We start from the raw sequence: 288,358 nt of genomic DNA, 5'->3' as shown, positions 1-288,358 counted from the left end.
ATACCATTTTCTGCCTCACAATATGAGCCTTGTTCCATTCCAACATAAAAACATCAGATTGGCCGAGGCCTTCCCCTCCTCCATTTTATACTTGTTTTTAAGTCAGTCGGCACATATCAGACTATTGATTTCTATGTTTTTCCCTTTCCCTTCCCTAACTTGAGCCCCTTAACTCCCAACACATGGTTGGTAGAAAGAGTTACTAGATATTCCTTCTTCTTCTGAAGTATTGCACTCTGTGCTACACATTTCAGATCTGGAGTGAAAGCAGCTATGATTCATGATGCTGGAGAGGGTGTTCTGAGACCAAGTGACAAACATTAATAGCTTCCTGCAAAATACTCCTGCTTCGGTCCCTGTGCCAGCACCAATCCAAAGTGATTTATGACTTCCAGGAAAAAGTTCTTTTGTGTGAGTGCAGGAACAGCTGGTTGGCTGGGCAGGGCTTCCCTTCTCCTCTGCATCTTCTCCTCTCCCTGTTTGAAGGGGAAGCGAGGTAAATCGGAAGATGAACTCTGCCAGCTACACAGGCCCAACAGGCAGGGGCTATGATACTCCTTCCTAGGGGATGCTCAGCTTCCCAGCCCGGGAAAGTCAGCTGGGATGTCCCAAGGAACAGGTGAATCCCAGTCCTAATGAGGGAGGAGTAATGGAACGTCCTGACCAGAAGCAGAGAGGTTTGATAAAGGATGCTGGATTTGGGTAGAGAGTGCAAAATGGGAGTGTGGGGGTAAGGGGGATGACCCTGCTGTGGGCTGAAATGCCAGGTTTGAGGGTGTCATTGGGTGCACAAGGTTGGGCCTGGTGATGGTAAAGCTTATGCTGCTAGGGTTTATTTTGGAGGTGGAAATTAACAGTGTGGTTAGTTATATTCTGGAGGTAGGATTTGAGAGAGGGCAAAAAGTGAGTGGGACAGGACTGGACAGGAAGGAACCCAAATTATGGCTGAGAAAGATGGGAAAAAAAATGTGTTGTTCAAAGTTGGAGACTTACTTGTTTAGTTAGCTGCACTACTTGTTTACTGGAAAGCTGGTTCAAGGGTATGTTATTATACTGTTCTCCAAAAGCAATCTTTCTTGGGGATTCTGAGCCTGAGAGCTTGTTTCAAAGAGTATCAGGTAGTCTAATAAAAGCTATTACCTCTTTCTACAAACGCCTCATCTCGTCTATCTTTAGGCCATCAGTGTCACAATATACCTTCATCTCCTCTTTTATTCCATCACAGTAAGTCATGTAAATAAAGGAGTTCCTCTGTGATTCACCCAGTAATAGCCTAACTGCATACCCTGCTGCTAACCCTTAAGAAAACAATCAATACTACCTTGGGAATTTGCCACTGTTATATTTCCAACAGCTTAATGTGAACTGTGTAATCAAATGCCCCCCGCCCCCCCCCCCCCCCCCGAATGCTTTGAGGTCCTGTCTTTAAACAGCAAAGTAAGATAACATATTTTCTGGCAGTTTCTATTTCTATCAGGATGGCTGCTCCCTGTATGCAAGTATTGAGGTGACAAACACCTTGTAAAAGCCTGAAGCAGTTTAGATGGATTAAATACTCAAAGGAGTATTTAATATTTTATTACTGTAGGGTTTTATTACACTGAACGCGAGTTCATTCACAGTGTCCAGGAGGCAGGCTTCGTCAGACATGGAATATCATTAAGAGTTTGGCACTTTTGTCAGGCTGTGAATTTCAGGCATGCTGAGGAAGATGACGGAAAACAAATATTAGTTCTTTTCAATTCAACTGTCAGTCATGGGTTGCCTCAAAGCTAGAGTTAGAGGTCAGCACCCAAGTACAGAGCCTGCTATGTGTCTGGGGCAATCCCTCTCCAAGCTACACCGAGCAGATGTTTCTTACACTCCAAAATGTGCCACGCTTGAAGAGAAGGGGAAGGAGATGTGCCTTCATCTTTAAACATATGTGCAGGCATCAATATTAAAGTTAACACAAATAAAAATGCCTCTTTCAGTCCATTTTCTCCTGAATTAAAACAACCAAACCTTTTGCTTCACCAATAGGCTGAAAATACAGTAGTCAATCAAAATACCATAGAAAGTAAAGAAACAATTAACTCAACTATGATTTCATTGACCAGCCCTTGTAAATAGCCAAAAACAAAGTGATTACCCCGGCATGTAATGAATGGACTAGTGGAAGACACAGGCAGGGAGGAACTGATGCCATCCACATGTTTCCCAAACAAATGATCTGCAGACAATCCTATTTGTTGTATGCTTAAAACAGATTTTGCATGTAGAGGATGATCTAGGTCTGCATGGCTTCACCCAGCACCTCTGACCAAGGGGACAGGATGTGGAGGGACTGCAGAGCCACAGCCTGCTGGACTCCTCATTGCCAGACTCTGCAGGTGGTTGGGCAGCTTTGCAGCCTTCCTGCATAACTGCAGCCTCTGGGAGGTTAAGAGACTTAACTGTAACTCTTAGTAATCACTAATCTAAAGAGATTTAACTGTAACTCTTAGTGATCACTAATCTAAAGTGTGCTTTTGATAAATCTGCATATTTGCCTGTTCCAAAAATGCGACTGAACTCTAAATGTAGCTCATTAGCCTGTAGCATAACCAGCCTATCTATTCTTGATGAGAGCTCATAATGAACTATGTACATTATAGTTGTACATTTGTACAAGATTAAAATATATTTGTCTATATATAGATGCATGTGTATGTATAAGGACTCTAAAATTCAAGGTACATAGAAGATATACAAAGAGGAATGAAACCTGCTTTCTGGGAGGCAATTACATGTTTACATTATTGATGCTTATAATAAATTAAGCACTGGGGATCATTGACAGGTTCTGTTAATCATGTGGACTGGAGATGCTCTACTTCCTCCTTTACAAGAGGCGTCAGCATTTTAAAAGCTAGGGAGGGAACAGAAGGTGTTGCCCCAGGAGAAGATTCAAATGAACATCCTGATTTGAAGGGAAGAAAAAAATGTAAATCTGAACAGAGATCTAGGGAAAGATTAGGTGTAAAGGCTACGTGCTTCCTCAGTTGCCTATTTTCCTCTTTGAAGGCAAATTTTGGGGTGGACATATTTGCCTAAGAACTGGTATTCTTGTCTTGAGGCAGGTAAGCATCCAAATAACGTAACAGATGGATGATACACAGAATGAGGAGACTTCTAAAGTCTAGTCAGGTGTAAATGGGGGATTCCTTTTATTTCTTCCCACCTGACACTAAAGCCATTGTATCTGCCATGCCCATCATGTAAACATGTATTTAATTTCTATTTTAAGAGCTGTCTGTTTTTCGGAGTGTTTTGAAGTAACTCAGACAACTAAGCATTTCTGTCCGAGAGGTGAGGTGAGTCTTTAAATGGAGGTACGGTTCTCTAGCATGTACAAGGGAGTGAGAGCTCACTCCAGGCTGATTCAAACACAGGACTTTTCTGCAAAAGATAATTCTTCCAGTGATTAGCAAAGCCAGGGACTGATTGGCATTTAAGAGATTGATGAGATTTCACAGTCCTTATAAGTTTCCAAGATATTGGTAATAAGTGTTTCTTGATTTTTTTTTTTCAACCAGTCTCCTGTAGCTCATTTTCATTTCTGAAATTTATCTTCAAGTTTCAAAACTGCCATTTATTGGTTTCCCTTTCCTGCTTCCTTCCCCTGGGGTTTCAGTTAACAAGAACCATCCTGCCACTGGACAGTACATGTAGCGGTGTAGCTTGGGTGTTCCTCTTTTACGCCTACACCGACACTGGATGTCACTCACCATAGGTACTACTTCCGATTAAAGATCAAAAAACCACTCAACCATTTAGCACTCTCTGGATGCATTGCTACACAACCAGTATATGACGCATTTTAATAGTACTTCTGGGTGGGAACAGTTTATCTTCTATACAAACCATGCCCTGACTGTCACAGAGTGTAATTTTATGCACAACCTTAATGTCTGACCCTCCCAGAGTCGTGTAAGGAAAAATGATTTCAGAGCAATCCTGCTAGAAAAGGCAGTCAGATAAACAGATTCAGGACATTAGGCATGATCTGTTCTCCAGCTGTGTATACCTTCAAGAGCTGGCTGCCTGAAAATGTTGGACAAAGAGTTTTTCTGCTGAAAAAATAACATTTAAATTCTAGTTTTGAGAGGGCTTTTCCATAACAAGTTGATTTATTTTGAAGTTAAAATAACAAATGAAAAAACAGTTTTGAGAATTCAGAGGAAAAAAAAGTCCTACAAGATGAATGGAGACTGCACTCAAGTTAAATAGCACAGGTCTTGTGTGCAGTCTTCTAATGGAGTAGTCTCCTGCCAGGGAAAGGACTTTCTTTTAGACAGGTAGCCATCTATGACTTCTGAGTTCATCTCTACCACCTCCTTCTCTGTGGCATCGAGCAAAGTGCCTTAACTTTTCTGCATCACAGGATTCTTTTTCTATGTCTACAGAAGAGTGATGCAATATTCATCTCTCTATAAGAACAAATCTGATAATTTATTTAGTTTCTAAAGGTTACATTTCACACCTTCACTGAAGACATTTTTTCTCTCCAGATTCCTGCTGGCAGCCTTGAAGGCAAAATTGAATTGTCCAGATTCCTTGGGAGTATTTTCCACATGAACATGTAACATTATAGTATATAACTTGCATTATCTGGGACTTCTTCCTTACAGTTAGTAAATGTAGGAAGGAGGGTATTTTGTGGGCTGTGAGTGGTTTAGGTGGGCAATTCACTTTTCACGGGTTTTAGCTTTTGCTTTGAATATGTCGTGTAGGCACCTAAGGCTGTAACTAAATTAATACCATCAAAGGCAATGTCTGACAGTTCCAAACACACAGCCCACAACACTACAACCCACAAGCAATCGAAGAATATGTCTTTCTTTGACAGCACTTCTAGGGGCCTAATTTGTCTTTAGTGGGCCAACACTTTTTATTTTTTTCTAGCCCCATTGGTTCAAAGAGCTGGAGTAATCAGAAACACATCAATTTCAGCAACACCCATGAGTTGTCATCATATATTATTATCTCAAGGTAGGGAGAAGAAAGTAAAAAACCCATAATGCAGCAGTTATTCCTAACTTGCCCAAGGCAAATCAGTCCTTGGCGTGCATTTTTGTCCAGGCTTGTAGCTATCTGTGCAGGCTGAGATACATGCTTGTGGGAGGGATCTCCGAATTCTTTCAAGGTGCATTTTACACTGAAAGAGAAGCTTATCCTTTTCATATTAGACAATTGTCCCCCAACCCCTCCTAATGTTACCTGGGGAATATTATTAGTATGGAACATAGTGACAACACTATCCTTCTAATGGGGAGATAGTCTCATAGAGGATTATTTCCTAACAGCGACCTTACTCGTGTATTCAAAAGCAAAAGCTGTGAAACTCTGCCAGCTATTTTGTCATCCTTGTGAATTATGCAGCTGGTAGAGTAAAGCTTTGATGTTGATTGGAATACTTGACTTTCCTGTACCTGTCTAATATCATGATTATACTTTTGTATTTGATCAAAATGAGGAATCTACATTAAAGAGCTACACCAAGTACCTCCTAGCTTGATTTAAGGAAAAAATCAGATGTTTTCCCAGGGCTGTAGCACTTAGAAAATAAGTCCCACTCAAAGTCCAAGTTTAGCTTTTGTCATAAGAGCAACTGTAATGACCTATTTTACATAATATTTTAACAGATGGAAGTTCAGTCTTTCTGTACTAAATTTCAACATAGCTGCAATCCTGCAGTTAAGAAATTATTAGCCCTGCAATTAGGTACCTTTAATTGAATCCCTGACACTTAATTATAACATCACTACAGACACACTACGAGAAGCAGTAAAATCAACCATGACACACCCCTCCTATTTTCCCATTGGCTGGAAACTTGCTAGGCTTGATGGGTAGGAGCTGTAGTCAGAGAGGATTTCAAAGCAAATAAATAGCAAGTCCTTCTAGCCAGTCACAAATGGATTTCCACCCATCTGAGCCTCAGACTGGAGCGAGCTGCTTTTAAAAAAAAACATCATCTTGCCATATGAGGAAACTACTGGAGAAAATATTCCCTCTTATACTTTGTATTTCTTCTATGAAAAAGTGATTTTGGAAGACTTTCTAGGCCACCTCACTTGAGGTGTCTTTTTCAGAAGAAGCATGGCTTGCTGTGTGTTACAAATCACTGGTCTAATATTCGGAGGTGTCGGCATGGTTGGGACTTTGGCAGCCACAGTTATGCCGCAGTGGAGAGTTTCTGCCTACGTTGATAGCAACATTGTGGTGTTTGAGACCCTCTGGGAAGGACTGTGGATGGACTGCATAAGTCAGCTGGGCATCAGGCTGCAGTGCAAATTCTACGATTCTGTCCTGGCTCTCCCTCCACCCTTGGAGGCATTCAGAGCCCTCATGTGCATTGCAGTTGTCCTGTCAGTCATTTCCTTTTTGATGGCCGTTATTGGTGTGAAGTACACTCACAGGACGAAGGAGGATCCCCAGGGCATCAGTATCTTCATACTGGCAGCTGGAGTTGCCTTTCTCTTGACAGGCATCGTCATTCTGATCCCCGTGTCCTGGACTGGAGGTAGCATCATTCGTGACTTCTATGACCCAAAAGTCCCTATGCCACTGAAACGAGAACTAGGAGCTGCTCTCTATGTGGGCTGGGTGAGCACGGCACTTCTCATCGCTGCAGGAGCAATGTACTGTATCTTCTGGTGCTGGGCTGATACATCCTCAAAATCCAGGTATCCATCGCTTTCCCATCACAGATTGCACAAACCTGACTTTGCAGGAGGGCCGTCCCTAAGTGTGCATGCCTATGTGTAGTTGCTACATGTGATCTTTCTGCTTAGCATTTGATAAGTACCGATTGACTTCAGTGTCTAATTAAACTGTGATTATGTAATGGAGGAACAATTTTGTTCATTTGCTATTTACTATTGACATACATATCTGCTCTCTTAACACGCTTGCAGGAAATTTTATTACCTGGGCATTATGTTAGAGCACAGTCAGAAAAAAGATCTCACCTTTTTATGGGAATGAAGAATGGCATGGGAACAGCAGAAGCCAGGATTCTCTCAGAGAAGACGAACAGCATATGGTTGGGCTGGCAGCAAGGCAGCTGCTGTGCAGTAGCATCACTGCCCCCCTCTAAACCCATGATGTGCAAAAGGAGCAGTGCATTTTGCTCTAAGGTGAAGTCTTTATAAGGACTGCTCTAGGACAGTGGTGAGAAGCATGGAGTTGACAGCATGGCTGAAGTAGCTGATTAACCAACAGAGAAGCCCTCAGCAATATTGGTATACAAATGTTCATGCTTTCCCATCAGAGGCCTCTATGATTGACTATGGATTTCATAGATGCTTGTGGAGTTGATGTATCCTTCTTATCTCTTCTGCAGGGCACAGAATCCAGCTCATGGAATAACAAAATTTTTAATCACTTCACCAGACTTTGCCATGAATGAATTAGCTTTCTGTTCCTTGCTACCTCTTTCTTTTATGGCTTCTCCTGTTCTATAGGTAGCACCTACTCCTCTATAAAATTCAGGACAGACCATCTGTTTTTATGCACTTTAAAGGACTGTGCTAAAGCCAAGTACAATTAAACAAGCCAGGCAATGTAAATGTGTGCCGCTTGCCTGTTGGAGGATCCAGAGTTCCTGCCTGCATCTTCCATCACACCCACAGAAGCCAAGCCCTAATGTGGTTCTGACTGCTTTGTGTTCGCAAGACTTATTTTAAAATGTAGGATGAGTAGTCTGATGCATATCTGTCCGCTGTGCAGAATTCAGCAGAATTCAGCAGTATTTACAGTTGTGCTTTTTTTTTTTCCCCACACCTGAGAACTTGGAACCTGCTTTTGGCAGTGTGCATGTCACAATGTTGATAAATGACTGAAGAACTTCCAGTTCAAAACAGTTTTTCTGATTCTTTACACAGTAGTAATGGATAGTACCATTTCACTGATAATTTCAAGACACAGGTACTCAGTTTGATCCTTTTCTGTTCCTGTGACTGGTATCTGAAAAAAGGGTGTAATGACTTTTCAAGTTGGGCAGAGCAATGCTTCTATATATTCATTTGACTCTTCACTTTGAAGCAGAACATGGAAAGCTGCATTTAATTAAACAAGCCTTTTATTAACTTGACTGCAGATGAACCTAAATGAAACAGTGCTGTCGAACATGGATATTCATTACGTATATTAGCTAATGTACATTTACGTTTAAGACATCTATCTCAGATCTTTCGGTGGGAATTTTCTAGTAACCAGAAAACAGGTTTAATTATCCTGCTTGTCACTTGTGCAGTCAAATCTGCACTTACTAATTCCAGATGAGCATTTAAGAGAACATTTGTAAGTAGGTTTTCTACTATTAAAACATAGATATTTTTTATGTTGTCTTAAAGCCACTGATGCCAGTCACAGCAGCTGTCATTGGGTCAGATAGCTCATTTCAGTGGAGTCATTCTGTTGACTTTGGTAATAATTTTGAATACCCTGAGGACCTCCACCTATTATTTTATTGTATTTATGACCTATAATACATATTTTGTTTATTAAGGAACTATTTGGGTAAGCCAGAATTGCACTTTTTGGATTTATTTAACTATGACACTTCTGATTAACAATGCAGAGGATGAAGACATTTGCAATGCAAATTTGATACATATTTATACATAGGTAATGGATTTAAATGATGACGTGTTCAGTGTAATGCAACTTTATGCAGATTTAAGTGCTTAAGGAGTAATTAAGTGCAGTTTTATATAATATTAATTAAAGGATCTTGAATGCTTTCCCTATCAGTGGGTTCATCTAGAAATCAGATTTGAACTGGGTGTGCCATTTACAGTAGTAACTTTATTTTCAAAGAGTTGAAAGATAAAACTTCTTTATTTGAGCATTTAACATTAAAGAAAACCTAAGCTTTTTACATCTAACATTAACACCTGATGGATGCATATTCCTCCATTTTTCTCTTTTACCAGTTGATTAAAAGATCAAACAAAAATCTCTAAGCTCAGACAACCTTGTGCTTGCGTGTGGGTTTGGAATCTGACCTTGATTCCAAGCATACAGCTAGGCTGGGCTGCTGTTCAGATGTCTGGGTTTTTATTGACACAAACAGCAATTTCCAGTGATGTGATTTAGCACTTTGCACTTGCCCAAATATGTTTAAGGGTCTGTGACACACAAATTTCTGCGTTTGACAGAGGAACAAATTTCTCATAAGAAGCTAATCTGCAAGAGATGTAACACAGTGGTTAACCTTCTCCCTTTGAATAAATTCCTTTATTGTGGATTCTGATAGGGAAAACCCCATAAAGATGATTACCAGATATTTTGTCTCTATATGTGAGGAATGCATTTGGCTGAGTAAACTGTATGGATGCATTTGTGTCTGCTAAGGGGGACAGAGTTTTTTCTTCTTCCTTTTCCCTTATTCAAAGCTTGTGATGCTCAGAACTGACTAACTCGAAGCTGCAGTTTGGAGGTATGAGTAAGAAAAGGAAGTTTTAAGGGCTTAAACAAAAAACTGCGGTTGAGATTTGAAAATAAGCTGCTGCTGTTCATGAGTTTTCTAAGGGTAAAGGGAGAGCTTGGCTCATGGGGAGTGATGGAGGAGTTTGCATAGATCTCTAGTGCCCAAGGCTGCACCTTCTACCCACTGCCTGCTGCTCCAGGAGAGCTCCTGCCCCTTCTTCCAGCCAGACCCAATCTCAGGTAACCATGAGTGTCTAAGGCGACTCTTGGAGCTTATTTAGATGGCTGAACATGTCCTTCCTGAGTGAGATAGGTGAGGAGAGGATGCTCAGGAACACAATATATAAAATATATATATGTAAATATAAAAAATTTGTAATACAGCAAAGACATTTAGGGAAAGGGCCACCTCTTCAATCCAGGGCACAGGAGGGTCATGGAAACAGAGCGTTCGTTACTACATGATGGAGGACCAAGAAGGAGCAGGGTGTGAATAATTGTTATTGACCAGACTTTTCTCTCAGAAGAAAAGGCCTAGCATGTGGATGTCATTTGATGTGGATAGGTCAGGCATTACTAAAATATTGTGTCAGGTTTTCATGTGCTGGAGCTCTGCTTTCTTTGAGGAGTGGAGGTGGTAAACTTGCTTTGGTGATGCTATGTTCATATTCCTCTAGGCACAACTGTCAGAAATTTCAGGCCTGCTGTATTTGTTAATAACAGCTGATTAAATATTGTGGTTAAATACCTAGTTTAATATCCTGATGCTATCATATGCTTTAATATTTTGTGATTGCAGGACGAAATGACTTTGGAAATAAATGTGGATAGTTGAGATTTTGCTATGTATTTGAAATAAATGTATGAACCCTTCAGCTGTTGTTTGTTTGGTTTTTTTTTACCATGACATCATTGTTTCTTTTTTATATTAAAGTGAATGAATGTATTTCCCTATTGCAAGGGAAAGACAGCTTCAGTATTTTTATAATGTCCTTTTCTGATTCAGTCTTCGTTTTTACATAATACTTTGGGTTTTGCTAGATAATAAACGAAGTGGGTCTGATTCCTTGGGAAATAAAACACACAAAACTGATTTAGTGCTGACTTCTAAGACTTGCTTATAAGAAGTTTCCTTAAGCAAATCAATATTTCAAAAGCTGGTCCTGAAATGTGTATTCATCTCTGAGATGAAAAGAAAAGATTCTAGAGCAAATAATCTACCACTAAGATGCAGCCAAGGGAATACATTTATGGCAAAAATGATGGCTTAGCAAAACATTTCATTATAACAGAAAGATGAATCGGACAGGTTTTGAGACAAATAAATGCATGCAATCACCGGTCCTGATATGCAGAGAAAAAGCTCTGTGCGAGGGACATTAAGACTAAACGAGTTTATGTTAAAAAATGTTACAACTCTCCTGAAAATCAGTGTGAGGACTCATAAAGTCAGAAATGGGAGCATGATTGTGTCCTTCTGATTGACTGTAACTGTCCTTTTGAAAAAGGCACAAGAAGTCTTTTCAGGGGAGTTCTACGTCATCTTTGAAAACTGGGACAGAGCTGACCCACCAAATAAACAATTCCTTTCCTTTCCATCTGGTATGGAAATGCTCTCTGACTTACACACTTTGCTTTCCTGATTTGAGTCTCAGAGTCTGAGTAAGACTAGCTTGACATTTTATCACTATTTTAAGAAACAAAGAGCAAAAGAAAACAAGAAATACCCTAATAAGGCTAGGACATTTTCAGCTGAAAAGGTCTGTGGCAGCTCTTCTTGCGTTCAGTTGCCCCTCGCAGACAATGTTCCGGTTGTCAATGAAGACAAAAAATATTCAAAAGCACAAAGGTTTCATTTTTAGCAACATCAGGGAACAGAACTGGCTAGGAAAAGGGTTGTGACAGAAACATTAACAAGCCATGTACACCTGCAGAGTCAGCATCAGAGAGTCTGTTCAGTTCCAGGGATCAGAATGGATTGAAGCTGGTGTGTCCTCAGTGACAATACAACCAATTGCATCATTTTAAAAACAATCAAAAGAGAAAGGGAGAATATTATATTGAACTCAGCTGTTTCTACCAGAAGAATAGCAGAACACAAAATGTTACCTGAGATTCTTATCCCTGCAATTCCAGCCCTTTAAAAATGAGAGAGTGAGCTAATTTTACCACTAGGCTTTTTATTCTTTTATCTAGTTATTTGTCTGTCCTTCCTAAAAGGTTTCTCACTTGAATGTGCCATCACCTGAACAGTATGAAATTTTGAGGCATTATAGAAAAGTAAACTTTACTGCACTTTTACTGCTGCCAGCTGGTTCAAGTAGCGAACGCAATGACATGCACGTGCTGATGCAGAGACCCTGTATCAAAGTGACACTATACTTCAAAGCGTCTCCTTCATTTGAGCCCTGCAAACGGGAACAAATCTTGCTCGTAAGATGAGTTTTAAGAAGGACTGTCGTTTTAATCAAGGATTCTGGATCTGTGTGTTATCCAGGAGTGCTCACCACTCGAGTTGTAATGATTGCAGCAGTGACAAGGGAAGCGAAGCTGGAGAATCTGGATGCAGCTCTGAGGAGTGCACGGACAGAATTGCCCCAAAATGTTTGAACTAGTTATCATTCATCTCTTGCCCCAATGTTTTCCAAGCAAACACTACCTGTGTATCAATCACTAGAGATGAATTTATCATGCGGTGCCTTTCAGCGTTCCCTTTTTTGTTTAAACACCTCTCTTCAACTAAACAATGACAAAAAGAGCTCACAACAATTTGACACATCCAACACCTTTGTGCAAAAAAGATGCTTAAAAAATAGAAACCACAAACCCATCAGCTTCTGTTCCCTGCATCAGCATCAGTCAAACTGAATAATACATTAAGCTTGATAAATCTCTGTTGCCCACTTGTGGTATGGACCTTAATCTGTGGTCTTTGTCTCCGTTACCGTGAAGTAGTCCCTGATTGCCGAATGACAAAGATGATGAGTACATTAACGTTTCAGCTTCTGTCTGATGGATGAGTGACTGACAGAATGATAAGCAATGATTATTCATTCAGAGTTTCCACTGTAATGCCAGATGGTGCTGAGAGATGGAAAATAATCTCTAGACCCCAACAAACATTGCCTTGCATACTGTCGCATTCATTCTGAATTTAGCAAAAATTGGCAACGTAAACTCCACGTTTTGAAGAACAGTATGTTGTTAAGTAAGTACTTTTTGTGAGGCCAAGTTTCACAGGTTAGTCTGAGTCCTGGTCTCTCACTGGCACAATCAAAATGTTGTCCACAAGCTATTCTTACACCAACCTGATGGCTGTGTCGCAGCCACCCAAGGGGAGATGTAAGGAAGGCCAATGCTAATGCTACAGCTCCTGCCTGCAGCCCCAGGACAGCGGACATACGATGGCAGCCTGCCTCTGCAGGGCTTTAAAGGAAAAGTATGCTTCTTCCCTCATCTGAACCCGCCCTTGTGGTGGGTTGACCTTGGCTGGCTGCCAGATGCCCACCCAGATGCTCTCTCACTCCCCCTCCTCATGCTCTTCCCCTGCTCCACCACGGTCTCTCCAGAGGCTGCAGGGGATCCCTGCTGGGGCGCCTGGAGCACCTCCTCCCCCTCTCCCCTCGGGGCTGGCAGGGCTGTCTCTCACACTTTCCCCCTCACCCCTCACAGCCAGGCAGCGTTTCGCCCTTCCTTACCCCGGCTGTCCCCCAGGCGCCGCCATGGTGGCTGCGGGGCTGAGCCGGGCCCTGCGGTGGGTCGGTTGGAGCCGGCTGGAACCGGCTGTGTCCGGCACGGGGCAGCCCCGGCCTCTCCTCACAGGGGCCCCCGGCAGCCCCCTGCCAGCCCCTGGGCACCTGCACCTGGTACAGCCCCATTCAAAGCTTCCTCCTAGGGTGCCATCAGGGCAGTGAGGGGTGGCCATGACCATCAGGGCAGTACGGTGCCCTCCCTCCCTGCCAGACCTCCTCCCTAAGCCCCCAGTGAGGCAAGCTGGCCTGGGCCGGTGATGGTGACTGGGTTTGGCCACAGCCTGGCCATCACCAGGCGCCACTGCGGGCCCCAGGCCGGGCTGAGACAGCTGCTCCCAGGGCGAGAACAGCATCAGAGAAGAACAAGGCCGGGTTGTGTGTTGGCACCATGTCAGAGCTGGCCTTGGGCACTGGCAGTCAGACCCCAGGGAGAGTGGAAGAGGTTGAGCCTCTCAGTGCACACAGGGCCTGGTGTTTCCTGTCCGTAATGGTCTAACTCAGCTGCCCCATGTTCAGGCCTGGAGTCTTCTTGCCTTCAGGCTCAGCCACAGCCAGCCAGGATGGCAGCAGTGAGTGTGTTTGACAGGAGTGTTGCTCTATACAGGGCTGGGTGAAAAGCTTTGATGAGACACTCATCTCACACTGTGGACGTGCACAGCCTCCTCGCACACTCTGTCCCCTCTATCTGCAGCAGAGAGACTGCACGGGTTTCCAGATGTCCATGCTGCTGTGCTGGGACCTGCTTTCTCTCCAACAGTGTTTGCCCCCACTTTCCAAGTCTACCTTTGTGTATGTCTCTTCAAGCAGGAAAATGCAGTGATTACCAAAGTAATTATCAAGAAATGGAGTCTGTGGAGTAAGAGACTTGACTTGCAGCGGGATGTGTACAAGACGATGAAGTGTTGGTTAACATAGGCAACAAAAAGTACAGAGCAGAGCAGCAGCAACTTCCTCTCCCTGGGCTCACCGCACCCACTAACTGGTTTGTGTGCCACCCAAAAAGCAGTTTGACACCCTGTAGTTTGGAAACACTCCACTGCCAAGAGCTAATTACATGCTAATCTTTCTTTGAGAGGTGCCCATGACAAATCGTCTTTCAAGAAAGAATGAGCATTCCCACGTAATGCACTGTTCGTAAACCCATGGTTCACCTGTCTTTATGGTACCACCACGTCATTTCAGACCAATACCATTTGACACAGAGAGCCAAAACACCCTTAAAACCTTTCAGGGTGAAATAAAGGTATAGGGATGCAAGACTTTGGAGATAAATGTTCAAGTTGTTTTAGTACACTCATGAGTTAGGAGTGAGAGTAAAGTTCAAAGTTTATTGAAGACAATGGAAAGATTCTTGTTATGAACAATATATCTTTTAAGCATCAGACATGTCAGCATCGGTTATAGTTATTCAGGATCAGCTGTCAGTGGCCCTGGAGGTCCTTGTTCAGAGTTTCATATAGGGATGGATAACACCCTGAAACTGCCTGCTGAAATGGTGTTGGGTGTTCTTTCTCCTTTGGCATTTCTGGAACAAGCCTCCCAACTCCTCATATATGTACATGTGTGCATGTGCGCACGCACACAAAATGGTAGACACATGATGGCCAATGTACACTGAAATTATTTTCCGTAATTCAAAAAGTGTTTCCAGATTACACAATCTGTTACATCATTTGTAGACTAAGTGTTGCTAAACATGGAGATTTTCCAAAGATTAGAAGGATATAATCAAGTACAGTTAGCAGCTGAAAATCCACCCCTCCCTTTAAGATACATTTTGGGATATTTTAATTATGTTGTCCTGTCAGCAGGGGAGTTAATGAATTCAGGTTTCATCCACATTGCCGTACTATTCCCCTTACAGCAGCTTGCGCTGCAGGGCAGCTGGGCATAGGCAGTGCAAGCTGCCAGACATCTTCTCCAGTGGGTAGGAGACATGGATGTGGGGCTGGGAACAGCCAACACCCCAACAGAGATCTGCTGCCCAGGACACTTGCCTCTCCCTCTGTAGCAACTTTTTTTTTTTTTTTTTTTTTTGACTCTCTTTAAACATTTGCCCTGAAATCTGTAGTAGCTAACTTATCTTTGAGGCTTTGACCCCTGTGTTAAATAAGATTGAAATTCGTTGACAGGTACTAGAGTTACTGGGGGAGATGGACAGCCAGACAGAATAACTGCAGAAGACTAATTTTCATGAGAAGGAAAGCTGAAAATGTGTTTTTAATGAGGTTTGACAGTACCATATTTTCCTACATTATTTATGTGGTAGAATATGTAGTTCCTAGCGCTTCTATGAGAATAGTCTTAGTCAGTTAACTTCAACATCCAAACCAGCAGACAATAAAAAATAATCTTTTTCACAGGATCTAGATTAGTAATGGTTATTGGTGTGGTCTTTTCCTTTTCTAAATGGTTTAACAAGAACAGATTCTTCTTTAATGCCAGAGTATTGTAGAAATCTTTTCAACATCATGATGTAAAACTCTCACATCTAGGTTTTTTAATCTTCCCATCATCTTTTAAATAATAAGTTAGTGTATTAAACTTTCATTTTACATTGTACGCCTGTGAGTGTATGCAGTTGTTTGCAATATCAGTTGGTATTAGCAGAATAAAATAGCGGTAGCTACATGTTGGAATAATGTCACGTTTTCGAATACGCAGGTTGCTTTACCAGCAGAACATTGCTTCTCCAGGAAACCAGTGCAGTAACACTTTAAAAATTATTACTAATATTCTATATTAAGAGAAGGAAATACAGAAATAGAAATGGCCAGGTTTTTGTTTTATTGGGCATGTTCTCTTCTGGTGGAGAGAAAATCATGCCTTGATGAGAGCCATAAAGCCAATCATTTGTGTAAGACTTGATGACCTAATAGTACCATCGAAGAAGAAAGAAAAGAGAAAGATCAAGTCATTAGCTGGATTAATAACTAAAACTTTAGCTGGGCTAAAGGCTGTTTAATAAAGTGATTCTAGGAGAGCTGAAATACTGCTCTAGAATGTTTACTTTTTTCCCAATTCTGTACAAAGTGATTAATTGATCTTTAATTAAGGGAGAAGGTAAGATGACCCGGGGGAAGGGCAGAAAAGCCAATATCTTTTAAATATTCATAATATTCTACATAGTAGTCAAACTATGAAAAGCTCTTACCCTTTATAACAGATAATTATTTAATTTTACTAGGACATAGATATTTTATTTTTCAAGCTAATTACAAGAACAGGGACAGCGAGTGTAATTGAATGAATTCAAATTGCTATTTATTTTTTCAGAAACATGTTTATTAGTAGCAATAATGCAACTGCTAGACACAGGAAGTGTACTGAGGTCTAAATCAATCAATCTTAATACTGACTGAAAACAAAATTCAAATTTTAATATACTGCAGTTCTTGTTGAAAAAGATTAATTTCCTGCCCCTTTTCTAGGTAAAAACCCACACCCATGTTTTATTTATACATTTGAATACATATTTTGATATTTATTACTAGCATTAAGGTTTAATACATCTTGTGTCTCTGTTATCAAATCATAAATCTTAGGTGCCCCAAATTCCCAGCATAACTATTTATTCAGGAAAACCAAGTATTCTTAGATTACTCTGCACTTTTATTTTGTGACAGACCAGGTGATCAGATTAGTTACATAGCACAATTTATTTCTACAAAGCATCTTCTAACAGAAGTATTGGAGGATGCCTTCGACTTTACTATAAACATAAAAATAAAAGCAGAGTTCAGAAATAGGGTATGTGATATGGATAGAAGCAGTAATTATGATTGAGTAAGGACAGAGGAAGTCAAAAACATATTTTAAAAGGATAATGACCGAGCAGAGGGAGGCTGGAAAGTTTTGGGAGCGCAGAAAAACCACACTGGTGGCATTTAGAACACTGTAATAAGAATTACAGTACTTGCACTTGAAATGTCAACAACATGCATAGTGTCTTCTAGCAAATAGCAGACAGACTTCAGAAACACTGCAAGCAACTAAACAAGAAGGGCCTGGGCTGGGAAACATGACTGTCAAGACCATACCAGAAGTACAGGCTGAGATTACTAGAAATTAGTGCTTAGTCATTGCCTTGTCTTTAAATCACCCTCTGTGTATTATGTAAAGTAATTTCTGTGTTTTCTGTGAGACCAGGAAGATACATGATTCCGATTTTATAGATGGAGGAAATTTTAATGCTCCGGTTACGCAACACACACAAGCACATGCTTGCCTTTGCTAACTTCTTGTGTGCCTGACTAAACTGACGCCCTGGTGATTTCTTAGGTTTCAGCAGCTAGGAAGCGTAACAGCGTTAGCACTTCCAGGGCCAGATTCCTCACATGCACCCTGTCAGCTCCATCAGCCCAGTAAAGCCTGAACTGTGTGCCACGCAGAGGACGAGGCTGAGAAATACCTAGTTCTCAGCTACAATATGAGACTGAGGTAAGTAGGAAGAATAAACAGTATCAAAAACTAAGGTGTGAGAAGAGACAAACTATTTCCAACAAGGAGATAAGCTAAGCTTTTGTTGGTGGCTGAGAAACTCATGGGCCAGAGGAAATTGTGCAGCAGCAACGTGGCTCTCAGAAGAAGGAATGATTTAAAATACGTATGTGTATGCCTGGGGTTTAAACGCTTATACAGATCAGTGATGGCTGTAGGACTTCATTCAAAACTCAGTGAAGCCAATACACTCCAGTAACATCTGTGGGTGCTGCACAGAGCCTTCATGTTTCTCACGGGACTTTATGGGTTCTGTCAGTGTTGAAAAGTCTTCATCAACATTTTGTATTTTACATCGTGACCAGCTGCCAATTCCTGATGGAGCTATATGTGAGTACATGTGAGGGAATGATGTAACCACCTATGCCGGTAGCTTCCTGTCGGTGATTTTATCAAATGCTTTTGAAAGACAGAAATAAATTGTAAAGGATTGCCTTTCTCTTATATCTGTATTAGCTCAAAGAATTCTAATGAACCAGGAAGGGTGGGCGTATGTTCACAGAATCACACAGGTTTGTCTCTGGCAGAGGACGTTCTTGTTAAATAATGCAGTGATGAAGCAACAGTTTAAGAATATAGATGGAGAGATAAATAGGTGTTTCATGACTCTCACCTTAATTACCTATTCATCAAGTATAACTGATCATGCAGAAATGCCACCTGGCTTGCAATATTCTGGGTGAAGGAACACTGACTAATCTCCAGTCTTCAGGACTAGTAGCTCTTTTTAGTAACAGTTTAAGTATTTTTATTAATATTCCTGCTCCTTCATTCTTAATTTGCCGCAGAGCACTTAGATGAAATCTCTGGTCCTGGTGACTTGTTGCAGTGTAAATGATCACTTCTGCTTCATGTGTTTTCCAAGAGCTCTCTGTCTCTGACAGTGCCTTACCCATACTGCGGCCAACAGCAGCTCTGAGGCAGGTATTTCTCCTATTTGTTCTTCAGTAAGTCATTTACCTTTTGGAGGGCTTTGATTCTCTTTGAATCGGGTTGTTTATTTGCCAGTACTAAGCTCTTTTACAGATTTTCAGCTTCTGAGATGAATAAAGAACTCAACATTTGTAGGTTTAGTGGCCTTCTGTGTATCCATTTTATCTTTTATATCTGCTTTGGGACATTGTCTTAAATGGACAGCACATACTAAAAGTCTATCTAGTCTCTCTTCCTCTAAAGCCCTGCAACAGACGCAAAACAATTCACTCTTCCTGTAGTATTATGCTATACACTGAAACTTGACTGACAATAATATTCTTTCAGAATATTCAGAGCTTGCTTTGTATATTTCATAGGATCCTTTCTCTTGCTGTAATTAATTCTCTGCGTCTGGCCAAAGATTGCATTTGTTATCTTCCTGAACATAAAAGGTCTATTAATATGTAAATTCACAGGTTTTAGTTTTCTTGGAGCAGAAGAACTTTTTTACATTTTAATGATAAGTTCACAATAGTGGTTTATTTCTATGCTTTGAAAGCATAAGTTTGCTACTACAGAAAACCAAAGTAAAAATCAGATTTCATTGCTGCAGGGAAGATTAATACTGGACAGCCTAGTACTCTGCCAGTGGCTGTGGAGGGTTATGAGCATAAGCAGGCATAAACGTGTTGGAAATGAATGAATTTAGGGAGTTAAATCCTGAACTCTGTAAAAAAAGAGCAATGTGTGTAGTAGCAGTCAGAACGACCCAAGAAGACAGAGTTGCCTGCCTTGGCTATATTATGTACAGTAGTTGGCTTTACAGGTGCCGTTGTATCTGTTGTGGGTATCTCACACCCACCACCCCCTGCCCTAAATTGCTGGCAGTAGGTGTATGACCCACAGACTGAAACAAAACCACAGGCTCCATCCACACTAGGCACCTAGAGAGTGTCTGTTGTTACCAGGAACATAAGTCAAGGTAGCTTTACAGAAGTTAGTGGAACTGAGCATATACCAGCCAAATATCTGGCTCTTGGAGGGGACATTTTCACGAGCTGTGAAAGGATACTTTATGGATAAAAAGAGGTCCTTTCCTTTGACTGCTCTCAATATAATGGAAACTTTCAAGCTTATTATATAAGAAAAAAGCTGAAAATTCAGACAGCAAAGCTTAGCCCTGGAAAGCTTTATGATTTCTAAAAGAATGTATTTGACTCTGTTGCCTGGACGTCCAAAAATGTGTGTGGCTGTGGCACATTGTCTTGTCTACCAGCACATGATGCAATGGGAAGTTAGTTTTCTACCTGTGTACACTTTGTGACTGTAAGATCGGTAAGATTTCTACAACCCTGTAAATCCCACTCTAATGGAGTATGGTTTGCACTGGTAACACCTTCTCCAGTTATGAACTAGGAACTCACATGGAAACACTGGCCTGCTAGAAACAACATTAAAGAGGTACAAGACCGCACATGGCACACCTCCATTTTAGCTCAGCAAAGGACCGAAGGCAGGGGCTGAAAGGGGGGTCTCACCAGCTGTAGAAATTAGGGAGGCTGTCAGTAAGACAAATTGCTAGTTAGCTCAGTTGTCACCTGTCGGGGGTGCAGGGGGGGAAGAACAAAGACTGAGAGAAATTCCTGTGTAGACAAAATCAGCAAGTGTGATTATAATTGCACAAAACACTTTTTTTTTTTAACCTAAAATTGACACATGTCTATTTAGGTAACCTTGCTACTTGCATTCTAGGAAATTCAAAGGGTAGAATCTTCTACATGTAGAACAGTTCTCAAAATCATTTTCCCATGTTTTAAAATCTAGCCAAAGTCATCCTCATGACTTTAGGATCTTGCCAGGACAGAAGAATTTGGCCCACTAGGAAAGTTACAACTTGGTAAGATTAATCTAGGCCACAGACATGTCCAGCTTTGTTCAGTCTTCATCATTTAGCTTGGAAGGTGACTGGGGTAGGATAACATAAATACTGCAGTTATTACAAACACTGTCAAGTGAAGACACAGGTTTCAGTCATAGATTAATAAATTATTTTTCTGAGTACTTCTGTATGGTTAATACACTTCTGTCTGTTTTGTATGTTGCACAAAGACGCAGTGTGCAGGAAACCCTTTTCCTTAGGCTATTTTCTTCCTCAAAATAGATTTTTCTAATTTTTAACAAGTATTTTGCTCCACTTATGTTAGAAGCCCCGCTGCCATAGTTGAGAGTTAGCTATTTCTCTGAGTCTTCTCTGTTCCTGCATGTTGAAGAAGCCATGGTAGCAGCACTGCTGGGGGAAATAAAATTGACCACCACAATCCACAATTCTCCCACATGTAGAATAAGAGACTGTGTTGTAGCATCTGGTCTACCAAGAAGGCTTGCATTTAGCAGGTCCTGTCATCTGTTCTCTTTAATTTGAGAGCTGTGACTAACAGTGCATGTCATCACCCAAGGCAGCCCTGCTAAAACAAATGTTGAATAACCTTAGTAGTAGGAATGAATCTTACTATGATGAAGGAACTTTTAGAGCAAAATTTACGCCCTATGGCTCCACACTAAATAGCTCTAGATAGCACAACCCTTGTGCTAGATGGCTCTCATCTAAAGATTCAGAAAACCTGTGGCATTCTGTACACTTTGACTTCTGGAGTCTTGCTGCTGGCATTTTCCCTAGCTGTCTTCCCCTTTATTTCCCTCTCACCATCTGATTTCCCCTCCAGAATACCTCTGCCTTTCAGCCCTTCCTCAAATTTTGTTTTCCGATGATCATAGATGGTGTGTGCCCCTACACCCCCTGCAGAGAACAGTTGCTTTCTGAGGGATGGAGAATCCTAAAATATCTGTTTAATGTCATATAGTCCCTGGAGCACCAGCACTTAAGCATGTGCCTTATGTCTGTGTTGCATGCCAGGCAGTTACCACTGGCTTCTGAAAGATGATTCTGATTTTCCTGTCCCCTGTGATGCCAACTTGCCATTTGGCCCCTGCAGCTGCAATAGGATACACTCTGCTACGCTTTGGATGCTCTGCAGTATATGATGGGAAGTTATAGAAATTCAGAAAGTCCCCTTTTGCCCCATTTCCCAGGATGAAAAGTGTTCGTTTTTTACCTAGTTGCCTTAAAAAGAATTGTAACTGAGGTAGGGTAGGGGGAATGCAAACGAATGCATTTATTTATGATATACAGTAGACAACAGTTGCAACTACTTATAAAGACCAACAAAAGAAAATATCATGCTCCAGGTGTGTTGTGATAACACAGGTAAATCAGTCACATGGCAAGGTGCCGTCAAAAACTCTTGCATGGCCCCTGGTGAGCCAGTTCAGGAAGGTCATTGAACTGAAAAGCTAGTGCTGATGTTAATCCAGCAAAAAAACCAGAAGTATCGGTTTTCAGCCAGATCAGCTGTCTGAAGTGGCGCAGATTGTGGTTAAACTGATGTGAACGCCAGCACAAGAAAAGGGTGGAGGGTTGGAAGAGACTGAACAGCCCCGATTTCATCATCCTAAGCCATTGAGAGCTGCACCTGTATGTGCCCATGTCACTGCAAAACACCTCTGTCATTTATACAAGTTTGCACAGGTAATGTAGTTAAATAAACATCAGCAATTCCAGAGTAAAAATATGTAGTTCACCACTAGCTTTCCACTGGGAGAGAATACAGAAGTAATCTACTCTGGAATAACTACAGGTTTCAGGTGACCGAACCTCAAACTCGTTCATTTGGACATTCAGTGTTGGAAAGATGGAGAGCAGTGCATCAACTAAGTGCTTAATTTTGAAAGTTCTGACATTAAATTGAATTAAAGAAACAGTAATTTAGGTACCATTAAATATGGTGGTGCGGTGCGTTGACCCTGGCCAGACACCAGGTGCCCACCAAAGCTGCTCCATCGCTCCCCTCCTCAGCTGGGCAGGGGAGAGGAAGTGTAACGAAAGGCTCATGGGTCGAGATAAGGACAGGGAGAGATCACTCAGCAGTTACTGTCACGGGCAAAACAGACTTGACTTGGGGAAAAATTAATTTAATTTATTACCAATCAAATCAGAGTAGGATAATGAGAACTAAAACCAAATCTTAAAACCCCTTCCCCCCACCCCTCCCTTCTTCCCGGGCTCAACTTCACTCCTGATTTTCTCTGCCTCCTCCCCCCGAGCAGCGCAGGGGGACGGGGAATGGGGGTTGTGGTCAGTTCATCACAGGTTGTCTCTGCTGCTCCTTCCCCCTCAGGGGGAGGACTCCTCACACCCTTCCCCTGCTCCAGCCTGGGGTCTTTCCCACGGGAGACAGTCCTCCACGAACTTCTCCAGTGTGAGTCCTTCCCACGGGCTGCAGTTCTGCACAAACTGCTCCAGCCTGGGTGCCCCCACGGAGTCACAAGTCCTGCCAGCAAACGTGCTCCAGCCTGGGCTCCTCTCTCCATGGGTCCTGCCAGGAGCCTGCTCCAGTGTGGGCTGCCCACGGGGTCACGGCCTCCTTCGGGCATCCCCCTGCTCCAGCCTGAGCTCCTCCCCGGGTGCGGGTGGAGATCTGCTCCAGCGTGGAGCTCCATGGCTGCAGGGGCACAGCCGGCCTCACCATGGGCTTCCCCAGGGGCTGCCGGGGAACCTCTGCTCCGGCGCCTGGAGCCCCTCCTGCCCCTCCTGCTGCCCCAACCTGGGTGTCTGCAGGGCTGCTGCTCTCACATATTCTCACTCCTCTCTTCTGACTGCTGCTGGTGTTGCACAGTTTTTTCCCCTTTTTAAATCAGTCACCCCAGAGGCACTACCACTGTCACTGATGGGCTTGACCTTGGCCAGCGGTGGGTCCGTCTTGGAGCTGGCTGGCATTGGGTCTATGAGACACAGGGGAAGTTCCAGCAGTTTCTCACAGAAGCCACCCCTCAAGCAACCCCGCTACCAGGACCTTGCCACACAAACCCAATACAGATCGTTTCTGAAAGTGGGTAGATCAGAGCCTGGGACCTGGTACAAACTTGCCAACACCAAAATGTGTAGAATTATTTGCCACTGTCACAAAATTGTTCAAATTGGCTTAAAATCATATTTTAAAACAAAATACTGACTGACTGAATTAGTTTTTTTGTGTGTCTTCTGGATCTCAAAGTCCTTAGGTTCTTCTCCATGAACTCTGCATTGAAATCATAAAAGTTGGAATTGTGTTTTAAGTTAGGAAGAACTTCAAAAGTTGGTATTCTTCCATAATCCATTGACTCAAGGGATTTTAAGAACATCAAAGTTAGGCTTTCATCTAAATCCTAATAGCTGGCATACTAAATTCATATATATATATATGCGCGTAAGTATTTGCATATAGGTGCATAACTATAATAAAAAGATTTATTCCCTTCCTTACAGGAATTTATAGTTCTTAGGAGTTTTAATTCCTGTGGGCCATGTATGTAATCTCTGGCAAAAACAGTCCATAAATATTTGAAACAAGGTCCTTTGATTAGTTCTTGATCCTTTTGTTTATTTTCCTCAGGGTTCATTTGGTTTTTGTTATTGTTGTTTTGTCTGACATTACCCCTGTCTAACCAAGAAACAGGATTTTTAATATTAGTTAATTCTGAAGTGGCTCTGGAGCTGAACAAGACTTCATGGAAGAGTAGATCTATAGCTGCTCTGGTGCCTGGAGAGAGAAAGATAGGAAAAGTTATTTCCCTTGTGGTTGCATCTTGGACCTACTTGGGCCTGTCAGGAAAATTTTTCTTCGTTGTTAATTCAGAAGAAATGCCATGTCATTAGTCTTAAACCACCTCAGGAAAGCAGGTAAGAACCATCTTTCTGTTGCCTGTGCAATGTGCAGCTACGTCCATCCTTGCTGAGTTTTGGGAATGGAAATTCTTAGTCAAAGACCTATTTTAAACTTATTTCTACGGGGAACTTAAAATTTTCAAGTTCTCATATCAGAAGGTGAAATATCTGGAAAGCATTAAGAAGGTAGAAGGGCATGTCCTAAACCTCAGGAGAAATGATAGCTGCACTTGATGCTTTTTCATGTTACAGTGCTTGTTAATAAAACTATTTTTACAGCTGAGAGGACATCCCTGTTCTAAAGCTCTCATATTTCCTCAGCTTGCAAGTATTTTCCTGTATTCTGCACATGTACAACAGAATAGTCAGTTACTAGTTTCTAGCAGGGTTTAATTCTCCATGAAAGTGTTGGCTGAAACTTGTGGCTAGGGACATGTTAATGCAATGAAAATGAAAAACAGTTTTGCCTTACTTAGGTGACCTCCAAAAACCACTTGGTTCGTGCAAAATAGAAGGCTCTGTTTATTTTGAGATCTCTTTCATATACACAAAAAATGTGAATAGTGGTATGAAATAAATAAATCTTCAGTCAAATCAGATTACTCAAGATTAGTTGGAAACCAGAATGTCATCTACGGTTTGGCACTAAGCTTACTTTATTAAAAACTGGTTTTGCTTTTCAGTGTGTTGACATAAAAATATATCATATTGGTTATGAAATAGTAATTTGTCAATATAAGATCTTGAGTCAAGCTTTCAATCATGCCAAAGTGATGCGGAGAGCTGAACTCATTAACAAAAGTGATTTGGGGGAGATTTTCAAAGGTACAAATGACACTCAGGAGCTAGGTCTCAGACAGATGAGACCTAGATCTGCCCAGGGGTTCTGCCACAAGTTGGTGCCTTTGGGGCCAAGCCCAGAGATGGGAATGTGCTGAGGCAGTAACGGGCGTCAGAGGAACCTCCCTCTGAAAGTCAGTGGATGGGAATTTCTCTCCTGAGTGAGAATCTAAGAGTTTGAACCGTCCCTGATCCCCTGCTCCTAGGGCAGCGGTGAGATCAGGCTGAGCTAAGTACCCAGTGAAGAAGCGGTGGATTGTCCTAGGGATGTTAATCCACAGCGAAGACTGATTCCTAGACCCAGGTTGTGGCACTGTGGGACTCAGTATACATTTGCTCCAGGAAAGGTGAACTGATGTGGTGTTTTCATGCACCAGCTGGGATGAGTTCAGCTACCACCCTGCCCCGGCACCTAAACATTTCAGTGTTGGTACGATTAAATAAGAATAGGACATCACCAACGGAGTAATTGCTTCCCATTGTCTTTAATCATTTCTGCAGGTACAGGTAAGGGCTGAATCTAGCTAGAATGACAAAGTCATAAACAAAACAAAGCAAAACCTTTCTTCTAATTAGCAGTTCTGCAACCAAATACAGCTGCTGGGAACGGATGAAGAAAAGGACTGCTTAGCTAGAGTTTTGTTTTAAGGCTGGGTGTCAAGAGAGGGTAATTTGATACATTCTGCCAACCTGACAGTAATTTGTCAGACATGTTACAGACCTGTGCTACCGTCATTGTTTAAGATGAGATGTCCTACTTTCCTGATTAAAATGAACCCCTGATTTGCAATTCTGAACTAAGATAATTGCTTCAGCAGCATTCCAACCTGGGCTACAATTATGGAGTGGGCATGCATTAACAGTGGTAATTTAATTTGTGTGTCCATTTGTTACACAAGTAAAGAGTCTTTCAGGCATTACTGTTAGTGATATTTTTGCCTCTGATACATATTGGAGGCCACATTCACAAGATAGACTTTCATGAATAAAACATGAGAGAACCAATTCCTCTGTCTACTGAAACAAAGAAAACAAACGTTGCCTTTGGGACACTGTATACAAAGAGAGATGCATTCGGGCTTGCACAGAACTGGCTTACCTAAGAAGGGGAGCAGAGCTCCCTGAGACAAGTATTTCATTTTGCTAGAACTGCCAGAATAGTGACAGAAAGTGGTCTTGATCGTCAGCTAATCGAAATAAGTGCTAAGCAGCTCAGAAGAGGAGCTTATAATTAGCATCAGAATGAAACTTGCACATAAGCCTTCCACTTCCTCTCTCCCTCTGCTTCTTGTGCTCAAAGCTAAAAACGCCTCCAGTGGTCAATGGCATCTATTTTTTTAAACAGATGGGGATTTTCAAAGGTGCTGAAGGGGATTTCTTGTTCACTTTTACAGAGAATTGCAGTGATGGGTGGGCATCTGTCTCCCAGAAACAAATGTAATGCCTGTTTCCCACAGACCACAGCCTAGGAAACCCTTGCTCAATTTCTTATGAGTATTCTGGTTCAAGTTGAGTGAGGTTTTTATGGTTCCTGTTTTTTTCACCCCAAAATGTGTTCTGACGTAGCTTTATGTGAAGTGTTCCACAGAGATTTTATAATCGCTTGTTTTAGTGGTCTCATTTCCTGCTCTCCAGATGCCATCCCCAACAGGCTGTGAATTCAGCCCTCTGTCACATTGATATTAATCTGATATAATTCCCTTGACTCTTGGCTCTCTAGTTTGTTAAGCACCTAATGCAGTAGCTTCTGCATTCAGGGGTAGTTTTGCATAAGAAAAGGTCTTTGACTGGATCTTCTACCTTCACCTGATTCTGATGAAGGTGACCACTTTGGAGTCTGGGTTTTGGATGGAAACTTGAGCTTAGAGGCAATAAAATAGCCAATGCATTAATGACTGACTAAGTTCCCCACACAAGTGCCTGAAGCAATGAGTCATTAACCCAACCATGTAATTAACTTGGACAAGGGACACATTGCATTTAAACTGATTATGGAAAAAAACCCAACCAACATATGCCAAGTAATAAAAAACTTTCAAGGATCTAGGCAAGGACACGATATGAAATAAAGTAGAATGCAGTACATTTTACCCTGAAGGATACCTAAGTGCTTTGCAAGTGATATACAGGCGATACTGATGAAATAAATCCACCTTGAGGAGAGATGCAATATTCACCTAGCAAAGAGCACATGCTCTTCAATATGGGGAAAAGACAGAAATAATTATTTTAACTGTAGGATGCATCGAAAAATCTGCTTTCTAAAAAGGACCCTTGGATCTTCAGAGTAGATGGGATGTCTGGTTTTATGTGTCTTTCAGAACATCTCAATTAGAGTAAAGTATATAATACTTCAATAATCCCATATTAAGGGATAGGAGTAGTGTTACTACAGGCAATAAGGTCAGTGAAGGTGCCTACATAGCAATACCGGAGAGGAAATTAGTTGCTGCTGACAGGACAAACACCAGCTGCCCTGCATTGCTTCTTGTCTTTGTTTCCAGCTCCACAGCTATAATTAGGGAGATGCAGTGAAGTATTTCCTCTAGTAGAATATATTTACCTTTGTCAAATACTTTCTGTTTCCAAGGAAAGTACAGAGGGATAATGCCTTCCTTCAGATGGGAGGCTTAGTTATGCATTTGCAGTGAGAGTGAGACAGCATGTCAGCCCCTCATTACCTGCCTGCCATCTTATTCTGATTGGCCTCTGTGGATACACTGATGAAACTAAATCGATCGTTTCCCACTTTTCCATCATTTCTTGTTGGAAGTCTCATATTGCAGAAGAGCATGAACTTCAGAGGACCATGCTGGGAATATTCTCCATTCCTCCTTGCTGGAGTCTTCTGTGGGCAAGAGCCAGCTTGGACTCTGTAGGGTGTCTCAGTCTAGACTCTATACCTCTGTGGAAGCAACAGGCCACTTTAACTTAGCTGGGCACATATCACCCTCCAGGCACAAAAATGCCTTTCAGACACCCTGGACACCCCTGACACAGTGACAGGTCATGCCATGTGAGCCCAAAGACTGAGCAAATGGGCACCTCTGATTGATAGCTCCTGGAGCTCCATGGCCCACCGTGCTACGCATGCATGTTTGGTGGCAGCTCACCCTGTCGTACTTTGCGAGCTACCAGAGACCCTCTCCTTCCCTGTCTCCCCTGAGCACCCAGGAAAGGGGTGTTCCTTCCCACCTGGGCATTATGCAAACCTTCAGATGAGTTGTGGAAGAGAAGACAGTGAATTCTGATGTCTTTGTTGTCACTGTGCTGAACATCTTCTGGACTGGGGGATGTGAACAACTTGGTCAAGGTCCCACAACACTGCGATTCCAGGAGGGTGAGGAACACGGCCACGATCTCATTTCTCAGTGCTGTATTGTAATGCAGGATTTTTCAGAACACCAGGAAAATAAAATGTCCCAATGAAGTGCAATTCCTCTATTCCTGTTTCTAGAACTCACTGCATTACAACTTTTCCCAGTGATAGGATAACTGGCTCAATTTCCCTCTTTGGGATATGCTATAAGCTTTTGGCTTCATAGTTTAGCCACTTTGAAACTGAATTACTGTCTCATTAAAATGTAAGTATTAACACTTAAGAGAAGTACCAAAAATAAAAGTGGCCTTTATCAAAATGATCCCATTGGTGTTGGATGGCCACCTAAAAACTCACTTTAAGCCCAGCACTCTCAGGTTGATGTCTGAGGTTTACCACTATATCCTAGCATCTGTGTTTTGAACAAGCTTGGGTGAAGGGGAGAGGAGATGGGCTCAAGCCTCCACCAAAAAAACAAATTTCTGCCACAGGATTGACATTTATTTGTATTGTATCCATTTAAATCTGGTCGCTTTTAGATCAGCAGCAAAACTGTCACTCATGTCTACATTTCTCCTTGGGATAGGACAAGGGGTAATGGTTTTAAACTAAAAGAGGGCAGATACTCTAGACTAGATACAAGGAAGAAATTTTTTACACTGAGGGTGGTGAAACCCTGGCACAGGTTGCCCAGAGAGGTGGTAGATGCCCCATCCCTGGAAACATTCCAGGTCAGGTTGGACGGGGCTCTGAGCAACCTGATCTAGTTGGAGATGTCACTGCTCATTGCAGGGAGGTTGGACTAGATGGCCTTTAAAAGTCCCTTCCAACCCAAAGATTCTGTGATTAAGTGGGAAGGTGAAATGGTGTCTCTTAGAAGTACTGCCTCCATATCCTAACCCACATGCTACTCACCTTTCTCTGCTGATGCACAACTGCCAGCATTTACCTTTTTGGTCAATGTCAGAATAAAAACCCCTGTAATCTTTCTGTCAACAACCAAGGTTTTAGACTAAGCATACACTGTTAAAATTGTATCAAAGGGTTTGATAAGGCAAATAACTTCTGCTGTTTGGAACTATGGAGCAAGACTGGAGTAAAGAAGTAAGATAGAACTTGTTGAGTGTTGAGAAGTTGTAAACCAGCTTTGTTTACAGTCAGATTATGAACAAAATGAATAAGAAGAATAAAAATAAATGTGGAAGTCATGTCTGTTAAAATCACAGTCTGACTTACAGAAAATTCCTGGAAAGCTTGTATAATTGCAGTAGATGAAATAACAGGCCTCTGCCAATGAGCAAAGTTATTTTAATTTGCAATAGATAGATTATGACAATTCTTAGTGGGTTGTTCTGTATACCCCTGCACTGTGCTTGGGTCGTCAAAACAACAATTAAAAATACTCTGGTTTCCAAATCCTAAGAATTAACAATTGTTGCAGACAGTGATCCAATGATATCTTTACTGTCATTGACCATTGTGTAAGTTACATTTGCCTGATTGACACAGGAGAAACCAAAGAGCATCGCTTGTGGTTATTGCCAAACTCTGATTTGGCCATGCCAAGACACCAGGAAAAAACATATTGGGGAAATATTTCTTAAGAAAACACAATATTAATTCAGAAATCACCTGATGCACTGATGATCCATTCAACAGTTTGTTACCAGGCCTCCATTTCTCTGACCAAGATGGAATTTCCACACCTTCCTTGCAGAAATACTAGGTTCATTTTCTATGATCTGCATTGCACTGAAGTTGAGTGCAATATAATAAAAGATCCTGAAATAAAAGCTCAGTTTGAGGAAACAGGAGTGCAATGGGAGAAGTGTTTTATTTTCTTTCTAGAATGACCTTGAACAGAAAATGCAAGCTGGAGTAGGCACAATCTCTGCATAATTCAGAGAAATCAGTCAAGCTCTGTCACTTTTCTCCATAGTATAGCGCTGTGGACAGTGATGCCTTAGAGTGAATTGGGTTTTTAGGTGTGTTTCTTAAAGGGAAGACACCTAGTAGGATCACATTTTGCTAGTGACTGTGCTGGTTTTGGCTGGGATAGAGTTAATTTTCTTCATAGTAGCTGGTATGAGGCTAGGGTTTGGAGCTGTGCTGGGAACAGTGCTGGTAACCCAGGGCTGTGTTCGTTCCTGCTGAGCAGCGCTCACACAGCGTCGAGGCCTTTCCTGCCCCTCGCCCCACCCCAGCAGCGAGCAGGCTGGGGGTGCAGGGAGGCTGGGAGGGGGCACAGCCGGGACAGCTGACCCCAGCTGGCCCCAGGGATGTCCCATACCGTACGGCGTCATGCTCGGCATGTACAGCTGGGGCAAGAAGGAGGAAGGTGGGCACATTCGGAGTGATGGCGTCTGTCTTCCCAAGTAACGGTTATGCGTGATGGAGCCCTGGAGCTTCCCTGGAGATGGCTGAACACCTGCCTGCCCGTGGGGACTGGTGAACGAATTCCCTGTTTTGCTTTGCTTGCGTGTGCGGCTTCTGCTTTACCTGTTAAACTGTCTTTGTCTCAACCCATGAGTTTTCTCACTTTTACCTTTCTGATTCTCTTCCCCTCATCCCGCCGTGGGGAGAGTGAGTGAGCAGCTGCGTGGGGCTTAGCTGCTGGCTGGGGTTAAACCACGACAGTGACCCAGTGCTATCCACCTCTAGACCATTAGTGGGGCTGCATTGATTTACTACAGTTGTATATAAACCGCAGCTGTTGTGTAGTGTGAAGGTATATTAGCTGGATCTGGAAAAAGATACCCTTTCTGTAGGAAAAAAAAAAAAAAGAGACCATTTATCAAATGTTACTTAATGCTGGTTGGCCCAATACTTGTGTTTCTTTCTAGGACTAGAAGAAAAGGTGGACAACCAGTTTAACACAGAAACTCTAAAATATGCTTTCTTCACTTCTAGCTTGGAAGAAAAACTGTGTTGCCTCTGCCAGGATAAGAACACCTTAATAATCCTGTAATTTGTCACCTCTGGGAAGGATTACTGTGATTCACTGTGTTTCAAAGGTGAATGAGAAGACAATGCACATGCTCTGGTTTGGTCCAGAGGGCAGCTGTCTCCTCCTTCCATGGTCGGGGCTGCTGCAGGCACGCCGAGCCACAGCTGAGCCCCTTGTCTGGCTTTTCGTTGGAGTGTGATGCCAGTTTGCAGTCTTAATCTCCTAGTGTGGCTGGCATATATGTGCCAGCAATCAAAATTCAAAGCACAATAGACTTGGCAGGAAGGAGGATTAGCACTGGTATGTGCCTCTGGAGGAAACATCCAGCACTACCTCATCTGCTTCATGCCAAGGCAAGAATTTTCCCCTATGAGAACGGGCTCACCCTGGGACCTGGTCACAGCTAGAGCTAGGAGCCAGGATACTCTTGTCTCTCCCAGCTGGAAGACATCACTCAGGGGTGGTTTCTCAGTTCTGTAAGAACATACCTACCTACTCACGGTTCACAAAAGTGGTTTATTATTTTATGTAATTAACATAATTAATAACGTAATTATTATTACGTTAAAAAACGTTATCTGGTGGTGGTAACTTCTTCAAGTGGTAATGCTGAATTTAGGCCCTACAAAATGAGTAAGTGTGGATTAACAGACAAAGCATGAGGTCCATTAAAAAAGTGGGGGTTTGATGCAAGAGTCCTTACATCATCTGCAGATACTTGGGAAAATACAGGTCATGAAGACCAGAACATTTATGGCAGATGAGATGGAGTGTTCTCACTCCACCTGAAGGAAGCTCCCAAGGAAGAGAGGTTGACTATCTTTAAGCAACACTGTACACTTGTCATTTTCTGAAAGCTTCTCATTTTCTACTGTCGATATAACAAACCAAGTATTAGTGCCCTTCTCTTCCACCAGGAAAACTGCCACCAACCTAAATCAAACACTCTTCAGAAACAAAGAACACCGATCAACTATTTGTCTGTATGAGAATGAAAATATGAAAAATTAACTCCCTTAATTTAGCTCAAAGTGAGCTTTTACCCAAAAGATCAGAAGAGTTAGAGACCCAGGCTCATAAATTTATGAATAGTTTCATTATTACTGTTGAATTGGCGTAGATGGTGCTAGAATACAACAGTATTTGGTGGCAAAGTGAGACAAATGATGAAGGAAATGCTGTCATTCCAGATGTAAAAAATGACAGTAGCAAACTACTGGTTATATTCAATTTGCACAAAGTACATTTGATAAAAATCTTCCCCAAACTACAGGCATCTCAAATAAAACCAAAAAGAAAGGAGGACTTTGGGAATGAGAAACCAGTAATCATGTCAATGGATTTACATTTCAGAATGCGTTTGACTTATTGCCATATCCCCATCAGAAGGAAAATTCAAATTACTATTCCGAAAGCATACAAGGTTATTGAGAGCTTAACAAAGTCAGTCTTGCAAGCAATAACAGACATGCTAAAGGTACTCTAAGCAGTGCAACATTTTTGAAAGGTTTGGATGTATAGCAAGCAATTATTGACTTCACTGAGTGTGCAATAATCAAAATACATTAGCAGTGCAAACTGGATGAATATATGGTAAGGGAAACACTATAACTTCTAAAAACGGATGTTTGACACTCATTTTCAAAAGGTCATGTTAATCTACAGTGCAGGGACGTATTATCCTAGAATTGAGGCAAACAGTCCTAATGGTCACTGAAATCAATATATTTTCACTGATCCCTGTAAGAGCTGCCGTCCAGAGGCCGGTGGAAGATGTGGGATTCTGTGCTGAGCAAAATGGTAACCAGTGCTGTGGGAATTAGCTGCTAAGCTGTCAATTCCAGCCAAGGAGTGGTTGTATGCTGGGCTGGTTAAACACAGGAACAAATCCTCTTCTAGCACAGGTGACCTTCAAGTATGAATGTTTAATTCTACCAGGCTACACTCCAGAGGCACATGACAAGAGTAAATGAAATGCTCCTGTTGTCTATTTCTAAAAAGAAAAGCTTATCTTACTTTTCTTTAAAAACAAAAGCACCCATTTACGTGACATAGCTGTCATTTTATCTCCACCCTTACTAGGAGAATAGAGGTGTGAAAGAAGAGGAGGAACAAAACCAGCTGACTGGTCCTTCAGAAGATGTTGTGAGCTGCATTAAAAAGAGAGTAAGTGAAGGATCATGTTCTCTATCTGGAGAGGCAGATGGGGTCTAGGCTGGCGTAGAGGGAGCCATCAGCTGTTGCTAATGCTGCTGGGGCCAGCTTATATGTTGTTATGTTGCTGTATTACTAGCATATTATGATTTCTTAGTTGGAATGCTAAAAAAGTGCTTAGTCTTTTATAGAACAATGAGCAGATAATTAGAGAAACCAGAAATGTTAGTAATTAGAAAAGCTTGTTTTAAAAAGAGCTCAGCAGCACTTCTGTCAACCAGCTGGCAACCTCTGGAAATCACTAAATGGTGCTTCTTTAATTCTGCTGTCTAAAATTCTGCTTTGTTTCCTTCAGCCCTTTGCCTGACTGACAGTGCAGACTCAATTAAACCTTGATTAGACCAAAGGATGCCACTGGTTTTGTCTTGGAAATCTGTGTCTTGTTAGTAGATGTAAAAAAACCAACACTGTTGTGGGTTTTGTTTCCTAAAGTACCTCTTGAAAAACAATACTTTTTTTGTAAGTAAATTATATATACTTGTTTTAAAGGCCACCTGAACAGCTGAAAAAGGTAACAGTAGAAAACAAAGACAGAATGGTGCCACAAAGCAAAGGGAGGGCCAGTTTCCTTAAACTAAAGCAAAATTTCTGGAGTAGAGCTTGGAACAAGCATTCCTTCTCTACTGCAAGCCCACGTGCAACCTAGATTTGTGTAGGCATACCCTCCTTTTGACCAGAGACAAAGGGCAAATTTTTAGGAAGCATGTTTGCATATGCTGTGTGTCTAAATGCACTTTAAACAGGCAGAGAACATTAAATCTGACTGGAAAAAAAAAAATCATTGAACTGAACAGAAACATGTTCTGAGATGTCTCTTCAATTTCTCTGACTGCTATTTCACAGCTAAGAGTTGTGATAATGATTTTGCTTATAACCCCCACTCCAAAAAGCCCTTAGCAGCATTCTTTGTAGGGAAAAGAAAAGCAGCATAGGTTTCTCTCTTAGGTATTTACTATCTTTGTTGCTCCATTTAATTTTTTAGGGAAGCTATATACAGATCGTCAGCTTGTTTTTAATTCCGTCTACTTCATCCATTGGTTTACTGTATGATTGTCTTCAGCACAGACGTAGCAAATTTTACATAAAATCAGCCTCTGTGAGACCAGCTACACCGTAAGAAAAATCAGTGTGGTGCTTCAGGGGATGTCTTTTGCATACATGGTTAGAAAAATTAAGTCTCAGCAAGAAGTTGTTTAAATGGCACACAGTTGTAACCATCTTATGAATGATTTATATCCCCGTTTTGGCACAGATTTCATTTTTACTTACACAGAACGTATCAAACATGATGTACCAAACCAGCATTAAATGGAATTAGTCACAGGGCATTTGGGGAGGAACTTTCCCAATACCGCAGAAGAACTGATGAGCCTTTGGGTTTATTTTTTTGTTTGTTTTACAGCAGTCTAAATGCCACTGCCCATTTTTCTGTGCATGCTGGAAGTGTAACTAAGAGACAGTTTTAGCCCAAAATGTTTACAGTCGGTGTTTCGGATGAGGAACACTGAATGCAACAGAAAGGGAGCACATGAGGTAACAGGAAGAGAGCACATGAGGTAACACAGACACTTGTGTAGAGTAGCAAAGTCAAAGCTGTTGTGGTTCAAGGCACAACAGATGCCTAATCGTTATCTGTACCCTATGACCTGAAGGAGAGGTGAAAGGATGGTGAATGAGGGAGGAAAGGCTATTGAGATGCAATTATCTTTCCACCAGTTTTAATTTGCACACTTTAATCTGCATAGGCTTTCTATCTAAGCACTTCTCCATCACCACTTTGCAAGGCACAGCAACTGCAGGCATGATCAGACTTACTGGTTGGGTAACACAGCTGAATATGAGAAAAGGGGCAGGGAGATTGGGCAGGAGAAAAGGCAGCACCTTACCTCCACTAACTGTCTCCAAGGTATGACTTTCTCTTTTCCCTCTGTTCCTGAGGATCCCGTACCATCAGAGGGAGTCTGTGGAGCCCACAATACACGCTTGTCTGCAAGGGCAGAGGAACAGCAAGGGAGGTCACACACCAGTGAGTGTGAGCCCGGGTGGTCACTGAAACCATTTCAGGCAGGTCGGGTGGCATGGCCAAAGGATGCAACCGGGCACAGCTCTGCGGCAGAATGGAGGTGAGCTGGGTCCTGAGTGTGGGCAGCTCTCTGATATCAAGACACCGTCTGGGCTTTCTGGATACACAACGAAAACCTGATACGGGAAAAGTTTTCTGCCTGTTGAAAACTGGTGTGGGGATAGAGTTACCAGCTGCCATAGCTGTCTCATCACTTACTCCTTCTGTGTTCCCTCTTTGAAAGAGTTTGTTTTCTGCCACCATTCTCACAAAATTTAGAACTACGTGGTTGTGCTATTCGTATAAATGTATCTATTAGTGTCCCCTAAAAAATACTGAATTAGCCAATAACATTAACTCTATCCCAGCCAAAACCAGGACAACCTGATAGAGAGCAAAGGCATAAAGAAATGAATGCTCAAGTGAGATAAGGACAGAGCAGAGCAATGAAATTACCTTTCTGCATGTGTTTATCATGGAGAAGCTCAAGGCATTTCCCATGCTGAAAGTTTTTATGGGGGATGCACCAGAGGCTCTGTCTCAAATAAGAGCATTGGACAAGATCAGAAACCAAATCAAAATTAAAAGAGCAGACACACATATCTTGGACCAGGTGGAGTTTCTAAGGAACTTAATGATGAAACTGTGATGTGAAACTCCTTGCATGAGACTCTCTCCGTACGGCAGCTCTGCAGGGTGGCTAGCAAGACCCCGTGCGAGAGAGAAGTGTGATCAGAAAGCCTGGCACCTCCACCAGGCAGCCTGGTCAAGTTAGGCTGAAGAGAATCAGCAGGTGAATAAATACACATTGTGTATTGGGAAAGCTCAGCAGAGCTCTGGCAGAGGGAACTCAGGCCTTACAAACCTTTTGGATAGAGGCCTCAAACAGAGCCAGAGAGCGAGTACCCCAGGAACAGCCTGCTGATGAGGCTGGCGAGGATCTACAAAAGGAACAAATTTCCTTGCCAGCGGCTCTTCAAGAAGCCAAGCAGCCATCGGATGGGAGGGGAATTTTGCATGCCTGGATATCCACTGAAAAATGTAGGAAACAATAGGTAGGAATAAGTGGCTCGTTTCACTCTAGCAAAAGGTCATCAGCAGAAGAGCCCTTCTGAAATGAGACGGGAAAGAAACAAAGAGGGAGATAGCAAAAGTTACGGACGCTAGTAGCTAGCTTTATACAAATACTTGCACCTCCTAGAAAGTTGCTATGCCGTATTATCCCATAATTGCTAAGTTACACTGGGCATCCTTAAATGGCCTAAGAAACAGAAACCAAAACAAAGGCTTCTGAAGTGCAGTGTTTTGTCCTTTCTCCAAGGCACAGCACAGTCTCACTCAGAGAAGGAGGTTTATACACTAGGAACTGTGGAAGCATAATAAGTAGGGACCTAATGCTCCAGGGTCTAGAGAAGAAGAAATACTGATTTTTAGTACGTGAGAATCCTCAAGGCTATAACATATTGTGAAGATGACTTTCAAATGATAGAATTTTAGGAAGCATAGGCTGGAAGAGACCTCCAGCGACCATCTAATCTGGCTTCCTGCTCAACACTAGATCTGGACAGGTGGCTTGCTGTAACCATATCTTGAAAGATGGATATTTTACAACTCTGTTTCAGTGCTGTGCCACTTCTGTCAGGGAAGAAGATGAAAATAAACGAAAGATGCCAGTATCAAGTTATTTCTACTCACTTTTTGGATTCTGATCCTTGAGGGACCCCGTATTAAAACATTTATTTACAATGCTGAAGGCTAGTACCAGAATTCTTCTTCAGAAAAAAAACTTCACCTATTCCTGCAGAGAGGTGACTTCAAAAGCTGAGCCTCTGAGAAGCACACTTACGACCATGAGACTTGTGAAAAGTTGCAAGACTTCACATCTTCACTTTTATCAAATGATATTCACACTTAACTGAACCTACACAAGCCTGGCAGAAACCTCTGCTGTTCTGAAACAGTCTGAGCTAGAATTTCACCTCTACAGCCTCACCAGACAGACAGATAATGAATGACTGACAGATATCTTATGTCACAAGTAACAGTGTCGGCATTGTATTAAAGTAGTCTTATGAATTTTAAAGAGCCTTTTCCAAGCATCAAGACAGTGGTTTATAGCTAAAAATATATCAATACAAATTAAATATTTGCATGACAAGGGTGACTTTAATTAAAAATCTTTGGTATAATTTAAATCACATCCATGAAAATAGTTATTGAAGGATGAAATGTCTTATAGCAATTGCCTCTTATAGTTCAACATAAATGGAAAGGAATGTCTGGGCCATCACTCACTGAGTGATTTTATACCTCTGTAGAAAAGCTGATTGTAAGATTCTTCTAATAAACAGTAAAGTAGCTGAGCCAAAACTGATATATAATTCTGAAAAGTAATAAATTTATATTTGCTTAAAAGGGAAATTATTTTGATATGGTACAGGTGGATTTTTTGCACGTCAAATAAAAAACCCTCAAGTGCAATTGAAGTTGCCATACTCCCATGAGGTTTCTGGGATGTTCAGGAACTCATCTGGATGAAACTCCTAAATATGCACAAGTTCTGTTCTCTTCAGTCACACTCTCCAAGGAAAAAGAATTTAAATACTCCACATTTCCTAACTGTCTCTTCCAGTGTCATATCTTATCTGCATTATTGCATTTATAGGTGATATGGTAATGCCTTGGTGTGTGCACACAAATTATCCTTCCTAGAACTAATCAAGATCTGTCAAACCTATTTGAGAATGTGGGCAGGGGCAATGATCCTAGATCACATTCAGGGGCTGACCTACACTTGTTTCCCATAATTCTGTTTTATAGCTAACAGACACCCTCCTGAGAGATAATATATATTTTCCTTTAAATTTTGGGCCAAAGGCCTGCATTTTTAAAGCTGGTTTTCTTCAGTATAGTCTCCCACTGCCATCTGCAAAACCTCTGCAGTGACTGTGCGTGTAATTGAGTAACAGTCATGGAACCAGTGTTGTTAAAATCACAGAATCACAGAATCATTAAGGTTGGAAAAGACCTTTAAGATCATCAAGTCCAACCATCGACCCAACACCACCATGCCCATTAAACCATGTCCTGAAGTGTCACGTCTACATGTTTTTTGAACATTTCCAGTGATGGTGACTCCACCACCTCCCTGGGCAGCCTGTTCCAATGCTTGACCATGTTCTCAGTAAAGAAATTTTTCCTAATATCCAATCTAAACCTCCCCTGACATAACTTGAGGCCATTTCCTCTTGTCCTATTGCTTGTTACTTGGGAGAAGAGGCTGATACCCACCTTGCTACAACCCCCTTTCAGATAGTTGAAGAGAGCGGTAAGGTCTCCCCTCAGCCTCCTCTTCTCCAGACTGAACAACCCCAGTTCCCTCAGCCGCTCCTCATAAGACTTGTGCCCCAGACCCCTCATCAGCTTTGCTGCCCCTCTCTGGACACGCTCGAGCACCTCAACGTCCTTCTTGTAGTGAGGAGCCCGAAACTGAACACAGGATTCAAAGTGCAGCCTCACCAGTGCCGAGTACAGGGGCACAATCACTTCCCTACTCCTGCTGGCCACACTAGTTCTGATACAGGCCAGGATGCTGTTGGCCTTCTTGGCCACCTGGGCACACTGCTGGCTCATGTTCAGCTGGCTGTCAACCAGCACCCCCAGGTCCCTTTCCGCCGGGCAGCTCTCCAGCCACTCCTCCCCAAGCCTGTAGCATTGCATGGCGTTGTTGTGACCCAAGTGCAGGACCCTGCACTTGGCCTTATTAAACCTCATACAGTTGACCTCTGCCCATCAATCCAGGCTGTCCAGATCCCTCTGCAGAGCCCTCCTACCATCCAGCAGTTCAACACTCCCACCCAACTTGGTGTCATCTGCAAACTTACTGAGCGAGCACTCAATCCCCTCATCCAGATCATCGATAAAGATATTAAACAAGGCCGGCCCCAGAACCGAGCCCTGGGGAACACCGCTTGTGACTGACCGCCAACTGGATTTAACTCCATTCACCACAACTCTCTGGGCTCGGCCATCCAGCCAGTTCTTTACCCAGCAAAGAGTACACCTGTCTAAGCCACGAGCCGCCAGTTTCTCCAGGAGAATGCTGTGGGAGATGCTGTCAAAGGCTTTACTAAAGTCCAGGTAGACAACGTCCACAGTCTTTCCCTCATCCACTAGGCTGGCCATCTGGTCATAGAAGGAGATCAGGTTGGTCGAGCAGGACATGCCTTTCATGAACCCATGCTGGCTGGGCCTGATCCTCTGGTTGTCCTCCACATGCCTTGTGAGCACCCTCAAGATGAATGTCTCCATGATCTTCCCCGGTACTGAGGTCAGACTGACAGGCCTGTAGTTCCCCAGATCCTCCTTCCGGCCCTTCTTACGGGTCACATTGGCAAGCCTCCAGTCATCTGGCACCTCCCCTGTTAACCAGGACTGCTGACAAATGATGGAAAGTGGCTTGGCAAGCTCCTCCGCCAGCTCCCTCAGTACTCTCAGGTGGATCCCATCAGGCCCCATAGACTTGTGGGTGCCCAGGTGGCAGAGCAGGTCATTAACTGCTTCCTCCTGGATTATGGGGAGTTTATTCTGCTCTCCATCCCTGTCTTCCAGCTCAGGGAGTGGAATACCCTGAGGATACCTGGTCTGGCTATTAAATACTGAGGCAAAGAAGCCACTAAATACCACAGCTTTTTCCTCATCCTTGGTGGCAATGTTCCCTCTCACATCAAATAAGGAGTGGAGATTCTCCTTGGCTCTCTTTTTGTTGTTGATATATTTGTAAAAACATTTTTTGTTATCCCTTACAACCGTGGCCAGATTGAGTTCTACACACAATTATAGAATGCGCTAGTGGTCTGAAAAGCGATCCCTGGAACATCTCTCATATGAGGAAAGTCTGAGAGACCTGGGGCTGTTTAGTCTGGAGAAGAGAAGGCTGAGAGGGGATCTTATAAATGCCTATAAATCTCTGCAGGGTGGCTGTCAGGATGATGGAGCCAGTCTCTTTCCAGTACGGCCCAGTGACAGGACATGGGGCAATGGGCACAAACTGCAGCACAGGAAATTCCACCTCAACATGAGGAAAAACTTCTTCACTGTGAGGGTGACGGAGCACTGGAACAGGCTGCTCGCAGGGGGGTTGGACCAGATGATCTTCAGAGGTCCCTTCCAACCCCTGCCATTGATTCTGTGAAAAGGCCCTGCTCAAGTGCAGTGTGTCTTGAGAATAAATTTAATGGCTGCATATTCATCAGCCAGTCATGAGGAGAGCGTTATTTGCCCTTTCCTCCTGTCTGACAAGCTACTGAATTCTCAGAAAGAAGCAGGCTGTGGGAACCTGGAGCATGTTCCATCACTACAAAGCAGTGGTTTCTCTTAATCTTCCTTTCTCCCTTGTGGCCACAGAATTCTCTCTCCATCTCTGGCCTCCTATAGCTTGATAAGCTTTAAGACTTGAGTTGTGCATAATCTCTCAGAAGAACATGCACAGTGTCATTGGTGATGACAACGTAGGAAATGCTGCAATACATGGAGGTAGAAAACGAAGCAAAGCACGTTGCTGTATCCCAGGGAATAACCTAGACTGTTCAGGATGCAAATCAGGGAAGAAAAGGATGATATGTTACTGTCAGAACTCTTTCAGCAGAGTGTATGACTGCAAGAGTTTATAATTATTTAACATTTTGATTTTCACTTTCCTCAAGCAGCAAAGCCCTTACTGTCTAACCAGCTGCTGCAGTTCTACAGCAGATTCACTACGGCAAATTTCAACCCTTCTCAGGAAAGCAAAAGCTGAGAAGTCACACAGTTATCATAAATGTTATTAATCTGTTTGCAGTTCTCTGCATGCACTCAGAAATATGAGCGTATGGTTTGTGGAGACTGTTAACATACAAGCACATAGATATCTCTATTTTCCAGTACAGGCAGAGCACAAAAAATCTACACATGTGCTTTTCAAAGGCGAGGAACAGTCCTGAATCTTGCTGAAGTTGATGGAAGTCACAGCCATTCAAGCCCTGGAGCAGAGGTCTGTCCTGCATAAGGGACAGCAGCCTCTCTTTAGGACAGCTGGTTTGGATGTCGGGGAAAAGTTTCAGAGTCCCTGTTCTGCTGCTGAACTCCTGGGCGATGTTAGGCAGGTTACTAATGCCTACATCCACAAATGGGTTCAAGCACCTGACTTGAAGGGCAAGAGGAGGGCCTTGGTTTTGATTTTAGAAGTGGGATGTTAGTACTATGAGGGTAAAGGCACTGAAGAATATGAGGTGCTCAAGTACTGGTGCAACAAGGAGAGGATAAATACTTGAAATTGTCATCATGCTGGTATCTAAAATGGGTATTGAGTCATTAACCTCCGGTCTGCAAGCCTCCTTGGAGAACTGGAAGAAACCATGTCTGATAATACATACAAATAAACACAAGTATTCTTTACATCTCATGAAAAAAGGAAACAGCATCAGTTACCTGAAGCAATGAGGCAAAACAGGACAGCTTAGAAATGAAGGTCTCTGCCCATTTTAACAATCAAAGAGCCAGTCCTGTAAGAACAACTCACAACTACACAATCCCAGTTAGGCATCCATTTAGGAAGTTGTCCTAGAAAGCCTTACAGCAAAAGCGAGTTCATACGACCTGTAATCTCTGCGCTGGTCTACAGTGCAATCCCTGGCTTTGGCTGAGCTCTGCTCAAATGAAGTAACTGAGAGGGGCACATAGATTCACTAAAATCCCATTTCCCAGAGCCTCAGGTCAAATAGTCTCTCTGCCTCCTTTCTGAAAGAGAAAAGTTTTGTTCCCCATTTTGAAGAGAGACATCTAATCACTCAGCTCAGGCAATCCTGGAGTAGATCTCAGTCTTTCTTGTTTCAGATTTTCAATTTTTTTGATAAACAACTGCAATTAGTTCAGGAAGAGGCCTTAGGTCTTCTATCACGAATAGTTCCAGATCCCTGGCTGCATTTCTGAGAGTACCTGATTCGCCAAACACCACAAAATGTAAGATAGTTTTGTTCAGTTATTTCAGCAGGCAATATCACGCTGACGTGGCCGTGTCTTGCCCGTGGTACCGAAACAGTTCTCAGCAGCTGAGGAGGACTCTGGCTGAACCGCGTGTGTCCTTACAGCTAACCCCCTGCAACTTCTCTGCTGGGCAATGCAGCAACCCCAGCTGCGTTGGCAAGGGAGGCCTTACTTCTGCCATACCAGCGACTGCATCTAGTGGTTTGTGGCTGAATCCTGAAGGGGACCCCAGAAATCTCACAGGAGGTGCCCCCAACCCTTGCACAGTCCAATGCCAACCCACATACTGTCACCCTCTTTGATCTCCTTGTTAATTATGTTGCACCTTCCATATAATCCAAGGAAACTGGAAAAAACCCACAACACCCAAACCCCAGAAGCAAATGGAAAGCTTCTTCCTAACCTGAAGGTTTTTATTCCTTATTTTCTTGCCTATTTTCCCTCCCTCCCTACCGTTCTTATTTTCTTTTCCCTACAGCTTACCTAGTTAGGCTAGAAACACAGGCAAAAAGCAGAAAAATGATTGCATCTATTGCACCTACAGTTACTAGCACTGTTAAGATGCCTGTTGGACTAGTCTCCCATCACTAAGCCAGTCATCTGTCCCAGCACACGCACTTCTGTCGAGCTACGCGTACAGCCGACTTCCGAACAGTATTCCCCGCTGGCCGGGCGGCTGTGGCCGGCCTGCGCACGGCCCGGTGACGGACCTGGCACAAACCTCAAGGCCAGCAATATTGGGTTAAGACTGCATGCGGCAGCTTCAAGCTGACGCATTTTACCACAAGCGGGACAGGCTCGGGCCGTAAACACCCGCGATTACTGCTCATCAGCTGGCGGGCGGCAGGCAGGCACCTTGCCCTAACACCCGCGCGAGGTGTTGCTGCAGCGTTGCGGCACGCAGGGGAGCGGGACCGAGGCCTTCCTCATAGCAGGGTCCTGCGGCGTGGGGACTCGTGCCGCTGCTCCAGTTCAGTTCGCTAACTCGTGGGCCCTTCTCACGGGTGCCCATGGAAACCAAAAGTGGTGTTAATTGTGCGATAAGGGCAACTGCACGGCGGTAGAACGCTTTCATTAACCTCTGCCGCACTTGCGGCCAGTGCTCCCTCCCCGAAGCGACGTGCTTCTCGGCTGAAGGGTGAGCTGCAACACTGCGTGGTGCAGTTACCTTCACACGGTGGGGTGGGAGGTTTATTTTCCCAAGAGCTCAATTTGTTTTCCTGGTGAATAAACGGTACGTATGTATGATTGTATGGGTCGGTTCAACTTTCTACAGGTCTCTCACGTTTCGTTTTAATAAAAAGGGGTAAAACCTAAAAAGAGACATCTTCACTTCTGCATGGCTGTCAGCTCCCCTCCACAGCTGCCAGTTGCCCACCAACCTTTCCTTCCCGTTCCCCCGACTCTTTGGGCTGCCCCCAACTCCTTCAGAGGAGGAATGGGCCAAAGCGACCACACTCAACTTGAGGATGTGGCAAGGAGAGAGAAAATGAGCATGTGCTAAAAGTACTGGCTGTGAAGATGCCAGGAGAACAAATGCTGCCAGATTTTTGTAGAAGAAGAAAGTGAACACGTTTTTCAGTGAGCACTTCATTATCCTTTTCATTAAAAGGATTTCCCTGCAATTGAAAACAAAGCTTTATGGAGCGGTTTTTACTGTTTTGTACCTTTGCAGCACCCGGCAGATGGGCAGCCTGAGCTCCGTCCGGGGGCACTGGGTGCTATTGTAACAGAGCCGGTACTGTCATCACCAAGGTTTCCGTTGTCACGCACATAGTGAAAGCACAACCAATCGAACGGTTTAGGTCACAAAGGAAATTTTACATCCTTTTGAGCAGGACAAAAAGCTGAAAATGTGCATATTACCATTTTATCATTTGTTTTGCTAGAATTGGTAAGTGTAGATTATCCCTTCATTTCCCCTAAGTGTCCTTCCACTTCTAAATGGACACCCTTATGCACGCCTTGCCCTGGCTGCATTTGTTGGCCAGTAGGAAGCTTCAGATGTGGCTGCATTTCAAAATGTGGTGATTTATTACCTATGCATCCCATAGAAACCTAACAGGATTGCTGAGCACCTAATATGTTCAAAAGAAGGATAACATATTTTTCATTTTCGCTAAACATTGAGGGTCGGATTTGACAAATATATCTTCTCTGAAGGAGTGGTTAGCGATTAGGAAAAATTACATTTCTTCTCAGCGACAAGCCATTACTTAAAAGAAAGGTCAATATAAATCCATAGGCAGATTATCCAGGAATTCTGGCCCATGTTATCTTATGGATTTGCTGACGCAGCTGCATACTTATTTTAAGTTATATCTAATAATTTTGCAAATTTTGCCACTTACTTTTTACCTCTTCAGATTATTTGTGTTCGATGTATCCTTGAAAGCAACTACTAGACACAAGAAAAAACATGACACAGGAAATAAAAATGTTTCTGTTGCTTGATTAATTCTATTTGCTTCTTGCATACGCATAGATGCGCTACAGTTCTGCAATCTTGTTTATATGGAAAAGTAAATGCCAGCTTATTAATGGAAAGATGTTGCTAATTTTAGACGGAAAACTCTTGATATCTCCAAGATTAACAATATCAAACTAGTCCTGTTAGAAAGAAACCACAAATATTGCCATGAAGAACTGGGCGCTGTCTTGATCCAAAGGCGTGACGTGCGATGAGTCCGTGGGGTTGGCGTTCCCTATGTCATCAAATTCCAAACAAATACACACATGCTCGCACACGCACATTCTGACAAATTGCTCTGCCTCCCAGGTTGAGCTCTGTGACAAAGCACCTGAAGCTAATAAGCTGAAACACCTTTACGACCCAAGCAGTTACCCAAGCACCGGGTTCGTGCAGCTCAACACTGACATCCGATGGCTGGTGCTAATAACCCCAACTGTTCCCGCTCCCCAGAGGGACAGTGATCGGCAGCTCCAAAATTACTAAGCAGCACACAGACAGCAAACGTAAGCACAGGTGACTTTTTCCTGTGTGGATTACTATGGGGTAACTTTTCTGAATGGATACATTTGTGAATATTTTGACAGTGATGCAGGTTGTTTCATGAAGATATTTTCTTTAAATACCACCTCTAGGAATCTACACAACAGATACAAAATTTTAAAGACCAAAGTAAAAGAGTGATCAGTCTAAAGCAGCTTTGTGAAAAAGTATCCTGTCATGTTTTCACCTCTGATTATAGCATATTGAAGGCTGAACTTGAAATATAGTGGGGCATTGTCCAACTTTTTTTTCTTTTTTATGCAATTAATTGCTCCCTTGTTGGACTAAGGAGTACTGTATAGATATGGGTAAAATGATAATGAGGGGATTTTAGTAAAAAAAAAAATCATAGGCTAATTCGGAGTTTTGAAAAAAAAAAAAAGGCTGCATTTTTTTAATTAGGATGTCACATTTGCAAAAGAATTAGGAAACCAAAAGGCTCTGACAATAGACTGGAGATCCTTATCAGTTATTAAGCCAGATTAACGGAATTTTTCAGTTGTTAATTCAGTATCTACAATTTCATGCACGAGGACAAAACTTTGACCCAAGAAATAAGGATGTAGTCTAAAGCAGACTCAATAAAATGGAGATACAAGTCTGAAAAGAACCCATTCACATCCTATGGAAGTTAGGAGACATTCAGAAGTGGTATTTTGGGCCTATTTCAGGAATCAAATTTACAGTATTTAACCTAATTTACTAAGGTCATATTTTAAATAGATTTATACAAGAAGTATCAAGGGCTGCTGGGCACTGAAGCACCTGGGTCTTCGATTTTGATGCATAATGATAATGTGTTAAGGAAACTGTAGAGTTTCAAGCAACAAGGCAGTGCACACATTTTGGGGATTCTGGTGAGATGTGTTGTATGATATTACTTGATATCCACTAATGGAATAACAACAGTGGACCTAGATCTCTTTAAGAATTGCACTCTGGTAATTTTCTTATCCAAGCCAGACCATAGCTGTTATTTTCTGTTTAAAAGTCTGAGATGCAGTTACAAATACAATGTCTTTGACAAATCAGTGCTTCTCTGTTATTTTAGAAAAGAAGTCATATGATTATGACCGAGCAAGCAGCCCTTTTCACCATAATGGAGATTACTTTACATCATATCTTGAAAGCAAAAAGTACAGCTGGTCCCATTGCTGGCAATCTTAGTGAGGAGATATTGCACCTACAGGGACAAACATGGAAATTTTGCATTTCCCTCTTTTCTGTATCTTTTCAGCTATGAAAAGCCAGGTATTCTGGGCCATAGAGGTCCCTGAGCTCCAGTTAATTCTGTGGATTTTTTAATCTCCAAAAGTCACCTACTATCAAGAGACTGGAAATACAAAGCTGAGGTACCCTGTTTAGAGGCCATGTTTGATGCTGTCAGTCCTAACAGGCAACAGATTTTTATTACAGTACCTTCCATATCAGATTTCTTTTGTGGATTAATGGAAGACTTTTGTCTTCAGGAGCTTCTAGTTGACCAGATTCAACAAGATATGGGTGCCAGCTTCTCTTCTCTTTCATGAATTTCCACACTTGTTTTTTATCTATTTAATAGTATCTATTATATAACATTGGTATGGCAGAAAGGATCAGGGGAATACAACACACGCATCATCCAAAACAGAGCCCCAGAACCCTGCTATTCACTCTGATAACAGCTGAAATAAAGAAAGGCTCTGAAACCAACTATAAAAAACAGAGGGCAGGGATATTTCCACTTTACCTGAGAAAAAATGATGGAAAAATCTAGAGGAGTTTGGCTATACTCGGGGTGAGCGATACTTGAAAAAGAAATCTGAGCTGCCTAAATGACATTCAGGGCTGCCAAAAAGGAATCGATTGTGTTAACTGCTTTGAACAAGCACATTGATTCCTTTGGGCTGGTCAGGAGCATGCAAGGTTGCCTCCTGCGGCAAGCTCTTCCCATGGGACGTGCTCGTGGACAGGGAATAGTACAGAAATTACTGACCTGAAGTTGTCTCAACCTATCCTCAGAGCTCACTCCTTGCTAACCTTGGCTTTTGGTCAGAGTCCCTGTGTGTACCAGACATCTCCTGGGCATGAACGTGGGGAATAGCAACGGCTCCCTTCTGAGAGTGCTTGGGACCTTTCAGGATCAGGCTGCTCTTGCCCTTGATGCATTGATAGCTTGCATGACACACTTGAATCTTATTACTGGGTACAAAACCAGTGCAATGAATCTTCTGGAATGTTTTTTTAAATGTTTTTATAAGGTCATATGATCTTTTTAGATATATTTAGCACCACATGCTTCATGCCAGAGAGGATTATCTATTTTACCTGAGTAAAAAGGAATTGAGATCATTTAAAAAACAACTTTAAATCAAAGCAAACACTGAGTCATTAAAATGCTATGATAAATTAAGAAATTGTTTGCTTAAATATATTGAATTTAGTGGTTTACTAAATCAAGAGTTGTTGTAGTCTCCATGGAAAAGCAAACTCCATTTGTCAACCTTTATATTTATGTGCAAAAATATTGAAAAGGGACCCATTCTCTACCTGTAATTCAAAATTTTCTCATTTTAAACTTTTACAAATGAAATACATTATTTTGACACCTTTTGTATTTATTGTGGCAAAGAGTCCTGCAAATTCCTTATGCAGTCATAAATTCAGGATACAACAGCTAAAGGCAAATACATTTCAGACAACTAATGTTAAGGATCCTCAGACCTGAGGCAAGCAAATATCTATGTATGCTGCAGTCAAAGATGCTGTCACCACCAACCTGCTTTGGGATTTCTGTTGAAGGAAGCCACTTTTTCTTTTTGGTGGACCTTTATAACAGCCCTACCTGACTCAAGAGGTGGCACCCCCAGGAACCATAAGCATACTCTTCCTCAGGAACAGAGAGGTTTGGCAAGCTGCTCATGTGTGCAGCGAGGGACAACCCTGTTTTGCACTGCACAATCTCTTCACCAGCGCAACTCCTGCCGCAAAGGAATTTGAGCTGATGTCTCATTTTAAATCATCCTGAACACTGATTATGGCTTCCCCCCCCGCCGCCTTCTCCCTGTTCTTTTTATTTTTATATCTCGGTACATATATGACTATGTTTGTCATATCAAAGCTACTACAGAGGGGTTTCTAAGACAGGGCCTTGTTGCGGCCCGAAAAGGAGTCGTTTAGGACGACCTCCTTCCCCATGAGACCAACGACCAAGTTCGTGATCCCCCTGGACTGAATTAAGGTGAAACGACACCAGCCAACCAATTTAACAATTTAATAATACAAAATGCAAGGCATGAGGTTACATAAATGACTCAATGGCAACTACTCTAACTAAATAATTCAACTAAACAAACAAGTCCCCTCCAGCACATCTTTTACACTTCGACAAAGAGAGGAGAAAAAAAGAGAGACAGAGGGAGAGAGAAGAGAGAGAGAGAGAGAGAGAGAAAGACAGCAAAGAAGATATCACCACCCGTGGATCCAGCAGCGTCCCGTTGGTCCTCTTGATGCTCTTTGGTGGTGGGGGTCCCCCTTTTTGCTTCTGATGGTGCCCTTTTTATACAGTCCGAGTCCCACAGTCTCCATCTGCATGCATATGCAACAGGCTGCATGCATATGCAACAGGCTGATTCAATCAGGCAATGGCACCTCTTGGTGTCTCCTCCCAGTATTCAATCAGGCAAAGGCACCTTATCTCGGTCTTTTCTGAGGTCCACCCCATATTGAGGCATGTTCAAGCTTTTGTACCAAGAAAAAGTTGTGAGTTCCTCGGGAAATGTTTAAGACAGAAACTGCATATTGGTCCGCCACAGGCCTGAGGCTATTCCTTAAAGTTTGAGTCTGTGACCCGAAATAATGTTGCCTGCATGTACGTATCAGTCTGCTCACAGGTATAGACTGCGTATTTCATAGTTTTATCCATCATAGCCCTAAAATAATCGGACAGTCCTCTAGGGAAACAGAAAGGCGCTTAGTACTGCTTTTCTCGTAATGTACTACACAGGGAAAAATCCTTTAAACACAAAGTTAAAATGTGATCTAGACATCATTTCTATTTCAGGTTGCAATGTTCCTTTCTTTTTACACAGCCCTGGTCTCTGATGTCTGATTTTTTTCTTCTTCTTCTGTTTGCTATGGAGGCATATCGTATTCAACAGCAAGCATTGATGGAAGGGTAACTTCAAACATTAGGCATTGCGCTTGCTGAGAAATTGAATGGTTGCAAGGCCAGTCTATTCCTTCAATCGCCAGAGCGCATTTTCTTCTTACTGCTTTGCTTATGGAGGCATTTTTCTTCCTTGAAGGGGGAGATTTCTCTAATCAGCATCAGTGATTTGTTCCATTGTAGGGTTAGGAGTCAAAACAGAGTTAGAAAGAAAAGAGGGAAAGAACAGATGCCTATTTCCTGCTTTTAAAAGCATTGGAAGATTTTTTGCACAGTTGGTGATGGCACTGTGATGTGGAGTAAGCGCAGGTATTGCTAGCCACAGGTCAGTGGTGAAAATACAGACCTGGGAAAGGTTACAATGATATCTTCTTTGGCACAAGGGCTGTCTTTGCCTGCACATGGATATTTGGCAACTGGCACAGAGAGCTCTCTTTTCATAAATTATACGGTCTATCATTGTATTTCCTAAATAATGTGAGATAGAAGACAGAAAACACTGATTTCAAAGTTCATCAGTTTGGCTAATACTGTCAAGGGAAACAAGTTTCATTTTTAAAGTCTAATTTAATGCAGGAGCTTTGAGGAAGGATAGAGACATTTAAATTTTGAGATTACACGCTACAACAATTGAAGCAGCAGAAGAAAGCTGACAGTAGGAATGCTGCCTTAGGAAAGTGGAGATTGTGAAGATTGAAGGTGAACCGTGAACCAGAGATTTGAGTAGCTTGTAAATTAACCTGCAGCCCCTAAGATCTTGGTTGTAACCCTTCTAAGCTTTTTTCAGCATCTGGTATGTCTGGATTTCTCCTCCTGAAACAAACAAACAGCCCTCCATAAACCCAAATTCAAATCTCCAGACATCCAAATACAGAATCTCTTACAAAGGCTTAGGCTTTTAGGAGGCTGAAAGAAATAAAATCAGCCAATCACTTTAGAACTAGCTGTGAGTAAAGCAAGCCCCAGCAAAAGCAGAAGACTTCTTTCAGCAGGTTAGTTAAAAGCAGCTAACGGTCCTTCACCAGTGATCAAAGTGAACTCGAAGTGTTGAATGCACTATTTTCACATTGCCCGCAACTTCCACTACAAAAATGACTGAACCCCATCATCAGATTGTTTATGCCGAGATTAAAAAGTACATATTTGTGCTTGATGTCAGTTACAGGAGGGCATTCTGGGGAAAACATGTCATTCAGCACTCTGAGACAAAAACATCAGTATCATTTGTAGCACTAATTGCAAACAAGGGGCTGTACCTGGTAGAAATAGTCAAATCATTAATAAGAAAGTTGAAATCTGTTTCGGAACACAGGCTTTGCTACTTGCTAGCCTTGAGGAATTTGAACATTGTACATAAGAATACCTGAGTCAATGCATTTTTATTAATCGCAGCTTTTATATGAGCACTTAGGCAATGCATTAAAATAATTACTTTCAGTGAAGCAGCATTTAACATACTTTTCACTTTTGGTTTTGTACTAGAAAAAGTCATGCAGCTCACTGACGGCAGGTAATCAGAGCTCTTCATAGCATTGTTTCCCTAAAAGCATGCAAAATAGTGGATGAAATTATTTTTAAAAGGGTAGTTAGATGAGGAAACTATACCCATCTTTTGTGTTTTGAGGCCCACTTCAGCAAACATTTGACCACATGCTTAACTTAAGTACATGCTTGCATGCATTTACTGAGGAGGCACAGATTGCTTCTCGAGTGTGAAATGGCACAGCCGGGCTCTCAGCTGGTGTAAATCAGTGCATCACCACTGTCTGCAGTCCGGCTGCGAGCCCACCACAAGGCAGCTCACAGCGCAGAACTCCACCAGTAAAATTCTGCCCGTAGCCATTTAACAATACGATTCTCACCAACTTCAACAGGGCAAGAGTTTTGTCTGATGGGTCTAACTCCTGAAAGCACCTTTTAGCCTTGGGGAGACCTTCTACTCAAAAAAATAAATGGTTTTCCCTGAGTCAAGACTCACAGTAGTGAGATTTTCATGCTAATAAATGTATCATTAAACTATACACATGAGACTCAAACCTAGCTGCACCCACGTGAAAGGAATGATTACATTTGCCATGAGGCGTTCAACCAAGTTAAGGAAGGTACCAAATGCCATCTGAATGAAAAAAACACAAAATGCATGCTCATGCAAGGCTGCCAAGAAATTTTTCTGCTGCTTCATCAACTGGGATTTCAAATCTTGATTTAAAACTCCAGACTATGAAGAAACAAGCTTTAGGGGCTCATATTTAATAAAACCCCAAATAGGTAATTTAGTTCATTAAAAAAGTTGGCAGGAACAAAGCTCTGCCTATTGCCGTCTGGGATCTCGCACGCAGTTTGTGTTTTCTTCCCAGGGTTATTGTTTTTGGGTTGCCTTTTTCATCTTTGTTGAACTAGGAACTAATATTGGAATTAATTTGAGCTTCATTACTAGTGAGCAATACAGAGCCCTACTGGCTCTGCTGCTTTATTGACAAGAAGCAAATTGTGCTGGCAGCTGCAGTGCAGACTTCGGCTTGCAGATGGACACCCTGCCCATCAGAGACCACCATCTGGGCAGGGGGTTGGAGCTAGCACACACAAGCCCCTCCACGCTGTCTCCCAAAAACGAGGCACTGTGGTATTTGCAGTCCTTCACTGCTCATACTATGGTGGATTTATTAACTAATGTGCTTTCAGCGACAGCTGATTGGAGTCAATAGCTTCCCCTCAGGCAGAGAGAGCCCTAGGGGTGTGCTTGGGGATGCAACTGCTCACTGGAGTTGTGGCATGAAGGGCACAGATGTAGCAGTAGAGTACTTCTACTCTCTCCTATTAGGCCTGACTAACAGTAGGTAGATCCCAACGAGCATCATCACTCTAGCATTTTATGACTATTTTAACAGGTTCTTCTAGCCTCATCCTGCTGGTTCCCAGCATCCCAGGTGAGGTTTCTGCCTCTCCAGCTGTGCAGAGGCATTGTCTCCTCTGCTTGTGTAGCTCCTTCATTTTTAACTGTTGCTCATTTTGTTTCCCCGTTTGACTTCAGTAGTACCTTCCCAGGCAAAATTAGGAGCTCCAGTTGGGACCTAGTATAATGGAAAAGCAGCTCAATTAATCTTTTACAGCCCAATTTTCTCATTTCCATACTGTGATACATGTAACAGCTAAAAAACCCCACCTATACATATTTTTAAATGCATTGTAAGATTAAAGATCCTTTTCTTTCCATTTCCATGTACAAAATGTTTAGATGGAATATTTTATAAACTATAAAAGACCTAGTAGAGGAGATGAATGACAGCCAGAAGAGCAGCATTAGTGCCAGCAAGCTTACTGTAGCTGTGAATCTAAACAACTTGCAAGCCCTTCTCAGCTCACAGGTGGCTAAAAATGTTTTACTAACCAGATTTACCGCAAGAGCTATGGAGACTACAACCTCGGTGTCTTGCATTAGGGAAGTCTTTGTGTGGCTGGTTAAACTCAACTAAGTGGGTTAGCGAGGCAATTTTGAGTATCTGTAGGAAAATGATGTCAGCATCATAGCTAAAGTCCCAGTTGTGTTGAATTCAAAGGGAATATTGAATCCTATCAGGGGAAGGTACTGCTCAGTTTGTTCTTGCTAGCTTGAGTACACCTGTGATTTCTCAAAGAATTTGATTTCAGGAAAGAGCAAAATAAAGAAATCTTCGATATTTTCCCATTTTCAAAAGCATTATGTTCACATTTCTTCATCTTCTCACATTTCTCTAAAGATGGCTGTAAAAACAGTCTTCATTTTAAAACTACCTTGGTTTTTTTTGATGAATTATTTCTTTTGGATTCATCATGTTTGTTCTATTTCAATAACTTTTTAAAGTATATTTTTAACTAGGTGCAGATACATAGAAAAAAATATGTTTTGAACAGATGGCAGGGTAGCTCTTCAACCCTGAAATATTCAGGTGTGCTTGTTTTCTAAATGCTCCTGAATCACGGAACTCCAGCATTACCCATGGGCTCTGAGGCATGTGCAACAGGTGCTAAGGTGTGCTGCTCATACAGAGAGGAAACTGTCATCTAGTATTGGCTGATATTTGCATTGCTAGGGAGACCTGGTAGCCTGCTGCAGCGGCAAATAGCTCCTCCAAACTGGTAATGACTGGAAATTGTTGCTCTCACATTGTGCCCAAGAATAGGCAGTGGGAGACCTGCAGCTGGGGAAAAATTATATACTTCTTTGAGGCTAATAGAGTCATGCTAATTTACCAGCAAAGTATAGACATTTTTCTGGCAGGAGCATTCATTCCTTCAATCAATGTCCAAAGACTTTGCCATCAGATATGATGACATAACATGCAAACGTAACAGCTATAGCTGATATGAACAATTGTTAGCATAAATAACCCATGATCAAAGCCTCCAAAATAATGAGGAGAGTTGCTGCCATTGTGATTTTGGACTCCCTAAGCAGAACAGAAAGGGATATGGAAAGTGAAATGATGCCAAATGAATGGGCACAAAGACCAAAGTACTCTCTTACTCCTAGGTATAATTATGAGGACAGCCACTAAAAGGCGATGTAGTGACCCTTTCTAAAGGGTCTTTCATATGCCCACTACTTCCTGCTCTATGATTATTCCCAACAGTATTTTTATTGTCTTACATTAAATTTTTGCCATAATTTCTCAGCTATTAGCTTCATTTTGTAACCCTTTGCTCTGGAAGCCTCAAGAGTTCTCCTAAGGTCTCCGCTTTTCTGTTCACAGCCCATGGTTTTGTTTTTAATCCCAAATTTCATGAAGCCACATGATGTTCCATCCCGCCCCTCTCATCTAGGAACACAAGCCATTCTAGTCCACATCAACCTTATTCTACTTCAGCCTTGAGGATGCCATGAATCACAGAATCACAGAGTTGGAAGGCACCTCTGGAGATCATCTTGTCCAAGCCCCCTACTCAAGCAGGGCCACCTACAGCTGGTTGCTCAGGACTGTGTCCAGATTGCCGTTGAATATATCCAGGGATGGAGACTCCACAGCCTCCCTGGGCAACCTGTGTCAGTGCTCGGTCACCCTCATGGTAAAAAAGTGCTTTCTGATTTTCAGATAGAACCTCTTGTGTTTCAGTTTGTGCCCGTTGCCTCTGGTGCTGTCGCTGGGCACCACTGAAAAGAGCCTGGCTTCTTCTCCTTTTCACCCTCCCTTCAGATATTTATATACATGATAAGATTCCCCCGAGCCTTCTCTTCTCCAGGATAAACAGTCCCAGCTCTCTCAGACTTTCCTCACATGTGATGTGCTCCAGTCCCTTCATCATCTTGGTGAACCTTTGTTCGACTGTCTCCAGTATGTCCATGTCTCATACTGGAGACCCCAGAACTGAACACGGAGCTCCAGGTGTGGCCTCACCAGCACTGAATAAAGGCGAAGGATCACTTCCCTTGACCTCCTGCCAATGTTTTGTCTAATGCAGCCCAGGGTACCATTTGCTGCCTTTGCTGCAAGGGCACATTGCTGCCTCATATTCAACTTGGTGTCTACTACGACAGCCAGGTCCTTTTCTGCAGAGCTGAAATGCTCCTGAACTGTTGAGCTTCAGTATCCCCTTCCTGTTATTGTTAAACTACAATGCATCATAATTCCTCCCTATTAAATCTAGGAACCCCCTCTTGCTCTGCTCTTGAAATACACAGTATTCTCTAATATATTTTCAGTGTGCAGAATAACTGGTGCTTAGCACGCAGCTTCTCAGAATTCCCTCCACATTTGTGTATACAATAGAAATATATCTACTGTTTGTGTGACTGCAACAAAAAATTAATCATGAGTATATAAAACTCAGTTTCAGATCAATGCTGAGCCATTCCAGCAACACACTTTTGCTTTAGTTATTGCAAGAAAGTCCACAAAATACTGTACAATCTTTCATGTCTCATATTACCCCTTTTTTTGTTATTTATGGTTAATAGTGAGTAGAACTCATCATATTCCTCTTTGTCTCAACCACATGTCTGACAAATACGTTTGGTAGCTGATTGCAAGTATGGTATAATCTTAAATCACTTGGTTCAATCATGTAAAATTATGTATATAGCAGTGACATCTACAAGGGAAAGATTTACACACAGGATATTTCTTCCACCTAGAATATTAAACCTCGTTTCCAGATGGAAAATATTTTTGTCATAAAGGCTATAAACCATACAAATAGTTAGACGCTTGTTTACTACTTGTGTTTTCATAGAATAATACTGTAGTGTATGGAAAGCAGTAGAAGGAAAACAATAAAACCCTAGTAAGTGCATTTGGCCAGCAGTGTAATGGAGAGATGCCAAGAGCTGAATCCTCATTTTCAACGTTCATTATTCTGAATGGCTACGGTATTAAAGGACCTTATAAGACTAACTGTATTGCATCAGACCAAAAATATTCCTGCCCCTTCTTCTGTTTCTGATGTGACCAGAAGTATACCCTCAAGGAAAGGATATCATAGCAAGTGTAGAGTAATATGTCCTGCAGTTTTTGGTCTCCCCATTTTCAGCAATCTGCATTTTGGGGATTCCTTTAGCCAGATATTGGAACTGGAGCCTCGTGTTTAACATCGCTGCTGCTTCCTCTCTGAATTTGCCTAGTCACAACCTGTGAATGAGCTCCACAGTTTGTGCACTTTGTGAAAAAGTGCTTCTTTTTTGCTTGTCTTAACATGCCCCCTGATGATTTCCTTTAGGAAGTGCTAGTTTTTGTGTTTACAGAAGTAGGGAATAATTATCCTTTATTTACCTTCCCCCTGCCGTTCATGATTTCTGATCCCTTTGCTATTGCCTCTTTTGGAAACTACAATGTCCTGCTCCATCCAGTCTCTCCTTCTTCAGAAGTCCTTTCCTGCTCCACCTCATTTCCCTTCATCTGAGCTTGTCCAGTCCCGTTGCATACTCTTGACGTGACTCTTGAGGATCGGCACATGATATTCAAGACATCGTGTGAGCGGCTCATTTTCGCAGTGACACAATGATATCATCTATTTCCTTCTTTCCGACTTTTAAAATAGTTCCTAAAGACCACAGCTCAGCAGTAAATTGACTTTTTCAGTACATTTCACGTGACTTTTCCAAGATGATTTCCTGTGCATTCGGAACGGGTAACTCTGTGTACCTGTGTGTGCAGCCATAAAGGCGTAGGGAAAAGGCTGAAAAGAGAGAGCATGTCTGTTAAAGCTGCTTTTATTCTGCATTTTCCTTGTTGTTACTGTCATATACCTTTTCAGCATTTGGTCAATAACATGAAGGGTTGCAATTACCTGACAGATAAATATCTAGTCTTGTGATTGCTATAATGGCACTTAGATGAAGAGGAGACCTTCTCTGGCCTATCAAGCATAAAAGTGGCAGACCTCATGAAGCACATAAATGATCTCTTCAGAAACGACAGGGATAAATGTCAACAACATTGTGATGTATGTTGTGGAGATGCAATCTAAGCGTAGGCAGGAAGAGAAGCTCAGGCTTACCAGACCTACACGTGACAGCAGATGGAGAGGCAGGGGCTCAGTGCTTCCTTGAAAACATGGTGCAGGGAAGGACAGTTAAGATTTATTACTATTTGGGGAGGACAGGGTCTGTATAATCCAAAATTGAGCCTGGTAACTGACAATTAAAATTAAAAAGTTAAGGGGGAATTTTTAAGCTAAGACTGGGAGAAAGTCAAGGCACAAGAAAGAGTACGTACTTCAGGATGGTGTATTTCACAGGCATAAAGTAAAAAAATGCTATATCCTCCAATAAAGGATAGGGTGGAAACAGAAAAAATGCAGCAAAGCAATAGCAAAGTGCAGCTTAACAAGTAAATCCCTATTTCAGCACATACATAAAAATTAGCAAGCAGACTAAAACTGAATATATGTCTCTGTTTGTACTACTGTTAGAGCTCTGAACCACACTAAGGACAGAGAAATTGGAATGTCTGGTGACATAAAGAAGAAATTAATGTCTCTAACTTGGTAGAAGGAACATAACCAGAACAGTTCTGATTTCAGGGAGTAAAATAATAATTTAAAGAGTGGCTGGAATCAAATAAGGTAAATATTCTAACTGTGTGTACTGGTCTTGTCTGGGGTGGAGTCAATTTTCTTCATGGTAGCTGGTATGGTGTTATGTTTTGGATTTGTGATTAAAATAGCGTTGATAACACAGGGATGTTTTAGTCATTGCTGAGCAGCGCTCACACAGCGTCGAGGCCTTTCCTGCCCCTCGCCCCACCCCAGCAACGAGCAGGCTGGGGGTGCAGGGAGGCTGGGAGGGGGCACAGCCGGGACAGCTGACCCCAGCTGGCCCCAGGGATGTCCCATACCGTACGGCGTCATGCTCGGCATATACAGCTGGGGAAGAAGGAGGAAGGGGGGCACATCCAGAGTGATGGCGTTTGTCTTCCCAAGTAACGGTTACGCACGATACAGCCCTGCTTCCTCGGAGATGGCTGAACACCTGCCTGCCCGTGGGGAGTGGTGAATGAGTTCCTTGTTTTTCTTCATTTGTGTGCGGCTTCTGCTTTACCTGTTAAACTGTCTTTGTCTCAAGCCATGAGTTTTCCCACTTCTACCCTTCCGATTCTCTCCCCGCCATCCCACTGGTGGGGAGTGAGCCAGTGGTTGTGGGGTGCTTAGCTGCCTATCAGGGTTACTGTGTGAATCATTGCTGCAGAATCCCTCTGGGCTTTAATTCTTTGCCAGTACAGAAAAAGCACAGTCATAGGTCTATACTACTGAGCATCCAACCAAGGTGGCACAGTGACCATAACATGATAAGACCAAGAGGCTACAATATTAGAAATCACAATAGTAATAGGAGACTTCATATCTTCCAGATAGACTCGATATCTGTCATGACAGGGCATGTAGCAGACAATATTATTTTAAACACTGTAAAGGACTACTTTTTCAGTTAATTGGTCAGAAAATTCACAAAGGAAAAGCCATTCTTGATTTACTTTCAAGCAGAGCATATGACCTGTTTCAAGATGCAGCCACTGAAGTTCTTGGTAAATGAGGCCATAAAGTATTCAAATTTGACCTTCTTGTAAGATTGAAAAGTTAAAACACAAGTCCACAATAATAACATGAAACTTAAGAAGTGAAACTATAATCAAGTAAAGAACTTTATTGACAGAAAAGTAAAAGGAACCACTAAAAAGGTAAAATGTTTGCAGGTAACCTAAAGACTGCTTCAGGACATCACTATATTCCAGGCGGAGAATAAAACTTTAAAATGGTTTTCAGAAGACCCTCCCCACCCCTGAAACATCCCAAGCAAGAATGATTAACAGTTCAGTGAAAGAGAAAAAAAATTGTTTTTGAAAGTGGGAGTTGCATCATTATTTGGGAAGTAGACCAATTAATTCTTGGCATCCAGAATAACACATTCTAGAGAAGCTTTCAGTTTTACAACCTTCCCATGCGGACTACTGTGTGAGCAGTCTGAGACACTAAAGGGCTTCAGCTATGAGAAAAAGATGCTAAAGGGATTCAGATATGCAGCTGCTATCCCGCTAGCTGTGCCTGGTAACCCGTTCCCTAAAGTAACCTTGATGCCAGCGAAAGAGGCAGTGATACATGTAGAGACAATTTTTCTTGAGAAAAATTTCTGGACAGGAGAAATTCAGGAATTACAAACAAATAACTCCAATTTTTGCGTTGGTAAATAAGTCAGAACAACAGTAAACCCCAAGTTACTACATGCATAAATAGATAATGGGCACGTATCCACATGACTTCTGTGCAGGGAAGAAAGGCCTTGTGAATCTGTTAGATTCTTTTCAAATTAGCAACGAGACAAATACCTGATAATAAAAGACAGCTGACTTTTTGTCTTTTTTTTTTTTTTAAATTGGCTTTCAGAGAAGCTGAATATATGTATATCTCTGATTTAATTTGGAACTGTTTCTAAAACAGCTCAACATTTTAGAAGTGCCCCAGAGTACATCAAGTTGGCAACAAAAACCTGACACATCACAAGCAAGCATATGTCTTCTTTGAAAAACAGAATTTGAGTGTCTAGTTACAGCCTACATCTTCTAAAATGCAGCACTGAAGTGATGTTAATGTCTATTCGGAAACACAAAGAATAAAAAATACACTTCAGTAATTTCAATTTTAGAAAATTTTTTAGTGATAAACTTAGAACTCATCACCAATTTCAACCTCTCTTTTCTTGCAAACTACACTATCTGATTGTTCACTTTTACTATTTTATACTGTAGACTTTGTTCTTATTTTATTTGTATGTCTGAAGCCATCTTCTGACCTTTGTTTAGACCAGGACCTGGAAAAATTCCCATTGTTACTGAACTTTCCTGAAGTTTTTTTTTTCATTTCCTTGAGAAGGCTACGGACCGTTACTCATTGTTTTAGTTTGCAGTTTCTGTAATTCCAAATCAAACCTAGCTAGACCATTTAATCAAGGGAAGACAAGAACATTACTTAAAAAGTAAAACAAATAATGGCAACAAATTGTTTCGTAAGGGGCTTTAAATGTTTATTCCAATGTATGCTGATTGTGCCTAAGAGCAGCAAAATGTAAATTAAATTAGTACTCAAGCTTATCAATAGGAAATAAGCCTTTTTTTAAAAAAATGAGAAAACTCCCTAAATTAAGCCCAATGTGGATTAGGCCCACCCGTTACATAAGGCACTAATCCACACCAAAACCTTTTTAGTAACATATGGGCCATAATAATTTCCGGTGTTCTTTACTTCTTAAGCATAACAAGCTGTTAACTGAGAAGGACTTAATTTTGCATTTGTAGTTACTAAAGAGATCAAAATTGGAATTTTCCCATAAGGATCATTAGACCCCATTAAAAAGTCTAAGAATCACGGTTAACAATATTAGTTAGCAAAGAGTTGTGTTAAGGCATCAGGAATAAACAATCCAAATCACAGTCCCTGATGGAAATGCAATGGCAGAGGTACAGTTCCTGCGCAGGATATTTTGGGGGCCCTTGAAAAATACATGCAGGCTGTCTGCATTAACATCTGCTTAAGAAGTGCAGTGGTGTACTTTCCTTTTGTTTTTAAAATGAGAATGCTTTACGTGAGAGTATTTTTGTAGCATCTAATAACAAGTTTAGATTTATTTTCTTTAGAATACAACCGTTGTATTACAAAAAATACTTGATGATAGAGTATTCAATTAATTGCTAGCTTTATATGCATACAGCACATAATGAATTTACGTGAGCGTAGAAAAACAAAGCAATATTCATCCTTAAGTGTAATCCTCCTAATTATGGAAGTATGTTTCAGTTTTCATCTGTTCCATTATTCAGAGCACCCGTTCTCCTTCCATTCATTCTTTTGCATCTCTCAAACCTCCCTCTGTGGCCATGCTGCCCCTTAAACATAGAGTCTCATTAAGACATAGCTAATCTTGTAGGCCAGATGAGTGAAGTAACCACTCTTCCTCATGAATGCCTAGAATTTACTTTAAATTGTGAGATATTTGCAAGTACAGTTTGAACAACTCACTTTTCCCTCAATCTGTTCAGGGAAACATAGGAACGTGCAGGAAAGAGAGTCCACAGTTGCCTCTTTGCTCTGCATGGTGTCATACTGGTCTGAAAAAACAGAACTGGAGCTTTGAACTCAAATGTTAAGCTCTGCAGAGAAGGACATGGTCTTTTTGTTTGCTTACAAAGGTCCATGCCCACCTACAGTGCTGCAGGAACCAGAATAATTGTAATGCTTTAAAAAAAGTAAAGATAGGCCAAAAACTGGCATTAACTAAACTCTAATAGCTGCTGCATAGACTGCAATCCAGACAAAAAGGATGAAAACCAGTAACCCTAGAGAAGAAGGGAAGAGGACCTCCAAAGCTGATTTTTGTCCTTTATTGGTATTCAGCTCATTTAAAGGTAAGCTGAAGATTTGAAAACTAGTTTTTAAAATTGAAAATTATTCCTTCCCCCCTCCCCCCAATATGTTCTAATCTTGTTCACTTTACTTGAGAAGATGGTGAAAATCAGGAAGAACTGTGTGGCAATGACTTTCCTGAATGGAAAGGAAATGTCAAACAAACAGGATTGCTCTGTGTGCCACAGAGGGGTGGTGGATCAGTCTCTCCTCTAGCAGAAGGAGCAAGAAACTCCCAAAGGACAGCCTTGGTCACATCCTCCCAGGACCTGCTGGGTTTCTCCAGCACCACCTTGAGCAGGGAGCTTCCCGTCCTGCTTTCCAAAGTACAAACAAACCCCAGCCTCAGCTGATTTAGAATTCCGGCTAGGAGGTCTTCTTTATTTATCAGGTAGGAGTTACACTCACACAAAAAGCCTGTTTTGCTTTGTATTTCACCTCTAGTTTGGAGTACCCAGTATCCCTCTGACCTTCCTTTGTCACCTTAGGACTCCCCTGTGGGAACCATGGTGCTGTCTAAATAAATATCAGCACAGTACAGTGTGGAAATTCAGAAAATAAAACGGTATGTGCAGTCAGAAAGCACACCACTTTAAAACTCCACTTAGTTCAGCCAGGTGTTGTCAGTAACATTTATTTCCTATTAATTCCCCCACGGCTCCTGTCCTCTCTTCCAAGGCAGTGCTCATTCTTGAGGAAAGCGAATCAAACATTAAAGACTCTTCTTGGGAGTCATTTCTCAGAGCAGGCAGCATCCTTCTCCAGTCAGAAAGTGTGAAGATTGATGCCCGGACTGAACTAGTTCCCGTGGAGTTGATGGATGGGATCTCCATGGTCCTTTCACTGATTCTGTCATTGGCATAAGCCGATGCATATTTTATGCAAAAGATGAGGAGTTTGAGGGAGGCAGAAAAAAACTGCTTGGCCTGCAGAAACTAAAATCAATAGCGGTGAAACTCACTGTTTTAACGTACAGGACTAATAGCCCAGTAATTAAACTTTACAGTTTCATAGAATGAGCTCTATCCATTAGGAGCACGACCTTTCTTTCTAGGAGAAAGATTACTTAAATGCAACAATCCACCAAAACTTTGCTGACAGAAAATGAGGAAGGACATTCTCTGTATTTTGCATACAACTGGGAGAAGTTAGCCTTACAGAGACAGATCTCACAGAGATGCTGCCAGCCTTACCGTGACTTTTTAGGCCACAGGTGCCACTGAGCAGTTGCCTACTCTATAGAAACCCCTTCTGCTTTTCCTTCCACCTACCCTGGTCTCTGAGAGAAACTCTGAGGGAAGTAAACAGAAGGGAGCAAAGTTTTGCCACCACAGGGCCAAGTGATGATCAGATGCTACAGAAATAAGACATCTGAACACAAATAGGATGAATAACCATATACATCCTTAGAGCATGAAAAGTCTTTTAGGGGGATAAAAGAAGCTTTATCTTTGCTCTGATAGCAAAGGTCTAAAGCAGCCTTTAGACTGCTAAGCTACAAAACAGATAAACTATCTAGGAAATACTTAATTCCGAAGAAAACTAATGAAAACCAAGCCCTCCAACAAACATTCTCCGAGAAGGCAATCCCAAACAGCCAGTTACTCTCCATTTTGGAAGCTAGTTACTGAGCACATGCTAAGTTTTCCTTCCGTATATGCTCTCTCAGCATGTGAAGAAGCTCGATACAGCAAAACAAAGATCATCTGTCCCCTGAATACACACAGCCGGGGAAGGAAGATTCCTAGGCCCGTGTAGCTTACCATTCCGCTTAGGATCGCAGTCATGTAGAAGGCTTTTGAGCCTGGAAGATTCACGGGAAGATACGAATGGGTCAAGAACCATATTCTTATCTCAGTTATACAATAATTTGCAATCAGGACTTTGTTCAAGCAGGTGCATTATCACTATTTGGGGAGTACTGCTGCTCTGCTGCAACGTGTCTTAACAAATTAACGCTTGCCAAGTGTTCTGAAGAGAGCTCTCCCTTGAGGGCTGCCTTGTTTCTTGCTGCTGACTTGCCCCTTATGTCCAAAAAAACCGGGGCGGAGCATGGTCAGTATCTGCCATGTTTCCCTCGTGGCTCCAGTCCCTGGCTCCAGGGCCCCGTTTGCCACCCAGGAGCACTGCGGGACGGAAGGCCGGACGGCACAGGCCCAGCTTGTGCGGGCGCTCTCTCCCGACGGCAGTGGCAGCGTGCGGGTCAGGTGGTTGAACCCCCTCTCTCCCTCCGCCACGCACGTTTCCAAACCACTTGCCCGCAGTTAGCGACACACCGTCTTGGCCTGTATACCCGCTTCTCAAATTGCTTTGGAGTGAATGAGCGCAGGCTGCAAGTTTGCGGGGCCGTGAGTGCCCGCGGGGCACCGGCAGCCACGCGTGCGGGTAAGGACTCTTTCTCTCTGACGTGCTTGAGCCGCTGCGTACACTGGCTTGTGATCCTGCCCTGAAATACGTGTATCTATGAAACCGAACTGACTTCGTTCGCTCTCCTGCATAATTCAAACCCTGACTGGCCTATTAAGCAGAAGGTTCTCATTTCTTCCAGCTAGCTATTTAAAGATTATACATTGATACTATCTAGGGATATTGATGATATCTTCTTCGTTTGGAAGAGTGACTGCATCAGCAAAGAGTTAACACAACTTAATGGTACATCCCAGAATTATTCAGTCAGATGGTGCACAGCCACGTATGCCAGCAGACATATCTAACTGAGCACCACACAGGCCTACAAGAAGTCAACAAAACCAGTTTCATTACAAACTTGTCTGGATTTCAAAGTCACAAGCCTAATGCTGCACAGGGCACAACTGCCATTTTAATACATCAAAAGGACATAATCAAAATGAAAGTGAGTAATTTTGACACACAGATAAAATGTATTTTAATGCATGCAAATCTACTGAAGTTCAATTTTAATGTATGTCATTGACTGAAACAGATTCTGGTAATATCTGTCTGTAACACTATTCCCCCCGCCCTTTCCTCCTGTCTACCACTCTTCCCTCCCCTCGTACACTTCAAATTGAGATAACTATAATGAATAAAATACACCAAATCATTATGATAACATGGTTCAGAAGGAATAGGGTATTTTACTGATTTTTCTGCTTGCATTGTAAGAACCACTGTGTTCAAGAATTCAGAGGAGCAGAAAACTGAAGGACATATAATAAGAATTTTGTGAACTTCAGTCACTCAATGCATTTGCATCCTCATAATAAAATTAAATGACCCCTCTTACTCCACGTTTTTCAGCACAGCATTTAACATTTTTCAGTCATTGTAAAAATGCCTGGTTTCTTTCTTAACAGCAAAGATGTCGAAGTTAAAGCAGTGATGCTACTAACAATTCACACTTTTTTCCAGAGAAATGCTGTTCATCACGTTGTACCTGAAAAGCTTTAAATGTTTTTGACATTTGTTTTAAGAGCGAGGCTTGAAAAAGCAATAAATGCTGTGAATCATTTGAGAATAGGGACATATGATGTGACAATGAAAAGTGCTCAGGCCAGAGGTATTTGCCTCCCCAAATTAAAAAAGACTATGCAGTGTTTAAGAAGTGTCATTGACATGATGCCAGCTAGTCAAGCACAAGAGAAAGAGTTAAATCACTAATGTGAATGCAGGAGATCTTTAGTTTGGATTTTGGCTTTGCTGTTGTGTTCCTTCCAATTTGATGCTGGGCATATATACTTAATCCCTGTGTGCTTTATAGTCTGCTATATAAAACTAAAATAATAGTACTTTCTGCCATGATATGTCTTTCTTGTCCTGCTCTGTAAACTCTTTTGGACAGGTACTGTCTCTTACTATATATCTGTGTGGTGCCTAAACATGGGCCTCTGAATGTGACTCATCTGAATAATAATAAAATAACAATTTCTATCATTGCTTCTCTGTAGAGGGTGCTCATGGCAATAAGGTCTGAGGACTTAGTCAATTCATCCCAATTTACGTCATTCTCTGAGGTATTAGCATAACATCTTGCAGTGGATGACTTTAAATAAACATGTTCAGAAGTATTACAAGGCATGTATATTACCTCGAACACCGAGTCCCACAAGGACAGATGAACATCATGCAAGCATGCTGAAGAGCAGCACGTAAGCGTAAGTTGCAACTCTGGCTCTTTTATATAAAACAGAGCTTAAGGCTGATGACGATCCGCTGGACCAAGAGTGCATGGCTGTGCCTTGTGCAGCTGTTGTTTCTTCTGAATGTCATTTTGATGATGGGCTGAAGTAAAATTAATGGCTTAACTTAAATCTGTGGGCACGTTTTGTGGCCGCTTGTTGACTAACTTTAGGTGCCTAATTACTAAGCTCATCTCCTAGGCTCCTTCTGTACTCAGAAAGGGGCATCTCAGAGCCCCTGAAACAGGCTCCTGCTCTGAACTGTCCCCTGGAAGAACATGTTTCTGTTGACTAACTACAGAGGGAAGCTACTTCTTAAGTTCAGGCATTTCAAGGCCAATGCCGCAAATGATTCAGTGTGAAAGCCACAATCCTGCCTCAAATCCACAGGTTTCTTTGTTTGTTTGTTTTGTCCTGTATCAGACCAAAAAATCATTCTCAGCCAAAAATCTTCACAATGGTAAATCAACTTCTCATTAATCTGAATATGAAATATGGCAATATTTATTAAAAGTCTCAAATACTAAGAGGCTTAATTAGGACAACTTTTATTTTTGCAGTTGAAGGGTGGCATCAACCTTTCTGGTGTGCTACAGCCTTTTTGTGCCATTAAATGGCAGGGATTCCCTGCAAGCCAGCTGGTGGTGGCAGGAAAATGGCACAGAGGACAGCTGGCATCCTGAGGAGCATGCTGGCGACCGGAAGGCGTCCCTGATCTCTCTTCTGCCATGGCCGCCTCAGCCAAAGTCAAGGTTGACAGGTCCATTTATGAGACTTGAGTTCTTCAGTTAGCATAAATATGCAGCTGCCACTGTGGCTGCTGCTCTCTCCTTGCTCTAGCTTTTTGGGTGGGACCATCCCGATACCATTCAACCTTGTAGAGTACCGTCTTCAGCCGGGGTGGATGTCTGGCCTTCAGCAAGGCTGTTTCTGTGAGTAGCATGCTCTGTGGCATGGGCACGACTGTTGACATAGGACCCTCTTTGTCCAATTGTTTTCCTGTATTTTCTGTTTTCAAGGTTGCTATTAATTTCATCAAATGTTAATATAGATTCAGTTCCCTTTTGTAAGCATTGTTAGAAGGGCCTAATGCTATTTGAATATAATTTATTATTATAAATGACCTCATTATAAATGGCCATGGTCTTCTAATAAAGAAAGTGCAGAATAAATTGCAGAATACAACATTTTACTGAGGTTATATGGTAAAACAGCAAAGTTTCTTCATTGTATGCATTTCTTGCAATGCCAGCTGCCACTGACATCTAAGTACTATAAAATAAATATGCACACACAGTATTTTGAACCTTCTTCCCCCTGCAACCGGAATTTCACTTGGCTGACAAAGCATGAATTAAGTCTGATCTCTAGTACTTCTATGGCATATAGCTAGTGACCACTTCTGAGAAAGAAAATATTTCTTTTGACATTTTAGATGAGAGTAATGCATTCTGTTTTGTTTTACAGGTATTTTGCATAAGGGCAAAGTACTGTTATATTCACAAAGACAGAGTTCAGTGGGGGTTTACAAGTACCTTTTATATCTGTGAAGACAACTACTCTGTTGCAATAGCATCCAGATTCAAAGAGGACAGTCTTTCTGCCATAAGCAAGACTTAGTTTGTTTTTGTGTCAGCAGAAAGCTTTGCTTTCCTACATAGTTTAGGATTAAAAGAAGCTTATTTATTTAAAAAGTCACAAGTTATTTTCGTTGTCAGGTTATTCAGATAAAAACACTAAGTTTTAGTGTTTTTATCTGTAGTGTTTTCACTGGAAAAGGGAAAGGGCTAGTTTTTGAGACAAGATAATGGAGTTACTACTCTAAACCTCCCTTAAGATGGACCAAGAGAATGAAGAACGAATGAATCAAAGGAGAAGCTTCTAACTCCAGTGCCAGTAAAAGTAGCTCTCAGGGTGCTAGATGTGAATATAAAGGGCTTGACATGAGCTAAACTAAAACTCTGGGCATGCTTAGCTTGGTTGCATTAAAAAGTCAAGCTGCAAATAGTGTTTGACTAGTCATAAGGCCACGTCAAAAACAATATCTGCCTTGGGGGCAAATATGAAAACATTGCGTGGGTGATGCTTCAAAAAACTCATAGCAAAAAAATACGAATTCGGGCACATATTCTACTCAGTTCTACAAATTTGTAACCAAACTGGGAGTAGATTAGGATATCAAAACAGTCAGAATTTAAGAAAGGAGATTAAACAGTAATACTTTCTGTTAAGAAAATGACACACCCTTCATAGCCAGATGTAAACACTCCTAGCAAACAGCTCTATAAGAGGCAGAATAATCACATACACTGCCACAGCAGAGCTAAGAATAGGAACTGGGGTGGCCCCACAACATGAGGGACAGGGAGTGGAACAATCTATTAGCACATTTACTTGCATTTTGCATTTGCCATATAAGCAGGTATCGGTGCGCAGCTACGTAACTTTACAACAGTAAATGCCTAAGAGCGTAGCATTGAACGGCTGCTGTCTGTGGGCAATGAGTGGTAGAACAGGGGAAACTGTTAAACTCAGAAAACTGGCCTATCAGTTAAGTAAACAGCAGATATTTAATGCACTGGTTTCGCAGATGTCTTCTGTGTCAGACATCATGTGCAGAGCAAGTGAGGCAGAAAGCAAGAGAACTTTACACTTTCCTCAAAGACTGTGGTTGTACAAGACTGGTTGACCTGGGAAAGCAGGGACAGGATTTAAAAACTCAGAAGCAAGTTTAACTTATTTTTGGGTGCAGTATACTTTGTCCTGTATATGATATAGGAAAGACCTTCCTGTACAGCCCTGACAAGAGCCCTGATCCTTAGGTAGCTACAGGAGTCAGACAAATCCACCACAGCTTCAGCCAGTGGAGGGAGGTCTGATATGTGATAACTAAAATATACCAGACTACAGCAATGATACGTAGTTTGAAATTTTCTCTTTTCCCCCATCAGAGGAAAAAGCATGCACATTTAAATCAGTGGCCCATATATGTAGACAAACATAGCACTTTTTCATATGAAAAAGATATTCCAGCTGCCCAGCAATTTTGGAGGTCCATTTCTCTTCTGTTGCTGCTCACTTTAAAGTGGCCCAATATTTTATTTTGAAATTCAACATTCAAGTACTTTTTTCTTTCATCTAAAACTTAAGTTATTCTTCGAGTTATCTGCAACTTGTTGGTGAAACAGTGACCATTCCTATTCTTAAGGCTTGGTCAAAGATATTTCATCATGAGGTCACAGACATTACAGGTCTGGATGCAGAATTAGTGCCTCCCCTCTCTTTGTCCAGAAAGGTAGCATGGGTAGATAGATGACACCAAATTTTATTCTCAGTGCTTCAAAACCTGTGCTGTTCAAAGAAATATTTGTGAGGTGTTTTTGCTGGTTTATAACCTTGGAAAAAAATAATATTTTTTCTCCTGGAAAAAGGCCAGACTGCTTCTTGCTAACTTTTTTAGAAAGGTGAAGTTAAACACGAGGTATGACATCTTTTGAAATTTAGCCAAATCCTAAAAAATTACATTTAGAGTTTTGTCAGTATCACTACTAGACCATCATTAGTGACAAAATAAGTCTTCATTGTTTGCTGAATTTCTGTTAAAGTTACAGAAAGCTGTTTGAAAACTAAAGGCTAAAATGTGTATAGGTACTAGGTAATAAATTATATATTTGAAAAGTGATATGCAAAGATGGGAATCTAAGCAATAATTTTTATCTTTTTCTTAATTTAACATAGAGAATCATCACACTACAATGAATTTTATACATCACACCTCTGCCTGGAAAGCTTTTTAACTGTAGCTATTATAATTAGAAAAGATTACAGTATACAAATATTTTTCACTGATTTTATGCATTCTACACTATTGCACACAGTGAATTTCTTCATTATGTGTGTTAACCAATTGTTTTTTTATCTGATTCCTTGTCAAACAGCCTGTTTTCCCTTTTCATGTGTTTATTAGGAGGGAAGGCAAGGACCATGAGAAGTACTCTCCACTCTCAGATTATTCCACTGAGACCAGTTGTCTCCACCACCTACAACAAATGGAGAGATTCTGAGATTTGCCATAAATACACTGTATTTATTTGGCATCACTGATGTTTTTTTCTGGAACTAAAATGATGTTTTAAAGCTATGTACAACATTCCAACAGTCTACTCCCCGTAGGCAGAAAGATGTTTTTCACACCTAGATTTTTTTCTAGAAAATGTTATAACCCTTCAAGCCCTTCTTGACCTGTTTCTGCAGCTGCACTGTGGAACGTGTAACATATCTATGCGTAGCACATATATATACACATATATATATATATATGGACTATGTCAGAGAGTGGGCTTCACATTGGATTAAATCATCTGATTTAACTCCCCTGAACTTGGCACTGATGCTCTGAGAAGTCCCTTGGCCACAGATGGGAAGGGCTGGGAAGGGGGGTGGGGGAAAGCATCAGACAGCATCTTCCTCTCTTAAACCTCTTCTCGCACTCCTCCCCTGCGGACCTGCTGCTGGTCTTGCTGGAGACAGGCTACAGGGCTCACCAAGCTTTAGTCTGACGCCTGGCAGCTGGTCCCATAACTCTTTCCCTAGCGTGATTTCAAAAGCATGTCAAACATTCAAAGTTTGAATTTGTCTCAGAACAATTTTGAGGCAGGGAATTACGGTTCCTTGTACTTCTCTGTAGTTAACAGCTAGGGGAACGGAGATTCCTAAAAGACAAATTTTAGGCAGGACAGTTGTTCTGTAAAGACAGGAATAACCACCATTCCAAAATCTTTGGTCATTTAATATAAATGTTTTCCACAATGTAAGTTTTTCTTCCCTTGCCAAATCAAGAGCAATAACCATTCAATATCAATTAATCTTAGTGCTTAAGAAAATCACAGAGAATGAACCATTTATTAGCTACGAACAAAGGTTTTGAGCTCAACAAACAAGCAAGTGCGTATGTAGGTCAATTCTTGTCTGACTCACACTTTTCCTGCTGAATGAAGTAAGAAATGGAACACTTTTTTACTTTGTTTTGCTGTTGCACAGGGGACGTTTTAAAAATATCTAGAAGATTTTGTAGCACAAAGTCTTTGCCCCATTATTAATCTGGCTTCAGATGGCTTCTCACTTGGGACCTGACTTCTGAACATAAGAAAAGACTTTTTTACCGTAAGGGTCATCAAATACTGGCACAGGTTGCCCAGAAGAATCTCTGTCCTGGGAGATACTCAAAACCAGACTGGACATGACCATGACTAACCTAGTTTGGGTGGCTCTGCTTGAGCATGGGAGTTGAATCAGATGATTTCAAGGGGTACCTTCCAGCCTCAGCCACTCTGTGATTCACAGAGAGATGCTGCTTGGTTTTGAATGTGGAATCTACAACCTAGAGTTTATTTCAAACTTTTATTAATCATGCAATGAAAAATCAAAGTTTTTGAAAGTCAGGTGGAAACACAAACATGGAAACACAGAAGTAAGATGATATGTTGTGGTTTAACCCCAGCCAGCAAGAAAGATCCACACAGCCGCTCGCTCGCTCCCCACCGGGTTGGGGAAGAGAAATCGGAGGGGAAAAAAAAGTAAAATTCGTGGGTTTAATAGGACAGTTTAATAATAACTGTTATAATTATTATAATATATTATAATATAACTGTTATTATTATTCTGTTTAATAATAACAGAAAAGGAAGGGAATAACAACAACAACAGTAATAATATACAAAACAAATGATGCACAATACAAATTCTCACCACCCACTGACCAATGCCCAGCCAGTTCCCAAGCTGCAGTCACCACTCCTTGGCCAACTCCCCCCAGTTTATATACTGGGCATGATGTTACACGGTGTGGAACATCCCTTTGGCCAGGCTGGGTCAGCTGTCCTGGCTGTGCCCCCTCCCAGCTTCTTGTGCCCCTCCACGCTGGCAGAGCATGGGGAGCTGAAAAGTCCTTGACCGAGTAGAAGCACTACAACTATTTAACAACAACTGAAACCATCAGTGTGTTATCAACATTAGACTAAGTTCAAAACACAGCACTATACCAGCTACTGGGAAGAAAATTAACTCTATCCCAGCCGAAACCAGGACATATGTTCTTCAAGTATGTAATTTTCAATTAATTATATTCACGAACACTTCTCTGAAGGAAAGTATTCAATTAAAAGCTCTGAAAATTCCACATGGGGAAAAAACCCTCACTGATCTGCTTTTATGTAGTAAAAGGGTACCTAGGACACAGGCAGTCTTAATGATGAAGATCTGGCGTCTTTACAGATGTCAGATCCCAGGTACTGGGAACACTGAAGCACTTGCAAGTGCTTTCTTGGGGAGGAAATGACTCAGGGACTGAAGGGTCTCCAACAGTTTCAGAAACCAAGCACATCCTGTGCTTTGGTTCCTAGGATGGCCACAAACCAGGGGGTTAGCCTCGATCTATCAGCCTGACCCAGCCTTCCCAAAGCAGCTTCTTCTCCTTCAGAAAATTCTAGGCGATCTTCAGAAGTTGGCGCTTGGAGGACATGCTATCTAGAATACATTAACAACGCCATTCCTTTCATTCCTTTTTGTTGATGTTTTCAATCAGTAATTTTCCATAAAATATTTACACGTTAAGATGGTCCAGCAAGGTTATCAGAAAATTAGTAAAGCTGATAAAAAGCCTCGTGCAGCAGCTAATGCAACCACAAGCAGTATCAGAGTATATATGCACGTTAATCAGCAACTCAGAATAAAACCAGCTCTGCCAAAGTTGAAATCTACTTTAGTGAGCACCAGCTGAGGATCTGGATCACAAAAATATCAGAAGAATAGGTGAAGATTTTTGGCCTCTGCATACTTTCTGTACTATATTTAATCTGAGAAGGAAATGAGATTTTTGAAGTCCACTGTCAGCAATTTAATCCCAAATCCACAAAGGCAAATACCCCACTGATGTTGGTGCAAGGTGTATTTACTCAGGCTGTTTTATTGCTCCACAGATCCTTCAGCTAAACTTTAGTATTATATTGAGGAGCCTGAAAATAGCCTTCACTGCAACAAAGGATAACACCAGCTCAGTATTTTTAATGACACTCCTCCAGTGAGAGAGGCTGGATTTTTGGGTCCCTGGATTATATTGCAGTTCAGGATAAGAATCTGACTGATTTCAAGTCATTATGTCTGGATTTCAAGTTGTTTTAGCATGTAACACTAAAGTCTTAAATCAAATGGCAAAAGTCCACCAACTTGGAAGATCTAATATTCCCTTGTTGTCATTAATGCAGCCCCAGTTAGACTCCATTTTAAAACGTGGTAGGGTTGTAGCCCAAAACAGGCTATGCCCTTACTAGCATAAACTGGCATAGGTCCATCAAAGACAAACAGAGCTATACTGAACCATCTTGCCCTAAGTTCTATGCACAATTTTAATACTGTCAATATGGATAATCAGGGAGACTTGCAAGTATATCCACTTATGGGCACAGAATAATTAAGATTTCTCTGGTGTTTTTTTTATTATTTTGTTTATAGTGGTAAAATACCTTTCCATTCTTCTTTCTGCCTTGGTAAAACACGTAAAGGCAGAAGTAACTAAAAAAATTCTATTTATCATGGTGAGAATATCAGCATATTCACAGCAGTGTATAGATTACATACATAGGAAAGAATCAGGAATTAGTATTGTGAAAGAAGACTTAAGTAATCTAAAGCAGTAAAAACAACTCTGCTGATTAATTTTTCAGCTTGTGAAAGCATTTTATTCATTCCTAAATGACACTGCACTAAGTATCATAGTCACAGCTATAGAAGTTGCCCTATATCAACTGGATTGTTTCAATTAACCTGTACTTCAAGATAATTAAGAACCACAGGTTGAAAGAGATCTAGGAAGGCTGGTAGTGGATTTCTCAATTACAATATCACTGTTTCAATACGATCATCTTCTTCTGACCCTGACTTTGATTTACATAGCCAGCTATCAGTGTCATGGGTAGAGAAGGAAAAAGATATGCCTAGAGCAAATTTAAGTCTTGTTATATATAGTGCTTTTTCCAAAGGGGCATTTTAGCAACTGGTGACGGCAGCCCTAATTTTTTGACACAACACAGAAAAATGAGAGATTTTGGCTGAGATGTATTATCCTCTTCTGTTTCCTACAGAAAAGGCAGAAAAGTGTTTCTAGTGGGTCAAATAACGGGATAGTCATCAGCTAGTTGCAGAGAGCATTCATGCAGCAACACCATAGAGTGGATAGAATGTGAATTAGTCAGGAGTCAGGACAAAACAAAAACCCAGGCAGGAATGGAGAATATGGAGAATGTGACTGTTTTCAACTCACAACGTAATGCTAATACCGAGGTCTTCAGCACCATTAGCTATATGAGAGGCAAAAAGCAAAACATGCAAGAAACTAGCTTACAGATGCAATAGAGCAATGGAGCAGCTTACGTTTAATTTGAACACTGCAGAGGAGAATCATTTTAAAAATACATACCAGTTGTCTACAAAAATGCAGTTTGTGTAAGATTTGGGTTGTTAAATCAACAAGAATATCATATGAAGACATAGGCTTTAAGACAACACAATTTGTTTGTACATAGGAATTTCAGGCTAATCCTGAAATAACATTTCTCCTTAAGTTGACTGCATTTAATACTGGAATTGTTTTCATGTGTAATTCCTTTTACAATTATAGGAAGTATATTAGATGAGAAGCCTACTTCAAACATCAGAATATTAAAGAACTTGATCCAAACCCCAAAGTCAATGGAATGGGCAGCCCCCCCAAGGAGCTGAACACAGCTGGAAATGAAATCTTCAATCTCAGTCCCAGCAAGACCAACATGATGTTAGCTGCAAGGGGAGGACCAGCTAAGAGCAAGCTCCAGATGCTGTCTGTTCAACTTGTCATTAGAGTTAGGGTAAATATCTGCACTGCACAATCTCCTGACATTTAGACACATGGCATGAGCAAGAGCTCACGCACCTCATTATCAGACACGTGAATGTAAGATACTGGACATACTGCGTTGCCCCAGCTTTTATGCACTACTGAGAAATACCGTAATCAGCCTGAGCAGAGCACTGTGTTAGTCATGCTAGGCAGTAGGCTGACACAGAGATGTCTTTACATGGCATGGCCTTGGTGATCCAGGAGCCACAGTGGCGTGTTATTCTGCTTTTCCCATTCATCTTGCCTGGAGATGTGTCCGCCCCATTGAGCTCTGCACTTCCATCATCCTCTGGGGCAGATCTCTGCATCACCACAGATTGAGAGGCGGGAGCTGTGTGCAGGGCTGTCTCTTATAGACCGAAGGTTTCCAAGGCTGGATGATGTTGATCTTGTACTTCTCTGCGTATATAAAAGTACACATACACAAGTACATATTAATGACCCTTTTCTGAAGATGGAGGAGTCCAAACAGAGAAAGGTTCTCCAAGTCTACCCAAAACTTAGTGATGTTGCAGCACTACTGTCTGTCTATAAGCACTCATCTCAATGTTGAGATCTGGCCTTGCTGAAAACCCAGAAATGGGCATGGGTTATTTATTGATACTAATAAAGCTGTCAAGAGCTGAGGCACAGGGAGAGGCCCAGGTGGGTCCTCATGTTTCACCACGAGTAGCACTGTGGGAAGCACAAATGGGATTGCTAATGAATCACAGAATCACAGAATCATTAAGGTTGGAAAGGACCTTCAAGATCATCAAGTCCAACCATTAACCCAACACCACCATGTCCCCTAAACCATGTCCTGAAGTGCCACATACACACATTTTTTGAATACCTCCAGTGATGGCGACTCCACCACCTCTCTGGGCAGCCTGTTCCAATGCTTGACCACCCTCTCGGTGAAGAAATGTTTCCTAATATCCAATCTAAACCTCCCCTGATGCAACTTGAGGCCATTTCCTCTTGTCCTATCACTAGTTACTTGGGCGAAGAGACCAACACCCACCTCGCCACAACCCCCTTTCAGGTAGTTGTAGCGAGCGATAAGGTCTCCCCTCAGCCTCCTCGTCTCCAGACTGAACAAGCCCAGTTCAGTTCCTCATAAGACTTGTGCTCCAGACCCCTCACCAGCTTTGTTGCCCTTCTCTGGACACGCTCCAGCACCTCAGCATCCTTCTTGTAGTGAGGGGCCCAAAACTGAACACAGGATTCGAGGTGCGGCCTCACCAGTGCCAAGTACAGGGGCACAACCACTTCCCTACTCCTGCTGGCCACACTAGTTCTGATACAGGCCAGGACACTGTTGGCCTTCTTGGCCGCAAAAGAAACCATAAATGTAAATAAATAAGACCCAGTAACTCAGATTATTAAAAATGCACATATATATAAAATATATACATACATTATACTGTATTTTATATATGCAAGTATGTAATACACAAATATTAGAATTTTTTAAGCAGCTTTTTAAATTATGTGCTGATAGGTGTATGTATTTAAATCTGTTTATCTATACACATAGTCAAAATCCCATATATTGTTTTTTATCACAGATAGCATGTCATATTTTATTATTTGTGGGTATGAAAATAGATCATGCAAATGCCAAGTGAAAGACAAAACATTCACAGAGCAAACACAGTTTCGGTGATCCTTAGAATGCAGAGCTTTAAAAACAAAAACCACTGCTCTCTGTGAATTGAATTTTGCCAGGTGCTGCATAAATGATGATGCGAGCTATCAAAATATAAATCACACATATTTAAAATGAAACATTCATTGTTATGGGCAAACTTATAGTCTTTTTTAAGCAGTGGAGGATTTTTTTCCAAAACCCTGATTCTTGTCCATGGATGAGTGGAAAAGGCCTACAAATGCCAGACCTGCTCTTGGCACTCCTTGCTACTAGTCCAGCTGCCCTGGGAGTAGGGGCATTTTGGTCTGGGAGGGACTGAGCTGCACAACATAAAGGATGAGTTGCAGAAAGGAGTAGGGCACTTCTGAGGAACCTCCAAAGTTTGCACTAACCCCTGGGATCTGCTGAAGCAAGGAGGTACCTACCACCCCAGAGCTGCTCCAGCTGGTACTAAAAGGTGAACTATCTGCTGGAGTCCTTGAGAGGACAAGCAGAAGCTCTCCCCTCCCTGCATTGCTGACTTCATCAGAGCAGGAAAATATATATTTCTGGAGAATCAAGGGAACTAATTCCCCTGGTCTTGCCAATCCAAGACGAAAAGGGCAGAAAACAGCATGTCCATTATATCCTTTCTTCCTCAGGTCCCACTTGATTTTGTCAATGCTGGGGTACTACAATAATAAAGTGAAATACTTTTTTTGACATTTTAGTTACTCTTTTGAAATAAGTGTGGAAGGAGAAAAATGAGTTAGGACATATTTAAATGATACTGGGTAGAGATTTGGAACAGTCATTAATTTACCCCACCAGCTTACTCATCATTAATATTAACTCAATGGCAGAAAAGAGAAATATACACTGGGGAAACAGTGCAGTTTAATAAAAAATAGTATTAATTATTCTCTCTGCATTATCTTCTAAAAGGTTTGCTTCTGTAAAAAGGAAATATGACAAGAGCTTCTCAGGGCAGATACATTGCTCTTGGTCAAATGTTGGAAGCTCACATTGACTCCACTCATTTTAGTGGAACTTTCTAGATTTCTATTAGTGTGACTAAGCATAATTTGATAAAAGTCCCTTCTTCAAGGGAAGATGTGCCCGGATGTTCTGTGTACATACAGTAGAAGTTTTCTTTTTCAAAAACTCTCTAGTGTATCATATATTGGAGAAAAAAATGTAATAGGTCTTTGGCTGAGAAAAGTTTTCAGTGGGTTGCATTTGAGTTGCAAGTTATTTATGTCTTTTAGTTAAATAGTAGGGTGGATAAAAGTAGCTACTGCTCAGCGAAAAGCAGTTTTGCAGATTAATGTTATACTGTTTCAACGAAGTGGATCAATGTTAGTTTGTTAAGAGATTCGCTGTAGCATTTTTAGTGAAAAGAGTTTGGAAAGGGGAGAACTGCATTTATTGTTTTGGGAACATAAATAAAGAGAGCACTTGAACCAAAAAGAGCCATTTTTACAATGTGATGTTTAAACTTGCTGTAATCATGGTGCTATTTTCATTAGGGAAATAATTTGTATTTACTTTCCTATGTATTACAACACTTCAGTAAAAATACTTGTGTCTTAACAGTTTTAAGTTTAAAAATTAATTCAACCTCACTTACATGAAATTCAGTGGTGTTTTGGTAACATGCTGTTAAAGAGAGAGAGAAAAAATGATTAAAATAATCTTTGACTTCAACTGAAGCAAAATGGAGGGCATATCAGGATATAATTCCACTCAAACAGCTCTCTCCTCTCCCCTGCCAGCACCAGCATGGTGCTCCATCACTCAGGTCTACCAGCTCTGCTCTACAGACCAGATTTCTTGTCTTATCATGTTGCCTTCCACAGATCTCCATAGTGGCTCTCCCAGGATAGCTGTTCCTCATGGGCAAGGGCACCCTCAGAGGCAAAAAGGTTATTTGTGTTCCCACTGGCCGCAGGGATGCTTGGGGCTTGCTCCTTGTGTGTTCCCAGACAGTTGAGGAGAAATCTCATTCTTCCCCTCCCCTCCCTCATCTCCATCTCCACCTTTCTCTCCACAGGATTTCCTTCTCAAGCACAGTGACGTGGTGTCAGGACCAGATGCAAGACACGTGGAGACCCAGAAATTAATTTTGCAAGAGGGTAAATTGGGAGAGTTAGCGGCAAGAAGGTGAGGGAGTAACAGCAGAAAACGTTGAAGGTCAGTGGGCAGATGACAGAAGTGGAGGGTGGGAGATACCTGGGAATTTGGTTGGTCTGAGAGCGAGAGAGTGGTCAAGAGGGGGGATCCGAGCTACTGCACTGTCTTTAAAAAGTTCATCAAATGAACAGAGCCCGTCTCCAGCAGTGGCAGAATTTTTTGAGCACGTGGGACAGGTTCACTGTGATGACAGTGCTGGGCGAGACAAGGTTTCCGTGGAGGGGCAGCACTACGGTCGGGCACAGGAGAAGGTGTGAGGAGGCAGGACACACAGGGGAAGCCTGAAGGCTGATGGAGCGGCCAAACCCAAGCCTGCAACCAGAGGAGCCGCAATGGGTGCCGGGGCTCAGCAGGTGAAGAAAGCAATAAATCATTTGGGCTTTGGGTTCCTATCTCCTTTGGTGTGATATTTATTTTGCAAATGATCTTGAAAGAAAACATCTGAGAAAGGGATTTTTTTTTTGTCTCTTCTTTTACTCTCCAGTTTCTTTCAGCTTTTTTCTATGGTACATTCAGAGTGAAAAATTTTTTTAAAAATCTCAACTATTTGTTGGAAAAGCAGAACGCTGATTCAGTGTGGTTATTTTTAGGTGACGCTATCAATTTCTGTGCTATCAGGTGTTGCATGTAGGTTATGAAAGACCTGGGGAAATCTGATTTATTATGTTTCCATTTGGAGCTTTTACTACTGCAATATTCTACACTCTATTGCTGAATCTTGTACTGGGTGATGTTAGAAGGCTATTGGGAGACAAGTGTGGAAAACATGGCGTTCCCAAATGAATGCTAAATGCAGTCTGTGGTCTCAACTCAGTCAGTAAGAAAGTAGCTCAGACTAGATAAGGTGTGGTTATAGTCCTGAGGACAACACAACTCAGCTAAAATTTCTCAGAACTTGGCAAAGAAATTGAGAAATTTTCCAGATTTTCTGGAAACTTCCAAATTTTCCTACATATTTGCATTGTCCTTCTGATATTTTGACCACACCAAACTCAAAAACAGAATTATGAAATGGATGCAAAATGTGAGGGAGGTGGTTTACATCCCCAGACTCAGTGATGAGGCCCTGATATCAGACAAGGTTTTAGCTATTAGCCTAATAGTATTACTTAAAATGCAAATTGCACAATAATTACACATTATATCTAACTGGAATTTGATGTTGTGAAACAAGAACAAAGACTTCAAAATCCCGCGTAAAGGACTCTGTGTTACCATTTGTAATATTAATGTGCTATGGGATGAGAACAGACTTTGATTACACACACTACCTTTCATTCTCAAGGTATTTCGACACGTCTTACTAATAAATTCATCTAAATATTGGCAAGGCAATGAATGAGTAAGCAAACGTGGCAGCCAGTATGAGCTGAACAACAGCTCACATGTTAAGGCTCTGGGCACTCAAACCTGCTTAACTGGGAGAAAAAAGACTGGCAAGAGACTTGGTTTTTTTCCCTACTCTTTCTGAATGAAGTCCAAAAGGAGATTAAAGATTCGGGGATATCGATAACTGGAGACCAGCAAGATGAACTGCATTGAGACTTCTCATTTTAAAATATCAGGCAGAAATAAAACAACACCCCATTGCACAGCATGCCATGATTTTGTGCAATAGAGCTTACTGGGTGATTTACTACATTTCAAGCAACAAGAGCTTACTGTAAAATTAGAAACCTGGAAGATACTTCAGGGAAATTTCGGTCAGTTTAAAACTTCTTCTGTCCCTTTGTGTTTCAAAATGGCCCCTTTCTAATTCTAAAATATTTTTTTCAGAACTATTTTGAGAAGAGGAAATGTTTTAAATCTTAAAGTGGGCAGTTTAAACCCCTCGCCTTCTTCCCAAGTTTTCCTGTGAAGATTTGTGGAAACACAACCTTCCACTTCATGTCTGCTCCGACTGGTAGGTAGGACACAGGGGTCATATACACAAATAAAAATTTAAAAAAAGGGCAAAAAAGAAGGTCTTCCACAATAGCAAATGGACTATTTATCATTCAGTTTGGTTGGTCTTTGGAGCATTAGAGCCAACTTGAAATTTTCCATATCCATTTGTAGTTTTTTAAAAGCCATTGCTCTTTATGTACCAAGCTGTGGAATACAACCCGGGTAACAGCTACACCCTGAAGCAGAAGCTAGTACCTCAATTTCAAGTTTCATACGAGCCACTCCTGCCACAAGGGCTTAGCAAAGTTTGAGCCGTTCAGGTTTCTACTACTGATAGCAAGTGTCCGCAGACCTCTGCCACCATCTTGCAGTCATTACTAAGCTCTTGTTTTTTCCATTACTGTCCAGTCCATGTTCTTAAGGGCTTCAAAGAAGCAGAAGACTAAAACCAGTAGTATTTTCAAAAGCATACAGTTCTGGTCAACTTCTTACCTCACTGAAATGTACGCTGAGGTGTTGTCTTTGCTTTGTGCAGGAGGCCATTTACATAGAGGACAAGTGGTTCTGGAAATATCAGTAGGCGTATTTTCCTGATGAAATATTTTCCCTTTTTTGCCTTCAAAATAGTACCATTTCTCAGTCAAGTGGAACTAATATGACTTCCCTTTGGAAACCTGTACTTGCTATTGTAGCACTGCTATTTGCCATGCCAGCGTGACTGTGAAAATGAAACTTGCCAGTCCAGTCAGAGCCACTTCTACTGCGTGGTTCTGCACAGTGGATGAATGTTGTACCTGAAGGGTAGCTGTTATTAGCCACTGCTCAGAGGCTGAGATTTCTCCGGATTAGGAGATGTACGCCTTCTCTCATGTATAGCAATTTGAAAGGCAATGACAGATTATAAAATTGTGCCAAAGTTACCGAGCCATTCAGTCCAGTCCAGGGTGGCCTGACGGATTCCTTTTCTGCCTCCTACACAAGAGCCTACGCTGTAGTTATTAACCCCACCAGTGATTCAACGTAATTGTCACCTTTAGCCGGTGTGACGCGCGTGAGACCGGCGAGGGCGCAGGCTGAGCCTGTCTCTCACCCTCTCTTAGGGCACGTCCCGCAGGAAGAAGAGATGGGGGCGGCTGGTCACGTAGAGCTGTGATGCCGACATCCACAACCACTGCTCGCAGCTGTGGAGCGATGGTGGCCCCAGAGGAGGCACGGGCCGAGCTACGCGCCCACACTGTGGCAGGGCGGCAGGAGGTGAAGCGTGAAAGCTGATGGGAAACGTAGCTGCGTCACCCCGGGCGCTGGCAGGGAGCTTGTGCCCGCCGGTGGATTTAGCACCGTTCCTAAGGAAAGGAGGTCTCTTAGGTAAACACATGAAAAAGAAACACCATGGGCAAAAATTCTCTAAACATAAGACGTGTAGAACGTGCCGTAAGAAACGTAAAGTGGGGCACTAACTAGTGTCCTGGCTGGGAATTTCGGCAGTGAGAACTCCGGAGGAGCTTAAGTTGCTCTGTAAACAGTATTTGGGACTGACTGGGAGATAAACATTGCACTTGGCATGTGCTGCCACTACTCTGAGGAGTTAATTTCTGGAACAATAGTTAGACAGACTGGAGAGGAATACAAAATAAACAAATTTAAATTATTTCAATTTTGGATCTCAGCTATGCAATTTTAGTACTGTTGCTAGATGGGAGTAATTCTCCTGTTACCTTTTTTTCTGTGTTCAGATCAGCTCAGGACCCATATGCTTACTTTATAGTGAAGCATTTTGAGTTTCATCGAACCTTTAAAACTGAGATTTAAAAAATAGTTTGAGAACATCAGGTCATGTGGGAAAAGCAATCCGCTGGCCAAGTCAAGGACCCGGAGCGTTACGGTCCCTGAGCCCAACGGTTCAAAACTGGCTTTGGGTTTTCATGACTCGAACTTTGCGAACTCCTGAGCCCCGGTGAGCAGCCTCCCAGTCCCCTTGCTGAGGCTCCTGCCACGTCTGGGGAGATGCACTGTGGGGACGTGTCTCCTCTCCTTCACTTGCTTGCAGAGGTCCAGGATAGCAAACACACTGCAGAAAGTGCTGCCTTCCCTCCCCCTTGTCCCCACGAGTGTCCCTCAGCCTCCAGATATTGCTCAGCATCGCCCTACCCCATGCCCGCCCCGCAGGAGGGAGCTGTGCACACACAGGGGCCTCCTGCCCCATCTTCGCCTCTTGTCCGCATTTCAAACCCCCATACAAGCGGGAGGGAAAAGGGCAGAACCGTGGGGCTGACAGGCACTGGGGGTGCAGGGAAAGCTTCCCCCAGGCCACGGAGGGGCCTCCAGCCTGGCGGGGAGACCCGCGGGGGCCGGGACAGCGCGTAGCACAACGCGGGCGAGTGGGCTGGCGGGACCGGCCCCTCTCCCTGTCCTCTGCCTCTACCCAGCCCCTGCCCGTGTCCTTGCGTCTGTCCCTGCCCCGCGCGGGCAGGGCAGCTGTGTGTGTCCCCGTGTGTCCCCGTGTGCGTGGCGCCCCGCCACGCCGCCTGTCCCGCTCAGTCCCCCGGAGCTCCGGGCGCCGCCGGAGCCGCCTCGCCCCGCCCGGGGCCGCCCCGTGAGAGGAGCCGCCCCCTTCCGCCCCCTTCCTCCCCTCCTGGCGGCGGCGGCGGGGGGCGAGGGCAGCGGGAGCTGTGGGCAGCGGCGCAGCGCGGCGCGGCAGCGGCGGGAGCGCGGGCGCGGAGCCCCCACGCGATGGGCGGGCGGCGCGGAGCGGCGGCGCGCAGCCGGCCCCGCCGGGGGTAGCCGCCCGCGCCCCGCACCCGCGGAGCCCGGTATGAACTGAGGCGGGAGCGGAGGATATGGCGAGCGCCCTCGGCCCGCGGTGGCCCCGGCGCCCGGCCCCGGGCGGCGGCGGGGGGGGAGGACTCCTCTTCGTGCTGCTCTGCGCCTCGGCCGGCCTGCCCCGGAGCGGCCAGCAAGTGCTGCGGATCGGTGAGTGCCGCCCGCGGGCCCTGCGCGTCCCGCTCCGCGGGCACCGCCGGCCTCCGCCGCCGGGGGCTGCTGGGCTCTCCTCTCCCTCCTCCCCCGGGGGCTTGCCTCTGCCGGGGCAGCGGGACCCGCGTACCTCCCGCGGGGCGCGGCGCAGCCCGCGGGGAGCCGCTGCGCCGGGACTGGGGCTGCGGGCGGCGCTGACCGGGCTGCTCGCAGCCCGTGGGTTTCCTCGGCGGGGCGTCTGTCCGGGGAGCGCGGCGCGGCCCGCCCCGTTTGCAGTGCTGCCGGGCTCCGCGGGTGCCGCTTCCGAAAGTTTGCCGCGGTGCGCGGCAGCGGGAGGCGGGGAGGTTGGGTGCGGTGATCCCGGCGGAGCTGGGCCGGGGCCGAGGCTAGGGTCCCGGCAGCCGCTCGGGACTGGCCGCGGGCGAGGAGGGTGCCGCCGCGGGAGCGCTCCGCGGCAGCGGGTGGAAAGTGCGCCCAAACCCAGTCAAACACCCCTTCCGCCCCAACGCCGGGGGTGGGCAGGAATGGTTCAGTGACCTTAAAATGCGTTCCGAGAAGTGCTGAGGTTTCCTAGGTCGGACCCGAGAGCTGTAGCCGGCGAAGGGTAACCTTTTAGGATGGGGGATGTGTTTGCCCTCTTCGCCCTCGGCCCCTAACCCTGGGGTGGGGGCAGCTCCGCCAGTGCTGTACATACGTGTAGCCCCAGAAAACGGGAATTTATTTTTAAGTAGAAAACTCCGCACCATGGAAACGGGGCTCCGTCCGCAGAAGCCTCCCTCTCTCCCTACAGAGCGGTTCTTGTGTCAGTCAAGCGAGACGGTGAATGCGAAGTATCGGAGGAGTTAGGGGTTAGGAAAAACTGTGTAAAAGATGTAGGCAGAATCTGTCAGGCTTGTGTCTCCCTGCCTATCCCTCTTTTGCTTGACAAACACTGAACATGAAACAAGCAAGCAAACAAACAAAAAAACTACAAAAAAAAAGAGAAAAGAAACTGTTTTTGCCGCCCGGGGAGATGCATTCCTAAAGGCATGTTCCTGTGGGAAGTAAAAGACTGGTGCCTTTGACCTGCAGGCGCTAACCCCACTGCGCTTTCCTCTCATGAGCCCCCCTCTAAACACCAAGCAGAAGGCTCCTCATGTGCCTAGTGAGCAAGGGACCCCACCACTGAAACATTTAAATAAGTTAAGAGGCTCAGTCCCCCGAATTGTGGAGCAAAGGCAAGGAGCAGGGGGAAGGGACGAAAAGTGGAGGGCCCTTGGCACCTTGCAGCTGAAAAATCTAGAATAAGTTCATAGCTGTCCATCTCCAGCGTATGCTCGCTTTTTTTCTTGCGGGCTGCAGGTGAAGTTTGCTGTTTCTCTGCTCGCCACTACAGTGTAACTGTGCCTGGTTTGGAGCCGAGGGTGCATGCACGGAGCACGTGAAATGCAGAGCTATGTGCTCTCACAGACGGGTAAATTAAGGGCCAGCGAAACTTGTGGAAGAAAGTAAACCATGTTCAAATAACGCAGCCACATGCTACAGCATGGAAAGTACACGAGCGTCATCACTGCTACCAGGCAGCCGTAACTGGCTTAGCTTTAACAGGAATAGCCTGTGAAGGAAAAAGGAGCGTGCGAGAGTTTAAAGGGAAACATGCTTGCTTGAACGTAGCCTAAATGGTTAGCTTTGTGCAGCATGAAACCTCGGCTTCACAGCTGGCATCAGCATTGCAGGGACCCAGGCAGAGATTTAGGGTGTGCACTCCTCCCTCTGTCAACCTCCCCATTGCATAACTTGCTTTGCTGCTTCTGTCTGGGCTAGCGAGGCTCCCAAGCAATTGCCCACGTTGCTTTTCCTTAAAATTGCTCTCTGCTACAAGGCCTGCGAGCGTATCTCTATCTGGGATTCTCTCGGTCCGTGCGTGCAGGGATGGTACCCCAATACTGCTTCGACCCTGTTACTTCCACCACTATATAAACAGTGATAAGTATGACAAACTGCTCAGCTTTCAATCACAGCAACCAAGTACACATCCAAAGGGATGCTGCCGGGGGATAAATGCTCCTTGTGTGTTACATGGCTGTGAATGCATAAAATACTAAATGTATTCTTACTACGGTAGTTATCCTGCCTATAAAATAATGATGTTTTAAAATATTAATCCTTCACATCCATTAACAGCAGCAAGTTTCTCTGTGGAATCTGTCGCTCTCAGAGTGACAAACAGAAGTAAAGGCAATAGCTCCTCCAGCACTCTGTGATAACATAATAAAATCATCCCAAAGCATTTCTGACAGTGAAGAAAATGCTATTAAGCCATCAGATTTTCTTCTTTGTGTTTTAGTTAATTAAGGGAAGGAACGCACTGCTATACAATGGTGCAGCAGTTTGCACCTGCATTAATACACTGGTAGTTTAATTGCATTTTCCACTGTTAGGGAGCTTTTGGAGGTGTTGTTTTGGTTTTTTTTTAATTTTTCTGGCTTATAATACAAATGAATGGATTCTCTTGTTGGTATTTAATTAGTTGAGAAAGGACATGCAAGCGATAGAAATTCTAGCTATTTCTCAGCATCTAGCTAATGACTACTTTTCTAGCCCTCTAAACAAGAAAATGAGGGATGGCAATATGACCAGTAAAACTAACTCATTAGGATAAAAATAATGGAGTTTGAGATAAGGTATAATTTTCAGTTTCGGGTAGTATAATACTTAAATTTTAGTGTCTTACTGAGTATTTCTTTCACGCTCATGTTAAAAAGCTTTTCCCTTGATATATGAACTAGAGCTGTCCAAGGAAATACCATCTTTATCTACTCATAACCCACTAGACTGTATTATATAAAGGTATATTTAAAGTTCGTGACCCTAATATTTTTGATTTAATACCAAGGAATTTCTAGTTTTTACACTGAGTCAACCTAACCTTCTTATCTATCCTACTTGTACCACCTTTATAAAATAAATGAACTCAAATAACAGAAGGAAGAATACAAATTTAGACCAGCAGGTGCTAAGTTGCAGAAACAGCTTCCAAACCACTGAAATCTCAGCGGCGACAAAATGTATTTGTTAATACTGGATGCAGAGCTTTCTCATTTCCTAATGTATGTCCTTAAGGCCGTTACAACTTCAGTCTAGGTTATAAGAACATACTTCAGTGATCGTACGTGAAAATTTATAAACGGTAGTCATTGAAGCTATACTCTGGATTAGAACTGACCAATAGTTGATAAACTATACAAGTTATTAACATATCACTGGAGTTAATTAAAAAGAGAATGTAGCAGTTTTCAGTAAATACCTGTAGGAAGTTACACTTGGATGAGTTTTGTAATTAATCTCTAAAATTAACAACTCCTGAAAATGAGCAAATGAGTAATTTTCAGGTTTCATAGAAGTTGCTTTAGGTGATGAAATATATACCCTTTGGTTTCTACCAGAAGTAATTTTCAGTAATTTGTGTGTTTCTGTAGTTAAATGGTATATTTAAGTACGGGTTCATACTCTGCACTGATTTATTCCTTACTTAAGCAAAATTTCCAATGGTTTAGTTTTTGTGTTTTCAAAGACGCAGGATTAGCCCCATAATATTTCTCTCCAATTATAGATTTAAAACAGATGCACATAAGTCAACCTAACCTGCAAAATATTATTTTCTAATAAGTTGAAAATTTCAATATAGATTTCAAAATATATGTCTATATTTCCCCAAGCAGGACTAGAGCTGTGACATTCTTTTCTGCGTGGTATTACCATTCCCGCACTGTGAGAATCATAAAGACTAATTAAATTCACTGCGAATTTGCTACTTTTTGTCAACTCTTTTTGAGATTTTGTTTGTGGAGGGAATGATACTAATACATATTTGAGCTTAATCAGTGTGACATGGCAAAAACTGTATTTGGAAAATCTCTATCGTATTTTAACATCATTACAAATGTTACTTTTCAAAAGTATTTCTTACTAGGTGTCTACAAGTTGTTCTGCTCCATAGTGTTGTAGGAAGTGGGACTGCATTTTCTATCATTAGATGATGAGGCATTAAACTACATTTTGTTCACCAGATCCTGAATGCACTGTGGTTTATCATTTCACTGTAATACAGCTTGCCTAAATTTCCTCATTCTACACTTAACAGAAGACTATTTTGCTACAAATATTTCTAAAGGATTGCTACCAAAATGTCCAAACATTAGTTTTTGTGCATCTCCCTCCTCATTGGATTTGACAGTACTGTACAAGTGTGAGACAGTGCAGCATTTGGTTTTCATGCTTTAAATGGTTAATCAAGTTAAAAATACCCTATAAAAGGTAGATGAAAAATGTATTGCCAGCACCTTAGCAGGGCACTCCAGCAAGTCTATACTTGTGCAATGAAAGGTCAGTGGAGCCAAGTGGCCTCAATGCATACAGTGAGCTCCAGGAAAACACTTGACTGCATAATGATTTGCATGGTTTCACCCTAAATTATTAAAATCAAAATATCTTCGGTGATTTCTGTGTGTCCTGTCATTTAGGCTTGATGTTGCAGAGGGATGGATTACTTTGGGTTCCATACCATTGTATTTCCAGGCTTTTATGCCATGGAAGGCGTTTGCCATACTGGGTTGTTCCATTGGGGAATATTAAAAAGTCGTGAAGCCAGTGCTCAGCTGATGTAAGTGGGCATCCTTTTATTGAACTCAAGGGAGCTATGCTGGTTTAAATTGCCTGAAGAGCTGCCTGGATATACGTAATACACTGAGAATGATGAAACTTTTGTAATTCCCCTGCCTGACCTACCTACTTACCACCCTTCCTAATGACGGGTAGGATCCGGCAAAATAAGGTCCTGGGCATCCTTAGCTCCTGTTTTACGCCAGTGCATTTCTGGAGCTCATTCCCAAGGCCGAGCAATGGTGGTCATTGAAGCTCTCCAACACTGTGGTGACCCGTTACTCCATCAGCTCTTGATGCCTCAGTAAGGTGTTTTCTGGGTGGCTGTGCCCTGGCCAGAACATCCTTATTGCTGGGGCAGTGTAAAGCGCTGCTCAGGATTTAAAGAAACTACAGAGGAGACCTTCACTTACCAGAAAATTGGTGGTTTCCGTCTCTGCTGCCAGCACATACCAACCTCCTAAATATCTGCTTTAGCATGAAATAGATGAGCTGTAAAGGTGCGTGATAGTCTTCAAGTAGTCTGTAATACTGTGGCTTGATGATTATGCAGCAGGCAGCCAGCCACTCAGGGCTGTGTTAACAAAAAAACTAAGCTTGAGTTGCTTCTGTCCTGGACCCCTTGCCAGTAAAGGTTGGTGGAGGGCAAAGTAAAGGTCCCGAGACCGAAAAATGAAAACTACAGGAAGCAAGGCTGAATTTGCCTAGCTTGGACCAGAGCTAGAATGGTTTAGACAATACTGAGGGAGATAAAAATATGTCAAAAATACATCATGAAGATATGTTAGTCCTGCATTTCCTGTTTTGGGAGATACGTGGTTTACTATGGCAAATTTCATGTTACTATCTTGGTGAAAAGTCAAGTGGGTTATAGGAAAATGAAATGGAAAGCAAGCCAGGGCATTGATATCTATGCTGTAGTGTTTTATTATTTCTCTCAACTTATGCAAGGTGTATCCTAGTGTGCCCCCATGCAAAATAGGTCCTTAGTGCTGCAGTGAGCTCCAGGTGGGCAGATTAATAAGACATCCTGCTGTGGTTCACCAAAGCTTCAAGTGCATTTATGTAACACATGTGCATCAGTTCAGACAGTTAAGATTTTGGTAAAATACAGGATGAAGTCTTCCAAACAACAAAATTGATGAAATTTTGCTGAAGAATAAGAATTTTTCATCAAATATTTTGCTTATGCAAAATGGTTGATGCTTAACCTAGTACTTTTTCAATTAACAATTCATGCACAGTACAGTGATCATTGCAGGAGGAACGATCCTTATAAATGAAATAAAATTAAATTTCTTTGAATCTCCTTTCTTGCTTAATAGTGTATTTGTAGTGTTCAGGTGTAATTTTTTTTTTAATTATGCCTAATTTAACTTATTCAGAGGGCATTTGCCTCAGCATCAGTTCTTGCTGTAATTGTAAGTTCCTCCATATGGCCCTATCTTTGCTTAACATTTTCCATTCAGACTGCAAGTACAATCTCAATACTGTTTTTTCATTACAGTCTGTTTTGTATATCCTGGTCAATAATAAAGCTTAAATCCTGCTCCCTGCCCCACCAGTATTTTAAACAACTGCCTCTAATCTTCTTTTCTCAGAAAGGCTTGATTTGACCATCTAGACTATAGATTGTACTGCAGTTAAAAAAAAAAAAATTCCTATCCAAGAGCTGATTAGTTTTACTCCACAGCTTTGGATCCATAACCCGCAAGCCCAGTATGTCCTAGTTTTTGGTTGACTTTAGATTTTAGTTTGCAGTAATGAGTTTATGATTTTGGGAAAGCTTTGCAGTGGGAATGTTATTACCCTTCCCTTTCTCTTTCTTCTGCAGTGGTACAGTATTATCTAGACAATGATTAGCTTTCAGATGATGAATTTGCTTTCACTGAGCAAAATCAAAATTCAAACTGTTTCATTATTCCAAATGGGCATCTTTTTAATTTCAGCTGGAGGAGTGAGTATCTGATAGGGCTGATAAAGTATCTTTTTTTTTTTTTTTTAATTCCTCTGACAGTGCAAAAGGTTCCGTATATTATCTTTACAGCTTTACCTGTACTGAGACACTAAATTAGGGTGGCACGAACACTGGGAAATGTGAATCAGTCATATGGCCCAGCAGTATGGACAAAGATTTAGAAGTGGTCTCAAGGGCTCAGTTTTGAGCTTCTTTTCTTGGGTCCATCAGGCTACAATTACACCTTCTAGTTGTTTTCTCCTTTGGGCTTTCAGACTACACCACTACAAGTTTAAAAGAGGAGTGTTATAAATTCTGTTAGCATTGAAATTGTTCCCACATTCTGTCATCAGATCTGCACATGCAAACTTGATCTATTTCAAGGAAAATTATGTTTACAGCACATTGATTCTGGCTGGGGTTCAAGACCAGCCATCCTTCCATATTGCTACATGGCATGGAGGTCCTGGTGCAGTGCTGAGTAGGTGGAAGTGACAGTCAGAGTGCAGAAGTACCTCCAGAAATGTGGAGCAGGACTTGTTTTGAGTGAGCAAGTGTGCGAAACTCATTGTTCTACCTACATATGAAGGAGCAGCGAAACTTCCCACAGTCGTTATGTCCAAGTGACACTTCTGCTAGAAGCATTATCACAGATGCTGAGGGTTTGCTTTGCCTCTTAGGTGGAGAAGGAACAGAGGCCTCCCCAAACTCCATGGTACACCACCGAGACCTTAAAATCACTGCAATTTTGCATGCTGTCCTGCAAAGAAAAAAAAAACCACAACCAACAAACCAAGACCAACAAAAACCCAACGCTCTTTTTTTTAAAAGATCAAGCATGCTAAAATATGGTAAGGGCCATTCACTACATTGTAAGTAATCCAGGCTCTTCAGCTCTAAATGTTTTGGACAGAATAAGCAGGAAAGACTAGCTTATGCTGTGGAGAACAGGATTTGGAGAAAAATGCTATTTTAGAGGAATAACATTAGGTAGCTATAAGAAAAGAAGAAAAAATGTTTTGAAGATGCGAATTTATTCTCCCCTTCCCCTGGGATGAGCGATGGAGCAGAGTGCTGCCAGGATGTTTATATGGCGCTTGCTGCCACTCACTTCTACTGAAGTTCACCTCCCCTTCCCCTCCTAGGGAGAAATGTGTCATTAATGTCCTCAGCATGCAAGCTAGGTCCCCAGGTGAGTAATTAGGCTTGCCTAATCTGCAGCTGCTGTTTTTGCAGTTAATGGCAGTCTGTACGTCAGCCCAACATCTAAGTATTACTTTAGGTGCTTGCTTTAGTGCTAAGTGTCTTCTCCTGTCTGAGAGTTTTGGCCTTTGTGGTCCATGAAAGCACACGCAGAAGCCAGCAGGTTTCTAACTCCTTGCCTTCCTGCAGTGAATAGCAAGAGCAGCCCACGCATCTGGGCTTATAGCTATGTCTCTGAACGGGTAAATCAAAGGATGCTACTTCTCTTTACGAGTCTTGCCTCGCTTTAGCTTTGCCTAGCTGTAGTAATACTACTACTGTATATTGTAATGCAGTAGAACAATTAAACAATGACAACCACTATGAATTGTGCTATCTTTAGGGGAACCTGGATTATATAAATTGAGTTTAGCATGATTCTGCAAGACAGTACTGAGAAGAAAAGCTGTATGTACATTATACTCTTGGGTCATAAATTAGAAGGCAAACCCATGGAAATTGGTGCTTTTGGGGTCTACCGTGTGATGAAAGGCTGTGTTGAACTAGTTTTCCTTACTGCTTTGTTGCATGTAGTATGAACTGTGTCATATTTCAACAGGAATTGCAGTGAATAACACCACCACTGAGGTCTTCTGAAGCAGTAGAGCTCAGAGTACTTTGCAAAGCACATGCAGTTAGTTTTATTTTATGATTGGGGTATCCAAGGCCAGATAACTGAAATGTTTCGATGGCAAACTTCTGGCTAAGCTGGAAGTGACTCCAAGTCTCTCAAGTGCCATCACCCCAGACCTCTGCCCACTGAATCACAACTTTGACATTTTCTTACAGTTTGTATATTAGGTGAAGATTTGCATAGATCCTTTGGAAATTAGTAGTATGAAGTGCTAACTGTTGCTGCTGCAGAGGCCCAAGTGTGTTTAACTAAGCAATTTATAGGTAGGTGTTTTATGGCCTGAACAGTTTGCACACTCTTGGAGCTCAGCCCTGGATGTGCAGTGCAAAGCAGACAACGCTGAAGATTTTCCCTGATACTGGAGGATTCTCTGAAGAAGCAGAGCATGTGCCTTCCTCTCCCCATTTGGGTAGTGCCCAAATATTAAGTGCTGTATCTGACCTTAGCCAGAGGCCACCAACATCCATGGCCCTTGGAAGTGCCTTTTCACTGCTCAGATTTCTTCTGAGCATCTTTTCAGCATGGTTTGCCATGTCCTCTGCAGCCTCTGGCTTCACATCTGCTCAGCAGAGTGTTCTGCTGAAGATCACGTGTGGTAAGACTTAGCCAGGGATGGATGCCTTTAGGTACAGAAGAATTTAAATTTTTTTCCCCCATTTTGGCACTCCTATGGACTACTCCACTATGGCACACATTCCCTCTGTAATTACATATATTTTGAATACAGAAATATTTTGTTATTTATGCCCTTTCTAGAAGGTTATTATGTACATTGGCAAAGTGCTGAAGTGTTTTACTGGGCTGTAACTCCCAGGCAAATACAGCAACCCATGTGAATTGGCCTGGCTTGTTTTCTTGCATTGTGTTTGTTCCAGCACTGTTTCTCCCTCCTGCCCCAAGAAAGGGTCTACGCAGTTGGAAAGAGGCTTTCGGAGCATGCCAGCTATGTGCAGTGGTGTAGACTGTACCATCAAAACTGTTGAAGTCTTTGTCAAATATTCAAGAGTCCTTATAAAATTCTACAGACATATCAGCTAGGAATTAACTCTGGCTTCAGGAACTACACATCTTGGTGCTTACAATCCTTTGCTTTCACTGTCTCGGTTTCATCCCTGACAAAGATAAAGAGAACTGAAAATTAGATGCACTGAGATGTAAACATCCAGAGGAAAAAAAAGCACGAAAATACAACTTTTGCATTCAGAAAAATAACCTTTTCTCTGTTTACATTCAAGAAAAATACAAGACAAGCCAAAGCCATTTTAATCCTCCTTCCTGCTGTGCAAATGGCTTTCTCCTAAATGTCTTGGGGGCCCTGTGCCAACCCAGTCATTTCTATAAAGGTTATGAATAGGAAGCTCAGGCCTGATGGAACGTGAAAAGTACTTTACGTGAAATCGTTACTTCATTTTCGAGGAACTGCAAATGAATCCCAGTTTCTCTGGAATGATCCCAAGAGAATAAACTCAGGACATCTGAGCCCATATCGAGCTTAGAGGATCCCTATCAGTAGTCAGAGGAGAGGAGGCCAGGTTGCTGCAGCAACAGCATGACATATGTAAAACTCTATTTGATTATGTCAGTATCACAGAGGAAGCTGTTTAAAAGTTAGATCAGGTTTTTTAGCTGTACTATATTTTTCTAGAGACTGTCAGTCACTGGTCAGTGTTGGCCAATGAGTCAAAATGCATGATGAATAACTTCAGCAATATCGTGTGGATAGCAAGTTAGCTGTCCACGTAAATAATATGGTAATAAGCCATTGGAGAGCTATTAAAGAAACTATAATAAGCCACTTAAGAATTCTTCACTGCAATGTGGACACACGTGAAATTACAATTTCTGATGAAAATATTTCCATGTTGTGTTCTTGAATGCTTTTAGTCATCTTAGGGTTCAGAAAGAGCATTGGAAATTACTTAAAAATCAGAGAGATGATCTCTGATATCTGTTGGAATAGGAGATGTATGAGTAAATATCTTGTACTAAATACTTTTATTAAATATCAGGGCGCAAGAAGGATGTGGAGTCATCACTACTATTTTCATTTATGATTGTTCAAATGTATTTTGTACCAGAAACAGTGCTCATGCTAAATAAAATTGCTTTGTTAATAGAATCCTATATCCCAAATTTATTCATCCATACTTTAAAATATTAAATGCAAAAGACTATAGTAAAAGAGTGCAGTAAATGAGGCAGAAATCCTGAAGAATAATGTCCGTAATAAGGTAACAAAAGATAGGATTTTGAAGTTGTTCAAGTCAATGTTAGTTCAATATTTCCCACCTCCTGGGATTTCACTTTCTAATCTTATATGTTTATATAAAAAGCTTTGGGTATACTTCTCTATCACTGTGTAAGAAACAGAAATGCGAGGAACATTCCCCTCGCCCTACAGGCACGGCTAGGATCCCGAGAGGTGCGGGAGCTGTGCAGTGCGGGATGGAGACCTGTGCCACCCATCGCCAGCAGATGTGGCTGTTCTACCTGTGGACGTGGCCATAGAGAAGGACGAGATGGCTTCTGCTGGTGTTTTTCCAGAGGTGTTTGGTGATGGGAAGCTGGCTGGCAGCACAGCAAAGGGGCAGCACGGGCTTCTGGCTTATACCGCTGCAAGCACCAAACCAAGCAAGGGACAGGCTTGTTTCTGCAGTTTTGGGCAACATGTGCAGGTACAAATGGGTACAGTAGGTACTTACCTGGCAATTAGTAAAAAGCTGTCACTGACTGCATTCACAGCACCAGGCCATCAAATTTTAAGTCACTGCATGAAGACGTTCTTGGTGAAAACATGCTCAGTGAAAAGGTAATCAGAATCTTTGTAGTCTGGGAAAAAAAAAGTATTTGTTATTCTCAGGAACAGCCTCTATTCAGTCTGAGACAGCTGCAGGATGGGGGAAATGTTGCTTTAGATGGCTAACATTTGACAGTTATAAGCAGCTAAAGACAAGGTTGTGTAATGGACAAAGTCTGGAGTCCTTTCTTACTGACAGCTGCTGCAAGGTCTTACTGACAACACTTACAAAAGATGAGGTGGAGCTTTCATGTGGGATGGAGCTTCCATGTGGGAAAGCTCTTCTGTCTTTCCTGGGGTGAAGCGCTTCTAGTACCTAAGTCATCAGCCAGCATGAGCCTTGCCAGCCTTGTAGGTCTGATCTGCATGGTCCAAGTTTCAGGTCCATTGTCTGACCGTGGAAACTCGAGGTGCAGGGACAGGATGGTGGCCTGTGGCACTGCTGACAGCTGCGACAGGGCAGTCTGACTTGTCTAAACCAGACCTGCTAGGACAAGCCAACACAGGCTATTCTTCTCCTGACACAGTGAAATACTGCAATCTTTACAGCGACATGCTGTTTCCTTCACTGGAACTCCGACTGCTTAAACAAACCCATTAAAAATGGGAATTTGTTCTTTCTTGAATGAATTTCCATTTGTTTGTCTGCTAATGGCCAAGCAGTGCAGAAAGAAGTACAAGGTTCCCTGCTTCTCCAGTTGGAAGCGGTTCGGGGAAGGTCTCTCTGAGGACGCACAGCACTCTTGTGCATAACACGTGTTCCCTAAGCCTGGTGGCAGGGATCTGGGCAGAGGGAGCTCGCTGCAGAGAAGGGCTTAGTATTGAGTGCGAATAAGCCAGCATGGGTGGGGGGACACTTTGAAAAGAGACCACTCGGCTCGTGGCTGTGCTGACCTTCACTGGGGGTGGTTTGGGGCTCTGCGATCAACCGCTAAGTCTCCACGGTGGTCATGTTGGGGTGACTTCAGCGCTCACCTGCAGCTCACTGCCACACACAAAGCCCCACGGAGCTGGGTGGGCACCATGGAATGCAAAGACTAAAGATTTTGTCCACAAAGCTGAAGGAGTCCATGTTTGCAAGGAAGCCAAATGTCAATGCAACTCAATGCATCGAGTGAAGCGCTTCTCTGTGCAGGAACCTTTAAACTTCCAGCCTTGCCCTCTCTCTTTCTGCTTCCTCTCTCTCTGAGCGTAGAGATGCTCAGCTCGCTCCGGCCACGTGCTTTGACGTATGATTTGATCCTGCTGCCAAGGGAATTCTGCTTTCAAAATTTCAGTGTAAAAGTGATGTCTTTCTTCTTGCTATCTCTGACCCAACAACTTGTACACAAAAGGCTTTTTATTCTTCCGAAGCTGCTTCCTTTCAGCTCTGCCAAACCACCCTAAAAACTTATCATTTGGGCACTGCAGCTGAGGTCTAATATGAGCTGATGTTTTTCCAACTGTAACAATCTTGAAAATTTTCGTTTCACATCCAAATTGTTTACTTATCTGCTAGAAACATACGTTAAGAGAAGTTAAGGCTCTGTTGCCCAAGGTGCATTTTAATACAGGAGAAGAACTGCTTCAGGTATTTCACATTACATCTTCTAGCTTTATCTGGTGCTGTAAATTATAAAGCTGCTCCATTGAACTGAATGAAGATTAAATTTTTGCACACTGTTTTCTGAAGAATGCAGATTTTTCTCTTTGAAATGAAGAAGCTGTCCTGCATCAGTGCGGCTCATGCATACTCTGCTGCCTAAGCTTTTCTTTCTCCTGTCAGGGTGCCAGGCTGTTCCCTGGGGACCATGTCCTGTTGTTGATCCTTGCACTGACGTTAAAAAGCATCTGCAGATGGGGTGAGTGTGGGATGTGCCCTGAACAACAAGTGGTCCGGGAAGCTGTAATCCTTATGCTGTCATCTTGAAATCAGAACTGTCATGAAGGAAAACCAGCAAGAAACATTTATCTTCTTATCAACGTAGACCTTCTCCTGTAGGTGCCTGGATGTGTGATACACAGATGCGTTTCAAAAAAACCCGATTGCTTGCAGCATCCAAGCGAAATACTTACGCACTGCTGTTTTATTCGGACGCGTGCCTCTGTCAGGCTGAGTCCCCGGCTTCCAGCCCTCTTCCCTTAGCTCTCCCAGCGTGGGGAGATCTCATCCCTGTTTGTTTCATTCTGTGCCTAACACAGGCCCCGGGAGGAAGGCGAGTGGGTGCCTCCTTTAAAGCAGCATAGTACCAATGGGGTTGGGTGTTGCAAGCTGTTCTCTTGCCTCTGTACAAGAGGATGCATTTACTCCCGTTTCCTCTTAGGAATCGTCTCCCAGGTATGCCTACAGACACACAAACGCCTCAGGAACCACAGCTGCCCCAAACGCTGCTTGCTCAAAATGGCGGCACAACTGCCTGGTGCAGACACTTCACAGGGCCAGAGGACGGTAACCAACATGGGAAGAGCGCCAGCACCAAGGTTCCCCGCGGCCTCTCCTCTGTGTCGTCCTCATCAGCTTCACAGGGGAGAGCGGAGGGGGAGACATGGTATCATGGCACTGCGTCTCCTCCCCCTCCGGCAGCTGCGCTCCCCTTCTTTCGGGAGCAGCGCATGGAGGAGCAGCGGCATGTCCTTTACGCTGAAGAGAACGCAGCGGTGGCAAGCGTGCCGGGGACTGCGGCAGGCAGCATTTTGCTGAGTGAGTGGGTCGAGGACATGTCCGCCATGTCAAATTCTCCATCTGCAGACACACTCGGGGCCTGCAGCGTACGGCTGAACCTTTGCAGCAGCACCGGGGTTAGTATAAAATGAGAGGAAGAGAAAGAAAATGTTTTCTGCTAATTAGATGGCTATATGCTTTATGCCCTCTGGTTTTTTGCTTTAAATGGGAATGTTTCCGCGTGTAAGCAGATTACTTCTGTGTTAATCGGCGTGTTTCATAGCCTATTTTATATCGGCAAAAGTTAGTCCAGTTGTCTGTGATGCGTTGAAATGCTTTGCACAGCAAGGTAATGGGAAGGGCTGATGAGGGAAAAGAGAATTGTTCTTTATAAATCCAGAATAATTAACATGACAACTACTGTTTTAACATTACTTGTGTAGTAATTTATTTCTACAAGTCCGTAATTGAAAGGGTGATGAGATCCCGCCTTTTCTTCCTTTTCACAAAGGTGATTTCAGGAAGCTGTTGTATGAAACTTTGTCTGGAGTATTTCTGTGAGAGAGAAATTGTTGTCATGCACTGTCCATAAACTGGTGAACCTTGCTGCTGGGCAGCTGCACTTATCCGTAGCACTTTCCCTCTGTCCTGTGAGAAACTTGATCAGAGTCAGTCTTGATCTGTTTTCTGGGTTGCATATTGTTTTACGAGTATCGTATGCAAGAAAACAAAAACTTTAGAAATAATGCTTACGACTTATTGAAACTGCTTCCAGAAACAAACACAAAACGCTGCCCAGCATGAGGGGTCAAGGGAAAAGTGTCAGAAACAGCCTTGCGAGCCCCCAGGCAAGGGGAGGAGGTGCTCCAGGCACCTGAGCAGGGATCCCCTGGAGAGACCATGGTGGAGCAGATACCCACACTGCAGCTGTAGAGGACCCCAGGCCAGACCAGGTGGATATGCCCTGAAGAAACTGTGTCCCATGGACAGCCCATGCTGGAGCAGGTTTATCCTGGAAGACTGCAGCCCATGGAGAGAACACATGCTGGAGCAGAGCAAAAGTGTGAGGATGAAGGAGTGGCAGAGAGAAACTGCTATGGTCTGACTGCAACACCTCATTCCCTATCACCCCTGTACCGCTCAGCGGGGAGGAGGTAGAAGGAGTTGGAATGAAGGCGTGAAGTTGATCCTGGGGTAATGGGAAAGGTGATGTTTTAATTTTTTTTTGTTTCTCACTATACCAATCTGTTTTCATTGGCAATAAATTAATTTTGCCAAGCGGAGGCTGTTTTGCCCATGGTAGTAATTATTAAGCGATCTCCCTGTCTTTACCTTGACCCATGAGCTTTTTAATTTTAGTTTTCTCCCTCTGTCCTTTTGAGGAGAGGGAGTGAGTGAGTGTCTGGGTGGGTGTCTGGCAGCCAGCCAAGGTCAACCCATAACAACTAGGATGTGGAAAAATTGAGACGTTTTATTTCCATGGCATTTATATTGGAATTGCTCATTTTTGGCAGCTTCTAGTAAGAATAGTGGGAAGCTACTTCTCTCCAGTGGCTTTTAACTGCTGTTCTAAAGGCTGGAGTTTCTTAGGTGGGAGACTGAGATGCTCAATGATACCAGCTGACTATGCATTTGCACAGTAAGAAGCAAGATTTTAAAATAATTTAAATAACTAAGTTTGAAGATGCAGAGCAAACTTTGCTGGAGAGTTTCAATTAATACTAGAATTCCTGGCTTTTGTATTTGCGACTCAGCCGTTTGCAATACCAAGAGCATATTTTATTACAATTCTTAGAATGATGGAATGATTGATGGTATTTTATAATAAAGTAATATGAATGTAAATTTATATTAGTAAATTCTCTTCATTGATTATTTGACCCAGAATTCCAAAATGCACAGGAAAAATTTGAATAAAATGTAGTTACTGCTCCTGCCAAATTGTCAGATTGTATATCTTGTTATCACTGATGAATTAATCCATATTGGAGAATTAACAAGAATCAAATAAGTCTTTTAAAAGGAATACTCAACATATTTAATTGCACATTTTAGAATTTTAATACACACAACTGTTCCTTCATTACTCCTCTAAGTTAAAACAGAGACAGGCAGGATACAAAGAGGTGATGGTTAGCCATACTTCCTATTTAACCCCTTGACAGTAAGGCTTATAATTAAAATGTTGATTCCTACTAAGTAAAGTAGTGCTGACAAGCTCCTTCAGCATACATCATATTTAACATCACTTCCTACTTTTGGCAGGGCAGAAGGAAGTGGGAACAGACTTTTTCAAAGATTCAAAACTCAGTCCTTCTTTTATAGTAGTGAATTTGTTATAAACTTAATTGGCAACAAGTAAAGCCCAATCACTGCAAGTACAGCTTCTCCAGGAAGTTTGGCTGATGTGAGCTTTAAACTGGCCATCTTTAGCACATTTAACTGCAAAACCTCTTTGAAAACCAAGCCCTCGTTCTTATCTGTGAGTTCTTACAGAAAATCTGTGAGAAAATGGGGTACAAAATCATCCCTTCTGATTCTCTGTCCTTTGTTTTAAGTGACTGTTGTGTTTTAACCCCAGCCAGCATCTGAGCCCCACACAGCCACTCACTTACTCCTCCCATGGCATGACAGGGGAGAGAATTGGAAGAGTAAAAGTGAGAAAACTTGTGGACTGAGACGAAGACAGTTTAACAGGTAAAGCAAAAGCCGCACACAAGCAAAGCAAAACAGGGAATTCAGTCACTGCTTCCCATGGGCAGGCGTGTGTTCGCCCATCTCCAGGAGAGCAGGGCTGCATCACACGTAACCGTTACTTGGGAAGACAAGCGCCATCACTCAATGTCCCCCTGCTTCCTCCTTCTTGCCCGAGCTGTATATGCTGACCATGATGCCGTACGGTATGGGACATCCCTGGGGCCAGCTGGGGTCAGCTGTCCCGGCTGTGCCCCCTCCCAGCCTCCCTGCACCCCCAGCCTGCTCGCTGCTGGGGTGGGGCGAGGGGCAGGAAAGGCCTCGACGCTGTGTGAGCGCTGCTCAGCAGGAACGAACACAGCCCTGGGTTACCAGCACTGCTCCCAGCACAGCTCCAAACCCTAGCCTCATACCAGCTACTATGAAGAAAATGACCTCTATCCCAGCCAAAACCAGCACAGTGACGGACCACTTTTTCTCAGAAAAAAAAAAAAAAATGACCCAAAGGCTGCTTTAGCTCTGCCTCTCCCAGAGTCATTGGAGCTGCAGCAGTTTATAGTGATGAGGTTCTGGCAAGTGTATTATTCTGACAGGAGAGAACAGTTGAGCAATTTACTGCATGTTATCCAAACTGCAGCTCATCCAAGGTTCTGGATGCCATTAGTTTGAGGAAATCAATGGTAAAAGGCCTCCTCCTACTTCCTTTTTCTCCAGCTGCTGATTTTGTCGAGGTCTCCCACTTTTGCAAAGGTTTCCTTCTCTGCCCTGCTTGTTCTTACCAAAGCAGAGGCATGGAAAGAATGGCAAGATTCACTAGTTTACAGTAAGAACAGATGCTATCAGGTGTACATTATTCTACCTACTGATGTTGCTTTAAACAGGCTTGAATAAGAGAGCTGGAATGTCTTTTAGCCATAGTTTCTACAAATAGCATTATTATTTACATGCAATCACATGGTTGCAGCAAGCACAGCAAACACTAAAAGCACAAGCCTCTGTTTATACAGAAGAATGTCTCGTTAGAAAAGCATCTTCCCTTGCTTTGTGCAGCTTAGCATGGAGCTTCAGATTCAGTGCACGAATATATCAAATAAGGTCAAGTTTGATACAATTTTGGTGTCATGCTGAATTCATGGTAGAGCTAATATTGTTACAGTCCTGTTGTGACTGACATAAACCTGTCACATTTCAACAGGGTAATTCATGAAAGATACAGAAGAATCAATGGAGATAAAAATAGGCAATGCAATAACAGCATCCATCTCATCATAATTTTGCTTGTATTATACTGAGTAACCTGATTAAAAGGGTCATATTTAAATGTAATCTGGCAAAACTGCTTATAAAAACGAGAGTGAGCGAGAAGGAGCCCAAACTGGTGAGCTTTGCAGGTAAGCCAGGGGGTAATACATCAGTCTCCGCAGGGGACTCGGCGCCCGGCGCCAGCAGCGAGCTCCCTGTATGAAGGGGGGCAGCAGGCAGTCCCCACCATTTGTGAAACCTGCTTTCAGCTGGAGAACTGCAGGCAGCCTGGCACATTTCTATCCATGAGAGCCAAAGTGAAATAAAAGACCCTGAATGGTATGCTACAAAGTGAAAAATCTCCTTTGTATTCACACCTAGGATGGCATGGTCTCTGGGTCCCCATGGCCTGTGATTCTGTCTGAATATTTTGAGGTTGCTCAGTCACTCCTATAGCTAGTAGGAATGGTGCATTCTGTATTTTAGGATGGATTGGCTTCTGCCATTCTTCATAACATACTCGATGGACCCAGGAGTGTGTTACTCAAAGACAAGACAGACAGCTGTGAACATGTAAAACACAACATTACAACTTAGTTGCAATTTGTTAATTTTAATTTTCCTCCATATTATTGATCCCTGAATACACAGGGATACTTTGGGTGATATCTGATACAAATATGAAGAGCTCCCTGACCTCCAAAGGACCACATCATCCAGGATCAGGATCTCTTCAATTTGTTTGTAGTGTATCATAAAAAATAAAACATTACTGCTAGATCACTTCTGCTGGATAATGATGCTGCATTTATTCTGAGACACAGTAATGCTTATACTCCAAGTAAAGAAAGAAAGAAAGAGGAAGGGGAAGGAAGGAAGGAACAAGGAAAGAAGGAAAGAAAGAAAGAAGGAAAGAAAAAGAGAAAGAAAGAGAAAGAAGGGTCCAAGAAACAAATTATTTCCTGAAGAGCTGACCTAATTAAGCCCAGACTTGTCTTCTGCTTCTCCCCATCCTACAGTTACTGTAACGTCAGCTGCCTTTCTCGTCGCTTCTTGACCTTCTCCCTGCACCCTGCAGAACCTGTGGTTCTCCTCTTTCTTCAAAGTCCTACCTATCCCCAAATGACAAGTTGCAAGAGGCAGTAGTATTGTTTCCGAGAGACACCCAGACAGCAGACCAAACCTGCAGGTAAATTGAGCTTTTCCTTTGGTGAGGCTATTTGCTTTGTTCCTCAAACTGGTTTTCACAAAATTTGTAGGAATTGCATGACTTTGAGACATCTACCGTTTGTCAGACTTGGCTAAAGATGGCCAGTGGTTAAATTATCGGTGCTAATAGGACTGAGATGATCAGATAGCATGATTTTGCAAACCTTGTTTCCGTAGAAAATCTGGCTGAAGAAGGGACACAAACTAGATTATATCTGTAATAGCCAAAATACAGGTTTTCCTCTTTCTACACTCTGTGAAGATGTATAATCAAAATCAAAGTGTTGCTGCTCTTGCCATGAAGCTTGTGCTTTTGTGAAAGATTAGATCTGGGGAGATTTGTGCTCCTTGTGGAGCAAGAACGGATTAAGATGTGATGCTACTTTCATTCAAGCCACACAGCGTTATGCCAACAATATCTTTCCTTCCTCTCCATGCTTGGAGACAGTGCAATCAGAATGTAGACAGACATCAAAGGGAGAAGCTTTGGTAGCAATTTCTGGAATATCAGGCCCATCAGTGTAGCTCAGCTTTCTCTTCATTACAGGGAAACATGTTTCAAGAAATCAAGGAGCATAGGAAGTTCAGAAGTACACTGATTGTTATTCAAAAAGTGTCATCTACAGCCTTCAAGCATCTCAAAATTTACAGTGCTTTGTTATGTTGTGGATGATAAGTAAAGTACAAAATGAAAGAATTTTTCATGTTACTGTAAAAGCTCTTTACAAGGCAGAATATTCATCATAAACATATATGTTTGAATTAGAAGGAAAAAAAAAAAAACCGCGCGAAGACAGCAGAGAGCAGTTGAGGGAGTCCTCTGCTATCTGAAGTGGTGGAAGAGGAGCTGGGACTTGTGTGTCGTTTTCTTAGTGACTCAGACTGCTGCAGTGCGAGGAAAGGACACAGAGATATTAAGAAAGCAGATGATACATTTGTACAGCGATACCTGCATATGGTGATATGGCATATATGTATGGACCACATATGGTAACAAGAACAGCAGTCCTTCTGAAGCAGTACTGTACTGTTTGGCTCTAGTCTTTTGCTGACATATTGGGGTAGGTTATAGTCCTCCAAATTCCTGCCTGACACCATTTTTCAATCTGTGCTCCTTTCCCCTGCCCTCACAGCCCTAAAAATTGGAGCTGGAGGCTGCTTCTGAGGCCTGCAGGCTTGCCTTACAGAGGTGATCGTTTTTATGAGATTCAGTGGTTTGAGTTCTGCTACAATAGCTCTTTACTGCAGTCTTGCTATCTCCTGTCATCATGAGCTCAAGCACCGGTACACAAGAAGGATAAAGAAAAGGAAATGGAATGAAAAAATCGTAGATAAGAGCAAATTGGCAGGTTGATGATAATCTTAAGTATGTGGAACTGTGTTTATGCACGTTTTCTAGTTAAACTCAAGTGCTTTGCAGCATGCAACATGCTTAAGAGATAATGGGGTGCGGATTTATTGCAAAAACTGTCATGAAATTCTCAAATACACTTCTCTTAACCTGGCATATTATGTTGTGCCCCAGACTTGAAAGAACACTGCAGTGTGAACTCAGACATCTAGCAAGTCACGTGTATGTGCCTAGCAAGACAGTATAAGAAAGAAAACTACCAAGACGGTATAAGAATATATTTGCAACTAATTCTGAATAAAGGATTTATTCATTTTCCTATCAGTAAGGACACCTTCATATTAAGTTAAGACTCAAAGATGTTCAGTATTCCTGCCAGGATAAGAAAAAAAATGACCAAATTGTAAGAAAGGCAGCAAGTTTCCTGGCTTTGTAAGTCTTAAAAATTCAAATAAGTGGCAGTGACAAAACAACGGCAACTCTGACTGCTACTGCCAGTCTGTTACTTTTACAGTCACCTTCCAGAGCTTTATTGCTTATCATCAGATAGAACAGTTGGCCCCAATGGAAAAGACAGGTTGCTACAGATGACAGGATCTTTACAACGGGCAATCATGATGGCATTAGTGTTTATGCACTGCAGTAAATGTATAAATCACAGCAAATGGGCTTCCCCTTGGAGTCAGAATCTGTTGTGTTATTTTTGCCCAGCCACACGTATTTAACCACCAAATGGTGAAATTGCCAGACACACTTCATGCCTAGTCCAGTGAGCAGTTAGAGATTACTGCCCACAGATCACAAAACCCATACTAGAATGCCACTTGGACACACAGGTGTTAAATTAAAGGTGGTTTGTGTATTTATTAGAGAGCTCTCCATGCTCTCTGTGAGCTAGAGGTGTTTTGTAATCTGTCAGTGTAAATGAGTACAAGGTTTAAATGGGTGCGGTTGATCTTTGAGGTCTTTGGTGGGAGAGTGAGGTAAAATATTATGGACATAGGGCTGCATACTGTCCCCAGTTCACCTATGAAACTCACTGTTGTCAGCAGCTTAGAAACAGAAGGTTAGTTTTACCTAGGTAAATACTTATACACAATTTTACCTCCATAGGCAGACTGTTTGTTGTTACAGAACGGGCACTTCCCAGCAAATATTACGTAAATCAGAGGAATTGCAATATAAGCATCCTCTGGAGCTTCTTCATTTCAGTTTTCAATATCAGACAGTATCCAGTGTTAAAGGTTTGAAAGGAAAAAATTAGAAACTTGCAATGGAGAATTATGGACAGATACCCCTTAAGAAAGCTCTTTCCCAGCTTCTTACCCTCTGGTGTTTCACCTACTACTAACATGCATGAATTCTGCATTTAATCTTATCTGATATAAACATAGCAGTTCTCATTCTCCCTGTAAGTGTCTCATCTTTTCTTTGAATCCCACTGAACTCAGTTCTCAGTAGCACCTTGTAGCAGCACATTCCCCAAGTTAATCATTCGTTGTATCAAACAGCATTTTCTTTTATCCATTTCAAATCTGGTGCTTTTTTATCTCACTGAGTATCTGCATGTATCCATACAGATGAAAAGGAGGCACGGGAGAGGGTAATCTTCTGCCTGTATCCCTCTTGCTATTTTCCGTATCCGCATCACATTTTCTCTGCTCTGTTCCATCTGTTGGCCATCCCATCCCTGAAGGCAGAGCCTGAGCTGCGAGCTAGCCTTCATTCCCCTCAGTATTAACAGTCAAATCCAAATTTTAGTTGCAGTTAAACAAGGTTCTGTTTTGTTGAAGGGAAAAGAAAAGAAACAGCTCGGAGAATGGAGGGCGATTATGTTTCCCTCTGGAGGCATCCTAACGGCAAATTTTGGTCCTGAGAGGAAAATTCCAAGGTTAAATGACAGTAGCAGAAATTCCACAGCTTGGAGCATGCATCTGTGCTTTCGTTTATGCTTGCTCTCTTCCCTTTGTCAGAAAAGGGGGGTACCCTGAGAGGAGCAGCATCTTCTGATCTCCCAAAAAAAGATCCCATTTCCCTAACTGCCCTGTGGAGGTGAGCTCTTTCCTGTAAAACCCTGCTGTGGTATTGTCTTATTTTGACACGGCACTCCGAGATCACCCAAATGTGCTTTTTATAGCACTCTTCCCTCTGCGTCTGGAGGACACTTCCTTGCGCAGGGCAAAGCTTAACTTCTATCGTATTGAAAGCCTGTGATGTTAGCCTCTGGAGATACAGCTATAGATAGATATCGACTCGTGTGTAGGCACCGATATAAAGGAAAGGGTAATTTTCCATGTGTAAATTATAACATCAGGTATAACATCAGGCCTAACATCAGCCCTGCCATCCTCCATAAAGTTAATTTTCCTGAAAGCAGGCTGTCCCCTCCACGAGACAAGGTTTCCCGTGAAAAAACCCTCCTACCTTTTATTCAACGCCCTATTTTCTGGCGCTCTCTCAACTGGCCTATTCTGTAGAAGGTTTTTGGTCACTTTGTGAGAAAAAAAAAAAGTTAGAATCTTGCTAGCTGTATTTGCCTACATGTAATGCTCTAATACGTATTTTATGCAACAGCAAGATAAGGACCCGTATAAAAAAGACACAGGGACACGCTCGCTGATCTTGCCTGGAAAGGCTAGGATGTTTCCCTGATGCTGAGTTCCGATCTGGAAGTAAGACGTGCAGTGATCCAAATGATCCTGTGGGGTTTTAAGTAGAGACATGGCTTACCGCGCAAAGAATAGCAGCGCCGGTTTGCTTTAAGTTCAGCAGTTGCGTGTGTGTACAAGTCAGAGGCCGGCGTGAGCAAGCACAAAGGGCTGAGTCCGTTGTCTTATTCAAAAAGATGAAAGCTATCTATGAAATAGAGGGAGCAAAGGGTGTACCCTTGGCATCTTCCACTTGTCATCTAATTTTAGTACTACAAAAAACAGGGGTCTAGTTATTTGTGTCCACATTACTGTCACCCTCTTCTGCTCCCTTTTGTGCTATGCATCTCGTCCCTAAGAAATGGGCTCCTGCTCGCAGCAGCGATCATTTTCAGCTTTTTCTTTAAAACAGGTGTTATCCTCTGTTTTATTATAAACGAGGGAGCTACTCTGCTAGGCATGGTGTAACCACTGCTTGTATTTTCAGTGTGAGATTTACAAAAGTGCTGTAATTTTTCTTGCCTATACCAAATATTCTTAATGGTAAAACTTCAGACCTTATTGGAGTAAGGTTAGGCCAATGTCAAGCACTTCTAGATATTTCTGTCTGCTAGTTTTCTGTCCTCAGTACATCAATAGATGCAAAACAAGACTTTCTACTAAGTGAGTATTTCTAGGTACGTATTACTGCATAGGAATAAAGATATTTATAATGACCCATATCCAGCTATAACGATGCATATCCAACTAAGTGCTTGGAAGTGTGCCAGAAGTTTTTCCTGGTTGTCCAGCCCTAACAGTGTATACAGCAATATTAATATTTACTAATCCCATTGCTTTTATTTTCCATGCAGGAATTCTGGCAACAGCAGAATTGCTAAGAATCCATTTTTGATTAAAAAAAAAAAAAGCAGCAATTCTTTAAATACACAAATGTACGGAAAGCCATGCCAGGAAGAACTACTTGTATTTGGGGTTTTTTTGGGGGGGACGACACAGTAATAGCAGGAAGGAAGCACTCACACTGAAGGACTCCTGAGAGCATGACAAGAGATTACAGGCCTGCTCCCAAAGGAGAACCACCCCTGCAGCGGTGGAGTGTCTTTTTAAAATGCGCTTCACAGCCACAATGAGCCTGCCAGTACTTCTTTCTTTTCTTAAAAAGAAAAGGAAAAAGAACTAGTTGTAGTTAGGCTCCAGGAGCTGAGTAAGTGGTATTTCCTTTTTTCCCCAGGGTGGGAGTTACATGTTTCACCAAGGAGCAACCCTGCGGAATACAAACATAACTGGAGAAATTCACTATTGTATGTCCATTCAATGCTTGAATTAAAATCACCTTCACTTTGCCTGCTTTTCACTTTCCTGAAAATCTAGTTTTTCTGAACTCTGAGAGATAGGAAGTATACAATATTTACTTGTGTAAGTCCACAAAGGCTTGTAAGTACATACCTGCTTGGTTGTGTACAGGCAGATGCAGCCGGCTCAGTCCAAAGGAGGTATCAATGAATCACTGCAGAACACAGCCCACGCTAGCGTGCTTTGTCAAGGGAGCACTAGTGTGGCTCCATGGTTTCAACTCCAGTCCTTGCTTTTATTCACCCACCTTGGGATGCCGATAGAGATGCTTAATGTCTGTGTAGACATGCCCTAATAGGATGTCTGCTGCGCAAGATGCTATAAAAGCACGTTTCCCAAAGAAGCAAATGTGAAATGTAATTTGAAATAGGAGTGAAATCCTACAGCATCAAGTTTATATTCACTTAATAGACTAAAAATTGCAAATCAGTAGAAATAGCGAAGCTCGCTATTGTTAAGTAGCCTTGACCCATGCTATCACAGAGTACTTTGTTACAGAGGGAACATTGTGAGGTTGCTTAATTTGTACCTATAGTAAATGGAAATAACCCTTTACTGCCTAGGTCAAACAGTTCATTTTGTATGGAAAAAACCACATCCTCATACTGTTTCTGTGACGATTATCTTGTCCTCATAAACGGGTGGAAATAATGCTGGCCTGAGAACATACCACATTTTAATGCTGAGAGGCTACTCCCTCCCACCAGTTATGGTGTCTTTAGACATGTCTGGGCATGAGGCTCTCCCTGCCTTAGCAGAAGGTGCTGTAGACCCATCCACCAAAACGGCTGGCAGCCCCACTTGAGCGGTTGCAGGCATTTACGGTGGCTGAGCTCTGCTGTGCTCTCACAAGATGCCCGCTGGTGGTAGGCTTGCGTTAAGCTATGCTTCCGGCGCGCATCCTCCCGTTTAGCTTCATCCCGATGTGAAGTAGCTTGTGTGCCCTAAGACTGCTCCAGGATGCAAGCAAAAATCTGATAACTCGGGGCAATCGGGAGATTAACTTCAAAAACACACTCTGAGCTTTGGCTGAGCTAAAATGCTACACGTACCTGCTCCATAAGGAGCTTTTCACTCAACACCTACCAGCAGCAGCAGTGCTGTCACCTCTGAACAAACTATGTATATACCCTGTGTGCCCTATATCTTAAAAAGAAGGTGCTATAGGTTTGCGTGCTCCAAATTTTTCCTCTGTACTGGATCTGTCACTCACAGGCTTGTGTGCCAAACATTTTAGTTGGCAACTGTCCTTCTTTGGTGCACAACAAACCCCGGTTGTGCTAATAACAGAATAAACCCACTGTCAATGATGACATTTCAAACTGCAACTTTTAATGGAAGCATGGGAAAATCTTTATAGGAGTGCAAACTTCGTCAGCATCATCCTAGCAGCCAGTCCTGCCGAGGAGGATGTGTGACTGTAAATTGGGGACACTGACAAAAGTGACGGTAAGAGCAGTCAAAAGAAGTGTGAAAAATTGCACGCTGGCTGTGATAAAGTTAGATAAGGAAACTTGTAAACAAAAAAGCAAATATAATGTTGGGAGAGTCATGCTGTACACAGTGAAAAACTATAGCTGCCATAAAGCAGGGATGGGCTGGAGCCCCAGGAAAAGAGTCCCCGGGGGACTGTGGGCTAATTTAGTAAATAGGATTTAAATTTAGTTCAGCTTTGTCTGTTATAATGCAAACCAGTAACAATAAGCTGTAATTTCTCAGATGTTTCTGTCCAGTTTGGGAGGAGGCAAATGAAGGCTGAAAGAGAAAGAAGATTTTTTATTTTTATTTTAGATTCCTTGAGTTAATTATAATACTGTGTAGCAGAAGAATAGTGAGCAAGAGACCAGACTCTGAATCCAATATAGCTCTCCGTTTATGGAAATAAATACAAGTTATTTATTATAAATGAGTTGAAAGAGACAGAAATGCGTAACTTAGCTTCAGAACCAACCTGGTTCTTGCAGTGGTTACTTAATTATCAGACTGCAAATATAAGCTCCGTCAGTAACAATGATATGTTTGGTGGTGGACGGGAAACATAAAGAAAAAAGAAATTCCTGGGCAGAGTACCCATCCCTGAAGATGACACTGATTTGCTCTCTGAGCTGACTTGTTAAAGTGAGTGCAACTTCAGACGGCCCAGGGTGTGTGGAGTTGTCATGCTCAGTCCCTCTGAAATGGGAAATTTCTTGGGAATTTGCAGCCAAACAGGAGGAACATGGGCGGCCTGTCGTTCATGCTGTTCGGGAGTTAACCGTAGGTTCAGGGCAATTGCAGTACATTAGGGCATCCATGCTGCCATACAACTTCAAATTAATCTCTCCCCCAACCTGTTCCTACAGGGAACATTTGGCAGAAGGCAAAATACGAACCAGCCTGTCTGTCTTCATTCATGCCCCTGGTCTGAAGGGCTTTCCATGGGTTTTCAAGTTTAGTGTATTATTAAAAAAATCTTCCTTTGTCTTTTTTTTTCTTGTCACAATGTGAGATGCTGTTTTGGACCCTTTGTGCTTCCTTCCTTGTTCAGAAACAGCTGGGAACTCTCACATATTGAAAATCTATTGAAATGTTAATACTGGGGCAGTTTTTCCCCACATGATGTGATCTTAATTGACCCTTCAAGTGCCAATTGCTGACTTGCCGTTTGCTGCTCTCTACCTGCTTGCATTGGTTTAGCCATACAGAAGCTGAAGAAATGGTTTAGTTGAAAGTTTTATTAATCCCTAGAAGATTAAACCCCAATTTATATATTTCAATCCTGTGAGCTATAAAGCTTTTTTTGGCTTTTTTTTTTTCTTATCAGCTTTGTTTTTATTCTATTCTGTGGTGGCAAGCACGAAGGTTTTTATGAGGTGTCAGTCATTCAGGTTTGGGAAGATGTGCAGGGATTGTTTGGTGTACAAACGAGACAGTCATGGGGGAACTATGAGATGAGAAACTTCAGCCAGAAGCACACTACCAGTGCTTTTGCAATGTGCAAACACATTTCCCCCTCAAACTTGTCTCTATATAAAGAAACAAAACAAGAAGTAAATAAATGAATAAAAAAACCAAACAGCAAATAAAATACTTAGTGAGCCTATAGAGACTATCCTTCTCATGCACTCTGCACTGGATGGCTCAGCACCATCTGGCCTGACATATTTTTAAGTACTGAAATGTCACATAATTTTTTTTAGTAATTTTTCAAAGAAAAAATCTGTGGAGAGGAGAGAAGAATGAGCGCACACAAGCATTGCGTGCGAATCAGGTAATTTGGTGAGTGTGTTCTCTGTTCATGAGACTGGGGTAAGGAAGAAGTGGATCCCAAAACAAACTCTGCCCATATCCCAGTCTTGGCTGTCTACTTTTAAAAAGTTCCTCTAGGAGCCGTGAATAACTATTTGTGCCTGGTTTATACGGGGGAACTGTGGGACATGGTGATTTTCCTGAAAAATGGTGACCGAGGTGGGTCGATAACTGACATGTTGCCAACTGCCTCAATGTCTGTGTGGTTACCACAATTCACCCTACTACGTAGACTTTTTTCCTTTTCGTTTGTGTGCTTAGAGATGAACATAAGTCTACTGTCCTCACAGTAAAACAATTTTTTTCATAAATACAAATATTCTGCCGTAAGGGTATTCACCTGCTAAAAGCAGTTTTTTGCGTGTTTTATTTACACAGGAATAAATAGTGTCTTTGATAGTTTGGTTTCCATTTGATCCGATACCTCCTATTTTTGATTCCTGAATCAAAGAAAATTTAAGAATAAACTACAGTTTCATCTGATGGCGATAACTGTGATCCAGTGAGGCAATTTCCTAGAGACTGGATCAGCTTCAAGAGCTAAAGTGATCACAAAGGAAGTTCAGGGGAAAAAAAAGCCGATTTGACAGGATTCATTTGTCAAGATCAATGGTGTGCAACCCTGATGAAAAAATAGTAACTGCATGTTGTCCATTGTGGAACTGTAGTAATTTTTTCTGCTGCTCTCATAAGAAATATGAAGAGTGCAACCAGTACCTGTCCAGGCTGAGAGTTATTTTAAGTGGCAAATAAAACTCAATTCTCTGAAGAGTTTTCTGCTACAAGTATATATTGGACATAATAGCTGAAACGTTGGAAAATGACCTCAAATTGCATTTCATGCTTATATTCCAGTCTGGATTTTTCTAAACAGATGTGGTGTTCAAGCAAAAGTTAAGCTGTTTACTCTTTACTGTGTGTGTTTGTTTATTTTTTGTTGTGGCCTTTTGGATACATACACTGTTACACAGAACTGGCATTTTAGAAATGGATGCAACTTCTTTCCAGATTCACAGCAAGTTAGACACTTCACTCCAAGCAAACCTCAGAGTAGTCTCAGCAGGGGGAAAAGAAGATTCTTTTTACTTCTCTTTCTGGGTGAGACGAATGTCATAGGAAAGGGAGTCTGGCAACATTCTTGGTTTACAGTCATTCGTATTTGGAAGAGCCAAATCTCATCTGAAATAAGCTGAGTTGGCCATAATGGACCCTTTGATGTCCTGAGCCCTTCAGGGACGTTGGTTGCTCCTGGAGTCTCCTCTGCCAGCCACACTTGCGCCGTCTCTGGAGAGGACGTGTCTGGCACGTGGGAAGAGTGAGTCCCGTGGAAGTGTTGTCTGAGTGAAAGCAATGAAGTAATCTTGTGGATCACCACCACAACAACACTCTTTGAGACACATCGTGTGTATAATAACCGTTGAATGTTTGCGGCATGCTCACACATGGCAATGTAGGATGAAGAAATGTATTTATATATTTATTTATTAATCGGGAATAATACATTTTGTGGCTATGTTTGAAGCTGCCAAACATGTGCTGCTGTGGGAGATGAAATTTGCTGTCTAATGTAGGTTTTAAATGGCCTTGGCATCATGATGGGATTTCTAAGGGCTGCATCCTGCTTCTGCTTGCAGCTCTCCAGCTGACCCATAGGCAGATTGTCCCAAGTTGTTTGATTTCCTTTGTACAAGTCTCGTTTTTCAGGTTATGAAAGCTTCAGGCTTGCCTTTGTAGGCAGCAAACCGAAGCAGAATATGCTGCAAAATTATATCTATGTATAAATAGGAGACGAGAGAAGTTATCAACACTGCATAAAAATATCGGTTGTCTTCAGTAAGAACTGCTCTGCGGGACGACGCAAGGAGCCCAGACTGGTGGGGAAACCTGGTAGCAGAGCGTTGGAGAACTTCCTGGCTGCATGAGGGCCACCTCAGTAGCGTGCTCCCCTTTTTCCTTGCCTCAACACTCCTAGACACTGTGGTATTTTATATATACAATGCTATTTAATGTATTCTTACCCTCAATTTATATACCATTTTGGTTTTGTCTCAGGGGACTGTATTGTAAGTTTGGCCATATTTTCCTAATCTTTTCTTTTTCTCAGGCACGAAGTCTTTGTAAAATTGGCAGCTTACTTAACTAGCAGTGGGCATGATGGCATCATTGACATATCCTGTGATGTTTGTCCAGTTCTTTCCAAAGGTGCCATCTATTTTACGGAATTCATTTTCCTTTGGGATAGTCAGTAGATTGTTAGTGTTATTTAATTACGCTCACTTGCCTTCTAGACGGTGCTCTCTGATCGCTGCAGCACTGTCCTTTGTACGAGAATTAGATGTGCTGCTTCGAGAATAAATTTAATATTCTTCTCCTAACTTCACTTCTGTATTTTCCTCTTCCTTGCTTTTCTTTCTTCTATATCTCGCCTGTCATGACACTTACATTATACAGGCTGTTCCTCGCTATTGTACCCACTTGATCGCTTTCCAATTTTTGCTGAATTTTACTTCCTCCGGTACGATCGAACCACTCTCCCCTTCTCCCTGCGACAGATCCATTTCTCCCCGTTCAGTCTGTTGGCTTCCAAGTGCCTGTTTAATAAAGTTCTGACCGCTGCGCTAAGCGCTCGACATAATAAATTCCCTTTACCTGCCAAAACTGTCCATGCAGAGCAGAGCGGAAAAAGACGCGCTCAGCCTTGCAGCTGCAGCCCCCAGCCCCGCACCGCCGCCTCTGCAGAGCCGGGGTCTGGGCTGCCCTTCGTGCCAAGGACCCCGCGGGTACCAGGCGGAGGAGGACTGAGCCGCGAGAGGGGGTGCACCACCCCCATCCTTTGCCGGTGCGTAAAGGCAAGACTTAGCGGGCTGAAGACCCTCTCATTACGGGGCAAAGCATTTTTTCAAAGATATTTTCTGTCGCTTACCCGTTATCAGTATGGAGCTGGTGGAACAACTGGGAAAAAGCTTGACTCCTGAATATAATTATATAGATGAGTATCTAACATTAAAAAAGGGCCCTTCTGAGAAATCAGACTTCTCTTCAATACCGGTGTGCACGCTTGCAAAAACGTGAAAATCAGTGTATTAAAGTACCTGAAGGCACATAAAACATCTCTTAGTTTTCTTCCCACAGATGCAATATTATTAATTCAGGGGAAATTGGAATAATAGCAAGCTAAGAAATAGTTATGCAGAGCTGAGATCCCTGCTCAATCTGTCGTTCTACATGGTACAAACTTCTTTCAAAATGGGCTCTTTTTGTTCCTGAATTTCTTCCGGGTCCCAGTTCAGGGGAGTGTGTTTAATCCTATAAGGAGTCACTCTCTCTTAGCGGTGACCCCGTGCACTTCTCCCGCCGGGTTGCTTTCAGCCTTGCGCCCTGGCAGGAGCGAAGGTGCAGGAAATAAATAGTGCATTTATTTGGAGGGCACCCCCTCGAGCGGGCCATAGTTATGCCATTATCGGCAGGGCAAGGTGCCTTCGAAGGGGCTGCCTGGCCGTGCATCCATGGGAGGCACGTGAATGGCTCGGGCTCGGCAAAGCCAAGACGCCTGCAGGAGCTCTCCGGGAAATGTCAGGGTCGCAGGGTGCCAGCGTGCCTTTTTGGGACCAAACTCACCGTCTTCCTGTGACAGCTTCCAGGTTGGGGTTTGATTACACTGCTGCATCTCACTGGAAAAGTATTCTGTTTTTAACGGTTTTGACCAGCTTCACCTGCAAGGCAGGCTGAAAATTAAATCCTCTTGGTAGGCATCATTCATTTATTCAGCAGCACCACTGCCTCTGTTTTAAATTATGACTGCTGCAGAAAACACTGATAAAATTAAAAATTATTATAACTATTCCTCAACATATTATCCTCTAGTGTTTTGCCACAATAGATGCCTCAGAGAGCTGGTATATATATATTATAATATTCACACTAGTTAACTTTGGGCACCTAACTGTGGTGCCTAGATTAGGAACCTAAGGGACACATTGCCAGTGGAGACATTTCTCCATAAGACACTTCCCTGCTACCCACTTTAGGTACCTACCTCTTTCCACTGACTTTATTAGACTGCTAATTTAAACACCTTAATTAGATGTCTAAAATGCAGTGGTGTGAATTCTCCACTTGCTTGATGTGATCGTATTTCTGAATCTCCCAATTCAGCTGATGCTTTGCTGTTCTGCTCTGGTTTAGTGGAGTCTTCAGGCAGAAATAAAAAATCACAGGGAACCTGCTCTGTAAATTTTTGAAGGAAAATGAAAATAGTGAGCAAAAGATTATTTTTCTCACGCATACTTCTTATCTGATTTTATTCTTTTCTCTAAGGAACATGAAAAAATGAATAAACTGCAAATTCAGTCCCTTATGTACTTATCACAGACATCTCAATGTGGTGTGTTTTTTCTCACCTTGTGTTTACTATAAAAAGTGGAAAATTGAAAAGTACAAGTATCAAATCTGTCTGTACTCAAAAATTCTGTTGACCCCAAAAATAGAAATTTAACCTGAAAAATACATCATTTGCTGTCATGGCAAGATAAGGCAATTTTTTTGTGTTAATAAATCTGTAAGACAAAATAAAAAGCAGTTTCCAAATTAACAGAATTAATTAAAATGTAATTATGTGTGACCTACCCTGAACTGATGTTCGTGATGAGCTGAGCTAATCCTGTGCCACTTTCAACCTGAATGGAATTGAAATGTAAAAGTCAGAACTCTAGGAAGCTGAATACTTGGCGAATTTTGAGTAGATGCAAACACTAAAATGATGAAACATTTCCTACCCAAAAGGCCACAAAAATCTGTACACCTCATAACTCCAGTATAGTTTTTGAACACTTAAAAATTAGAATAATTTTGTTCTGAAACTAAGTGTGACTTTTTTAGGTGAAAAGTAACTACTGTGGCGTACTTCAGAAGGACCTGGGTGTGTTTCTGAGCTCTTGCTGTGTCTGTTTCCACAGACAGTTCTCCAAGGAGTAGGAGTTGGTAATTACTCTTTGCATCCTTTCCTGGTCCCAGGAAAGGCTCTGCGGGCAGAGTATATACAGAATATAAATTCCCTTTCAGGAACCAGTTTGTTTTTTCCCTTACAATCCTGGAATGAACAGGAGAGGTAAAAGTCAGAGTCCAGGCCAAGCTAATTAATGATAATGATGGATTGATATCTTAATACAGAGGCTGCTTTTTTTTCCCCTCTGTGTAGGAAGTCCTTTTTAAACCTTCGTGTCTCCTTTATCCAGATTGTCAGATAGCTCCGCTTTTAGCTGTATTGATAGAAGAAAATTGATCGTTAATCCTGGCTTAACAATTCATTCAGGTGTTTGTGCCAGCATGCCTGATACATATTTTGGATCCTCTCTTGAGTGCGGAGGTGAAGACAGGCTGAGGGATGTAACAACCTTAGGCAAAAAGGAAATGGGCAGATTATTTTTCAGTGTCTATTCTTTTCTGAAAAACAATGCACTGTGTTACAGGCACATAATGACACTGCTGATATGCAACATTTCTGTTCTGATTAATTTACTGCATGGATGAGATCATTCTGTATTGCAGGATGTCTTAAATGATGGTTCTGAATGTTTGGCAGGGCTGTTATAAAACATTGTTCTGGAAAGCAATATATTCAAAATTCACAGCGTGGTTTTTTTTCGCTCTTGCTAGACCATATGCAAGTAGACAGTTTGCATCAGGCCCCCGGTGCCTACTTCTGAATTACTGCCTAAATAGGGAATATTTTGATAAAAGCAGAAAGCTTTCTGATGGCATTTCATGCCCCATTAGAAACTCGAAGGCCAATCACTAATAAGGTTATAGCAAATGTGTACTTATTCATGTTCTTTTTTCTCTCTGTGCAAACGTTTCCAGCCTTCGCCCATTATGAACGTTACAGTGTATGATGTGCGAATCAATCCTATCTGTGCAGACACAGCAGAATGAAAGGTATAATGATGTGGGAGTGAAGTGTCAATGCATAATTCATATCTGACAGCGCGCTCTGTGGAGTGCTATCCAGCAGCCTTCCATGGCAGAGAGGTCCTCATGCGCTCAGGAAATTCATCGGCATCAGCTCATTGTGTTTCTGCTTGGGTGGCAAGCTCATCATTTAGGATGAGTGAAACGCCGTTCAGAGGCAGTGCTGTAGTGGAGAATAAGGACAACGTAGTTCTGTGCTACCCTGGTGAGACCTTTTAGCCCAAAACATTCATCTGGTGGAGAGTTTCTCCTCAAGGTCAAAAAAACCCCACCTCTAGCAAAGGTCCAAACCCCTTCAACACAGTAATTTAGTGTTACCAAATTACAGAATAGAACAAGGCTAAGGCTAAGGCTAAGGCTAAGGCTAGAATAGAATAGAATAGAATAGAATAGAATAGAATAGAATAGAATAGAATAGAATAGAATAGAATAGAATAGAAATTTCAGTTGGAAGAGACCTACAACGATCACTAGTCCAACAGCCTGACCACTTCAGGGTTGACCAAAAGTTAAAGCATGTTAAGGGCATTGTCCAAATGCCTCTTAAGCACTGCCAGCCATGGGGCACCAACCACCTCTCTAGGAAGCCTGTTCCAGGGTTTGACTACACTCCCAGCAAGGAAATACTTCCTAATGTCAAGTCTGAAAACTTATTATAAACTAGTAAACACCCTCTCAGTTCCATCCGGCAAGCGCTAGCGCCCTGACCTACTGGGGTTGAAGAGGTTGCCAAAGTGAAGAGGTGCAGTTGGCTCGGTAGGTGGTTGCTGTCTGCAACCTGCATCAAAGTAGAAAATTCATGAGCTAAAGTTCTTTCCTCAGTTCACCTGAGCATGTTTATATATTATAAAACATAGGACCATCAGATTGTCAGCACATTTAAATCAACACCATGCACCAAAAGCTAGTGGAGCTGTGCCAATTTACACCTCTGCGGTGACCTCCCGGTCATGACTTATCGGCGTAAGGTGAGGACCCTGAGGTTGGCCTCGCACTAGGAAGCAGTGGGAACAGATCCTGATTCTGACCCAAAAGATTCAGTTGCAGCTGAGTGCACTTTGTGAGTCTCTTTGAGTTTATGGGGAGCTTATGGGGTTTTTTTTTAACCTTCACTTTTCTGAATGAATGCTTTTGTGTGCCATGCTTAGTGATTCCTTGTCATTCCAGGATCATAATAACAAGGTTTATTATGTTCTAACCCAGTGTGTTGTGACAATATTGCAAAATTATTGTTTTGTTTCTCCTAAACGCAAGATTTTTTGTAACAGTAATAATAATAAAAGACATACAGGCTGATGAATTATCTACCATATCAGACTGCAGCACAATAGTATCTGAAGTAACGGAGAGAGTAAAACTGAAAAATAACTCAATTAGCAAGTGAAACAATAACACACACTAAACTTTTGCTGCAGTATTCCTCATCTGATTTTTAGTTTTGTCTTCACAAACAGACAAGACTCATGCTGCTCAGGTGATGAATTTTAAGCAGATTGTAGGGATATTCAGCGCAGGCTTTCTCTGGAACACATAAATTGCGTTCTTTGTGCAGGTTCAGGCTCAGAGGAAAACAGTGCTTCTCAGTCTGGTACGAGATGTATTTCCAAACGAATAAATAATCACTGTTGGTGCACAGCTAGATAATAGCTAACTTCTCTTATAATGTATTAGGTAGAATAATTTGAAATGAAATTGCTACTGCTGACTACGTGCAGTTAACTTTTTTCGATATATAATTCTTGTGAGGTTTACAACTTCGGCCACAGGAGCTGGGGTAGCCATAGTTTGGTTTGATTTAGACCAGTGGGTAGCTGGATCATCCGGAGGCGTAGCAAGAAATGTACACTAGCGTCTGTTTTCCACCTAAGTTAAAGCTTGTCTCATCCCGAGATCATGGGAAAGAGGAACAGTGGTTCGGCAGAGAGAGGTGCAGTGCTCCAAGCCTGGACCCGCGCTAGTTTTCGTAGATGTGGATGCTGCCGCATCTCATCTGCTGTGGCCTCTGATGGGGGAAGTTCCTCACCTGGGCTCCCAATACTTGCTGGGCAGGAACCCCAGCTGTTCTGGGATTTTTGTAAGCAGAAACTGTCAACTTTGCAGTTTTGAGGGATGGCTTGCCTCAAACCTTGGCATCTTTCCTACTAGTGAGAGGTTGTAAATCTGAGTCTCCACCTCAGCCCCTGTGGTCGTAGTGCCTTGTCTGCCTTCCCCCTCTGAAATAAAGTTATCATGAACATGAGGAGCATGGATAAGTTACACCTATTTGAAGAAATTCCTGGGTAAAGGTAGTGATATTAATTTTCTGTCACTGTAGCAAATATTTATGTCTTACAAAAGGTTGTATCTATCTGTTCTGGAAGACAGGGCACGCTATTTAACATCTGGTAAGCTTGCTGACCTACTTGGTATTGGACTCCACACACCCTTCAAATTTCACTGGTTCTGGGGCCTGTTAAAGATCTGATGGGTCATCTGCTCTGGATTTGGAGGCAGTTGGCACATTCGGGTGTCTTTCGCTCTTTGAAAACGCCTTCCGAACAAAACATAAAGCCTCAAAATAGGACCTTGATAGGGTTTTAGCTGTGCATATGCCTTTCACTGGCCCTCCATGTGGAGGTGAGCTGCAAACAAAGCCCATGCTGGTGGCTACCTACCTCTCGGTTCCTCACAAGCCAGTGTGCCAGCAGTGCGCTTTTAATACTAGGCTCTGATTCCACTTCAGCAAGCGAATATAGAAAATAGCGTTAGGTATGTTGTAAGAAAAAAGAAATTGAAGTGTTGTTGGTTTTTTTCAGAGAAAGTATTGCACTGCTTAAGGTTTGAGATGTTCTGTAAAGGCTGGTCATTTAGTTTTATTATTCACCTTTGTCTAGTCAGGCTGCAAGTTCTGGGGGCAGAAACCATTTCTCTGCGTGCACTTCTACAACATAAAGGAAATACTGATTTTTCCTGTACCTCTGACCGGCCTTCAGAACAGCCTAAACTACTTGATTGGTTTAAGTGAAAAAAAATCTTTTCTTGGGCAACTAGTAAAAAAGAGGCTGAATGAGGGTAAATGAGCTTTGGGTGTCAGACTGTGGTGCGGGACCTCTGAGCGACAGAAGTAGTTTTTGAGGAGCTGGTGCTAAATCAGGATTAAAGCTCTTTGTAGCATCTCAAACTGTCTCCTAAAGAACGATGCAGATCACCGGATTGTGCCACCTATGTAAAACATCGGAAAACCTAAAAAGGGGAGGGCTGGGGGGAACGTTGCTTCCTGAAGCTAGCAAGAGCCAGCAAGAGCCTACAAGAATGACCTCTAGACGCTTCGGTGGGACTCAGTGTCTGTGCACCGTTGTAGATAGTCCTCACCTAGGGTGCTTTCTGAGCAGTGTGCGTATTGCAATAGTGAGCAAATCAGCTCTACTAGCCTTTCTGGGACCGTCACTGTCTGGGGAGGTGGCTGCCACTAGTTTGCATTGGGAAAAGTAAGGGAAGAGAGAGGAACATTAACTAGAAAAGGAAAGTGACAGCAGAGTTGGTCAAGGGACATTTAAAGAACCAGCCCCTAGCTCTGCCCATAAATAACTAACTTACAAATCTGTTTGCCTTTCCTTACTCTTCATCTGCCATATGCTCTGTATCCTCATTGCTTTCTTTTCATGCTTTCCCGTGTGCACAATTAACAAGAATCCTCACTTTGTACTGCAAAATTGTGAAGACGATTTAGCTTTGATTAATTCTAGTTGCACGTGAATGCGAAACATGCATGAGGGACAGTTACCCTTTAATCTCTGTTAAATCCCAAAGTTCCTGCTATGAAAATATTAATCATTATCTTCCCAATTGCATATGATGAAATGCAGCACTCGCTGATTATGGAGGAAATAATTTTATCAGTTGCAATTGGGAAAGTAATGCTTAATGTTGATACACTGAGGATGTCTAGAATGAAAAGGTACTTTTCTGTGCAAACACCCCTGAGGAATGTAAGAGAAAAAAGCCAGGAAAACCTACAGGATTTTTCTTCCATTCATCCCCTTATCTTTCCAGCTCATTTGGTGTCACAGAAGGCTCTGGAGAGCTGGTATCTTTGATTACCGGATACTTCTGGAAAAAAATGATCAAGCTCTTAGATGCATAGTCCCTTCCACATGATTTCATAGTTTGAACATGTCTGCTGTGCCTCCACATATGTCCTTCTAAGTTTGAGCAATAAGGTACCCTGCCAACGGGTTTCTTTCCCTAATAATGATCGTTGCAGTTAATTTGATTATGAATTAAAATGTCATTAATTCTCTGCTAATGTAAGTAGATTCACAATTGAGCTTTGCCCAAAGAAGATGTGATGAAGAGCCATTGCAGGGATCCCTACTTATTGTGGCGCCCTGATTCTGTATCAGATTTACCCAGGATAAAAAAGCATTTTCCTTTCTAACCTCCAGGCTCTCTGTAGATTCTGAGACTCAAGGGGGTTTCTTTCCTCTCACTCATCATCATTATAAGTAGCCAAATTACGCCCTCAGGTCACTTTGTGCAACCCTATTACCTTCAAAGTGAATCCGGTGATGTACAGCCTCATTAGATTTGAGGGAGTTTGCATAGGTTTCTCCAAAGGCGCAGTCTGAAAGTAATGGAGTTATAGAATATTACATTAGCTGCAGAATATCTCTCTGCTGATTCTGGGAAGGACCCAGCTATACTGGCAAAGTGTTGGTTGAACTTTCAAGGGGGAAGAAAATACTTAGAAGAAAAATATAAAATGAAGTGAGACAGACTAATTACATGGTTTTGGTCCATTTTTACAGGCCATTTGAAGCTGATTCACATTTTTTTACCAACATTTCTATTAAGCTAAGGTTTCAGTAAAAGAAGGATTTGAGTTACTAGAGCTTCTGGTGATTTACATTTGCATGGTACATCTTTTATATGTCTCTACTAAAGAAGGCATTTTGAAGCACAGCATCGCAAATGATTCAGGCATCAGATTAAAGAGCTATTCAGAAGTGCTAAGCAAAAGTAAACATCAGAAAGCACATGTCGCAGTCAGAGGAAAATTAAATATATATTAAAGGCAGCTTACTTTTTAATAAGAGTTCTAATTACTTTTTCTTACATTATGTCAACATTACCATAGGAAATCAAATGCCTCATCACCTTATGTGTCCTTTTAAAAAGTTCACTTTTTGCTTTGTCTTTTCAGACATTTTCTGGAAGGTAAATGCTCAGTAAGTTCTTCAGTCTGTCAGTGCTGCCATACCAGTTGTTCTTCATGCTGGCAATGCTGCCATCACATTACATGATGTCATATTGAGCATCTGTTTTGAGGAGCTCCAGTTATGACTTCGTGGCCATGAGGTCCAGCGGAACCGGGCACTGGCCAGCACCTCAGGAGGATAAAATCCATGCCAAGCTGACTGAAACACCGTTTGATTTCAGTGATGTCTTTGGTCTTCGGGTTTTCATTCTGTGATGAACCTTCTACTTTTTCTCTGGCTAGTTGATAACTTCTTTGATCCCTCTCATATGGGTCGTGCAGCACCTGGTGCAGAGAGCCTTGAGGCTTGGCTGGAGTGGTAAGGTAATCGTCCGCTTCAGAGACAAACACTGGCAAAGTTTGGACTCTACCATAATTATGCAAATTTAAAATTTTAGTAAAGACTTAAACAGCTTTAAATTATAGTAAACTCTCATGTTTATTCAGCATCATCCCATTTCTAAGTAGAATTTAAATATGCATATCAATTTTTTTTGGTCCATTTTTTAATGGAGAGATGCAAAATATGGTATGAAGAAAAGACAGTAACAGCCGGATAGATGTGTCTCAGATTCAGGCCATGTGCAATTTAAAAAGAGCTACAAAGAATCATTCTTCGCTTCTGTGAGAATGGAGTAAAAACCGATCAAGTTCAGTAAAAATTGCCTCTAATCAAACGGAAATAATTTCTCCAAATGGCTCTATAAATTAAAATATTTGCTCTGTCTTGAGCATCAGGGCAAGACAGATTGTAGCACGTTCACCATAAAAGGTCAGCAGACCCAAATGAAAATGCAGAAACATCAATTGTTTCTATTCACTAATCATATATAATTGGTCTGGCTCACCTGAACTAGAACATATTTGTTATTATAATGCATAATTGAAGTTCTTTTCATTTTGCTGCTTTCCAGTTGCAATTATCTTTCTTTTAACAAATGTATGAAAAGGAAACTTCTTGTAAAAATGAAGATACATTTGACAAATTAGTATAATTAAGAAAATGTCCCTGAAAGAGCAAAAAATTTGTAAGCATGAACATTTTCAGTTCCCGATTACTTATTGACTGTCCTCATGAATTCCATGAGACAGAAGAAATTCTGATTTTGTCTCCTATAGATGCATTCAATTTTCTGTTTAATTTTAACGTGCAGTCAGGCATATTGGGGGATCAACATCCTGAATGAAATCATTAAAGGACAGGGCTAATGCTGGTTTTGACTGAGAAGTTTAGCATTGACTTGACACAAAGACAGCAATAAACAGTGTTACAGTGTTACTCCTGACATATATCACTCCTTTGAGTAACTGCAGGAGATATCATAAAGCAACTGAGCACTAGATGTTTTTGTGTTCAATATCATGGGGGAGGTCTATCACTAATGTGCCGTGAATAGGACATTTTACGTAGTCCATTGCTGTGTGATGTCTTTTTGAAGCTACATATCTTCTCTTAGGAGAAAGATTGCAGGGCTCCTTTGCCGGACCTTGCCCAGTCTTCTTTTTTTCCCAGGAGATAATTGCGAGAATTAGCACTTTTCTGTGGTTCCACTTGCACAGCAGAGTGACAAAACTGCATGTGAGGGACGAAACTGTACAAATCCGAATGCCTGAAACATTTACATATCTGTTTTGCTTTTCACTTTTAAGTTTTCTCATGCTTTGGTTTTGCTCTTAGAGAAATAGATTTGTCCCCTTCTTCTCCCCATTCCTCTTCAAACAAGATGTCCCTCAAACATACAGCATCCCCTGCCTCTCCTGAATTTTGCCCGTCCCACACCCTCCTTTCCAGTTCCCTGACCAAGCTGTGTGCACAGTGTCAGGGGCTGTCTTCTTCCACATCGTACCTAGACAAAACGGATTAAAGTAAAACTTGAGGTAATGCACTTTGGAAAACCAGGAAGAAAATTCCTTACAAATTGAACCTCTGAAGTGAGAAAATATTTTAATGCAAAGCTAAAGGTATTGCTTTCAGGAGGGCTGCAGTACCAGTGAGAAAGATGAAATTTTAGCCTTGGAGACACAAATCTTCAGAGTCGTCATAGGATCACAGAATCATAGGATAGTTTGGGTTGGAAGGGACCTTTAAAGGTCACCTAGTCCAGACCCCTGCAATGAGCAGGGACATCTCCAACTAGATCAGGTTGCTCAGAGCCCCGTCCAACCTGACCTTGAAAGTTTCGAGGGATGGGGCATCTACCACCTCTCTGGGCAACCTGGGACAGGGCTTCTCTACCGTGACTGTGAAAAATTTCTTCCTTTGGTTTAGTCTAAATCTGCCCTCTTGTAGTTTAAAACCATGACCCCTTGTCCTATGGCAACAGGCCCTGCTAAAAAGTCTGTCCCCATCTTTCTTAGAAGCCCCTGTTAGGCACTGGCAGGCTGCAGTAAGGTCTCTCTGGAGCCTTCTCTCCTCCAGGCTGGACAACCCCAACTCTCTCAGCCTGTCCTCACAGCAGAGGTGCTCCATCCCTCTGATCATTTTTGTGGCCCTCCTCTGGACCTGCTCCAACAAGTCCCTGTCTTTCCTGCGCTGAGGGCTCCAGAGTTGGACGCAGGACTCCAGGTGCGGTCTCACCAGAGCGGAGTAGAGGGGCAGAATCCCCTCCCTCGACCCGCTGGTCACGCTGCTTTTGGTGCAGCCCTGGATATGGCTGGCTTTCTGGGCTGCAAGCGCACATTGCCAGCTCATGTCCAGCTTTTCATCCATCAGGACCCCCAAGTCCTTCTCAGCAGGGCTGCTCTCAATCCCTTCATCCCCTCAGCCTGTATTGATACTGGGGGTTGCCCTGACCGAGGTGCAGGACCCTGCACTTGGCCTTGTTGAACCTCATGGGGTTCACATGGGCCCATTCCTCAAGCTTTTCCAGGTCCCTCTGGATGGCATCTGGTCCCTCAGGTATGTCAACCGCACCACTCAGCTTGGTGTCATCTGCAAACTTACTGAGGGTACACCCAATCCCACTGTCTGTGTCATTGATGAAGGTATTAAAGAGTACTGGTCCCTGTACAGAGCCCTGAGGGACACCACTTGTCACCAGTCTCCATCTGGACATTGAGCTGTTGACCACTACCCTCTGTATGCGACCATCCAACCAATTCCTCATCCACCCCACAGTCCATCCATCAAATCCATATATGTCCAATTTAGAGAGAAGGGTGTTGTCAAGGGGACTGTGTCAAAGGCGTAACAGAAGTCCAGATAGATGACATCCATAGCTCTTCCCTTGTCCATTGATGTGGTCACTCCATCATAGAAGGCAGTAGCAGAAGGTCACTAGGTTGGTCAGGCAGGACTTGCCCTTGGTGAAGCCATGCTGGCTGTCTCAAATCACCTGCCTGTCCTCCATGTGCCTTAGCATAGCTTCTAGGAGGATCTGCTCCGTGATCTTCCCAAGCACAGAGGTGAGCCTGACAGGTCAGTAGCTCCCAGGGTCCTCCTTTCTACTCTTTTTAAAAATGAGTGCAATGTTTCCCTTTTTCCTGTCTCCAGGGACTTCCCCTGACTGCCAGGACTTTTCAAATATTATGGAGAGTGACTTGGCAACTACATCAGCCAGTTCCCTCAGGGCTCTGGGGTGCATCTTGTTAGGTCCTATAGACTTGTGCATGTTCAGGTTGCTCAGGTGGTCTTGAACCTGATCTTCTCTTAGAGTGGGAGGGACTTCGCTCCTCCAGTCCCCATCTTGCAGTCCACCCACTCAAGAGATGTGGGAAGAAAGACTGCCAGTGAAGACTGAGGCAAAGAAGTTGTTGTGTATCTCAGCCTTCTCCTCGTCTGTTGTTACCAGTCTGCCACTTGTGTTCATTGAGGGGATCCACTTTCTTTGACCTTCCTTTTCTGGCACACCTATAGAAGCCCTTGTTATTCTTTGCATCCCTTGCCAATTCAGCTCCAGCTGCACCTTGGCCTTCCTGACCCCATCCCTACGGAACCCAGCGGCGTCCCTGCACTCACCCCAGGACACCCGTCCCTGCTTCCACTGCCTGGGCATTTCCTTCCTGCCCTTTGACCAGCAGGTCTCGACTCAGCCATATGGGTCTCTTCCCTTCTGTCCTAGCCCACCATAACATGGCACGGTCCCCACCATGCCTCTGGGCCCCAGGGCTGCCTTGCACTTCAGGATTAAGAAGATGAGGACAGTCAGTGTTACAGCTCTGAATCTGGCTTTCGAGGGCGGGTGGAGCTGGTCACCTGTTAGTAACAGCTTTTAAGCATGTTCAGTGGGGGCTGGGCTTTAACTGCTGAACCAAAGGCCCTTGATCCAAATCAAATACCCCCGGCTCTTTAGATCCTCTGCAGAAGTTGCCTTCTGGAGACTCATGCATGTGTTGGGTACAATAGATTTAATAATCTATTAAACACGTAAGTCTGAGCTCATGGGTGCAGATGAGCCAGAGCGAGCCACTGACCCTCCATCACTGCAACGCTCTGCTAGTGAGATATAGCGAGCTGTGGAATGAAGCTGTCAAAATAAGATCTTCCAAAAGGCATTCATCTGTCTCTGATCTACTCGGGCCTTGCTAGCCTCAGTCTGTGAGAAACCGCTGACGGCTGGTACTCCCATACACACCACCCCGTACCCCGTGTGCTGGTTCCGCCTTTGCGGGCAAGGACAAAGAAATCCCACGCTCAAAATGATGGCCACGTGCTGGTCGCAAGCTCTGCCATCCCTTGAGTAAAGTTTCTTCCTGAAGTCTTCTTCCACCTAGTGTGTGTGTCTGTTGCCGCTGCAAGCCTCTTTCAAGGCAGCGTTTTCTGCGAGTGTGAAATGACATGGCACCGACTGCTACCTGAGTCTGCTAAGCCCATCGCTGGAGGAAAATAAGTTAAATTTGAACAAAGCAGCCTCTTCTAAGCTAAATCAAAGGAAGAAACCACTGCAGCTGGTGCCAGTTATCCACGAATGCAAAACAGACGCGTTATTAATACAGAAGTTGAAGTGAAATCTCACATTCTGAACAATCTGTATTTTGTCTTTTGCTGGTGTGTAGCTACTTTCTGTAACTTAAAGCTAAATTTAAAATTTTGGAAGTGATTATCATTTTAAATGATGATGTTAAAGTCAGTGATGGGTTAGAGAATTATTAGTATCTCCAGGGATCTAAGATTAAAGATTCTAATATTAAGAAAATATATGCAGTCAATGTAATTTTGAAGTGTAAAGCTCGTCTAAGCTAATTTACTATATTACAGCATGATATATTCTTTTGACTAATTAAATGTCTCTAATCCTTTTGCAAACCTAAGCTTCAATTAACCAATATTTACTTTCTTAGAATAAGATTAAATACCTCCATTTTCAAGAAAGATCTTTAAAAGTCTAGCATCCCAATTTCAGCTGAAGCAATGCAGTGCAGAGATATTAAGAGCCATTTTAGAGAATCAAAATGCGTTCAATGACTGAGTGCAGCATTTACATAAGGAGGACTATTAAACAGGTAAAATGAATTTAATGGAATTACCAAGACGTTATAGGCACAATACTTTGGCAGCACTGTTATCCAGAATTTAGAACGTGGAAAAAGAAAATGGCTTTATTCTTGTCTGTTTATGTTGCACACAATGTAAGGCAGGTCTAAGCTCATTAGCAAGATGCTTTAAGGTTCACCTTCCGTAGGTTTTCACTGCAAAACAGAATGGGTAATAACTATTTCTGTGTGCAAAAGAGGAGACACCGCAGAAAGAAAATGCAGCATGACTGGAGGGCAATTTATTAAAATCCTCAACACTGTTAACTGTAGAATGAAAGCTATACATTTACAAACCATGGAATGCGTCAGGCAAGACAAGATATAATAATGATAAACAAACTAGAAAGCTGAAAACTTCTAAGCAGAAACAAGCAGAGGCATCACAGCAAAGCACTGTTTAAAAATGTGTCTGCTATCAGATATTTCATGCAGCACAGCAGCAATTCATATTTAAGGCTTGTCAAATATACCTATTCTCTGTATAATAAAATACCCCCAAACCAACACAAACAGTTTTTAAACAGTCACCAAAAGGAGAGGCAAGAGCCTGGAAATCATTGCCTGTCATTTCCAGCTGAATGATGAGACTGTATAAACGCATCTTCTCTTCCCCTGAAGCGTGGCCGGGAATCCTGAGCAGTCAATCCTTTCTGCATCCCCTCTCCTTCACCCCTATCTTAACCAACAACATTTTTTAGGAAGGGGAAGAGGCAGGGGAGTAGAGGGGAAGAGAGGGGTTTTTTTCCCCAGCTCCCCTCTAAGAACTTATCTTTTAATTTGTGAGCAAGGGAGAGCCTGTCGGGATGGGAGGCTGCTTCAGAACCCCGTTTTCATTACTGTCTTTGATTTATTCATGACTACTTCATATCCACGTCTCCGTGTGCTGGTTGTGTCCTTCAGCCTTTCCCTCCCTGTATATCAGATGCCTCCACACCACCAAAAACTGGCTTTAGAAAGAGAAAACTTGTTCTTTTGCAACCTTTATTTTTGCTCCTCTTCAAGCCTTTCTCATCTACTCTCCACTCAGAAGATGGATTTTCCACCTCCTGAGCATCCTGGCAGGGCATCTCTGTACACCTGTTTGGAATATAGGTGACAAGAATTGTGTGCGGTCCTCCTGGTGAGCTCTCGCCAATACCTAGTGGAGTCACAGCAGTATTTTACTCTCTCGAGGGAACAGAGCTTAACAGAGGCATCCAAAGATTTCATTTTCCTTGCTCAGAAGGAGCACAGTCATTTAAGAAAATAAATTTCTACATAAACACAAGTCTACTGCAATTTTGCCACTTTATTGTGAGCCCCCAAAACTGCTCTTCGTTCAAAAGGGAACGCTCCCTTTCAGTAGCAGCTGTGGAAGTTCAGTATCACTCCGAGGTAAATCAGGCTGCTTCTCATCCAGCGACCATCTGGCTACTGATTGCCTACAACAGAATGGGAGGTTCATTTTGGAAAAGCTACAGACAAAAGACAAGCTTGTCAGGAGGAAGGGAAGGGAGGGTGACTCACTTATTCATTGAAAAACAAGGTTTCGGCAAAGCCAAAATTGTTCGCACGTTCAGGTCTATGGTTTTGAAGAACGTCGTTTTAGTATTTTCAATATTGGCATAGGTTCATAAATGATGACACCGCTGATGGAAGAGGAAGGCAAGTGCTCTCCCCAGGCCCTCAGCAGCTCGCACTTAGGGCAGGGTGCTGGGCCAGGTCCCAGCTCTGCCCCCGAGAGCAGGATCTCGCCTCGCCTCTGCCCCGTCCCGCCCCAGCATCCCCGCCAGAGCCGCTCAGGAGCATCCCTCAAGAGTTGCGCTTGATTCTTGTACACCTCCTGTTAAAAAGCAAATAAGCAAACACTCCTGGTCTGTCAGTCTGATGCTAGGTTTCCAAAGGTACTTTGTTTTTATTTAAAAAGTGCTTGAAAATGCACCAGCCTGATTTTTTTTTTTGATCGTTTAAAAGGTGTTTGGTTTCAAATCTACCCTGCCAGAATTTGTTTTGTTTTGGTGTTCTGTTCTGGCAGTCCTAGCCCCAAAAGACATGTAGTTTGAAGCATTTAAATACAACCTATATAAATAAACCTCCTTTTGAAACCTATTATGGAATAACACTTTTTTTTTTTTTTAAGCTTACTAATATTTTATATTCCTTACAGTTTTGACTTACAAACCAAAGCCAGGCTATGAAGCACAGAAGAAGTACAAACAAAACATAAGGAATATTTTATAACCTGAAAATAATGTGGTTTAAAAGCATTTTCTTAACACTTTGCAGTGTAAAATGTACCATTTCACATGTGTTTATAATAATTGCTTTTATTTGGATGCTTGATTTAGTAAGGTGTAACGGATGGTAACACAAAGTAGTAGACTGCCTGTTTTGATCACTGCAGTGGAACATAAATGATCAAATTAAATGGATATGATTGCACTAAATATCACTGTGATGGAAAAAGAAGTTAGGGCAATTATCGTAAAATGAAATGAAACCAGGAATAGAATAATTTCTGTAGCACAAGTGCAAAAAAGGTTCCCATAATGTGACCCAGATCTCACACAGTACTTGTGCACCACTTGCAATGGTTGCACCTCACTTTAAAGAAGTTGTTTTCACTCCAAAGCACTTTGTAAGAAGAAGAGTCTTTGTTCATTGCTGAGTTAAAGCAGTGCTTGTCATAATATACAAGAATTTTTAACAGTGGCTTGGGCCCGGGAGAGAGGAAAGCTGCTGTATCTGATAGCAATGACACAGGAGGATGTGGGTGGAGACAGAACCTCTCCCAGGAACTGGAGCTGGCCACGGCTTTGGGTGTAATACTCTTTCACTGAAGAGAAGTGACAAATGGCCTTTATTTTCCTTGAACAGTCAGAAGTACTGTTATTTTCTGTTTTATCCAAGAGCTAGCACTACAGAAGACTGATTCAGTGCTGAGTGAGAACAACGTCAGCTCCTGAGTCATCACCACCTCCTGGGTTTACCCTGGAAATCTGCCACTCGAGAGGTGGCCAGAATTCACCCGTCTCAACCCGTGGGGAAGTGGGAAAGGCATCAGTCCTTTAAGGGAGTTTTTGGACATTGCATCGACCAAAAGTTTCCTGTGGGTAGAAATCTTGCAGAAAACATCCGACTGCTGATGAAGCATCCATTTGGGGGAATTGTCACTTCCTAATAACAATGCAGGAAGAAATAGGTTCATGTATCATAGTGCTAGGGATATTTATAAATATATTTAAAAAGCAAGAGGGGGAATAGCAGGCAATTTTGCTTCCAGAACATAAGTCAAGTGTGTATTATTAAGCCCAAATAGACTGGATTAATCAAATGTCATACTGGCATTTCTAATAATGATTTTACATTGCAAATTCCATTACCTAGCTTTACCAGCCAGGAGAAAAGTTACAGAAGATCAATTAAACAAACAGGAAATTACCTTTTTTCTTTATAATCCATGACTTCCAGCTCTTACAATGGTGCCAAGATCCCTGAAAATTAAACAGGCATTTGCATAAGATTAATAACTCACTTGCTTTCTATCTGAGCCACTGTAGCTTATTTAGGACCCCAGAGTTATCTAATGTCTACTAGAGAGGCTGGAGATGGTGAGAGCGAATTAAAAATGGCTTAATATGTCAGAAAGGATCACAGCATTTTAACACGGGGCTCTCACGTTAATAAATGCACCTGCAGCATCCCAGAGATTAATGAGTAAGATCTCGGCAGAATTAATTTAAGTAGGACGCTGCCTACACGTGTTCACCCAAACACTTGCCTGCCCTGAAGCAGGTGGTGAGCTCCTGTCCACGTGTGGGAATGATGTCTTTAGAGGCAAGACACCCCGCCTGTAAGGAAGGAGCCTTAAATTTGGCCCCAGGGACCACATCTAATTTTAGGAGGAACCTGAGACTTGCTGTTTTAGAGACAACGTATCCTGCCCCAGCAGCAGGGAGGTCTTCTTTGAAACCCAAGCAGCCAAGCTGAGTGAGCTGGTACATCTTAAAGTTGGACGCATTTTCCTCATTATATTACGAGCGCTGCTTGGAAGGATTTCTTCTCCCCTGTAGAAGAAAGTGAGGTCTGCATTTTCCTGCACCCGGTGCTGCCTGCTTTCCCCCTCGCGGCACTGAGGGCAGGCTGGGGTTCCTTGCCGCCGGCCGCGCGGCACAGGGGGTGGCACCGGGGGTCTGTACATCTGAGCCGCGCCAGCTCACGGTTCGGACCAGGCTGGGTGGAGAGCAGATTTTAGGATCCCAGATGGCCTCCTCGCTTCACCGCCGCATCTGTCTGGTGACCGGCTCTATTCACCTGCAGGGCTCACAGGTCCTTGCGCACGGGGAGGGACGGTGTCAAGCGGCGTGAAACTCGTGCTGTCGCAGGCAGAGGGTCCCTATTGTGATAACTGGGCTCATGAACGCTAATAATAATAGTCGGGGGGGGGGGTGAGGAAAAAAAAAAGGAAATAGATTGACTTGACAGTTGGAGGGGAATAAACATTTCTTGTCGCTTATTTGACAGCCACGGCTGCACGCCCGCACCCCCAGTGGGGCCGGGGGATCTTGCTGGACCCAGGTCCGCACAGACCGAATAAATGATGTGGTTGTTACTACTTGAGCTGCTTAGCAACGGTTTGGGGGAAGAGAGTACTTCCTCCTCCTTTCAGCGGCTGGCTCCTAACAGGATGTTTAGCCAGATGGTGTACATAAGATTACTGGAAAATGATTTTCAGATAAACCATGAGCCTGAACAAACTAATGTAGTTCCAGGTGCATTATCTGGTAATCCACAGCAGAAGATCATTTCGGAGGAAAGCGCTACTGAATCTGTCCCTGAAAAACCTGCAAGTTTATGTGTATCTATCTATCTATCTGTATACAGAGCCTCAGCAGCATTCTCACGTCTTTAAAAAGTGAGTATGGAGCGGGCTGGAAGGAGGGAAAAGTTTCCTTTCTGGCAGTTCTTTGAAAAGAGGCACAGAACATGGGAAGACAGGATATGTGGGGATGAGAGGCTGAGGGCAGCAATCCTCTTTACCCAATCTGAATGAGAATTAAGTTTCGTTTAGGATGAAGAATTGTGGGTAGCTTCATCAAAAAAAGAAAAAAAGCCCTATCGTTCCTCATTTCAGTACATGAAAGGAATATATTTTAAAATAAAAAGCAAACAAACAAAAAAAATAAAACAGGATTTGGCAGTTAATTCTTCCATGATTAAAGGATGCAGAAACATATGAGGCAAAAAACAGCTTTTGAGGATGATTAAATGCTGAAACGAATCCAAAGACATTTGATAACTGCAGAAGCAATTTAATGAGAATGTTCCTTCTATTTTTGACAGTAGCCGTCATCTTCATTGAAGGAAAGTAGGTTCAAGAAAACACAAAACACAGACTATATATACATATATATATATATATTAGTACTTATAAAAGTAGGAATTTAAAAGTTTGTATCGCTGCTGGGGTTTGCTTTTGGTTTGTTTGTATTCTGCGTGTTTGCCACACTGAGATCAGACTCCGCTGAGTATTTATTTGACTGGGGCTCACCAAATGGGTAACCCTTGAGAGCAGGCGTAAAAAGCCAAATAACATTCAGAGCGCGATGTTGGAAACGCGTAAGCAACTGTATTGGCAAGCCGCGTCTACAGAGGTCGTTTGATCCCAGCATGTGCAGAACGTATGCACATACTAATTGAGAGCCATATCTGAAAATCTGACAGCCTGTTATTTGTGAGAGCGTTGCTTGTATTTTCAGGAATAGGGGCGGTTCAGACGAGGGCAATAAAAATAGCTTGAAGCATGACAGGAGAGTGTATAGAGCCGCCATGGAAAGATGGTAACGCTGAGGCAGAGGGCTCTGAAATCACCCAGGGGGTGGAGAAGGTGGGTCGGGAACGAGCTTTCCTTGCCTATGTGAGCTACGTACCGAGTACTCGGGGAAAAAAATATTACATGCTTCCTTCTCTGGATTGCTCTCGCTAGCAATCGACTAACCACCACGAGACCATCGGTCGGGTATCAGCGTAACTGACTGCAATAAAACCAGCTCTCACCCCTGAGCTGGACCGGTCCCTTTCATGCACCCCAGTCACGGGAGAAGAGATTCAGAAGGCCCTTGGGTGGGCTGCTGTCAGCCTGCGTGGAGGCACCCAGAGGCAATCAGCCTGGACCCAGAGAAAGGAGAGGCAGGCTACGGAGGGAAAAGGCCAAATCAGAAGCATCTCCCTTTGGAGGGAAGCAATAGTGTCATCACTGGAAATAAAACTGTCCTACTTTTGCTGAAGCTGAGGACAAGCTCGGTGGTGGTTGGGATGCCTGCGCCCTCCAGGAGGGAGTTACTCCCCATCGGATGATGCGCTGAGCATCAGGTGAGCGAGGCCTAAAGATACTTGCAGCAACTCAGCAGCGAAGTGAGATCAAGCAGGCGAAGGAGGTGTCTAAAATAATCAGTAGGAGGAAGGTCAGTCCAGAGACCCCATTCATCCTTTTGCATAAATTTCCTTTAAATTTGTCATGCCATTGACCAGATCCCAATGTCAAGTCGCAAAACAAAGGTGCCGCAGGGCCTGCCTGTCTGGTATATGTGCAAACCACACAGTGAGGGAGGAGGGTCAGAAACAGGCTGTATTTCACCAATAGATTTCTTAGGGCTAGATTCTCTCTCCTTGCATTAGTTGTTCTATGATTTCCAGCTATACTGGAGCATTATGTAGGATCATACAACACTGTACTGTTGCACAGAAGCCATGTTTTTTGTAGTCAATTGCTTTTTAAAACTCCCCTACTTTCCTCTGAACCATTTGACGCTGGTTCATGTTTGAAAAAGGTTTCAGTGCAGGCTAACTGCTCATCTTTTCTGAAACACATTACTACTAATGAAATCGGGCCTTCTCTCTCCAAAACTGCTTATACTTACATTTGGGCATCCATTCTACACAGAACCTGCACACTCGAACAGAAAACATTTAGGTTACCACTGATTTTGTAAGAGAAAACTTTCCAAAACAATCTTGCCAGCATACATGGATTTTACTTTGGTTAAATTTTTTTACCAAAAAATTGTGGTTTACCAAAAAATTTTAGAAAATTGGTTTACAAAAAAAAAAAAAATTACCAATTTTTTTTACTTTTGGTTCAGCATCACTACTTGTGCAGCCCTTGATGCTTCTGCTCATGTTGGCAAAGGAAGGTGTCAACTGCAGGTAGTTCCACCAGCACACCTTGTGTAAACCTGTGAAAGCTAGTGATGACAGATCCTCTAATAATCTCATCTGAATTTCAGTAAATTCTTGATCCAAACATGGAATGACTTTACTGTACCATTCCCAATGTATTTCTTTTCCTTCCGTAGGTCTGCGTGAATAAGAGGCATTTCACCACTGCTTACATTTTTAGGGTTGTTATTTTGCTTGGAAAAACGTAATGTTATGTTTGAGTTATACAAGAACCAACAAGCAAAAAAACCCAAAGACATTTATGAAAACATATGTATGTGATGTAGCATTTAACAAAAAAGCCTTACTGAACTACAGTTACCCTGAATAATATCTGCCTATGGGACACCCCAGTGCTAGTAGACCAGAACAGATTCTTCGTTTGTGTATATTAGGCACAGTGTGCAAATACTCTGCACACCCTCAGAGCAATCCAGGAGCATATTGACTACTACACTGGCAAATTAACTAGATAGAATAGCAATATACACATAGGTACTCAAGGGCTTAAGGGAAAAATCTTAGTTTGATTGTTCATAGAAGAAGAGTGCATTCTCTAACAAATTTTTAGAAATGAGCTGAATATATTCTAGGATATTTTTGTTGAAGGTTAAATCCACTTGGAAATGAAAGAAACTAGGTTCCAATTACTCATGTGTACCTCATAGCTATAAATGACTGTTTACAGACTCCATAAAGTGGTAGGTTATATTTAGATAGGAAGCAGATAGGAACTATAACTCATAATAATTTCCTGCTTTTATAGATGGAGAATGAAAAGAACTCCCCCCAAACACCAGTGCCCCACCCTAGCAAAAACCAAACACCTAAGCCTGAACTCAGCAAGACTGAAAAAATTTCCTTTGAGCTTAATTTTGATAAATAACTTAAACGAGTGGCTTCTACATAAGCTTGTCTCCTCAAGCTCACTCTGCATCAGTTACTGAAAGTGTGTAGATTACGTTGCGCACACTCACCAAAGCAAGCTACACAGCTGAGATCCGATGCAGATCTCATGTATCAGTACCAGTAACATACAAACCCAAGTCTTATGTAGCATATAAGAACAACTCATATATATGTACCCCTAACCTTTATATGTCTGTAATGTATAAGAACAACTTTACAGGGTTTCAGTCTTCCATTGGTACTGAGCTTTTGAAACCTACTGTATTCAGAATTGAAAATGCATTGCAAATGAGTCTAAAAAAGTTCATACTTGGAAATATTCAGTTAAGTTGTTCTAATTAACATCTACTCTGTCTTTAAATTAATGATATGTATGCATAAATTTTATGCCATCGTAATATACTTTTGTCCTAGCATCTCTTTGGTTTTATTAAAATTTTGATAACTTTTTAAACAAGGGAATTATGTCTGATATTGACTAAGTTATGGCTAAATTAGAAGCTTGTAGTCTACATCAGTTATGCCCCCTTGAAATTAAACAGTTTGTTTAATTCACAGTTCCAGACTAGATTGTCGTAGACTGTCTTTGCTCTCCTTAAAGTTTATAAATCTATTTTTAGGCTAGAATATACATCTGTAGTTGATTTTTAAAACAATATCAAATGAGAATGCCATCTGATTCCAGTTGTGGTTATATTTTCAAGATCTACCAGATGCCCCTAGAAACAAGATCTAGAACTACGGACATATCTGCAAGTGTAGCGTGGGAATAGTGGTGCTATTTTAAATTTACAATTAGTACATTTTTCTAAAAATACCCCACGATGTATTGGAGATAGCAAAGAAACCCGTATTATCTTTGAAATCTCTCAGTGCTATCAGTTTTGTCACAGTATTCCTTTTATATAATCTTTACATCTTTGTGTGAAAGCCTGAGGCAATTAAGCATGACAATCTGTGGTTGAGGGCAGCACTGTCAGAGATGCAGTCATTTAGCTTCTGGTGACCAGCTCATACCCAACTATGTTAGTCCAGCGTCCGAAGGAATGCTCTGATGGGAGCAGATATTTAGCTGCAGTGCTCTCCATGCCGCGGTTCCCACCCCAGGTGCCGCCTTGTTGACCTAAGAGATTTCTTTCTCGGGCAGCAGCCATTTAGATTTAATCTGAGATCAAATCAATGCGTTTGCTTCCTTGTCACCTAGCAAAATCAAACAAGCTTCTCGGTAACTGAGAGACAATTACTGATGGATGTAGGGAACAAAACAACTGATTACTGCGGTTGTGTTCTCCGTGTTGGGCTGTGGCTTCACACGTGCTGGTAGGTATTGCTGAAGCCAGTCTGAACCACGGAGTGCCCTCTCCATCCACAGACACTACTCCTGCCCCCAGGTTAGCCCTTCATTGCTCCAGCACAATTGTTTGTGTGGCTCCATGCCGAACCAGGTAGGGAACTGATTTGTCCAAAAGGATCACAGTTTGAAGAAATAGTTTTTTTTTCAGCTGGATCTGTTCCCTTATCTGACTCACCATGTGGCTGCACACCCGGCTGTGCTCGGGACAGGGCAGTCTGCAAGTGGAAAGGAACAGCAAGGGTCAGGGCTTGCCTAGGCACTGAAAATTGCGTGGTAAGGGGTGTGGGCACAGTGTCTTGGACAAATAACTTCCCTGTTTTGAATCAGTGTTTTCCAGAGAATTCAGAATTTCCAGAAATACTTGTTTATCTTAATTTGAAACAGTCTGTTTTCAGCTGTCTGTGCAGAGGCCATCTAGAGAGGAGGTCATAAAAGATAGAAGAGGAAAGGTCTGAAAGATGACATAAATGCTAGTGAAGATCAAGTCTCATATCTCTATAATACCATCCGTTCTCGAGCATCTGCTGCTTTTGGATACTGTGATAAGTATCTCTTCACCCATGTCAAAATCTAACTGTACAAAGAAAGAAAGAGCCGGCACAGGAGAACAAATTAATGGCTTCTCGTGGCAAGGGAGGGTGAGAGAGGTGGGACTGCAACAGGGACTAAATTAGTTAGAAAATATCAGAATGGTTGCATGGCTCAGTAATAGAAACTTAAGGGAAAAAGTATCTCATGGGAAAAAGTGAAGGGGAGGAGGTGAAAGAGAAATAAAAAGTGAGAGGGAAAGAACGATAGCAGAAGGATGACATGAGTTAGAAACCGAGAGGAGGAACAAAACAGCTGAAAAAGGGTTTCAGAGGAAAGATCATGGCATTTACTACCACCTTTGGGGAAAATGGGCTTTTTAGTAGAGAAAACCCAGTTTTATGCAAGAATAAAAAATAAAATGTAAGACTCAAAGTGCTGATTAATATTGGTTGGGATGGGCTGAAAAAGGAAATAAAGTGATTTAGGAAGGAAAATATTGGCAAGGAAAGTAAATACTGGCACAATGTAAAAGAACAGAAGTGAGAATACTCCTCATAGAGAATGAATAAAAAAGTAGGGATGAGAAACATACTGTTGCACAGAAGGAGACAAAATGGTTTGTCTTGAAAGCAGGGGCCATGACACTGACAGAAAGGAATGAGAGCACCAGGGGAACAAAACTTATGACCACAGATTCAGATAATGTTTTGGTAGATACTGAAAAAGAAGTGACGGGATGGAAGGAAGATGAAAGGAAGGTGAGAAGCAGATCAGAGGAGGAGGCATCTGAAAGGAACCTACATTCAGCTTCACCAGTCCTGGTGGTGTTAAGGGCAGGGGAGAGGTGACTGTGACATTGCTTAAGGCAGCTACTAAATTCCTGCCAGCACTTGGCATCCTCCTTCCTCCTGCCTCCATCTTGAGGAGGACTTCATTCTGAAGATGCTTAACTGGGAAAAGGAGGGCAATCCAAGGAGTCCCAGAGAGGGATGACAGCTACTTCAGGGAATGTACAGGGTGTGAGAGGAGCATTGTCACTGCTCAAACATACCCAAGAGACAGCCTCAGACCCTGTCCTGGTTTTGTCTGGGATAGAGCTAATTTTCTTCCTAATAGCTGGTATAGTGCTGTGTTTGGATCTAGTATGAGAATAATGTTGATAACACACTGAAGTTTTTAGTTGTTGCTAAGCAGTTGTAGTGCTTATACTCGGTCAAGGACTTCTCAGCTCCCCATGCTCTGCCAGCGTGGAGGGGCACAAGAAGCTGGGAGGGGGCACAGCCAGGACAGCTGACCCAGCCTGGCCAAAGGGATGTTCCACACCGTGTAACATCATGCCCAGTATATAAACTGGAGTTGGCCGGCAGGTGGGAATCGCTGCTCGGGGATGGGCTGTCGATCACTGGGTGGTGAGCAATTGTTTTACTGTGCATCACTTATTTTTGTATATTCGTTTATCAGTATTATTGTTATTGTTGTTATTATTTCCTCTTCCTTTGCTGTCCTAGTAAACTGGTTTTATCTCAACCCATGAAGTTTTTCCAGTTCTCTCCCCCAGCCCACCTAGTGGGGGAGGCGAGCGAGTGGCTGTGTGGTGCTTAGTTGCCGGCTCGGGGTAAACCATGACAAACCCGTAAAAGCTCACTGCATAATGGGAAGTAATATCTCATGATATATCGTGTAGAAGCTGCAGCTAGGACCCTGATTTTACTGATTTTATGGCTGCCAATCTCCCAGTAGCTGGAAACTGTTTGCAGCTCTTGCAAAGGCGAGGCAGGTTCACTCTCATGATTTCTCAGGAAAGGTTCAATAGCTCATTACCTACATGAGCGCTTATATTATGCCTTTGAGAATAAAGTTTCTTTCTCAGAAAGATACGGCTGTTAAATCAGCTTCTGACCTCCTTGAGGCATACACAGACAAGATTATCTACTGCCTGGAAGCAGATATACACAGAAATCCCTGATCTGCCACATCTTGTAGAAGAACCGACTCCTATTAAATACAACTAGCACAGTAGCCTTAAACAGCACATTTTGGTCCATGCACAAGTTCACCCAAGTACCACAAGATGTGGCATCCACAAACTCTTCCAAGATTCCCGCACTGAACTTTTCTCTTTTCTTTATCTTCATAACACCGTAAGTCATACGTGAAACTTTAACGTCTGAATCCATCTGACTCATGAGGAAAACTTTCTTCCATGTACATTCCATGGGTAAACTGAAGGAAGTGTGCTTTGATCCATTATGAGCACTACCCAGTAAAGGTAGACAGAGCATGTTTATTCCAACATTTGTCCGCAGGCCATAGGACAACATTTTTCTTACTTTCTCCTCCTGTCTATGAAAGCAGGATGTGGACAAGTAACTGCAGAATACACGGTCAAATATACTAGCACTCATTTGATCCCTCCCTCTATAAAAAGATGAGCCTCTATCACTTATGCTCAGGATCAGGAGATGTTAGTGGGAGCAGTCATACATTTTCCTGTGTGGCATGGCCCCTGGAGTGACACAGCTTCATTCTGTTCAGGTGGCTTACACAAACTTGGCATTGGCCTTACATACTTTAAGAGACTTTACCCTCATATTTCAGCTGTCCTCCCAGCTTTGCCTGAAACGATCTTTCCATGATTTTAGGACATGTCCATGTTCAGGTATGGAGATCCCTCCAGGCAAAGCTTGCTCCCTGTTGCACATTGCACTTGTCATTGCTGATATGTTCCAGTAAATATCAATCGAGGGTTAAACTGATTTAGGGAAGAGATTTCATTTACCATTTATACTGGTACTATGCTGACAATTTGGTGGTGTAAGTGGTGTTTACTGGATTGCTGCCTCCTTGGGGCAAGATGTCTTTGTGTTTGAAGAATGTCTGGAAAATGGAAGAGGGCATCAGACTGAAAAAATCTAACCAGTTAGTTTGCTTGGTTTTAGCATAGGAACCTCTCTCTGATAAAGGGGACTAAGAGTAATGTTTATAAGAAGAAAAACAGCATAACCAATGGAAAATGCTCGGTAAAATGTCATTCCTATTGTGCATTTAGATATTGATGTAGAACAGTATTCTTCAATTTCACTGTAATTATATAACACAAAGTCTGCACTAGGGCTAGGACAACAACAACAAAGCTTCCATTTCCTTCAATTTTTGTTACTAGAATTTTACTGTTTGTTAATATTCCACAGTTTTCTTCATGTACTTGTCCCATAACTACTACAGCTGCCCTACCAGGGAGTGAAAAGCAGACAATGATTATGTGACAGCTTTAGGGTACTTGCAAAAATAAAACATTTTATAAATGCTTTTATGACCTTTGCAGGGAAAGGCTGAAGTCACAAGAATAAAAACCACTGTTAAAAGCCTTATCCCTTCCCTACTTCACAGCAGAAAGATAGCACCTCCACTCAGCATGCTAAGGCTATGCAGAAAATAGAGCAGCAGCCTCATTCCAGAAAGACACGTGCCTGCCACAAGGATATTATGGCCAGAGACACAATCTGACAGAGTAAAAATGTGGAAGCCTTCACCGAGAAACCTGAAGGATCTCATTTCCCAGATACTTCCAACCAGCTGTTTTGCCTTGTAATGACTCCATCAGGGATGATGCTGGGAGGAGGGAGGAAAGAGTTTGTTTTTGGCTGTTCCAAACCACCTTCTTGCCTCTCACATAGCTAGGAATGGCTTCCAGACAGATTTGCTCCATAACCTTCCCAAGGACAAAGGAGAGACTGACCAGCTTGTAGTTACCCAGATCCTCTTTCTTGCCCTTCTCAGAGGTGGGTGTGACATTTTCTGCCTTCTCATCAACCAGAAAGTGTTCCAATCACCACAACTTTTTAAGGATGTCAGAAAGAGGCCTTGCAATAGCGTCACACAGCTTGCCTAGCATCCTCAAACACAGCCCATCTGGGCTCATGGCCTTACGTATGCCCCATTAGCCTAAGCAATGCCTAACTCATTCTTCCCTTGCAAAGGGTAATGCTACACTCCCACATACTCTGCGTAGGCTCAGAAAACTGGGAGGTGAGATGGCAGGTCTTCCCACTGAAAGCTGAGGCAAAGCAAAGCATCAGGTACCTTGGCTTTTTCTTGTCCTTTGTCACAATGTCCATCCACCAGGATGCCAGCTAATAAATACCTCTGCAATTTCCCAATATGCAGCTGAGGATGCCAACAAGGCATCCTGGTGTCCCCAAATGCTGGCAGAGCTGATTGGAACATCAAGGAAGCAAAAATTCCTTTTACTGGCTGCATCTTTCTCTCTTCTTCTCCCTGCCCCAAGTCCTGAACCTCTCTTTGCCAAGGTCTGGTGCAGGAGCCGAGCAGCCGCAGTCTTCCCGATGGGCAGTTAGGCTGGACATGAGCTCAAAGGAGGGGAGCTGCAGTCAGAAGGACATGTCAGAGAGACCACAAGAAAAGGGTGGCTACAATTTTTGCAAGGGATACGTGGCAGATTACTGCCTTGGCTTCATCTTGTCTTCTGAAGCTATAATCACTCCTGCTTCTGAGGGAGTTCATGAGTTGCCTCTGTGAGATTGCCACGTGCTGCTTGCTGGGTTATCATAGTATTGCTCTTTATAAGTGCTTTATAGCTTTTTTGGTCAATAACTGCCAGGTTTCAAGACACGCTTCTTGTTATGGTGCTTCATCTCATTACGGTACCAACAGGCAGATCCTTGCTTTCTTCAGCCAGTCAGAACTCAGCCTGCCTTTGAGGGAGGTTTGGGTGAAAGTATACAAAATTAGATCCAACATGAATTTGTCAAAAATGGAATTTCAAAGCAAGGGTTCACATATGCCTAGCAGAACTCTCTTCTTTTTCCTTACCTTCTGTCCAGCCTAAATTCAGAATAGCTAAAAAAAGAGAATTAATTTCTACTTAACAAGCTGACTTTGTGACACTCTGGCAAGAGAGCTGCTTTCCCCCACGCAGAAGCTTGTATGACCATATCACCTCTGTGGGGCTGTCAGTTTTCACCTTCATTAGTAACAGAGAGACAGAGTTCACAGCCATCAAAAAGCCTAAAGACATTATCTGTCAGTCATCTCTTACGGAAGTCAGATTTTCTTCATCTTTTCAAGGGATGGCAATGATGTTTCTGGACCATAGTGGCACATTATTATCTTGCTCACAAAAGTAGGCAACATTGCAGAAGAAACTCTACCTTCACTATATTTGCATATTTCCATATGTCCTTTCCATTTATGTTCTAAGTCAGTGTGAACTTTCTGGAACCTTAACTTTTAGAAAGTTTAGCCTGTGGTTTCAAATGATTTTTTAAAAAGTTTGAATAAAACATTAATTTTTTCTCCTTTCTGGATGGAATTCCTGCTTATTTCACACATTTTTTTTACTGATTTCAGAATTGTTTCCCAGAAATTTCTCTTGCCTGGCATTCTCTAGAAGTACCAAATCGAAGACATGGTGAAAAATGTTACCAAAGTCCCACTCCAAACATTTCAAATGGAGATTACAGTTAGAATCCATCCACTAAATCCTGCCCTATGATAACCTGTCCTAGAAAATGCATGGTATATTTATGCAAGCTTGGGTATATGTGTATTACAATCTCTTCATCAGTACCATGATATTTGCATTATACTTCCTGGTAGCTACAACCTTCAAAGACTGGCTGGAAAGCTGCCTGGTGGAAAGAGACCTGGCGGTGTTTGTCAGCAGCTGGCTGAATATGAGCCAACAATGTGCCCAGGTGGCCAAGAAGGCCAACAGCATCCTGGCCTGTGTCAGAACTAGTGTGGCCAGCAGGAGTAGGGAAGTGATCGTGCCCCTGTACTCAGCACTGGCGAGGCCGCACCTTGAATCCTGTGTTCAGTTTTGGGCCCCTCACTACAAGAAGGATGCTGAGGTGCTGGAGCGTGTCCAGAGAAGGGCAACGAAGCTGGTGAGGGGTCTGGAGCACAAGTCTTATGAGGAGCAGCTGAGGGAACTGGGGTTGTTCAGTCTGGAGAAGAGGAGGCTGAAGGGAGACCTTATCGCTCTCTGCAACTACCTGAAAGGGGGTTGTGGCGAGGTGGGTGTTGGTCTCTTCTCCCAAGTAACAAGCAATAGGACGAGAGGAAATGTCCTCAAGTTGCACCAAGGAAGGTTTAGATTGGATATGAGCAAAAATGTCTTTACTGAAAGGGTTGTCAAGCATTGGAACAGACTGCCCAGGGAAGTGGTTGAGTCACCATCCCTGGAGGTATTTGAAAGCCATGTAGATGTGGTGCTTAGGGACATGATTTAGTGGTGGACTTGGCAGTGCTAGGTTAACAGTTGGACTTGATGATCTTAAAGGTCTTTTCCAACCTAAATGATTCTATGATTCTATGATTGCCTGGAATAATAAAAAGTCACTCCATTTGAAAGCAAAGATGGGACCAAGTTTCAGAATGGAAGCTCAGTAGGAAATAAAATTCTTATTTTCATAAGTTAATTAGTCCATAAAGCTGAGTCCTGGCCATTAAGAGTAGTCTGCAGATGTCAGTAAAGATATTCACCTGTCAGAAAATACAAGGTGACTTTGACCAGAGAACCTTTTTCTACATGTGAATGGATGCTGCATCACTCAGTGTAGGGAATGTCTCTGCTCTTCAGTGTTTAGTAGGAAGCATCTCCTTGCTACCTTAGTAACTCACGGTCTGCATACTTACTTAGCTGAATGATTAAGAATGTAATAATTTACATTTAAAGAAATCACCTTTTATTTGTCTCCAAGAGAATTAACAGCCCTGACAAGTTTTTCCAGCTACACAGTGGCTCCATAGTGCAGGGAAAAAACCCAAAGCATTAGCTCCATATTTCAGTTTCCTGACTCCTTCACATATTAAACTTTACAGCTTTGAAGGAGTTGCAGACTTTTCTTCTCCTCTGCAGAAAGAAGACATGGGCATTTCTAGGTAAGCAACATGGTCACAGCTGCAGGCACTAAATCTGATTGGCCCATAAGATCATAGAATCATAGAATAATTTGGGTTGGAAGGGACCTTTAAAGGTCATCTAGTCCAACCCCCCTGCAATGAGCAGGGACATGTCCAACTAGATCAGGTTGCTCAGAGCTTCGTCGAACCTGACCTGGAATGTTTCCAGGGATGGGCATCCACCACCTCTCTGGGCAAGCTGGAACAGAGTTTCACCATCCTCATGGTGAAAAATTTCTTCCTTTGATCTAGTCTAAATCTGCTCTCTTTTAGTTTAAAACCGTTACCCCTTGTCCTATGGCAACAGGCCCTGCCAAAAAGTCTGTCCCCATCTTTCTTATAAGCCCCCATTAAGTACTGGCAGGCTGCAATAAGGTCTCTCCGGAGCCTTCTCATCTCCAGGCTGAACAACCCCAACTCTCTCAGCCTGTCCTCAGCAGAGGTGCTCCACCTCTACGATCATTTCTGTGGCCCTCCTCTGGACCTGCTCCAACAGGTCCATGTCTTTCCTGTGCTGAGGACTCCAGAGCTGGATGCAGGACTCCAGGTGGGGTCTCACCAGAGCAGAGTAGAGGGGCAGAATCCCCTCCCTCGACCTGCTGGCCACGCTGCGTTGGATGCAGCCCAGGATAGGGTTGGCCTTCTGGGCGCGAGCGCATATTGCCGGCTCATGTCCAGTCTTTCACCCACCAGGACCCCCAAGTCCTTCTTGGCAGGGCTGCTCTCAATCCCTTCATCCCCCAGCCTGTATTGATACTGGGAGTTGCCCGACCCGTGTGTTAGAGGGGAAGGTATGGTTGCCATAACCACCTACCTGAGACCATCTAAGGTTACAAATACAGCCCACTGTGAAATATCCTTTACCAACTGCCAAAACCAATGAAACACAAAGGACATATCAACGAGCAGAAGAACTGGGAATAGCCCTGATCCAAGCAGTCATGACCGAGAAATCTGAACCTGGTAATTTCTTGAATTGCCAGCTGCTCATAATTTGGGGGGCAGTGATAAATGTTCTGTGTCAGATGTTCTTGACAAAGCCTTTCCTTGTGAAACGTTATGACAAAACTGGCATCAGTAGGAGTATTTACTAGGGGAGGGGGGAAGGCCCTGCTCCATCTGCCCAAGACGCTGGAGCCTCACTCTCCTGGTGAATGAGAGTCTTCAGGCTACTGGACGCGCCAAGTGTTTTTCTACCCCTGACTTTAGATGGCATGTCAGAGGAATACGCCAGGTTCAGAGGCTTTGTGCTGCCTAGGGGTGTGTGTGGCTGCCAGGGTAGAATGAGGCACTCTTTCTTGCAGCAGATATTTAACTTACAGTTCTAGATGGAAAGATTTCCTCACCAAAATCGTTAGAAGTCTGACCAGAACTCACAATTGCAGCCATCTGGAACAAAGATCAAGAAACCACACACTTTTTCTAAGCAGCTGAAGGGAGAGATAGCACACTAAGATAGTAATAGAAAGTAAAAATGATTTGCAGATTTTTATTTATAAAACTCGGAGCTATATTAGTTCATCAACTGTTCCACAACACACCAAAGTCTGACTGAAACATCTCAGTTCAGCTGCCCACTGCTTCCAGAGAGCACACTGCTTTAGCAATGGCTCAGTGTAAGCAGAAATTTGGAATTAATCTAAATAACCTCTTCACCCTAATATGATATTTAAATGTAAGCTGTCTCAAGCCCATGGAGAAGAGTGGAAATTAAGCCTTATGAAATCCCTGATGCTTTGCTTCCTTTAACATAATTCTTATTTTTTTTTTTACTTAATGGTAGCCTTATTTACTTTCTGTAAGTCGACTACTTTAACGAAAATTATATAATACATATATACTATGCTTCATAAATCCAAATGCTGGAACATGAAAATAGTTTTTGTAACAATGTTAAGGAAGATCTATCTTTCTTATGTGCACCAAAGGCATCACACTGACTTTTTTTAGGTGATGGACCATAAATTTGCCAGTACAGCAGACTCCAGGGAAATGACGATAACAATAAAACACATATTTAAAGAAAGATTTTTGAGATCATTAAAGCTGTGTTCCACAAAGTTATAGAGTAACCATATAATTACTTTTTAACTTTGGAGTTTTTAAGAGGACTTCAACTCAGGCTCCAATTTCATGGAAGCAATTTGCCAGAGACAGATTACTCTGGGAACATTTTATAGCACGTAGCCATCTTTCTGTGGGATAATCAGGTAGGCAGAGGTCTACATATCAAAAAATGCCTTTGCATCTATTTGCTATAAATTGTACCTGTAATTATATGCAGGCACAGAATTGGAGGCTAATTCTGAAAATTTGGGCCTTAATATCTTGAATAATTTATAGCAAATGGGTCTGGGTAATTTGCAAATTGTAAAGCATCATAAAATCTAAGGCATTTCCTACATCCATCTGGCGTATTGGTGAACATGGGCCAACTTAGGGTGTAAAAGCAATTTCAACACTAAAGAGACAAAGGGACTTTTTCCTATTTGTATCAAAGCCACACCAAGTCCCTTAAGCCTGCTTTTCTCTGGCACTGGATATCCATAGCATTTAACTATTGTAATAATGGATGACATGCATAAACATTATTGAAGGTTAGCTCCTGCTTTGTGCCTAAAATGATTCCCTTGGAAGCACAGCTTCAGTTTCACCATTGCTCTTGTCAGTCAGTCATATGTGGTGGGATTTCAGATACAGTGGCTTATTAATAACTGAGAAAATTCTGTACATATGCACACAGTACCAGGACAGACAGCTACCCAGCAATTTTAAGGAGTTTAATTATAATGGGTTTCAGTCATCAATATTTACGTGCAACTGTAGGCCCTTTAGTAGAACTCAAACTGACGTATTTTGGCAATGCTTTAAATACATAATGGGGAATTAACCGTGAATAGACGTGAACTAACTGTGAATAGTTTTATGTAGGATAGGCGGATAAGACCTTGAAAGGCTTCTGGAATGGGTACAATGAGTCTGAGCCTGGGCAGGCTGTCTGCAGTATACTTGATGCACCGTCGGAGATGGTCCAGGAGAGTTTGTTGCTGTAAAAGCTTAGCTTAGCGACAGCGTGACTTTTATCTCACCATTGCATGGCGCAGCAAGGCAAGCCTGCCTTATGCATGCACTTGCGTGCACAGTTGATCTGTACCTCAGCAGCGACAACTCTCATCCTTACAGGACCAAAACCCAGCGACTGTAATTCCACATACAGAGCTGTTTGCTTTCTCTCCTTCAAGTCAGAGCAGTGCCTTATCCTCAAAATACTCATACCATTTTCCTCATCCCAAATACTCATAACTTTTTCATTTGCTGTTTCATCTAGCAGGTTATTTTCCCCACTCCCAGGAAGCTAATGGTGCTCAGGGAGGAGGGCAGGGAGGCATCAGCGTGCTGATGCTCAAATCAGCATCAAAGCACAGATCACTGAGACATTTCTGAACACCCAGGGCAAGGGACCATATGGCTCCTGACCACCTGTCACAAGCTGAAAAGAAGCATTCGGTCAAATAGTGAGAATGTCCATGCCTAGACCACAAATTATTTGCAGTTAAGTACTTTACAGTGTGGTGTTTGAAGGTGGTAACGTGCACTTAAATGCAAAGCTCACAACTTTTCTCCAAAAAGGCAATGCAAATGTCTGGAACAGACAAATATGGAGGTCAATGTTTGAATCTGCAGATGGAAATGAGTCACTGCAGTTCTGCCCACTTTCCTACATCCTTTCTGATATTAAAAACTGGAATACCAGCCTTCATGAAATTCGAAAGCTAGCCACAATGCAAAAGAAAAAGATGGAATAAATAAAATATGTAAAATACATATTCCCTTTTCAGAACTGAACTGTGCATTGAGATAGATCCTCAAAGAATACATTTGCAACTAAGTAATCTGCAGAAACTATTCCTCTTTTTCTGTTTACTCCTTGCTACCAGTCATGGGGAGGAGGTGCTGGATACTGCAGGGAATTGCAGAGCCAGATTCACAGCACAGACCAGCCGAAGTTTCTATAAGGGAGATCAATCAAACCAGCACTGTATTTGCTCTGAACCACCAAAGCAGTGCAGCAGGATGTGTATGCATACAAAAATGGGAGAAGAGCCTATGCAATACACATCATTTGCCTTATTTCAGCTAAAGGCCACTTTTCCAAACTGTGCTGGCTAGCTTCTGTCCTATAAAAGCTGTCCAGATGTTCATACAATAGGATAATTCAGGCTGGAAGGGACCTTGGGAGCTCTCCAGTCCAACCTCCTGCCCAAAGCAGAGCCAGCTCTGGGATCAGACTAAGCTGCTCAGGGCTTTCTCCAGGCAGGTCTTGAAACCTTCCCAGGATGGAGATTGGGTACCTCTCTTGCAGATACACAGTACTAGCCCACAGGCAAGAGTGGTAGCTGTGACCGTTGCATCCCCACAGGATGATGTCCCTACAGGACAGCTAAGCACTGGGCCACTTCGGTCCACCAGGTACGAGCTGGGTCTTCATCCACCCACCCCAAACCTCGTGGAACCTCACCCCTCCGACACACGGGTTGAGGAGCTGAAGCCGGGTCCCAGCAGGATGGTGGCAGGACTTGCCATCTTTTTGCATGAGGATTATTCAGACTGGATCCCATTGTCCCAGGCAGAAAGAGTGCTAAACCTTGACCGACGGATTTCCTCTCTGTTTCAAATGCTTCTCTCAAACATGCTGCTGGATGTTGAATAAGCGAACTAGCCAATCCTGGAACACAGTTTTATATTTATGGCAGAGTCTGAAATGTGGCTCTGCTCCTCATAAGTGAGACTGATTTTTCTCTCCTTTTCTGCCCCGTTTGCTGGAGGAGAATGCAAAAACAGTCTTCTTAGGAGAATTTCTGAATGTTGCTTTACAGCAAGTTTTAACTTACAGATTTTCATGAAAATGGTTCAATTTTCATGAAACTGTTCTATTCGCTGCTGTAAATGTCCTCCCATAGAGCAGAGCTTGTCCTTCTACATGTCCCTGTACTTACTGGAGCTCGAGAGTGACTTTTAATGTTTAAAAATAAGATGAAAATAGAAGCATCAAACTTTGCATCTACCTTAGCAAAGCCTGTCGAAGACTTTCCAGATGCCTGAATGCTGTTAACTTCACCCACCATGCTTAATACAGTAGTGTCTAAGTGTCTAAAAAGTCTTAGTGACTTTTTAAAAAAAGTCATTCTCCCACCTCTCATCTATAAACTTTGAATGATTTTAGCCCTTTTGTGAAATAAATACTCTAAGATAGTTATCATAGGACAGCAGTGGCAATCAGCCACTACCACCTGTTAAAATTTGCTGAGCACGAAAGGCCTCCTGCTGCCCTCATCCCACCCACAGATCCTCGCAGGAAGGGGCAAGGGGACCTTGGCATGTGGTGCACTCTCTCTCTAAGTCATTTCAATACAAGGGAAATTTCGCACAAGGTGCACTATTCTGGATGTGGATATTTTGCAATTAATTATAACCAGGTCTGAATAATGCAAAGGAATCGTCTTCATAACAAAAAACCCCAAATGAAGAAAAACATTCTTTCTTTAAAAAAAAACCCCTTTAATCAAGAAACTCAGTTGCTTCTAGCAGAAGATTTAGATACAAGAAACCATCTCCAACACATGCATGATTCAAATACTTTCTTCAAAGAAATTCTTTTGATGAAATAAGGGAATCAAACATCAAAATCAACGTCTACCAACTGCAAAAGACGGTCCTTGGTGTGACAGCTGGTCAGCTGAGGAGCAGAGAGCTGACAGCTCTATTACACAGTTCATTATCCAAATGTTTCAGAACGTGAGATAATTGTATTAAAACAGTGGTATCAAAGAGTTATTCAGAAAATGAGCAGAAAATGTTTCTTAAAAGATAAAAACACCAAAAAAGTGTTTATCAGTTTGGAGGGAGCCACACGGCCGCTCACTGAGCTTTGCCACCAGCCCACAGGAGCAAGAAGCGTTGCCCAGGCACAGTGGTGAACCACTAAGTGCTCTCCATAGATGTCCTCCCAGGCACTTCCCCGCCAGCACAGGCCTGGCTGTCTGCAGGTCCCTGCAGGTTTCTGAACCCCGGTTATGTAATGAAACCTGCTCATCTGCAGGCACGCAGCAGATTCCTCCCAAAGGAAATGTCTCTCACTCCAGGGTGTCCTCGGCTCCGGCAGGGCTCTGCAGCAGGATGGGCTGGGCCGGGAGACAGGCAGCCATCCTCAGCCAGGGCAGGCAGCACCCGGCCTGCCAGCTCTGCCTGCCTTCGCTCCTGGTGCTCAGGGTCTGCCTGCCCTGCCCGGCCCTGCCTGCCCACCCTGCCTGCCCTGCCTGGCCCTGCCTGGCCCTGCCTGCCCAGCCCTGCCTGCCCTGCCTGGCCCTGCCTGGCCCTGCATTCCCTGTCTGCCCTGCCTGGCCCTGCCTGGCCCTGCCAGCCCTGCCTGGCCTGCCTGGCCTGCATGGTCCTGCCTGCCCTGCCTGGCCCTGCCAGCCCTGCCTGGCCTGCCTGGCCTGCATGGTCCTGCCTGCCCTGCCTGGACCTGCCTGCCCTGCCTGGCCTGCCTGCCATGGGGCTACTGCTCGACTCTCCCTGCTGGCTGCCCCTGACAAAATTCACGGGAGAGGAATTATCTTTGAGAAGGCAGCTGTTTATCTGCAAGAACAGATGGAAATGACTGACAGACAGACAGAGGGCTCGTTCGAGTCTTCTAGCCCTCAGAGAGAAGGTAAAAAGTCTTGGTTTCACGTGGCGCCTGCGAAGGATGTGAAGGCAAATGTTACGCTGGTGGAACCGGCAGAGCGGTGTGAGGTTGCACGGACCGGGCATGCTGCTCACGCCTATTCACTGGCCCTTCTTGCGGCCCGTGCTGCATGCGGTGCTGGGCAGACGGGGGGCTAAAAGCGGCATCAGCAAAGCTCTCTCTGGATAAGGGCTGGGGAAGGCTGCGCTGCTTCATCCTTCTCCCGGTGCTAATGCTTGCGGTGTTCTGTCCCCGGCGCGTTTCTGAAAGCTTTCACGTGAGGCTTGGCGGCAGCAAAACCGGATGAAGGGGCAGGGGAAACAGATGCAGCGTGATCTATCAGGAGGATGGTCACGGTTTGGCGGTCAGCCCCCCAGGCTGGTTTCTCCCTTTTTTACATCTGTGAGCAGTTTGCAGTTGCGCATTCACCAAGAGATTAATTTCGTTTGTTTGTCTGTTTTAAAATGTGCTGAATTGCGTGGGGTTGTACCTCAATTTGTATGGGTTTTTGTGTGCCCTTTTAAACACCAACTGTGCTACGCGGTCCCCTGCCCTCCAAGACACAGCCCGTTTTCACCACGCCAGCTGAGGAGCTTTTCAGACCCTTATGGTGCCAGCAGACACGAAGCTTTACAAGTCTCCCTGGAAGGGATAGAGTCCCGGGGTGCAGCAGGAGCAGGCAGTGCCTTGCTGCCTGCTTCCCCACCGTGCAACGAGGGCTCTGGCCCCCAGGAAAGAGGCTGAAGAGGCCCCGGGGCACATGGTGGCCATTGCCGCCGTGGTGAGCTGCTGGCAGAGCCTTCCTGCCTTTTGGTCCTTCCTGCCATGCAGCAGATGCAGGGGAAGCTCCCAGGGGCATTCCCAACTGCAATGACCTCTCAAGCTCTTAAGACAGTTTGAGGAATGGGAAATCAGGCACAGAGGAAGGCTGCTGCCAGAAATGTCATTAAGTTACTTTTCCAGGCTGTTGAGTGACCTTCCTTTGCTATTTGGGTTGGAAGCCCGAACATCGGGATGCTCTAAGGAAGAGCATGGAAGAGCACGCTGGGCAGGATGCACCAGCTGCCCTCTGAGCCGAGCAGATCTACATCCACTGGCAGAGGGAAGCATGAGGGTTGAGGAAATGCATTTTAATTAAAAACTCAAAACAAGGGGTCAGGGAGATCCGCCTGCATGACTTCGGATCATTACATAAAGCCATATTTGTGCCCCGTGGTGCGGTACAGTGCGGCACGCAAAGCCTGCGCCCATGCCACAAAGCCAGGCTCTGGGACCAGCTGCGGTGGGGCCGTGTCGGTGGGGTGCGGCCGAGCCGGCACGCATGCTGGTGTGCCTGTGCCGCGGCCGGGAGCCAGAGCCGGTATGCTGCCCAGCTCCCGACCACCTCTGCGGAGCAGCAAACAGAGCAAAAACCTAACAGAGCTAAGGAAGCAGACCTTTACTGTCTTTCTCAGTTTTGTACCTCCGTAAAATGGAGTTCATCCAGGCCTATCTGCACTTTCGCTCTTTGTTCTGTGTTTTTTTGCCTAGTGCCAATAATATCATTTCATGTGCTGAAGGAAGAAAACAGTCTCACTAACAGGAGATCAAAGCAAACCCAGGCCATGCTGTGTTTTAAATAAAAAGACAAAACAGTACTTTCTCTGTGTCATTTTCCTCTTTGCTGTGAATCTGCATCAGCAATATTCAAAAGTGGGAAACCTAGAAAACCCTTTTCTGGCAAATAACCGTAATGCTGCTGTAATCGTCAGTTATACATATGGAAAACATAAGACCCTCAAGGAGCCCCTGCCTGCATTCCCAGGAGTGTTACCTTGCAGTCACAGCAAGAAACGCGTCAAATCCACAGAAAGGTGCCATACCCCTTAAAAGCTCCTTATGGTTTACCTTGGTGTAAACCTACTTCCTTAGTGCTCTACTTGGGTTTTCTTTTTAAAGATCTTAACGGTGACTGTAAATTTCTGTCAAAGCAGCTGTCTTCTTTAGTGAAACGAGTTCCTGTTTTGTAGACGGGCCCTTTGATCGTTGAGGCATCGAGAGAACATGCACAGCCAAAAATGAAAAAAAAATTTCCTCGTAATGCTAAAAGCTTTGCTATAATTTATAAATGGAAAAAAAACAACCAAGCATCTGTGCATTTCCTTCTGGACAGCAGTGACCCAAAACTGAGACTCTGGGCAAAGTGTAGAGAGTAAATTGAATTTCACATGCATGCCCAAGAGGACTGCCTCCAGTCAAACCTATCACCATGTTTTCAGATGTTTTTGCAATACTTCTTGCTCAGTTATGGCCTTTATTTGAGATACCTATAGTACAGTAACTCCAAACCTCTTCTTGTCTCTTTCGGGTTCTCTTTTTCTATTTAGAATGAAGTAATTGTTTTCTTTATCAATCCCCTTCCTAATCTCAAGTCTACAGTCAGTGCTCTGCAAAGTATCATTTCCTGCAGTGAGGCTGTAGTTAGGTCTAACTTTCTGAACTCTCAGGTTTTAAGGTAGATTGTTATTTCCATCGAACTGGGAGTCTCATCAGGCTCTTGTAATGGCCCTTTTATAAAGATTTTATCAGGCACAGACCTAAAAAAAGTGAGAAATCTGTCCTTCTATCTAGGAAAAAAGGAGATGATTTTACACACATGTATGACTTCTGAGGTTTGAAGACCCACGCTGTGCATCCATCCGCATGAAATCTCTTCTACCAAGATGAGAATATTTTAGCTCTGTAACACCTACCATGTAAAGAAGCACTGGCTTAGTTTTAACTTTAGTCCCATTGAGCTCAGTAGGAGCAGTCATGTGCGTAAGTTTAGACGTACGAGTCTTAGCATAATGAGAGACAACCAAAATATTTCTTCAGAAACCACATATGAAATTTTTACTCATTTGGTATGTCAATAACACGAGCCAGGACTTCAACCATGACTATCGCTGTAAGGTGTGATTCAGGCTTATTCTGCAAGTAATTTATAAATATGCCATCTGTCTTGTCTCACTAAGAATTAAATCTGATACCATTAAAAGAGTATCCCACCATTTTTCAGATAGTTCTCACATCTCTCCATTTTCAGTGAAAAACAGAGAAAAAAAATTAATTAACTTGTGTTTCTATTGCTTTTGTGCAAAAACCTGATTTCTAGTTTTGAATTTGATGGATATCACAGAGAAACTTAGGTAAAATTAATGTAACTTTTTTCTAAATTCATTTGGCTTTATATAGGACATATGGCAAGATTCCTTCCACAACAAAAACATGATTAAATTAATTTTTACATGTTTTTGTAAAAAATGCACAACCTCCACACTAAAACATTTACAAACATTGCATAGGACTTTCAGAGAAAAACGTTCATTTCTTTTTTTTTTTAATTGCCAGAAAATGCCTTAAACAAGGAAGCTGTTCATTCGTAAGCTACACATGGAAGAGTTAAAGAGATCACTGCTGAAATAAAGCATTTGCCACATTAGGCAAGGAGAAATAGGTTTTCTCACATCCTGATGAGATGGACATGATTAAACGAGTGGACTCCTCACACAGCTGTCAAGAGGAGTCATTTGCAGTAATAAGAAGAACTTAGGCAGCACAAATGTGATCCATTTACACCCAAAAATGGGAAAGAGGGATTGTACAGTTTTTTCCTCCTCAGGAGAAGACTGAGGAGAAGACTCCTGAGGACACCTTGTGTCACATACTGACTCTTCCTTGCTCATAGCTCTAGAGGAAAACCCATCCAAGTGCCTCAGCTGGGAGCCCAGCTGGCCTATGGCTAATGCAGTGAGTTGCAATGCTGCTCATTTTTTTGCCTTTTTTCACCTTTTTTCTATTTTTCCTTTTCCTAGAATCATAGAATAGTTTGCGTTGGAAGGGACCTTTAAAGGTCATCTAGTCCAATCCCCCTGCAATGAGCAGGGACATCTCCAACTAGACCAAGTTGCTCAGAGCCCCGTCCAACCTGGCCTTGAATGTTTCCAGGGATGGGGCATCTACCACCTCTCTGGGCAACCTGTGCCAGGGTTTCACCACCTTCATCATAAACCCTTTCACCACCCTTTTCCCCTTTTCATTTTATTTTCCCCTCTTCCTCTTCCTCTTCCTCTTCCTTTTTTTCCTTTCCCACTGTCATTGGTGGAAGCTCTCACCAGCTGGCAGAAATTACCGCAGCCTCTTGAGGCTGGCACATGATACAGAGCTGGAGCCGGTGTCACGCCAGGCACAGCCATGCACGCTTCCCTGTTTCCCCCTGCTCGCATCTTCCTCCAGTGGCAGGGGTACGGAGAGGAAGAAGAGCAACCTCAAGATAGTAAGATCCTGATTTTCAAAGCCAAGCGATGGTTTTTTATCAATTTCCAGGTCTGTTTGACAAGTGTGTGGAGGGACTTTCTGCCAAATAAGGAGAAACTTTCATTTGGGGATATTGGTGGATGAAAAACTGAGTATGAGCCGGCAGTGTGCACTCGCAGCCTAGAAAGCCAACTGCGTCCTGGGCTGCATCAAAAGAAGTGTGACCAGCAGGTCAAGGGAGATGATTCTGCCCCTTTACTCTGCTCTGGTGAGACCCCACCTGGAGTCTTGCGTCCAGCTCTGGGGTCCCCAGCATAAGACAGACATGGACCTGTTGGAGCAGGTCCTGAGGAGGACTGTGAAGATGATCAAGGGGCTGGAGCACCTCACCTTTGAGGACAGGCTGAGAGAGTTGGGGTTGTTTAACTTAAAGAAGAGAAGGCTCTGGGGAAACCTTATTGCAGCCTCCCAGTACCTGAAGGGCACCTACAAGGAAGCTGGAGAGGGACTTTTTACAAGTGCATGTAGTGATAGGACAAGGGGTGATGGCTTTAAACTGAAAGAGAGTAGATTTAGATTAGATCTAAGGAAGAAATTATTCTACTGTGAGAGTGGTGAGGTGCTGGCACAGGTTACCCAGAGAAGCTGTGGATGCCCCATCCCTGGAAGTGTTCTAGGCCAGGTTGGATGGGGCTTTGAGCAACCTGGTCTAGTGGAAGATGTCCCTGCTCATTGTAGGGGGGTTGGAAGTAGATCGTCTTTAAGGTCCCTTCCAACCCAAACCATTCTGTGATTCTATGATTCCATGATTTCTTGCTGCCAAGAGCAGGACCCTTGGCATGGTGGCTGAGCACATGGTACACCTCTGTCCACAGCAAGGTGTGCACCCTAGCAAGCACAGTGGCACCAGGCGCTTTGCGTGTCTTCTCCATACGGATGACGGGAAAGCTCTTAGGTTGGAGCTGGTATCCTGAAATATGAGGCTGCAAAACTCCCTGCTAAGGGAAACGAGTGTCCTCGCTGAAGAGCAGAAGTGCTGCTGCTCTTGTTCTGGGTCTGCCGCAGCAGCTGGAGCGGGCGTCCTGCCAAAGGGCAGTGCGTGATGCCGGGCAGGCTGCGGCGCTGGCCTCTGCTGCTCCAACTCAAAACAGGGCTCTTCTCCGGTAACGACGGACCAAGCTGGGCTTTAGATACCGCGGCAGCCAGAGGGATCCACCATTTTTCCTGATCTAAAAAGACAGGGGCCGTGGCGTGTATTTGGGCCCTGCTATTGGCAGTGTCGTCTGTTCTGGTCTGTGTTGTTTCTGAGACTCTCAACGCTATTTGCCTTTTTGACTTCTGCTGCGTGCTGCACCAGTATTTTCAGGACAGTATTCACAGTAGCTTTGGGGTGTCCTTTCTGAATAGCAAGAGTTAGTGTAATTAGTTTAAATTTTAAAATAATCATTAAATATATATAGCTCAGGTTATTTTTATCAGCCATTTTATAAATTCCATATTGTAATTTATCCTTTCAATTGATCTTCCAGGTAGCAAATTTGCTAGTAATTCTCCCCATCAGTCCCAAGCACCTTTATCTAAAATCTAGTACAACAACGTTTGCTACCTCTGAGCCCTCTGGTAACGATTCCTACACTAATGAGAAACTGCATATTTTGTTAGCAGCTCAGCTACTTTGCTTTTTTGCTGTTTTTTCCTGCCAGACTTCTTGAATGCATGCCATCTGGGCTCATTTGCTATTTAAAAAGAGTCTGGTTACCACAGAAGAAGATTTTATAGATATACACACATTTGAAAAGATCCAGATTATACTCTAATAAGCTAATCAGATAACACTCGGAAAAAACCCCTCACAAATATTAAGGAAACAGGAATTTCTCGGTCAGAAAATTTTGGTGACCTTTTTCTTTTTAATTTTCTTCTATTTTCTCTTGGTTTTCATTTTTGCAAATTCTCACACATTGAATGCAATGTAGCAAGGACCAACAGCAATGTCTTATATTAATAAACTTATTCAGCTTACTGCTGAAGCTTTATTGAATAAAAATGAATTCTAAATGCCTATTAATACATCTTTACTGCCTTTTCTAGAATTCAAACCTTCAGTCTGCCTCTACTCACAAAATAATATATATGACAAAAATTTAGCCACAATGGAGAAAAACCATCTGTCAGAGTTCATGAAGGACAAATTTAAGAAATCATTTCTTGGCATGCTAAAACCGCATGTTGAAATCCTGTCAAGATCAACTGGTATTATTTTTGTCAGGATTAACCATATGAAGGCAGAGATTAAAAAGTAGAATATCCCATGATTATGGACAATGCTATCTGAAAGTACAAGCAATGCGACTGAATTTCTGACATGGCAATTTTGTGCGTTGTGTCCTTCATGTAGCAAACAATCCTAAGAGAAGAAATTATTAAAAAGAATTAATTTTTGTAAAAGAAGAGTTATAACCGTGGCTTTCTATCTTCTTTTCATTCCAAATCTATGCTCAGAACCCAGTTTGTAGGTGAACTCTACTTCTAGGCAAGAACTCTAGTATGAATGGGAACAGTAAGATTCAGATTTTCATACGCACATTCCACCCTAAACCTCCTGTCTATGTTTGGGGTTTGGTTGATTTTAGGGAGCTGGATTTTGGATCCAGCATTTCTGATTTGCATGAATTTTTAATAATATTCTGAAGGCTAGTGTGATGATGGTTAATGTATTCAGCAAAAGTTATCTTTTTATTTTAATGGAATAATTTATTATACACTCACTATTTGTATGCAATGGACACTTCAGTTATACCAATTTCCAGTATTATTTCCTGAGACTTCCCTTTTCTTGATGTGCACTAAAAGTCAGTGGCTCTCCGTAGAATTGCAAGCTACTTTTCCAGGAGCGGGACTGATCAGAGTGCCACCTAAAGAGGTGCCTCCAGACTCCCCCGCAGGAATGCTTCTGCCAGCGACTGTCCAGGAGGTGCAGTAATAACTTACATTTCTTTTAATTGGTAGTTAATGCCATAAAACTATAGGATGTAGTTTAACTGACTGAAACAATTTAGTATTTCAAAGATTGCATTTGCTACAGTGAATATAAAGTCAAAGGTGTGTCCGAGGAAACATGCCATGTTTTGTGAAAGGGAGATGTAATAATCATTAGGGAGCAAAGAAAAATCAAAATGAAGGTTTACAAGATGTCCACACACTGAAAAGTGCAAAACTTCACATGCCATGTGTGCAAACTACTCTAACTCTTTTTCTTAAAAATGCTCAGTGTTTGCTCTCCTCTCAAACTCATTTAGCTAATTTCTTTTAACAAAGGCTTTTTGTTAGGGTTTCACTGGGCATTCAACCTATATTTTACATCTGCTTTACCCACACCACCTGCAAGAAATGTAATATACCCAGAAGACTTGTATAATTAGCTTCAAGTCAGCAGAGGGGACATCCTAGTTCTGAGAGCATTTATTGGTGCATGGACTCAGATTGCAGCGATGGGTCTGGCGAGGGGAATTGCAGCTCTCTGCAATGGGCTGGTGCCAGTCCTGCACGCTGCCTGTAGAGGGTTTATATAATACAACAGGGCTTAAGCTAGCTCGCGTCCTCCTAAGGAAAAAGGGTTTTCAGAATGTTCCTAGGCTAGTAAGGAGTCCACGTCTTCTCTGTACGGGCTGGGTTTTACAAGAAAAAGGTTCATTGGCACAAACAATGTGATTCAGATGCGAGATTCTCCAAGCTTCATGGTTATTATTTGGTCAAGACTATGCAGTGCAGCAGTTTGAGTTTCTGTGTTGTGCTGTCCCCCAATGCCATCACCCTACCACAAGTGCTACCAGGTTCTTTGAAAAGAAGCAGCCAACAGCTGGACATTTTCCCCCAAGGAATTAAGGGACTAATTAACATGTGCAAACACCCACACTCCCCTTTGGACATTTGGTGATCCTGTACTAATAGAGCCCTGGAAGACTAACCCAGTCCTTCACAGAGCTCCTAGGAAACAGAACAGAAGAGCCAACTACCTGACAAATCTGAAGAGCACCATCAGCCGTCCAGTGTTCAAACAATAATGAAATAACCGTTGCTTCAGTTGCCCTCAGTCTTTTCCAAGCCAGCTGGCATTGTGCTACAGGGAAATTACACGTTCATTTTGATTATTTACTCTCATCTGCACTTGGAATTCCCCACCCTCCCCCTGGATTTAACAATCATTACTGCTAATAAGGGCAAACCAGTGAGTGCTGAGGGGCCAATCCAAAGGCCAAAAGACCTTTACATTTTGGTTCAAAATCACACTTTCACACTCAAACAACTTCAGTGAAAGCTATGCACTCAATTCCCATGTCATTCCAGCAAGGAGTTGTGTACATGCACCTGCAGATGTTTTATGGAGAGAGTATGACTGCAAAGCACTGCTTAGTGGGGCTTATCAACATGGGAAGATACTACCACAATGCACAGGGAAGGTTAGTGGTAGCTGCATACCTCAGATTAAGTTTAAGTTACTACCAAATTGGATGTGACACTTCTGAATCCACAGGTTCCTACAATCAGCAGTTCATTAATGATCAATGAGGCAGAAAAGTGGAGGCTTTAAAAGCTTCTTTAGGGGTTGGATGACCAGTTCTTGCTAATTTTAATCGGAACTAGACACCTAAAACCTATTGCTAAGGGAAATATATGGGGAGGCCTTAAAAATCGCAGACCTGACACTTAAATAAATAAAAAATAAGATACAAGAATTCAGCCATTTTGTTCTCGCATCTGATTTTACGACAATGGCTGATTGGGCTGAAAACTGGTTAAACAATATGTATGGGGAGAGAAAACTGTGGCAAAAGCCCACAGTTTAGATCCTGCAAGAGATAAATGAAATGGACTCAGCGGATGATCCTTAGCTGAACAGAAGCTGCAGGGTAAAACATAAGCTTCAATCAACTCCTGCAAATAATTTGAGCCCAATGCCATAAGTGCCTTAAATTAAATCCCTCTCAACAGGAGCCAATCTAAATCATTAAACATATGTCACATAGAGAGCTATAATCACTAGAAGTGTCGTCTACACAGCATTTAATTTACATAGAAAATGTATTGCGGTTGTTAATTTGACCATTTTTCAATGTATCTCACAGAAAACATACATAGTTAGAAGCAATGTTTGTTTTGTCACCAAGCGAAAACCACATGTGCACATAATTCTGTTACCCAGTTTGTTGTGACATATATAACTGTGAAAGAAAGCTTTCCTGCCACATAAGAGCATCCCCGCTCTTGTTCGAGATCACTGGTATGATTTATTACTGCCTTTAGAATTGCGTAAAGTTTTAGGACAGGCAGGTTCGTTAGAGGATCCACACCTACCTTCCATCATAAGCAAGGAGCAGAATTTCGTCCCCCGACCTCAAAATTGAGACCAATAACTTCTGTGTGACTGTGGCACATCTTTCAGAAAGGCACTCAGGGTTGATTTGAATAAATGACAACTTGTCAAGGAATAGTGTTCTGCCTTACGGTCTTTAAAACTGTCTCTGATTTTAAAAATTGTACAGCACTCTGTCAAGTGTCACATCCTTGGGGTAAAAAAACCCTCCCTCTATTTATATGACTCATGTCATACAAAACTTTCACCAGTCTGTGGGCACCCAGGTCTTTGGAGTCTTGTCCATCCCCAGGTGGCATGCACATTGGCGATGATCCAGGTTTACGTGTCAGGGGAAATAATAACCAGAGACATCCCTCTGTTCGCTATGCTTCCTGCACCGAGTGCGGCTTTTAATACAGTAATCGACAAGCCCGGCTCACTTGTTGTCTTTAGTGTACGTTGGAAGTAAGTCATCTGGGACGGTGCACAGAGGTAGCCTGAGAAACTTCAGTGATAGTGAGATCAGAGTCATGCCCAGCAGGCACCAGCATTTTGTAGGCACAAAATAACTAAGCAAAACATAAAGGGGAAAAAGGATGTGTCAACACAGTAAACCCGAGCAGCCACTTTGCCACATCTGCACCACTCAGCAAGCATTTAAATAGCAGGGTTTCACTGTAATAGCTTATTTCTTGACTTGCTGAAATCAATATGACAATACTCAGGAATGTGCATATGGGGTTAAATACTACTTTAGTTGAATAAAGGGGGAAAAGTTGCATTCACATCAGGGGGACAAGAATCACATACTCTGAGAGAAACAGTCTGTTTCTTCGTACAAACGCCTGCCTGAATCTGAAGAGTTTATATGATAATCTGCAAGACAAGGATGCTCCACTTCAGAAGACCTTTTCGTCACCCACTCTTTTATAGCATGCTTTCCTCAAGTTCTGCTGCATTCCCCTCAGAAGACCTTCATAAGTGACCTTGGGCATCTGAAAACCTTAGTCCAATATCTCTCTTAGCTCTGCAATCTGTGTTTGACACTAACTGGTGAAGCCGCTCAGGCAGCTCTGTTTCTCCAGTTTCCACTGTTTCCGCAAAACACAACAGCTTCAGCAACCAGAAACAATCTCCATCGTCTTGTTACGGAAATCCACCCTGAGGTTTTCAAATGTGTAGACATGAGGAGCTCAATTCAAGCTCTGTTCTATTTTCAGGGGAAGACTAGCCTTAGTGTCACTTTGAAGCAGAATTAATATATAGCTTACAAAAATTGTAAGCCTGTTCAAATGTAGAAAATGTCAAGAAAACAAAAAGTAATACAATCTATAGGAAATCTTACACACAGAAAGGAGAAGTGAGTCACTGAGCAAGGAAAAAAAATCTAGTGTCTCCTGAGCTCAATTTTTTATTTTATTTTGAAATTTAATATTTCCTCTCTTGATTGATGGTAGTACATTGAAATTATGGACATTATGGACATAATTTATTCCATAAATGATGGAATTATTTAATTGAACTAAAGCCATACTTTACACACTGTACTAATTGTAAGAAATTTCAGTTTCCTCTTCATGGCAAGGTTATTTTATAGACTATTGATCGAAATTTTTGACAATGAAGCTATGAGGCTAAAAACCCCCACATAATAGCTATACCTTGTAGCATCAGCTTTTATATTTTAAAAATTTGAGGAATGATTTAGTAACTCAGATGTTCACCTCCTGGAGCCCAGAGATGTTGTATCCATTTTTTTAGAGAATTGCCTTTTTCTTTCTTTAATTTTTTTCTTATTAATTTAATATTATGCCACAGTTTTAACCCATTTGTAAAATTTTCCACGATCAAATTTTCCTGCCTTTTTTCTTTTAAAAAAGTACATATCTAACTTTCCTATCAAAAATTATGATATTACAACTAAGTATAACTATAATATAAGTGTAATATCTGTAATAACTAACATCTCTATCTAGCTTTATTAATTCCTGATGAAGCTGTTCCTACTGAAACTGTTTGAATATTGAGTATTTAGCTGTGAGGAGATGGAATATCTAATGCTGTACCACATCCTGTTAGATTTTTTCTAGCAAAGTTTGGGCTTGATCCATGGTTTAGAGGAGTCAATGGAAAGACCTGGGCTTCAATCAGATTGATTGCCTATAACAGGTAAGGCTAGATTAGGGGGAGGAGGAGAGAAAATAGTCGTGCAGAGACAACCAGAGAGATCTAAAATCTAAAAGTATATTTTCAGTGCAGCACAATTTTAAGCGGGCGTTGTGCAAGTCTACACGACATACTCATTGCACATAACAAGCAAATCTTTTCAAGAATGTACAATTTGCATACATATGACACCCTTGTGCCAGAAACGGATAATGGACAGTGCACTTTGCACATCTTCACGTTGTTTTGGCCAAATCATTGCTCCTGAAATCTTTTCTAATGCAAGAACAAACTACCTAGGCTTTGCAGTAAAAATCCAAGGATCATTGTGTACAATCATGCTACCACAATTTTGTTTGCAACCAAATATAAACTAGGATACATTTTGAATTTTAACTTAACACTTGCTGATAAGCAGGGATGTATGCACATTTGAGGAGTTTTGTTTGTTTTTAAGAATTTTATAAGTCCTTCACAGACCACATTCAGACAAAACACATCTGTTGCGTGGACCTCTTGGAACACAGAAGAAAAATCCTCTTTGCAGAAACACTCTGGAGAAGAAACAAAGAAGAAAAATAAATGTTGCTGTTATAGGCTTTTCCACTCAGTTTTATACTGAATTCACCCCTGAGAATCGAGTAGTAAGTCCCAGCACTGGGATGCCTCAATCTGAGTATGATTGCTGCTGAAAGATATTTCTGTGAATGCACCAGGTACAAATGTTAAACACTTCTTGTTTGGGTTTTATCTGGTTATAACATTGCTGGCTCAGGAATCCTGAAATTTGCCTACACAGCATGAAGGTGGCTTACCTAAAAGATACCGTTTTTACAGGTTTCGTGAGTGATTTGAGTAGGAACCTCTCAAGTCCCCACATTCACCTAAAAATGAAAAGGCTGTTCCAAAGAACCTCTAGGGATATTAAGCATTAAGAAAAGTGACAATACAACCTGAAAAGTTCTCCCAAAGCAAGGAGTGAAGGCTCTTACATCCCCTTTAATTTAGACCCCATTATGCATAGGAATTTCAACACCATATGCTTCTCCATCAGGCGGTTTGACACTGCTGGGAAGTCTTGGTTTCCTCCGGGCATTCTAAGTATTTTCAAATCAGTCTTGCTAGAATATGGGTTTTTGAAGAATATACATTCTTTTGGGGGGTGGGGGGGAAAGAAAAGCATTACGAGGAAAAAGTGTTTCTGTAGCTGTTTGGGTTCCCATTCCAAATGTCTACTGAAGTTGCATAATTTAACACGTCATGTAAAGTTGTGATTAGGTGCAGATGCATTCTGTTTACACTTGTTACTTTAACGTTTGCAAATGTAGACGTGAATAAGATATTTTCAGACACAAATGGCCCTCAGTAGATTGAGGAATAGAAATGTTCCAGATTGATAATTACCAAGAAAGCTTTAAATTGCAGGCACCTCAACTAAGTGTCTTTTCAAGAGCCAACCATCATTATTATCAAGAAATATGGCAACTCAAAGTGCAGCTGCTGATTAAACATTACTTGTAAGAGCGGATTGGTTGCAAAAGCTGCAATCCCCACCCTTAAAAGCATAATCCTAGATGAGCCTACTTAGACATTATGCTTTCCAAGACTGAAAATGTATGCTGGTATGTTGCTTTAAATCACCTGTTATGCTGAGGCTGCAATATAAATAATACCTTGTTTAGAAAAATGTCAGCTCATTTTCTATGTGTTCCTTTTTGATACTTGAGGATTTAAGGATGAAACTACTTTAGTACTAGTAAAAGAGGGACAGAATAATCCAGCAGGATGGAAGAAAATATGTAAAGTTTAAAGAATAATAGGTAAATCCTGAGCAAAACCTGCCAGTTTCCTTGCATCTCACAAGCCGTGGGGGACAGTCACTGAAGTACCCCAGCCCAGTGGTGTGCTTGGAGTTTCAAATGTGCACTCAAAAAGTGCAGGAGAATCAAAACAATTGATCCAGTGGGAAACCTGGTAACATTTGGTTTTATATTTTTCCTCTACCAGTAAAAGATAAGAGGGGGGCGTATTTATTTTAATGAAAAACAATTAAATCACTTATGTCTTTTTTAAGTTTCTGTTTTTAAACTTCAGGTTTATACTTCCTTAATTACATACCTGACGTGATCCGAGTGGCTTGTGGCACTCTCACCTGTATTTTGTGACTCCTTCTACAAGTCTGTGAGTCTTTCTGTCACGTTGCAACAGGCTCAGCTGCGCTTAAGGACAGCAAAAGAGGCTTGGGAAAAACCTTCCACTAGGTTAGCTGCAGCATGAACATACCTTATTCACCAAGGGGCTATGTGGGGTACTGGTCGTTAGCTTTTTTTTTGTGTGTGTGTGTCAGAGGATCTCAAAGGCTTCTTCCACAGAGTAATCTTTTCCTAATAGACATGTTACATAGTTCCCCTGTAAGCCAAGACAAGCTCAACAAGCAATATGTCAAGCTGGCTATGTTTTATTAACGCACGTCTTCTGGGTTCTGAGCATCCACCGTTATCTTATAGCTGTAAAACATAGCTGATGCTGCCCTTCGCTGAGGTGTTGCGAGGAAAGCCATCATTTCAGCCTGATGAGGACAGAAGCACGCTTGGCTCAATGGTCTATTTCAGCACCAGCTGTATTTAGGTGGCTGTCGGGCCAAACCCGGTTGCATCTAAGTGCAGCTGAGCAGACCTGAGGAGAAGAAAGGCAGCAAGGCTGGGGCTGTACCTTGAGACGGCGCCAGTGAAAGATGATGCTGAGGGAGGAGGAGTGGGGAACAGCTTCCCTACGCTGATCCCCTTCCTCCCTGCTCTGCCGGGGGGTCTGCGTCCCGCAGGGCGAGAGGCACGGACAGCAGAGGAAGGTGCCAAGAAATGTTGTCTCTGCTGTACTTTTGGAGCTGAATCAGGGAGGTTTCTGATTCAATCGCTTGGTGTTGTAGGACTCGTTGCCTCACGCAGGAGGGAGGCGTTGGAAGACCCCAGCAGGTCCTGGGCTCAAATTCATCGTGAAAATTTTTATTATGCTTTTCACAGAAACAGATCCATGCTGTCCCCATTTTGTCGACAATGTTTTTTTTTGGGTAGAGGCTGGCATTTCCTGGTGAGGCTGGAGAGAGGGGGCACCGCTATCCTAGCCCCTGGTTTATCGGCTCCCTTGTGCTGCACTAGTCTCGCATGTTGCCATAACAAGCAAAGAAAAGGTATGAGAGGTCTCATTTCCTCCTCTGTTGAGAAGGATAAAGACGCAAAAACTGAAGCAGGTTTCTTGTTTTCTGGCTAGTCTTACCCCACTGACTGCATTTACTGCCTGTACCAGTGCGGCAGAGGCTCCAGCCATGAGCCGAGACTTTGGTAGGGTTAGTGAAGAGCCCCGGGGGAGCTCCAGCAGCCATGGGAGAAGGAAGGGTGGTGACAGTCACAGGAAAAGTCCTCTCCATTTTAGCTGAATGATTTTAAGCCTTTCCTCCAGAGCGAGAGGACCAACCTCAGACTCAGAGGAACCTGCCATAAACAATTATTGCTTGCATATTAGAAGGAAAACAAAGTCAAAATTCACGTATTACTTCATGCACAGTGCGTGACAGCAAAAGCTAATGTAATTTTTGTATCCTTAATGTTTGAACTCTTGATTAGGATACTATTTTTTGCATGCTTAAAAATGCAAAGTGTCCATTGTAATTTATGAATGAAGAGCTCTGCTGCAGCTTGCTAGCTGTGGGTTTCCTGGCATCCCCCATGTCAATCATTTCTGGATTGATAGGTAACACTGCCTTTAGGGGAATTGTAACAGGTGGATTTCAGAATGAAAAGAGCGATTGACTAAAGCTGGAGTTTAAAATGTCCCTGCTACCGACTTTAACCTCACTCCATCACCACCTCCTTTCTGGAAAGGATGTACTTTTGGATAGTCTGTGATCTGAGTTTATCCATGCTTTTTCAGGATAAGTGCAGATTTCCTCAGCTTTAATAAAGACCTTATGCTCCTAAGCATCTTACAGATAATGGTGCTTAATGGGCACTCACAAAAAGAAAGAGTATATAATTTTTAAAGATATAACCCTGATGTTTATGCATAAAAATGCTGTTTACTGAATAACACGCATTTCAGAGTATAGTCTAGGATTTTTAAATGTCTTTCTGTTTCGGTCTAACAGCTTGAGAAAAAATGGCTAATCCTGAAGTAGTTTCATTGCATATGCAAGCTCACAATTGCTTTATAGTAAGGTTATATTCTCACATCTCAGGATTGCTCTCCAGAGTAACCTTTTCAGGACTTCAGTGGAATGAATCTATACACTGAATATATACATGAATCTTTCTATGGGTCATCCACTGTCATAGTGCAGAAAAAAAAGTAAAATGGCTGCAGTAGCGATTACTACTTTCTGAAAAGTGTAATATCTTGTAACCACCGCAAAGGTAAAGCACTTTTTGCACAGATATACGTCCTGTTTTAACCAGCTGCCTACATGAAAGCAGGTGGTGAAACCCCTCTGAATTCACTTTTCCCTGCTATTTTTCAGACAGGGTCTCTAGTGCTCTGTTTGGTTCAAAGTTTCCTCAAATGTAAGGTACAATTACTTTGTATCTGCAACAAATCTTACTATATTTTTTAAGCAAACTAATACTTTTAAGATGGAACAAGGTAAAATCAGTAAATAAAACTTCCAGCAAGTTCTGCAGCTCGATGCCATCAGTCTTTTAGTCTTCATTCAACCAGCTTGCTTTCCCATTTTCCTCACCTACTTTTTATTTCTGTGAAATTATTTTTCTCTTCCTTTATTCCTTAATATAAACATTGGGTTTTTTCTGGGATTGTTCCTTCTGCTCTACTTTTGTGTTGCCTTCCCGTCCCTTTCCATTTTCAGAAGCACCTTGTAGTCCAGCACATGGTCAACAGTTAGTATGTCAAGAAGTCTCGATGTCTCGGAGGTAAATCCTCTGACTCAGACAGATATGTAGGAAAAGAATATCTGTGAAGTATTGCTTTGAAAATTTAAAAAGACACCAGAAAGCAAGTTTCTCTTCCAGTGGGACTATTTTAAGTTTTTACAGCACGGTGGGAGAAATGCTCAGCCATGAGAGAATTTGATCAAAACCTATTTAAATCAGTAGAAACATTTATCTCTTTCTGTAAAGTCTTATTTCTTCTGAACAAAATGATGTGGAGGGAAGGTTAAAAGCCTGTTACTTTGCTTCTGGGAGCCTTAAAAAAAGGGAATGAAACCGCTGTTTCTGCAGAGTCCTGGAGCGTTTTTGCCGCACAAGTTACAAAAGAGGAGGATTACAGCAAGTGGTGCCGGGCTACGCGTGGATGCAGCCACAGAGCTGCTGCCAAAGCACGGTTAACAAACACGCTCACCAGGGTCATCCCATTGATGAAAAGAATGGCTTTATCGCTCTGTGCTCCTAACTATCCTTACGAGCATTTTGGCAGTGCTGGCACTGAGCCGAAACGTTCACCTGAAGCGGGCGGGGGGAAAGCGGGCTACCGAAACTCTCTGTACGCTGCTTTAGCCAGCGCCCTGCGCCGGGGGAAAACATCTCGCACAAAATCTAACCAGGGTCTCTGCAAGGCTCATCTGCCTAATTCTAGCTCCAAGAAGAGAAGGGAAACAATTCTTATTCCCTACTCCTTGCTGCATGGCCAGAAACAGCGTCTGATGGGACCCAATTTTGCCTGTGTAACTGGGTAATTAGAAGCAATTTTCTCCCTCTCCTGTTTTTGCCTTGTTTGAAATTAATGCTGCAATGCATGGGTAGATAGTTTGCCCAAGTAGGTATGGTTATGTGGGGGGAAGAGCAGCAAACAATATAAATAACATATCTATTATCCTGCACTTTGAGTATCTCTTGACTAGCCCCTGCATCAAGTGAAGACAACAAAATAAAGGCAGCAAGACAATAGTTTTTTTAAATGTCTATTAAATGAAGAATTTGCACCTCTAAAATGATCCTTTAGTTTCCGACTAGTACTGCCACTATATTGCAAGAGATACCTAAATCAGGTCAACCATTTTTTTTCCCTGTTAAAAAAAGAAAAGCTTCATTACTTAGAAATCCTATAACGTGAATCACGCCAATTGAGCCTTTGGGAAATACCTCCAAACTCACAAGCTGAACTCAAATCCCGTTGGAAAAGGCAGATCTTTGTATCTTAATAAGCTCAACTTCTTATAAATGCACATACACACATAGGTATTTTTATCCCTCTGCTTTCCACCGGATAAAAGCATCTCTGAATGCAGTACCTTGCTAAAGTGCAGATAATTATAAAACCCCAGCCCTGGCTCTCATAGAGAAGATTTTGGATAGAGAAGTGCTTTAACATTTTCTATTTAAGAACCTTTCCCTCTTTTGTACTCCTCATCTCAGTCTTTACCTAGGCCTTGTTTGCTGTGAGTTCTGTATTCAGAGCCGGTATAAAGGGCTGCAGCTCTTCGGCAGTCGCAGAACTCGCACCTCTCTGCACGAGGGCTGAAACCAAAATGTGATTTCTGCCGGTTTCATCGCTGTGTAATTAAGCACTAACCATGTTGCATGAAAATAACAGAAAGGTTGAGTCCCTGAGAGAGTGCAGTCTAAATCAAGAAAATTCCGAATCAGACTGCAAAGCCTGACAAACCGTGCCTCGCCTCTTGTTAAAGCTGAGAGCAAAGTCTTCACAGGAGCGACAGGAATGCAATCACCTCCTCAAGTCGTGCCCAGAGGCGCATTTCAGATGTGCAGTTTTGAACCTAGGAGGTACTCAGTTTGTCAAATATTCAGTGACTTTTCTAAAATCTCATCTTAAAAAAAACAATCCTCACATTTGCTGACTTTGACACGAGTTGCACCCCCATCCGTCTTTGTTGGGTTTCAGCTCATGAACCTGCCCCAGGTTTCAGCTTCCCAGTCCTACCACACAGTCACAGAAAGGAAAATGTAACCCTCACCAAAAACCCCTCCAAAGCCAGCCCTGCTCCTAATTACTCCATTTTGTTGCAAATTTCTTGCAGTCTGGAGAAGCTTGCATTCTGCAGGGACAGCAGGGCAAACACAGAGATGGGGATAAGGGAGGCAGGAAATCCAGGTGAGCACCAGAGCGAGATATTTGCCTTTCTATGCTCACCATCTCATTTTTATTTTAGCTTTGGATGGCTGAAAACAGTGAAGGTAGAGTGTAGAAAAAGCAAGGGCGTGGGCTTCCAGTTTTGCTTGAAGTGCATCCTAAAAGGAGGAGCCCACAGACAGATGATGAATTACAGAGGGAAAATGATCCAGACCCAGGATCTGGCACAGGCAATGAAATGGCAGTGACGTTTGGCAGGCTATAGTAATGAGGAATAAAATCGAAGGCATGCTGGACAGGAACCAGGCTGGGTAGATGCAAAGGAGGTGAATGCTGAGATAGGGACAGGGGCTTGAAAAAGAGCGGGAATGGGCTGAATCAGAGCACAATGTGTGGAAGGTTTCCAAAACAGCTTTTGAACAGATTGAAGAGGGAGTGATGGTAGAAAAGTCGCTCAAGCTCTCAGTTTCACTGTCTGTAAAATGAGGATGATAATAGCTGCCTAACTCAGAGGTCCCCGTTGCAAGGCTAAATTCACACGTGCAACGAATGCTAATGTGTTCAGTTTGCATTCTGTGAGCCAAACGCAAAACCCATGCATCTAATTCCATGAAAACCGAGGGAGCAAACCCCCTTTCGTCTGGATTTGTAAATGTACAATGCAATTACTGCTTGTTATAGGAATATGATCATTAATGATTCTTCCTGAGAATTTTGGGGTTTTTTTTAATATATGCATACATATAACAGAATAGTTTTTAGGTCATGTATAAATTAGCCAATTTCTGGACTAATCTTATGCAATCAGTGAGCTAACTTTAAAAAGAAAGGTACTGTTAAACTCGCTGCTAAAGGTAAGCCTCTAAGTAACAACTGATTAGATTATTCTTTTCCAGTAAGATGAATGCCCAGGCTTCGCTCTGGAATGAGTGCACTTGCACTGGCTCCCCGTCGGACTCCTTGTGGCACAGGAGAATGTCCTCCAGTCAGAGGCAAGGATGGAAAAAAATTCCAGTAGTGAGTGCTTTGACTCCAAGTGGCACACTCTTTAACTCCGTAAATGGACATTGTCTGCAGAAAAAATCTTCATAAACACAGTTTCACTCTGTTCCTCTTTGGGCTAGCAGGACTACCCCTACCACTGCCAGCCCCACTGAGCTTCAGACATGCGTGTGAGTCCATAGCCATCCCAGCAGCAGAGCAGTGTGAGTCCGTAGCTATACTGACAGAGAGCAAGGGCAAACTGCATGATGATTCGGCTTTATGAATCTCCTACATTAACTTGGCATCATCATCAGCTGCTCTTTAGGGAAGCCATAGCTGCACAACCATTAGGATTTTAACTGTCATTTCTCTTCAGTGACTGACAGGTGGGTTTTAATGAGGTCTCATGGACCTCCTGGTGTTCAGACGGCGCTGCGGAAAGGAGAGGAGGCTTCTCAAAGCACAAATCCCTCCAGGAGATAGATGTTCAGATGTTTATGGAAATCCTGCTAGCAAATCACCTGCACATCGTGGCACTGGATTGCCTTTGAAAGCCATCGGTGGCTCAAAGCTTCGGGGATGGAGCAATGACATCGAGTGGGCCCTATGCTTCCACATCGCTCATTCAGTCTGTCATCTCGTGCAACATCTCTCTCCCAGAGTCTCTCTCCCAGGGGGAGAGACTCTGAAACTAGGATATCCTTTGAGCAAGAAAAGCAAACCTGGACATCAGCCTCGCAGAACTAAATTTTTACCCTTACCTGGAAAGAGCTGTAAACCACAGAAAGTCCTCTTTGTGTCTACTAAAAGGAAAAATACCTATGTCTTTATGAGGAAAATCTTAATTGTTAATATTAACTATATTTTGCCTCTACCATCCTTCTTAGTCTGTATGTTTTAATATTTCAAACATTTTTTACATCATGGTCAGCATGTTTGTTTTCAAACAGCATTCTTTGAAAGTGTAGAACCCAAATAAGAATGTGAACGACATACGGTTTTCAGTTTTTTCAACACCTCCTGTTTCTCCCTTTAATTTCTGTTGGACTATCAAAATACTTAATGTTAGTATTAATATGGCTACTCCTGGAGTCATATACCTATATGAATAGCTGCGCTATTGTCTTTAAGTTGGTGGGACTGCTGGCTGTTGGAAAAAGATGGTATGTTAGGGGATGAAAATCTGGCACCAAATAAAAATCTCTGCAATATATCTTTTAAATCTCCTTGTATCTGGTGGCTTGACTTATGGTCCTTGAATACTGTATCTAGCATTCAGTGACACTTCTTACAGTACAAGCAAATGACTTCCCCACACTGCCAGCATTTTCCACTGGTCAAAAAGCAGAGAAAAAGATGTTAGTGATAAAGAATATTATTAAAATATGTCTAGAGGACAGCTCAATAGCTGATACACAGTGACTCCTGGTGTGCAAGGGAAATTGACTGCTGGTCTGGTGTGTAAGCATGGGCAAGGACCTGCCACAGAGCTGCCTCACACAGCCACCTGTGAGCTGGAGAGGCTTTTGACAAATTTAATTGGGAGATATGAACTGTATCCACAAAGATGATGAACACATCAAAAAGCTACATCTGAAAAGTAACTGCTTTTTTTGGCATGTTTCCGGTGACCACTGGGTCTCAGGCTGGCTTAAAAGCAGAACATGTTTTTCCCCTTTCGGTCTCCTTTAGGAGTCAGAAAGAAATACAGACCACTGTCAAAATGCATGGCATTTTCATACCTCTGTTTTGCAGGCTATTAGTACTGTCTTTTTCTGGGAGCCTACCTCCATTTCATCTGGCTTTCTGTAGCATTTTAATAGGAAGTAGCAAATAAGAAAAAAAAAATGCAATGCAGTAAGATGCTATTCTTAGGTTTGCTATGGAGTAGGTAAGGAAAATCTCTCTGCAAGTGGGATATAGCTTTTAAAAATATTTTTTAAAGTTATAATTTTACTTTGAAAGCATTGAAGTGATACTACGGACTGAAATAACAGAAATTCCTTCAAGGCTACTCAGGCAATTCTACATATACATGGCTAAAAAAAAATATACTACATCCACTGTATTGGGACTGAAATACGTTAGTGAGACATTTTGCATTGAGGAAGCCTGAGCAAAGAAGCCCGGAGAGACAGGTTGATAATTGCTATTGGAAAGGTCAACAATTTTTAGCTGTTGCTGTTTGTTACTGGTTTTAGAACAGGGACAGAGAATTTTTCCAGTAATAAGCTTTTGAAGTGAAACATTGAGACCCACTGAGAGGTATGGAAATCAATTCAGCCATGACCTTTTACAAAACTCTCTCAGTCTGTGATGACCCCTTTAAATAGAAACATTTGCTTGCTCGGAAGGACTGGAGCTGCTTTTTCAGGTGTGCCTACTGAGGTGTGCTTTTATATTTCTGACATTTTACTTGCTGTAGAATTTTTTTATCTTCAGAGGATGAATGGGGCTGAGGCTTTGTCATAGCTGTCAGTTTGACTCGCATCCCTCGCTCCTCTCTGCAGAGCAGCCACTCATGTGGCTCAGCCCTCATTTCTGTCAGAGCAACGTTAGCCAAGTAGTCATTTCCCTCTTACTTTCCACAGCTAAATTCAAAGGAGGGACAGGTATAGCTTTTTTCCCTTCATCCTCGCAGGCATCACTTTATAAAGTAAGTGCTTAAAGTTGAAAGTTTTCCTCACCCACATGCGCTGAAGCAGGACTATGGGTTAAGCGAACGCGAACGCCGGGTTCTCCCACTGGTGTGCTCACATGTGGCTGGTGGAGAGTCGCTCCCCGCGTGCAGCAGGACCAAGTAACCCACGTCTGGCATCGCTCCTCGGCTGCAGCTGGTGAGAGCCTCTGGGGGTGCTGACATCCATGCGCAGCCGAGCAACCCCTGTAGCTCTGGCACTCACCTGCTTTCGGGTGGGCGGCTTCCTGCTGACCCGGGTGGACAATCCCACTCATCGCGGGGCAGAGGTAGCGCCTGTGCAGAAGAAAGGTCAGGTCTAAGCAGCCTTTGGTTGGCCGAAGCTGCTGCAGTGGGTTCACTCTCTGGCTGAGTAACTGGGGAGGAGGGAAGGCAGGTGAAAGGGAGAACTAAGAAATTTAAGCTTTGTCCCATGTTCGTGCTACCAGCAATCTGCCTTGAAAGCCAGTGGTTGTTTTTGTGCTTAGCAATAATAGCCTCATTTCTGGAACATCATTTATATCTTGAGTTAACATTGATTTTTTTTCCCCTGCCTTGTAGAATCCTGTGGTTAATTTGTTTTATAATGTTGTACGGTAATTACTTTATTTAAATGAATCATCTGACAAACCAGTTCTTCATCAAACTTGTCACTTACTCTGCTATTTCTCTTTTAACCTGGACCTTACAATAAATTCTAAGCTTGACTGCAAGTCATCAGCAGAACACGGGAGAAGAGAAACTATTTACTAAATTGCTAGAATTCATTAAGAGTACATGGGTGAAAACACTACGGCACAGAACAGGCAGATCTCATCTGCTGACTTGTTTGTGATGCAAATTTATAGACTGATTCAACTCTTTTTTACACACATAGGTCCCAGCAGAAAAATCAGGCTCAAATAGGTAGCAGTTCAAGCTCTTCACAGTGCAACTATCCCAAACTTCAGTCACAGTAAGCAACAATTTCCTCCATAAACTCTCTCGTGGACTTTGTTCACGGGCAGCAGGGCACCACTCTTTGTGCTTACTTTAGGGTTTAATCAAAAGAACATGTAGTCAAGTAAACATTTACTGACTTGGAAGAATGACTTTAGTGGTCTGAAAACTTCCCCATCCTAGCGGGGAGGGGGAGCACTAGCTTTCGGGTACTAAATGGCACCCTGTTCAGCATCTCCAGTTCAGCTGAACTAAATTTCACGTATAAAATTACGAACCTCTTGACTATCTGTCCTGTTCTTACACGGGCATATCCAGAGCATCTCACCAGCGAATTAAAGCATGTAACCAAAGTTCTCTGTAAGTACTTTACTGCTGTGTTAACATGTACAAAAGAAACACGGAAAATATGTTGGAAGGCTACCAACACACTGATTATACAACTGACTTTCAGAGAGGCCTATCCGAATGCACTGGAAGTGTATGTGATGGTGCATATGCAGATTTGATTAGTTTGCTTAGCAAACACATCGATGCAAACCTTTCAGTCTTTCCATCACTGCTGCTTTCCCACCACTCCTCCCCTTTGCCCAGTGAGCTTCTACTCTTTTTAAAAGGGAACCAAGAAAAAATTCTGCTACTGAAGTATAAATAGTTAATGAATATACATCAATTAATCTCCATTTAAAGGCAACGAGTAAAGGTCTGAAAAAAGTTTTAGTCCTGAAATGAAAAAGTGCTGGTGTATAAATAGATATGAAGGTTACTTCAAGGGTGGTTGAAAGACGTTGTTTTAATTTAAATTTAAAAAAAAAAAAAGTAAGTAACACAAGCACAGCACAATAATAGTTTCCAAGATGGAGAAGATTTTTTTGCCAAGATCAAATGGTAAGACACCCATCGTATTGGAAGTGGGGAGAGGTGGTGGTCAACCTCTCTTATTAGAAAGTTATCTCAGGTTATCCATGATATTCAGTGACATCCGCCTTGCCTTATGAAACAATGTTCTGCTAATTCTAGCAGGGGTTCAAGCAAAACACAACAGTTGTATCTGGTTGGCCAAAGCCCAAGCCCAAGCTGGCATTACAGCTAACTGCAAATACTTGTCTTCCTCAGGTGAAAGGAGTGAAAGCAAATTTTATTTAGCCTGAAAAGTAGTAAACTTATTGAAGTCGTCATTGGGATGAGGTATTAAAGGATCTGAAAGAACAGATATTAGATTTTTTTTCCTTCTGGTAATCCTACAGTTTTCAAATCTGGAAAAGTCCTGCTGACTCGCAGTACTCCATGTGAGGTTTTACATTTGATTCCAAAAACAACACTTAAAGGTTTTTCCAGCTACTTCTGTGTGTCACAGTGTCCTGTAATCACTTGTATGTTTTATGATGGAGGGGAGAAAAAAAGTATCAGAAAGTCTTTAAGGTTCTAATACATGCATATAGTAAGTGAGAAATACAGATACTGAAGAAAATTGCTTAAGTTGGCAAAATTGTTTAAGACACGTTAAAGTATTTTTATATATATGGGTTTGAGAGATAATATAATGCTGCATATTCAGGAGTAGCTAGAGATTACATTGCCAACTTGGGTTTGATAGCCTCCAGTGTTTTCATTGCTCTGTTAAAATTTGAAACAGGTTTTAATTCCACTGTGTTCCCATTTCCTGATTGTCAGCTAATGACTGCACTACTCCTACACTGGTGACATCAAAATTGCAAGAGATTGCAGTGCATTAGCTGAATACATTCTCAGGCTCAGAAAATATAAAGCGGTATCTAGGGCTCAAATTTCATATGGGGAAATGTGAAAATATGTAACTGAGAAATCCAAAGCATTCTCTAGTGACTTGCACTAAATGAGTAAATTATACTTGCAAAATCAAGTACTGAAGCTGGAAATTGCTGTTTAAAGGAGCTATTTTTTTTCAAATTAGCTGTGTTTGTTATGCATTCATCAAATCCCAGTGCTCCTAGACAGCCTGAATGTGTTGTTGGCATAATAAAGTCTCTAGAGGCTAGAGGGAGTAGCTATCCCAGTATAAGTGGGACAGCCTGTCGACTTGAAACACAGCCACCTTCCCCATCTCATAGTATATGCCAAAGCAGTTCAGAATGCTTCCAATATTCAGATTGGTTCTTTACAGGTCCTCTTCTGGAAAACTTGCTTCCAGGTTAAAGAAAAGCTCAGATGCACCTCATTTGTTTTAAAAAGGAGCAAGAAGTGTATACAATTACAGTCTGAAGGGTATAAAGTAAGTTCTGACAAATTGAGCAGTTCTCAAAGAGCAGTTGCCCAGCTGGGGTTGCACAGAATGGGATGGGACACCTCTTTGTTCAAATAGTTCAAAACAGATGTTGGAAGAAGAGTCTAGAGGGATGACAGGAAGTTGAGAGCAATTGTGCTAGATCCAGCACTGTCCTTGCAAGGAGACTTTTCAACCAGTGCCATGATGATACTGGTAGTCACTAGAAGACATCACTCAACACTTTGGCATGGAGGTGAAATCTTCTGTGGGAGCAGTGTGTGGCTCAGTTATGTTCTGTATGAACAAGTTCGGTTCATTGAGCAATGAGCTTTGAAAAAGTTAAAATACTCATCTCTCCCTGAGCAAACTGAGAAATGGTCAACAACATTGTCTAAGGTTTATAAAAAGCCAAAGCCCCACTACGACACTGGCGTTGAGTGAAAACTTTCAGTCCATTTCTACTCAAACTCCTAAGTCACTTCTGAATGTGGACCTTGTACCACCAAAATTTGCAGGAACACTTTAGAAAACATCTCCAACACATCCAACTTTCATCTCTAAGCACAGACTAGATTGGAGCAGAGGGAACAAGACCTATGAATATCGCTACTTGCATTAGTTGTGAACTTGACAGAAGTTTTCACAAGCATTTAAAAATTTTATTTTGAAAAGCCTGAATAATAAACATGAATCATCTTTCACAAATGTTTGTCTAAGCAATATTCATAATATTGAGTTAGCTTACAGTGACATTGTAGGTAAAAACTAATAATCCAATAAGCTTTTGCTGTCGTGCTTTTAACAGCGATTTTAACTGTTTTCCTGTATGAACACTCAGATTATTATTGCTCATAATTTATTTTTCTCTTTTTATGTACAGTGGTGAAGAGGTGAATAATACTTCTCATTTATCTTTGTTTCAACAGGAGGGATATTCGAAACTGTGGAAAATGAACCTGTTAATATTGAAGAATTGGCTTTCAAGTTTGCAGTCACCAACATTAATAGAAACAGAACACTGATGCCTAATACCACATTAACCTATGACATCCAGAGAATTAACCTTTTTGATAGTTTTGAAGCCTCAAGAAGAGGTAATTCTCTCAATTACTGCGTCAGTAACATACATGTTCTATACTACTTTTCCCTAGACTGGTCTCCTTTTTTGCTCCAATTGTAACATGTGCATATGAATGGTAACACAAAATTCATCTTTCAAAGTTATTTGAAGCTAAGAATGAAGCTGGACTTGGACTTGTCATCTAGTTTCTGATAAAACACCTACATACAGTCTGCATGCTAAGAGCCCCAGATGGAAGGTGACAAGTCCGACCCATTTTTCTTTCCAAAAAAATGGATTTACCACCTGGAATTCTGCAGAATATGATCACGGACTAACAGGGAGCACAATGGGATGTCACAACTCATAATTAGCACACACACACAGATATAAATTATTTCTATTATACTTTAAAGAACAGAGACCAGTAGTCTCCCTGTCCTGAAATAGTAATGCTTCAGAAGGTTACGGACAGAAGTAAATTTCTCTGCTACAAACAGAATTGGAATGCACAAGTTTGGGATTTTTTTGCTTATTCTTTTATTTTTCTCAGAGGGAAAATTATGGTCTGATTTACTTGAATCTAATTTACTTGCAGACCAAAACAGAAAGGGAGAAAAAGTCACAACTCTCCTTAAGCACGGTGTATTTCTTCACCTCTAGGAGGCAACCTTGAAGTTTGCTAAAATTTTATATACAACAGTCTAGCTCCTGGAGTTACATGGTGTGCACACAATCTCACACAAACAGGTCTGGAGAAAGACCCATAAGTGGCTAAGACTTGCAGATGTGCTTTGCAGTTCACTATAGCATCTGTCACTGTAAATGGTACAAGATATGCTTGCTATAAGGCAAAAGAGCTGTCTCCTATAAGGCAAATGAAGGCTGGAAAATAATCATGCTTCACATCACCAATCGTGCTAGAATGCTGGTGAGCTGTCACCTTCCAAATATCTAAGTTACTAAATTCTCCTCGTGGTACTCTAGTTTTTTACTGAAGACTGGAAAAAAGGAGAACACTCCCAAAGAACATCAAAAATAGCTTTAAATTCTCTTTATTGCATTCTTTTTCAAGTATCAGTCATATGCTAGAACTATATGCTATCAAAAATCAAGTATACTGGATTTATAAATCTATATAATCCAGACTGAGACAGGATTTTAGATTCCCTGCAGAGTGAGAATCTCTTGTGTGACTATTGTGAAAGTACCTTCTCCATTGAACCTGTAGGAAGGAGTTCATTATATGTATTTCTGCAAATCTACATGCAAGGAATCCATGCAGACGGTAGTAATTTCTTCTTACCATGATTTATTGATATTATTTATGCAATTTGCCCCTTAAAACCTGTGATTCTTTAAGAAGGCTTCTGAATTAAACCTTGAAAGCCTTTGCATTTTGTTCTGTCTGTGAAACACTCATTTGTAGACTGGAGACATGAAGTCATATTCTGTTACTATCAGAGAGCTAAATATTTAAAAAATCTCAGCTCATTGTGGATGTTTGTGTACTTAGTATTTCATCCAATCACAGTAATTTCTGTATTTCCCACAAAGAACAACCTTATAAAGAGCACAGCATTGCAATTCAGTGCAAGGCTTTGTCTCAGTCAGTAAAGACCTTATTAGAAATACTTGCAGTAAAATTCCCTAACAGACAAAAGTAATTAATATTACTTTATCTTCTATCTGTTAGCCTGAAAATACATGGGAGGGAAAGAAAAATGAAAAGATACCTACAGGAGGTATTATTTTGTTTGGGATATAGGCACAAGGAGAAAGAAACCTTTGTTATTACTAGCATTTTACTGACTTGGAAAGGTATTAAAATGTCAGGGTGTGTTGGTTCTATATTTCCCTGTGTCGTTATTGCGGGCTTTAGACTTTGCTGCCTGTTTTGTAAACACAGATTTTGGAGCGCCATGAATCGTGGTGCCCTTTACTGTTTATATTACTTCAGTAGCCTGAAATTAAAGCAACTAACATTGGTAGAAGCTTTCCAGTCATGGAGGGAATCCATATAGTGTCTGTTGTGACTCCATGAACATATTTCCTGACATGCTGCCATGAAAATTGATTTATGTGACATCCCTTTGGCAAGCCTGTAGCCAGAAAGCTCCTGGTTTCTCCAGGATAATGCCATTCTGAGAAAGGCAATTTAGGGATCAATGTGATCTGAAAGTAATGAGCAGAGAAATTGTTTTGGTTTTTATTTGTAGCAAGCAGGTTCTAGGATAAATGCTAATCAGTAAAGGCATCTCTCAGTGGGTTTGGGAGCAACAGGGTTCCCCATTCTCACTTTGAAATTATGGGGATGGATGGAGAATAAACTATCTCGGTAAACATCACACGAGTTGCTTGCTTGCCGACTAACAGCTTTTTCCTTTCCCTCCCTCTCCCCACCAGCATGCGACCAACTTGCTCTTGGTGTAGCTGCTCTGTTTGGACCTTCCCACAGCTCCTCCGTCAGTGCAGTGCAGTCCATTTGCAATGCACTTGAAGTCCCACATATTCAGACCCGATGGAAGCACCCTACAGTGGATAACAAAGATGCATTTTACATCAACCTCTATCCAGACTATGCAGCCATCAGCAGAGCAGTTTTGGATCTTGTACTATACTACAATTGGAAAATAGTAACAGTAGTATATGAAGACAGCACAGGTAAGTAGCACTGGTGCACTGCAGGTCATGTACTTCTATTCATGTGCATAAATGAATAAATTCTGTGAGAGAGAGTGCCTGTGATAGTTCAGGCATACTTAACAGCAGTTTTCCCCAGAATATGGAAGAAAAAGGTCTCTTAAGGTGCAGCTATCCTTCTGCTGCTATGGCTTTTGGAAAGCTGTTCATTTCATCAGACCTTAAGAAGTCACCAGGAGGTAGCACCCGGATCCTGAATACTAAATCACGTTTTGCTTCCTGTTTGTGGAACCAATATCGCATCTTGAAACTGATAAATATTCTAGTGTGGGGCTGGTTAGGGTTTCCCACTCTCAATGAGGGATTGATCTTAAAAGGAAATGCATCTACAACCCAAAAGTTCAAGCTGCAGCATTTTTAATGTAGAGTCTACTTTGTTCCTTGAAACTGTCTCAGAAACAGTCAACTCATTTGTCAGCTGGGTACGGAAGACTGAATCTGAAAGTTGCAATTTGTGTAAATGTTTCCAGCCTGCAACTCTTAACTAAGAGATCATTAATTCTTTGGGAGAAGAACCTCCCCCAGAAGAACTGGGGCACACACTAATCATAGCTGTCCAGTGACATACCATGGACAATCAATATCTGTAACATGTCCCTTTCACAGAACAACAACAACAAAAAGGAGAATAATAAACTCATTCCTGGGAACAAGGGATTTAAGACCTTGACTAGGACTTTTTTGGTTTTTTATACACAGAGACTGTGGAAGAGTGTTGATGTTGCAAGGAAGTCCAAGCCTTGCATGTCTTTGCCTATCTATGCTTTACTGTCCCTGTGGCTGATACCATATACTGTACTAACAGATAAAATATTCCAGGCAGTGTCATTTCCTCGCTGGATTGGGAAGATATTGTTTCTGAGAAATGCAGTAGCTGCTCTGGTCATTGAGAGCACTGCATACCTTAACTGCTCTCAGAAGGAGTCCTGTCTGGCAGGATTACCCACCGAAATGTATGCTAAACAGGACTGCAGAGAACATAATTTTTCCTACAGTGTAGACTCAGTCATGGATTAAGGGTTCATAATTGGCTTCACAAGAAAAGGTTTGCCTGTAAACAAACCATTAAAAGCTCAGAGAGGTCTATAGCTCTCCCATCAAAACATAGGAAGCACTAAGGAAGGCCTGCCAACTGATTGGTTTTTACAGGGCACAAAATTACGTGTAAGAGATATCATATCTATAGAGATGAAGAAAATAGATCCAACTAAATAAGACTTACACTGACAGTTATTCCACTGTAAATTCGCACCACCATCCTTCAACACTATCTTTTTGTGGTAAAGCTGTAGCTGAACTGTATGCATTTCTGAAAAATCCTGCAGTGCGTTAGCGGTCATTGGTGCAAATTAAGCACTTTGCTGTCAACCCCACTCTGAAACTTGCATTGCCCACAGAAGTGTAGCACCACCTACAGCTCTACAGATGTGCAGGTAGCATTTAAATTGATTCTTTGTTAATGGCACAAAACAAACCTGGATGAGCCCTGAGCTCAGGCATCTGCCTAGACTGTTAAAAGGAATATGAAGAAAAAAAAAAAGCATGTCTATTAAAGTAATTTTGTAAAAACATGTCTGAAAGACAGAGCTCTGCTTAAAAAAACCCTCAAAGCCTCAATTTTAAGGCTAAAAATGTTGCATTTATTTCTGCACTGTTGACAGCACAAAAGAAGCACATGTTTCCTCCTGGATCCAAGAGACAGGTCTCAATGCCAATATTCTGCTCCTCTTGGACTCAGAGAGTTTACCAGAGGGCTGGAGGTAGAAGAGAAAGAACAAGTCAGGCTGGGCTTGCTGCAGTGATCTTGCATTTCCATTACGATGCTCTAGCTCTGCAGGATTTCTACTGGGCTCCTAGCACTGTAAGCCAAAATATGTTCATGGATAAACAAGTAGAGCCAGCCTACTCTGTTATCAAATCAGCATTCCAAAATACTAAGTGCTGTGTACATGTTCAGTTACAAAAATGACTGATACTAAAGAAACTTCAGTTGCAGAGGTATTTACAAAGTAAATCAATCATCAATCATCTTACTAACTTGGAGTCAGGAAAGTAAACAGGTCAACTTTGATCAATATAAATAGTCTTTGGATTTTGGGTTAGAGTGACACCGTTTAGCTCAGTCTCTTTTTATTTCTCACCTCTCATGTTTGACATTGTTACACTACAAGAAGAAAGCATTTAACTATTTTTTTCTTAGAGACTAATTGTATGTGAAGATCAGCTTCATTCCTAAACAAACAATGAACTCATAGCTGTAACACTGAACTTCCAGTGATCCATGCCCAGATTATTCAGGTTGAGATTAGCCCTGCTCCAGGTTAAGTCTACTTTGAAGACTAAGTGTGGAAAAACCTGCTTTCATCCTTCACACTACAGCACTGCTCCAAGCCCATGTGCCATCACGTCCAGCTCCAGCACAGAGGCCACATACTGTGCCTATTTACCAGGCTGAGCTTTCCCCCCACCTCCTGTAGTTACGGTTTTCACTGCTGCGTGTAACGTACATCAACAGAAATGCAGTCATGAGTCTGGACTGAGCAATGTTTAAAAAATCAGTTCATCTGAGTGAGCTCGTGTTTCCAGATGATCCAAATTACTTGTGCCTACCCTCCTTATCTCAAACACTATTTACCATGCTGCCAGTTTTTGTCATCCAAATGTTTTTCAGCCATAACTTTTTTCCAGTCAATGATTTTGGAGTGCCTACAGAGAGAAGAGAACTACAGATGTCTGCACGGCTTAGCACCAGCCTTCACAGACCTCCACTGTTTAATAAGGCTTTCTCATTGACATCTGCTTTTTGAGATCTGGCAAATTATTATTTTGTAGTCACACATTTTTCACGAACATGTTTTGTGAGATACGAAGACGGACACTTTCCGGGAACAAGGGCTTTACATCTAGGAAGCTGCCAGTGTCAACAGAACTTGTAACACCAAACAAAGGCACTTAGTGTAATACAGAGCTATCTTCCCTTGACAGCTTAATGCCTCTCTTAATTATAGTCCCAAGTTTTCATTCTTCAGCATTTTACCACCATATCAGCTTTACTCTTAACTTGTCCAGTGCTTGCACTGGGGTAAGCTGTTCCATGTCATCGCACATACCTTTTTGATATCGACAAAACATTAGCACTTTTTTCCAATCTTCTAGAATCCATTCAAGGTTCCAATATTTATCACATTAGTTGTTGAGTGTTAGTAATCTACTGAATGGTATCTATAGGAGTGCCAATGATAAGCAAATCGTATATAAGCAGGTTTAGAAAACCTGCAAACAATAGTGCTATAAATTACATTTGGAGTAGGAATTACTTACTCATCCTTCTTCTTATCAAATATCATGTTAAATGGTACCAAATGCACCATGTTAAACAACTTTACTCTCTCCTCCAAAGGGTCCTGCAGCAGTTATAAAACTTGTATTTTCTTCCTAAAATATATTTGCAAAATTCCTTCATGTTTCCTGAGTTGAACTGATCAGATTTTTACCCTCTTGTCTCTTAGACTTCAGCATAAATAAGAATAATAAAGCACACTACAGCTGATTTATTGTTTCTAGTTGGTGTCCTTATTGTACCATTGAAACATGGACTTTCAGACGAAGTCATCTTTCTTGATAGTAAATGAATAGCTTCTGTCTATAGAGTAAATATTTATTTAAACATGTCACAGTTTTCTCTTTCTGAAATTCTCATCCTGCTCATTAATGCCTATAGCTTTCCAATGTTAGGGAAAAATAAGACTCCTAAGCAAATGTATTTATTTTTCAGGATGAGACTGTGCTCCTTTTGTCCTTTTTAAGCATAATCCACATTATGTTCAGAGTCTCCAGGCCATAATCAGCCTTCATTCTGATTATTAATTCCTCTTCATTTTTCATCACAGTGTTAAAAAAGAGTTAGTTTACATCAAGTGCACTGCCTTTGTGTAAGGCAAAAAATTGCCTCCTGAAGTTTAAAGATGATCTAACAAAGCCTGGCAATAGACTGCATGATACATTGAGCATGCATTTCCTGAACTTAGGTACCATAAATTATGGTTTATCTTTCCACGTTAGAACTGGGTAGACATACTGTTCTTTGATTTAACTTAGTGGTTTGTAATAGATCCTTTCCAATATCCCACTTTTGCACTTTGTTATTTGGCACATTGATCTGTAACAGACACGTGACATCATTGTCTCAGTTATCAACAACTCAAACAAAAGCAATAACATTGCCTTCAGTGCAGGTTTGACTCTGCTTTACATCTACTCTGTCTTCCCTGAATTCAATAATTTTAACGTAGCAGGTGCTGAAAAGGGCACCTACATCAAATTCCTCACGGGCTGTGAGAATCCCTGACTTTCCCCACTCATTAGTCAGCTCTCCCAGCATTTCTTTAAGACTCAGGGGAACCAAATCTTTTAGTCACATTAGTCCAATTTGAGTTCTTACTGAATTTGCTTTCTCTGAACTTGTAGTTACAAGAGACATCTAACTTTGCTAACCCTAACACTGTTTTCTAGTAAAAAGGAGTACTTTTTCCCAAAGCAGTAAAAACATTAATTTTAAGTCTGAGTGAATTAACTATACATTTTTTTAATTAAAAAAAAAAAAAGTAATGGGGAGGTGAACGCTTTCTACTGACACACACTACCACGCTTACTGCCAATGTGTGTGATTATTTGCCCGTTATAATGTTGTGTTTCTGTTAGGCATGTTTGAACTCCTGAATACATCAAACACAATTTGCAGTAGTTCTAGACATCTTGAAGTGATATGAAATACTCAGTCTTTGACATATTTAAAAATTTTACTCAAGTGTTGGAGAAACCGTTTCTCTTGATCAAACCACTACTTGTGGTTGGAGATCCAACTCCAAAGCTTACTGAATCTTTCAAGGTTAGAGACCACAAGATACTCTCTCAACAATACAGAAAATTACCAACCCTGTTTCTGAAGGGAAAGGGGAAAGTGTTTAGGTGTCGGGGTAAAAGGCAGCAGAATACAGACAGCAGGCCAAGGACCTTAGCGATGCAAGTCTGGTTTCCATCCTTATAGATTTTGTTTCAAAGCCCTAAATTGAGCCTTTCCTCTCAGTAGAACTGACTAACACTCTCTGGAGGCTCCTTATAGTTCAGGCTCAGCCACCACAGCTTCCACCTGGCCGGGCTCTACATCTTTCCTGCCCAAGTTCGTGCGCAGTCCTGTGTCATTGTTCAGGTCACATCACACACTTTGCAGAGAGGGAGTCCATGCCCAGGATATGTCACTTGTGAGCCCTTCCCAGCTTGGATGACTACTTCCTCCTGACCTTGTGGGCAGTTAGCAATGCCTCCTGCCTGTTGTAAGCAAAGCTCCAGGTGGTCTGACCAAGTGAAAGAAAAGTGACTGCCATAAGCAGTGCACTTGCCCAGGCCTTCCCCACCCCCCCAGAAGTCACATTGAGCACTTCACATTTAAGATTTGTCCCAAATTAATTGGTGGTATCGTGTCCAAGGGTTTGGATTTGTTGAGCAGGAGGAAGAGGAAGGAGAGCACTGATGGTTATTCCCCTGTGCTATTAATTATGCTGGCAGTCAGTTGATTCAGGCTCTTACCTGGTCCTCCAGAAAAATAACTGCAGCTCTTTTCATGCCTAAATGCTTCTTTGATTTCTTCAGTACACTATAGCCAGGCTTTGCCTTCACTTCATGTGGCAGTAGGAAGTGATGGGAAGTTCAAGGTCCAAGTCTCATGTGACTGAAGTAGATATTTTAAGGCATACATTTTTCTTCCCTTGAAAAGGAGATGGGAGTGTATCTGCAAATCCTTTTCTTTTGCTCCTGCAGTTCACCACACTTGCATTTAAGTACTTTTTGTTGCTGGAAAGAGAAACAACAATACTCAGTCTGAGGCTGTGGATAATATGCAACCCTCATGTTGGACTCTTTCTCCCATATCTCAGTTTTCCCTCTTAGAGTCATCATTCATTACAGTGGCCAAGGCACTGCAGTCAAGGGCTGAACACTTGAGTGCATGACACAACCAAGCTACAGCTTTACAGACGATTACATAAACTCCCCTATTTGTTAGTCAGTGTTGGAAGCATGTGCCCCATTCTCATAATAATGAACTCAAATTGTTTCATATTTACACAGTCTGGCTTCCAGCCAGACTCCTATCTCACAGCACATGCAATAATTTGCATTTGAATACTCACGATGCTTAATATTCTGTATTGATTGTTGATACTTGAAAACCTGCAAAGAACAGACCCAGCATTGCAGGCGGAGGGAAAGATTATTTTTTGCAAAACACATTGCTAGTACTTGAGTGAAAGCCAACAGTCCTCAACATAGCAATCCCTCACTAACCCCAGAACAAATACTGATGCTTCGTCTTGCCTTATATGCACCATTGGACCATTCAACCAAGGACATTCCTGCACAAGATAAATATATACCCAGTCCTAGCAGCAGTGTGATGAGTTTTTCATATTAGTCATTTATTGGATTTTTGCTTAAACAGTACTTCTTGCCTGTATTCTCTCTCTCTTTATGCATATTTTCAAGGCAGCCTTTTACTTCCACTCAGCAAGTGATCACAAGTTTTTTGTGGGTAAACTACATTCATGGATAATGAGAAAGAAACTGTAATCACACACCTCAAAGAACTCTTAACTATCTTATGTAGTTTTTGGAGGCAGTACAAATTACATAGGAGTGCTGAATTAGCTAGTAGAATTGCACTGTGTTTAAATACTTGGACAGATCTTCAACTAGTTGAGCTTCACTGACTTCAAATAAGGCGTGTAGATTTGTACCAGCCAAAGACATTGCCTTAGAAATCATGTTCTTGTGTTTGCAGATGTAGATCTGGATCTCAAAATACTTCAGTTGTTTATAAGATCTCAAACTTGCTGAGTGACCTTATACAAGTCACTATGCCTTCAGACTCTTTGTCTCTAAATTGATGGTAAGAAAAATTTAAGGCTCCTCCTCCGGCGTATTGCAATGTATGCTGAAATGAGGACAATGAGAGCCATATGGATGGCTATTAAGAATAATTATGGTCTAAGTGCCATTCAGGCTAACCATTGTCTTCTAAGTGAACCACAGTGGAAGTGCTGGCCATTGGACATTTTTCTCCCTCCATCGCCTGTCATCTGCTCATGTTTGACATTAGGTAGGAAAGTTAGCAAGGAGGTTTCTTCAGTTCTGTGTTCTTGTTTAGTATTGAAATAATAATTAGCTGCCAGGGAAGAGGCATTATATCCTTTTTGCAAGAAACTGTAGCAATATAACATCAATCCAAACATACCCTGTAGTCAACAAAAATACATTTGAAAATACATTTCGGAATATTTAGATGTTGAAGCCAAGTATAACCATGAAAAGGAAAAGCTATAACAATACTTGTTAGGAGACTGGCAAATATGATGCTAACAACTGCCATTTGGGTATGTGAAATATCTTAGGACTGATAAGAGACTCTGTTTATGTCACAATAAATACTCACTGCACAGACTGGTTAGTTGTATAATTGCATACCATTTTACAGGTTTAATTCGCCTGCAAGAGCTCATCAAAGCTCCTTCTAGATACAACATTAAAATCAAAATCCGCCAACTGCCCTCTGGGAATAAAGACGCCAGGCCTTTACTCAAGGAGATGAAGAAGGGCAAGGAGTTCTATGTGATATTTGATTGCTCACATGAAACGGCAGCAGAAATCCTTAAGCAGGTAAGGGGGAAAGGGGGAAAAAAGCACGATATTAATTTCATGTATCCTGAAAATTGTCAGCCTCTCTGTTTTTTATTTTCTGGGAAACACTAAAAGTGAATGCATTTACCAGTTAGGACGTAGGCTTGTTAATACCAGGGAGAGAAGTTGTTACAGAATGTGCAGCAGCATCTGAGCACTCCACAAGACTTCAGGGCTTTACAGAACCATAAGGACCAGCAGCAGTACTGATGTCTGCAAGAAGCCCATAGATATCCCGCAGAAGGAAATATGCATTTCTTTTTAATACCTCAGGGTCTGCTTGACTACAAGATTGTTGCATTTATTTTAGCTTGTCCTGGTTTAATCAATACAGTTTTTATGTCTTCCCCCACAAAAAAAGAAAGAGCCCATTTTGGAGTGCTTAGGGAGAGTCTCACATTGAGCTATTACCCCTACAGAAGCTGCACATCAGGTTCAGTGCTGACTACGGTAGCAAACGGGGCATTAGTCCAATGCAGACAAGAGCATAACTCTGCATTAACTTCCCTGTAACAAAGCAAAATTTGGTCTGCTGGCACTACCTCATTACATTTGAAACTCTGGTACAGCAAGAAGATGGAACAGAGACAGTATCAGAAGAAAAGCATATACTTTAAAACAGGAAGAGATGCTATTGTGCAAGGGTTGACATAGCCCTGACCTAAGTGTGAGAGTTGGACAGCCACACAAGGCAAGGACAAATGCCATGAAGCCTGATGTTAATGGGCTGAGACATTACCAGGGGCACACAAAAAGTGGTGTAAATCAGAATTTATTGTTGTCACTATGTATTTCTGGACAATCAAACTCTAAAGAACTGGCTCCTGCAATTCATTGACCTATAGACAATAATACCAAGCAAGTAATACGTTGTGAATGGCATTTCCCTTTTTGCTGTAACTGTAGGTACGAGGGGTTGTTGGTTTTACTGTCAGCCTAATGGGAAACACTGATCCCAGAAGACCATCATTTACTGATCTAAATGTGTAGATATGGGTTGTCTCATAAAGGTTAAAACCTATGCTTCCATCCCAGAATATTTTGCTGAAATATTTAAGTTATGCAGAGTAGCATTCTGTATCAAAGTAAGTAAGACAAATTACGGGTTGCATTAGTCTGCAGAGCCCAAAACCATCCTCTCCAGACTGGGGCATCTTGGTCCTGTGAATACAGACGTGCAGGATGGTCTTCTAAATTAGATGCAACACAGCTGAGAACAGCACACAAGTTCCCATGAGTGGGTAGAGTTAGATTTATCGCTGTCAGGAAAGTTGGCCTGTACTAAATTTTAGGGTTTCTCGAGGCAAGTTATATATTTAAGCTACAGCAGGGACAGATGCAGGCGTGATGTTGGGAATGTGAGGGAAGAGCAAGGGGAGGGTGCACAATCGTGCAGTGGCTCTCTCATGTGATGGGGAGCGCAGTGTGGCAAAGCGGCATTAATTGGGAAGGGAGGTGGACAGGAGAGCTGCTGCACCCTCACTCTGCTCCCTGCAGGGCTGCCCAAGAGCATTAAAACACGACAGCAGGAACAAGCTGCTACAAAACGAGATTTGTGGGGAAAGAGTTAAACTGACAACATGAATTTTCAAGGATCTGCATGAAGAAAGTGCAGATGTCTCGCACGCTGCAGGAGGCACAAAGCTTCAAATATACCAGGCTGTGTATGAAAAAAAAAAGAAAAAGAACCTTCGTGTCAAAAGAAGAGGAAGTGCTAAAAGATGCACTAAGGCAGGGCAAAGTGGCAGAAGAGTTAGTGTGGGAAATGGATCAGGGAGACAACTGACAGGCTGCAGATACAGATAGTGCTCTCCAGTGCCTTAAGAACTCAGAGAAGGATGGTGAATGGCAGTGTGGGAGAAAACAGGAAAATTAAGAGAGGTACATCTGCGGGTCAGAGCTGCGGGAAAGGAAGCAACGTAAATACAGTGTAGAAAGAAAAGGAAAATGGTTTTTGTATGAGAGAGTTCTGTGACTGAATCTAGATACTTGCAGCAGTAACTCAGGTGTTGAAGTTCCTCTCTGTCAAAGGCAGCTGTGAAATGGGAAGGTGTGGAGGGCTCTGAATCCACGTGGGGCTCATCCGATTGTAGGTTAGCTACGTGAAGTGTTGTGGTACACATTCTCACCACGGCACACACAAACCCCTGTATAATTTTACACTAAATGAAAACAAGGTATTAAAGGGAATACTATAGAAATTATCTTAAGAAAACTCTGCAACATTAGCAGAGAATATTTTTGAACTCTGTAAATGATCCAATAGATACTACGGGGAAAATGCATATAATTGTTAAATTATGTAAGAAGTCTAATGGGAGTAGGAATCAGCCAACAGTCACCTAAACCTGTCCCCAAAGCAACAATTTCTTGTCTGCCTACTGTATTTACAGTAATGTAGTAGATGTTTAGTAGCCCATGCTGGAGAAGATAAATAAAGGAAGTGGAGATTTGTAGCGGGTTGCGGTGGGGAGGGTATTTTACACAATAAAACTGCGGCAGGGTCACATAGGCACATAGGCGCCATTGCTTATGCTCGGTTCCTGTGCCTGAGCCTGCTCAGGCTGCCCCCCAAAAAGCTTCGCACAAGCATCTGCATTAGCCCCCTCCGAGCCCAAGGGTGCCCCCTCTGCACCGGGGCCTGCTCCCTCTCCCTTGGACAACCCCCAGCCGAGGCAGGCAGCGTCCTTCGCCTCCTCCAAGCCTCTGGGAAAGAGGCAAGGGGCGGCCTCTCACCTGCTCCGGCCCTGTTTCCCTGCCGTGGGGCAGCGAGGCCTGGCGCCCGCAGCACCTCTGCCGGCCTGCCTCCGAGCTGAAGGTGCAGGTCGGGCAGGAAAGCTGCTGCCCTTCTCCAGCGATGCCCCTGCTGCTGGGGCGGGCAGGAGCAGCCATGGCGCTGCGAGCGGGGGCCTCTCGCAGCGGTGCTCAGGGGGCACCAGCGGGGGCACGGCTTGCGTCCCAGGAAGGGAGGGAAAGGGGTGCCTGCCTGCTCTTCCTGGGAGTGAAAGATTTAGCGCACTGGAAACCATGTCCTGAGTGAGTCAGCGTATGGAGCTGGTTTCGGGAGTGTGGAGCTACCTGACCCAGCCGCATTACCGGGCTGTGGGACCAGGGGAGGTGACCTTTCCACTTGCCTTCTTCAACCTATTGTTTACAGAACAGCACAAAAAACAGACTTCTTCTCTTAAATGAGACTCTCTTTTGCTTATTTATAGCTTCAGCTAAAACATCCTTGAGTCACACTTCTTCCTTGTGCACAACAAGAGCAGGCAAATCAATAATCTAATTTAAACAAAATATAAAGCCTGCACACAGCTGAATAACCTATTCCCTAAGCTCACACATTTCCCCTTTCCTCTGACACGTCGCAGAGAGCCCAGGCTTTCGCAGTCCCCGACCAGCTTAATGAGGCCTGGCCCTCTTCTCACCCAGATCTGGAAGGAGCAAGAGGAAATTGAGGTTATTAATTGCTGCCTTTTCCGATAGTCACTTTGAATTTTCTCTCTATATTCCCTCACGAGGGTTGGTAACCTCATGCGACCAGCACACAGCAGCTAAGGAAGTGTTCCAACTCTGTTGCCTGTACAAGGCAACCACCCAAACCGGCAGCTCTGCTGCCCAAAGCGACCCACTCCACAGAGATCAGGATATTCTGAAATTACTTGAACTGGCAGGTCATGCCAGCAGGGTTTTGAAACCAGACGTACTGCACCAGCAGAGCTGATGGAAAAAGTTGCAGCTGGTCTGACATTCCAATAGTCTACTTGAAAATCTTGGCTGCTGGAGCTTTAAAACTCATGAAGACCGAACATCTGACAAGGAGAGAGCTCTAGTGGAGAACTGGGTGCCAAAAGCAGGAGCTAAGAGCAGTTGTGGCTTCTTAGGGTAAAACTGTGATCTGCAAAGTCCCATTCAGCAACTGCTTAAGCTCTGTAGGAGCCTCCCTGTTTGACTTCAGCAGTGCCTGTCCTGCTCTGCTCTGAGGGTGCCTACCGTCTCTTCCTTTTCCAAACCTAAAAATAGTCATCCCTGGAAGAGTGTGAGAAAATAAGGCACCCTACAAACTTGCCAAAGACCAGCAGGACCGAGTCCCTTACGCAAGGAGGCTGGAAATATTTTCTTAGGGAAAACCTTGGTGGTTACAACATTCACCTGAAATATTTTGTGGACGGAGATTTGGTGCTCTGTCTGGACTAGGTAAGCAATCCCACAAGTCAGTTAAATCTAGCTATTGCGAATTGTGATCTGTTTTATGCATGAATGTTCCAATATATCCTGCACATACCGTATTTAGTCTGATACTGCTTTTTTGTATGAGGAACTTAGTTCAAGAGGTTTAGTTGTTAGGTTAACCTTCAATTTATTCTTCTAATGCACCAATAGTTGACATAGACTTTACTGCTAGGCAAACTCGTCTCTTATAGATTACGTTGCTAGCAGCCTTAAATTATCTCCTCCTTCCTCCACACCTTTAAAATAAATTTTATGAACTGTACTGTATATTTAATCATACAGTAATTTAATAATACAGTAATAATTCTGTATATTTAATCAGGTTTAGGACCCTCATAAAGCAGTTTATAAAGACTTCTAGGTTCACTTTCACTATGTGACAGGTAAAGAGCAAAACACACGTTCCTACAAAAGTACAAAAACTAATTGTCATCATAGTATACATTCCAAGTACAATAATAAATGTGAGAATATAAAGCTTAATTTCTTGAGTATGCTCCTTCTAGTAACTTGACAGGTAGGCTGAAGCCCACTCTCTGCTAAAAAAAATCAGGATTAGCTCTGGTCTCACTGCCACTTTAGAAATACCAGTGGCAGATCCTCCCAGATCCCCCAAGCCCCAGGGTGAGAAGCAGGTAGATACTCAGCTCACTGGTTCTCCTCTCCCTTAGTCATTTTATAAAGGTTTTTTTCTAGGGACATGTCCTTTTCTGGCCACCTGGTTCCTGCTGAACAACAGCAGGCGGCGAGAGCCATAGATTAAGACATCATTGAAGACCATGGGCACAGAAATGGTGTGGCAGGGGTAATTCACCCTGGAATTTGGCAGTGCACTTCAGTTCCCAAATCTAACTGTATGTCTCCGTAGAATAAATGTCGCCATTGCCTCAGAAACTTTATTCTGAGCTTGGAAGATACAGCAGCGCAGGCTATTAGTCAGAGTACAGTCTTTTGGGGTCCTGGCTGTGTAATATCATAGCTGCTCTATGCTGAGACCTCTGCTTCTCTGTTCTCGCTAGCTGTGCTGTCTAGATGAAAGCTACACTACTTACATACGCTTGCACATTTAGTTGTTCATTCCTGCCTTGGAAGATTTACTGGGTGGTGCAAATACAAGCAGACTTTCAAACTGAAAGAGTGCTTTCAGTCTTCATACTGTAAGATGATGTCCACACTGGAGTTTGACAGGCAGTGCTGCTGCCCTAGCTCCCTGGGATCTCTTCAGGAGGCAAGAAGGAGCCAACCACAGCAGACTGGGCCTCTGGGCCAACACATTCATCCTGCCCTATTGCTATGGCCTGTGTTTCCAGCTGGAGTCCAATACTAGCAAAGTATTTAGAGAATATATCTTGTTTCTTGATACGGCTCATGTCCATGTTGGTGGAACTCTATACCACTCCAGCTGAACTGCTGCTGTGACTGAGCGGGATGCAGATTTGCAGTGAGTTAAGTCATGTCCAAGTAAAGCTGTCTACATAGAGTCCAGGGAAGCACTGTAAACACAATCTAAACTTTTTATATCAAACACTTGAGAAGCAAGGAGGCAGAGAGGCTTTTATTCATTATGGTGTATCTTGCTGATCTTAGAAAACAGTGGTGGTACTAACTAATTGGATAATGAAATGCATTCATTTAATGGCCATGAAATTAAATAATAGCACGAGTGAGGAAAATGCAAAGTGAAAGCAAACAAAGTGTTTGATGCAGTTCCTGCTAATATGCTCCACCATCATTCTATTTTCAGCCTGTCTTGAAGGAAGACTGACACTAGCTCTAAATGAACAAATGTAGGTTGGAGCTGGGATGTAATGCAAGCCAGGAACAGGGTGCTCAAAGAGATTTACAGACATAAGACAGAATATTTTTGTCCGGTCTCCTATCCACTTGCCATATGTATTTTGACCACCAATGCTTGTTCAGATTCACATTGCAGTTCATGACCAAAGCTAAAAGTACAGGTCTGTGAAAGACATGGCCCAAACATCTCATCTAAAATGGATAATTAGAGGTGGAATTCTCTTTATCTTATTTGCCAATATAATCTATTATCAAACCGTATCTGAGTTTGGCTGAAGAACAGATTTTATACAGTCTAGGAAGGCTAGGAGATCTGCAAGGACAATGCAGAATATTTTAGCCTGGTTTCACTAGTTTACATTTATCTAAGTTCCACAGTAAGTAAAAGCTGCTATTATTTAAATATGACATTTATAGTATATGCATGATTATTTAAATAATTATGTGCAAAGTTGCTTATATAGGAATGTGTAATGAAATCTCATTCTAGTTTCCTATGAGTGGCTTTATACACATAAACAATCTTGTTGCCTTCCTTTCTCTCTTCTGGGTGGCTCTGCTCATTTTCTCTGTGGGAAAAACCTGCGCAGCTGCTTTGCCAGTTACTTCAGAGTTGTCACAACCTGAAAGGAGTCTTTGCTCCTAACATGCTTTTATTATTGCCTCTCTCCTGATAGTTCCTAGAAGCTGCTTTCCCTGTATCTGCTGTGTTGCAAACAAACAGCACAAGATGAGTCCTTGCTGCTGAGAGCACACAAGTGCAACTCTCCTATTTACGCTAAGAGACATCCAAGTCATTAATGCTTTGGGGTCTCCAGCATGATACTCAGCATTCCTCTTGCTTTTGCTTTAACTTACCTTCATCTCCTGTTTTCCTAATACCATCCTCCAGAGTGAGCATTTGGTACTGTCACCAAATTTTCCTTCACTGGGAATTTCACTTAGCCATCATGATACCCTAAACCATAAATAAGTTATTATTGCAAAAACTTTATGGTTCATTAATAAAAAGCACCCTATTTAGGTCAGTCTACAAATCTAACATGTCACAGCAATGTCAAAGTGCTGTATAACTGTTGACTAATTGCCTTAATGATTGTTAGAGGGGAGGACAACCACTTAAGACTGGTCTTGTGACCAATGCTAAGTGAGAGAGCAGAGCTCAGTGGCAGATCAGGGCTCAGCCTGGGACAGATCCAGCATCAACTCTTATTCCCTAACCAGACAAGGACATTAGTAATACATGCATGACACTTACGAGCTCTCTTCCAGCTGTCTGTAGTTTCATATCTTAATTGAGTCATCGTTAATAGAGAAAATACAAGAGAGACATGTTGATTAAGCTTTCCCGGGCTGCTGCAATACTCTCTTTAGAAGAATTTCAGCAAGCATCTCTCATGGAGCCCTTGGATTCAGGGTCCTTGGCAAATCCATGGCACCCTTCCAGCAATTGCCGTCATAGAATCATAGAATCATTAAGGGTGGAAAAGAACTCTAAGATCATCAATTCCAACCGTCAACCTAACACCACCATGGCCACTAAACCATGTCCCAAAGTGCCACATCTAAAAGTTTTTTGAACACTTCCAGTGACAGTGACTCCACCACCTCCCTGTGCAGCCTGTTCCAATGTTTGACCACTCTGTCAGTAAAGAAATTTTTCCTAATATCCAGTCTAAACCTCCCCTGGTGCAACTTGAGGCCATTTTGTCTCATCCTATCACTTGTTACTTGGGAGAAGAGACCAACACCCATCTTGCCACAACCCCCTTTCAGGTAGTTGTAGAGAGCGATAAGATCTCCCCTCAGCCTCCTCTTCTCCAGACTAAACAACCCCAGTTCCCTCAGCCGCTCCTCACAAGATTTGTTCTCCAGACCCCTCACCAGCTTCGTTGCCCTTCTCTGGACACACTCCAGCAACTCAACGTCCTTCTTGTAGTAGAGGGGCCCAAAACTGAACACAAGATTCGAGCTGCGGCCTCACCAGTGCCAAGTACAGGGGCACAATCACTTCCCTACTCCTGCTGGCCACACTATTCCTGATACAGGCCAGGACGCTGTTGTCTTTCTTGGCCACCTGGGCACACTGCCGGCTCATGTTCAGCTGGCTGTCATCCAGCACCCCCAGGTCCTTTTCCCCCGGGCAGCTCTCCAGCCATTTCTCCCCAAAACTGTAGGGTTGCATGTGGCCCAAGTGCAGGACCCAGCACTTGGCCTTGTTAAACCTCGTACAGTTGATCTTGGCACATCGATCCAGCCTGTCCGGATCCCTCTGCAGAGCCCTCCTACCATGCGTCTTTGTTATGGCAGAAAACATTGCTGGCTTCTGAAAAAGGCTTGCTGGCTTCAGAAAACATTGCCTCGCTTCTTACATGCCTTGGTTTTCAGGAGTTTTGATTCTGTTTTGTTTTCAAAGACAATCCTGTGGCATGACTTTTGAAATCATTATTATTCACAGATATGTGTGTCTCCTGCCAGCTCTGTCTACAGCACATTACTTGGGAATCAATATTCTCATAAAAAGTTTTAATCAAAAATGTGTTCAGGAGGCAAACACTCCTCTCGGGCTACTGCCCTTGGATTTGTGAGGAAAGCAATAACGGAGCTACCTGTTGTATTAACTAGCTGGATACCCAGTAGCAGTGTAGCTGCAGCAGCACAGCTAGGTAATGCTTCCGAAACATCCAGGCTACACACTTTATAATCATTCTACTTAATGTATCTGTCTAGTTAATGTAAAGTTGTATTCTCAAGCATTACATGACTTAGCATTGTCCTGGTTCTCCACTGTTTTACTATTTCTGCACAGGCAGATTGCAGATTATATCTTCTGATAACAGAAGTGCAATGACTTGATGTCAGTTCTTCTATCTCAAGCTACAATTTAAACTGTAATGAATCAATAATTTAAATTGGGTATTTGTATCCTCCTATTTACATTTATTAATATGGTCTTCTGTTCATACTAATGTAACACCATGGACCAACTGCAAACTTCCTGTAGTGGACCCAATAAATTTAGACATACAGAGGTTTACCTGGGCTCAAAATGCATTCATATGACCTAGCAGACTGATCTGTGCCTCATAAGATATAACTGGGTTATTTCAATACAGTTCCAGCTCCAAAGAGACCTGCATCATAAAAATCCTGACTGGCACCTCCTTCCCATAGCAGGGACCTTAGACACAGAAATCCAACAGCTCCAGGGAGCAGAACCGAGTCCATCCAGGTCAGCAGGGAAACACAGCATTCAAAAGTTTGCGTTGATGCTACCATATATCATTTTCTGTGCATAAATAGGGAATGAACATCAGTCTCCAGGATTGTTAGATTGCTCATTTCCACAGATAATAAAATAACTCTAAGGAATGTAAAAGAAGAGGATTAATAAAATAAGAAATAAAAAGGCTATTTTGACATGTAAGTTCAGTAGAGCATTTCAATAAAATACTTGCCTTCTGGCTTGATTTTTAGCAGCTGGCAATTGATTGGTTGGTTGTGATTAACACTGAGCTGGCTTTATTATCTACTGCAGCTCAGAAAGTTCAGGTTCTTTCTCTTTTTTTATGCAAAGAATTGCCATACACCATCACACAACTGATTTTCAGAGGCCTTTGGCATGAAAGAGAATTTTGGCAAGCCAAATCGCACCGTTTTCCCGTCTTTCAAAAAGCTATTCAGGCACTGCTAAAAGTGTCCTAAAATACTATTAATAGCAGATGCTTACGCTACTGTGATCAAGACTGATTAACATTTAACCTTTGTCTGTGTTACTGGCACAAAAATGAATTCTTCAGTACTTTCCTAGCACATAATTCCTCCTCCTCTTCACAAGTTCCCAGGGAGGGCAAAATGCTTGCATCACGATAATAGCGTGCATAGATGCGGCAGCAAGCATAGGTGATTCTGGGCTGAAACTGTAGAGCATCCTGTTATACACCATCAGGGGTGTTTTACATAAGCATTCCCAATGGTTTTTGGAGGGGCACTGAGGGAATAAAACACAACCCTCTCTAAATTTCCTGCAACCAATGTGAAGGCTGGGAATAAAAACTTCATCTTCTTCTGCCTGGGGTGGCCAGTCAGGATGCATTTAAATGCCACCCTTACCTTGAAGACTTTCAAAAGGCAGGACTCTGGAAAATTAATCCAGACCAGAAATCCTTTTGCACTAGTTGTTTTGACAACCTCCTGTGGACCTGCATTCCCCAGGTGGAACCAAAGGCGTTTATAGAAGCTTTCTTCTTTTTGTTTTTCTTGTTTACTTCAATGAACACTCACCAAGTGTCTTGTTCTCACATGGTAATGCAGAATAAAAAAACCTGCACCTAAGCACTTTTCTGTACAAATTCTGTAATCTGCTAGCAAATTCCTTTTTAACACTTGTAAACTGCAGACTAAAGATTTTCACTTTTAAAAAATCAGCTTCTTATTATCACTAGGAATTTTTCTTGTCCCTAGAAGTTTTGCAGTCCTTATCTCTTTCCTGAGAAGAGGTGATAAAAACATAAATTAAATACAATAGGGTATTTTTTGCTCCTGAAGAAAAAAATAGGTTTATTGTAATCAAGTTTTCATAACCTGTAACGTATTGTTCCAGATTAACCCATGCTTTTCAAAAGACATTGCAGTACACTGAAAACATCCAGAGTAAAGTATGTTCATCTTTCAATCTTTCAACAGATTCTCTCCATGGGAATGATGACCGAATACTACCACTACTTTTTTACAACACTGGTAAGGAACACTAGATATTTGGGAGTGAATTTTCTCTGTTGCAGCAAAGACAACTAAACATTTCCATTTGTTCTAGGAGATCTTTGTTGCCATTATTCGATGAAACCCCTGGAGAATGAGTACTAACACTCCTTAGTAAAATCAGGACTCACAAATTTGTAAGGAAGCTGTTTTGCAGTATCTGTGGGGCTGGCTAACACTTTAACACAATGAAAATTAATTGCAGTATTATGTTTAAAGAAGGAGCCATCAGTACAGGTGGATCAGAGTGAAACAAAATAATGAATGAATGGCTTTGCAATAGAGCCAAAATCAAGCACAGCAGGCAGTGCGGTTCATTGCTAAAATGTTTAGTTTACATATGAAAACACAAATTCACATATGTATAAAATCACTTGGGAAATTTTATAGTAAAAGAAAACTCCTAAATTTTCTTCTATGATACAAATCTATAAATACTTATTTCAGCACATTTTTCCTATATTTTAACGTATATGCTCTATATAAATATAGCTCAATTCATGCTTAAGGTCCATTTGCATTGTAGACTAGAAAGACAGCAAAGAACCAATATTGCTAGAACAGTCCTAGATGGCCGATTATATCATGTGCATCAGCTTATGCTTTATTTCTTTTCCATATAAAATTTTATGTGGAAGTGAAAAAACTTTTTGAATCCAATAATCAATTCATTGGTTGGAAAAGACTCTCTAGCTGTTTGGAACTTGAAGTAGTAGCTTGAAATAGTTCTGTTCAAGGCCATTTTAACATCAAGAAAAACAAGAAAATTCAGGATTTACTGTGGAACGTGCAGTTTTATACAATAAACAATATAATAAACAATCTAACATAAAATGGTAACCACCACCAACAATACACACACGAGAGTATAGAGCACATCTTAGAACAATCAGTAAGCAGTGCTGGTGGTATCTGGGTGTTGTGGTATTATAAATGTTGACATTTTGAGGGTAACTGTGGTATTAAACCATGCCCAACAAATTTGTCATTTTACTGGCCTGCTGGGATCTGCAAAAAGTTGTTGTGAAAAACGGCCTTCAGGCTTTGAGAAGCAGTTATCATATTTCCACTGCCTGATAAATACAGCTGTGGAGTGTGCCACACAATTATAGAACTTAGAATACCCATTATTTTCCTGCCCTGTAAATGCCGAGCACTGAAGCGCATGGACTTACCATGCGCTGGCCTGACACATCCATTAGACATACTGGCAGCAAGTCACCTGAAGGAGGCGAGGCAGGAGAAAAATGGGATTCATAAGTAGTAAAATTGTATCTCTCTGGACATCTTTTGGAATTTTTCTTTCTCGAATTGAGAAATAAGCTTGACGTTGGCCAGCTAATTCCTCATGTTGGTTTGTCGGAGCTGTAACACTCTTAGAGGACTGCTATAAATTAAAATCAGATACTGCTGTGCAGGTTGGTTGCAAAATGGTGTTGTTGTGGGGAACTGATATTTATGTTCCAAATAGCAGATATGTGGTTTGTCATAAATTTCACACAGCTTTGGTTTATTCAGATTTATAACAGAAGCAGTCAGGACTAGGCTTTGAGGGCAAGCGGACCATTCACGGGGAAAAAAAACACAGCACTTGAGCTTTGGGTTGAAAATCAAATACAATCTTGGCCTAATTGTACCTTCTGAACATTTTGCTTTAAAAATACTACATCTGGTTTTGTTTGTTTTCTTAACGGTGATTTAGGATCTATTTGCATTAGACTTGGAACCCTACAGATACAGCGGAGTAAATATGACAGGGTTTCGCCTGCTCAACATTGAGAACCCTCAAGTTTCATCAGTCATTGAGAAATGGTCAATGGAGCGTCTGCAGGCACCACCGAAACCAGAGACTGGCCTCCTTGATGGCATGATGACAGTAAGTGAACAAACACAACGATGCAGGGGTGTCTACAGTGCACTTTGCAATGCTGTTCTAGTAGATGTGAACCAATCCCATTACTGCTTTATTTCACAATGCAAATGCTGAAGCAGCATCCCCAAAACAGACTGCCTTTTACCCACCTTTACACAGGACTGCATTTGCCCCATGAACCGATGTCATACTCGTCTGTGTGACAAACCACTCCTGGGCAGCTCTAGAGATGAGTGACAATTCTCTGTCATGGTGCCATCCAGCTAACATCATTCATCTTATTGCTGTCAAATGTATATGTCAATGCTGTCAAATGCTGCCTCATTTCTCTGCTAATGTTCTGCATGGAGTGAAAAACATAACAGGAAATAAAAACTTTCACAGCAGATATACAATTTATAACCTGCAGGGAATACTGTACATGTGGACAGGTAATAGCTTTTTTAAATTGGAGAAGTGCCCTTTCTCTTTATTTCCATCATCTACAGCAATTCTGTCTTTTGAGATATAATTTAAAGATAAATGAAAGGTATCATCAAGCCAGGAAATCAGGATTTCCTCCTTATCACTCCCCCAAGAAGAAAAGAATAGGAACAATTACATGAACACCATCACTCCATTCAGTTTTTCAGAGTGAAGGGTTACCATCTTTTTGCAATATAAGATAATGTCTCTCATGTACTGAGTGGAGTTTGAAGTCAAATGAAATAGACTTTATTGCAGATGATTGCAGGGAAAATTTTGAAACATCCGAACATCCTGAAAAGAAATGCATTATGTGTGCTATCTCTAGCATTTCAAAAAGGTGTTGTTTGTTTGGGCAGTGCCATTGTGCTCACTCATACAGGAAAGCAGGGCAGAAAGCCGTCCCTGGGAGCTTCTGATGTCAATACACAAGAACTGCAAGGGTAGCTATTCACACAGAGCTATTCACCTGCGTTCACCCAACTGTAAAACTAGGAAAAACAAAGTTCTTACTAGACTCTAATGCTCTCCTTTGTATCTCTGACTCTTATCCTCTCCTTTGCATCTCTGTAATCTCTTAGTGTCCTTGATGCTCTGAAACAGCATGAACACCAAGAAAAGCATCTTCCTATTTGGTTGTGATCATTTAAATATTCATAGCAAGTTCTGCTGATTCAGATTGATGGAGAGCTGCAATACTGCTGTATTTCATTAGACAATAAGGCTGTGACAAGCTGCACAGTATAAGGAGATCAGGATTACATGTCATGTTGTTAACTCAGTATTTCTCCCTTCTGGTTCATGCTATATTGTTTGTCTCAATGTCAGCTTGTAGGAAGTCAACAGGGCATGACCAAGACAGTTTTGAGTTCACGTCCCACTTTATGCCCAAATTGCACACAGAAGCATAGTTATTCTAATGGGATCTTTGGGTTTCTTTGCAATAATTTTAATAGAATAAAAAAATAAGAAAAACAAGGCCCAGGATTAACTCTTAGTCCCTTTCTTCTTATGCACAAGTACAGACATCAATAATAAGGCTGTTTTCTTCAGAAAACAAGATGACCTTTTGTTCCTCCACGCAACCCCAAGCCCTAAAAACAGAACAACAGTGAGGGGAGAAATAAAAGGCTAAGGGAAGTAATATAACATCCCAGTTGCTGCATGGCAGGATGGATAAGTAACAAGTTACACAAGCATGAGATTCAAACAGCCAAGTCTGGCAATGCTGCCAACATACAAACACTGTGGGGTGCACCATGTTATCAAGTAAAAGCGCTCCCAGGCAGGAGTGCAAAGTGAGGTGCACTGAATCATTTTTACCAAATATCTCCAGAGACTCTAGGCCTGGGACACAGGCAGACTGGGACTTCAGTGATCAAGTAATAATCAATCCTGAATGGACGTGTCCCCAGTCTAATGTGAAAACTGTTCTGAAGCCCACTGGCAGTGATGGAATCTTTCCATTGATTTTGAGGGATTTTGGATCAGGCCTTCAGTCTCTGGGTCTGCTTGGAACAACTGTCTAAGACATTCAACGCTGAGAACAGCTGTTATTGTCTCCTGCTTGCCTCACCGTTTATAATGTTTTCAATTTGTTCTGATTGTGGGATTGTTTTGGGCAGATCTTGTCTAGCGTGTCAAGAGCAATTTCTCATCTGCAGTATATTACGATTAGTTGATAAATTCAGATCACATTTGATTGCCAGCAGAAACCTCCAATGCTGATAAGACTGATGCTGTTGTAATTTACTTAGGTAAATGAAACAGACAAAGAATCAAATCTATTAATTTCCCAAAGGAATTGCATGGGAAAGGAATAAAAAATGGATTAGCTTTGCTGTTCATATAAATGAGTCCAGTTTCTCATCCACAGAGTTAGTACTTTTTTTTTAAGACACTACTTAATTATTCAGTAGCTTTACAAGAAAGGTAAGCACTTCATTTTTACAGCGTCCCTGCACATTAAGCGAAACATGGCTATTCCCACCTCACACATGAAAGCACTGAAGCACAGTGCGGATGAAGGCAAGATTTTTCTAAAACATCCCAGTGATAAAGGACAATAAAGGGTGTGATCTCAGCTTGAGGCTTACTGGGCATGATTTTAAACCAATAAACCCATTCTCAAAAGAAACATAAATGCACAACCAACATCCAGTAATTTTAGTAATGTTTAGTTATCTAAGGGCTATATTCATCTGTCCTGTCTTAGACAAATAGAAGTTAGATGTGTAAATCCAACTTAAACACCAAAAAAGCACCTTGAAAGGACTGTTCTTTCTAAGATGGTATGGGAGGTGTGGCAGGGGAACAGCCCTGGCCAAATCTCAATGAGGACTTTTCACATATTTTTGCCAAAAGCCAAAATCCTTGAGAGCAGTAGACACTCAGAGACAGTAGACACCTGTCTGGTGGGATACCTGCCAGGTGCTCAGTGGGATTCATTTCCCTGGAGAGCAGGGCCTGCCTACCCCTTGGGGAAGAAAGCAATCCCACAAGCACCACGAGAGGAGTGGTGATGGGGAGCTAGCACAGGCCGCACACGGGCAGCCCTCCCACACGCTCCCATGCCATACCACCATGACACGCTAACCCGCAGGCTGGGCAGAGACTGGCTTGAGCACCTGCATGGCGCTTTCAGATGACACACCTTCAGGTGCAAATCTCAAAGGTCTTTGGCAAATCCCATGAGGAAGCTACAGGAGACTGAGTACTGCAAAGTGCTTGGCCCTAAGACATGCCTGGAGGATGGGACCTGGGCTGCTCTATCACCTGAGGCTTCTTAAAACTCCTCTCCGTGTCACAGAGCTACCCACACACTCCTCTCTATGCTAGACCCACTGACCTCTCTCTTCTTGTAGCTACCCAATGTAGTTTTCTTCCCAATGCTCACCTGAAAATACTCTGAAATCAATATAAGCTGCAAGAAAAAAAAAAGGATTTTGTTATACCTCAGTTCTCCATGGAGAGCCCAGTAGTGGTCTTTTCCATAACAGCAGCCCAGGGAAATGGTTCTCGGTAGAGAAAAGCGGGGACCGGGCACAAAGATGTGCATTAAAGAAAGCCTTTCTGTTTCTTCATGCAGACTGAAGCGGCTCTGATGTACGATGCTGTTTACATGGTAGCAGTGGCCTCCCAGCGTGCCTCCCAAATAACTGTCAGCTCCCTGCAGTGCCACAGACACAAGCCATGGCGTTTTGGACCTAGATTTATGAATCTGATAAAAGAGGCAAGTGTAGACCATCTGCTTATGGTCAGCATCATCCTTCCTTTCTTCTTTACTGCATTGTCTTGTGTTGCTCCCTGGTCTTTGTCATATGCTATGCTCTGGTTTCTGGCACTCAGATATCCAATGCTTCCTCACCTTCCTAGCAGAGAAACATTGATTTACAGACACGAGGCTGTGGCTTGCATTCTGGTGGAGACTTTATCTGGTCTTTCAAAAACAGAAACTGCTAAACGCTGGGTGTGATAAATCTCTAACACACCCATAAGACTCCATTTTTTTTCTCAGTTAATGTTTATTATGGATGTTTATAATTTCTAAAGGTATGAGATAACGAACAACAGCCATTCTAGAAATTGAAAGAAAAGTGAGCCTGTAGCTCTGTCCTTGTTTCACCACTTAATTCCAAATGTTTTTCAGATTGTTTGATCAGTAATCAATATCCAGAAAATATTGCAGCCATTATTTCTAAAAAAGTAAATTGCTTCATGAAGTCATGCACTGTCTCATAAGAATGCATCACTGAGCTATCTTGATACACAGATGTTCTGAAAAAATAGATGTTTTAGCTGAAATGCCTTCACTCTTCCAAAAATTCAGTCTTTATTATGAATTCCAAATGGAAACTTCTCCTTCAGGGAAGTGTGTGGAAATGAAAATTGGAAATTGTGTGGAGTTTCCTGCATATATTTTATCTTTTCCCTGACTTCTTGTCCATGATAGTGTGATTTGTATCAAAGCCACATTCATTCACACTTATGTAGGTGGAACAAGGACCTGCAGGCTGAGACACAAGGTAAGTTGTGGCAGCACATCAGGGCATACACCTGAATCCAGGAATATATTAGGAGCAAACTGAAAGACAAGATACGTGGCTGTTACAGAACATGTAGAAGAGCTGTCATCACTTTCTCCAAACCTTTCCAAGTAAATTTTTTAGAATTGCCATAAGCAATATGCAACATGGTGATTCACCTACACAGAAAGCATTGAAAGTTACTGAAACAGTACTCTCCACACAGGGTATTGCATGAATTTTAAGGTTTCCTTGTAAGCCTTTCTCTTTGAAAGTATAAAGAAAAGACAAGAGTTACCACAGTACTCAGGGACCTGACTTAAGAATTAAGGATGCTTTGAGGTACTTTCCTCACTGCAACACAGTCATGGAATACCCAGAGGAGACAGGGAAGCAGTACTGGTAAAGATTATTTCTCTCTCACTGACATCAGCCATGCTGCATCCAGCTGCCCCACTGGGGAGGAGGTGGGCAGACAGTAGCAGGAACAGTAAAAGACAGGAGAAAATTGTCTCACAATGAGAACTTCTCACAAAAATGAACTTCTCCCCCCAACCTTCTGATTTGATCTAAGTGGGAGCCTTTGCTCTTATACTGCTCAACCTCAAACTAAATAAGGTAGCATTGCTACTCATGCAATTTCTGGTGCATTTTAAGAGTAATTGTAATGAAACTGGAAGTTAGCAAAAGACCTTGTATCAGGGAATGCACCTGCATAATTCTACAGTGGAGACGTACTTATTTTGGTTGGTATTAGGTGGATAGTATAAGGGTCCTGAATCCTAAGCCAGAAGAAGTACTTTGACCAAGAGCACCAGACATATCTCAGCTGATCCAATTCAAAGCTTAAACAGTTATACAGTTCACATTTATCATGTACAGCTAGTTTCTCTTGCATTGAGTGAGATCTGTGAGCTAATTACTGATTGCTTTACAGACAGTGTCTTTCACGGTCAGTAAAACACTGATTTAAATATTCCAGGAATCTTATCTTCCTATTTCTGTTCTAGCCAAAAAAGATGATTGTTAAAAGTACAGGATAAAGTTTAATAAGACAATATTACATTTCCCATAAAGGCTATAGCAGGTGTTGGAAACTAAATAAATACATTTGGACCGCCCCAATTCATGTTAGGGTCTGGTTTGATCAGCAAAGATAGAAGAACTGTATAAATTTGGAATCAAATGAATAGATATGGAAAAAAAAATGTCAAGCAGGCAGAATGATAGTTTGAGCTCACATAAATAAAATTAAATTTTACTTTTGTGATACGGTACTGACAGTCTGTGAAGGCATTTTACAGACTGGTCTGAAGACAAATATTCTGTACTCTAGTCTAAATAAACAACTTTCAGACAAAGAGGTTTCCTGCAATGAGTCCTGCCGGTGCTAGAGCTTAGCAAGTACTTCAATGGCTCTGTGGTGGGTTTTTGCATTTTATTTTAGTGGTGATAAGAACTGCAGTCATCTCATTTGCTTTGCGGGTCAATGCTATAAAATGCCAGGCTGATGGTAATAGAAAGGACCTCAGAACCCACCTGGACATGAGCAGAGATTAAGGTGGAAAGCCTCTGACTTGTATCGCAGCTGATCAGCTGCTTCTCTCTTCACTCAGCAGATGGCAAATTAATTTTTTTCAGCCTGTCACTGTCCTGCTGAGAAGTCAAGGTTCAGGTCATATCTGGTCCTCAGGTACACACAAGTTAGCTTCTTCCTGAAAGCAACTGGAAAGTGGGCATCCTAGGGGAAAATACTGCCTTTAGATTTATGCTGGTCTGAATATATGTGCATTGGGGTTGGTTTCTGACTTTTGAGAGTATGTGAAAACGTAAGGTGGCTAGTTTAATGTGAGAATACTCCTTCCTCACTCTTAGGACTTCAGGTAAGTGTACCAGGTAACAGCAGTAGCAGATCCACTGCCTGTTTTTCTTAATGACCACGACTTGAAATGCTACCAGAAAGACTATAGGAGAAAAGCACTAGCAAAAATTTTTGAGGCTGCAGAACAATCAAGTACAGCAACAGAAAGAGAAATCTTCTATGCTTTAAAGATCCAAGGAGCTAATGCTGATCATAGGAAGCATTTGGAAATTTGCGGAGAAAAGCAAGCCTGACCAAAACCCCCCAGCCCTGAGGGTGGATCTGAGGTCAGAGAGGTCATCAGCTAGCTCCCGCGAAGGAGGATATTAAATAAAATACACTGTCAGGGATCAAGACTTTTCTACAATAGCTCATGTAGACTTTTTTAATGAAAAGTAAATCCTTGTCAGAAGCTTGTCTTTCTCAGTGACTTAATGTCATTGATATCTAAATGATATTTTAATCTTTTAGCCCTTGTGGAAGCATTTGCAAGGAGTACATCTTACCCATGCCTAGAAAGAAAAAGGAGGTCATTCTTTTCAGAGAGGGAATAAGGAGAGAAGGCATGAGTCCACTTTTCCTAAAAGAAAAATCTGTGTAAACATGAAACAAGTATTTATAATTAAATGATCAAATTCCCTGGTAATGTCCCCTTTAAAGCATGAGATAAGCCCCAAATAATGTTTGTCTGTTACTCAATTGTCACCTAAACCAATGTGAGCATCCTTCACTCAAATCCAGTAACAATTAAAGGAACTACTGTGTAAAGAAACATTGCAGAAGATAGAGATGCAGACTTTATCTTTAGGATCTTTATTAAATCCCCTCAAACAGAATCAAACACACCAATCTCAAAAAGAAATCTGAAGCATTTACTTCTACATTTCAGTTATGTTGTGTTTTTGACAAGGTAAGTTTCAAGCACACCTAGTTAGTAGAGACCCATAGTGAGAACAATCCATCTAGATTCTGCATTGAGTAATTGAATACAGCCATTCTTTGGTGGTGTGACATTAAAAGCTCTCGAGAATCCTCTGAGCTGAACTAATTCTTTGTGTAGGCTAATGTAATGACCACAGAAAGCAACAAGATAAGTGGACTTGGTCATACAGGCACTACCATGACTGTAAAACTTTCACGACTCTGTCTCAACTTATTTGTAATAATTCTTCTGTGAAGATGTCCCAGTTAGACTGGAAAGCCAGCCAGGCTCAAATGCCTTCAAGCTCAAGAAACATTTTCCCTAAAATTTATAAAGCGTTTTCCAGCCCTCTGCTAGCTGATTCTCTTTTCTACAAGTAATAAATAGTATGTCTCATAGAATGTCTCCAGTCTGCAACAAAGACAAGGATTAGTAAAATTAAGTCCCTGAAGAAGCCTGCTTAAATTATCACACCATTTTTCATTGTTAAAGATTTAAAATGAGACCTTAATTTAGCTTATTTGTATACAGAATCACAGAATCACAGAATCACTAGGTTGGAAAGGACCTTTAAGATCATCAAGTCCAACCATTAATCCAGAACCACCATGTCCCCTAAACCATGTCCTGAAGCGCCACATCCACACGTTTTCTGAACACTTCCAGGGATAGCGACTCCACCACCTCCCTGGGCAGCCTGTTCCAATGCCTGACCACCCTCTCAGTGAAGAAATTTTTCCTAATATCCAATCTAAACCTCCCCTGGCGCAACTTGAGGCCATTTCCTCTTGTCCTATCACTAGTTACTTGGGAGAAGAGACCAACACCCTCATCGCCACAACCCCCTTTCAGGTAGTTGAAGAGAGCGATAAGGTCTCCCCTCAGCCTCCTCTTCTCCAGACTAAACAACCCCAGTTCCCTCAGCCGCTCCTCATAAGACATGTGCTCCAGACCCCTCACCAGCTTCGTTGCCCTTCTCTGGACACGCTCCAGCACCTCAACATCCTTCTTGTAGTGAGGGGCCCAAAACTGAACACAGTATTCAAGCTGCGGCCTCACCAGTGCCGAGTACAGGGGCACAATCACTTCCCTGCTCCTGCTGGCCACACTATTCCTGATACAGGCCAGGACGCTGTTGGCCTTCTTGGCCACCTGGGCACACTGCCGGCTCATATTCAGCCGGCTGTCAACCAGCACCCCCAGGTCCCTTTCCGCCGGGCTGCTCTCCAGCCACTCCTCCCCAAGCCTGTAGCATTGCATGGGGTTGTTGTGGCCAAAGTGCAGGACCCTGCACTTGGCCTTATTAAACCTCATACAGTTGGCCTCTGCCCATCGATCCAGCCTGTCCAGATCCCTCTGCAGAGCCCTCCTACCCTCCAGCAGATCAACACTCCCACTCAGCTTGGTGTCATCTGCAAACTTACTGAGGGAGCACTCGATCCCCTCATCCAGATCATCTATAAAGATATTGAACAAGACTGGTCCCAGAACCGAGCCCTGGGGAACACCACTCGTGACCGGCCGCCAGCCGGATTTAACGCCATTCACCACAACTCTCTGGGCTCGGCCATCCAGCCAGTTCCTCACCCAGCGAAGAGTAAACCCGTCTAAGCCTCGAGCCGCCAGTTTCTCCAGGAGAATGCTGTGGGAGACGCTGTCAAAGGCTTTACTAAAGTCCAGGTAGACAACGTCCACAGCCTTTCCCTCATCCACTAGGCGGGTCACCTGGTCATAGAAGGAGATCAGGTTGGTCAAGCAGGACCTGCCTTTCATGAACCCATGCTGGCTGGGCCTGATCCTTTGGCTGTTCTGCAGATGCCCTGTGAGCACTCTCAAAACCAACTGCTCCATAATCTTCCCTGGAACAGAGGTCAGGCTGACAGGCCTGTAGTTCCCAGGATCCTCCTTCCGGCCTTTCTTGTAGACGGGTGTCACATTGGCAAGCCTCCAGTCTTCTGGGACCTCCCCTGTTAACCAGGACTGCTGATAAACGATGGAGAGTGGCTTGGCAAGCTCCTCCGCCAGCTCTCTCAGTACTCTTGGGTGGATCCCATCAGGCCCCATAGACTTGTGGGTGTCCAGGTGGCTTAGCATGTCCTTGACTGCTTCCTCCTGGATTATGAGGAGTACATTGTGCTCTCCATCCCCGTCTTCCAGCTCAGGGGGCTGAATATCCTGTGGATACCTGGAGTGGCTATTAAAGACTGAGGCGAAGAAGGCATTAAGTACCTCAAGGAATACAGGAAGAGTATTGCAAATGTTGAACATGTTCTGCAGTTTTTAAAGCATCTAGCATCGTGTGACTCTGGTCTGTGGATGACACTTTCTTCAAGAGTAAAATTAATAAAAAAAAAAAAGACACATTCTGTACAAAAGGAGAGAAACTGACCCAGCATCAAGAAATGGAATTATGCAACAAGGACATCTTTATTGTCTTAGGATGTTATTTTACCTGTGTTTTGAAATCATGATGATAATTCAGAATGTCATCGCTGGAATCTTTTCTTCCAAACTCAAGGCATTTAAGCAAATGATAACCTTGCTCTGTACAGAAAGAAGTTTCTGAATGTACTTCTTCCACACTGAACAGTCCAGCTAACCCATTTCTGTTCCAAGCTCCCCATAAATCTGTAGAAAAACTCGACTGAATGCATGCCTTTAGGATAAGATTTCAAAATGTTGAAGTTACACATAAACAGCAAGAGAAAGAAAAAAAAAAAAAGACATAAAAAATATAGAGACAGTTTTACAAAATAAATAACTAAATATGGCCCATTATCTACTGTGGGAATTTCTCAAGTGAATTGCAGTAGGGTATTTTTTGTGTGCCCACGTGCATTTGTAAGGCTTTTGAATAAAGATTACTGTCATTTAGCATTGCATTTATATGCAAGAATAGTCTTCACATAAGATGTTGTTTATCATCAATTTACAATACTTTAATATTAAACAATAATTCAGGCTTCAGTGGCAGATGCAAAGTGTCTGAATATCTTGCACAAAGTCAGGATGGAACCTGGTATTATGCAGGGTTTTGGAGCTGAACAACAATGAATAGTTCATTTTCTGCCACACTACTGTGCTAAAATAGGTTTTCTTCTTGGCTTTTCACTCAGAATTTTTATCAACCCTTTAGTCTATGTATTTTAAAAATTTGTTAAGAGTTATGACAGTTTCTCCTTATACCATTTAAAGCAGATTCCATATGTACACATATTTTGTAATTGATATAGTCACAGTTGCATCAGTTGCATTTGGTGTGCATATTTGTGTTTTGGATGTTTTCTTCTCACATTAGATCTGGATGTATGTTCAAAATGGGGGGTCTTATTTTTTGAACAATGGGAACAATAAAAGGTTAAAACTTGAGTTTGAAACTCTAAAGAGATTGCAGTCTAAAGGACAGGTTCAGAAAAACTATTTGATTTCACAGGTTATTGGAGTAAGTGGAATATTAATAGAAGAGTGGAAATATCTGCACATATGAAACATTATTAAACATAGTAGTTTAAAAAAGTTAAAATAAGATTATGCCTTTTCCTTTTTGTATTGCCAGGGCAGCTTGAACACTTTAAAAAAGACCTTGAAAAATTTAGTTTTTTCTAATCTGAAACACAACTGTCATTGTGACACTGGACTCAGAAAGAGAAAATATGCCATAGGAAGATAAACAGTTAACTAAAATATTTGGATAGACATATATTGAATTAAAAAAACACCCAAATACATAATAAGAATGCAATCGATTTGTCTGAGAAAGATTGACACTTTTGTGTTCAGTAGCACAATACAGTATCTACAAAATTGGCTATATCCCTTTGAGACTATATCATAAAGCTGAATATTTACTTCATCAATGCATTATATGCACTGTGCATTATGATTTCTTGATCTAGTTATATCTTGCTAATACAAATCTGGAAATATAAGAAGTGAGGTCTGGTAGAGACAAAAGAAACAGACTATGAAGTGTACCTGTTGTTTTACCTTAGTAAGTCTGGTAGCACTTGAACTAGTTGATTCTGTGATTGAACTGTTGATTGGCTTTGGCTGAAACTAAGGCTGCTATACTAATTGATTCAAGATGATGAAGTAGAAATTGATATAAAGACCGTATGATGGTGGTGGTGTGAGTTGATAGCAAGCTACTGGAGTATTTGCTCTTAGAAGCTGAGGCAGCTTCATTTCCCAGTTGTTATAATTTTCCATCAATATATTTATATGGAAACCAATATTGTCATTTGAATATTTAACCCCAGATTTCTGTTTGTAGTCTACCCACAACCTTAATATTTTTACTGTAGTAAAAATAGAAAGTTTCACAGTTTTAATTAGGTTGCTTTGGTTATTTTTACCATGTCAGGTACCTGACAGCCTTCAGAGATGAGGGAAGACTTATCTGTAATCTGTTCTATCTATGTTTTCAATGCTTAGCAAGAAAGGCTCTGAGCAGCTGCTCGTCTTGTATGGTTTGCTTCCCAACTACCAGTTGAAACCAACATACTGGATTAATCCCCCATTTTGCTCAATAAATAAGAGAAAGTCACCAAATGTTTACAAGTTAGGAGTAATAATTATCAGATAAAACACGGTATTGAAGAATGTGAGACCTTATTTTGAACCCCGGGCAAACACTGCATTGCCCTACTGCTGCAAACCAAACTCCCAAAAGAACAGCATTTCCTCACGGTTCTGTTGTCAGAGGCAGCCCGCAACCTTGCATAAATGAGATCTAAGACAAGCAAAGGACGTTACAAACAGAAGCCACTGAAAATAGCATTTTTTAATTAAGCTCCAAGCTTTACTCAAAATTATACAAACAAAATCGAAAATACATTCCCTCCCTGAGAGTTTCAAATTGTGCCCTTAGTTCCTTTAATATTAAAGCAAGGACAGAGTGCAAAAAAGCAATTTCTTTTGATGAATTACATGATTAGGTTCCGATTCCACTTTTATTATATCCTGTAACATTTAACGTGGAGTGTCACTAGAAACATTAAAATCGCTATAAATCTTGCATATAAAAGCTTGAAATCTCATTGCTGTGTTAAACAGTCGTGCGGTTTCTGACTATTGAGAAAGTGCTGCTTCATTTCTGTTTGTTAATTGCATTTGAGAGCTGTGCAACTGCTGCCTATTCTGTTCGCCTGAACCCGGCGCCCAGGAGGCACTCGCATCCTTGATTTAGCTGACAGGCATCTAGAAGTGGCGGTATGCCGCTATGATTTCGAAGCAATGATACGTTTCACTGTCTTTGCATGGAGTTGTGCTTTAGGACTCAAATCTTATTAAAATCTTGGAAGTTTTACCACAGACTTCAGAAGGCCTGGGACGGACCGTAGGTTCCTAGCTCATCCCCCGCCCTGGTTTCTTAAGGAAAACGTTTGTTTCTGATCAGTAAAGAAACATCACCTGTCTGTCTAGACGTGCTGAACACACAGGTGCCACAACTGTCTTGAAGAATAAAAAAATAAAGATGTTCACTGGACTCAAACCCAAGTGTTTTATTTTTATTTAAAATAAAAAAAATAAAAATCAGAAATTAAATTTAGAATTCAAATGGTATTTGAAGCATGTGCCTCATAATTAGGTCTGAAAAAACCCTTCAACATTTAAGCTTTACTCTTCTGAGAAACACTCCCTGACTCCTTTTTATAATTTAAGTCACATTTGGGTCATCATTTGATGGTCTAAGTGGGACTTAAGTTAGACAAAGACTATATGTACTTCGCTGCTACCTTGAAATTTAAGCATACACCTATGCAGCTTGTAACATCTTTTCCTTCCATTGTTTTTTAGTGTGGGGGTAGAAGTATCAATGCCTATTTTCAAAAGGGAGATAGCACTTCATCATATAAATCTTTTTTACAAGAATGGAGATGTAGGCTCCTGACACCATTTCCAGAAATAACATATTGGTTCCTTTATTCAAGATCATATCACGTTAGCAGAGAAGCTGAGCATCTGATATGCAATCAATAAATGTGAGCATTTCACAGAAGCAAATTGCCCTCCTGGGAGGAATTGATCTCTAAAGATCATATTTTAAAAAACGTTCCATTTTTATGAATAAGAGATGGAGGTTATGTCAGAGTAATAAAAAGACAGACTGGAAAAGAGATATTATATAATGAAATGCACTCATGTGTGTCCCTCCTGCTATCTTAATTATATCAGCATACAAACCCACAAGTGTTTCAGTGCTTACAGCTGAGATTTTTGTGTGTTCCCACATCATTAAGATGGAAAGTCTCATAGGAAGTTTGTTGCATTTGCGCTTTTCCATTCTTATTTTACCTAAGCAAAAAAAATCCTGCTATATTTCCACAAAATTCTAGATGCACTATCTTTGTCTGAGACACATGGTGATATCACCCCAGCATCTGAGATTAAATCCTGCAGATTCAGAGCTAGAATTTAGATTTAACAGGAAGGGGAGACACCATTCTGCAAGTTTGTTGATTTTTAATGCAGCTTTCCTTATGTCATCTGTCTACAACAAATTAAACAAAGCAAATAACAACGTGCAGTAGAAAAGCTTGTAATTTAAGAATTATATGGCTAACACACATGAAGCAACTATGACATCATTTATCATGAGTTTCTTGTATCTTTGAAGAATTTAATCTAATGCAGGAGTTCCCAAAATTAGATTATAAAAATCGTCCGCAGTTTGAAATCCATCCAATACTTTCTTTTATAGATAAGCTTCAGCTTTGGGGACAAAATGGGGGCTATATGAGAGACAGATAGATCTCATTTAAAAGGAAGTGAGATTGCTGGGAAGCTTACAAGATACAGAAAATGTAAATTGCAGAGAAAGTTAGTTCTGGACTGAAGAAACATTCCCCAGCACAGAAAATTACCATGGCTATACAATCTGATGTGCAAAGTCCACCACTTTAACTTATTCCTGACGCTATGGTTTAAAACAAGGAAAATGTGATTTCTCTTAATTATGATAGAACAGTAAAATGCTGCCTGGACCAAAACTGATCGTACGCAACTCATATGCTGTAATTCAAATGCGTATGTAATACTTGCCTGTACCTTACTACGCTACAAAGTTTTTATTAGGTCTTTGTGACTGGGTGAATTTTTTCTGAAAAATGGCTTTTAGAGCCATCATCATAGTGCCATCAACACCTGTGAGCACAGGCAGTGGCAATGCTCCTATTAGGAATGAAACACCTCTTTTGCTTACTTGGGAACTTGTGTCGTCTTCCTTGGGGATGCAAACTGAGTAGGGATTAGTGAAACAGTTCAGCAAGGTCCAGGAGATTAGGAGTCCAGTGCTGGCGGGGGACATCAACCTGTCCAAGAAATCAAGCAAGAATGGCAAAAGGCCTTCTTTCAGTTATCTCTTCCTGGAAAAATCTAGATTTCTGGGCCCTGAGTAGCAGAGGCAGTATCTATCACATGAGGCTAGGACATGCACAACTGAAGTGTTGAGAAAACTGCGGTAATTTGGTATGGTTAGCCTCCTTCGTTCGTTAAGGACCTTCTGGGGATTCCCGTTCAGCACCGACTGCCACTTGTTACCCATTCATCATGGAGAACATAAAAGGTAGGGAGGATCATTCCAGCGAGGCTGGTGGATTGAGTGTCATACTCCCAGGTTCAGACCCAAAGCTTGAACAAAGCAGATGACTCCTTTTTTAATTTCTTAGTGATCCTTATGCAATGCAAAAGTGCCCTGTCTTTTGTAAGACGTATTTTATTCTCTCTTTCTCTCCCTTCAGTATGTCTTTTTATATACAGTACTAGATATAGGTAAATCAATAAGTATGAACTGTCATAAACTTGTGCCAGATTGTAAAATACAAAACATATTGAAGAGAAACTAGATAACAAAAAAGTTGAAGAAATTGTTTTTTCTCCAAGTAACAAAGCCACATATGTTTAAAAAATTATTTGGAAGTGAATCAATGCTACGGTTAATTTAAAATACAGTATTTGTTATGGCTTCCGAGTAGTTCCTACTAATTGTTACAGGGAAGAGTTTTTGTGTTCACACAGGCACGGTGGGATGGCCTGACAGGGCGCATAACCTTCAACAAAACTGACGGCTTACGGAAGGATTTTGATTTGGACATTATTAGCCTCAAGGAGGAAGGAACAGAAAAGGTAACTAGATCTTTTGTAAAACAGTGACAAAAAGCTAATCTGACAGGGGCATAGGAACTTGACTCTACTGTGCTTGGGGTAAAACCCACTATTCTCAAGATTACTTAAGTCAAAGTTAAAACAGAGTTACTAAGATTTTTTTTTATTTTACAATGCATACCTTGCATTTCAAAGTAATGGGATAGGAATTTGGGACTGGCAATAATTATCTAAACGGAAATAATTATTTTAAGTACATATTATCTTCAGTTCTTGCCACTGTAACTTGGTGTGGTAAATTCATACAAATAGATAAAACCTAGACTTACCTTACATGTACTGCTTTTAATAAATGTGACATGCGGGAGAGAGGAAAGACAGTGCTTGAGTAATAACCTCAACACAAGTTGGGATGTTAAAAATTCTTCATGTTTTTGAGATTAGATTGGTTCTTTTTCGCTCACATCCCTAACTGCTTATCATAAATTGTGCTGAAATAGTGAGACTACAGGGGACTAAGTGAGTTGCAACATCTTTGTTTGAAAACAGAAAGTTCTGCATGATACAGTTTCAGAAACTGGTTCTGTGTTCAAACAAAAGACAAAATAAAATTCATGTTCCTTCAGGATACTCAGGGAACTATGCCTCTGAAAAAATACCCAAACATGTCAAAAGATCTTGTTTTCCTCACTTTATGACTTATAAATTGTCCTGAAGATGCAGAGGTGTAAGGCAGGAGAGCTCCTTGACTTGCAGAGACCACAGGATGGAGCCCAAAGCCACGGATGCTTTTGGCCATGTTTCAGGCTAGCTCGACTGCGCTGCTGCCGGCATCCCAACCTCGCCATTGCCAGCCGGGGCCCGCGCTGGAGACCGAGGGGGAGTTGGGGGGCCCTGGAGGGAGGCAGGATGGCCTTGCCCCAGCCCACAGCCAGAAAACATGGGCTCCCAGTGGGCACTGCAGGGCTCCCTCCACCGCTGCCTAGGAGGTGGCTGCTGTTGGTATCCAAAAATCCCTGACACAGGTCATGTCAGAGGGAGACAGCGTTGTGCCTTGATCTGTGCACACTGGCTTGACTCCGAATTATAATTGCTGATGGGTTAATTGAGACTTTAAATGTAATTGCTCCCACACAGCTCTCCTGAATGGTTCTCTTTTCATTTTTTAATGAAGCACTCTGTTTATTTTTCTCTGTACCAAGGCTGCTGGCGAGGTTTCTAATCATTTATATAAAGTGTGGAAGAAGGTTTGTACACAGATGGGTGATGCAAAAAACCTTTGGGGTGGGTCTTCAGACTCACCCTTTGGGTTTTGATAGTGACTTGCATATTGCAGTTTAGAGACAACAGTCTATCTAAGAGTATGAATTTTTCTGGTAGCATTAAGTTTCGTCCCACATCAAGACACTGTAATTCCAAATAGTGAAAATATCTTGGCAGGATTCAGCTTTTTCACCAAAGTCTTTTATTTAATTGTTTATTTATTTATTTATTTATTTGGAGCTGTGCTTTTCCCTTCTTTGAGTAGATGCTCCTGGCTGCAGCAAAAGCAGTCCTTTTTTCAGCTGTTATCCTTCCTGATTCACCTAAGATTCACCATGAGTGGTAAATTTGCACCATTTCAAATGGGTTTTAGCATCAACAGCAAGGACTGTTTTAACGTGCAGGGTTGGGGGTTTTGTTTGCCTCCCACAAAATGCGTACTGTGCAGGCAATATTCGAGCACTGTTGACTGAAAATTTTGCCAAGTGTGTTATTAGCTCCTTACAGAAAATAATATAAATGATTAAGTGGATGCTGTCATTCACTAACACATGGAAATTGGAACTAAGCTTGTTTATAAAAGTTCTAAATTAACCCAGGAATCTCAGCCCTCTTAATGTGAGGTGCCTCTGCCTGGTGGATAAGGCACAAAAGTAGGAATCAGAGACCAGCTCCATGCACTGCTCCCCACTGGAGGTACAACCCACGGCTGCCATTCTGTAAGGAGCAGATAACAACTGCATTTACCATGTTTGAAGTGTTCTAGATTCACAAGATTAAAATTTCGTATAAAACTTACAATTAACTTTTGTATTTCACACAGATCTTATTATTTCCCACCCCTCCCACATACACAGTTAAAAAAGGTTTTGCTGCTGTTTTGAGAGGGTTTTTAATGCTACAGACTAGACCAGTGCAAAACATCCTATACCACTCTTTTCTTGTTTGTACTTAATAACCTTGTTTTAATCTTCAGTGAATCAGGCCAAGGCACAAAGGTCCCCATTTCCCTCATTACTGGTGAATAGATCATCCTACCTGACATGCAGAACGCTATTGAACCAAACTCTATTTTGACTCTAGGCATTGCATGTAACACTGAATTGATTTAAACCGAATTACAATTGGTTCAGAGCACAGGCTTGCTGAGAAGGGCATATGACACCTCTCAAACTTGTCACTAAACTGCAATAAATCCCCCAGATTCACCATAGTGATGTACTACCTTGGCCTCATTCTTCCAGTGCCCCTCCGACCTCCTCCATCGCTCTAATCAAGGTTGACCTGCGATGTCATTCTTTTATCCAGACGCAGAGTGGTCTCCTGGTGTATTTTGTATGCACTGTGACTGTGTTGCTCCATGTTCTTCATGGTTGTTCTCCTCTTCCCTGATGCCAGCCGATAAAAGTATATCAAGTCAGTAACAACGAGCAGAACGGCTTTTTGATTAACTCAGCCACCTTGGTGCAAATTCAAGGACACTGGTTATTTACTATATTCCTGGCACAGGCTATCATAATATCCAACATTTTATTTTGTGTGTACTTTCCAGATCAGTTCCCCAACCTGATCTAGTTTTGGAAACAAAGGGAATGTCTGATAAACACTTGAAAAAATAATTTTTAAAAATGGCATGACTATCCCCACTAAGCATATTTTGGAAAAATTGTTTGTGAAAGGCGAAAGCAACAGCACCCAGGGACACAAACCCAAAGTTTGTTTGAAATTGTACAGTTATTACACCAAATCCACACTCAGCAGCACGAACTAATTTGCTGGGTCTCGTACAAAGGCAATGCCACCTCTGGCTCAGTTAACAACCAAAGAAAAAGAGTCCAGCCTGGGTCTGAAATGACGGAGCATCTGACGGCAGACAGAGATCTTCAGTACACAGGACAAGGCAGCGGGGCTTGTCTCAGACTTTTTTGGCAACTTCGCTGGCGATCCCAGCAGGGAGGATCTGAAAGCTGGTCCCTCCTGGGCAGAGCTGAAACATGTCGGCAGAGCAGCCTGGCGATGCGAACGGCTCTGTGGGTGGCCGATGCCAGTCCCCCGAGCCACCCGGCTGGTCCTCTCCACAAATGTCCGGTGCAAACCAAACTGCCTGAGCCAGCTCCTTGCCTGGAGCCTTCTTACATCAGCCCTCAGCCATGCTGTGTATGTAAATCCAAAGGCAAAAGAATCCTCAGAATGCTTTCAGACTGCATTTTTGTTTAGTAAATATTTACCTAAATAAATCAACATGGTTATAATTTCTGCCCTCACAAAGCATAGATCCAAATCCACTGAAATAATGAAGGTCTTTTCCCTTGAGGCTTTGGACTGGGCATTAAATACTGCAATTCTTCACTCTCTCTGGGACTAGAAAGGAATTTGCCTTTGGCCACTTACATTTACTGAGCAAATACTGGTCAGTGGGTGAAATGGTATCACCTTGCTTGCTCTGTCGTATACAGTAGTCAAGAAATGACAGAATAATCTTTGCTAAACCTGCTGAAGGCACAGTGGAAGCAAAAGGCCAGTGCATCCATCAATCTGCTTCAACATATTTATTCAAGCTTTTAATCTGTTGTATTGGAAGAGAGAGGTCTTGCCATATGTTTCAACTCTACCATTTACAGAAATAAAAAAAAAAATTAAAAAATCACAAAAATAGACATTTGACATTTTTTTAGCAGGAAACAAAGTCAACAAGTTCCACTTTTGTAGCAAATTGGCTCATGCACCGCTGTATTGACATGCCTTATACTCTTACAGCTTATTCGTTTCCACCTGCTTTTGAAAGGGCGGTATGTTCCCTGTGTTTTCTAAATCAGCCATTTGATGTTGCTGCCTTACTCAGACCTACAGCCGTTTCCCTCCTCTAGCATTTCGTACTGCTGGTGTCTCTTCCTGTGGTGACTAGAGCCAGTGCACCCTTCCTAGGCGGTGAGCGTTTAGGGAAATGTTTTGGTTCACCGCAGCCAGGCAGGCGCTCACCCTCTCTCTTCTGCACAGATTGGGGTTTGGAACTCATACAGTGGCCTTAACATGACGGACAGCAACAAGGACCGATCGACCAACATCACAGATTCCTTGGCTAACCGGACGCTTATCGTCACCACCATTTTGGTAAGCCTTGCTGGGTGGAGGCAACGCCACCCGCCGCGCCGTAGCATGCAGGCATTGCTGACAGTGGGTTGTGGGGCTCTCCACAGCTGCCTTTGCCACCTCCGCTCCATACTCCATGGCTGTTTTCTGCCACACTAAACAATGTCTTGTTAAACTAGCCTGTTTTCAAGCAATTTTTTTTTAATTTAGACTCATAATTGACATATACATTCACCTATCCAAAGATTGATTCAAAAATACTCCACTGCCAGTGAAAGACTCTCAGGAACCTCTGCCTCCAAAATTGTTTAGCTGACTTCAATATTTTAGAGACGAACCCTGGATAACTTTTTTCCCAGAAGAATTAACACACACAAATAGTCGGCTTTGTACCCAGTGCTGATACATCCTTCCTTTTTACTGAAAGTGAGAAAAGGAATGAAAGACAGTAGCAAACAGTGGATAGACAGATTGAAGTATGTCCTTACTATGGTAAATGGAAAATAGGCAACTGGATATTCATGAGTTGTTTGCTTTTTCCCTGGCCAGCAATGCCACTTTTTTCAATTATTCTGCCTAATTATTCAGAAGGAGGGAAAGAGCTCAAAGGCTCTCTCTACACTCCTCTTCTATTGCCAGAGGTCTTTTGCCACATTAAATTGCAGAAACCTGCTTGCCCTGATCTTCTATCCAAAATCCTTTAAAAAGAAAAGCAACAAGGTACTTCACAATCTACCTATGCTGTTCTCCATTTGCTCAACTCACAGCTATTTTACACATTTGAAGATTTTTTTTTCAATAAAGATTTATTTCTCACAGAATATCCAGGTTTAGGTTCTCCTTTTTCTGTTATTTCGGCTTCTCTCTCCTTCAACATCCCTTCCTGTCCCTTGGGGTGAGACAACGTAGAGTACAGATCTTGGATCTGATTTTGGAGATGCTAAGTCCTACTTTAATTAAAGCTCCTGGGAGCTATGAATGGTCTGTTCCACTGAAAATTTGGGCCCTTATGCTTATCACTAATTGATTCAGTCAATTTGTTAACACACCTAAAACAGCTTTTAATGGACATGGTAAATTACCGGTTTCCATCTAATGGCAATCCATTTACAAAATTTTCACATAATTTAGAGGATCTAATATAATCTGAAACAAACCTCATTTCTGTTGCTTCATGTCTACTATCTTTTTCTACAGGAAGATCCCTATGTTATGTACAAGAAGTCTGACAAGCCCTTGTATGGAAATGACAGATTTGAGGGTTATTGCCTGGACTTACTAAAGGAGCTGTCAAATATTTTAGGCTTCATCTATGAGGTCAAACTAGTTTCTGATGGTAAATATGGAGCCCAGAATGACAAAGGAGAGTGGAATGGGATGGTCAAAGAACTCATAGATCATGTAAGATTGAATCCTTCTCTATTTATTCTCCTTTCACCTGTGGTATTTTAGATGAAGCCAGCCCAAATGAAATGTTTGCTTTAGTTTTTATTTTTTAATTTTCACTGGTCTGTCTTTATTGCCATTTGTCAGAGTAAGGAGTCATGTCAGTATGTCTGAACCAACAGTTTGCAGCTGTTGGGGGGAACCTCCATCTGCAGTGGGGCAACAGGTCCTGACCACCCCTTGGCTACAAACTCCAATGACAAAGGCTGAGCTTCCAGCTCACCTCTGCCTTGTAGCAACCTCTGAGCTGTGGACGTAGTCCCTGCCCAGATGCTCTGGCAGTCCTCGCTCGCAGTCTGCCCAGTCATGCAGGAGCAAGCCCTGCATCCTTGGTCGTACCTCTCCTACTCCCATGAAAGTCACAAACATCCCTCTGCCTGCAAAAAGAGGAGACAGACCATCATATACCACATAACACCCTAGCAATGTTAAATTCAGTCATGCACTTCAGATTTATAGTCAAATTTGGTTTAGTTTTTAAGACTTGGGGGTAAAAAATGGAAGGAACAGTAGTGTGTTTGCTGAACAGGAAAAAGAATGAGTGTTTTCCCATTTGTATTTTCAGAAAGCTGATCTGGCAGTTGCTCCTCTCACTATTACCTATGTAAGAGAGAAAGTAATTGATTTTTCCAAGCCCTTCATGACGCTGGGAATCAGTATCTTGTACCGGAAGCCCAATGGGACAAACCCTGGTGTTTTCTCCTTTTTAAACCCTCTTTCTCCTGATATTTGGATGTATGTTCTCCTAGCCTGCCTTGGAGTCAGTTGTGTCCTCTTTGTCATCGCAAGGTAAGTCGAAGACGTAGGTTTAGATGCATCCGCATTAATTACCTCTGCTCCCATAGGTGTTGCATGGGATCTGTGAAGCAGATATAGTATAATACTATCCTAAGGGTTTTATCCAGTCCTAAAACATTACATTCTAGAAGGTCTTTTGGTATTTTCATATCAACACTGCTCTCACTTTTTCATATTGCAATGTGATGAGATTTTACTTTCCTTAAGGGCTGAAAGGAGAGAAATATCTGATAAAACGTGTCAGCCATTCTTTGTCAGTACACAACACCTCAGCGGACTACATCTTGAAAAGCAGTTTACTTGAATGTAAGCATTTCTCTGTTCCACTAACAGTGCATACAGTTAAAAGGTAAGAAAGAGGACGTGAACCTATTTTTGCTGAAGGACATTAATTAGCTCCACTCATTTCCCCTTGAAAATTCACGATGATGTGCCTGGGAACCCGAGAGGACAATTTGCAAGGTGATGTATACCCAAGGCTCTCTCCCAGCGCTGTCCTGAGGTGCACCCTGCCTGCCAGTGGCAGGCTCCTGGTGAAGTCCCTATTCAAACCCAGCAGCAAATAAGCACGTTCACACTGCTTTTCCAAATGGGGCCAAAGCTCATAATGCTCTCAAAGGCAGGTGTGCCACAAAGTTTCTGGACCAGTGGACCACAGTCACATCTCCAGGGGGCCAGCAGAGCACTCTATACCACCGTTATCTCTGAACTTTACCTTAAAACCTCTGTAGGGCTGACATGGTTTCACAAACCGGATACAAGCTATTTATGGTGGCCTCAGAGACTGTGGATAAGAGTTTGGGAGTCAGTTGCTCTAGGGCTTTGAACAAGAGCAAACCAAGCATGAAAGAAAATGAACTTAGAATCTTGTCAGAGGAAATTGGTCATTTGAGGCATACTTTTTCATATACTCCTCAATAAACCTGGACTCCAAACTGGCATAGTTACTGTCCTTTCTTCAAATAGTGGCCTTTGAATTTCATTTTCAACTCTGTTTATTTGATCTCATCCTATCCTTAATTCTTCCTTTCCGTAATTTAAAATATAAATATTTTTACCAGTGCTTCACAGAGATTCATTTTTTGGTTGTTTTTACTGAGGATATCTAATTAAGCCTTTCCCCACTTCTATTATGGATTGTTTTGCATATACAGCAACAACATATTCCACGTTTTAAAAGTACATGGGAAAACAGACTGAGAAAACATTTATACTGTCAAATATAAGACGTGAAGTGATATATCATTTGAATTCCACACTTTTACATCACAGCAAAGGTAACATAGAAATGCTGTAGGTTTTATTGCAAACGATGGCATTCAACTTTAAGAAGTCAGCAATAATATATATTCCAATGTGTATATATTAGAATACATACACATACCTCACTCAAATGTCATAAAAAAATTGTAATCTGAATCACTAATTCTGATAATATAACATATTCTGCAGGAATTCCACTTCAGTATGAGCCAGGTCAAATGAAGTTCCTGCTGCTTTTCCTTCAATTCACTGTTTTCTTTTAATCAAAAGACACAGCCCTGCAAAATCTTTATTCATACAAGCAGTTCTGATGAGAGTGACTGGCCTTGGACATACATCTTTCTGTGGTCCACTGAACAACCCATGCTCCAGCTGGACAACCTATATGAATGCTTTGCTTGTTTGCACGTTTCAATGCTGGTAGCAAAGTACAGAAATTTGTGGGATTTGCTTTTTCCTTTAAATTGCTGAGAATGTGAACAAGTTGGAGGAAATTAGAGGAGGAGAGGTCATGGGTTAACTTATTAGTGCTGGCCCTAGGTAAAAGAAAGAGTTCATCCATCCCTGGCAGCTATGGAACTGTATACAATTAGTCATGACTTCCCACAAGCTCTTGCAGTGGCTCACTGTACCATAAATAATAACTCTTACTGTACGCAAAGCATGATCTCATTCATGACTAATATTAAATCTGCTCTACTGTGACAGATTGACTTTTCTGCAGTTGTGTGCCAAGACTAAAAACATCCCACAGTCCTCTCCACCTCAGAACAGGCGGAAGGGAAAACAAAGCCCGAGTTATCCTCGGCGCTTCTATTTTTTAAAATAACAGCATCAAGTTTGCAGGAATAAATAAGCATCAGGGTCCTCTGTCTGCTTGCAGAGCTGCCTACACCCAGACACCTGGCCAGGAGCAAGCCACAGGGAAACACACAGTGCTCACAGATCATCAGCTGTGAAACCTGTTTCCTTTTCTCTCTTGGCTGTTAAATATTGCTCCAAATCACCAATGCCTTTGGGTAAATCCATAGGTTGACCCTGTGTAGTTGTGTTATGTTTTGTTTCTTAAATCTTTCTAAAAAACAGTAGTTCCAGGAACAGCGTAACTAATGAACCCTGATTTCCCTACAGATTTGTGTCTCATGGTGGATTGTGATCACCAGCTGAAGTTTGTTTGTCTGTGTGTTTGCTTTCCCTGCAGCTGAAGGATTTATAGGCGATCTTTCCCATGCGGATTAACTGACGTGTAATGAGTTGTGAACTCATCCTGCAGCTTCTCTCCTAGTGGGGTTACTACTGCAAAGTTTCACAACACTTGCAGGAGCAAAACAATCTCTAAGGGCTCTACCTATTTGTCAAATGTGGCTAAAATGATCTAAAAGGCTTACACGTCATTGAAGATATAGACCCACACGCATTCATAACACACAACATAAAACCCAACTTGTAACAACGTAAATATATCAAGTTTGCGCATCATTCTCATAACCCACCTATCTGAGGAAAAGAGGAAAAGAACCCACTAGTTCAGCAAAAATTTCTGAATGTTTACATTTTTTCTGACATAAATGCTTTTTTGGAACTGATGCCTAAAACCGGTGCCTAATTACATCGTGGCTATATAGGCTGAAGTACATAAAACTGTGTTCACATGTCATCTTAATTTACTTTAGACTTTATAAATTTGAATTTACTACAAGAAGCTAAGCCATACTTACGGGCTATATCTAGTTCTGTTCACGTCTCCAAATATGTCAAGATTTTTGTAAGATTTGCCACGTATTTCAGCAAATATAGGTTAGATCGGTTTTAAGAACCTCAGGAAGCATCCACTTTTTAACACTGCCATGGTAAATTAAATGGTTAACAGTATTTTGACATCAGTTCACGGAAAACAAATACTTGGGAATAATTTTCATAGACTGGGATAATCTTCCTGTTATTTCTTCAGACTTTTCAGCAGCTGAATAATCTCATTTGCCTTTGAGCCTTATGTAGCCCTGTCATTGTTATATTAATTTTTAAACTGAAACACTGAAGTATTTATCACTGCGAAGGGTTACACACTGACAAAGTTCTGTTCCTAAGTACGCTAGTAGTGAACGAACAAGGTGTTTTCTGCCAAAATTTCCCTTTACTGCTAATGCCTTATCAGCTCTGCTGTTGATGTCAATGGCAGAGCTGAGGTAACTACCAGTGGTGAATAAAGTCACACAGAACCTATATAAAAATGGACTTAGGTGACCTTGAGCATCTCACTTCTATCAGAAACCTCAGCTGATAGTTACTGCTGAAGGTCTGAAGGGGGAGAAATCCAGGGGAAAATGTCCAGGAAAACAGAAGGCCTGAGCAGTGAAATAGGGCAGAATTGTAAGCTAGCTGCTTGTTAGAGCTCAGCACAGCAATAGAAACACAAGAAGAAAATCAGCTTTTGTTTCAAGGTGAAAAAGAAATAGATACCCTAGTACCCCTAGTGGCCATGGTGGTGGTGGGTTGGCGGTTGGACTTGACGATCTTAAAGGTCTTTTCCAACCTTGGTGATTCTGTCACTCTGTGATACCACATTAAAATATATACTCAGTGCTATAAAAACCCTTCTAGTCTGGCAGAAAGAGTTTTGCTGCCAGAATTTCCTTGCCACTTTCTAGCACCTGCCTTTTTCACCTCTTTGGTGATGGAGATGTCTGCGTCCAACCTATTGAACGTGGTTGTTGTCTGAAATGATGCAAGATCTCAACTTTGGGCTTCCCGGCCAGGTCAGAGTTACTTGTACATTTTCTTAGTGTCCTGTATCAACAGTGTAGTACCCTGTGGGTGAACACTCAGCACGGGACCTCTTCACCTTTATGGTAGTTTGCAGCTCAGGCAAGCTACAGGTCCTAACTCCAGGTCTCTCACCAAGAATGTGTTTCCCCACGTGTGCGCAGACTGAGTTGGGAACAATTTTGTTGCTACACAACAGTTGTTTGCATTATTCTAGCACAAATTTGAAACACGTAACTTGGTGATCGCTTTTCTTTTAACTGGTATGTGCAGAACTGTTGTATCTTGAACCTGAAAACTGCGTCTTTTGTTAGGATTTTTAATACTATCATACTAGTAACGATAATATCGTGCAGCTGAAGGCATCCTAAGCTACATACTGTTTCAATTAGTGGGTTCATTGCTATCAGAGTTCGTCACTGCAGCTAAGCACGGCACTCTGCTTGCAACCGTGCATAAATTCAATGCTTAATTATATTGTTGAAACAGTAATTAAAAATGTATCGGCATGGCATTGTCAATTAAAGCTCCGTTCATAAACTTCATGAGAAAGTAGGCAGCAAGCCACGCAGCAGCGGGGAGCGACAGCAGGCAAGGTGCTGTGGGGAGAGCCAGCCCTTCCAGCAGCTCTGCCGCGCGTCGCGCAGCGCAGGAGGGGCACGGCTTGCGGTCGCAGGACGGCGCGCGGGGACTGGCGCGGAGTTCTTCCGCTAAAGGCGATCCCCCGTGTAACTCGCCTCCCGCAGTGCCGGCAGCGTGGCCCTTTCAGGCGCTGCAAATGCTCCCGAGCGCCTTCCAACCATCGGCCGCCTCTTTTTTTGCGGCTGCCGCGGCAGCCTCGCGCAGGGAGAGCGCATTCGGCTTCGGGCATCTGGGCTGCAGCCGGCTAACGACGGCTGCCTTTAGAGGGCTGCTGCTCCTTCACCGTTTTCCAAACGTTTCACCAAGGAGCAGCTAAGTGGCTTCCAGTTGTCCCCTTGCCCCTGCCAACGTCTGTCTGTCTGTCTGCCGGCGGTGTGGGCGGGGGAGCTGTGGGGCGTTGCAGTGGCCTCTCCCGTGAGGGCTCTGACCCCAGAGCGGGAGGAGAAGGGCAGGAGGCCTGTGCTAGACCCGGGACTCCGGGTCCCCAGCTCGCCGCAGGCAGCTGCGAGACGTCCCGCGGACGGCCGCCCAGCTGAGGTGTTCTTTTTCCCGTTTCCTTCGTTAACCACCTCACTTTGTGCGTTGTTCAGCAGGTTCACCGCCGCTGTGTGTGCTCTATCTGATGTTTTACGGATTGTCTCTGTTAACTGCCGCAGGTTCACACCATACGAGTGGTATAACCCCCACCCGTGCAACCCAGACTCAGATGTGGTGGAAAACAATTTTACTTTACTAAATAGTTTCTGGTTTGGAGTTGGAGCTCTCATGCAGCAAGGTACACCGGTTACACTTCGTTATCGCACACGTCCCACAGTCTGCTCAAGGGCTTCTGTGCTGGTAAACTCCACCCTCTGTTAAATACGGCGTATACTGTAAAACCTGATCTCAGAAAGTTAAGCGATAGAAGAAAGGAAGAAAACGATGTGTCACTGCAAAGCGGGAGCAGGCAGCGGAGGGGAACCTGAGGAAGCCAGACTAGGGCTGCGGCAGGAGGAAGGAGGGGAAGCGTCTGAGAGGAAGGGAAGCGGACAGGGGTGCCCGGGAGTTTCTGGAGCTGAAATGTAAAATAATCGCAAAAGCGCTTCATGCTGAAGTTGACTTTATGGGTGTAAGAGGTTTGGCAACGGGAAAATGTTGGGCTCCAGCCCAGGAGAAACAGTAACAGCCTTAGCTACCCTAGAAAAACTGTTTTAACTGCCAAACAAAAAAAGACGCTCTTTCTTCAGAAGGGTTGTTAAGTTTGTTGGCACTTATCAAACACTTTGCTTAAAACCAAAACCAAACCTTTTTTTTGTGGCTTTTCTGCAGGTATGAGTCCCATTCTTCTTCCAACCCTAGAAGCATTAACTTAACCTAGCCACAAGTCCCTGTTGCTGGTGATTTTGGAAACAGCTGACATTTTACTCAGTTGACAAGGAAGGGCAATGAAGCTTACTCCATATGGGAAGTCAAACAGACATGTGTACTAAACACATTTGTTTATGGCGTATTCTAAGGTTTCCAATTAAATCACTATTCACCAAAACTGGGGTCCACTGAAAAGAATGAAAATATTTCCTGACAAACATTTCAAGTTGCATCAAAGCTGAAAAAAAACCCCCACCCCACGACAACCACCAAAATGGCAATCCAGAGGAAAGCCCAGCAGTACCTTGGTATTAATTTCGTAAACATTTAAGTAAGGAATATAAAACCATCTCTGCATTCATCCAGGTACAATTTATTCTTCCCTCTTTAACAGACATGAGTAGCAGTAAAAAAAAACAAAACAAACATGAGGAAGGTTTTTTCCTAGATATGGTAAAGAAGAAAGTTTGCACTGTACCTAAGATGCACTTGCTTTTCTTGGTGCACTAATGTACTGACAGGATATAGGGCTTCCTTATAGAAATGACTTTGAAGGAGGTTGGATGAAGGAAGAGCCGTTCTGTTTTGCTTTTTTTTGTGTTGTTTTCCTTCCAATTTGTCAGTAAAACACAGGCTGAGGTTTTACAGTATCAGGCAGGTGTGTGTATATAACTGTGATTGCCCTGTGTGTGAAAGTGCCCCAGGACTTTGTGTTTCGATGTACCGCCTTTTTTGGAGTTTACCATCATCCACAGCAAACTGTGGGATGCAGTGTCTGCTCGTTACCACTACCTTGGGTACATGACAGTCAGCCCCAACCAGACTCTGCTTGTCTTTCAAGAAGATTAAAAATGAAACAAAAGAAAAAAAGAAAGAAAGAAAAAAAGAAAGGAAAAACATTTGTAAGGCAACGCAAATGTTTCCATGTACAAACGTGTGGTGCGTGTGATTGTAAGTGCATCATCATTAATGTGAAGAGTTTGAACATGATGTGAATGGTTGTGAAACTCTGCGTCTACCGTTACGCTCTTTCTTGTTGGCAGCAGCTGCTTGTTATGCTTGATTGGAAGGCACTTGTTATTAAATTTTAAAATGTGATGATCAGACTTTCTCTTTTCTACAGAGCGTGAGCAAAGTCTGGATCAGGATTGGCTGTCATGTCTGCCATAAAAAGGCACTAGAGAGACTTCAGCAAGTATTGTGTCTGACCCTGAGTCTTGCTAGCAACGTTTTTATTTAGATGTTACTTCCCCTGTTTTTCCCCTGAAAGTCTCAGATGTGTTATGCATACTCGGAAAGCATCCAAGCAGGGCACATTTCATCCAATTCATGCAGAGAAACTATCACTTTCAGAACGGACATCTATCCGTCAGAGCCCCAGTTCAGCCAGGCAGTGGGTCATACGGGGAGCGTCTGGTTAAGGAGAGCGCGTAGGGCAAAGCCGGTGAGCATCGAGCGTAAATTAATGCTTTTTGCTGGAATCAAGGCCCTCAAAAAGGTGATCATTGAAATAATCACAGGAGTGATCAAAAGAGATGCCGGGCCCGCTTGGTTCAGCTGGGAGCAGAGTGCGCTCAGCACCTGACAAAAGCAAAACCGTAGTTTGCTGCATAATTCATAGACTGTGGCATCTTGAGCTTAATTGAACTGAATGTATTCTGCTGCTTTTTCACAAACAACTTTTTGCTAGAGGAAATCACGGGAGGTTTGGCACCTCACCCCACAAATTCGGCACACGGGGCGTCTCTGCCTACTCGCTTGTGCTGCTGTAAGACTGCGCTGGCAGATTTCATGGTTGCTTGTTAAGGTATCTGCAAGGCAGCTGGCTATTATCCATTACTGGGATGTATGTGTCAGAGCTAGGTATTGCATCAGGGTCCAAGCGTAGAAAATATGTTTGTATAGCTGTCTAAGCTTAAAAAAAAAGTAACTTCGGGATGACCCGAATCAGCACTCCTAGAAGACAGCTTTTGCAGGTCAACCCCAGCTTAGAAATAAACACTCACGTTTCCTGCGAGCAACAATACAAAAAAAGAATAAGATTTCATCATATTAAAGAAAAAAAATCTAATCTGAAAAGCAAGAAAGTGCAACAGACCACAGACATAGACCCAGGTAGAGCCACAGCTCTTGGAACGGTTACATTTGGACTTGAAAGTTTTAAGCGAGAGTTTGTGCTTTCAGACTGCTGGCTTAATTTGAAATCCATGCAGCACCAGGGCTGCACAGGCAGAGCATCTGCTCCCACAGTTTGGCAATTCTGCCAACCTACTCAAACCCTTGGGCTATGCTTAGCTTTGACCTTTAAGAGACATGTCTATGTGTTTACAAAGCTAAGTTAAATCTGTTTGCTGGTTATTTGGAAAGTTTTTACCCTTTTGGTCTTTGCCCCAAAAGTCACATTCAGAGTCTTTGCAAAGTCTGAAAATATTCTTTGTAACGTGTTTACGTTTCTTACAGAAATCATTAAATAGCTGGGGAGAGATAATATGTCAACAGGTTTTCCTAGTAATAGAAACATGTTTGTCACATCAAAAGCTTTACATGCTGAGATGTCCATTCACAGGCACTTAAGTATTTTCTTAAGTCCGTCCTTCATCAACAAAATAATTATGCAAAGGCTTAACTTTGAAATCAAAAGTATTCAAGTAGCTGCCTAAGTGCTTTTCTGAACCAGATCCTTGAATCCCACATAATGAGCAATGTTCAGTGGGGACACCTCTAGAAAAAAAACCCCAGCATAAAACTTGCATCGAAATGCTTAGAAGTGCGAGTACTTGTGTTGCTTATATTCAGTTTGCCGGAGCTATTTAGAAACTATTTCAGTGCACTTAAGTGCACACCCACCCATGCTGTTCCATGGGGTTTTATGACAATGGCAGATCACTTGGATATTTGTCCGTGTGACATGCAGGCAGATCTGCTAAAACATTTTCAGCAATAATGAGTGGTATATACACTGTCCAAAACTCTGCATTGCCCTGTAGAGCCAAAGGATACGTCCATTCACCCTCTGAATTTTCAAACGTAAATCACATTTGTAATAAAACATGTTCTGGATTTTGAGCTCAGGTTCACACAGGCTGATGAATTCACTGTCACCGTATTGATCACCCTGTTCCTACTTAGCTATGTGGATAGGAGGCACAGGGCAGGTTTCTCTTGTGAGGTATTTCTGACAGGTAGCTTGTAAACAGAATAGTGTTCTGTTTAAAAAATTGATTACTGTACACTGGCAAAAAGGGATTCAGGAAACAGACAAAAATACTAGTACAGCTTGCTGGGCATGTAAGAAGTTAATGTCAGAATGAGCATTAGCTCAGAGATGTGATGGGGCTCAGACCCAAGGATAATTCCATTTGTCATGTATCATGGCATACATCCCCTTCACAGTGTGTTACCATTATAAATGTTAGCTGTGCATCTGTGAGATTATTGTTTAAATCATTTTATCATACTACAGCTCATAAAAACATTCTGTGCCTAAAAACAGTCTGTGGTATCAGGAAAGGCATCTCTCAGCATCATTTTAATATGATTGTTTTGATGATATTATAACAGGATCAGAGCTGATGCCCAAAGCTCTTTCTACCAGAATAGTTGGAGGAATATGGTGGTTTTTCACCTTAATCATAATCTCATCCTATACTGCCAACCTGGCTGCCTTCCTGACTGTGGAGAGGATGGAATCCCCCATTGATTCAGCAGACGATTTGGCAAAGCAAACCAAGATAGAGTACGGGGCTGTTAGAGATGGATCCACAATGACATTCTTCAAGGTAAGATGGCATCAGCCAGCTCTCTACAGTCAGACTGACTCATGGCCCTCCCGTGATAAATGGAGAGGTGGAATAACAACACTTGAACGGATTAGCGTAATAGGCAAATATATTGTTTGCCCAAATTTGTAGAGGATCCTTCAGCAATATTAAAGATGGGAGATTTTCCCCTAAAACATATGGAGAAACAATCTGATGCTGTGGGGGTCAAACACATGCCTTTGATGGTCGGATCTGAAGGGAACCAGGGCATGGACACGGGGACATTCTCCTCCACGTTGCTTCTCAGGGCAGGATCTCAGCTGCTTCCAGCCATTTGGCTAAAGATCACCTCTGAAGGTCACAGTTGCACTGGAATAATGCAGCAGGCAGCCAAAATGCAAGTTTGTTTATTCCTTTTTTAAAATGGTCCATGGTCAACATTGCACAGACTATTAATATATGGGTCACATACACACATGAACACATCTGTAAGTAAAAGATCATTTTCTGTGGCTAATTGCTTTGTAGATAACTGAATTGTTGGGGTTTTTTTCACTATTAGTATTAATTACATCCAAAATGGGCTAATCTCATAAAACGTCAACGTAAAAGCCGACAAGCTATGAATATAGGATATATGTGCAAAAATCCTGCGACAATTAAAACTAATTAGCAGCTTCGTTGGTGGTGTAAGCAGGGAAGTTAAGCGCTGAATGAACCGGTATCATGCTTTTTACTGCAACAGCTAAGAATGGCGTTCATAGACAGTCAAATATGCAGTGCCTTTGAGGAGGAAGAGACACTGTGGGGAAGCAGCATCTGGGGCAAAATGACATGGGTGCCACGCACGAGCCCTCTCCTTTGCTGCTCCAAGCCCCGGCCCCCCGCCCTGCTTCAACCGCAGGCCCTTACGCTTCCACACCAGGCAAAATGCTTGCAGATGAAAAGGATCTGAGCTGAAGTATTTGGGTCATCCCTCAAAATGATTAATGCTTATCAAGGATGCTTCAACCATGTGATAGGTCTGACGGTTGGCTATCCCCACCGGAGCTGTCAAGGGTGCAGTGCCCTTGTAACGCCCCTCCTGCGGCTGAATAGAAATGTTTCCGTGCTGGAAGAAACGCATAAGCCACAGTATTTTTCAGAGCCTCGTTCTAGTTGGTTCTTGAAACAATGAGCTGACATTTCCATTAAGATATGCTGGGAAACCCATCTGGAGATGTTCCTGGAAACTGTGTAAGGCAAATACTGGGCTCTTGTGGGGAATATAAGGCAGGAGGCGGCAGCTCTGTCGCCTTCTGAAGGACTGAGAAACTCCCCTGGTCTAAGAGCTCTTCACTGCCCAAAGACAGTCACTGCCGGTGCTGTTCTGAAGTCAAATTCAGCATCAGAGAGAAAAATTCAGAACCTATTTCTGCCATGTTTTTTAGAGGAAATAGCTTCTGAACTCCAACATGAGAAGTTCAGAATAAATTTCTAGAGCTGTTTTCCAGCTTTACACTGATTTTTTTTCACCATTAATCCCTGAGGTTAAAATGTGTAGGCTTAAAAGAATTTAAGCCTTTAAAAAAAAAATTCAGACAAGGTGATTAAATATTTATATGCTGTACATGCTAGCTTACTTGTGCCCGAAATATGCATGTACACAAACACAAGGGAAAGGACGCTAGATTTTGTACAGAACGGAGATGAATTCTCTGGCAGAATGAAGGTGACATAGTGAAAGATGCATGAAAAATACAATTAATCACACTTGTAAACCAGTGAGATGCACACAGTGTTATATAAAAGGTATTATTATTTTTATTGCAGAAGCCCTTCAAGATCCTCACAAGATTAGGATTTCTTTACGCTGTCCAAACCTAAAAAAAAAAATCACAGAGTAGGGCTGTGTACAGTAAGTATGATAGTTACTTATGTGCGCAAAAGGAAGACTGTGTGCTCTGTGAGGGCATGGCTTTGCCTGGGAGGATGTAAAACCAAATACTCAGAATTAGGAGAAGGCAGGAATAAGGGTTTCTGCGCAGCAGCTACTCCCATTCCTGCGCTGCACAGGCATTACGGTAGTTTAAGAAAAAGCAACTTTATTAAAGAAATAACTCTGCCACCTTTTGGGGAGCTGTGAAGCCCTGAGCTGGCCTGGACCCTGTTCCCCGGGCTGTCCCATGTCCTGATGGAGCTGGGAGCTCCCCAGCACCCAGGGGTACACCCCGACAGCCATGCCCCTGAGGTTCGAGGGACGGAGGGGCTGAGCTGGGGTGAAAGGTGCTTTTCACGCTGGGCAGCCTGTGCTGCAGAGAACAGTCCTGCCGCCTGGGAGAGCTGATGTGATGGGGACAAGGAAAGGGAAAGGAGGGATGGACACAACCAGCTGCAACAGCATAAAAACCTCCTGTAGGAGTGTAGCACAGGGCTGGGTTGCGCTGAGGAAAGGTCATTATTTCAAGAGCTTTCTATGTTGCAAGGTTTGATTTATCTAAGACCTACGTGCAGTACTGAAAACAAGAAATGCCAAGAGAAACAACAGATTCTTTCAGACCAACAGTTTTTGAAAGCAAAACCACGACACTCCAGGAATTCCTCACTACAGAGGAGAGAGAAACAGGAGAGCACCTGTCATGTAGGACACAAAATGCAAAGACCAGATGGGTCTGATTTTCAGGTCTATAAGAGACACATACGGTAAAGGAATTTCTGAAGACATCAAGATAAAGATCCTGGCACGAAGCAGACTCTGAAGAGCTTTGGTTTAGGACTCTGTGCTTAAAGCAGGAGCGGGAAGCCCCTGAAAGACGGTATTACGCTTTGTACCTACTGGATGGGATGCAGGTTGGGAACCATCTGGGAAAAGCAAGGTACTTCCATTGCTTTTATGAAAACTCTATTTGCATGTATTCAAACTTAAATTGCCTTTTTTCTTTAATCTTGTTAATAATGCAAATACTATCAGTTGTGGTTTTCCACTAATTTTGAATGTCTTACACTAGTATCCCTGTTGTAATAGCGTCCCCAGAAAACCTATTGCTAAAGAGGCAGTACTTTCAAGAAAGTTTCTGCAAGGACCATGCCTTCTAGCCAGGTAGTGGTGGGAATGAAAACAAAAGGAATTTAAATTACTTGGGGGTGGAAATGGAGTCCTGACTTTGAAGGAACCTCAGTTAGCCTCAGTACAACCTTGTACACAGATTCCAGATCTGGCCATACCAGATGAAAATACCCAGAAAACAGGGCCTGGACAGTTAAGGAGCGTTCCAGCAAGGGGTGCAGGTGACCCAGCAGGATCTCAGGCAGCATTCACCATCTATGTGCATGTCCAAATTTGGAAAGAGTGTAACTGAAGGCAAGGTGTTTCTCATCTACTAATTGTGACATAGGCATATTTCTCCAGACTGCTGTCCTGCTTGGTTTCCAACATGTCTATAAATCTTCCATTGCTTTCTTGCCCTGCTGTGATAATAGATCTCAATCTCACGTTGCAACTCTTGCCAGCTCCTATCTTCTGATGCGCAGACATGTTTCTGCTGAAATCAATGAAAATTCAAAGGCCAGAATTTGGCATATGACCTATCCTGAAAAAAATGGGAGTTGGCAAGTTGAGAAGCTAAGATCTTCCTTTCAAACTAATCTGAATAAGGAATACATCCTCACAGTAATTTCAATATCAGACTCAATCTACTGCATAATCTTATCATCAATTTCAAAAAATATTCCCAACTTCCCAACTGGGCGGTAAAAATGGCTTCTACTAGTAAAGGGACACTTAACCGTCTTCAAAGTTTAGTGGTATCCTGTGGCTTACCAAACAGGTGAAATTTAGGTGGCATTCACAGGTATTGAATTTACAGGTAAGCCATATTAACATTTGAAGCTCAAAGAACCAGGAAATCACCTTCCCACAGACACTGCTGTTTAATAAGCACATACAGTCTCCACACAGTGAGCCTAAAATCATCTGTGGCGGCTATAATCCAAAGCTAGGGCTCACGAAGGAAGTGAGGATACACTGGCCCAGAAGAGGGGAAATGTAAGTGTGTGGAGGACCTTCAGCTTGTATTTACATTAAAAACTCAATTTGTGTGCGTCTGGCTTGTGCTAGGGTGCAGCGACAGCAATGGTTGCCTTTGCCGTCTTGAGAGAAAACGGTTTCTATGGGCAATTTCTAGCGGTCCATCTGTCTGTAGGTCTACCTTGTTATCTAATCCAAAAGCTCAATGCTGTTTGAGAGCATACAAAGAAGAGAGAGATTTAATAATGTTAGTACTGTGCGAGCGCTTGAAGGTTGTTTTGGTTTGTAGGTAGCGCATCTTCAGGTTAGCAGGCATAGGGCTCCAGCACACCCCCGAGCAGGTTCAGTTTTTCTTTTAATATCCTTCAGTGAAGGCAAAAGTGCGAACAAGGGGGCACGGGCGCTGCCTTTCCCTGCGGAGTGCCTGGGTCCCGTGGGGCTCCCACAGCACAGGGAAAGGAGCGGGGAGGAAGGGATGTTCAACACTGTCTGGAGGTGGCTGGGGCTTCTGGCATCCCTCTTCCCCGTGCAGCTGGGCATTGACACAGGACACGTACACACTCCTACTGAGGTCGGTGGCAAAATCCCCCTTATGTTCGGTGGGAGAAGGATGGAGTCCTTAAAGTAGGATTGCAATGGAAAGCAGAAAGCAGAAGTCTGCTGAGAGATCACTTTGGGTTTGTTTCTCAAGCTTCACCCTTGACGTACATGACTTCTAGGCAAGTGATACCTATACAAAAGAGGCAGCACTTTATTCATCACCAGGCGTTTGGAGCAGTGTGTTTGCCCTGACAGGCAGACGCACTGCTTCCAAGTTGCAACAGCATCCAGCTGCACTAATTTAGCTGGGTTATGTGCTGTAATCCATGTAACAGCATTAGCCCAAAAAACTTCAAAGCACTTCACAGTTGTGCCAGTAATGAAGTTCTGGCACTGCGAAGAAAGCAAAAAAAGAGATTCCTCAGCATAAAACACAGTAAGAGAGAAAGGCTGCTGGAAGGAAAACCCTGCTACCAATTCTCTTTTGTTCAAGATGTGCTATTGGCGTCGGTCACAACAAAAGGCTGGGGAACATTTTACAAGTGTAATTTGGGTGCTGGTGTGATTCTGTGCCCTCGTTTTCCCTCCTTAGAAATCTAAAATATCGACATATGAGAAGATGTGGGCATTCATGAGCAGCAGGCAGCAGACTGCGTTGGTGAAGAACAACGATGAGGGAATCCAGCGCGTGCTCACAACAGACTATGCGCTGCTCATGGAGTCAACCAGCATAGAGTACGTGACACAGAGAAACTGCAATCTCACCCAGATCGGGGGGCTCATCGATTCAAAAGGCTACGGCGTGGGAACCCCTATTGGTAAGATCTTTTCCAGCACAGGTGTTGTGGAGCACACCCAGCAATGTCCCCTTCAGAAGTTTAGATGGCCATTTGATTCATGTCCTAGTCTTTTAGAAACCTTTCTCATCAAAACAGACCTTAGGAGCCTCCTTTTAGGCAAAACATCTACTCTTCACCCGCTCGTTTGCAAGCAGTCTCTGCAAGCAAGAGGGAATAGAGCAGTGCTGGCTACATCTGCAGAACAAGGTCGAGTGATCTGCTCGCCTTCTGGAGCATCCCATGCATCCCAACCCGGGTATTCTCTTTTGAGCATGTTCAGTGTCCTTTTCAAGATTTTCTGACTGTGGAGAATTAGAAAGAGTGTTAGGTTTTTTGTGCTGGGTTCTTGTGAATAATTGGCACTGGGCAGCCAGATCTTTTTCCTGTATAATATACTTCATGATGCTGCTCACATATGCATTTACCATGCCACGCTCAGTTAATAGCTGTGCAATTTTGTTGTCTTCAGGGAAATTATTCAGGGCAGTATCAGCTTACACAGGTATAACAGCTGAAGTGTTTGGTCCATTGGTTGCTTGGTAGACCAGATGTAAATAAGGGAGAAACACCACTGCACTTTGAACTGTGATTCTCTGCTACCAAGTACCTCAGACAGATTGTCATATAGATAACATTTTAAGCCTATTTTTCCACTGGCAATGTGAGAACGGCCTTCTCACCCTGAGGAAAATGATACAAAAGCTAAAATCCTGAATAAAGACAAATGTGTGGCAAGAGTTTCTTTGCAGTTATAAAGCTGCCACACTTTAAACCAAGAACAATGAAGTAATAATTAGAACAGATGGTAATCCTCAGAGGGAGTGCACCCATTGGAAATACAGCTGTGAAATATATTTATAAGATGTTTCTTGTATGATAAATGTGCCTTACTTTTTTTCTTAAGGAAAACCATCAAAATTCAGGGGAATAGATATCTTCAAGCACTGTGGAATAATTCAGTGCCATCAAGCATCTTAAAATTTTAAAGACTGATTTCATAAACATGATAAGCCATGATCCTTCCACTATGGACCCTGAAGGCTGTTATTTTTCTCATAGCATTCAGGACTATTGATTGCAGAAGCTGTAGAGAAAAAACAAACAAACAAACAAAAAACCAAACAAACAAACTTGTCTGTGACCCTTAAGACCAGTTTCATCAAGTTTTAAGTAGACTGCATTTGCTCCTTCAGGAGAATGCACAACCACATGGCTAGGGTTCGCCACAGCAAAAGTATGCTTCACACTCCAGCCTTTCCAGTAAATGAGCTGAATACTGTCACCATTTGGCTCCCAAAGAAACAGGAAGGAGAATTTTTGAAAGTTCTTCTATGAATCCAGGAAATGTACTATTTTATTTACCAGAGCAACTTCTGCAAGTAAAAAACTGTAGATATAGGCTCTCTTCCTACTCCTTTGTGCTGAGTAAGGTTAGACACCTAGGCATACCAGCAAACATCTCCATTTATGTTTGTTACAGAGCCTATGGGTCACCAAGAGGAGGGTTTTCATCAGATAGAATCTGGCAAAGATTGGCAAATCAAAATGGCAAAGACCATTACTAGTGAAAAACCTGCAGCGATGGTTGGTGGTGAACTTAACGCACTCTGGTACTGCTGTAGCAAAAGCACCTCTGAGCAAAACCTATGCAAAATGTCACCCTGGGAGGAATCTGGTTGAAGAAAGCAACATTATGAGGTTTAATAAGGCCAAGTGCCAGGTCCTGCACTTGGGTCACAACAACCCCATGCAAGGCTACAGGCTTGGGGAGGAATGGCTGGAGAGCTGCCCAGCAGAAAAGCACCCGGGGGTGCTGTTTGACAGCTGGCTGAATATGAGCCAGCAGTGTGCCCAGGTGGCCAAGAAGGCCAACAGCGTCCTGGCCTGTGCCAGAAATGGTGTGGCCAGCAGGAGTAGGGAAGTGATCGTGCCCCTGTACTCGGCACTGGTGAGGCCGCGCCTTGAATCCTGTGTTCAGTTTTGGGCCCCTCACTACAAGAAGGATGCTGAGGTGCTTGAGCATGTCCAGAGAAGGGCAACGAAGCCGGTGAGGGGTCTGGAGAACAAGTCTTATGAGGAGCAGCTGAGGGAACTGGGGTTATTCAGTCTGGAGAAGAGGAGACTGAGGGGAGACCTTATCGCTCTCTGCAACTACCTGAAAGGGGGTTGTGGTGAGGTGGGTGTTGGTCTCTTCTCCCAAGTAACTAGTGATAGGACGAGAGAAAATGGCCTCAAGATGCACCACGGGAGGTTTAGATTGGATATGAGGAAAAATTTATTTGCTGAGATGGTGGTCAAGCATTAGAACCGGCTGCCCACAGAGGTGGTGGAGTCACCATCCCTGGAGGTGTTCAAAAAACATGTAGACCTGGCACTTCAGGACGTGGTTTAGGGGGCATGGTGGTGTTGGGTTAACGGTTGGACTTGATGATCTTGAAGGTCCTCTCCAACTTCAGTGATTCTGTGATTCTGTGATTATTGTAGGTGTCAGGACGTGTATTAATTCCAGTATCACTGCCAGTGCTGATGCTAGTAATTCTAACACTAAAGCTATTAACAGTTACTTGGGAGACTGCTAAGAAGGGCCTGAGACATAGGTTGTTAATACTTCAGTTGCCATAAATGATATGCTGAGTATTCAAAGAGGTGTTGAGATGGATTTGTGTGCAGTTTTAGTGCTCACCAATAAAACATCACCGATCCAACACTTCAGGCACACTTGACAAACTTTAAAAGCAGGCGCAGAAATATAGATGTACCTGTTACCCTCAAGATGAATTGTGATGATCCTGCTGGCAACATAAACATCACAAGAAAGAATGAACATCCCCACAAATCCTGCACTGTGACTCAGGCTGCTTCACTTTACCTAACAGCTATGTCCTTTCAGACAAGGGAAAATAGATTAGTCCTACAATCTAACAGACTCCAGCTATCAGGGCAAGGAACCTCTCCTGAGGTAGAAACAATTCTTCTCTTTCTTCTGAGAGGCATTGCCGGTTTCAGCAGTAATAATTCACTTCGCTGTGTAAAGTCAGTTTTGAAGGTGCTGCTGTTTTGTTTTCTGTTGTGCTTATTTTTGATTCTTTAGTAGCATGCACGGAAATCATCTATTCTTACAGCAGGCATGTTTTTCTTTCCAAGCTGGCTACCTCTAGCAGTGGCTGCTCATTGCTGGCTTTCCAGATGGACTTTGTATATTCTGACACAGGTCTCTTGGCATCTGTGATCACAGCATGTCCTAGTGCTGGCAGTAAGATACACTGAAAAATAGCTGAGTGTTGGCACAACAAATGAAGAACTGCAATGTTTTTCACACTGATTTTCCTCAGACAATGCTGCACGCTAAAGGAAATGGAAAGCAGAGAGGGGGACTTGTATTCATGGTACAATTATTTTAATAATATCCTGCACAGCAATATAAGAAAGAAAACTAAAGCTGCGAGGCCAGATTTCCAAGGCTATTTAGATGCATAAAGACATGAAAATGGTGCCCAGTGAGATTTTGTTAAGTAGCCGTGTCTATGTGCTCCACGCTACCAGTGAAATTTTGGCACATGTTCTATTTTAAAGTTTGTTTACCTTGATCAGCTTGAGAATTGCAACTGTATTAATTTGCAGCAAAATGTGACCTTTACTGAAATCACAGCTTAAGAAAATAGTCTTACTAATGCACTAAAGGAGAGGGAAGGACGGATGGTAGTTAGCTACACGGACAAAGGACTGGCAACGCTGACTGCGTTGCAGTCCAGACACTAAACGCTTCTAGCTGGAGGAAGCCCGATGTGGCAGGGTTTGGGGGCACATATATGCCTTTAGAGCCAAACAGCCTTTCTTGTAACCCTCTCCTGCTTGCCATTATAAAATCCTCGCCCCATAAAGAAATGTCTCTCTCACAACGCCAAAACCAACTTCAGCTCGTCTATTATAATTAATAAGAGGATTATTATTGATAACTCCAGCTTCCGGCAACACGGGAAGAGTTAATTGGCCGTAATTTGCTCTAACTGGGGGCTGCTCCATCCAGAAGCGGGGCGAGCGGCAAGCCTCTCCCTTGTCCCCCTTTAGGGCTACAGCCTTGTGCTTCTGCAACAGCACGGGTTGGCTGAAGGGACTTCCAGGCAGCAGAGATTTTGGAAGCTGGAGAGCCAGAGCAGAGCGCCTGAGAGGCAAACCTAAACAGATTGAACTGCCTAACGTGGCCCCACTATTTGCCAGATACTGTACAGGCCCATTAATGCTGCTGAGCCCGAAGACACATCATTTAGCAAGCTGTTGGCCTGAAAATAAAAAGCATGAAAATAGTTGCTGTTTTCAGCTTGCAGTGCCAATGTTGTTGCAAGTGACGGAAAAAAAGGCTGGACTGCCTTGTGTTCTTACAAGCTGTGAGGTAGCTGAAGCGGAGTTGTGGTGTGTGGTTGTGCTTATGCAGGTGTAAATGGGAAGAGAATGCATCGGATGGACTGTGTGCTTTTCTTGGACAGCTACTCATTTTACATGCAGTAGGAAAAATAAACAGATGTGGAAGTAAATAGAAGAGATGCAAAGCAGAAAGTCTCAAAGGATGCTCAAAGCAATATTCAAACATGATATGGAGGAATTACTTAGCAAGAAAACCCACTGCCAAGGCTTAAACAAATCTCCATAGGAGACCCTAGAATTTATAATGAATTCTCAAACAAATAACCACACCAAAGCAGCCTTCTGCTTTCCAGTCCCCAGGGCAGACACCAACAAATAGTTCTCTTCCCCCTTCCAGCCAAAAAGAAACCAACACTTTCTAGCTGGAGCAATGAGTCGAGTGATAAGGGAACACTTCTGCTTCAGACGGGAGCAGCTTGCGCCCTCCCTGCCTTCCCTTCGCTGCAACCAGCACCGACGGGTCTTGCTCTCACCTTGCAGGGTCTCCTTACAGAGACAAGATCACCATCGCCATCCTCCAGCTGCAGGAGGAGGGAAAGCTGCACATGATGAAGGAGAAGTGGTGGCGAGGCAACGGCTGCCCCGAGGAGGACAGCAAAGAAGCCAGTGCCCTTGGGGTGGAGAATATTGGGGGCATCTTCATAGTGCTCGCTGCAGGGCTTGTTCTTTCGGTGTTTGTAGCCATTGGTGAATTTATATATAAATCGAGGAAAAACAGCGATATTGAGCAGGTGAGTCATCCATTTCCAGCTTGCTTATGTTTCTGGGAGGCTGAGGTTTGTGGATGTGGAGGTGACTACATGATAAGTCTCTTTGCTGGAGTGCAGATTTTGTATTGCTGAACTGTAACCGTGCGTTTCTGGCACTAAAGACAAATAATTTATTAATAAGTACAGGGATGTACCTCACCGACAGTCCAATTAGTGCTGTTTAGTATGGCAATGCAGAACAAAAGCAATTAATTTCTCAGACAGTTTCTGCTCGATCTTTAAGACTTCAAGTATAAATTATGTTGGAAAGGAATAAAACACAACTGGATTTTTTCTTTTTATATGGCATTAGCATCCACCCTTTGAGTAACAACAGGAATGTACTTCCAAATCCCCAAGTGTAGTTTTTCTCTTGCTCTAGAAAACATTTTTTTCACAGCCAGGGGTTTATACACTGTGCTGAAGCATGCACTTCAAAGCAGGGAGACCTACTGAAAAGTGATGGATGCTACAGTAAAGTAAGATGATGAAGACAAAGAAATTCTGGTTATAGCTCCGTTGAAGCGCAATGAGAAATTTGAAAGGGCAGAGGGAAAACAAAGGAAATGCTGTGTATAAATCATGCATTACAGCGGTTTGTGAGATAGAATCAATCATTAAAATGGAGTGTAAACACCCATTTACCAAACTGCCAACTGCTGTGAAAGAAACAAGACATGAGCAGCGACTCGGCGTCCGTTCGTGAAGTTGTCCACCAACCCTCTCATGCCGGCTGCCTTCCCTGGCGCGGCTCGGTTCTGGCCACCTCCCAGACCCTGAGGTGGCCCTGTTTGGCTCAGCTGCTTTAGCTGCTCTGGCACTCTTCACTTCAACAGTGCTTGCAGGGATGCGGGTCACATTGCACTGCAGGATCAGGGGCCCCGGAGGCAATCCCCAAGGGGCGGCTTCGTATCACCCAGCTTTAGGTTCCTAGACAAGAGGCATCTGCTTCTGAGTGGGTTGTTTAAGCTCACTTTGCACTTCTAGATGGGAAAGGCAGGAGCTTTTCCGTGGGCAACTCATCCTCTTCATCCAAGGTATAATCCCGTGAAGCTGATGATATAAATGCCAGAAATTACTGTCGAGAAAAATAACCTTAACGAAGGCAGCAGGGAGGAGTGGGAGGGGAAGGAGAACATTTGTCTCAGAGGTGAAGTTTACAGCAGATAGAGCAACGGTGCTGGGACATGGGAGGGATTGACGCCTGAGCAAAAACAGGCAGCCTGAGGGCCTCTAGAGGACAACGTCTGATTTTGGGTAGGACAAACCACCTCTACCTCCTTGCTGCTGGTAAAGGATCACCGGTTAGCCGGTTAAGGCTACACGCCTGCTGCTCAAGCAGCTGAAAGGAAGCGAGCTGAACCCTGCCACGCATCTTCGTTTTCCAAACGACACCTGAGGGTATTCTGGGTCCGTGACACCCAATGCCAGTGTCAGTGGCCTTGGTCCTCGCAGTATCCTGCGGGAGGAGGCAGCTCCTGACCGTGCAGACGTCTCGGTGCGTGCCTGCGCAAGCCCTCGCTAAAGGCAACGGCACCGCCTGCAAACGACAGACGCGGCTCACGTGGAGCAATTTTGCAGGCCTTATTAATCAGGCTGCTCCTGTTTTGGAATAAGCCAGAGACAAGAAAGGTGAACGTGTCCTGCCCACATTGCAGCCTTCTGGTTAGTACTTTAACCCCGCAGAACGGTTTCAGCACAAGACGCACAAGGCACGTGTCGGTAGCTTTGTTTCATTCACGTCTCGGGAGTTCTTTCGTTCAAATATGTTCTGGAGAACAGTCGCCGCTAATTAAAATGTTTAGTATAAATGCTAATATGGTGCAGAATATCCTGGAAAATCTTCGGGAGTCTGGGAAAGGCAATGCATTCCTGAAACCATAATTCAAGTAGACCTAAAGGTTTGCATCATGACAGAGTGTTAATTTACTGAGTAATATATTCAGTGAGTAACATCGTATTCAGGGATACATATGTGCATATGTACATATACCGTTTCTGAAATTGTACTACTGTTTCACAGCACTGTATTGCTTATTGTAGGCAGTCTCTTACTAATTAAAATCTTTAAGTGAGTTAATGTGGCAACATCACACTTCTTTTCCAGAAGTAATTTTACAGAAAGTAGAATACCAGTGATTCCAGTGTTACTTTCTGATTTTTCTCATTTTGTTTTTTATTTTTATTCTGGTGATATAAGAAGCTTAGGTGGAAAACGCTATACAGCGCATATTATCACTAAGCTAATCCAAAGCATGAGTCGAATACAATCTATTACTTTTCTGTTTCCATAAATAGAATCTCTTTTGATTTAAATAGATTTCGAATCTCATTCTCATGTTTGTTTTTAATTTTACTTCTTTCAGTCATTTACTTTCTTCATTTTTCTTTTCTTGCATGCAAGGCCTTTTGTTTCTTTTACGGACTACAGTGTAAGCAAACCCATCCGTCCAACTCCACCTCTGGCACCACCTTATCTACGGAGTTAGACTGTGGCAAGTTAATCCGAGAGGAGCGAGGGATTCGAACACAGCCCTCAGTTCACACTGTATAGTCAGGAAAGGAAAAAGGTGTGTCTGATGGAAAGCATTAAACTTAAACAGTGCACATAATGGCAAAGGTTGTACTCACCAACACGTAGTTAATGATTTCAAAGTGCCTCTTGCTTCAGCAGGAGATAAGCTTACCTAATGCAAATTGTCAAAGTCCCGGAAATTTGGGCAGTTTAAATGCATATCACAGAAAATAATTACACCTACAGCGAAGAGCGAGTGCAATAGACTGCAATAGATTTTAAGAATTATCACAGTCTCTATGTACTATTGCCACATTGTCATTTCATGGGGTAATTCACCTTTTTCAGGTAAGAAAAATTATTTGCCTCCTTCTCATCTTCTACCAAACCTGAGTAAACCAATAGCAGTCTCATTACTAAAAGCATGGGGAAATACTTCGCTTGGTCTCTGCTGAAGCATTCAGCAAGTGGGCCAGGCAGTTCTTTATAAACCTCAGAAAATAACCTGCAGGGCTCCATTAACTTTCTGAACCCCCATGATAAGCAGCCGGAGATTCTTAGCTTGCATATCTTATTCCCAGTGTCAATATTTAATGAATTTTAATTTGTCCATTTAAAATTCATTAGCCAAAGCCTCCAAGTAACTATCATAGCACAAAATCATATCCATCAGTTAAATTTTATGCCATGTAACCATTAACATTTAAGAACATATTCAGTAAAAGCACCCTCAGGCACCCCCAATATATACCTTTCACAGAATAACTCCATTGACTTGGCTTGAGCAATTCATGATGTTCACTTTTGTAAGGCTTTGTAACATGGAAAACTCCTTTATGGCAAAATCAGGGTATCAATTTATATCAAACAGTAAAGCCTTGGCATTGCTTTGCATGTTGAAACACACAAGGAAGCTTTTGTGTAGCAAAAAAAAACCTGGATGGTTTTTATACCCTGGAAGTATACTGGTTTGATTCTCTCTAGTCCTCAGCTTAGTCTGGGGGCTGCAAGGGCAGGAGACAGTGGACTGGATCTGTTGTTGCCACTGAAAAACATATGACAACAATTTGAGATCCACAAAATGTATAGACAAGCCAGCTCATAGGATGTCATGAACTGTGGCAAACCACCACGTTTTCAAAACCTGATTACCTTTTACCTTTCATTATATCCCAGTTTACCACCAGTTTCACCAATTCATTTCCCGCCCCTCACACCTACTTCATGTTTTCTTGCGCACAGCAGTTCCTCCTCATCAAACAAATTCATGATCTGTTTTATTGAGGGGCCATTTCTGGACCCTACTGCAATTGGAAAACATGTCTGAGTGGATGTCTTCACACTCCACCGCCAAAGAGCTACTTCTGCTCTCCTCTTGAATTGTTTCTCTCATACCTGGATCCTGAGAAAAGCCACAGCGTAGAGTAACCTGTGTTTTCTTTCTATTCATGGCAAAATTTTTGGTCAGCACTATTTATGCTGGCAGTGGGCTTATGTACTTTTTGTGATGCAGGTGTACCGCTCATAGCTAGGCTATACCAACCCTCCTCTGCCAGTGCTCAGGCATGTACGTGAGTGTCTATGCTCTGCTCCAGAAGCTGAAAGAAATTGTCTTGCTCAAAATGGCATTTTAACTTGTTTGAATAGAGCCTTGAAAGCTTTGGTTCTTCATAAAATGAGCCTTCTTACCAACAAAGACCTGAATTAGATCTTCTGTATCCTCGGCTTAAGAAAACACTTTTGTTTGCAGTTTCCCGGTAGAAGTGACTTAAAACTAATTAAATTCGGCTTCTCTCAACTCTCAGAGGAGAAGGAAAATTCCTAATTTGTTTATCTCCATCATTGCTCTACACAAGAAATCCTCTGGGTTGCAGCTTCGACCACTTGTCTAATCACTGTTTAGATGCATAGAAATCCCGAAAGTTTCTGTCACTTTTGGGTAAACATTTTCATATCCGTCAAGGATACAGTCACAGTGCTGGTAACAGTCATCATTTCCCTGTGTCTAACTGTCCCCACAGACAACCTCACAGCTTGCCTGGGGGAACCACAAAGCAGCTCCTCCTTTCCCTAACGGAGCTTCGTACCCAGCTATTTAAAGAGCCTCGCTTGCTCCTCAGCAGCTGCGCCAGCAGCTGAAGAGCCAGCGTGCCACCCCGGGGCCGACAGATCTAGGCTTGTAACGGCAGCGTTTCCGAAGTTTGCCGTGGCTCCAGGAAAAGGCAGGTGCCTTCAGGTTATAACAGCGAGGCTTGAGGAAGGCACAGCCCACAGAACCTCCCATGAAGTGCATGGTACCTGGCAGGACTCCTGCATAGACCTAACAAGCTTCAAGAAGAAGTGTTAAAGCCTTCAGAGATTTTCTGCTGATCAGCACCCTAAGCTTCTATGGCTGCTGTACTGTAGAAATTTCGCCACAAAAAACACTCTGGTCACCGATACAGACGGTCACCGTTGCATCTTCCTAACTTGCAGCCTTGCAACCACACCCAGGACCCAGTAACCTAAGTGGAGCCTTTCTCAGGCGTGTGTCCGCGCGGGGCCCGTGCTGCGCGATCGGCGCAGAGCCGGCAGCTCCGCCTGCGACGGATGAGCCACAACAGACTCCATCCGCTCCGGCACTCTGGTGCTGCCAGCGCTGTAGCGGGAGAAAAATGGCTATAAGCATACCCTTATGTCATTTTAGATCAGTTTTTGGTTTGCTGTTTGCTGCATTTTACTCAGAACTCCCAAACAGTTCAAACTGACAAGCGTTTGCAAAAAATGGCCTGGGGTTTGGCAGACAGAAGCCACCTACCACTGAAAGCAGCGGGGCCCTGAATAAGCTGGTCCCAGGCCGCTGCCAGGTGGATTTGGCTGGAGTCGGTGTGCCTGCCTCGCCTTAATGGCGGCTCCTGGCCTCATCAAACGGCCTGCGGTCCAGTTAGGCAGAGGTACAGGGGGAAGGAGGGAGAAACGGGGAGACGGGAAGAATAAGAGGAAGAAAGGCAATACGACCACCGTTTCGGAGAGCCGGGATGAGGGGGGTTGACAACGCGCCTGCGCCGTGGGACTAGGCCACGCGCAGCAGTGACGCCTCCCACAGCTAGACAGGTATTTCCTCAAAGAACTGCCACGGGATCGTGTGGTCTCGGATCAAAGCCTTGAAGCTTCATGTCTTCAGCTCTTTGGAAGCAAAGGAGGAAGACAAGAGGGAGAAGGAAGAAATCGCCTATCTCAGTGAGGTTCTTGCAAAACAGACTTTTTGTCTCTTCAGTGAACATCAGCTTGAACCCCTCCTTTTCAGACCATAACCCCACATCCAAACTCAACTATGGCCATCTGTGCCGTCACTGAGCAGTCCCACCCGTGCTTAGATGGTTTGTGAGACCAGCAAGCAGCTTCACTGATTTTTTTTCTTGTAAACAGGAAACTGAGAAACAGTTTATATAGCTGAGGAAGAGTTAAAATAATCCATGGCTCATTGTCATACTGTTTTGACACTCACTGTTCAATAGGCTCTGACAGTTTAAAAGACGTAATTTAGTGATCTCCTCATGCAATTACCATCAGTGACAGAATACTCAAACAGACTCTTAATGTGCCGCAACAGCAGTTTGCTCACCAGGAGAAACTATTTTGGATATTTTTCCTTCGGTGAACTAGGCACAGACAAATAACTTTTCTTTCAGCAGAAGACATATGTCAGTGTCCCAGCTACGGGACCTTCACAGCGATGAGGGCACTGCAGAAGACAAATCCCGACTTCTGCACTTCCTCCTCTGTGCCTGAGCTGGTCAGGGTTCTCCCAGAATAAAATCTGGCCCACATCCTTTGATTTTCGTAGTTCTCAGTTCTCCAACACGGTGCAGTGGATTTTAGTTGTTGTTGCTTGTTTGTTTTTCTGAGGCATTAATAAAATGCAATTGAAAATTGTCCCCAGTGATAGCCCAGCAGCATAAGCAGCAGATCGATAAAGCCTGACTACAGATTCTTCTTTTTCAGTCCTGTTTCTACTTTATTTTATGTATTTTTAAAAATCTGAATCTATAATTATTCTAAAGCTTAACACAATCTTCTGCATGGGAGCGTAAGGAAGGATTTGGGAGCTTCATGACCAAGCTTTCATAGCCTGCTGAAGTGACCAAAGGGCAAAGAGGAAGAGTCTCACATCACACGGAGAGCGAAATCCATTCTGTTTTTAAAGGATGACATTTCCTTTTAGCCTCGCAGGCCATGTCCTGCAGCATTTTGACGCTGCTAGAATGAGAAAGCCGAGCTGACTGAAAGCAAAACGTTAAACTTACTACTCTGCTGTTAAATGTATTGCTCTGTGCCTACTCTGCTCTCATTCTGAGCGAGACCTCAAAAGTCGACTTAACAGCGTGTAAAAAAATAGCTTTTTAAAGAAACCCTTTCAGCCTGGCTATCCGAATATGAGACATATATAAGAACAGCATATTACCCTTTCAAATGGAATTTTAATGTCACCATCCCTTTTTTAAGGCTACTGTAATTATGCTGCAGACATAGTGCTGTTCGGAGGGCTATCCCGGGTGTCCCCACTGCATGTGTTCCTTGTCTGTGATTTTCCTGTAAATCCTATAGCATTCTGGCTGAGTTTGTACTCGCTCTGTACCACAGTTTTCTGCTACTTGAAAAGTTCAGGGCGATTCCATTTTTCGGACATCTGTTCAGTTTCCTAATTGCATGCACAAGCTTGGAGATAAATAGGATTTTGAGCTATGCTTCCTGAGGCTCAAAAGAAAGTTCATGTGTAACTGTCCTTCCGAATGAGTAACCAAACCCCTGAAAGTTCAAAGAATCATCTCAGATTGCTCTTTCAGACCATCCGAAGCTCTGTGTGAAGGCAGAGGGACAGAGGAAGTCCTGTGTCTCCCAGGTTTTTAATGCTCTTTGCCACTTCCAGCTGGTTTTCTCAAAGATGGTAGGATCTCAGACACAGGAATACGCACAAAATTGATCAAAGTCGTGGTTATGTCCGTAACCAGTGAAATATCTTTGAAGGATCAGTCCAGGGTCTTAAATCTACATTTAATTCATTGCTTCAGGTGACGAAACTCATGCCAATGGTGTTTTAAGTCCCTCAAAACTAAGAGTAAAATAACTATAAAAGTAAAACCGCTTTTGTTCTTTTACAAAGCCAGGAGCAGGAGCTGGAAGGTGTAAGACCCAGGAAGCTACCGCTTTAAACCTTCCTCCTGCCCCTCTCCCAACCCACCGCCTCTATAGGGTGGCCAAGCCCATTCCCATGTGAGTTGAGCGCGTGTGTTTCGACCTCTCCTGTGGGTAACCAACCCTCTGGGGCCTTGCACTGCCAGGGTGGGAGAGGAGAGCGTCCTGGAAAGGCAGAGCCCTTGCAGATTTTGAAGGGGCTACTTCCATACTTTAGTGGGTGGAAAAACATGATCAGTTTACAGAAAAGATCATCAACAAGAACAGTAATGTTTTTATTTTCAGTTTTAGGTGTAACTGCTGTTGATGAACATTTAGGCAAAAGTTTAATTCTTAGACAAGACCTAAACATCAAAGCTATCCTTAAGAATAGATTGAAGTCTTGCTGATAATATTTATTTTAAAATTCCAAACAGAGTTGGAAGTGGAACCAGTTGGGCACTTCACAAATCATGTAGTCATATATTAAAAACCTCACATACTTAATGCCAGCAAGATGTTTTAAATATCTATCTGCAGATGTAAAATGATCTTCATGGGACTATTTTGTTGATATGAAATTGAAAGGCATTATGATAATTGCATAGTCTGAATAACATGAATCAGTTCGGAAAATTAAAATATAAGCCTATTAAGGCGGCAGTAAAATGTACTATTTCATCTGCAGAAATCACCCCTGAATGCACATTGCAGAGACCGATGGCTATTATTAAATATGCACACAACATGTAAGTTAGTAAGAATAACAGGGGAAGAAAATAAAAATAAACCTGATCAGTCCTATAAATGGTTAATATGAACTTTTCCTTATTTGCCATGGAGTTCTGGAACCACTTTGTAATCTAGATTTTGAAAGCTCAATTAAAACTAAGATAGTAGAGAGGAATTATCCATGTTAAGCCAGCCACTTAGAGCATACAGTTTTATTAGCTTGGAAATAAGTGGCGATACTCTCTAAAAAAGCCTGAAGCAATATAGAAATAGTGTCTGTATTAGGATGATACCTGTATCACCCGCTGCTTCCAGAGGGCAAGGGGCTGCAGCGGGCACATTTGACTCTAACTCCAGTAAATCTGGAATTCCTATATTCCATTGTCAAAGGGGGTATTTAAATTATAATTGCACCAGCAAATTCCTGGCTATTACCAGACAGTAATTTGGGGAAAAAAAAAAAAAAAAAAAAAAAAGCAGTACACTGCCCTGGCCTATGTCTATTACATTTTGTAGCTGGCCTGAATTAACAGTAGTTCAATTTATGCGTACTTAAGAAATCTAGATGAACAAAAATTAAGCATCTGAAAGAAAGGGCATGTCAAACTATAGATTTAACATACTATGGGATCTTAGTCTGTGTGCAGCCCATCCCACAAATGGACACGATGGCGTACGCAAGATCATACACGTTTAAAACGCGCACACACAGACGCTGACGAACTGATGTCTTGAGCTCATCTGCAGAACCAGGGTTACACATGTTACAGGGAGTGTTTGTACTGGAGAGGAAGCGGCATGATGTGTGGGATTCACTTCTCTGGGATCCCTTTGCTACCTTGAACAAACGATTTAACCTTCATCCACGTCACCCTCATACTCTCTTCTGCATTTGAAAATATTCCTCTAGAATAGCTGGCTGCTAGGAAAGCTTAGGTTTTCTCCTTTTTGAATAACATATCTGTTTTTACTTTTTTTAGCCCTGTATAACTGAGGTCACTATTGGATTATTACTGGTTAAGAACTGAACACTGCTTACCTTGCATTGGTGTCACTCTGGAAGGGAATTTGTATTTGAGACACAGAACCATGTCTGTGCGCTGTTGCTGTCTTTTTACAAGAACTGTCGTTTTAACCAGTTGTTTTAAAGCTGGTCAGTTCTGCAGTTCTAGAAAGGGTTTGGTAGGAAGGATTTATTCAACTTGATGAAGGTAAGGTGCTTAAAGCTTTGTTGCACACTGCTACCATCACTTCCTTTTATATATAAATAAACTATTTATATATATTTGCATGGAACAATTTTTTTGCATTGCTAGATACTTCCACTTAAAGCCTCTTTGTGGGTTTTTTTTGTGTTACATGTAATTATTACAGCTGTGGATTTTAAAGGATGTTTCACTTGCTGAAACGCCTTTGTTAATGTTGTGATGGTGGGAAGAAAAAAGATTTCTGCTTTCTTTCTAAATTATTCAGCTACCTTATTCTTGCAGTAATTTTCTCCTTTCTTCAACACACAATATTCGAAAAAGATTCTTTCCAAAGAAAGAAGAGGGTTGAGGACTGTGCTATATTTTAGAAGGGTCTGCTAATTTCATGAGGGGAAAATAACTAAGCCGCAAAGAAAACTTCAAAAATGGTGTTGTTTGTTTTCTCTAGTATTCCAAATATTTTTGTGGCTAAGGTACATGTAATTTAGAAAAGATCTCTTTTCTTTTAAGGTCAGGAGGAAATTTTCCTACTGAAAAAGGGTAAGTTTTATGATATGAAGCCATCAAAACATCACAAATGCGTTGTGTGTAGAATTTCAGAAACATTAATAATCAGCTTTAGTTAAGCCAAAGTTAAATTCAGTGGAAGCCAAGTTAGGCAAAAAACATGACTTATACAGACTCACTTATTATACTTTAGGGGCTTATTCAAAGCTGGCAGAACTCTGCAGAGAAGCTTTCTGAGCCCGCTAGCAAGAGCTCAGGTCCTTGCTTCTAAAAGCCACCACTTGTGCCAAGGGTATGGTGGAACCCTGCCTTCGATGAGAAGTGTTTAATGGCATTTCCATGTCCCACCAGTGTCTGTCTTTCAACGCGATAATGGAGGAGCTTGGAATTTCGCTCAAGCATCAGAAGAAATTAAAGAAGAGGTCGCGAATGAAGGGGAAATCTTCATTCACCAGCATCCTCACTTGTCACCAGAGGCGGACTCTGAGGAAAGAAACCATAGCGTGAGCAAGAGAGACACCTTTGAGGAAACATCAGGAACAAAACAAAACAAAAACAATGCTGCCTCCAAGTCGATTGTGGTGGGATTTCTGAAATATAGGCATTTACCTTGTTCTTCAGAAATTCTCTGTGGTTTCTTTTTTTAATCTAGAGGTACAGCAGTTTAAATGGTCATATAGACTGATGTACTACTAATCATCTGGGAAGTGTCTCACTATTTCTTTTAAGATGAATTTGTATACTCACCTGTTTTGCACCTCTCTTCCCCTCCCCACGCATCGCTCTATGTGCTTTCTAAATAAATAAATAAACAAGAGACAGGGTTCTTTTTTCCAATAATCTTGGGAGTGGAACCTTTTTTTTCCTTTTAAAGAAAAGATTACAGTTCTGCTGAGCACAGTTGTTTAGAAACCAGGACCCAGACAACCAAAATAAAAATTCATACAATTAACTCATAAACAATGACAATTAACTCATAAACAATGACAATTAACTCACAAGCAATACAAAAATGTCTTAAATACAAAGGTATACAACAATGAGTTATTTTTACTTCCTCTGATATTGTAAGGAATACTCTTCAGGTTTTTTCTGTGAGAAACTTGTTTTTCCTTATCTTTTCTCTGTTTCATTTCTTTTAAAACACGTTTATTAGGTAATGCCATGGCTCCAGGTGCTAGATGTTCAAAAACGAAAACCAAAATCACAAAAGTAATGATCAGTGAACAGGGGAAGGCAACACTGACATCATCACACTGCCGTATCCTCCAGCTTCTGATACCAATAAAACAATTCTTGACTCCAAAATGAAAATCCCTTAGAAATTAGAGCCAAGAATATTCAATTTATAACAAAACTTGACCACACAGATAATAACATCTGACAGGAATACAACCAATCCTCTGGAACAGAAACCTTTTATTGGAACGGCTCAGGGCACCGGCAAAATGTTTTAACAATGAAGGAGAAAGCAGATTCCCCCCCAAACCTGTTCCTTTATCTTGCAGTGAGGTAAAGCACATCTATATTTATTGCTGTGCTATCTCTGTGATTAATTCTTGTTGTTCCTGGGGCTTTTATTGGTGCCAGCTTGTTAGCTCTGAAGGTGCCTGTGAAAGGAGACAGGTGAAATGCAGGCACATCCACACCTGAAGGGATGCGGGTGGGCACAGGAGATGGGTGCCCCTTGCACCTAGCATCCAGGAGCTGTACCCCTGCCTTCCTACATGCCAGGTTATATATATATATATATATATTATATATATATATATATAAGCCTGGCCTGTCCCAAGGCTACCCCACCACTATGATTACCTTTAATCCTAAGGCAAGGCTGGAAAAAGGGAACCAGAGGGCTGAAGCCACCAATTGCTTTTCCGCGCAGCACATGGAGCCAGGCAAGCCCGAGTCATATCAACCGTATTTGCTTCAGCTTGTGGCGATGTTCATTCCCCGGGTGCTTCTCAAAGTGTTGAGTTTTGTTGTGTTTCTTGTATTCCCTCAGGGAACATATTGCTTATGATTGATTAACTTTCCCTTGTAGCCTTGGCCCTTTCCTCTGTAAAAGGAGAAAGTAACGTGAAAACCTTTGAGTGGAGAAATCTCTCCTCCAGCTTCACCTCACACCGTCACTCCCTGCAGCCCACTGTGAGCTTTTACACTGGCATGGCAAGGTCAATCCGAAGTGAACAGTATTGCTTACAAAAGCTCAGCTTCAGAAGTGACACATTTCACTATTATTATAGACTAGAAGACACCTCTGTTCTTTTAGCCTTTCCACAGGGTCAAGTTTCCTAAACCTCTCACCATTACCACCTCTTTCCCCAAGGTTCTCTGTATTTACCCCATATCCTTCTCCAAATGCAATGACCAAAACTAGATTTGCTTTTCCACCCATGTTGAGCTGGGCAGAAAAATGGCTTCTTGTGTCTCGAAGGCCATACTTCTGCTCATACACCTGGTGAGGAGATCTCCGTGGCTGAATCGGGTAAGGTGGGTGACCCCTCCGTGATACAGGCAATGATCATTCCAACCTGAGTTTAGGGCCATATGGAATTGCACATTTTTGTGATTTTTTTTTTTAATGAACTGTTTCTCCAAGTTTGTCAAGATCGGTTTGTCCTCAGCCATGTTTGTTACCTGAACAAGCTTGCCAGTACCTGCAGATTTAACAAATGTACTCACTAAAAACCATCCATAAAGGAGACCCAGCTGGCAGAAAGACCCCTGTAGGTCCCCCCCCAGGTTTGACAGTGAAGCTCTGAGAGCTGATAGGACAGTTAATAGCACTTTTGGCTATCATACAGTACACGTCATCTAGCCTATTGCCCTACTTGTTTATGAAAATGTTATGCAGGACAGGATCAAAGGCTTATTAAGGACCCTTCCCTCACACATGGGGCCAGTTAAGGTGTTAAAGAAGGAAATTAATCAGATTAACAAGACCTGGTTTTGACAGATTCGTATTAACTCTTGCTCATTTCCTACCAGTTACTTGCAAAATAGTTACTTCATCCAAGTCTTTGCTGGGCAACTGAAGTTAAGCTGGCTGGCTCAAAACTCCCTGGATTCTTCTTTTCCTTCCTTTGAAGATAGGAATTATTATTGCTGCTTTCCAGCATTTCTTCTCTACTGTATCTATCCTCCATTAGTTCCTCTCAGCAGGTTTGGAGCAGTCATCCTCTGGGAAACGAAAGAGAAGGGTCTCTTTTAAAGTGACTAGAGTAGGAAGCTCTGAAATCAGTGCTTGCTTTTGGGATGTTTGATCTCCTACATACCGCAATGACACACTGGGCTGATAAACAATAATTAAGAAAACCAGCCCCTGGCCCTGAGAGCTCATAGAGGATCTTATAATAAGGTGTTTTCATATTCAAAGGTAGTTTCATTTATTTATGTCATCATCACATTACCAACAGGTCATTCAGACCACCAGCAACATTCTAATATCATGATTGAAAAGCAGGTTATTATTTTTCAGTCTGTGTAACTCTATTGCTCTGCCATCCACAGCCTTTAGCTAAAATATTTTTAAATGAGAAAGTTCAAAGTGATAAGGGACTTATGATCAGATCTTTTTTTTTTTTTAAAGGAACGCTCTTCTGTGGCTTAGACCTTGAGGTTAAAGAATTCCAGGTTCAATTTTTTAAAAATCTACTAATGTTTTCCTGAAACTAAGAGACAGTACTTAGTTTGGTTACTTTTTACGTTTCAATTTTCCCATCAGTGTTAGTGGTCTATCACTTACAAAAAGGTGCTGGGAAAAAAATTAAGCTCTCTGCTGTCTGGGAAGAAATACAGGACCATGGGAAAACAATATATAAAGCATATTTGGTTCTTCTTTAATTTCTTTTTTAACTCTTTAGTAGCTTGAAAGAGTCACAGCATACCAGGAAGTGTCTGTGCTGAACTCAGACAGCAGCTTAACAAGGAGCTAACCAACCTCCTGTGATTTCATGAACCAGCACATCAAGAATGCAGCTTGGTAACTGGTTATAAAGTCTCCCCAATAACCCCTCCAATATAAATTTTTGCCCCAAATTGGGTGGATTTGCAGTGTGAACTACCCCATGAAACGTGTGTTCCCTAAAACCTCCACGCAGTTACAAACAACTAGCCTAGCCATTGCTCTGCTTTCCCCCGTAACAGTTTCAGTGATCCAGAGACAGGTTACCCTATCAGTCTGACCTGTCCCCCTCAGCCAAGATTTTCTTTGTCAGCCAGTATATGTGTATATATATACAAAAAAATATATATATTTAGATATAAAATCAGCAGTACAGCACCAATTTTGTGGCCTGTGACTCTCACTCTAACTGGCTTCCTTTTAAGAAACTACAGACAGGATTAATACGGGACTATGACTATGTTCAAAGGACACTCACTCCCAGTGCTTGCTCCCACCTCAGTCCAGCGGTGACCCGCCGCCCCGCAGGGACCATGTCCAGGCTCTGGGCTGTCCCCACAGCCCCCACACATTGGCCATGAGCACAGCCTGGAGCATCTATGGACCCATGGGGAGCTTAAGGCCGCCGTGTCCCCCACCTTGATTCAACAGAATATTTTATATTTCAGCCAGCTAAAATTGTAGCTAAGGAAAACCCTTAGGGATGCATTTAAAACCCACTGGTATTTAAGGGCTCAGTCAAGTGCTTTCCTAATTCAGAGCTGTGACCTTTTCGACCCTTCTCTAAAGGCGTGTAGGTCTCTGCCTGGACTGCTCGAACACCACTCTGACAGGTCCCAGGTCCACGCATCCGTGCACAGAGTCCACTGCATCTGCTATATTCACAGCCGTGCTACTCTTCATGTTTCCTGTATGTAGACATGTTTAAAGCAAAAACAAATCTGTTTTTAAAGCGCCTTCCCTCCTGCAAACCAACCTGTGTCACTAGAAACATTTTCCTTAGTTTCAGATGCTACTTGAAAATTTACTCCATGACTGAGGAAGCTACTTTGTCTTCAGGGAGGAGGGACAAGCAAGGGCAATCTTACATATCGACATAGTAGCAAATATGATTACTGTGACCTTTTCATCATATCCCAACAGATATTATTTTCCTGCCTTTTTTTCCTGTGTGGCAGCATGCAGTAAGAGAGAAGCCTGATTAGAGAGTACCCATTAGGAAAGCCAACGTCCTCATTAGATCTCTATCTTGGCAGCAGCAGGCATGCATCCTCATTGTTTATAAGAGAGAAATACAATATTGATGGATGCTGTTGAAGGGCTTTAATGTGTTTCATTCCAGAAATAGCCCTGGTTTAGTGTCAGGTGATTTTTCCCGTACAGTCTGTAGGGTTAGTCAGTATTATTTCACATCCCTTAACTTTCTTGAGAAAGCGAGAAGACGGGCTCAGTAGAAGAGAGGGAATATTGGAAATATAAAAGTGACTGTCTAAGCTGTGTGTTCAGGGCCCAGCCCGATACCATGATTGATAAAGCTACAGCAGAACAAATGAGGATCAGCTTACTACCTTTTGGGGCCTTTCTCAGAGGACTGCATCTCGTGGGTCTGCTGTGAACTTGCAGTCCCATGGGGCATTTATTGACTGCTGAGCTTGTCCTTTAATTACTCTCTGTCAAGCTTGCAGGAGTCAGGATTTCTCAGTGATCGGAACTGCCACTATTTAGAGATACATCACTTACAGCTGTCAAACGACTGCAGGTTTATTTTAGCCCCATCGATTGATAAAGATGCGTATGTTTTTGCCTGCTGATGAATTCTGACTCGAGCATACTCCTGTTCACCTCTTGTCACCTCCCTCAAATCCAAACTCTCTTGTCGTTGGCGCAAACATACAGCTATCGGCGTTAAAATGCGAAGGTCTCCCTTGCGCTTCTCGATTTCGGTAGCAGTCACACAGCCCGGGAGGCGAGGCTCACTCTTGGGCAGCCCCTTCACGCTGTGTACAGAGTCGCAGAGCCATAAGTCACGGGCTGACACAGCTCCAGCCTTTCGGAGCCGGTGGCCTGGAGCAGCCTCCCATAAGCTGAGGTTGGAGGGGAAGGCGCAGATTTCCAGCCTGACTCTGAATAATATGAAAACCACAGAAATCCTTAGTAAGGGCTAAACATCCTTAGTCCTCCCCTTGCCTCCTGGCAGAGGAGAAACGGTTCTCTGGGTAAGAGAGGCTCTGCTAGCACAGCCCATGGCTGCGTGTGTCCCTGCGGCAGCCGCGCACCGCCGGGAGCACGTGGGCAGCCCTGCTTGGCGAGGGCAGATAAAACTCATCACACTGATTACACCCCTGGGTCATTTAAAGGCTGCTTGCAACTGCACCTTTAATGCTGCAGAGGCCAGCAAATACATCAAAAAGAGACTATAAAAGGAAGAAAAAATCTTGAACCAGCCTGTAGAGCCATACGTTTCCTACCACAGCCGAGAGCCCTGCCACAGCCCAGCAGCAGCCACCCGCTGCTGTGGTTATCCTAACGAATCACAACCACAGAAACAACCGAACCGGAGATCCCTGCGCTCATCTGCTCTGAAATTCACGGAAGCGCGCAGCGGCCCGTAACACATCTCCCCAGCGGTTTCGGAGAAGGGGCTGTTTGGAAGCTGCGGGGTGTTTTGTGTTGGATGATGCCCTACACCTCTTCAGCCAAGGCTTTCAAAAGCAAAGGGGAGCTTGGGTACGTTTTCCAGCAGCTGGAGTCCCCCGAAGGCTGGAGCTCTCCCTCCCTTAGCACAGCTCGGGACAGAGCCCCTCCAGGGGCGCGGCACCCGGAGCCGTACTCCCTTTGGGGAGGTGCAGTCAGCAAGCCGGCCTTACACAAACTGCGGCTGGAAAGGAAGTGACCGCTGGTGTCCTTTCTGCTTCCTCCATCCTGATCCCGCTGATGGGGGGGAACACGTTCACCCCCAGGCAAGCACGGCCCGCTGCCAACTTCCCCCCTCCTGCCCCGCATTGCTCTGCTCTTGGGATCTGGGGAAAGCCGTATGTCCGCAATCCACATTTCCTTCTCCAGGCCATTCCCCCAACTCCTTCCTTCCTGGGAGCAAGGACAGGGCTGGCCTTGCCCACAAGGACTCCCCCAGTCTACAAGCACCCTGCTTCAACGCACAGTGCGTCTCCCTCCACCACCACCACCACCAGGCAGCTCTTACAGGGCTTCGTGTTGCTAGAGGTGCATGTTGTACCCTCTTGGGTGTCCTACTGAGCAGACCATCAAGAAGTAGGAGTCATTCTTGGGAAAGGTCCAAGTTCCGGCTGTCCCAGGGGTGGTCCCAGGAACTCCGGGGAAGGGCTGAGCCCATGGGCATGGGGGAAGCACTGTTGGGAATCGCTGGGGAGGTCTCACTCCTTGCTTCGCCTCTCTGCCAGACCAGGGCAGCTGTGCCTCTCTCCATGCAGGCTTGGGTATCCTCGGGGCATAGCCTGGACTGATGGACAGAGGGCAAAATTCAACAGAGAGGGACAAAGGTAGGTCTGATTGTGGCAGTTTCCCATATTTTAGAGCAATGCGGTGCTGGAAGCTGTAGGCACACACCACCGGGGCAGCCAAATGTGTGTGGGGAGGTTGCTGTGACAGTCCTATGTCTGTAGGACCTCCACCCACAAGTGTGCTTGAGCATCTGTTACAGAAATGAGGATTTTGTTATTAATAGCCCCAGAACACTTACAGCAGCAGGGAGGGCTTTTCACCTTGAAAACTGCAAGGAGAATTACAGGGATGGATAAAGTGCTAAAAGCTGGGATGGTACTGAGCTTTGCAGAGGGATACGGTAAGGAACACTTACAAGGCTACCAGGTCTGTACTATCCCCAACTTCCAAACGAGCTCCAGCCTGGTGAGTCGTCATTCAGAGTAGTAATTGGTTCAGATAAGCCGGTTATTCATCAGTTGACCCATTTTATCTCCTTTGGGTTCTGTCTACAACTGAGATCAGACTCTGCTAGTTATAAAATATACAGTAAAGGCGACATTGTAAGAGGCCTAGATTTTTTTCTTCTCTCCCCCAGCATTGGGTTTTCTACAAATATAGAAATCTTGTATTTCTATGTAGAAATATAGACGCTACTACGTCTGGGTTTTTCTGTGGTTTTGATGCTTAGTTTTCTGCTGAAAAGCACATTCCTGCAGCAAAAGTTTCTGAAAATCGTGAAAAAGTCCAACCCTGCTGCAAAAGCGTTAAGAAGTTTTCAAGTGATTTCTAAGGATATCCCAAGAACAAGTGTAGATTTCCATCCTAAAGCTGCCTACCATCTCTTCCTGGAAACACCACCACTAAGGAAACGTTCTGATCTCAAAAACCAGTGAGGCAGGGCCAGAGAAGAGCGCTGTGGATGATGTTTTAACCATGTGAAAGGATGTGGCAAACTAGCACAAACAGAGGGAGAAAAACCATGTGTGGGGAGGCTTGTTCCTCCTTGTTGCAGGATGGCAATGGAGATTGTAAAGACTTGCAAAGCTTTGCTTTGGCAAGCTGGTCATGAGCTCCTTAGTTCCCAAGCAGTGACAATGGAAAATTTTCAATGAATTATCCACAGATGGAGTTGAAACTTCTCCCCACAGGCTTTTACTCATGCACAGAGCACCATGCTGCTGAAAATGCTGACTAGAGAAACTGCTCTGAGTGGTGTCCAGAGTGCTTTAGTCACACCACGTGAACCCTTAACTCTTCCTGTCTGCGTAAGAAAAGATGTCTTGGTTTCAGTCGGAGTGAGCCATGGAAGGTCATCTAGAAAAGTCTCAGTTTGTTAAATCAAGTATGAGCTGTGTTGTTTAAAGAATTCAGAAGCCCAAAGATACAGTTAGGTCCTAGCAGAATATTCAAAAGCAGTTGCTTAAATCAAGGTGATTGTGGCTTTTTTTACACCAAAATTACACCTCTGAGTGTGATTTAACTTAATTCTAATTACTTATCTATCATTTCTCTGGAAAGAGAGAAACAGGAGAAATCACATTTAATGCTGCCTGTTAAATGTATCCCTAACACATCCTCTGTGAGGATTTTTTTTTCCTGTTCTGCATTCCCTGTTTCCATTTTTTAATCATCTTATATTCTGTAGAAAAAGGGAACTTGGTATAAACAGGGGTGTCCCCAAAAGCTTTCATGTTTCTAAAAAATATTAGTATGTCCCTTTCATTTAGTAGTTACCGCATTTTCAGGTTTTATGTACATGTGCTTAGAGCAGTAGAGTGTTGAGCTCTCACCTGGCACTTGGAAAGAGATGCAGAAATGTTTGCAAAAATATTTATAGTATGTTTTCTAAAGCTCCTGCCTGCCATCCCGAAGCAAAACCCAAATATCACGTCTACACTGAATTAAACTAGCTACCTAATTTAACGGTGTCTATTAAAGCATGTATCATATTTCAACAATTATTTTTTAAATTGTAGCTTTTGCAAGTGCCACTAGATGAGACTGCTGTAACCTTTAACAGCCAGTGGTAGATTTCCAGCAGGCAGCTCGGAAAATTGTGGGAAACCCTTTGATCTTTACAGCCACATCCTTCCTTAAAAGCTCTCGTCCCATACCTAGTGAAATGATAAAGCCAGAGAGAGGGACTCCTGTTCCTTGTTGTAGCTAGCACCGACTCCCTTTTTCTTCAAAAAAACCAGCATCTTTCTAGAAGGCACAGCCTCAAAGGTCCGGAGAAAGAAAAATGGGTTGCCTAACAAGGAAACAGCAAGAAATACTGCTACTAAAGTTATCTTAAGCTTCAATCACCCTTCTGCAGGTCAGCACGTTTACAGTTTCCTAATTGCTAGTGCAGTAGTTCTTCACGGACTACCAGCTCTAAATGAAAATGGAGGCTTTACATCTGAAAGAATGATGTCTTCAGCAGTTAATCTCTCTAATCACAAGGTTTCCTAACTGCTAATCTAGCATTTTGTTATCCAACAGGGATTTACCCCGTTTCATTCGATCAGATTGCACGTCAGATTAATGGCCTGCTCAGAAGGCAGAGGCTGCATATCGGTCCCCCACGGGCCAGGGCAGAGGGATGGGGAGAACATCTGCATCCTGCAAATCCTTCCAGGGGATTTCACACTCGGAGGTGTTGAGTCGGCTGCCATTTATTTTTAACAAACTTTATGCACACCCATGGATCTGCATCTCCCCCAAAACAACAAAATGAAGAGGTTCTACTTCTTTTGAGAAGAAAGAGGAAGCACAAGGATGAAGTTTCACGTGCATTTAACAGATGCTTCTCTTGTCAAAAAGATGTCACCATATTAAGTCCCCCGAAATGACCGCTTTCTTCACAGACGCACTTGTTTTCTGCTTCCTTAGCTTCCCTTTCAAAATAAAGAGAAAATTCATTATCTTTAAAAAATTAAAACCCAGGTTCTTGATAGATTAAATAAGCTTTCTGTGATGATTAAATCAGTCTGAGTATCTAGGGGATGCTCTGAGGCTTGAGGAAAGCTTTTCCAGCATGCTGTCAACTGTCCCCACACTTCCAAAATTATTACCTACCTTTCTTCCTAAAAAAATGTTACTTAGCCCAGTCAGAGACTGAACCCTGCAAGATGCTCTTTGCTATCCATTAGACATCTAAGTTTTCTACTCATTTCAGTGTATATCTGGAGCTCAATAACTGCGACCCATTTAGAAAGCCCTCAGATAGTCCAGTGATAGAAAGTCAGACATAAAGCTTTATCTGACTGTTTTATTAAAGACAGCAAACTTGTCCAATTATTGATGGCTAAATTATCTTTTCCAGTTTCTGTTCCTAACATGCAAAGTACCCACATCTCCACAAACCTGCACAGAGCTTGGCTGTACACCCCAGAGCTGGCACACTGGTATTTTAAGGGTCGAGACTCATTGGCATATAAAGAAAAGTGAAATGGAAGACAGCCCCTGACAGCAGCACTTAGTGACAGCTGGCATTATCAAAATAAAATTGTTTTAAATCAATTCCTAACTAGCATGACCTATTTGACAATTATCTAAGGGTGAAATTCAGTAAATATATGTCCTTTTGTTCTGTATTCATTCTACTGCTTTTAATGAGACCTAGTCCCAAGTAAGAGACATTCAACAGGAGGAATATATTAATTATTTATATTGCTTTCAGCTTTATCTCTGCAGGTAGTTACCAGTACATCACCAATAGACCTACCTCACAGGCACGATTTTTTTAAAAAAATTAAAAGCTGGAAAAACATGCCCACAGTGGTCTACCTCTGTCGCAAATGCCATAGTGAAAGCAAATATTCATAACAGCAGGTTAGGATGCTTCCCCACCACAGAGTAGAAGGTAGTGAACCTGGAGGGGGTTTTGCTCTTGGGCTTTCTGTGGAGGTAGGGACCCACTAAGGCAAGTTTACCGTGTTCAGCCGGGACACTGGGCAAGGAAGCCAGTGCCACTGGAGAACATACTAGCACCACAACTGGAGGCAACTCCTGATCTAATATATTTAAGCTGTGCTGCATTATGCGGAGGTACCAGCTTAACTTGCTTGTTTCTGCATTTGACTCTATTTTGCAGGGTAGACACACGCCCAGTACCAATTTCTATCAAGGCCTAAGCAACATTAATTACTTGAAATTCATCCATAGGATTTGAATGTAGTAATTTCAGGCAGGTGGATGGTTAATTCTGATAAGTAAAACATAAATTCTTTCTACGTTCTGCAGACTGGGACATATTCAGCTGTTCTATGAAAAAGTTTGAAGACGAAGTAGCTGATAACAGATCCAAATTTTTGCATAATGACAAGCAGTGACTGTATGAAAGATGGTAAGCTTACATCAGGAAATTAATTTTTAAGTTCTTCAGCACTATCCTAGCAAGATGACAGGCAGTACTGAACCACTTTTTTATGCCACAGTGGCACAGCAGGCAAAAAGTTTATGGACAAATTATTTTTAGTTATTGAAGAACCAACTCAGGCATACACTTAACAGTGTACATACAGTTTATACAGCTAATGCAATACTGTTTGCATCACCCTTACAATCCCAGGGCACTAGTTCGTTGGAAAAGTATCACACCAAACACAATGTCAAAACAGACATTCAGTACTTAAGTATCAATTCACAATTTCCACATATACTTTGAATGGTGGGAGACAATACACTTATTTGCAGAGTATACCAATTTTAGAGTGTCCACAAACACTCTGGAGGGCAGGACGATACAGAAAAGGGATCTTGCCAGAACGGAAAGCTCCTCTGACACAGGTAGGATTGCAATTCAGAAAGGACAAATGTAAAGCAGAACGCTAGCGTATGAATAACCATCTCCCTACTTGCGAGACAGAGAGCAAATGAGTATGCAGCAGTCTTTCAGAAGAGGATCAAGGGATTATAAAGGACTGTTCATACTTCTGTGTGAGAAAGCAAACATGTCAGGCTGGATATATGGCAGTGCACGTGCAAGGAACATGCTGACACCTCCCATAATGAGTGTGCTCTGCTTCAGCAAAAGTCCAGCTGGAGTACTGTGCCCAGGTCTGGGTGCTGTACTTTGAGTTTAAAGGGGGTGGAAGTTAGAGGAGAGCAGTGACAACAGTCAGAGATCCAAAAGCCTCACCTGTGTGGGCAGATGAAAGAACTGAGGTTGTTCAGTCCAGCAATGGTTGGGGGGAAACACAATGATTTTGAAATCACAGAAAGGAAAGGTTGGAAAAGGTTGGAAAGGTTGGAAAAGACCTTTAAGATCATCAAGTCCAACCGTCAACCCAACACCACCATGCCCATTAAACCATGTCCCAAAGTGCCAGGTCTACACGTTTTTTGAACGCCTCCAGGGATGGTGACTCCACCACCTCCCTGGGCAGCCTGTTCCAATGCTTGACAACCCTTTCAGGAAAGACATTTTCCCTAATATCCAATCTACGCCTCCCCTGGCGCAACTTGAGGCCATTTCCTCTCATCCTATCACTAGTTACTTGGGAGAAGAGACCAAGACCCACCTCACCACAACCCCCTTTCAGGTAGTTGTAGAGAGCGATGAGGTCTCCCCCCAGCCTCCTCTTCTCCAGACTAAACAACCCCAGTTCCCTCAGCCGCTCTTCATAAGACTTGTGCTCCAGACCCCTCACCAGCTTCATTGCCCTTCTCTGGACACGCTCAAGCACCTCAATGTCCTTCTTGTAGTAGAGGGGCCCAAAACTGAACACAGGATTTGAGGTGCAGCCTCACCAGTGCCGAGTACAGGGGCACGATCACTTCCCTACTCCTGCTGGCCACACTAGTTCTGATACAGGCCAGGACGCTGTTGGCCTTCTTGGCCACCTGGGCACACTGCCGGCTCATATTCAGCCGGCTGTCAACCAGCATCCCCAGGTCCTTTTCTGCCGAGCAGCTCTCCAGCCGCTCCTCCCCAAGCCTGTAGCATTGCATGGGGTTGTTGTGACCCAAGTGCAGGACCTGGCACTTGGCCTTGTTAACCTCATACAATTGACCTCAGCCCCTTGATCCAGCCTGTCCAGATCCCTCTGCAGAGCCCTCCAATCCTCCAGCAGATCAACACTCCCACCCAGCTTGGTGTCACCTGCAAATTACTGAGGGAGCACTCGATCCCCTCATCCAGATCATCCATAAAGGTATTGAACAAGACCGGCCCCAGATCCGAGCCCTGGGGAACACGGCTTGTGACTGGCTGCCAGCCGGATTGAATTCTGTTCACCAAATGCACAAAAGGTTCCTTCAGAGAGGAAATACTATTCCCTGCCTGCGGCACAAGGACAAGAAGGAACAGATTCAGACTTTATCAAGAACAAGGACATTAACAACGCAGAGGCACTGGAGCAGGTTTCCTGGAGAGTATGTAAAAATCCTGAAGCTGAACAGGCCAGACCTCTCTTTAGGATTGCTTTGGTCAATGTGAACCTGTCTTGGGGAAGACAAATGGCCTCTGAACACACCATTCTCATAATAAAGGTTTTCTGAGTTGGCAGCACTGCCTGGCATACAACTAAGACAAACTTTCTGTCTGTCTCATGGTGGCCTGGAACAGATGGCACGCGGCCTCGCTGGAGCATCGCTGCACCCAGCAACCTCCTGCGCTTCTACTTTCACTAAGGTCTGCCACTCCAAAATGCCATTACAGAAGTGAAGTGATCCCCTCTGCAAAGCGTGTACCTCAAACGCAGTTGCCTGAATGTCCCCAGCTGGGCACCATGCCTCCCACCACACAGCGGGCATGAGGGAAGGCCTTGGCTTGGGACCACCAGCCCCGGCCCCACTGTGTGTCCCTTTCCAGGGCTCCACAGAGGGGAAGGTGGCCCAACCCAAGGGCAGAGCAAAGCAGGGGGAGAGAGGGGGCACATAACACAACCAGCCAGAGCGGAGCCAGAACGTGCTCCACTTATTTATTTGTATGCAATAGTGCAATTCTCGTAGCACGCTGTAAATTCCCATAATCAACAGGAAGAGATGATCAGTATCCCAAATGTTAGAAAGCACAGATAACATACATCAGCAGATACTTTGATCCCAACTACTTATATCACAGAGTAATGGGCTGAAATAAAACTGGTTCCTGCTGATGACTAACTAATGACCATAAATTAGACGTAAGAAGTGGCAAGTCTAAAGCACAGTAAAGGTTCAGAGTGCAGCAGTGGGCACAAGGGTGGCAGGAAAAATGGACTGGAAAGACATTATGACTCCAACACTCACCGGAGGGCAAGGGAGGTTTCCTCAACACGATCAGATATAAGCTGAGAAGTGGAGATGCCGGGCAGAGCTGCAAAGGGAAGGAAGACATGAGGAGGGCTGGCATGGCTGAGCAGAAAATGTCAGCCAAGAAGGAACGAGCGTGTCAAGGGGATGCCACACTTCACTGCCATCGCATCAGAAAGTAATGTGTGTTCCCAGTTATAAGTGAGCTACAAGCATACCCTGAAGTCTGTTTTCTCCCTCAGAAAAATCCTGTAATGGGAAAATAAATGGGATGAGGCCATTGGATAAAGATGGCTTAACACTGTACTTTCTCACCCAAGCTTTGTCCCGCTCCCCTGTGGTGGCCGGTGGCTGGGTTTCCCTTTACATATCTCCCCAGCCTGAAACCACTCTCTCTCTGATTCCCAGGGTAAGTTTGCTGCTTTGGCCTCCCAGGGAGAGCATCTGCAGATGATGTGACGGGCGGGCAGGAGCTCCAGAGCCCCCCATGAAACCCCCACCAGTGGGGCTGGTCCTGGAGCCAGGCAAAAGTGCCATATCGGTGGAAGAGTCCTGGAGCGGTGACCTAGACTACCTAAAAGATGTAGGGAAAGAGGGAAATTACTGATCAAGGAGCTGTAGTCCTGAACGAGGATCTGCAGGAAAAGGCAAAGACATTTAAAAGGAGGGTGGGTGAGGGACAACTTCAACAGGAGAAATAACAGGGGGGAAAATAAAGGAGGGAAGGGGCCGAGTGGGAGGAGAAAATCCTTCGCCTGCATGTGAGGGGAATGGGTCATGAAGAAAATTGGCTCTCAGTGAAAAGGAAGCATCCTAGACAAAGCCGATGTGTTGGGAAAAAGAAGGAGAAGGGAGCTGACGTGCTGGAACAAGAAAGGGAAGAAGGAAAGGGAGGCAGTTCACAAAATCCTTAAGCTCAGCACAAATGAGAGGAGAGCTGGTCTTGCTAAGAGCTCAAGGGCTATATTTTGACAGAACCAGAGAACCCACACAACTCCTTACATGCCATTCTCCAACAAAAAATGGGGAAAAATCCAGGGTTACGGTAATTACACAAATATTTTATTTTCCAGCATTTGACCCAATGTATTCCCTAAGCCAGTGACACTGATCAGCGGAGAGGCTGATTTTATGCAGCAAGGAACTATTGGGTAGAGCAACAAGGAATACAGTTATGCTGATAAGATCAAATATGACTTTTCAGTATAACCCATATTTCTGAAATTATTTATATAAGAGCTTTGCTCAGTCTAAATCAGCCAAGGCAAGTGCATGAAGTGACTTTCCATGAAAAATATTATCTACATTTAGCTGAGGTTAACAATTTCCCCGAAGTTTACGTGAGAATCTGCATGCCATTTACAATTGATTAACTATTATTTGGCAGACTATTTGCAGAATGAATTGCTGGCATTTTGAAAAGAGCTATTTGATGATTTAACATAGACTTAAAATGTGACCTTTGATTTATACAAAATGCATATAAAGTGGGTAAAATGAGGTGTTGAACTTAGAGCATAAGGCTTGTCTGATAGCTATGCATCCTGTCTGTTTCTGCTTTCCTCACCTCTGAGGTTCTCTGCAGGAGGATTTTGGTGGATTTTTCAGGTACAGATTTGAGCATCCTCTATTCCGCAGTGCTACTTCAAAATGTTAATAAACAATGATGCTGATCCAGAGCCAAAGCAGTAGCAATAAGGACAAGGAAATTATTAAGTCATTCTTAATATTAATAGATGATCAATGTTTATTCAATTTAGCCAGAGTGAGGTTTTTTTAATAAACGACTGGACTTCTACAATTTAAGAAATCCATTGCCTCTGTAGGTAGCGATTTACTATGATAGTTAATGTCAAATATTACTTTTCATTTGAAACTAGCAAAAAAGACATGAGGTTTTCTGAGGTTAGCTTTAGCCCCTGAGATGATGAAAAAGCAGATGGGGACAATCTATTCTAAAGTGCCTGCGGGACTGACTCCCAGCTATACCATCTGAAGAAATATTTTAAAATATAGCACTGGTGGAAAGGAGTACAAGAATCTGTATGCATTTGTTCTTCTACATGTTTGTCCTTATGCTTATTGACCCAAGCCTGTTATCCCTACTTCAATGGCTCCATGTACTTCCAGATGATCCCAAGCAGAAATACACATTTCCTATCTGTGAAGCATTCCCGCACAGTAAGGCTATTTCTCTCTCTGCTGAGCAAGAGCTTAAATTTCTGCTCTTGGTGAAACATCTGTCCAAGTTTCCGCATGCAACTGCGTACACCTGCTTTTATTCTGCTGCTTTTTGGTTTGTTGTGATCTTTAAAAAAGTATAGAAGATTAATGTATCAACAGCAACATGGTAGTTAAAGGTTGCATGGGGATTTTCCCTTCAAATCTGACCTTTCCAGTGTTATTGAAAAAAGAGCACAATAATGGGAGAGATATATATATATGCAGGATTTTTTCTGCTCTTTCTAGACATATTGCAATGTTATACAGGGAGGCCAGAAAATTGAACTGGAAGGAGTCTTGAGAGGTCACTTAGTTCCTCCACCAAAGCAGATCTGCAGATATCCACGTATTCCTGAAAGATGTTGATCTTTAATTCCTCCAATCAAAGAGAATCCTAAATGTCTCAGGGTGGTCCCCTTCTGGGGAGAAGTAGGAACATTAGCGGTTTCCTAAGGGTTTTCCTTGGGGTATAAAAACAAGAAATAAATTGTGGCTTTTTTGTTGCTATTGATTAAATCAATAGCAGATGAAGGAAAAGAAATAGGGTGCCTGTGTCAGAGATCTAATCCCATAAACTAAGGAAGGTCCATGGGAATGGACGAAGATAACATCAACCTCAATCTGCTTATGAAAAGCAATATACAGAGGCAACTATCCCCACTTTTCCAAAGAAGGCATTTCAGCCTTGGTTTTGATTGTAAAACATATTGCAGCTGCAAGGCCAGACACATGCAGTAAGTTTCTGAGCTGTTACAAGCCAAGAATTCTTCACCTTTATTCAAATCCTGCCCTTTCCATGTCTGGTTCCACGTACCAAGCTGATCTTTGAGATCCTCACTATTGTGCAACTGAGGAATCAAACAAGCTTGCAATGCTACTGATAGGAAGTGGAGATTTTGAAGAAGTTTTTTCCACTAATACAAACAGGTGAGACAAAACTTGATTTCACAGTTCAGCAAATGACCCAAGAAAGACCCTAAAATAGCCAGTGGGGCACTGTGGATTTCTGCAGTTATACAAAAGTCTCAGAGGTAATAATTATTGATAGGCATGCGGTTTCCCATAAACTTTCTGAGGCTGAAAAACTGATCTACAAATTTCACAGAAGAGAGATTCCTCTTGAGATTTTCTGTCTTATTTTGGCTAAACCAGAAAGACTGTGATTGATAACAGCCTTTTAGAAATCTGTCATTTTGAATTGGCAGACTGCTCCAGCTTAGGTAGAAGCACAAATTTACAACTTTTTATTAAGATAGGTATGCAAAAAAAAAAAAAACTTTTTCAATGAGGGTTAAAATGTGGTTGTCACTCATATCAGATTTTCAAGAACTCATCATTTACTACATAATTTAAACTGAACTGCCCCGTCCCCATTCTTAATAGAGTATAAGACTACCAAAGGCTTCAGCTGAAGTCAGGTTACATTATACTAAGCACTGTTCATGAGTAAAACATAGAACCAAAGTAAACAGATAACACTTCCTGTCCACTTAAAATAGAGACGGCAAGTGAAAGCAGAGAGAAATCTATTACCACTAATTTACACAGAGTAACCCATTTCAGAGACGTTAAGCAATTTGATCAAGGTCACATGGGACATCTGTGGCAGAGCCAAGAAACAAGGTTAAGAACAGCAAGGTCTCACAGGAGTTTCCAAACTCATCTGTCTTTTCCTCATTTAACTCCTTAAATAATAAGCACAAAAGCATAACTAACATGCCCAGAGATAACTGATACATGCTAAAGTCTCTATCATATAGGTTTTACATCATACAGACAGGCAAGGTTATGCCACATCCATCGATGAAGTCTTCCCGTTTAGATCGATGCTCCTGTAAACAGATGAGTAGCACACGTCTGCAAAAACCTATATTGTCACTCTTATTGACACTCAGCAGTACTCTCTTCTTCAAGAGTGATGGAGCACATGCACCCCTCCTAAAGAGCACCCAGTTAGCAGACCTCCTTACTTAAAATTATCAAGTACCCCTTCCACAAGACAGACCACATACCCAAAACCAGAGCGAGGCCGCTCGCCGAGCGATGCGCCCGATGCACGCGGCCACTTTCCCCGCCAAGAGGGAAGACGAGCGACGGCAGCGTGCGTGCGTGCGCGCGCGCAGCTGTGCACGCGGCACGAAGTCATGCTGCAGTCGCACCGGCGCGGGGCTTTGCTCCACGGAGGGGGCTGCCTGGGGCTCCCGCCTGCCGGGGTCAGTTCTCAGCAGCGAGGGGCTAGGGGGGACTACCGACATTGGAACAGACTAGCTGGTTTGAGGGAGAAATTTCCTGTGTGCTTTATGTAATATAGTTGTTGTTTCACCTACTAATAACAGAACAGTCCCCAGAAGAAAGGTGAGTTGAGATACTTCCCCCAGATACGCGTGACCTATGCTGGACCAGGGCAATGAGCCAGCTGTGAGACGCACGGACGTTACGCGCATGCGTGGCCCTAAACATGCGTGTGCTTCTCTTTGCTGTTGGTACCTTTCACCCTCTACTCTTACTATTGTAGCAGCATTAGCTTAGCTCTTAAACCCAATTTTTATGATCCAACACTTTTCCAGCTGTTAAAAAAATCATTTTCAAAGAAATTTAATTTTAAAATGTCCTTTCTCTCTTTCTCTCTTTCTCTTCCTTCCTTCCTTCCTTTCTTTTCTTTCTTTTCTTTCTTTTCTTTCTTTTCTTTCTTTTCTTTCTTCATCCTACCATAGTTGAAAGGTATGACAGAGGTGAAGGGAAAGATGAAGGAAGGCAGAAAATTGAAGAAAAAGAAATACAAGCCTGTTTTAAAAAAAAAAAAAAAGGCAAAAAAACCCCAGCAAACTAAATAACTATGAAACTCTATAGTTTCTTGTAAGACAAAAGAATTTGGTTCGTTTAGAGGCAGCTCTATCCCTGTGATTTCAGAGAATATCACAGCTCAGCACAGTCAATCCTTAGCCCCTCTGTGCCCTACAAGTGATAAGTCCTTCCTCTTCCTCCTCCTCCTCTATCCTTAGCCGCCTTTCCTGGTACTAAAATCCTCCCTTCCTCCTTACTCCTTGCCTTCTCTCTCAAACAGCCTAACCATCATCACGGTGAGTTAAACTCAAGAGCATTTGTGCCCGGTTTGTACTTCACTTTGAAACTGGCTGTTTTCATTTCAGCAAAGGACAGTGCGTGTGTGTCAGAAAACATTTTTACATTTCCCAGCTGTAACAGTTTGTCTAATAAAAGACTTTATCTCTGTTCCCAAGACCCACCTGGCTAATATTCTTAGCTCATGATAGCCAAAACAACACTAACTCTCCTCCCCTCCTCCCAAAGTATTAACAGGGAGTCCTTTACGTTAAAATTGAGCAGCACTTGAGAGAACACTTCACCATTTGGGGGTTGTCTCCTGTTTATGGGTACAAAGATGCTGGGAATAGGCAGATTTGATCACGTTAGTCAGTGACTGAAGCTCTGCTTCAAATATTAGAAGGTCATGTCTCTCTTAAAAACCATCTGTCAACATTATTCATATGACACTCCTCACCCTACCATCTGACTCCCTTTAATGGATCACTTCCCTCTTTCCTGCGTGGAGTCTGGTCATCAGAAACGCACTTTGGGGTCCAACAAATTTTTCTCTAACTTCAGTAAAGATAAGGAAGGGAATTTCAAAAAGTAAGGCATTTAGACACTTATTTTTTAGACACAAATTTTGCTTTTTTTAAAGATGATTTAAGACAGGCAGCTGCATTTATTTTTGTAAAGGGGCACAAAATATTTTGCTTCATACATATGAAAAAGCAAAGGCAATGTAAAATTTTACACTGCAAAGGTAATGTAAAACGCCTTTGCCCAACCTCAAGCCCATACCAAAAAAAAAGTGGATTTTGCCATCCACCAAAGAGGAAAACATTTTTCTGGTGGAAAAAATTCAATGTTCCTGGCTCTGGCTTGAGCACAAACTCTGCCTACCGAAGGCTACAGAACAGCCCAGAGGTCTTGGAGGGAGGCTGCTGCCTGCTGCTTTGGCTTACTTTGCAAAGCATACTTCTTCCCAGAAAAGCTCCCCTTCAGCACTGCTCACCCCATGGGTGACGGAGCCCAGGTTCACACCATGCAGATCCGTGCCTGGGCAAGCTCTAACCAACTGTAGCTTTTAAAAACGGGAAGATCCCATCTGATTTGACATTTTTGTGGGGATCTCAGGACTGCAGAAAGCTGATTACTTTCCTTGAACTGGTTTTCCTTCATGTTTTCAGCATCCCCCCTCTTCCCCATCTTCCTTGTGGCTTTGTGTCTGTGACCAATAGCATGGATAGGAATAGCATTTCATCTCATAAAATGTGGAGAGTTCTTTTTGTTAGAACATTGCACGTATGGCATATGACACAGTCTAAAGATTCATCAACCTCTGCTCTGACAGTAGCTTGCAAAAGAAAAAGCTCCCTAAAAATAACAAAACTGGTAGGGAGCTCAGGACCTGACCTTGGGAGAAGCCATTTCAAAATCCTGGGATGAAATGAGTTTTAACATGCTCACTAAGTTTTGCTATCCGGCCACAAATCTTAAGCAGCTGTGTCTTAGAGGAAGAAAACGTATCAAAAACTGCAGTGGACACGAGAGAGTAGGAGAGCTTGTGAAAGTCACATACAGAGCTGCCAAATTAAATGTCACACCGATGTATGTTACTTGTGGGAATTACTATGCATTGTCCTACCATACTGTCATTAAGAAATGCACCCAGAGGTGATGCTGACAAGGCTTCCAGCAACTCCTGCAGCTCCTGAGCCCTGGGGCAGCCACGGGAGCAGGAGGGCTCTGCTGGTGCCCGCACCGGGCAGCTGCATACACACCTCCCACCCACCACCCTCACTCCAGGGTGGGCGCAGGGGTACCCTAGGGACACCCCTGGAGGCGCACATCAGGATTTCCCACTCCTTAAACATCAGTGCCTGTCCAGGGTGATGGGCTCATCACCGGCCCGGCGTGCCCAGGAAGGGCCAGCATTGCCGCAGTGCCGGATTGAGCCCTGTGCTGTCCGGTGCGGTTTGCATACATGCTTAATGAAAAACCACAGCCTGATTCTGTAGAGGGAGTTCTTGAATGAGGATGTGTCATGCACACAGGTACGTTGGCCATGAACATACCTAGGTGTATGCACACTCATGGTACAAAAATTTTAATGACTAGAGCTGATCGATAGTTCATTTCTCTCAAAAGAGCTTTTTCATGCAACAATAAAAATGATGGTGCAGGAAAAACAACTCTTCCTGGCCTGAGACAGTTTGCTTCAATAGAAATAAGTGGTAAAAAACATATCTCCCAATGGAAATCCTTGTGCATTTTATGCCAGTGTATGTATAGGCCTTGCCCTTCTACCTTTCACACAGTTTTAGGTCCATGATCTTTCTCAGCAGCTGTTACAACTGTAATATGAGGCAGCTAAACTTTTCACAACCAGTAAAAATAAATGTGTGTACAGGTAATAGCTTGTACAGGCTCTATACTGTTACAAGATAAATCACAAACACATTTTTCCTCTCCAGGTTCAAAACATGTAGGTTGCCACCCTGTAAACAAACCAAAACGAACAAAAAAAAAAAAAGGCAAAGAAAAAGGATACGTGAAAAGCACATGATAGGTTTGGCTTAACAGCAAGCTCTACCACGTGCTTTCTGAGTGACGCTGGGCAATTCAAACTTGTCAAACTTCTTATTGTGACATCTGATGGCAATGGTCATTTGTTTTTGGTATTCTCCATGCTTTCCCCCATTTAAATTTTATGTTTTTAAGAAAAGGAATTCCTCCCCCACTGTGAGTGTCTATGGCTTCTGGTGACAAAATAGGGACTGGGAGCCTTCTACCCAACAAAGTCATAGATATCCAATCTCAGCATAGGGTCCCAAGTAAGACAGTGCAGGCAATAAATCTCCCAGATTTAGTCTACAGCTAGTTAGAACAGTGCTACGTTTAAGTAAAATACAAATAGCCACAGAATATAGCAGTCATTTAGGAAGACAGATGCTCTAGACTTAGTAACTCAGTAGAGCAGAGGGGGGTCCCTGAGCCAGCTCTAAGGCAGCTTGGCCCCATAGCACCACACAGCTCCGTGCTGGCTACCGGTTGCTGTGCCGTGGCTGTTCAGCAAGGTAGAAATGCCCTCAGCGTGTTTTCATGACAGAGAACGAGTCTGGATAAGCATTGCAGCACAATTAGAGATGTCTTGTTCAGACAGATTGATTTGGGTGCCCATATTCCTGAGCTCTTCAGTCCTGCCAAGTCAGACAGAAAAAAAAACAACAGTGAGACAGACCGGCAGCTTATAAGCAGACATAGCCGTTGCCTTCATTCCTAAAGAGGAACAAACTCACCCTTGAAAATTCATTTTTCTAGGAGGTTAACAAAAAAGTAACATTGCAAAGCCCTATACTTGGAAGTGCTTCATCCGTGACTTGTCCCAACCACCAGCCTTGCCGATACAGCGCAGGATCCAAACGCTTCCCCGTGAGATGCTTCCAGCTCCAGCCCTGTCCCAGCAGCGCTCTGGGGTGCGCAGCCATCGTGGAGGGCAGCCCCGCTGCCAGGCTGGGGCAGAGTCCTACGGCTAGGACGGTACTTTCAGCCTGGCCATAAGCAGATTTTTGGGGCCCGCAGGAGGCAGGGTTAGTATATGTGCTCGGGCAAGATTGCCAGCAGCACTCTGGGCAGCCTGAAGAGGAAAGTCTATTGATTTACTGTAGGGGAAAACGTAGTGCAGTGTCCTAGACCATTATAATCCCATTCTGTCTTTGCTGAGGTTTTCAACCTTCCTCTCTGTCTCTCGCTCTTTTTTTAAATTATTTTCTCTTTTTTTTCTTTCTTTTCCTTTTCTTCTTTTTTTTTCTTTTTTCCTTTAAGCATGACTATTTTTATTCTAGGCACTGGACTGAGCTGTACCCCTGGGATTTCTGTCCCGGGTCTGTACAATTTAAGGACGGGAGAAAACTGCAAACCTAGTCCATTGTACTCCTGACCAAGAAAGGGCAGATATTAGGATATCTTTTACCCCAAATATCTATTAACTATCCACTTCATGCCATACATGCAAAGTGAAATCAGGAATTTCTTACATGAAATTATATTCAAATCAAGATGATTTGGGAGAAATTATTACAAAACTTTTAGGGACCAGCTTTAAAATTGCTCCAATGGCACTTTTGGCAAAGTAAATCCTTTGTTATTCAAGCTATTACATGTACCTTGGAGGAACTGAACACAGGCATCACAAAACCAAAGTGATCTTTCTATATCTGTGTTCCTTGTATTTTGCTGGTCATGAACTTATTTTGCTTAAGTTTTCTCAGAGGCTTAAGAAGAAAGGAAAAGACGGAAATAAAAAGCTGAGAAATGCAGATGTGATCCGAATTTCTAGGGAACTAAACCTCTTGATAAAATATTATAAGAAACTCATGTAATCTTTTCTTTTCCCACCACATATGGTTTCAGTTTGGGATAAATGTTTCACTTCCAATTTGAACTGCAAGTTTCATTTAAAATAATAATAAAAATATTAAGAAAAGTCATCAGAAAAATAGTTTTTAGGCAGCTTTTCTTATTTACAAATGTAGTAGTAGTAGTTAAAAGAACCTGACTATTCCCATTTAAAGGACTTTACACTACAGCATATTACTGACATTTATCTAGCTATAAACAAACACCCACTGAAGAGCAGCACGTTATGGTTAATTAAACAACAACAGTCGGGTGGGGGTGGGAGGAGGAGGAGGAAATAATAGTCATTTAGTTTAACTGGAAAAACGTGAAGAGACTTGTAATGCAGCTACAAATACAGTGAGTCAAAAATACAAGCCTCTGAAGTTAGTGCTCGGAGTACTACAAATAGCAAACACGGTCAGCATCCCAGGGTACAGCCTCAGATAATTGATCCGTCACCTTCCGTTAGTGGTACCCGACAGAGATTGGTAGCATCTGTAATTTTAAGAGAAGATAAAATGAATATATCTAATCAATATTGGTCTTTCCACTGATGCTCTCCAATTTCTTTTTATTCCGCATGCTGCAGCGGGGGCTGCCTCCTCCATCAGGCCACTTCTGCCCGGAGAAGGAGACGCAGCCCCACTGCCAGTAGCCCGGGAGGGGAGCGCTCAGCGTCGCCCAGGGACGCACGATTTAAGTTCGTGTTCAAACTCATTCCCAGGTACCAGTAGGGAGATGGCTGCTGCCCAGGACTTCTGCTCAGCTTCCAGCTCCCCTGCCACGCAGTCAGCAAGGTCTCACTTCTCTGGGGCTCAGCGCCCGTCCGTGGATGGGCCATGGTCTGGGGGCCCTGTGCTGGTGCGGTATACGGGTGGCATAAACCCACAGGGATGCTGAGGCTGGTAGGTCTCTTCTTTAGAACTTCAGCCAGCTCTGATGCAGAAGGGCAAAAGCAGCCAGAAACACAAATATTTGTGGGATGGAAAAAACACTCCTACCCTGCTTTTATTCTGAGCTCGTCTCTGCCCTTCTTTTTGAATGACACATTGAAGATACATTATACAGCAATTTAATAATAACTCTTCATTCCTAAAGTAAGCAAGTATAATTTATCAGCCTTCTATAAACCAATAAATAGGGACAGAGGGTAAACATAACCCAATGCTAAAAATCAGCCCAGGTTGCCCTGCCCTGGACCTTGCCTATGCATTGTAGGACAACCGTACCTGAGACAAGATGCTTTAGCAGTCACCTCATCTCTTTTTTTTTTGACCTTGCCTCCAAATCAGGCAGCCAGAGAGAAGAGCAGCAGTGCAGACAGGAAGGCAGAGACTGACACCTTGTGCCCATGGCACCCAGCCAGCTCTGCACCCACCACTGGCAGGCAGAGGGATGGCCGCCACCACAATCTCTGGGAGCTCAGCAAAGCTCTCGGAGCGTCATGGATGATTTGGGTGGCAGGGAAACCTGGAAGGACCCTGGTCTTACTTCTCATCCAAAGCAAGGCCAGCTGTGGGATCACAGCAGGCTGCTCAGGGCTTTGCTTGGCTGGGTCTTAGAATGCCCTCCAAAGATAAAGGTTGCACTCTTGAGTTGGGCTGGGATGCTGCTGGGCGCTGGACTTAAAAAAGAGGTTTTCAGCACAAATGCCAAGTAAATCAGTCCAAGCTTTAAAGATTAAAAACATTATCTGGGAACCAGGAGTGGTAGCTCTGGGTGACAAGGGAGCTAGATTGTAACCCTACCCTTCCCGAAAGCTCCCTGCATGGGAGCAAGGCTTATGGGTTTTGGGTGCCTCCCTCTAGAAAAGATAAATAGTCACTCTGAAGTGACCATTTAAATTTCACTGCTTCAGTCATTAATGTTTGTAAGAAATTCTTAGATTTCACAATGTAAGGTGCCACAGATGAGATGCAAGATTTTTTTCCTGTGATAATCAAGGAAAAATATTGCATCTGAGCATTTCTATCTTCAGTGTCCCCTGTTGGACTGTAGCCAGCATGCGTTTCATTTGTGGGTTTATGGAAAATGTGTATTTCAGCACTTTTTCCAAAACTCATTAGCTCAATCAATTTTAATCCATTTTCTATTTTCCCCCAGGATGAACTGAGAAGGAAAACACAGATAAATGGGAGAAATGTAAGCAATATCTGCAGATGACATCTTCCAGCAGTAGCACTTCTAGCATCTGATAACCCCCCACTGACAGTCTTTCTTGTGGTAAAGGCTGTAACAAACTGTTGCTGGGCAGAGGGAAAATGCCAAGCACATCATAAAAGTCATACCAAACGTATACCTCAAAATGATGAAGGATTTATTGCAAGTGTGTATTTCTCCTTTGTATTGCCACATTTTGAACACCCTAGATCTTTCATAAACAAAAATTAAATGGAGTCATATCTATAAGGCAAAATATATGCATTTATGTATAATTTCTTTGATTATTCTTTTGTTGTCAATGTACCAGAAAGAATAGTTACGTATTCAATTACCTAGAAGAGTCTATGCAGGCTCAAATGCTTAGCACTGTGCTGCCAGTTAAGGAAGAGAACTTTAGACTCCTCTTCCCAAAGGCATAATAAATAAAAAAGCTGCTTTGTCCTGTATCTGTTTTTCTTAAGAAAAATAAAATATTTTAATGATTTGTTCCAGCTAGCAAAGCTGTACCACTGCTGGTATAGGAAAGAGCAATATTTGATAACTAGGACTTTTAATTTGTGCTAATGTTTTTTGGTCTATGGTACGTGATGTACCTCTAATAATAAAGTAGCAAGCAAGTGCAACGTGGTGGGCGCTGTATTTAGAATACAAATGAACTGGTAGTCTTTTGAAAAAGAGTAAATAAGAGACCTCTAGTGCCCAACAAGATTGAGGGCTCTAATGCACTTGAAAGAGCTAGCACAACGTAACAGCTGAATTGTACGTATTCTTAAAATAATTCAGTATAACTAAAAGCTTAATTCTAATGCGTGTTTCTAGCATTAAAAATACACTAATAAGAACTACAGTTGTAAACTGCTTTTTGAAAAAGGAACTCAAGGTCTTTTCTGTCATCACTCAACAGGTCCACTGTGACTGATCCCAGAGTGGAGGAAAGCTCCAAGGAGAAGGGAAAAAACCAAACCAACCAACCAAACGAACAAAACCCAACAAAGAGCTCAGGGAATAATGTATCATAAAGAAGGCTAAACTTATTTCAACATCAGGGAGACTGGAGGGCAACCTCAGTTCTGGGTAAGACAACTGCACCAGTGAGCCATCAGGTTCCCTGAGACAATTAACAAAGAGCAATGGCTTCCTCAGCCCAGTGTTGTTCGAAGGAGTATGCCAATTACTATCAGAAGCATCAAGGTGTATGAATGAGCAGAGCTATGTAAGTTATAGTAAATGTCTGAATAGACATGATAACCACGACCCTACCTTTTTTTTTTAATTCAAATGAATTAATTTACTTTATTCTTAAGTTCAAACACACAGGAGTCTATGGACCACTCTGCAGCGCTTTTTCTGCCTTACGAATACTCACGATGAAACTGAGCCTCCAGCTGCCCCTCAGCACTGAGCATCAACTGACACAGACTTCAGGGAATTAGCCTTATGGCTTCACTCTTGGCTATGCCTTAGCCTTAGCCTTAGCCTTAGCCACATCTCTTCTCAGGATTTTGACAATCATCTCAGACAAAGCAGCATTGTTAATCGTGAGAAAGCAGATCCTAATGTCACGACGAAGCTCCTGCACACAACGTGGCATGTCTACAACAGAAATGGTAAGAACATAACAGCAGCTGCGCAGGGTCAGGCCAAGAGTCCATGTAATACATTGCCTCCAACAGCGGCGACAGCAGATGCCGGGGGGAGAAGAGTGCCCACACGCGATGCTTCTCCTAATACCCTCTCAGTAAACTCCCTCCCATGACTTGACGTTAGGAAACTTTCTAATCTGGGTGTGGTTGTACGGTAGACTTCCATTGAGAGTTACTTCAGCCTACATATCATTTTAACTTCTATACATACCACTGGGGCAAGAAGCCCAAGCCATCCATGAGGTGAAGACCCACCTCTTGTTTGCTTTGACCAGCTCTTTCCGGTCCTCTGCTCTCAGCAACACCATTTCTTTGCCCTGACTCTGGACAGACAAGCTGCTCTGCACAAAGTCCCTCATTGGGACCCGGCAAGGTCCCTGCCTGTTTCCAGAAAACCGGAGGGCACCGCCGGGCTTCAGCCTCAGCCTGTCCTCTCCAGTGTCTGCCAGCGCTTCCCCCGCTCTCTCCGCCCCTCCGCCGGCAGCTGGGCCTGCAGGCCGGTGGTCAGCACCCGCAGCGAAGCGGGGCAAGGCAGCCCAACCCCACCGGCTCCGCCATGTCGCTCCACACCGGTTACGCCCAGGGAAGCTGACAGATGCCACGATGTAAACCCCGCAACCCACCCGCTGCCTTCCAGGGCCCGCCTGAAGCATAAACAGGAAGCGGGGTGAGGTGGGGGGAGAGGGAGGGAAAAAAGCCCGTGAGTGCCCTTTGTAAATGGCAGCTTTCCCTTCAGCAGGCCACCGCACCAGGCGTCTGGCCGTTGCGCTGCAGGTGAGGCGCACGGGCGCTTCTTCGGCGCTTGCCGTGGCAGCCGTTCATGCTGCAACCGAACAGGCCGGATAAAGAAAAGAATGTGTTTGAAAGGACGTGTCATACGGATATAAAACTAGAAGCACCTCGGGGGGGGGCCAAAATGCTTGCAGGCCTTTTAAAAGTACATGAAGACAGTATATCAGAGGCTTGGAACATAGGCATACCGTGCATCAAAAATGATTCTCAAAAGGTTGCTGAAAATGCCAGTGTGGTCAAGCAGCAGAGTAGAGCAAGCTATTAATAATAAAAAAAAAGCATCCTTCCAGAAGGGGAAGCGATGTCAAAACAAGGAAAATAGAGAGGAGCATTAACAATAGCTAGTTAGATATAAAATCACAATAAGAAAAACACTGCAGGGAAAAAAAACTGCAATCAACTTTTTTTCAGACTTTTCAGATGTAGAAAATTAGCCAGTCTGTAGAATCTGGAAATGAAATAGACGTAAAAAAACACACAAGAAAGTTAAAGCCAGAGCAGAAATTCTAAATCAGTTCTTTACATCTACTTTCACCATGGGGAATAGTGGAGTTGCCTGCTTCGGCTTCTAGCCATCAGTCAGCTCGAGAAGTTACTACATAGCATCAGTTGTACAGTTGTAGAACAAGTAGATAAAAGAAATAGTAACAATCCATCAGGACAACACAGTTTTTGTCCAGGTCTTAAGGATCTCAAATATTAATTCTTGAAGTAGTTAAGTGTGGTGTGTCTCCTACCACATGAGCATCAGAGAAAGGAAAGCGATGACAACTTCTGAAAAGAGCTACAGGAAGATACAGGGAGCTGCAGTTTAGTAATTCTGCTGCCTGTAGAGATTAGATTGATTGAGGTTATAACAGAGGAAGAATTACAAAACACGTAAGTGATATGATGAGAAGGGGCAGCATGACCAGATGAGGGAAGTTACAAACCCCTTAGAGCTCCTCAAAGGGGTTGCCAAGCATGTGGCTGTGAGTGAACCATAGTTGGGTTTCCAAAATGGGTTTGTGGAACACTACCTAAACAAAGCTCTTTGTGAGAAACAAGTCCCCTTATAAATTAATAACAGGTTAAGAGATGGGAAATAAAAGGCAGGAATAAATTATTAGCCATAAAGGAAGTTGCCACATGGGTCCAGTAATGGTTTCTGTGTCTAGCACGCTCATGAATTATCTGGAAAAGAAAGTGAACTATAGGATAAAGATTGCTGCTGATCATAATTCAGCACAGTAAGAAGATAAAATGGAATATGAATTGTTGCAGAAGGAGACTGAGCAGCTGGATGGCAAAATAGGCAGATTAAATTCAATGTTTTTAAAGCACAGTGATGCACATAGGGACAAACAACCTTAATTAACCATACACACTAATGAGCTCTAAACTAGCTGTGTATCACCAAGGAAAAAAAAATCCAGACCCATAGCGAAGAGGTTTTTGGAAACAGCTCTGTGCTCAGTGGTGGTCAAAACAATGAACAGAAGGTTAGAAAAGATTAGGAATAGAGAATAAAACAGAAAGCATCTTCTACCAATATATAAATACATGTCTTGAACAAGGCAAGCAGTTCTGATCACCATATCTGAAAACAAATATACAGCAGAACTTAGGAGGTAAAGAGAGACAAAATGGAGATTGTGAATAAGAAATCTGTTATTTACCCTTTTTCATAATATGAACACGTAAGTGGATCAGAAGAATTGGTCAAGCAGACGATGTAAAAGCAAAATAAGAGGAATGCTTTGGGGTTTTTTTGTGTGTACTCACTAGTGTGTCAAGTGTACAGTTTGTATAAGAAACAAAGGGAGCACTAAACCATTAGATAGAAAAATCTGAATGCAATCTTGGGCTCAGGAAGCCCATAACCTGCAGATTGCTGGGAGGAAATACCAGGGGAAGGATGACAGTGTGTTTGTCTAAAGTGATGTAGCCACTGTCAGAAAGTGATTCTTGAGGGCAGGAAATCACACTCTCCCATTTCCATTTCTGTCTGCAATTTCAATATCAACAAAACTGAAACCATGAGCAAGGGAAATTCAGATATAAAATAACCGCCAGTCTGCTAGGAGTAGGATGCCAAGAAACTTGTAAGCAAAAACTGTTTTTCCTTCATGATTCTCCTCATTCTTCTGCATTCAGTTTTTGCCATTTTTACTCAAAAGGCACGTACTCATTTCTTTCAGGAAACCTAGCTAATATGAATTTTATTTGCTGACTGAAAGCATTTTTCAGGATGTACATAATATGTCCGAAACAAATGAGATGAGTAAGTTTTTTCCAAAAAGATGGTGGAAAACTATTACGGGGAAAAAAATGCAACTTTTTTCAAAGGCCAGGAATTTATCCCTTGTGTTTCATCATCATGAAGAGCATTTCTTAAAGATACTAAGTACTGACAACAGTATAGTATGTTCACATAACTTGTATAGCAGTATTTTTCAATGTCCCTTAATAAAGGCAACAGTCTCAGAAATGAGAGTAGACAGGGAACAGTCATTGATATACAGATGGAGATACTACATTTCCATTAAGAACACATTTTAATTTGCCTTTTTAAAAAAAGATGTGATTTAGCATGTAAGTCTGATGTTTTGTATGAGACATTCTGCACAGGTATATACTAATGTTAAAATGCGGGTTCAAAAAGCTGCATTGTTGTTTTTAACTCCTACAAAAAATTGTAAGTCAAGACAAAAATTTCAAAATAGATCACTTGGCACGCTATCTTACAAGGGGGAATAACTTCAAATCAAAGCTTTAATTAGTATAGCATTTAGTAATGTTAGTAAATTATCTTTTGTGGTTACACTCTTGGAAAGCATAATCTTAATGTAGTTGAGGCATCCCAAATTCTATAAATAAAAAATGGAAAGGACTCAATTTTATTATACTGAAAACCAGGGGAACATTTACTTTAATGCATTACAGCATAAGCTTTAAATAACATTTATGACAGTTTGTAAAATTTATTACTGAAGTAGCTATTTGCATTAGCAGATTCCTGGATGTCATCACCCTCCAGACTTCCGCCCTCCCCACCCCAGGTTTTCACTAATTTCAGCTGAAATGATTTGTGGTTCCAAAAAGATGTGAACATCAATTACAGACTTTTAAAAGTCTTTTTCAGGTATCCGATGGTGATGACCATATTAGCCTCATCTCATTCTAGTTACTCATTACATTTTCCTTCTTCCAGGGTCTTTGGAATCAATTGGCTGAAACGTACGAAGGAAGTGGCAAGTATTTACTTCTTGAGACTCATAAGAATAGTCGATAATTATCCAAGTGAGTAAGACTTTTTTCTAAACCAGTCACATTTACTAAGCTTTAATGCATTTCGTGACAGCGCATGATATAGAGCAGTATGTTGTTGCTGGAGTATAAGCCGTGAGTCACAAAAAAATGTAGGGTACCTAGATTAACTGGGACACAGGTATAAAAAAAGAAAAAGTCAAAGATGGATCTAGGTGAGGTGAGCTCTAAATACCAGACAATAGCTGGTTTTATGCTGAGAGCACAAAAATGCAGGGACAATAACATTGTTGACTGAAGGACATCAAATCAGGGTTCAGGGAAGCTTTGCACTAATCCTGTGTTGTAATGACAGCTTAAAAATTTGGTACTTTGATGAGTTCTGAGATTGACTTAAACCTCTTTAATTTGGCTTGCTGGTATTTAATCTTTTAACTTTGCATTCTTAATCAAAACTCAAAGCAGATCTTTAATCTTGTATATATAAAATGGAAGATTAGAGGACCCTGACCTGCCTCTGGTAGACAGCTGTTTGCTTCCCCTTTTCCTTCTCATTCTCACAGTAATAGCAAGTGAGAGTCATTTCAAACCTGTAGGAAGGTCTTAGGAGAAAAGGGAAAGTACATAAATATTCTCTGACAGAAGAATCAGAACACTTCTCCCTCCCCACTAAAGAATTAAAATCCGTCAGAGCCTCTGTGTGCGTTTCTTTTAAAACATTGTTAATGTGAGCGGAGAACAATTCTGTTTTGCTCAGATTCCTCATTGAAGAGGGAGAGCTACATTCAGATTTCCTTCAGCCCTAGAAAACCTGAGACATCTACAGGCTTCAGTGCCTACTCAGGTTTAATAACACACAATATGCAAGACAAAGGCAAGTCAACAAAATGCTTTGTATGAAGCTAGGAATTGTCTTCACTGATAAAAAGTAAATCTGTGAGGGTAATTCTAGCAAACATGTCCAGTTTTATTGTAAATGCTTTATGGCAGGGACAGGTATTTTTAAAGGATAAATGTATATAGCAACTCCTTTAAGACGGTTAGGTGCTCTTATATACCAAGAAGCCCCTTTAAACCTATTTAGTATTTGAAGGAGACCATGGTGGCATTAAGTCAGGGCACCTTAGATGGCCTCAGCTGCAGGTGAGGATGGTGGGGATTCATGGGAGCCAACAGATGACTTTGAACCAGCACTTCAGCAGATATGCAAGGCATCACAAGGTGCGGTAACATCTCCTTTCTTCTTCATGGGTGTTTCTAGCCATCTGGACCACCCATGCAACCTCCACCGTCAGAGCATTTGAAGAGGCAGGATAATGACCCTGGACCCAGGTCCTTGGGGCACTGGGCTAGAGGCTTCCCAGGCCGTGAGGCTGCTCTTACCTGTGACCAATCTAGTAATCCATCTCACTTTGCCACGGCAAGACAGACCCACACCAGCGTTTTGTCTCAGACTTGACATGAGAAGGATTATTATGGTGTGGGTGATTTAGTCCAAAAGCAAGCACATACCAGGCATTGCTAATTGCAGGAGAGATCTGGGATAAAAGGGAAAGTCACCTCTCTTCTTTTGTGAACTTCATTTATCCCCACTATGTCAAGTTCCCGGTCTTGTACAGAAATCTCCACGCATCTGAGTTGCCTGACAAAAAAGTTCTTGATTTTCACTGCACATAGCTGAGTTGAAGTAACTTAGTGTCACGAAAATCTTAATCAGCTGCATTAGGAGGACAATCATCTTGATTTCACAATTAATTTTAAATTCTTTACACTTTCCATCATAGTCCTGGAAACACTGTTAGTGATGATTATCCTGGTTTATCTGCTCCTGAATTATTCACATTACTTAAAGAGAGGAAAAGTAATTTCCTGAAGTTCAACAAGAATTTTAAAGTATTTTCAACTTAGTTTGATGGCAGTGAGCTGGAATTAAACTTTTCTTAATCTGGATTGTTTGCTGAAAGAGCACATAAGGTTGGATGGAATAGCAAAAGTTATTTGGTGTTTTATTAAAAGGAGGGGGTAAAGGTCAAAAGCAAAAAGAAATTTTCTATACAGACCAGCAAATAAACACAGCAAAAAATTCCTCAGTGAATAAAAAGAACGTTTCCAGTATGGCTTCTGACATCATGATTTTTGTGCAGTGCATTTGTAAGCATATATGTTACTCACATAATCCAAGGATTAAGATGAGATCTTCCCTTGAGGAAGGTAGCTCAGGATAAAGAAACTTTTTAGAAACAATCCTGACCAATACAGGTGAGATCTTCCCCCCCACACACCTTCTCTAATGAAAGCATACACAGCTCCACTTAATAATCTCCATATTTAGCAAGAGGTCTATTACTGTCACCAAAATTGTAAGATTTTTTTTCTCTTGCAGTGGCTCCTGTCACAAATCTTGG

The 288,358-nt window shown here is 42.5% G+C and overlaps 2 protein-coding genes across 3 annotated transcripts; both read left to right on the top strand.

The window, feature by feature from the left end:
* Positions 1-6,123: 6,123 nt before the first annotated feature.
* On the top strand, positions 6,124-6,792 carry LOC309416980 (claudin-8-like; the record flags this gene model as incomplete). Its single annotated transcript, XM_082014367.1, has 1 exon — positions 6,124-6,792. One exon carries the CDS (start codon positions 6,124-6,126, stop codon positions 6,790-6,792), a length of 669 nt encoding a protein of 222 aa, XP_081870493.1.
* Positions 6,793-83,420: 76,628 nt separating this feature from the next.
* On the top strand, positions 83,421-254,351 carry GRIK1 (glutamate ionotropic receptor kainate type subunit 1; the record flags this gene model as incomplete). 2 transcript variants are annotated; one of them, XM_081999326.1, is made up of 17 exons in its annotated part: positions 83,421-83,553; positions 178,189-178,356; positions 180,729-180,986; positions 188,554-188,735; positions 199,473-199,526; positions 201,250-201,423; positions 204,974-205,117; positions 216,713-216,820; positions 218,002-218,046; positions 221,060-221,173; positions 222,350-222,553; positions 223,164-223,387; positions 228,721-228,839; positions 232,973-233,190; positions 238,311-238,536; positions 243,460-243,710; positions 254,196-254,351. In XM_081999326.1, 17 exons carry the CDS (start codon positions 83,421-83,423, stop codon positions 254,349-254,351), a joined length of 2,778 nt encoding a protein of 925 aa, XP_081855452.1. The 2 variants fall into 2 exon arrangements, with proteins under 2 accessions (XP_081855452.1, XP_081855453.1); XM_081999327.1 differs by lacking the exon at positions 218,002-218,046.
* Between the last annotated feature and the right edge of the window lie 34,007 nt (positions 254,352-288,358).

Source organism: Phaethon aethereus (assembly GCF_964289735.1).
Source record: "Phaethon aethereus genome assembly, chromosome: 1".
NCBI lineage: Eukaryota > Metazoa > Chordata > Aves > Phaethontiformes > Phaethontidae > Phaethon > Phaethon aethereus.
Note: the sequence above shows the minus strand (reverse complement) of the source record. Positions and strands in the feature narration are given on the sequence as shown.